Source organism: Oncorhynchus nerka, linkage group LG1, assembly GCF_034236695.1.
Source record: "Oncorhynchus nerka isolate Pitt River linkage group LG1, Oner_Uvic_2.0, whole genome shotgun sequence".
In the NCBI taxonomy this organism is placed as follows: domain Eukaryota; kingdom Metazoa; phylum Chordata; class Actinopteri; order Salmoniformes; family Salmonidae; genus Oncorhynchus; species Oncorhynchus nerka.
Genome location: NC_088396.1, coordinates 47,208,016 through 47,496,373, shown reverse-complemented (window position 1 = coordinate 47,496,373; position 288,358 = coordinate 47,208,016). Strand labels below are relative to the sequence as shown.

Genomic DNA, 288,358 nt, shown 5'->3' with positions numbered 1-288,358 from the left:
TGGAGCAACCGGAAGTGGTTAAATTGACCCAAAAGGTGTTTTTTGATGTACATAACCTTCAAAGGTGAAAATGACTACATTCAATCCTGTGTAGATCAGATCAGTCAATTCTTAACTTAAAGACTTAAAACTCAGGATTCTGTAAGTTTCTATGTCAATCAAGACATGTGTTTACTTTATAGCTTCCTGTGCCAACAGGAAGTGCCTTAAATTGGGTCCCACTGTCTGTTTTGAAGGGTTAAAAAAGTCACATATTTTAAAACTTCATATGTGTGACTCAGATAACCCACCTGAACTGTAAATCAGTCATTTCTCCCAACAGATGTCAAAGAAAAGCTCTCACACACACAAGCAAGGATGGAGTGAAAAACATGCAAATGGTGCTGAAAGACACAGAGAGCAGGCAATGGCATTACCATAATCCCTAGGCTGTGCCGAGTTCAACGAGATATCCCGTAAATGCATTTGACCAACCATATTTTTATTTTTTGGGTTACCAGGTGCCTATTTTCAATCACCAGTTGCACAACAATGCGTATCCATCAGAATATTTTAAACAGTCCATAAAACTTGCTGGGACCCCCATAGCTCGCTCGGTCTAAGCGCAGTGACCATGAGAAAAGTAGGCCCAAAATTAAGCCTAGCCCTAAATGTCATTTGTTTTGGGTGACAGTGAGAGAACTGTTAGAGTGAGAAGCACAATTCGACCTCAGGACCTTCCTAAGGTCCTTCCGATCCGTGCAAGCCTAACCTTGACCATGTGGCATTAACCCTTAACAGTTAAAAGAAGGTGTTTACTTCAAACAGTTTGCATTGACATTTCTCTCCCCATAGGAATACATAGCCTGCACCTCTAAATTCAACCTGAAGCCTATGTGGGTTATGAATGCCTTATGAAGCTGTCTTCTATGACAGTCCATCAGACCACTATGAGGTCTACCTGTGTCATTTCTATGCTTCCTGGAGCAACCGGAAGTGGTTAACCTCTGCAAATGCACATGACCCTGCAATATGATTTTTGAACATTTTGTTAAAAATCGCGCAACATTTCAGCGCCCTGCTACTCATGCCAGGAATATAGTACGTTCATATGGTTAGAATGTGTGGATAGGAAACCTCTGACGTTTTTAAAACTGGTTAAATCACGACTGTGGCCATAACATCAACGGCCAGTCAATTTTGCATTTTTGAAAACCTGATCACAGAAAATGAAATAAATATCCATGCGCCACTTCCAGCAATTGTTAACAGTGATTCTATAGTGAAAGACATCATTCAACTGGACAGCATCCCCATGTTGTCACAAGAGTCTTGGAAAGAATCATCTTTGATTCTTGGTTGAACCGAAACAGGGGCATCCTGTACCATCAGGCTCCAGTCAGATCATTTTGAAGCAGCTTTTTGAAATTTTTTTCCAAGACGACATTTGCTAATGATTTTTACATATTGTAAGGATGATTTTTATAAAAAAATTAAAAAAATGATATTAATACCTAAAGTAGCATTACAAAGTATTTAAGTGTTTTGTGAAAGTTTATCGTCACTTTTTTTTGAATTTTACAAAAAATGACTTTTAATTTTGTGAAATCGCTATTTTCGTTTATCACACAGTCTACATTATAACGATATCTTGGCTTTATATGGCCCGATTTAATCGAAATAAAGACCCAATAGTGTTTATGTGACATCTAGGAGTGCCAACAAAGAAGATGGTGAAAGGTAATGACTGTTTTCTATTTTATTGTGCGGTTTGTGTAACGCCGAAATGCTAATTATTTTGTTTACCTCCCCTGCTGTGCTTTTGTGTTGTAGTGTATTGGTGCATGCTATCAGATAATAGCTTCTCATGCAGTCGCCGAAAAGCATTTTAAAAATCTGACTTGTTGCCTGGATTCACAACGAGTGTAGCTTTAATTTGATACCCTGCATGTGTATTTTAATGAACTTTTGAGTTTTAACTAATACTATTAGCATTTAGCGTAGCGCATTTGCATTTCCAGAGCTCTAGTTGGGACGCAAGCGTCCCACGTAGAAGCAAGAGGTTAAATTGACCCAAAAGGTGTTTTTGATGTACATAACCTTCAAAGGTGAAAATGACTACATTCAACCCTGTGTAGATCGCAGATCAGTCAATTCTTAACTTAAAGACTTAAAACTCAGGATTCTGTAAGTTTCTATGTCAATCAAGACATGTGTTTACTTATAGCTTCCTGTGCCAACCGGAAGTGCCTTAAATTGGGTCCCACTGTCTGTTTTGAAGGGTTAAAAAAGTCACATTTTTAAAACTTCATATGTGTGACTAGATAACCCTCCTGAACTGTAAATCAGTCATTTCTCCCAACAGATGTCAAAGAAAAGCTCTCACACACACACACAGCAAGGATGGAGTTAAAAAGTGCGGTGCTGAAAGACACAGAGAGCAGGCAATGGCATTACCATAATCTCTAGGCCGTGCCGAGTTCAACGAGATATCCCGCTTGACCGTAGCTCGCTCGGTCTAAGCGCAGCGACCATTAGAAAAGTAGGCCCAAAATTAAGCCTGCCCAACAACGTCATTTGCTTTTGGGTGACAGAGAGAGAACCGTTAGGGTGAGAAGCACAATTCGACCTCAGGTACGTTCCTAAGGTCCTCCCGATCCGTGCAAGCCTAACCTTGACCGTGTGGCATTAACCCTTAATAGTTAAAAGAAGGTGTTTACTTCAAACAGTTTGCATTGACTTCTCTCCCCATAGGAATACATTGCCTGCACCCCTAAATTCAACCTGAAGCCTATATGGGTTATGAATGCCGTATGAACCTGTCTTTGGTAACAGTCCATCAGGCCAGTATGAGGTCTACCTGTGTTGAATCTGAGATTCCTGGATCAACCGGAACTGGTTCAAATCACCCTAAAAGTGTTTTTCCATACCCTGCCTGCAGTTTGATAGACATAGTGCATTCAACCCTGTGTAAATCAGTCAGTTCTTAACGTAACTTATAGCTTCCTGTGCCAACCGGAAGTGCCATAATTGGTGTCTCTTGGGCTGTTTCGAGGGGTTAAAAAAGTCAGATCTTTCCAAAACTTCATATATGTGATTAGGCAACCCCCATGAACTGTAAATCAGTCATTTTTCCCATAAAATTTCAAAGGAAAACTAAATCACACACACACACAGCTTGGAAGGAGGGACCCATTGGGGTGCGTAGAGACATACACTGCCTGCATTAGTTAACCTTGTTGGAACTTTTAAAGAACCGTCAGACCTAGAGTTCCGAAACTTTAGAATCCTGTTCTAGACCTCAGGTCGATAGTGCGTGGTGAGTTACGTGGCTCTAGATGGTTCTCGGACCGAGAAACAGCTTCGTACATTTGCAATGACTTCAATTCATTTTGACCATTACGAAAATGGCGACATTTAGAAATGTCTCAGAGACACAAGACTAGGTGCATTGCGACCGTCTCGGTCCATATAGACAGACCCCAACGTTTCGGTCCGATAGCTCATTCAAGGACCCCGTAGCAAGTCATAGAAAAAAGTTGATTTTCAGCACCAATTAGGGTTTTGCTCGGACACCAAATGACCGATCGAGCCGAAACTTGGGATTCGGGGTCGCCTCAGCTAGGCCTACACGTAACATAAGAAATGGACCCGCAGCTAGAACGTAACTATGTGTTTTATGTTTTTTTTATGGTTTGAACCGAAGGCGTTGTGAATTTTGGGCCAGCTCTGAAGTATGTGATAGTTGGCTACTAAACAAGTTGGAAAAAGTGGGTTTAGTGTCAGTTTGTATCAGTTTGGTGTCAGAATGATATCTAATTGACTGATGGACGGTGACTTGCTGGTGACTCTTGTCCATTTGCAATATGTTTAAACAGTGAGGTACCATCACCAAAAGTGACATTCTGGAATCAACCCTAACGAGCAATTGAGATGAACCAGAATCACTGCCCAGCCATCCCGAGTTCATCGGGCCAGTCAATTTCACATTCCTGCAGGATTTTCACAGCATGACAAATTCGTGATGGTACCTGCCCATTGAACCATATTGCAAATGCACAGTGACTTTGCAAAAGTAAGAAAACATAAACAAATGGACATATAGAAATCACCTTATTTTTATTTTTGGGTTACCAGTTGCACAACAATGCACGTGCATTTGCAATATGATTCTATAGTGAAAAAACATCACCTAATGGACATTCTGAAATCAACCCTAACGAGCGATTGAGATGAACCAGAATCACTGCCCAGCCATCCCGAGTTCATCGGGCCAGTCAATTTCACATTCCTGCAGGATTTTTATAGCATGACAAATTCGTGATGGTACCTGCCCATTGAACCATATTGCAAATGCACAGTGACTTTGCAAAAGTGAGAAAACATAAACAAATGGACATGATGAAATCAACACAACGAGTGATGGAAAGGTACAACTATCACTGCTCGGCCATCCTGTGTTCATCAGGCCAGTCAATTTTGCATTTTTGAGCATGTCAAATTTCATATGGTAAATGCCAATTGAACCATATTGCAAATGCACGCGCACTTGCAATATGATTCAACAGTGAAAAACATCACAAAATGGACATGATGAAGTCAACACAACGAGCGATGGAAAGGAGCAACTATCACTGCCAGGCCATCCCGAGTTCATCTGGCCAGTCAATTTTGCATTTCTGCAGGATTTTTGAGCATGTCAAATTTCATATGGTAAATGCCCATTGAACCATATTGCAAATGCACGCGCACTTGCAATATGATTGTACAGTGAAAAAACATCACCAAATGGACATGATGAAATCAACACAACGAGTGATGGAAAGGAACAACTATCACTGCCCGGCCATCCTGTGTTCCCATAGCGAGCATTAATATCAGAATGACCGGTAAATGCATTTACAACCATATTTTTATTTTTGGGTTACCAGGTGCCTATTTTCAATCACCAGTTGCACAACAATGCGTATCCATCAGAATATTTTAAACAGTCCATAAAGCACTCAGGACGGCCCCCATAGATAGAGGTCCGTAGTAGGGTACTCCCATAGTGGGCATGGACAATAGGAGTCCCGGTAAATGCATTTACAACCATATTTTTATTTTTGGGTTACCAGTTGCACAACAATGCACGTGCATTTGCAATATGATTCTATAGTGAAAAACATCACCAACTGGACATGATGAAATCAACACAACGAGTGATGGAAAGGTACAACTATCACTGCTCGGCCATCCTGTGTTCATCAGGCCAGTCAATTTAGCATTTTTGAGCATTTCAAATTTCATATGGTAATGCCAATTGAACCATATTGCAAATGCACATGCACTTGCAATATGATTCTATAGTGAAAAACATCACCAACTGGACATGATGAAATCAACACAACGAGTGATGGAAAGGTACAACTATCACTGCTCGGCCATCCTGTGTTCATCAGGCCAGTCAATTTTGCATTTTTGAGCATTTCAAATTTCATATGGTAAATGCCATTTGAACCATATTGCAAATGCACGTGCACAGTGAAAAACATCACCAACTGGACATGATGAAATCAACACAACGAGTGATGGAAAGGTACAACTATCACTGCTCGGCCATCCTGTGTTCATCAGGCCAGTCAATTTGCATTTTTGAGCATTTCAAATTTCATATGGTAAATGCCAATTGAACCATATTGCAAATGCACGTGCACTTGCAATATGATTCTATAGTGAAAAACATCACCAACTGGACATGATGAAATCAACACAACGAGTGATGGAAAGGTACAACTATCACTGCTCGGCCATCCTGTGTTCATCAGGCCAGTCAATTTTGCATTTTTGAGCATTTCAAATTTCATATGGTAAATGCCAATTGAACCATATTGCAAAATGCACGTGCACTTGCAATATGATTCTATAGTGAAAAACATCACCAACTGGACATGATGAAATCAACACAACGAGTGATGGAAAGGTACAACTATCACTGCTCGGCCATGTGTTCATCAGGCCAGTCAATTTTGCATTTTGAGCATTTCAAATTTCATATGGTAATGCCAATTGAACCATATTGCAAATGCACGTGCATTTGCAATATGATTCTATAGTGAAACATCACCAAATGGACATGATGAAATCAACACAACGAGTGATGGAAAGGTACAACTATCACTGCTCGGCCATCCTGTGTTCATCAGGCCAGTCAATTTAGCATTTTTGAGCATGTCAAATTTCATATGGCATTTGGCCCCCAAAAAAAGTGACTTTTGACTTTGACTTTTGACTTCCTATGAAATCATATTGTAAATGGACAAATCATATTCCTTATGCACAAGTAAAAAAATAAATAAAAAAATGATATTAAAATACAACTAAAGTATGTTGATACAGTTCTTATACGTGTGTAATTGACACAAAATTTGAAAGAATTTCGAAAAACGGTCCAGAAAGCACTTTTTAAGGGTGTGTGAAGTTTTTTACAAAATTTTGACATTTTTGACTTTTGAATTTTGACTTCCTATGAAATCATATTGAAATTGGACAAAACATATTACTTATGCGCATGTAAAAAAAAAAAAAAAGATAATATAATTGGACAAAAGTGTATTCATACAGTTCTTACACATGTGTAATTGACAAAAAAAACGAAAGAATTTCGAAAAACGGTCCAGGAAGCACTTTTTTAAGGGTGTGTGAAGTTTTTTACAAAATTTTGACATTTTTGACTTTTGACTTCCTATGAAATCATATTGAAAATGGACAAAACATATTACTTATGCGCATTTCTTTTTTAGGGATTTTGATTTTCTTAACCTCATTGTCGGTAAAGGGATTCTAAATCAAATCAAATCAAATACATTTTTATTGGTCACATACAGATGTTAATTAATGCAAGTGTAGGGAAATGCTTGTGCTTCTAGTTCCGACAGCGCAGTAATATCTAACAAGTATTCAAACAAATTCAAAACGACTAACTCATACACACAATGTAAGTGGATAGAATAAGAATATGTACATGTAAATATATGGATGCGCGATGGCCGTCCGGCATAGGCAAGATGCAATAGATGGTATAAAATACAGAATATAGTACATATGAGATGAGTAATGTAGGATATGTAAACATGATTAAAGTGGCATTATTTAAAGTGACTAGTGATACCTATATTAAATCCATTTATTAAAGTGGCCAGTGATTTGAGTCTGTATGTTAGCAGCAGCCTCTCTATGTAAGTAAGCATTTCACTGTAAGGTCTACTACACCTGTTGTATTCTGCGCATGCGATAAATAAAATTGGATTTGATTAGACCGTTGCGCCACTCGGGAGCAAATAATAATGTCTAACCTTTAACCTTTTAAAAATAGTTCTCAGGGGGGAGCATCATATGATGTCCGAGGATGAAATGTCCAGGGAATGTCTCAGTCAATCCCAAAACCTCCAGAGGCCTCACTCTCTCTCTCTCTCTCTCTCTCTCTCTCTCTCTCAATTCAATTCAATTCAAGGGCTTTATTGGCATGGGAAACATGTGTTAACATTGCCAAAGCAAGTGAGGTAGATAATATATAAAGTGAAATAAGCAATAAAAATTAACAGTAGACATCACACATACAGAAGTTTCAAAACAATAAAGACATTACAAATGTCATATTATATATATATATATACAGTGTTTTAACAATGTACAAATGGTAAAGGACACAAGATAAAATAAATAAGCATAGATATGGGTTGTATTTACAATGGTGCGTGTTCTTCATTGGTTGCCCTTTTCTCGTGGCAACAGGTCACAAATCTTGCTGCTTTGATGGCACACTGTGGAATTTCACCCAGTAGATATGGGAGTTTTTCAAAATTGGATTTGTTTTCGAATTCTTTGTGGATCTGTGTAATCTGAGGGAAATATGTCTCTCTAATATGGTCATACATTGGGCAGGAGGTTAGGAAGTGCAGCTCAGTTTCCACCTCATTTTGTGGGCAGTGAGCACATAGCCTGTCTTCTCTTGAGAGCCATGTCTGCCTACGGCGGCCTTTCTCAATAGCAAGGCTATGCTCGCTGAGTCTGTACATAGTCAAAGCTTTCCTTAATTTTGGGTCAGTCACAGTGGTCAGATATTCTGCCGCTGTGTACTCTCTGTGTAGGGCCAAATAGCATTCTAGTTTGCTCTGTTTTTTTGTTAATTCTTTCCAATGTGTCAAGTAATTATCTTTTTGTTTTCTCATGATTTGGTTGGGTTTAATTGTGCTGCTGTCCTGGGACTCTGTAGGGTGTGTTCTCTCTCTCTCTCTCTCTCTCTCTCTCTCTCTCTCTCTCCCTCTCTGTGTGATTGTGTGGTTGGAGACAGGTGTGCTGGAGTCAGAGCAGATCCCTACCAGCTGCAACCCGTTCCATAATCAGCACCTCTACATATACTCATTCCTGCCACCTCCACTCTGCCAGATCGTAATCTCTGCTCTGTCAGTTGTTATCCTAGCCTTTTGTCAATTCTCTAGATCCTGTTGCCCTGCTGTGCTTGTTTCCCTGCCTTACACCGTTTTGTCCTCTCATTGCAGTACCGCTCTGTCTCTGGCTCCTGTCTCCTGTACCACATCTCACCACCAACCACCTTGCTCTTGACACCCCGCCAACCCAGATGTCCTAGCCGTGTCTGAATCCTGGCTCAAGAAGATCAACAAAAATCCTGAAATTTCTATCCCTAACTATAATATTTTCCGACAATATTGAACTGCCAAAGGGGGCAGAGTTACAATCTACTGCAGAGATGCAGAGCCTGCAGAGTTCTGTCAAACTATCCAGGTCTGTGCCAAAACAATTCAACCTTCTACTTTTAAAAATCCAACTTTCCAGGAACAAGTCTCCCACCGCTGCCGCTTGTTATAGACCCCCTTCAGCCCCCAGCTGGGCCTTGGACACCTTATGTAAATTGATTGCCCCCCATCTATCTTCAGAGTTCGTACTGTTAGGTGACCTAAACTGGGACATGCTTAAAACCCCGGCCGTCTTACAATTTAAGAGAGATGCCCTCAATCTCAAACAAATTATCAACAAATTATCAAGGAACCTACCAGGTGTTCAACCAGGATCTCAGTGATCACTGTGTTCATCCAGGATCTCAGTGATCACTGCCTAATTGCCTGCATGAGTAATGGGTCCGTGGTCAAACGACCACACCTCATCACTGTTAAATGCTCCCTAAAACACTTCTGCGAGCAGGCCTTTCTAATCAACCTGGCCCGGGTATCCTGGAAGGATATTGACCTCATCCCGTCAGTAAAGGATGCCTGGATGCTGTTTAAAAGTGCTTCCCTCACCATCTTAAATAAGCATGCCCATTCAAAAATTGTAGAACTAAGAACATATAGCCCTTGGTTCACCCCAGACTTGACTGCCCTTGACCAGCACAAAAACATCATGTGGAGTTCCGCATTAGCATCGAATAGCCCCAGAGAAAATAAACTTTTCAGGGAAGTCAGGAACCAATATACCTAGTCAGTTAGGAAAGCTAAGGCTAGCTTTTTCAAACAGAAATTTGCATCCTGTAGCACTAATTCCAAAAAGTTTTGGGACACTGTAAAGTCCATGGAGAATAAGAGCTCTTCCTCCCAGTTGCCCACTGCACTGATGCTAGCAAACACTGTCACCGCCAATAAATCTACGATAATAGATCATTTCAATAAGCATTTTTCTAAGGCTGGCCATGCTTTCCACCTGGCTTTCCCGGCCCCCGCCCCCACTTCTTCTTCACCCAAATACAAACAGCAGATGTTTTGAAAGAGCTGCAAAATCTGGATCCCTACAAATCAGCTGGGCTAGACAATCTGGACGAGACAATCTGGACTCTCTCTTTCTAAAATGATCGGCTGAAATTGTTGCAACCCCTATTACTAGCCTGTTCAACCTCTCTTTCTTATCGTCTGAGTTCAACCTCTCTTTCGTATCGTCTGAGATCCCCAAAGATTGGAAAGCTGCCACAGTCATCCCCCTCTTCAAAGGGGGAGACACTCTAGACCCAAACTGTTATAGACCAAAATGCATCCTGCCCTGCCTTTATAAAACCTTCGAAAGCAAAGTTAACAAACAGATCACTGACAATTTCGAATCCCCCCGTACCTTCTCCATTATGCAATCTGGCTTCCGAGCTGGTCACGAGTGCACCTCAGCCACGCTCAAGGTCCTAAACAATACCAATACTGTGCAGCCGTCTTCATCGACCTGGCCAAGGCTTTCGACTCTGTCAATCACAGCATTCTTATCTGCAGACTCAATAGCCTTGGCTTCTCAAATGACTGCCTCGCCTGGTTCACCAACTACTTCTCAGGTAGAGTTCAGTGTGTCAAATCGGAGACCTCTGGCAGTCTCTATGGGAGTGCCACAGGGTTCAATTCTCAGGCTGACTTTTTTTTATGTATACATCAATGATATCACTCTTGCTGGTGATTCTCTGATCCACCTCTACGCAGACGTCACCATTCTGTATACAATCTGGCCCTTTTTTGGACACTGTGCTAACAAACCTGCAAATGAGGTTCCATACAACACTTCTTCCGTGGCCAGCAACTGCTTTTAAATGCTAGTAAAACTAAGTGCATGCTCTTCAACTGATTGCTTCCTGCACCCTCCCACCCGACTAGCATCACTACTTTGGAAGGTTCTGACTTACAACATGTGGACAACTACAAGTACCTAGGTGTCTGGTTAGACTGTAAACTCTCCTTCCAGACTCACATTAAGCTTCCAATTTCGCAACAAAGCCTCCTTCACTGATGCTGCCAAACATACACTTGTAAAACTGACTATCCTACCAATCCTTGACTTTGGCGATCTCATTTACAAAATAGCCTCCAACACTCTACTCAGCAAACTGTATGTATTCTATCACAGTGCCATCTGTTTTGTCACCCCCCACTGCGACCTGTATGCTTTCGTTGGCTGGCCATCACTACATATTCATTGCCAAACCAACTGGCTTCAGGTCATCTATAAGTCTTTGCTAGGTAAAGCCCCTCGTTATCTCCCTGGTCACCATAGCAACACCCACCCATAGCACGCGCTCTAGCAGGGATATTTCACTGGTCATCCCCAAAGCCAACACTTGCTTTGGCCGCCTCTCCTTCCAGTTATCTGTTGCCAATGACTGGAATTAATGGCAAAAATCACTGAAGCTGGAGTCTTATATCTCCCTCAGCACCCAACTACCTCATCCCCATATTGTTATTTATCCTCTTGCTCTTTTGCACCCCCAGTATCTCTCCTTGCACATCATCATCTGCACATCTATCACTCCAGTGTTAATGCTACATTGTACTCTATGGCCTATTCATTGCCTTACTTCCCTACTCTTCTACGCTTGCACACACTGTACAGAGATTTTTATATTGTGTTTTTGTCTGTTTATGTGTAACTCTGTGTTGTTGATTTTGTCGCACTGCTTTGCTTTATCTTGACCAGGTCGCAGTTGTAGATGAGAACTTGTTCTCAACTGGCCTACCTGGTTAAATAAAGGTGAAATAAAATTTTTTAAAATAAATGTACGGCAGGACCAAACCGGAGAGATGTAGGTAGGAGCAAGCCCATGTAATGCTTTGTAGGTTAGCAGTAAAACCTTGAAATCAGCCGTAGTTTTAACAGGAAGCCATTGTAGAGAGGTTAGTTCTGGAGTAATATGATCAAAGTAAAGCATTGCTGTAGTCTAATCTAGAAGTGACAAAAGCATGGATGAACTTTTCTGCATCATTTTTGGACAGAAAGTGTTGCACGGTTGATCACTGAGGTCCTTCACAGTTTTATTTGAGATGACTGTACAACCATCAAGATTAATTGTCAGATCCAACAGAATATCTCTTTGTTTCTTGGGACCTAGACCTAGCATTTCTGTTTCGTCCGAGTTTAAGAGTAAAACATTTGCCGCCATCCACTTCCTTATGTCTGAAACACAGGCTTCCAGGGAGGGCTTTTTTGGGGCTTCATTTTCATCTAAATGTACAGCTGTGTATCGTCCACATAGCAGTGAAAGTTAACATTATGTTTCAGAATGACATCACCAAGAGGTAAAATATATAGTGAAAACAATAGTGGTCCTTAAACAGAACACGGAAACTTACAGGTGATTTGTCAGAGGACACACCATCCACAGAGACAAACATATCTTTCCGACAGATAAGATCTAAACTAGGCCAGAACTTGTCTGTGTAGACCAATTTGGGTTTCCAATCTCTCCAAAAGAATGTGGTGAGCTAGGGTGTCAAAAGCAGCACTAAGGTCTAGGAGCACGAGGACAAATGCTATGATGTGGTCTAAAACCAGACTGAAGCTTTTGTATACATTTGTTTGTCTTCAGGAAGGCAGTGAGTTGGTGCACAAAAGCTTTTTCTTAAAGTTTTGAGAGGAATGGGAGATTCGATACAGGCTGATAGTTTTTTGTATTTTTTGGGTCAAGGTTAGGCCTTTCAAGATAGGCTTTATTACTGCCACTTTTAGTGAGTTTGGTACACATCTGGTGGACAGGGAGCCGTTTATTATGTTCAACATAAGAGGGCCAAGCACAGGAAGCAGCTCTTTTAGTAGTTTAGTGAGAATAGGGTCCAGTATGCAGCTTGAAGGTTTAGAGGCCATGAATATTTTCATCAATGTGTCAAGAGATATAGTATTAAAAAACTTGAGTGTCTCCCATGATCCTAGGTCCTGGCAGTGTTGTGCAGACTCTACATCTCTCAATGTATACCAAAGTAACAAATATTTAACAACGTTTCAATGCTTTGTGTTGCAACAGTTCTGAAAGACACGGACATACAATTTTTAGGGATTTATTAATATAATGTGTAACATAATGTGCATCTTTATGTAACAGATCCCCCTCTCTCTCTCTGTCTCAGGCATTGAAAAATATAAATTACATGAAATTGACTCCTGAGTGTTGAACTACTTTTGATCAATCTATAGCCACCCTTGTCATTATCTGACCCTGCTGGTCATCTACGAACGTTGGAACATCTTGAATAACAATAAGGGGCACATGTTCTCTTGAATGTGCACTCAGCACAGCCCTCTGAGCATGGTTCCTCTCTAGTCTTAATCCTAGGTTTATGACTTCCAGGGAGTATTTCCTAGATGCTGTGCTTCGGCATATGGATTGATTGGTCTTAGGTTTTTAGACTGGGTATCTGTAAAACTCTTTGTAACAACTGCTGATGCAGGAATATCTACAGGGGCTCAAAATTGTTGTTCAAATGTTGCATATAAAAAAAATTGTACCTAGGCATTGCTAATAAACAACTATATTGTATACATTAGCAATATTGTTTTGTCAAAAAAAAGATTAAAGTGTGTGTAGCTAGTATGGTGTATAAACATTCAGTTGTCTTTAAAAAAAACAGCATGTTGATGAGTTAAGGATCAGATCCCTTTTTTCAATTTTCGAGAAAAATGACATACCCAAATCTAACTGCCTGTAGCTCAGGACCTGAAGCAAGGATATGCATATTCTTGATACCATTTGGAATGAAACACTTTGAAATTTGTGGAAATGTGAAAATAATGTAGGAGAATATCACACATTAGATCTGTGATTTTTTTGTTACTTACGACCTCATGCTAATCATATCATTCCCGTGGGGGGGGGGGGGGGGGCGATTCCGTAGGAGAGACAGAAGGATGAACACTACCAGCAGCAAGAGAGTCCTCAATGTACTCCTCCACAGCCTTGGTCTCCCGACACGACAGGGACTAAAGCTGCCCCTGAGGTGGTGTAGTAAGTTGGTGGTTGAAGATATCCCTCTTGTGGTGTGGGGGCTGTGCTTTGGCAAAGTGGGTGGGGTTATATCCTTCCTGTTTGGCCCTGTCCGGGGGTGTCCTCGGATGGGGCCACGGTGTCTCCTGACCCCTCCTGTCTCAGCCTCCAGTATTTATGCTGCAGTAGTTTAAGTGTCGGGGGGCTGGGGTCAGTTTGTTATATCTGGAGTACTTCTCCTGTCCTATTCTGTGTCCTGTGTGAATCTAAGTGTGCGTTCTCTAATTCTCTCCTTCTCTCTTTCTTTCTCTCTCTCGGAGGACCTGAGCCCTAGGACCATGCCCCAGGACTACCTGACATGATGACTCCTTGCTGTCCCCAGTCCACCTGGCCATGCTGCTGTTCCAGTTTCAACTGACCTGAGCCCTAGGACCATGCCCCAGGACTACCTGACATGATGACTCCTTGCTGTCCCCAGTCCACCTGGCCATGCTGCTGCTCCAGTTTCAACTTCCACCTGACTGTGCTGCTGCTCCAGTTTCAACTGTTCTGCCTTATTATTATTCGACCATGCTGGTCATTTATGAACATTTGAACATCTTGGCCATGTTCTGTTATAATCTCCACCCGGCACAGCCAGAAGAGGACTGGCCACCCCACATAGCCTGGTTCCTCTCTAGGTTTCTTCCTAGGTTTTGGCCTTTCTAGGGAGTTTTTCCTAGCCACCATGCTTCTACACCTGCATTGCTTGCTGTTTGGGGTTTTAGGCTGGGTTTCTGTACAGCACTTTGAGATATCAGCTGATGTACGAAGGGCTATATAAATACATTTGATTTGATTTGATTTGATTAGTGCTGGGGAGAAGGTCAATGGCGCAGTCATATGGGCGATTCAGAGGGAGAGACGTAGCGCGGGCCTTGTTCAAGACCTCCCGGAGGTCCAGGTACTCAGTGGAAATGGAGGAGAGATCCGAGGCTTCTCCCTAGCCTGCAGGAAGACGTCCCGGGGAAGGCTGTGCCGACTTAGGACAACGCGCATGGCAGAACGGGCTCCAACCCATGTTAGAACCAGTAGCCCAGTCGATCAGGGGATTGTGCTGGACAGGTGGAAATATAATGTCCTGTAATTCCACAAAAATTACAGCTCTTCCCAGTAGCTTGGGCTCTGGAGGGGGCGAGTCAACCTCCCTCGGTGATTCCCGTGGGCACTCAAGTGACATTGGATTTCCCCGGTAAGGTGGACGTTGGGAACTTCCGGGATTCGTCCGAGGCGAGGTGGGATTATTGGGCAAATGAGTGTGACCGAGAACAGACCTCTTCTCCCTTCTACGTTCCCGTAGCCACCCATCAATCCGTAAGGTCAAGGCGATGAGCGAGTCAAGGTCCAAGGGAACCTCCCGGGCTGCAAGCTCATCTTTAACCTCCTCCAAAAATCTGTGAAGGAGCATGTCGAAGAGAGATTTTGGGTGCCTGGTACTCTCAGTGGCCAAGGTGCGAAAATCTACTGCGTAGTCTGCCACACTACGGGAGTTTTCACGCCGTTGGAGTAGCTTCCGAGGAGCTTCTCCCCTAGACAACTGAACACCTTCCTAACCTCCACCACAAACAGTGAATTGTTGCTCCCACACCACTGTCGCCCAGCCGAGAGCCCTCCCAGACATCAGCGTTATAAGATATGTTGTCTTCGAGCGATCCAAGGCCAACGAAGATAAGGGAGCACTGGGAGAGAAACGCTCGGCAGGTTCCAGGATCTCCAGCGTAGCACTCCGGAGAAGACCCAGATGCAGACACAGGAGGCGGATAGTACCAGTCTCAGAGTTTATTATAGTACAAGGGGCAGGCAAAAGGTAAGTCGAGGCAGGCAAATAGTCGTAATCCAAATCAGAGTCAGGCAGGTACAGGACGGCAGGCAAGATCAGGGTCAGGACAGGCAGACAGGATCAGGGTCAGGACAGGCAGACAGGTCAGAACTGGGAAAAATAGGAAAAACAAAAACTAGAACACAAGAAACACGGACCACGCTGGTAGGACTTGACGGGACAAGACTAACAGACAAACAGAAAGCTATTTACACATGGGGATAATGGGATAATACACAGGGGATAATGGGGGAAGATGGGTGAAACCTGGTGGGGGTGGAGACAAGCACAAAGACAGGTGAAACATATCAGGGTGTGACACTCGCCTCATTTACTTAGAAGTGCATGTGGTCTCACCCCTCCCATGTGGTCCCAGGTGCCCATATAGAGTTAGGATGTCAGGCTAACTAGCTATGGCAAATGTCAGGAAGACCTGGTTGTTGTCACATAGAAAAAAAAATAAAAAACAGCTAAGCTTTACTTTGACCACATCTTTTCACATACGTTTTATTTGGGTATTGTATCATTTACGACGTTGATTGGCCAATGGAAGCTCAGTGCATGTACATAGAAAAATGATGCAATTCAACCATTGATTGATTTCGACAAAAATAATGACAATGCCAGTTGTTTCAATGTTTTATTGTTGGAGTTTATGGATTTGCATGTGGCTGTGAATTATATGATACCTGAAAAGGAAAGATGATCTGATCATGCCTATTAGTATTCTGGATAAATTCTTGATCCAAAAAGACACAGCTGTTTGGGGTTTAATTCCACATCTGCTTGCATTGCTTGGTAGTGTAATAGCATGGTATAAGACAACCTAAATAATACATTTGAAGTAATATACAATAAACAGTACTATCCTATATTGAGACTTGAACAGAAATTGTGTTATCACATCAACAACAACACAATCTTTCAGAATGTACCTGTTTTCAGTATAGAATGACATTACAACTTTTTGTGTTTTGCCATCATGATTGTTCTCTAGTAAATAGGAAATTCAACAGTGTTAGTCTTGATTATGATAATAATACAATGATTATACTATTTTTATAATAATACAAATCTGTCAATCAACCAAATTAATTTCTTAAAAATATTTTTTTCCATCAGCAGTACTCACAAAGAGTTTTACACATACCCAGTCTAAAAACCTAAGACCAATCGATGCACATGCCGAAGCACAGCATCTAGGAAACACTCCCTAGAAGTCATTAACCATTAAAACTAGAGAGGAACCATGCTCTGAGGGTTGTGTATTGTTATTCAAAATGTTCCAATGTTCACAGATGGCCAGCAGGGTCAGATAATGACCAGGGTGGCTTTAGAGTGGGCAAAAGTTCAACACTCAGGATTCAATGTCATGTAATTTGTCTTTTTAATAGCCTGAGAGAGAGAGAGAGAGATAGAGAGAGAGAGAGAGAGAGAGAGAGAGAGAGAGAGAGAGAGAGAGAGACTGAGAGAGTGAGAGTGAGAGAGTGAGAGTGAGAGAGCAGAGACAGAGAGAGAGAGAGAGAGAGAGAGAGAGAGAGAGAGAGAGAGAGAGAGAGAAAAGAGGTAAATACAATTTTCTTTCAAACCTTTTATTTTCTTCTAAATCTTTAGTAGAGAAATACATACGTATTACAATTATTAAAAGATTGCAATGCAATATTGAACTATACCAAGTTTTCTTTTTCATTAATTAACCTTTATATAAATCATACATATTATTATTAAACAAATATTACACTTTAATACACAATAAATGTTTATACTTATAATAATGTTTTTAGAAAAGAGGAAGAACCAGCATTTCCCTCCTTTTCAGGGGCCTATTGTAACCAGACACCCCCATCAGTCTCCAAATCCCTGTCTTCAAGCTATCACACCCTGACCTGTTTCGCCTGTCCTTGTTTTTGTCTCCACCCCCTCCAGGTGTCGCTCATCATCCCTGGTGTATTTCTCCCTGTGTTTTCTGTCTCTCTGTGCCAGTTCAACCAGCGTTTATCTCCTAGCTCCTATTTCTCCAAGTCTCTGTTTTTCCTAGTCCTCCTAGTTTTGACCCTTGCCTGTCCCGACACCAACCCGCCTGCCTGACCATTCTTTCTGCCCTGACGTCGAGCCTGCCTACGCTCTGTACTGTTTGGACTCTGACCTCGTTTATGAACTCTCGCCTCTACCCAACCTGCCCTTTGCCAACCCCTTGTGTTATAATAAATATTGGAACTCAACCATCTGCCGCCTGTGTCTGCATATGGGTCTCGCCTTGTTCCCTTATACAAGCTGTGAGGGCCTCAGCCATTGCCTCTTCCATGCTGGCTCTCCATGGCCTTCCAGGTTTTGAATGTTTTCCTTTTCGATGATAGATCAAGCTTCTATCAAGTTGTCTTGAGGACCGAAGGAACCATCTTCGTAAAGATTCACAATGGTGGAAAAACTGTTACACGTGTTTCATCATGTCAAGCACCTTATTAATCCAATCTCGACACTTGAAGCTAACAGGCACAAAATAGTTCACCTCTGTTTAAGCGTTAGAAATGACATACGAACCAACAGACTTGGAGGCATTTACACTATTGAATTCAGAACAACCTAAAATTGTCATTCAAATAGCTTTCAAATCATCTTGCCCGCAGACTTCCTCCTCCAGTGCGTACTCAGGCTGGGATGTTCCACTCAGGGCCTGTTTGATCTGACATTGAGCAAGTCATATCTTAAGCCATTCTCTGGTGCGAAACGAAGGAAAAAAACACACAGTTTTGTGTGTGAAAATCTTCATGGTTGAATCACCCGGTTGGAAAATGTAACCCATACGGCCTTCACTCATATCAATCCAACCATTTAAACAATCAGGTGCATCACAAAACATTTCATCAATGGTTTTGTCATTGTGGCCCAGACAGGAAGGACACAATACACCTAGAATTGGTCTAGGAGACATGTTTTCTGGAGTATTCTGTGGTTTATCTCTCTTGAGGTTTCTTGTCACTCAGAGTGCTTCCAAGACAAGTCTAACACTTACTTATACTCAGGCAGACCTAAACAAAATCAATTTTTAATTCTACAAGTGGTCACAAGCTCACTACACAGCAGCTACATAAGTTCACTACAAAAACCTGGAAGGTCACTACACGACACATCAATCACCAGGCCATTACTTTTATTTTTTTATATTTTTATCTCAGGCATGTTCTTTACTTCAAAAAACAGCTGTACTATCAAGTTACGTAAGCACACCTTAAATGTGACTCACCACCTGGATTCGGTCTTATGTAGCAACATTTGAATTTCTGTTTGTTTTACATTGGATAAAAGTAGAGACTTAGAGCTACAAAATGGTATATCATGCATTGCATTTGAGGAAACAATGAGAAAGTAATTCTGCTTTGAAATTTGATGAACTTGTAAACTCACTTTTGAGAAAACTGTCTTTGAATGTTTTGGTACTACTATTGGAGAGCCCTTTGTCTACACCCATTCATACTTTCTTAACAAGAATTTAAGCGTTCTCCCCATATAAGAATTTAACCGTTCTCCCTGATATGTACCAAAACAAAATCCCCACTAAAAACCACGTTGTTAGCACATTAGGCTAATTTGTCGCTCCAGCCCCCCCCCTGCTGGAGTCTACATCGTGTCTGCCAGAATATCGGGAGCACCACCTCCCCCGAGGTGATCTAGGCGCTCTCCCGACCGACGTCCCTCTAGGCCCCCCCTAGCATCAGGTCCACTTCTGATCCCCAGAGCAGCCTAGCTCCCAAGCATATGAACTCCAGAGTGCACAGTCCACGACACCAAGGTCTGCACTCTCCTCAGCCAGCTCCTTGACTAGCCAGAGTTAAGGAGACTCCTGCTCCAGTCGTGGAGCCAGAGCCAGCTGCTGCCATGGGGCATGTTCTGCTTACCGTTGCGGAGTCGTCCTCTTCTCCCAGTGGGGCAGAAGCTCGGGTGCCCGAGGTTTAACTGTCTGCTACCCTGGAACCTTCAGCCACAGACACTCCAACTCAGGGAACCCAGGACAACTCTTGGCCCAGAGCCCTCACTGAATTGGTTGCCCGCTCCTTGGATGGAGCCACAGCCAGCAGCTACTGCAGAGGTCAAGTACAGACCCCACCTGCTAGCTCCGAGATAGTTCCGGCACAAGGGTCCTGCTACCTCCAGACCTAGCCTCAGGGGACCTGCCAGACATCACCCCGGGAGACCCACCAGAAGTCACCCCTGATGTCTCCCCTGATGTAGTTGTCCAATTATTTTCCTTCCCGGGAGGGCTAGAGTTCCCCTCCTTCCAGGTAAGGTCAGAGTTCCCTTCCTTCCTTGTAGTGTGAGAGTTCCCTTCCTTCCCAGTTCCCTGCCTTCCCAGTAGGCCAAGTATGTTTTGACCCTTAAGTAGGTCTAGTGTATCCTGCCTTGCTGTACAGTCTGCAGGTCTGCAGTCTCCTGCCCTTAGTTATAGGCAATTGCCTATCCCACCAGGTTTAGAGCCTTCTGTCTTACTAGGAGCCAAGTTTGTTGTACTCGCAATCTGCAGACATAGTCATCCCACAGCTACTTATCCCACCATGCTTAGACCTGCTAAGCCACAAATGACCTGTGCTAGGTTCTCAGTCCTCAGCCTTCGTCAGCCCTCAGTCCCTAGCACTAGGTCATTGGTCTCTTACTGCACTAGGTCATTGGTCTCTTACTGCACTAGGTCATTCGTCTCCAGCTGCACTAGGTCATTGGTCTCCAGCTGCACTAGGTCATTGGCCTCCAGCTGCACTAGGTCATTGGTCTCTTACTGCAATAGGTCATTGTTCTCTTACTGCACTAGGTCATTGGTCTCCAGCTGCACTAGGTCGTTGGTCTCCAGCTGCACTAGGTCATTGGTCTCCAGCTGCACTAGGTCATTGGTCTCCAGCTGCACTAGGTCATTGGTCTCCAGCTGCACTAGGTCATTGGTCCCCAGCTACACTAGGTCATTGGTCTCCTGCTGCACTAGGTCATTGGTCTCCAGCTGCACTAGGTCATTGGCCTCCAGCTGCACTAGGTCATTGGTCTCCAGCTGCACTAGGTCATTGGCCTCCAGCTGCACTAGGTCAATGGTCTCTTACTGCACTAGGTCATTGGTCTCCAGCTGCATAAGGTCATTGTTCTCCAGCTGCACTAGGTCATTGGTCTCCAGCTGCACTAGGTCATTGGTCTCCAGCTGCACTAGGTCATTGGTCTCCAGCTGCACTAGGTCATTGGTCTCCAGCTGCACTAGGTCATTGGCCTCCAGCTGCACTAGGTCAATGGTCCCTTACTGCACTAGGTCATTGGTCTCCAGCTGCACTAGGTCGTTGGTCTCCAGCTGCACTAGGTCATTGGTCTCCTGCTGCACTAGGTCATTGGTCTCCAGCTGCACTAGGTCATTGGTCTCCAGCTGCACTAGGTCATTGGTCTCCAGCTGCACTAGGTCATTGGTCTCCAGCTGCACTAGGTCGTTGGTCTCCAGCTGCATTAGGTCATTGTTCTCCAGCTGGACTAGGTCATTGGCCTCCAGCTGCACTAGGTCATTGGCCTCCAGCTGCACTAGGTCATTTGTCTCTTACTGCACTAGGTTGTTGGTCTCCAGCTGCACTAGGTCATTGGTCTCCAGCTGCACTAGGTCATTGGTCTCCAGCTGCACTAGGTCATTGGTCTCCAGCTGCACTAGGTCGTTGGTCTCCAGCTGCATTAGGTCATTGTTGTCCTCTGCCAGGACCTAGGATCAAGAGAGACGCTCAAGTCTTTTAGTACTATATCTCTTGACACAATGATGAAAATAATCATGGCCTCTAAACCTTCAAGCTGCATACTGGACCCTATTCCAACGAAACTACTGAAAGAGCTGCTTCCTGTGCTTGGCCCTCCTATGTTGAACATAATAAACGGCTCTCTATCCACTGGATGTGTACCAAACTCACTAAAAGTGGCAGTAATAAAGCCTCTCTTGAAAAAGCCAAACCTTGACCCAGAAAATATAAAAAACTACCGGTCCTATATCGCACTAGGTCTTCCATTCCTCTCAAAAATTTTCCAGAGAAGGCTGTCTGCGCAGCAACTCACTGCCTTCCTGAAGACAAACAATGTATACGAAATGCTTCAGTCTGGTTTTAGACCCCATCATAGCACTGAGACGGCACTTGTGAAGGTGGTAAATGACATTTTAATGGCAACGGACCGAGGCTCTGCATCTGTCCTGGGTGCTCCTAGACCTTAGTGCTGCTTTTGATACCATTGATCACCACATTCTTTGGAGAGATTGGAAACCCAAATTGGTCTACACGGACATGTTCTGGCCTGGTTTAGATCTTATCTGTCGGAAAGATATCAGTTTGTCTCTGTGAATGGTTTGTCCTCTGACAAATCAACTGTAAATTTGGTGTTCCTCAAGGTTCTGTTTTAGGACCACTCATTGTTTTCACTATATATTTTACCTCTTGGGGATGTTATTCGAAAACATAATGTGGTCTTTCAGCTGCTATGCGGATGACACACAGCTGTACATTTCAATGAAACATGGTGAAGCCCCAAAATTGCCCTCGCTAGAAGCATGTGTTTCAGACATAAGGAATTGGATGGCTGCAAACTTTCTACTATTAAACTCTGACAAAACAGAGATGCTTGTTCTAGGTCCCAAGAAACAAAGAGATCTTCTGTTGAATCTGACAATTAATCTTAATGGTCTGTACAGTCATTGGTCTCAGCTAAAACTGTGAAGGACCTCCAGCTGCACTCTGGACCCTGATCTCTCTTTTGAAGAACATATCAAGGTCATTTCGACTAGGTTGGACAGCTTTTTCCATCTACTAACATTGCAAAAATCTGAAACTTTCATTGGTCCAAAAATGATGCAGAAAAATTAATCCATGCTAGGTTTGTCACTTCTAGGTCATTGGACTACTGCAATGCTCTATTTTCCGGCTACCCGGATAAAGCACTAAATAAACTTCAGTTAGTGCTGAATACGGCTGCATAGAATCCTGACTAGAACCAAAAAAATTGATCATATTACTGCCAGTGCTAGTCCCTCTACACTGGCTTCCTGTCAAAGCAAGGGCTGATTTCACTAGGTTTTACTGCTAACCTACAAAGCATTACATGGGCTTGCTCTACCCATCTCTCTGATTTGGTCCTGCACTAGGTCATTGGTCTACCTACACGTCATTGGCTCCAGGTCACAAGGTCAGGCCTCCTAATTGTCCCTAGAATTTCTAAGCAAACAGCTGGAGGCAGGGCATTTCTCCTATAGAGCTCCATTTTTATGGAACGGTCTGCCTACCCATGTCAGAGACGTCAAACTCGGTCTCAACCTTTAAGTCTTTACTGAAGACTCATCTCTTCAGTGGGTCATATGATTGAGGTGTAGTCTGGCCCAGGAGTGGGAAGGTGAACGGAAAGGCTCTGGAGCTGCACGAACCGCCCTTGCTGTCTCTGCCTGGCCGATTCCCCTCTTTCCACTGGGATTCTCTGCCTCTACCCTGTTACGGGGCTGAGTCACTGGCTTACTGGGGCTCTCTCAGTGCCGTCCCTGGGGGTGCGTCACCTGGGTGGGTTGATTCACTGTTGTCATTCGGCCTGTCTGGGTTGGCGCCCCTTGGGTTGTGCCGTGGCGGAGATCTTTGTGGGCTATACTCGGCCTTGTCTCAGGATGGTAAGTTGGTGGTTGAAGATATCCCTCTAGTGGTGTGGGGGCTGTGCTTTGGCAAAGTGGGTGGGGTTATATCCTTCCTGTTTGGCCCTGTCCGGGGTGTCCTCGGATGGGGCCACAGTGTCTCCTGACCCCTCCTGTCTCAGCCTCCAGTATTTATGCTGCATTAGTTTATGTGTCTCCGGGGGGCTAGGGTCAGTTTGTTATATCTGGAGTACTTCTCCTGTCCTATTCGGTGTCCTGTGTGAATCTAAGTGTCCAGCTGTTCTCTAATTCCTCCTTCTCTCTTTCTTTCTCTCTCTCGGAGGACCTGAGCCCTAGGACCATGCCCCAGGACTACCTGACATGATGACTCCTTGCTGTCCCCAGTCCACCTGGCCATGCTGCTGCTCCAGTTTCAACTGGCCTGGGCCCTAGGACCATGTCCCAGGACTACCTGACATGATGACTCCTTGCTGTCCCCAGTCCACCTGGCCATGCTGCTGCTCCAGTTTCAACTGTTCTGCCTTACTATTATTCAACCATGCTGGTCATTTATGAACATTTGAACATCTTGGCCACGTTCTGTTATAATCTCCACCCGGCACAGCCAGAAGAGGACTGGCCACCCCACATATGCTCTCTCTAATTCTCTCTTTCTTTCTCTCTCTCGGAGGACCTGAGCCCTAGGACCGTGCCCCAGGACTACCTGACATGATGACTCCTTGCTGTCCCCAGTCCACCTGACTGTGCTGCTGCTCCAGTTTCAACTGTTCTGCCTTATTATTATTCGACCATGCTGGTCATTTATGAACATTTGAACATCTTGGTCATGTTCTGTTATAATCTCTACCCGGCACAGCCAGAAGAGGACTGGCCACCCCACATAGCCTGGTTCCTCTCTAGGTTTCTTCCTAGGTTTTGGCCTTTCTAGGGAGTTTTTCCTAGCCACCGTGCTTTTACACCTGCATTGTTTGCTGTTTGGGGTTTTAGGCTGGGTTTCTGTACAGCACTTTGAGATATCAGCTGATGTACGAAGGGCTATATAAATACATTTGATTTGAATTTGATTTGATTGTTCTCCACCTGGACTAGGTCATTGGCCTCCAGCTGCACTAGGTCATTGGTCTCTTGCTGCACTAGGTCATTGGTCTCCAGCTGCACTAGGTCATTGGTATCTTACTGCACTAGGTCATTGGTCTCCAGCTGCACTAGGTCGTTGGTCTCCAGCTGCACTAGGTCATTGGTCTCCAGCTGCACTAGGTCATTGGTCTCCAGCTGGACTAGCTCATTGGCTTCCAGCTGCAGTAGGTCATTGGCCTCCAGCTCTACTAGGTTGTTGGTCTCCAGCTGCACTGGGTCATTGGTCTCCAGCTGCACTAGGTCATTGGCCTAGAGCTGCACTAGGTCATGGGTCTCTTACTGCACTAGGTCATTGGTCTCTTACTGCACTAGGTCATTGGTCTCCAGCTGCACTAGGTCGTTGGTCTCCAGCAGCACTAGGTCATTGGTCTCCTGCTGCACTAGGTCATTGGTCTCCAGCTGCACTAGGTCATTGGTCTCCAGCTGCACTAGGTCATTGGTCTCCAGCTGCACTAGGTCATTGGACTCCAGCTACACTAGGTCATTGGTCTACAGCTGCACTAGGTCATTGGTCTCCAGCTGCACTAGGTCATTGGTCTCCAGCTGCACTAGGTCATTGGTCTCCAGCTGCACTAGGTCATTGGTCTCCAGCTGTACTAGGTCATTGGCCTCCAGCTGCGCTAGTTCATTGGTCTCCAGCTGCACTAGGTCATTGGTCTCCAGCTGCACTAGGTCATTGGTCTCCTGCTGCACTAGGTCATTGGTCTCCAGCTGCACTAGGTCATTGGTCTCCAGCTGCACTAGGTCATTGGCCTCCAGCTGCACTAGGTCATTGGTCTCTTACTGCACTAGGTTAAGGAGACTCCTGCTCCAGTCGTGGAGCCAGAGCCAGCTGCTGCCATGGGGCATGTTCTGCTTACCGTTGCGGAGTCGTCCTCTTCTCCCAGTGGGGCAGAAGCTCGGGTGCCCGAGGTTCAACTGTCTGCTACCCTGGAACCTTCAGCCACAGACACTCCAACTCAGGGAACCCAGGACAACTCTTGGCCCAGAGCCCTCACTGAATTGGTTGCTCGCTCCTTGGATGGAGCCACAGCCAGCAGCTACTGCAGAGGTCCAGCTGCACAGACCCCACCTGCTAGCTCCGAGATAGTTCCAGCTGCACAAGGGTCCTGCTACCTCCAGACCTAGCCTCAGGGGACCTGCCAGACATCACCCCGGGAGACCCACCAGAAGTCACCCCTGATGTCTCCCCTGATGTAGTTGTCCAATTATTTTCCTTCTGCCGGGAGGGCTAGAGTTCCCCTCCTTCCAGGTAAGGTCATTGAGTTCCCTTCCTTCCTTGTAGTGTGAGAGTTCCCTTCCTTCCCAGTTCCCTGCCTTCCCAGTAGGCCAAGTATGTTTTGACCCTTAAGTCAGGTCTAGTGTATCCTGCCTTGCTGTACAGTCTGCAGGTCTGCAGTCTCCTGCCCTTAGTTGGTCTAGGCAATTGCCTATCCCACCAGGTTTAGAGCCTCCTGTCTTACTAGGAGCCAAGTTTGTTGTACTCGCAATCTGCAGACATAGTCATCCCACAGCTACTTATCCCACCATGCTTAGACCTGCTAAGCCACAAATGACCTGTGCTAGGTTCTCAGTCCTCAGCCTTCGTCAGCCCTCAGTCCCTAGCACTAGGTCATTGGTCTCTTACTGCACTAGGTCATTGGTCTCCAGCTGCACTAGGTCATTGGTCTCCAGCTGCACTAGGTCATTGGCCTCCAGCTGCACTAGGTCATTGGTCTCTTACTGCAATAGGTCATTGTTCTCTTACTGCACTAGGTCATTGGGCTCCAGCTGCACTAGGTCGTTGGTCTCCAGCTGCACTAGGTCATTGGTCTCCAGCTGCACTAGGTCATTGGTCTCCTGCTGCACTAGGTCATTGGTCTCCAGCTGCACTAGGTCATTGGTCTCCAGCTGCACTAGGTCATTGGTCTCCAGCTGCACTAGGTCATTGGTCTCTTACTGCACTAGGTCATTGGTCTCCTGCTGCACTAGGTCATTGGTCTCCAGCTGCACTAGGTCATTGGTATCTTACTGCACTAGGTCATTGGTCTCCAGCTGCACTAGGTCGTTGGTCTCCAGCTGCACTAGGTCATTGGTCTCCTGCTGCACTAGGTCATTGGTCTCCAGCTGCACTAGGTCATTGGTCTCCAGCTGCACTAGGTCATTGGTCTCCAGCTGCACTAGGTCATTGGTCTCCAGCTGGACTAGCTCATTGGCTTCCAGCTGCAGTAGGTCATTGGCCTCCAGCTGTACTAGGTTGTTGGTCTCCAGCTGCACTGGGTCATTGGTCTCCAGCTGCACTAGGTCATTGGCCTCCAGCTGCACTAGGTCATTGGCCTCCAGCTGCACTAGGTCATTGGCCTCCAGCTGCACTAGGTCATTGGTCTCTTACTGCACTAGGTCATTGGTCTCTTACTGCACTAGGTCATTGGTCTCCTGCTGCACTAGGTCATTGGTCTCCAGCTGCACTAGGTCATTGGTCTCCAGCTGCACTAGGTCATTGGTCTCCAGCTGCACTAGGTCATTGTTCTCCAGCTGCACTAGGTCATTGGTCTCCAGCTGCACTAGGTCATTAGTCTCCAGCTGCACTAGGTCATTGGTCTCCAGCTGCACTAGGTCATTGGTCTCTTACTGCACTAGGTCATTGGTCTCTTACTGCACTAGGTCATTGGTCTCCAGCTGCACTAGGTCGTTGGTCTCCAGCTGCACTAGGTCGTTGGTCTCCAGCTGCACTAGGTCATTGGTCTCCAGCTGCACTAGGTCATTGGCCTCCAGCTGCACTAGGTCATTGGCCTCCAGCTGCACTAGGTCATTGGCCTCCAGCTGCACTAGGTCATTGGTCTCTTACTGCACTAGGTCATTGGTCTCTTACTGCACTAGGTCATTGGTCTCCAGCTGCACTAGGTCGTTGGTCTCCAGCAGCACTAGGTCATTGGTCTCCTGCTGCACTAGGTCATTGGTCTCCAGCTGCACTAGGTCATTGGTCTCCAGCTGCACTAGGTCATTGGTCTCCAGCTGCACTAGGTCATTGTTCTCCAGCTGCACTAGGTCATTGGTCTCCAGCTGCACTAGGTCATTAGTCTCCAGCTGCACTAGGTCATTGGTCTCCAGCTGCACTAGGTCATTGGTCTCTTACTGCACTAGGTCATTGGTCTCTTACTGCACTAGGTCATTGGTCTCCAGCTGCACTAGGTCGTTGGTCTCCTGCTGCACTAGGTCATTGGTCTCCAGCTGCACTAGGTCATTGGTCTCCAGCTGCACTAGGTCATTGGTCTCCAGCTGCACTAGGTCATTGGTCTCCTGCTGCACTAGGTCATTGGTCTCCAGCTGCACTAGGTCATTGGTCTCCAGCTGCACTAGGTCATTGGTCTCCAGCTGCACTAGGTCATTGGTCTCCAGCTGCACTAGGTCATTGGTCTCCAGCTGCACTAGGTCATTGGTCTCCAGCTGCACTAGGTCATTGGTCTCCAGCTGCACTAGGTCGTTGGTCTCCAGCTGCATTAGGTCATTGTTCTCCAGCTGGACTAGGTCATTGGCCTCCAGCTGCACTAGGTCATTGGTCTCCTGCTGCACTAGGTCATTGGTCTCCAGCTGCACTAGGTCATTGGTCTCCAGCTGCACTAGGTCATTGGTCTCCAGCTGCACTAGGTCATTGGTCTCCAGCTGCACTAGGTCGTTGGTCTCCAGCTGCATTAGGTCATTGTTCTCCAGCTGGACTAGGTCATTGGTCTCCAGCTGCACTAGGTCATTGGTCTCCAGCTGGTCTAGGTCATTGGTCTCCAGCTGGTCTAAGTCATTGGTCTCCTGCTGGTCTAGGTCATTGGTCTCCAGCTGGTCTAGGTCATTGGTCTCCAACTGGTCTAGGTCATTGGTCTCCAGCTGGTCTAGGTCATTGGTCTCCAGCTGGTCTAAGTCATTGGTCTCCAGCTGGTCTAGGTCATTGGTCTCCAGCTGGTCTAGGTCATTGGTCTCCAGCTGCACTGTGTTCTCTGTTTGTCTGTTGCCAGTTTGTCTTGTTTGTCAAATCAACCAGCATTTTTGTGTCTCAGCTCCTGCTTTTACAAGTCTCTTTTTGTCGTCCTACTGGTTTTGAACCTTGCCTGTCCTGACTCTGAGCCCGCATGCCTGACCACTCTGCATTACCCTGACCCTGAGCCTGCCTGCCGTCCAGTACCTTTGCCCCACCTCTGCGTACCCTGACCCTGACTGTCATCAGGTACCGTTGCCCCACCTCTGGTTTACTGACCCCTGCCAGCCTTGACCTGTATATTGTCTGCCCCTGTTGGATTATTAATCCATTGTTAATTCGACATCGTCTGCATCTGGGTCTTACCTTCATACCTGATACACTTGACCCCTTCCGACATACAAACTACCTCGAGTAACATGTATATCGACTCAGTACCGGTACCCCTGCACACAGCCTCGTTATTGTTATTTTATAGTGTTACTTTTTATTGTGTTTTTTACTTTAGTTTATTTAGTAAATATTTTTCTTAACTCTATTTCTTGAACTGCATTGTTGGTTAAGGGCTTGAAAGTAAGCATTTCACGGTATGGTGCATGTGACAAATACAATTTGATTTGATTTGAGTTATCCTCTTTCCCTGTAAACTATCATTTGAGTGACCAAAACATGACATACTATATTTTCTCCATTAAAATACTCAGTTGAGAAAATGTAAATTTTTATCTCATCTCTAACTATCAGTAAGGTTGAAGGACAGGCTAGGTGGCAACATCCAATCCTGTCATACATTACATCATGCTTTCATTAATTATTTGTTTTATCCAACCGTTTTTTTTTCATTTCTGTGCATAGTGGTTGTGTGTGTGCGTGCGTGTGTGTGCAGAGAGACTAGTGTCTGTTAGTCATTCAGGGATAAATAGAGAGGCAGTGCTCAGAGTTTGTCAGAAGGCGGACCTGACAGGGTCACACACAGGGCCAAGCAGGAGCAGCAGGACCTCAGCAATTTGATCATTTTCTACAAATGGAGGAACATGAAGATGTTCAATACTGTTTTCAAGACAGAAACTCTTCTTGCAGAAAGGCTTTGCTATCGACATCTATCTACATAACACTGTACATCTTCTTCTCATTGATTTCAGCAGTTACAGTATTTTTGAACGTACTGGTGATCATCTCCATCTCTCACTTCAAGCAGCTCCACACTCCAACCAACCTGCTCATCCTCTCTCTGGCTGTGTCAGATGTCCTGGTGGGAGCTGATTGTGATACCAGTAACGACAGTAGCAACAATGGAATCATGCTGGGGTTTTGGGAAATATTTCTGTGTGTTTCAATTCTACATTGCTTTTTTATGTGCTTCTTTATCTTTGGGCAATTTGGTCTTGATATCTATTGACCGCTATGTTGCTGTGTGTGATCCCTTATTGTACCACTCTAAAATAACAACAACAAGAATGATGTGTTGTATATCCATCACCTGGTGGAGTTGTATCATATACGATGCTGTTATTATAAAAAACGTTGCAAATGTACAGGTACCCAGTAGGTGTTTGAAAGAATGTTTTATTGTTGAAGGGTCAGTCTGGGGTAATATAATTGACCTTGTAATTACAATGGTTGTCCCGTGCTCTGTTATTATAACACTTTACATGAAAATCTTTGTGGTGGCCAGATCACAGGCCAGAAAGGTATTTTCTAAAGAGGCTGCCAGTGTGTCTGGTGTTAAAACTGTACAGGCAAATAAGTCTGAGAGAAAAGCAGCAAAAACTCTGTCTATTGTTGTTTTCAACTATTTCATTTGTTGGATTCCATCTCTATTTCTTTTCTTCTTTTTTAATTTTTTAATTGACAACTTGACAACATTCATCATCAGCTTTCTGCCACTTGTTAACTCCTTAATTAATCCAATCATTTATGCTTTATTTTATCCTTGGTTCAAAGTGACAGCTAAACATATTTTAACTCTGAAGTTAAGGCGTTCATAGTTCCTATGTTTTTATTCCATAGTTTGAGAAACAGCGTTGATAAAGTTATGTTATACAATTTGTTGTAATTGCTTCTTTCATGTAACAATACCCTAAATTTTGTTCTACAATTGTTATAATTATTTATTTCATGTAACAATAAACTGACATTACTTATCTCAGTGTTGTCACAGATACATGTGGTGTTGATACAGAAGAATTTGCCTGGATTGGAGTGGAATGACTTGGAGAAGGCATAAAAAGGCTTAAGCTTGTTTATAAAATACATTGTAGTCATTTTGGGCAGTATATTTCAAATACCAAAGCCTGTGGTTGTATTCTAATAGTACATTTTGAGGACGTCATGAGTCATTCTATATCTTGTTTAACATCACCCTCTAGTGGCTCAATAGGGACACAACGCCTTCAACAAGTGTAGTGAAGTTGAAATGAACAATACTGCATGATATCAGATAACGTCCGAGACTCTCAATGGTGTATTGTGTAAGTAGTTGAGGGTAAAATGCAAGAATATGCAATTATGTGTAACACTTTATAATTTTCAGTAATAACAAATTTGTAAGGCATTTACATTTTGGTCACTATTTATTATTAAGCCCACATTTGTGAAATGTTAATCACCTAGGTATTCTGACATTTATAAATAACTGCTATATACATTAATGATTCAACACAACAGCGCAGGAAACCGCAGTAGACACTTCAACCTCAACATACTGGTTATGAACACTACCACTACAATCACTACCACTACTCTCAATACATCACTGCTGCCAGGTCACATAAGAGAAGCTCTCTCAGATGCTGTTTACTCTGAATTAATATAGAGATTGGGTTTCACGTTAAATAATTTATAATGGATTAGTAAATAGTTTATATATTTATCATTACTTTAGCAAGCCAGTTATTCACACATTTATAAACAACTTTTATAGTATGTAATAGTGATTTATAAGATTACTCTTAAGATGTTTAATATATGTCCTTATAAACCATCTACTAATCATTAGTAAAGTAGTATTCCAGTCCCTAATCTAAAGGGAGGACTATTCACACTTTCTTATTACTTTATAAATGTTTTGAACAGGGACCAGTGTAATTTTTCACATAAAGATGGACATGCCATTGGTTGACATTCCAGCAGTACCTGATGCTCCTTAAAGTTTCAAAATGACCTAGAACATATCAATGGACACAACACAGAGGATGTTAAAGGAAATATATTGAACATTTTATTCCAAAACAGTCACTCTGTTGTAGTAGTGTGCTGAAGGAAGTAACGTGTTTGTCTGAAAATGCTAACATCTGTGTTTGTTGGCAGTGACTAAAAAAAACAAAGTGTGGATTGCAGTCACTCATTAGGGCAGTTCATAGACTGCTTACAGGGTAATGGAACCAATACCTAAATACATCATTTAACTGAACATTATGTTTAAATGGTTACCACCTCTAATACACTACAAGTGAAGGTGTCCAAATACTTATGACGTCTTCAAATGGGAGACTAGATACATCAGTTGTTTTCATATCTAAACGGTGAAACAGATATGCATGAAAAAAAAATGAAATGTGACATTGTATAATGTCGCCTTATATGAAACATTTGATCTCAAATCCCTTTTTTTGTTTTACTGCAGAGTGAAACAAAGACATTGATTTCTTTCAGTTTGTGCAATGGCCAGAAGATGGCAGTATAAATCTGTGACAGGAATAACTTGATTTCCACTAAGTGTACAACACATTTCTATGACAGACGGACAAGGCGAATCCAGGTAAAAGCTATGATTCCTTATTGATATCACTTGTTATGTGGCTGTGGCTGTGTGTTTACGTGTGATCAGGGGTGTATTCATTCCGCCGATTCTGTTGAAAAACGTTTCTTAAATGGAAGCAAACGGAACAAAACCGGGATAAACATAGTTGAATTTGTCCGATAGAAACTCTTGTTTGCAACTGTTAGACTAATGAATACATCCTATATCAGCTTGATGCAGGGAGTAGTGTGCAAGGCGGTATTGAATTTCACTGTCTGTCCATGTGTCAAATTGGTCTCAATGTCATGTGTGCACCTGCGTTGTAAACTTTCATTGATGGTAGGGAACATAGGGAACATTTGAGTATCATGTAGTAGCCTAAACCTGTCCATGTTACATTGAACTGGGTGAATGGAGTATGAATGACAGTCATTCAATATGCTGTAATAGAAATAAGGCCATGCCCATGACATTTTTTTGTCATCCCTCATCTTAAACTGCACTGACCGCCACTGGTCCAGTTTGTATCATAGTGGTTGTACGTTCGCCAATAAAATGGAGGGTTTACTTACTCGTCGACGTAGTCACGTCAGGGGTCCAGCTCGTTTTCCTCTTTTGCGCGGTTTCTTCCTCTTTCAAGTCACAGGGGTTAAGGCCTGGTCCAGAGTGAGCAGTATGTCCACTCTGCCGACTCGTTGAAGTAGAAATCGTCCAAATCGAGGTTAGTGATCCTGTTCTGATGCCCAGAAGCTATTTTCGTGTCATAGGAAAGGAAAATATTATGTGAAAGAAAAGTTAACATCAGTGTAAAAAAACACAATATAGCTGAATTGGTGGATGTGTAGATTGCATCTCACATTCCAGTGTTGTAATTTGTAAACAAGGCTACATGCGATTTCTCTTAATGTGACTCCATGCAGCCAATGGCAATGTCCGCTTTATGTATGATACTCGGAACCACTTGTGGATTTGACAGCTCTAATGCAGTTCCACCTCCAAAACCGTCAAAACAGCAGCAATGTTTTGTGGATATGGGCCCAATTTTCTAACATAGGTCTACAGTATTGCAACATGATTGTCTCACCTGGGCTTTAAAACCAAAAGGTTACGTGTCTTGATTGTCGACCAATGACCAGTCATCAGCATCAGCGCACAAAGGCAGCATGTCTGATCCAGATTAGTATCCACAAAGCATCTCAAAAAAGGTCCTAGGAATCCTGTTAGGCATATTTGTTAACAACTTGACGCATGAAGTCAAATTCCCAATCTGGCCCTCAAACCATCATGGTCACCTAATAATCCCCAGTTTACAATTGGCTCATTCATCCCCCTCCTTTCCCCTGTAACTATTCCCCAGGTCGTTGCTGTAAATGAGAACGTGTTCTCAGTCAATTTACCTGGTAAAATAACGGATAAATATATATAAATTTTTTAAAATCACGTTGGGCATGCCTATAAATTGGGCAATTGAAGGCATCTAGGGTTTATGTTCACTTTGATTGTGTTCTAAGAAAATTATAGATCTTTCAAACGTTGATTGCAACGTTGTATGCAACATTATCTCCAGGCGACTTGATACCTACTGTGCTCTAAGCGATTTAGAGTTCAATGGGGGTAACGAGTGTATTGACATAACGGTAATATTGTGAAAATTCCGCTTTTAAAAACCATCAAAATATGTTAAAAAAATGTTATGCATGCATATTAGGCAATAATTACGAGTAGGCAAAGCGATTGTGTTAAGCGAAAATTATATCAAACGTTTAACCATTGTAACATTTAATGTACAGTCGTATGCACCTGTCTGAAGCCTGCTATGGAGTTCAAAGCTAGTGATGCCTCATCGCGACAATGTCAATGAGTTTCATCATTTATCTTTCCTTTGCGGTACCTCAAAGTGTCATGATTACCATCTGAGATCAACTTTTATGAGTTGATTTGAATCATTGTCTGAGCAGTGTCTTAACATCCTAAAACCTACTCTGAGCTGGGAGTTTTGGTTGTTGTCTTAAAACAGTTTTTTAATCCGAGGAGATTTTCTGAGATGATTTGTGGATAAAGCCGTTGTACTCCAGAGAAGTGACATGATACCCATAGTTGATTTTGGCTGCTAACATGATTGATTTTCATCAAAAAATGAATGTTGTAAAACTGAGTTTATTTTTGTATCCTGCATTTTGAAAATGCATAGCTGTTTATGGCTGTAGGCTTAATGACATTTTCTCAGCAATTGTCTGCGCGTGTGCTCGCATGCATGTGCGTGCACGGGGGTCTCGAGGTTTGAACCACTCAATTTTGGGACCCACTGCTCTTAACTATCCACCATATTCTAACTACACATCCTGGGGCAGGTAGCCTAGTGGTTAGAGCATAGGACTAGTAACCGGAAGGTTGCAAATTCATAATCCCCGAGCTGACAAGGTACAAATCTGTCGTTCTGCCCCTGAACAGGCAGTTGACCCACAGTTCCTAGGCCGTCATTGAAAATAAGAATTTGTTCTTAACTGACCTACCTAGTTAGATAAAATTCTAAAATATCCATGCAAGACAGACAAATATTATGAGTAAAAACAAAATGAATATTAGGCTATTATGAAGTGATTATGTAAGAGCATAGAAGATAAATCACAATCAGTAAAAAAACATTTTTTTTAGCTAGCTAACTAGCATATTTACATTAGTCGTCTCCTCAATGATCAACTGATAGCCGATCCTCATTTCCCATGTCAAGCATGTCTTTAGGGGGCACTGTAACTAGCTTGCTTACAATTTGTGAAGAGAAATAGAGGTAAAAAAAAAAAGGTTTGCTCCAGATGCAGGTACTATGTTCTAGTATTCATTTTATTTTGATCACCTGCCCCCTGAAAGGTTTGTGGAACGCCCGTTAGCCGCATAGAAAGAACTGCCTCCTTCCTCTATACAAGACATACAGTGCAGTGCTCTAGTTTCCCTGCCTGCCTGCATTCCTAGTTTCTTATTCAGGAGATCTCTGCTCTGCTCTGGGCTTTGACTGAGTCCGGTGCCTCCGCGCTGCCTACTCCTGCGTGTAGATGGGGCTGGGGACAGGGATAAAAGATACAAACGTCTGGTGGTATCTAGGGGTGGAGGGATGGAGCTGGGCTTGTTTCATGCCTTTGCTGTTTGGCATCCGCCCACCTTCTCCCTGGATCCACTGGCAAGAAGAGAAGTCTCCTATGCCTTGTGTTCTGTGGGACTGAGATGTGGAAATCACACTCCGCCTTGGCAGCATCAGAACAGAACCACTCTGGAGGCTTAGAGACAGCATGAAAAATAGTGGTGTGAGAGAGCGAGAAAGAGAGAGAGACCGAGAGAGAGACAGTGCAGGAGAGAGAGTTGGTGCTGCTGTGGACCAGGCATGTAATAATTGATACCTTTAGCAGTTTGATGAAGTATCTTACCTTGTCTCCTGCTATCCCTGGCATCAGACAGGCAGTCCAGTGAGAGGCTCTGTAGTCCAGTCTATTGAAAGATTGTAATGAGTTTTTCCCCTCTGTTAATCCAACCCTTCACTAAACCTACGGGGCAGAGGTCCCTTAGTGTTGACATATTCACAAGAGTGTTGGAACAGTCGAAGAGTGACTCAGATGTAGCGATCTGACATGCATTTGAATATCAAATCAATATCAAATCAAATTTTATAAGTCACATGCGCCGAATACAACCTTACAGTGAAATGCTTACTTACAAGCCCTTACTTACCAACAATGGAGTTCAATTGACTATGCATAGATAATAACAGAGGGTAGCAGAGGCCTAAATGTGTGTGTGTGTGGGGGGCAATGCTAATAGTCTGGGTAGCCATTTGATTAGATGTTCAGGAGTCTTATGGCTTGGGGGTAGAAGCTGTTTAGAAGCCTCTTGGACCTAGACGTGGTGCTCCGGTAGACACACCTACTAATTCAAGTTTTTAAAAAATTTGTACTATTTTTTACATTGTAGAATAATAGTGAAGACGTCAAAACCATGAAATAACACATATGGAATCATGTGGTAACCAAAATAGTGTTAAACAAATCAAAATATGTTTCATATTTGAGATTCTTCAAAGTAGCCACCCTTTACCTTGATGACAGTTTTGCACACTCGCACACAGTTTTGCAGACATTCTCTCAAGCAGCTTCACATGGAATGCTTTTCTGACTGTCTTGAAGGAGTCTTCACATATGCTGAGCACTTGTTGGCTGCTCATCTCAAACCAACTCAATTGGTTTGAGGTTGGGTGATTGTGGAGGCCAGGTCATCTAATGCAGCACTCCATTACTCTCCTTCTTGGTCTAATAGCCCTGACACAGCCTGGAGGTGTGTTGGGTCATTGTCCTGTTGAAAAACAAATGATAGTCCCACTAATAGGATGTGACGTAACAAAATGTGAAAAAATTCAAAGTGGTCTGAATACTTTCTGAATGCACAGTATTTATGATTTCATGAATCAATCTTAACCTGTTGCGACGAGCCATCCCGGGTCCGGGATCGTGAATACAGCCTCAAGCTCATTACCATAACGCAACGTTTACTATTCATGAAAATCTCAAATGAAATGAAATCAATATGCTAGCTCTCAAGCTTAGAGTTTTGTTAACAACACTGTCCTCTCAGATTTTCAAAATATGCTTCTCAACCATAGCAAAACAAGCATTTGTGTAACAGTATTGATAGCTAGCGTAGCATTTAGCGTAGCATTTAGCGTTAGCATTCAGCAGGCTACATTTTCACAAAAACCAGAAAAACATTAAAATAAAATAATTTATCTTTGAAGAACTTCAGATGTTTTCAATGAGGAGACTCTCAGTTAGATAGCAAATGTTCCGTTTTTACAAAAATATTATTTGTTTAGGACAAATCGCTCCGTTTTCTGCGTCACGTTTAGCTACGAAAAAAAGCTGTATCCAGGATTGTGTAAATCTATCCGCAAGCTCATTAGCATAACGCACCGTTAACTATTCATGAAAATTGCAAATGACATGAAATAAATCTATTTGCTCTCAAGCTTAGCCTTTTGTTAACAACACTGTCATCTCAGATTTACAAAAATATGCTTCTCAAAACCATAGCTACACAAGCATTTGTTTAACAGTATTGATAGCCTAGCATAGGATTATGCTTGACATTCAGCAAGCAACATTTTCACAAAAACCAGAAAAACATTCAAATAAAATAATTGACCTTTGAAGAACTTCAGATGTTTTCAATGAGGAGACTCTCAGTTAGATAGCAAATGTTCAGTTTTTACAAAAAGATTATTTGTGTTGACAAATCGCTCCGTTTTCTCCATCACGTTTGGGTAAGAAAAAAAACTAAAATTAAGTCATTAAAACACGAACTTTTTTCCAAATTAACTCCATAATATTGACCGAAACATGGCAAACCGATGTTTAGAATCAATCCTCAAGGTGTTTTTCACATATCTATCGATGATAAATCCATCGTGGCAGTTGACTTTCTCTTCTGAAGAAATGGAACTGCGCATGGACCTAAAGATTACGCAATAATTTCGACACAGGACACCGGGCGGACCCCTGGTAAATGTAGTCTCTTATGGTCAATCTTCCAATGATATGCCTACAAATACGTCACAATGCTGCAGACACCTTGGAGAAACGACACAAAGGGCAGGCACATTCCTGGTGCATTCACAGCCATATAAGGAGACATTGGAACACAGCGCCTTCAGAATCTGGGGCATTTCCTGTATGAAACTTCATCTTGGTTTCGCCTGTAGCATTAGTTCTGGGGCACTCACAGATAATATCTTTGCAGTTTTGGAAACGTCAGAGTTTTTTCTTTCCAAAGCTGTCAATTACATGCATAGTCGAGCATCTTTTCGTGACAAAATATCTTGTTTAAAACGGGAACGTTTTTTATCCAAAAATTAAAAGAGCGCCCCCTATCTCAAATAAGATATGTTGGAATAGTATGTGTTACAGAAGCAATAGGCAAGTGTTCCCAGGGCATCAATAAAGTACAGATATTGTAGAAACGTAATAATATCCTCACCGGTCTGTTTCCCAGACCCACATCCACAAGGAGGCAAGTTTTTTTGTTGTCTTCCCATTTGTGGTGGAAGCAAGTAAGAGTCACAATCATCTTCAGTGTTGCCAACTTAGTGACTTAGTCACTATATATTTAGCCAGTTTTCAGACCTCTCCAGCGACTTTTATTGGTAAAAGAGTCGAGTGACAAATTTAGATACTTTTCAGGCTGCCTTTGGGGAGTTTTGTGAGTTTCTGCAACAAAATTCTGCCGCAAACGAGAGTTCGGGAGAAGCTGTCTGTGCAACAGAAGTCGCAGCAATGACACACAACAGTCAGACAAGCAGAAGGGGTGGTAGGTGTGTGGCTGGAGAGGGAAACTCTAAGACTGCAGCCGTGCCTCAGCTGTGTGCTGTGACGTTATCCTCACTGAAAATGTGTTGCAACACTGTTTCCTTGCTAGTAGTAGCAGTGTGGAAGAGGCAAAGAGAGAGGGTCCACTCCCGTCAAAATCTGTCCATATGAGAATACAGTGGTAAGCAGACCACCTGCCTTCTTGCTTTTGGGACACCCACTTGTTAAGGCGGAGACAAGACCATCTCTTCATTATATACAATATCTCTGGTAGTAGATAGCTGCCTTTAGCATGGCTAGAAACATAGAAAGTTAACTAGCCTTTTTAGCTTCCCACATCTCCATGTAAAATAATCAGATTTATAGTTAAATACAATATTCTCTGGCAACTATTCTTATAATTGCCAGTGTAACCTACAACATTATCCCATGTTGATATGCTGCTTAATATCAAGGAGAAAAAACACATGGCTAACAAGTTTCAAAATAGCCTCGTAGTTATTACCTCTCAACAAAATGCTGTTTGGTTTATTGTTTAAACAGTTGCTGAGATTATATTTGATCATCAATGCAAAATTGTTGGCAGGTAGCCTAGTAGTTAAGAGCGTTGGGCTATTAATCGAAGGGTCACTGGTTCAAATCATTGAGCTGAGTAGATGGGGGGGGGTATGTTGATGTGCCTTTGAGCAAGGCACTTAACCCTAATTGTTCCTGTAAATTGCTCTGCTAAATTACAAAAAAATGTAACAAAATCTAGATCAGATAAAAGAACCAAGCAACAGCTCCATTGCCTAATGGACTCTCCATGGAGTCACAGATTTAGAGCAAAACATCTATAGACAGGACCATGTTCTACAAGGACCTCCCCCATTTTGTGATGTAAGACGACATTGACGTACGGCGTTGCGCTCCAAATCTTTCGAGTCTCTCCACCCCTTTGTTTACGTTGTGATCTCTCCATCCACATTAGCATCTCCGAGCATGTCACGATGTTCCTCTACCTTTTAACACCAAGTTATTAGAGCTGGAAATACAACTTGTAAATCCCCCTAGCCTCCTGCTATTACAGTCTGAATCTTTGACTCTCTCATTTTTTATTTTGCTTGACAATCAAGTTCACTGCAAAATATTTGTCCAATTCCATTTGAAATATACTCGTTGTTTGTATTTTATTACCAGAGCTGTCCTTAATAAAATCAGGGAACAATTATGCTAGACAATGGAAGGTTTCTAATGGTATTTCATTCTCAAACAATAGGATATAAACATATTTGTTGTATAAATGTCTCATAATGTTGATGGGGCAACTAATGTATTACAGCTAGTCTCAAAATATTGCATCACTTTTTGGAGAATACAAACAGCCAATGATAGCGCTGAGGCAGTTTGACTCAACTGTCAGTCAAACAAGTAGCCAATTACTACAGTTCTACTTGACTTTGGTATGCTGCTAAAATATGCATTTGTTTTCCCATGTGATTTCTTAAACACAATTACTTACATGGATCAGAAGAGTTCTGTGCATTAATTTAAAACTCCCTTTCTCCCCGCGGACAGCCTTCGCTTCCGGGTTGGAGCGAGCCGGTCGCATCCGCTTCGGTCTCCTTCGGTCTGCAGGTTGTATAACTTTTTCATTACATTTCATTACATTTCATTACATTTCATTATAGTACAACGGTCTGATTTGTCTAATCTTAGCAATTTCTTCTTAGCTAGCTACATAGCCGTCGTTGTATCAAAGATAATAGCGTAATTATCGTATTTCGTCGTCCTCCTATCTGCCCAACACGTTCACCGTCTACCGTAGCACTGTAGTAACTATCACACTCAACTGAACGACTTGATTAGTGTAGTGTTAGCTAGCTACATAGTTGTCTTTGCTGTCTTCGTATCCAAGATAATTGTGTAGTTTAGAGTGTGGAGTCTTAGAGTGATAATTGCGTTATTATCGTATTTCGTCGTCCTCCTATCTGCCTAGCAGCTAGCCAGCTAGCATACGTTCACCGGCTACCGTAGCACTGTAGTAACTATCACACTCAACTGAACGACTTGATTAGTGTAGTATTAGCTAGCTACATAGTTGTCTTTGCTGTCTTCGTATCCAAGATAATTGTGTAGTTTAGAGTGTGTAGTCTTAGAGTGATTATCTTAATTTACCGAGGTTAGCTAGCCAGCTATTTTGTCGTCCTTAACGTAGGAGACACTCCTAGCTAGCCAACAGCCAGCCAACGTCTACTGAATAGAACTTTCGCATTCCGGTCGCATTCCGCGTCGCTCCACAGGTAGTATCACTTTTTCATTTCATTTCATTACAGTCCCAACGGTGTGATTTGTTTGATCGTAGCTAGCTACATAGCTAGCTACATAGCCGTCTTTGTTTCAAAGATAATTGTGTAGTCTAGAGCGATTTTCTAGGTTAGCTAGCCAGCTATTGTCGTTTTCCTAACGCAACGTAACGTAACCAACACTGCTAGCTAGCCAGCTAGCCCCCGAATAGCAGCATTGTAGAAACTTCACACTCAACGGAACGACTTGATTAGGGTAGTGTCAACAACGCAGCTAGCCTACCTCAGCAGTACTGTATCATTTTAATCATTTTAGTCAATTAGATTCTTGCTACGTAAGCTTAACTTTCTGAACATTCGAGACGTGTAGTCCACTTGTCATTCCAATCTCCTCTGCATTAGCGTAGCCTCTTCTCTAGCCTGTCAACTATGTGTCTGTCTATCCCTGTTCTCTCCTCTCTGCACAGACCATACAAACGCTCCACACCGCATGGCCGCGGCCACCCTAATCTGGTGGTCCCAGCGCGCACGACCCACGTGGAGTTCCAGGTCTCCGGTAGCCTCTGGAACTGCCGATCTGCGGTCAACAAGGCAGAGTTCATCTCAGCCTATGCCTCCTTCCAGTCCCTCGACTTCTTGGCACTGACGGAAACATGGATCACCACAGACAACACCGCTACTCCTACTGCTCTCTCTTCGTCCGCCCACGTGCTCTCGCACACCCCGAGAGCTTCTGGTCAGCGGGGTGGTGGCACCGGGATCCTCATCTCTCCCAAGTGGTCATTCTCTCTTTCTCCCCTTACCCATCTGTCTATCGCCTCCTTTGAATTCCATGCTGTCACAGTTACCAGCCCTTTCAAGCTTAACATCCTTATCATTTATCGCCCTCCAGGTTCCCTCGGAGAGTTCATCAATGAGCTTGATGCCTTGATAAGCTCCTTTCCTGAGGACGGCTCACCTCTCACAGTTCTGGGCGACTTTAACCTCCCCACGTCTACCTTTGACTCATTCCTCTCTGCCTCCTTCTTTCCACTCCTCTCCTCTTTTGACCTCACCCTCTCACCTTCCCCCTACTCACAAGGCAGGCAATACACTCGACCTCATCTTTACTAGATGCTGTTCTTCCACTAACCTCATTGCAACTCCCCTCCAAGTCTCCGACCACTACCTTGTATCCTTTTCCCTCTCGCTCTCATCCAACACTTCCCACACTGCCCCTACTCGGATGGTATCGCGCCGTCCCAACCTTCGCTCTCTCTCCCCGCTACTCTCTCCTCTTCCATCCTATCATCTCTTCCCTCTGCTCAAACCTTCTCCAACCTATCTCCTGATTCTGCCTCCTCAACCCTCCTCTCCTCCCTTTCTGCATCCTTTGACTCTCTATGTCCCCTATCCTCCAGGCCGGCTCGGTCCTCCCTCCCGCTCCGTGGCTCGACGACTCATTGCGAGCTCACAGAACAGGGCTCCGGGCAGCCGAGCGGAAATGGAGGAAAACTCGCCTCCCTGCGGACCTGGCATCCTTTCACTCCCTCCTCTCTACATTTTCCTCCTCTGTCTCTGCTGCTAAAGCCACTTTCTACCACTCTAAATTCCAAGCATCTGCCTCTAACCCTAGGAAGCTCTTTGCCACCTTCTCCTCCCTCTTGAATCCTCCTCCCCTCCCCCTCCTCCCTCTCTGCAGATGACTTCGTCAACCATTTTGAAAAAGAAGGTCGACGACATCCGATCCTCGTTTGCTAAGTCAAACGACACCGCTGGTTCTGCTCACACTGCCCTACCCTGTGCTCTGACCTCTTTCTCCCCCTCTCTCCAGATGACATCTCGCGTCTTGTGACGGCCGGCCGCCCAACAACCTGCCCGCTTGACCCTATCCCTCCTCTCTTCTCCAGACCATCTCCGGTGACCTTCTCCCTTACCTCACCTCGCTCATCAACTCATCCCTGACCGCTGGCTACGTCCCTCCCGTCTTCAAGAGAGCGAGAGTTGCACCCCTTCTGAAAAAACCTACACTCGATCCCTCCGATGTCAACAACTACAGACCAGTATCCCTTCTTTCTTTTCTCTCCAAAACTCTTGAACGTGCCGTCCTTGGCCAGCTCTCCCGCTATCTCTCTCAGAATGACCTTCTTGATCCAAATCAGTCAGGTTTCAAGACTAGTCATTCAACTGAGACTGCTCTTCTCTGTATCACGGAGGCACTCCGCACTGCTAAAGCTAACTCTCTCTCCTCTGCTCTCATCCTTCTAGACCTATCGGCTGCCTTCGATACTGTGAACCATCAGATCCTCCTCTCCACCCTCTCCGAGTTGGGCATCTCCGGCGCGGCCCACGCTTGATTGCGTCCTACCTGACAGGTCGCTCCTACCAGGTGGCGTGGCGAGAATCTGTCTCCTCACCACGCTCTCACCACTGGTGTCCCCCAGGGCTCTGTTCTAGGCCCTCTCCTATTCTCGCTATACACCAAGTCACTTGGCTCTGTCATAACCTCACATGGTCTCTCCTATCATTGCTATGCAGACGACACACAATTAATCTTCTCCTTTCCCCCCTCTGATGACCAGGTGGCGAATCGCATCTCTGCATGTCTGGCAGACATATCAGTGTGGATGACGGATCACCACCTCAAGCTGAACCTCGGCAAGACGGAGCTGCTCTTCCTCCCGGGGAAGGACTGCCCGTTCCATGATCTCGCCATCACGGTTGACAACTCCATCGTGTCCTCCTCCCAGAGCGCTAAGAACCTTGGAGTGATCCTGGACAACACCCTGTTGTTCTCAACTAACATCAAGGCGGTGGCCCGTTCCTGTAGGTTCATGCTCTACAACATCCGCAGAGTACGACCCTGCCTCACACAGGAAGCGGCGCAGGTCCTAATCCAGGCACTTGTCATCTCCCGTCTGGATTACTGCAACTCGCTGTTGGCTGGGCTCCCTGCCTGTGCCATTAAACCCCTACAACTCATCCAGAACGCCGCAGCCCGTCTGGTGTTCAACCTTCCCAAGTTCTCTCACGTCACCCCGCTCCTCCGCTCTCTCCACTGGCTTCCAGTTGAAGCTCGCATCCGCTATAAGACCATGGTGCTTGCCTACGGAGCTGTGAGGGGAACGGCACCTCAGTACCTCCAGGCTCTGATCAGGCCCTACACCCAAACAAGGGCACTGCGTTCATCCACCTCTGGCCTGCTCGCCTCCCTACCACTGAGGAAGTACAGTTCCCGCTCAGCCCAGTCAAAACTGTTCGCTGCTCTGGCCCCCCAATGGTGGAACAAACTCCCTCACGACGCCAGGACAGCGGAGTCAATCACCACCTTCCGGAGACACTTGAAACCCCACCTCTTTAAGGAATACCTAGGATAGGATAAAGTAATCCTTCTCACCCCCCCTTAAAAGACCTAGATGCACTATTGTAAAGTGGCTGTTCCACTGGATGTCATAAGGTGAAAGCACCAATTTGTAAGTCGCTCTGGATAAGAGCGTCTGCTAAATGACTTAAATGTAAATGTAAATGTACTGTATTCATCCGGCAGCATCTGGCCACATCTGGTAGCATCTGGCAATGCACTTAAGGAGAGGAGAAGGAAAGATGGGAGGAGATGTGTTACATCTGATCAAGCAGAGAGGGAGGGGAAGTACAGTATTTGTAGATAGAGGCCATTAAAAGGAGGCAGGAATGGGGAGTGTGTAGACTCGCTCCCCAGAGTGATTCATCACAGGCCACCTGCAGAGCCCTCTACCCCAGCACAGGACCAGGATGGCAGTGTGAGCAGCACCTAACATGCTCCGCTAAGAAAGCTCAAACACGAGAGGCGCTGCCAAAAAAAACTAACACTAACCCTGCAAAAAACGGACACTAATCCAAACAAACAAAAAGTAACACTAACGCTGCCAAAAACTAACCCTAACAGTCACGCCTGCTCCCGCTCTCCCCCAGGTGCCCGAGGGCACCAGGCTGCCCTGCATTACGCATTCCTGCCACCATCATTACGCACACCTGTTTCCCTCGTCACGCGCATCAGCGATTCATTGCACTCACCTGGACTCAATCACCTTTGTTATTTCCTTCCCTATATCTGTCTGTTCCCCAGCTCTGTTCCCCGCTTCAGCATTAATTGTCGTATGTCTTTGTATTACCCGGTTCTGGCACTCTTCCTGTCCTGTTCCATGTCTATGTAAATTAAATGTTCACTCTCTGTACCTGCTTTTCATCTCCAGCATTGGTTCTTACAGTAACCCTGACAGAAATGAACCCTAACGTGCCAAAAACAAACCCTAACCTTAACCCTGACAAAAACAAACCCTAACCTTAACCCTGCCAAAAACAAACCCGAACCTTAACCCTGCCAAAAACAAACCCTAACCTTAACCCTGCCAAAATCTAACCCTAACCTTATTAACCCTGACAAAAACTAACCCTAACCTTAACCCTGCCAAAATCTAACCCTAACCTTAACCCTGCCAAAATCTAACCCTAACCTTATTAACCCTGACAAAAACTAACCCTAACCTTAACCCTGCCCAAATCTAACCCTAACCTTAACCCTGGTAGAAACCGTGCTCCTCCCAGTGCTGCTGAGTCATTAACACCAGAGAGATGGATAACATTCACATATTATTATTTTACTCTGTCTGGGTGACAGAGTTTTGGAGAGTTATTTATGGGGTGCGGGAGAAAAGGAATGTTTGACAGTAGGCTACCAACTTGCCATTTACATGACTGGTCACATGGCTAGTTTACTAAAACCTGTTATTTAAACCCGTTACTCAAACCTGTTACTTACTCTGGGACTCCCGAGTGGCGCAGCAGCCTAAGGCACTGCATCTCAGTGCTTGAGGCGTCACTACAGACAACCCGGTTGGATTCCAGGCTGTATCTCAACTAGCCATAATTAGGAGGCCCATAGGGTGGTGCACAATTGGCCCAGCATCGTCCGGGTTTGGCTTGGTGTAGGCCGTCATTGTAAATAAGAATTTGTTCTTAACTGATTTGACTAGTTAAATTAAAAAAAAATACATATAATTAAAAACATGTTATTCAAACATATTACTAAAACCTGTTACTCAAATACAGTATGTCCTCCTAAACCTGTTTTAATACACTAGAGGAAAAAATATTCCTCCTAGTTAGGGGCATAATTTACCCTGCCCCTTTCTCGGGTCAACATAATACCTTCCTCATTCTTTCTCTCACAGGCCATCTCTTTTTCAGACAGAAATGGCCCATACAATGTTACACTGGTGTGAAAGTTGTGTTGTGCTCTAGAATGGCATGTCTATTCAATTGTATTCTATTCTGATGTTTGGTTGAATGGGCTGTTGCTCAGGGGACTGTAGGCTTGGCTCTTTACTAGCTCTTTATTTTCATACATTAATTATGCTTCATATTTAATGTTCTCTCAAGCATGATACATTTACAGTAACTCAGAGGAAACATACGTAGATGATGAGTAACCAGTCTGAGATCATTGGGCACTAGCAATCTCCCCAAATCAATCTTTATGAACGCTCTCAATTAATCTACAAATAGGCTTACCACACTCTTAGCAAATGCTCCCGAAGAGATGCTGTTATGGATGTTTTTAAGCTTGAAAGCTAGATGTCAGCCTGGAAAAAGGGAAAACATGGATTTAAATCTGTAAATAAGAACTGGTCAACCACATGCCAAGATCATCCCCCTACACACTGCAAATTACACTGTGAGATTCACAACTCATGTGTTGCCATCTGGTTGCCATGACACACAATCATTAGGGCCTCATGCCAGTCCTACCCAGGCCAGTGCTTTCTATCTCTCCCTCGTCTTCTTTCTATCTCTCCCTCGTCTTCTGTCTCTCCCTCGTCTTCTTTCTATCTCTCCCTCGTCTTCTGTCTCTCCCTCGTCTTTTTTCTATCTCTCCCTCGTCTTCTTTCTATGTCTCCCTCGTCTTCTGTCTCTCCCTCTTCTTCTTTCTATCTCTCCCTCGTCTTCTTTCTATCTCTCCCTCGTCTTCTGTCTCTCCCTCGTCTTCTTTCTATCTCTCCCTCGTCTTCTTTTTATCTCTCCCTCATCTTCTTTCTATCTCTCCTTCGTCTTCTTTCTATCTCTCCCTCGTCTTCTTTCTATCTCTCCCTCGTCTTCTGTCTATCTCTCCCTCGTCTTCTTTTTATCTCTCCCTCGTCTTCTTTCTATCTCTCCCTCGTCTTCTTTCTATCTCTCCCTCGTCTTCTTTCTATCTCTCCCTCGTCTTCTGTCTCTCCCTCGTCTTCTTTCTATCTCTCCCTCGTCTTCTTTCTATCTCTCCCTCGTCTTCTTTCTATCTCTCCCTCGTCTTCTTTCTATCTCTCCCTCGTCTTCCTTCTCTCCCTCGTCTTCTGTCTCTCCCTCGTCTTCTTTCTTTCTATCTCTCCCTCGTCTTCCTTCTCTCTCATCTTCTTTCTATCTCTCCCTCGTCTTCTTTCATTCTATCTCTCCCTCGTCTTCTTTCTATCTCTCCCTTGTCTTCTTTCTTTCTATCTCTCCCTCGTCTTCCTTCTCTCTCATCTTCTTTCTATCTCTCCCTCGTCTTCTTTCTATCTCTCCCTCGTCTTCTTTCTTTCTATCTCTCCCTCGTCTTCCTTCTCTCCCTCGTCTTCTGTCTCTCCCTCGTCTTCTTTCTTTCTATCTCTCCCTCGTCTTCCTTCTCTCTCATCTTCTTTCTATCTCTCCCTCGTCTTCTGTCTCTCCCTCGTCTTCTTTCTTTCTATCTCTCCCTCATCTTCTTTTTATCTCTCCCTTGTCTTCTTCCACATCGTTCCCATTCTATAAGGTGTGAAACGTTGTGGGGGGGGGGGGGGGGGGGGTAGGCACTGGACAGGAGGTGGCGGTGCTCTGACTGCAGTTGAGCTGAATGAATTCCACCTGATGTACTGTCTTAGAAAAAAAGGTGCTATCTAAAACCAAAACGGTTATTCAGCTGTCCCCATAGGAAAACCCAAATGTGTTGATGTGTTTACTCCTTCTCATACACATTTAGAAAAAGGGATTATAAAAAGGGTTCTTCGGTTGTCCCCATAGGAGAACCCTTTTTGGTTACAGTTTATTTTTTTAAACTAGGCAAGTCAGTTAAGAGCAAATTCTTATTTACAATGACAGCCTAGGAAAAGTGGGTTAACTGCCTTGTTCAACAACAGATTTTTACCTTGTCAGCTCGCGGATTCAGTCTAGCAACCTTTCGGTTACTGGCCCAATGCTCTAACCACTAGGCTACCTGCCACCCCATGGAAAAACCCTTTCCACAGAGGGTTCTACATGGAACCTAAAATAGTTCTGCTTGGAACCAAAAAGGGTTATCCTATGGGGACAACCAAAGAACCCGTTTGAAAGCCTTTTTTCTTTATGAGGAGTAAACATATCAACACATTGGAGCTGTGAACGCTGTCACATTGTCCAAGCATGTGTTTGGCCCTGCACTCTACAGACTCACCTAGTCCAGTGAAAGCCCCTACAACTATTAGCTGTTCATTCCATATTCGATTTCTGGATTACTTTATGATGCCATTTCCTGATCTGTGGTTTATCTCTCTACATCTAACCCCATTACCGCCCATGATCCTGAATGTGAACCAGTTCACCCACTGAGACTTTTATTCTCCACAAAATAAATGTTAGCCTTTATTTATGGGTTATGTGAAAGACAGGACCACATTGAGACTTTGTAATGCTCCACTGATCAATGTAAGGCTTAATGTAATGAAACCCTTTTTTTGTGGTCCATCCATTGGAATCTCTTTGATCTCCAGAGAGTCTTCCCTGATCTCCTGATCCGGGCTCCGTGAACTCCTTTACTTTCCAGTTCACAGTGTGGGGAACGTGTGTGTTTTTAAAAGGGGAGGAGAAAGAGAGACTTCTCCATATTGTCACTAAAGTACCCCCCAGTGACCGAGTTCAAGGCAGGGAGGCAGAGGATGGTGTGACTCATGCAGCGCTCCTATTCATCTTGACATTTGACACACTGACGGGGATCTCAGCTGGAACAAACATGCCACAGAGTGTCACAGCTGCTGGGAGCAGTGAGAGCAGAGTACGACTCCGGTCTGGAGCTGAATAGGTAACCATGAGTCAGCTCCTATTTAATTCATACACCTACACTCCACAGATCATGGCCGCTCTTTTCAAGCATTTTTGCTGCCGCCTGTTCTTCACAGATGATACCGAACACTGATTGTGCTCGGATTTCTTTGAAAGTCTGTCTTCCAGTGACTCTGTGCTGAACACTGTGGGTGGGTTGGAGTAGTCAGCCTGCAGTGTAGTGACCTGCTGGGGTTAGCTTTGAGAGGACTACAGTGTAGTGTAGTGACCTGCTGGGGTTAGCTTTGAGAGGACTGCAGTGTAGTGACCTGCTGGGGTTAGCTTTGAGAGGACTGCAGTGTAGTGTAGTGACCTGCTGGGGTTTTATTTATTTTATTTATTTCACCTTTATTTAACCAGGTAGGCAAGTTGAGAACAAGTTCTCATTTACAATTGCGACCTGGCCAAGATAAAGCAAAGCAGTTCGACACATACAACGACACAGAGTTACACATGGAGTAAAACAAACATACAGTCAATAATACAGTAAAAAAAACAAGTCTATATACAATGTGAGCAAATTAGGTGAGAAGGGAGGTAAAGGCAAAAAAGGCCATGGTGGCAAAGTAAATACAATATAGCAAGTAAAACACTGGAATGGTAGTTTTGCAATGGAAGAATGTGCAAAGTAGAAATAAAAATAATGGGGTGCAAAGGAGCAAAATAAATAAATGAATTAAATACAGTTGGGAAAGAGGTAGTTGTTTGGGCTAAATTATAGGTGGGCTATGTACAGGTGCAGTAATCTGTAAGATGCTCTGACAGTTGGTGCTTAAAGCTAGTGAGGGAGATAAGTGTTTCCAATTTAAGAGATTTTTGTAGTTCGTTCCAGTCATTGGCAGCAGAGAACTGGAAGGAGAGGCGGCCAAAGAAAGAATTGGTTTTGGGGGTGACTAGAGAGATATACCTGCTGGAGCGTGTGCTACAGGTTAGCTTTGAGAGGACTGCAGTGTAGTGACCTGCTGGGGTTAGCTTTGAGAGGACTGCAGTGTAGTGACCTGCTGGGGTTAGCTTTGAGAGGACTGCAGTGTAGTGACCTGCTGGGGTTAGCTTTGAGAGGACTGCAGTGATACACCCAACCCACAGCCATATTCCTCATAGAAAAAAACCCACTGGAACATACAGTACTGTACAACTACAAGCAGGCTACTGCTAAAGTTGAAAACAAATGCCTACACATTCTTTCGCAACTTGATCAGATAGATCAATACCCCCCCCCCCCCCCCACCAAATAAATATTCTCCATCGCTGTATGAGACATACTTTAGATATAAGATACATTATATGTATATATTATAACTGTCTGACTGGGACATTTAAGGACAGAGGAGTGAGTGTCTCAGGACCCCTAACTGACCTCATCTGGAGGTATCCCTGCATCCTGCCTCATTTGTATCAGTCTGGAGTCTCCCAACCAAACCACAGCATGGCCACGGGCAGTGAAGTCTTAGGGAAGTCTTCATATACAGCGGAGCAGCGACTGGAGGTGGGCACTGACTGTTGACAGGTGTCTCAGAGGGATGAAGATAGCAGGAACATCTCTGGATCTATTACCAGGTGATTCCCTGCATGTCTGACTGGACCAGTGATGCAAGGCAATCTCAATCTCTAAAATTAGACACAAGGCAAACCCAAAGGAGGGAAACTGATACATAGGGGAGTACACCTTTTATCATTTCCTTCATGTGTTTCATTTTCCAAGACACCATTATTCCATGACATTATTGGCTTACTGGAGACAAGCAGCATTGGGCCCAGCTAATCAATACAATCATTGGAAAATTGTGTTGAGTAAAGTCTTTAGGGTGAAATCTATGTTATTAGACGGATCAAGAGAGATTTAGTGAGGCTCAACATGTAATTGTTTAGTGTTCAGCCTGAAAATAAAACCAAGGCGACCAGTGTTCAGCATCATTGGTGCAGTCGTTCTTTTCAGAGTACTATTTAGTTTAATCTAATCAGGGCTATATTAAGTAGAATAGAGAAGATATGTCACATGGGGCTTGCTAGGGAGAGCTTAACGCAGGTTGATGTTTATTGGGATGAATCTTGTCTTGGAGGCAGAGCGGTTTCCACTAGATGGGACAGCAGCAAAGTCAACATTGATATTATAAACTGGGAGGTTCGAGCCCTGAACACTGATTATCTGACAACCGTGGTATTCTACAGGTATGACACAACATTTATTTTTACTGCTCTAATTACATTGGTAACCAGTTTATAATAGCAATAAGGCACCTCAGGGGGTGTGGTATATGACCTATATACCATATACCACACCCCCTCGTGCCTTATTGTTAAATATATCGTAAATATTAATTAAAACAACAATTTGCTTTTTGGTCTTCAATGAAGGTTAGGCATAAAATCAGATTGTATGACTTTGTGGCTGTGCCAGCTACTGACTACCATGCAGAGCTGCCTCCAGTACGTCATCCCAGTAAATACCAACCTGCAAGCACTGTGTGTGTATTGGGCCCATAGATAAAGTACTCTTCATATAATTATTATTATCATAATTCTTATCATCATCATCATCATCATCATCAAGGAACACAAAAACACAACCCCCATATAAACAAAGAAGAAAGTAAAGTTTAATTCATCAAGCATTGTGCACTTGCTGGAGCAATCAACGTTGGGTTCTTGTCATTCACAAAGTGACTGTGCTATTTAGAACTGGCGGTGGCATTGGAACGGAAACCATTTCCTTCCAGATAAATGTCTCTCTCCCAGAACACTTTAGAGAGAACCCGGCGATGGAGTAGAGGGCCTGTCACTCCAATAAGTAAACATAGAAATAGTGTCATTCACACTGCAATGCATTGTGTTATTAAACACACTTTTATTGTGTAGGTGCTAAATGGAAGTGTCATTCATCCATTCATTTAGGGAGAAAGAGTAAATGGTGACATAAAAATGAGATCAAATGAACAATGAAAATGGTAACCCAAGGGAGGTCTGGCTCCCCGTGGCCTACAACCATGTGTCGTTGAGACAGTGTCCGGACCCAGATGTGCATGTGTCTGGTTTCTAAGTTTACACAGCCAATAATAATCTCAAACGATAAAGTCATCTTTTTTTTTGTTTACTTGCCATGCATACAGTTCACAGGAGGTTGGTGGCACGTTAATTGGGGAGGATGTGCTCGTGGTAATGGCTGGATCGGAATCTGTGGCGAGATATCAAACACACAGTTTCCAGGTGTTTGATGGCATTCCATTTGCTCCGTTACAGCCATTATTAAAACGCTGTTCTCCCCCCAGCAGCCTCCACTGATACGGTTGACAACAGTTCAGTCAGTGTCTTCATAGGAGCTGGAACTTTCCAGACAAAATATTTACACTACTGTTAAATAACAATTATAATCATCATCATCATTACTGTTACTACTATACATTTGAATACTTAAAGAGGAGTGGGATGTTGAGAAAATGTTGCACCCCATTTCAATTTGTGATACCCAATCAAAATCAAATTCAATGGAGAGGATGTGGGATGGCACCCATTACTGAAAAGTAAACCGTTTCTAGAGTCTGTAGAGATATTCAAATACTGAAAGATGGAGTCCTCCTAGTACCATCTGAATGAAACGGTTACAATATTCAGCAATCTGTCGTCAGAACTTTCTGACACCAACATGAAAGACAGGATTATGTGACAGACACCTCTGCTACAACACCTCCAGAAGGGGAAAACAGGAAGCAAGACTGTCTTTTCCACCAGTTTTTACCCCTTCCGCAAAACAAATCAAAGAGAAAATTAAAAAGAGGCTCATTCAAGTCACCTCTTTGATTCTGGCCTAGTGATGAGTACAACACATCTCATTGGATAAAGGTAGGTAGGCTTTCTCTTTTCCTGCACAGAGAAACCTAGTACACAAATCAATTACTAATCCATGTTTCAAACAAGTAGATTTGAGGGATTACCTCCTCTTGAGTCGGTGCAGTTGCTATCTTCTGCTCTGTCAGTTAAAACGGAGAAAGAAGCTCGATGTGCTGAGAGAAAAACTGGGTCATATCAACAAAACTAAAACTATGTTAAAGAAACATATTAATGATCGCAGAACAGCATAAAGAGTACACATCCTGTTCAGTAATTCCGACAGACGACTCAAGACGGAGAAAACAGGATAACATAAAGCGAGTGCACTTTTCTTTAGTCCTGTTTGTTTGTCAATTTCTCTTGAGACAAATCCTTTGAATTCCTAATTTAATTATATTAATTATGAACATAAATCATTAATTACATCATGACTGATTTTATGCACCGAAGAGTTCAATTCCACCACATTTCTACCATGAGTTTGTTAATCGTCGCTGTTGTTGGTGTAAGTATTGTCCTCCTCTCTGTGAATTATCCTGTATGCAGACTCCCTCTCTCCCCTGGCATCCCGCTAGGCCCTGGGGCTATGTTCTCTCTCCACTGGACACTAGCGTCGCCCTAGGCCCTGGGGGTACGTCCTCTCTCCCCTGGCGTCCCGCTAGGCCCTGGGGCTATGTTCTCTCTCCACTGGCCACTAGCGTCGCCCTAGGCCCTGGGGGTACGTCCTCTCTCCCCTGGTGTCGCACTAGGGCTATGTCCTCTCTCCCCTGGCGTCCCGCTAGGCCCTGGGGCTATGTTCTCTCTCCACTGGCCACTAGCGTCGCCCTAGGCCCTGGGGGTACGTCCTCTCTCCCCTGGTGTCGCCCTAGGGCTATGTCCTCTCTCCCCTGGCGTCACCCTAGGCCTTGGGGGTACGTCCTCTCTCCCCTGGCGCCGCCCTATGCCCTGGGGGTACGTCCTGTCTCCCCTGGTGTCGCCCTAGGGCTATGTCCTCTCTCCCCTGGCGTCGCCCTAGGCCCTGGGCTACGTCCTCTCCCCTGGCGTCGCCCTAATCCCTGGGGCTATTGTATATTGCAGGAGGAGCAGCATGGGTCATTCTTGTCTGGCTGGGCGGCGTAGTCCATCTGCCGAACAATCTCGGCAAACAGTTCGTCCACCATGGTTTTGCTCTTGGCCGAGGTCTCCATGAAGGGACAGCCCCACTCCTCGGCCAGAGCCTGGCCCTCGCTGGCCGACACCTCCCTCTCACCCTCCAGGTCCACTTTGTTCCCCACCAGGATCACTGGGACCTTCTCGTACCTGCAGACGACACACACACAAACAGATGCAGAAAATGACCATAAACCATCATGTGACATGAATACATGGTCAATCACTGTCAAGGCAGATCAGAATGAGATGTGATTTGCTGAGATGTTGAACTAAGATATAGGGGTGCTGACTAGTTTCTCAGCCTTTGTGTTTTCCTGTACCTGACGTCGTCCTCTCTGCACTCTCCTAAATAATAATTTAATAGGAATAATGAAAGTTTCTCTGCTGCCACATCATGTTGACAATAAATCAATGAAAACATAAATAATTACATTAAATCCGTATGGCACATTATCCTAAAATATATCATCTAAAAGGCCTGACAAATTCAGTTATGAGACGTGTCTTGCTGAGAAAGAAATCTATACCGCCAACATACTATATTCCAATTACTATCAATGACAACTCAAGTACTTAACCAGCCCAGCAGTCAACAGGAAGTGGGTGAAATAACCCACAATCCCCTGGAGGCCGGAAGAGGCCATGTTGGGAAAGTGCTGCCACTGAGGAAATGGGCTAGTGTTACATCATATTCCTAATGAAGGACCTTAGGTCTTAATACTAACACTCTCAATAAAGAAACATTTACTGAACATGATTCAACATGTCTGCATCTTATTGATCAATACAAATACATTGGTTATTATTGACAACATTTCAGTTCATTGAAGACATGTCGGGAGGAGCTGATGATGTGAATTAAGCAGCTCTATTTTGGACACATCACAGAGAATAAAGGCTATGCTTTTATTCTTCATCTGCAAGTAGCTCTCTCACTGGTTATAATATGAACCAGAACACACCACTCTTCTCATGTTATTGAGCACAAACATCCCAGGAGAATCATGCTCCCAGACACCTTCATTCAACTTTTCAAAGGTTAGCCTCTATGTATGAAATATTAATTCCTCTCAGTGATTTAACACTATTTGACAGAAAAACAATTGTCCTTGATTGCTATGGTAACGGGTACACAAGGAAATGCATAGTATTGGAGAGATGGAGAGAATCAGAGACTTTCTTAAGTAGAGGGACGTGAGCTTCTTCTCACGAGGTCCATGGTCTGCAGGTTCCAGTGCTAAATAAGCTTCAACTGGCAAAGAATAAGAAGCTCACTTTGATCTACTCCTGAATATATTATCCAGAATGAACGCTAATTTCTACTTTTCTCATTCTGTGGGCAAGCCAAGAACTACAGGGGTTAAAACAGCAGAGTTCATGGCTCTGTGAGCTACTGTGTGTGGCTGTGACACACAATACAGTCCGCCACCACACAGCGTTGCAGAACGGCTGGAATACATTAGCCGTTTGAACCCAAAATGTTCAAACAGCTGGAGACAGCATTCCTAACTCCAACAAGTTATTGGAGGCCCCTGATTGGGCAACACTGTTATTCAGGAACACATTTTTGTGGCGACTGTAAAAACATGAAGTCCAACTATACACTCCCTCCCCATGATCACTGAGAGGGCCTAACCATAGTGCTGCTGAGAGGGCCTAACCATAGTGCTGCTGAGAAGGTCTAACCATAGTGCTGCTGAGAAGGCCTAACCATAGTGCTGCTGAGAAGGTCTAACCATAGTGCTGCTGAGAAGGCCTAACCATAGTGCTGCTGAGAAGGCCTAACCATAGTGCTGCTGAGAAGGTCTAACCATAGTGCTGCTGAGAAGGTCTAACCATAGTGCTGCTGAGAAGGTCTAACCATAGTGCTGCTGAGAAGGTCTAACCATAGTGCTGCTGAGAAAGCCTAACCATAGTGCTGAGGGTGTGTAGATTGGAGGGCCTGACCAGGCCCTGCCTCTGTGGAGGTTGTGCCCGTTTAGAGAACCCACAGGGGGCACAGCGTTTAGGGGGGTAATGGCAGTCCCCTCCACGGGTGGGCGTCTCTAATCTGAACTGGGCTGTGGTGGCAGCGCCATCTCTACCAGACCCAGCTCATATGGAGGCCTGTGGCCGTCGTCACTCATTCATATATCTTTATGTACATATTCTTTATCCCTTTACACTTGTGTGTATAAGTTAGTAGTTTTGGAATTGTTAGTTAGATTACTCGTTGGTTATTACTGCATTGTCGGAACTAGAAGCACAAGCATTTCGCTACACTCGCATTAACATCGTCTAACCATGTGTATGTGACAAATAAAATTAGATTTGATTTGACATGACTTCACATACTGCCTCACCACCTCGGATTACAGCCTACTGTCCAAACCCACTCATTCATGGGAAGACATGCACTGGAGAGCCCAGGGAACATGGAGAACAGTGGTATGGAAGCGTGTGTTTATTCTAGAGCGTGTGTGTGTGTGTGTTTCTGTGTTTACGCAGAGGTAAGAGCAAAAGTAACACTATTTGGTAAAGGACTTGAGCCTGGCTCTGAGACTCACTGAGCTCTGATGGAAAATGATTTCAGATGAGCTTACAAACACAGCATCTCTCCCTGCTGCTATTGTCACAGCTGTCTGCTTCTCAGCACTCTATACTTCACGGGGAACAACCCCAGATCATTATGGATGATGAGCTAGAGAGGAGCAGCCGGGATGGGAGAAAAGTCAAATGAAAACATATGCATCCATTAAAATAATGACAGATTTCATAGGCTACCTAACGGCAGAACAGCCACTCCACCATGCAGGAGAGCAGAACAGGCAGCACCCCAAAAAATATTTATCATCTGGAGAAGGGCTATAAAATATCTGTAATGACAGAGGGGAATCCTGCAATCCCAGGAGGAGTGTGAGGACGGCTGCCACGGATACCAAAGCCTCACAGAGACTTCGCACAATGGGCTCTCTGGGCCAGGCGCTGGGTGAAGGAAGGGAGGATGCGGGTGGACAGAGAAGGTCCAGGGTCGCTTATACTTATGCCCATATTTTGAGGTTGAGCCTGTTGGCTATACATTCTCCACTCTGAAGTCTTGAGCGGTAGTCTTCAACGTAGATACACGGGCGAGCATGCAAACACTCCACTCCAACTGTCTGACAGTCTGACTGCATGTGGCTAAAGCAAAACACCCAGCGCAGCTCTCCCAAACAACCCTTATTTATAATGCAAGATGCATCAACAGATATAGTCCTTGGCCTAGCTGAGGGAGGCAGGGTGGGAGCTGTGTGGTGGTCTCTGGGCCCAGCCGCTGGGTTTATCAGGCCCTAGCTGAGACAAAGCCAGCCAGCCTGGCCTACATGGTGAAAGAGGGCCAGCCAGGTCCCTGCACAGTGAGATGGAATTTGTCCTGAGTCTTCTGTACCTCAGGCTGGCTGTGTGTCTGTCTCAGTGAGTTCACATTATGGCGCCCAGCTGAGGAGAAGTGGGTCTGACTGGAGCTGACTCAGGTGGTTTTATTGAGATGAATCAGGGCAGGGGCACAAATGAGAAAATTATTTCACTTATAACTCACTGTATCACAATTCCAGTTGGTCAGAAGTTCACATACACTAAGTTGACTGTGCATTTGAACAGCTTGGAAAATTCCAGAAAATGTCATGGCTTTAGAAGCTTCTGATAGGCTAATTGACATAATTTTAGTCAATTGGAGCTGTACCTGTGGATGTATTTCAAGGCCTACCTTCAAACTCAGTTCCTCTTTCCTTGACATCATGGGAAAATCAAAAGAAATCAGCCAAGACCTCCACAAGTCTGGTTCGTCCTTGGGATCAATTTCCAAACGCCTGAAGGTACCACGTTCATCTGTTCAAACAATAGTACGCAAGTATTAACACCATGGGACCACACAGCTGTCATACCGCTCAGGAAGAAAACGTGTTCTGTCTCCTAGAGATGAACGTACTTTGGTGCGAAAAGTGCAAATCAATCCCAGAACAGCAGCAAAGAACCTTGTGAAGATGCTGGAGGAAACAGGTACAAAAATATCTATATCCACAGTAAAACGAGTCCTATATTGACACAACCTGAAAGGCCGCTCAGCAAGGAAGAAGCCACTGGTCCAAAACCACCATAAAAAAGCCAGACTATGGTTTGCAACTGCACATGGGGTCAAAGATTGTACTTTTTGGAGAAATGTCCTCTGGTCTGATGAAGCAAAAATATAATTGTTTGGCCATCGTTATGTTTGGAGGAAAAGGGGGAGGCTTGCAAGCTGAAGAACACCATCCCAACTGTGAAGCACGGGAGTGTCAGTATCATGTTGTGGGGGTGCTTTGCTGCAGGAGGGACTGGTGCACTTCACAAAATAGATGGCATCATGAGGTAGGAAAATAATGTGGATATATTGAAGCAACATCAGTCAGAAAGTTAAAGCTTGGGCGCAAATGGGTCTTCCAAATGGACAATGACTCCAAGCATACTTCCAAAGTTGTGGCAAAATGGCTTAAGGACAACAAAGTCAAGGTATTGGAGTAGAGGTCGACCGATTATGATTTTTCAACGGCGATACCGATTAATCAGCCCATTTTTTTATATTTTATTTGTAATAATGACAATTACAACAATACTGAATGAACACTTACTTTAACTTAATATAATACATCAATAAAATCAATTTAGCCTCAAGTAAATAATGAAACATGTTCAATTTGGTTTAAATAATGCAAAAACAAAGTGTTGGAGAAGAAAGTAAAAGTGCAATATGTGCTATGTAAGAAAGCTAACGTTTCAGTTCCTTGCTCATAACATGAGAACATATGAAAGTTTTACCATGAGTCTTCAATATTCCCAGGTAAGAAGTTTTAGGTTCTAGTTATTATAGGAATTATAGGACTATTTACCTCTATACCATTTGTATTTCATTAACCTTTGACTATTAGATGTTCTTATAGGCACTTTAGTATTGCCAGTGTAACAGTATAGCTTCCGTCCTTCTCCTCGCTCCTCCCTGGGCTCGAACCAGCAACACAACGACAACAGCCACCATCGAAGCAGCGTTACCCATGCAGAGCAAGGGGAACAACTACTAGAAGGCTCAGAGCGAGTGACGTTTGAAACGCTATTAGCGCGCGCTAACTTGCTAGACATTTCACTTCGGTTACACCAGCCTCATCTCGGCTTGAAGTCATAAACAGCGCAATGCTTGACGCACAACGAAGAGCTGCTGGCAAAACACACGAAAGTGCTGTTTGAATTCATGTTCACGCGCCTGCTTCTGCCTGCCACCGCTCATTCAGATACTTAGATACGTGTATGCTTTTATGCTCAGTCATATTATATGCAACGCAGGACACGCTAGATAATATCTAGTAATATCATCAACCATGTGTAGTTAACTAGTGATTATGATTGATTGTTTTTTTATAAGATAAGTTTAATGCTAGCTAGCAACTTACCTTGGCTTACTGAATTTGCATAACAGGCAGTCTCCTTGTGGAGTGCAACGAGAGGCAGGTGGTTAGAGCGTTGGACGAGTTAACTGTAAGGTTGCAAGATTGGATCCCCGAGCTGACAAGGTGAAAATCTGTCGTTCTGCCCCTGAACGAGGCAGTTAACCCACCGTTCCTAGGCCATCATTGAAAATAAGAATGTGTTCTTAACTGACTTGCCTAGTTAAATAAAGGTATACATTTTTTTTTTTAATTGGCAAATCGGCGCCCAAAAATACAGATTTCCGATTGTTATGAAAACTTGAAATCGGCCCTAATTAATCGGCCATTCCGATTAATCGGTCGACCTCTATATTGGAATGGTCATCACAAAGTCCTGACCCTAATCCTATAGAAAATTTGAGGGCTTCTGTGTGTGCGAGCAAGGAGACCAACAAACCTGACTCAGTTACAGCACTGTCAAGAGGAATGGGCCAAAATTCACCCAACTTATTGTGGGAAGCTAACGCTAAGGTGTATGTAAACTTCCGACTTCAACTGTATATACTGACTGCAGCTCTAAGGCTGATGTGTTGCTTTTCTCAGAAGACAAAAACACCTCACAGTCATGGTCTCTTATTGGAGGTTCAGTGACATTTTTGAATAATTTGCTAAATCAAAGGGGCAGGAAAGAAACCGAACACTTACAAATTACATAACATATCTGAATGAATCAACTTCACCAAATCTGAAATGAATACTGGCTGTGTTTAATTTGAAATGTGTTCTACTTTCCCCACATGCTTGATGAAAATATGGGAGAAGAGGAGTACAGTAGCTAAGATTAGATTGGTCTAATTTCTGGGTTTTATAAATAGAACCTGTGGCTTGGAGTGACACAGTCAGTAGGTTTCACCCTCTCTCCCCTGATCTCTGGTTCCACATAAACATTACAGTGGCACACACAAAGGAGCCTGAACCTATACACATTATCATCACCTTCAGTAAATGTAAATTGTCACCAATAAAACGTAGAAATGCAGCAAACACATGACGTTTTATCTGGTAACACATCGTAGGCATACCACTTAATATAAGGATACATAGAAATGTGATTCATTTGTGACATTAAACAACAAAATACAACAACAACAAAAGTGTGCTTGAGGCTGTTTGTCATTGTCAAGTTCTCTCCCGCTCAGTCATCTTCGACTATACCAGTTAAAAGTTCTCTCCCGCTCAGTCATCTTCAACAATACCAGTTAAAAGTTCTCTCCCACTCAGTCATCTTCAACAATACCAGTTAAAAGTTCTCTCCCACTCAGTCATCTTCAACAATACCAGTTAAAAGTTCTCTCCCGCTCAGTCATCTTCAACAATACCAGTTAAAAGTTCTCTCCCGCTCAGTCATCTTCAACAATACCAGTTAAAAGTTCTCTCCCGCTCAGTCATCTTCAACAATACCAGTTAAAAGTTCTCTCCCGCTCAGTCACCTTCAACAATACCAGTTAAAAGTTCTCTCCCGCTCAGTCATCTTCAACAATACCAGTTAAAAGTTCTCTCCCGCTCAGTCACCTTCAACAATACCAGTTAAAAGTTCTCTCCGCTCAGTCATATTCAACAATACCAGTTAAAAGCGTCAAACATTACTGTCTCTCTCCACAACAGTACAATCACTTATATCGCCACTCCTACTAAACTGCTTGGCTGACAATGCAAACTATGTCATTATTTTCTATTGCCTTGCCCTTTTCGCTTGTGACTGAACTTCAATCATCTCTGAGTAGCTCTGTTTGTGTGACGCTGAAGCCAGGCTTAGAAAAATAGACAAGTAGTTCCCTGCATCAGTTCGTATAAAATGGTTCAACTTGATCTGGGTGAAACAAATGTGTGTGTGGTCTTGACAGGGTTAACATTGACAGGGTTATTGAAATTCACATGAAACCGATGAATCTGTGTTTACATTTTTGTTTTTTTACAAGTTGACATGCTATCAAATAGGATATTCCTCCATCTAATCACACCACCTCTCAGAGCCTGGTTTCTTCCTAGGTTCCTGCCTTTCTAGAAAGTGTTTCCTGACCACTGTGCTTCTACATCTGCAGTGCTTGCTGTTTGGGGCTGGGTTTCTGTATAAGCACTTTGAGACAACTGCTGATGTAAAAAAAAGGGCTTTATAAATACCTTTGATTGATTGCTATAGAAATATCCAGCTGGCAGGAGATAATTCATGGCATGTTAGTAATGTGAATAAATAATGGTTAATAAGTGATCAGCAGTAACAGGTAGCCACTACCCTCATGGGACTTTTACTAATAGTGTTATTCTCTGTTACAGCATTCAACACACTGAGAAAGGCTTGACAAGAACAAAGATACAGGCCACAGTAATACACCTGAATGCTGTGCTAAGAGAAATGAAGGACACTATTGGAAAAACCATATAGCCGTGATCATTTTAACCAATCGACACATGGCAAACTCTCTTGACTTGATTGGTATATTCTTCAGTTGTAGATCACTGCGACATAGGGTGAGTCCTGCCTTCAACTAGAAGTGTACTCTGAGAACAACAAAACCTTCTGTGGTCTCATTCTGACCCTGTCACCATAACAACCTAAGTCCTCTGGCTGACAATGGCAAGAAGTACAACATTACCCAGAAGGTAAATCATCCCTGTCCCTCCTCCATTTCCATGCGCTCCATCTGTGTCACCCGTCAGCTGGTATAACCTGTGCATGGCTTACTGTTGCTGGGGAGTGATGTTCCCCCAGCAGGCATGTGGAAGGAGCTAATCATCTGGCCCCATGACCTCTGTTAATGGCGCTCTGTGCCACTGACGAGCGCCAAACACTGATACGCGCTGACAGGGCTCGGGACTGGCGCAGCACAAACCAGCACCTCCGACCTGGCAGGCGGCGGTGACGGCTCCTGTGTGAGACAGTGACAAGGACAGGAGAGGCTAAGTGAACAGCAGTGACAGCTGCATAACACCCAGTGCAGCGTGGAGCCTTGGAGGAGAGACACGGGGCCTCCTTAGCCCCGTGGTCATGAGGAGATGTCAGGACTGCCGGCTGGGCTGTGCACTAAAGCCCCACTCTACTTTCACCCCTCTGTACGGAGGGAGGGTGTGGTGACATCCAGCAGTGCCCAGAACGTCTTTTAATATCTTTTAATATATATACAGACTGATTACTCCAGCGCTTCCCAAAGTTGGTCCTCAGGAACCCCAAAGGGGTGCACTGTTGATTTTTGCCCTGATACTACGCAGCCGATTCAAATGATCAGAGCTTGATGATTAGTTGATTACTTGAATCAGCTGTGTAGTGCTGGGGCAAAAACCAACAGTGCACCCCTTGGAGTCCTGGAGGACAGAGTTTGAGAAAAAGCTAGATGACTAGGAATCATTCGACTACACTATTTGACAGCCTACTCTTCCAATACAATATGATGGTAAATGAATTGGCTAATGATTCAGACAAGAGGTTGAGTCATTTCCTGATCTTCTACGAGGATCAGAATGTAATCAGTGTTTCCATGTCATTTAGCTGTTTGCTCGGCGCCAAGGTAAAATCCTTGCCGCCACAGGCCCCAAAAAATATGGAACATGAAAATATTTCTGCTGAGTTTCACTCTCCCCACATGAGAATACGAGAAGTTGCCAAGCTCGCACGAAAATGGCTAAGTAGGCCTAACCGGATAAATAAAAAGGTTAGGAATAGAGAATAGGCTACAACGACACCGTGAAATCCCCAGTTTGGAAGGAAAACACGATAGATGGTTACACAGCCTGCACAAAGTGCTAGTACAGTCCACGTGTACTTTTCCTCTGCAAATGAATAGAATATGACAACCCCATAGTAGAGTAGTTTATATATTTACCTAGTCGGCTTGTTGTGTGTTCTATGCAAGATAAATTGCAAGTGCTATCGGAAGGAAATTCACAGAATATAATACAGGCTGCATTTATTCAGGAGGCTGCTCAAGCTGTTACCATCCGCACTGGTTTACACTTTATACAGCCTAAGGTCTAATTAACTAAATGAATGCAATCATTTACTGCTAATTAACTGAAGTATCGAAAACAAATAGGCCTAACTGCTTGCACTTCGTGCAGGCTGTGTAACCATCTACCATGTTGTCCTTCCAAACTGGGGATTTCACTGTCGTTCCTCGGTGCCTATTCTCTATTCCTAACCTTTTTATTTATCCGGTTAGGCCTAAAATAGCCATTTTCATGTGAGCTTTCTCACGTGGGGAGAGTGAACCTCAACTCTTCGCGTTGACAAGTTAGCACGTTTTCACCACACAAATAAGGGAAAGTTCCCTGCTCCAGACTCAATGCGTGGTTGGCAGGTAGCCTTGTCTGCCCAGCGGATAGAGCCTTGGGCCAGGAACTGAAAGGTTGATTAGAATCCCCGAGCTGACTAGGTGAAACATCGGTCGATGTTCCCTTGAGCAAGGCACCTATATCCTAATTGCACCTCGTAAATCGCTCTGGATAAGAGCGTCTGCTTAAAAAAACTAAAAATGCTAATGTAACACAACAAGCACCTAGGTTTTATAAAATGTGTATTATCTTGATTTACAATGTTCCCAACCGGTGTAAGTAATTGTTCTGAACAGCGAGCAGACCCACGGCTTGAAAGAATGTTTTCATTCTACCCGCCAGATGATTTTGTTGGGACTCACCTGCAGGGAATTGTGGGTATTTGACACGATGCAGGACTTTACTAATGATTAGCGCAATAGGATACATGTAGATTCAGCCTATTTATTTATAGCCACTATGCTGCATCCGTTAGGCTACAGGTGATAACGAATACTGCTAATAGCATAGCCTACCTGATAATGTGGAACAAAATGTACAAATCTTTTAAACAAATAATTTTTGCAATATGTAATTTTGCTCATTTCTGGAGGTGGAAATGATATTTTAGATGGTGTCAGTATGATTGTACTTTCATCCATTCTGTCGTAGAATGTAATTGTATGTCCCTAAACAAAGTGGACAGTCAACACCATCTGTGGATATGATGCTCATCTTTGAGGTGGTGCCGTCATCCGAGGCAACCATGGAAACAGCTTAGGGGTCATGGTCTGGACGCCCCAGCACAGAGAATCCCCAATGTAACCTCTACTGTGTAAACATTCACTGTAAACACACTGTTCAACTCCAGAGGACATGGTTCCCATGCTCTTCTCTTCAAACAAACACTGTTTCACTGCTTAAGACGGGAGAGAGCTGCATGTTAGACAAGGGGCACCACAATCTCAGCGATACACTATCCCACCAACCCTAAAGATTCAGATCTACTTTATTATCCCACCAGGGGGAAATTAATTTGGTCATGTGCTTAAAAAGACAGTACATAAAACATGAAAACACAGAAACTACACAAAAAAATGAATTTAAAGTGCTATAGCTACACATGTACAGTGAAAGTGCAATATGCTGTATACTCGAGGGACCAACAGACTAAAAAAGGCCCCATATCTATCTGTTTTAATTATATTTTGTCTGGCTGCTGCTGTGACTGAATTTTGAGTGAAGGGGATGATTACTGTCCTGTAAAATGCTTTCAAGTTTTAGGAGGATGAGTTATGTGTACAGGTAGCTGGCTGATTCTTGATCTATACCAATGATCCTTCCTGCAGGCTTAATCAAGCGCTGAAGCTTGACTTGGTCTTGCACTCACATGTTCCCGAACACGCATATCAGACCAATGGACAGCACTCAGCAGGACAGATTTATAGAACATTTGTAAAATATGGCGATCAACATGTAAATGGTTCAGTTTGCATGACAAAACTAACATTCTATGTTGCAATTTCTTTATCTTTGCAAAGTCACAGTCATTGAATTTCAGTTTGTCTATTTCGATTCCCAGGTACTTTTATGTGGTCACTCTATCGACTGATTCCCCATTGATCTTCGCAGGGATAGTGGAGTTTTGTTCCTTCTCAAATCCATATCCATCTATTTTGTTTTCTTAATGTTTATTTCAAGAAAGTTATCTGAACACCACTGGAGGAATTTTGCCGTTTCTCTGTCAAAACCTTGAAGAGAGGCTTGGTCTGGGTGGAGGAGACGTTTCTCCGTCAAAACCTTGAAGAGAGGCTTGGTCTGGGTGGAGGGGACGTTTCTCCGTCAAAACCTTGAAGAGAGGCTTGGTCTGGGTGGAGGAAACGTTTCTCTGTCAAAACCTTGAAGAGAGGCTTGGTCTGGGTGGAGGAAACGTTTCTCTGTCAAAACCTTAAAGAGAGGCTTGGTCTGGGTGGAGGAAAAGTTTCTCTGTCAAAACCTTAAAGAGAGGCTTGGTCTGGGTGGAGGAAACATTTCTCTGTCAAAACCTTAAAGAGAGGCTTGGTCTGGGTGGAGGAAACGTTTCTCTGTCAAAACCTTAAAGAGAGGCTTGGTCTGGGTGGAGATAACGTTTCTCCGTCAAAACCTTGAAGAGAGGCTTGGTCTGGGTGGAGGAGACGTTTCTCTGTCAAAACCTTGAAGAGAGGCTTGGTCTGGGTGGAGGAGACGTTTCTCTGTCAAAACCTTGAAGAGAGGCTTGGTCTGGGTGGAGGAGACGTTTCTCTGTCAAAACCTTGAAGAGAGGCTTGGTCTGGGTGGAGGAGACGTTTCTCTGTCAAAACCTTGAAGAGAGGCTTGGTCTGGGTGGAGGAGACGTTTCTCTGTCAAAACCTTGAAGAGAGGCTTGGTCTGGGTGGAGGAGACGTTTCTCTGTCAAAACCTTGAAGAGAGGCTTGGTCTGGGTGGAGGAGACGTTTCTCTGTCAAAACCTTGAAGAGAGGCTTGGTCTGGGTGGAGGAGACGTTTCTCCTTCAAAACCTTGAAGAGAGGCTTGGTCTGGGTGGAGGAGACGTTTCTCTGTCAAAACCTTGAAGAGAGGCTTGGTCTGGGTGGAGGTAACCCACAACAGCGGTGTCATCTGCATATTTACAAAATGTGTGGGCTGAGTCGGTGAAAGTACGGCAACCTTGAGGGGCTCCTGTATTCACCTTTCTAGATGTAGAGATGGCGGAGTTAAACTTCACTTGTTGAGTACAGTTGACAAGGAAACTATTAATCCACTTGATCGGTAGAGAGTTGACACCCAAATTCACAAGCTTATCCACCAGTAAGTGGGGTTGGATGGTGTTGAACGCGCTACTGAAGTCAATGAATAACATTTTCACTAGGCTATTTACCTTTTCTAAATGTTGGAAAATATTGACCAGCATGACCACTAACGCATCATCAACACACCTGGAGGCACAGTAGGCCAATTTTTATGAGTCTAATTGGAATGAAATGGTCCAATTGAAATTGAAAGTCCAGACAGAATTAGTTTTAGAATGATTTTTTTCACTACATTTCATGAGTACAGATGTCACGGCTGCAGGGCGTAAACACATAGGACATAGGATGATCTGCAAAACAGAAATACTGTATGTCCTCGCTACACTTTACTGTTGTTATCCCTGTGTAATAACACTACAATTACCCCAGTAACAACATTGTGTTACCATTTTGTAGTTGCTTAACAGAGTAGAACAGAGGTGTTACATAATTATAAGGTAATTACAAAGTCATAACATGTTGTCGATACATGTATGATTACAGTGTGACCACACACTGTATATGGGCAACTGTCATGCAAAGGGTTGATTTATTGTCCATAAATGGGCATTGCCTTTGTTCCTGTGGGGCTGTGATGGTGTATTGGTGTGTCTTACAGTGGGATAATAAGTAGCCTGGATGCCTTAGGAAAGTGCAACCAGACTTGAGGAGAGACTCTGAGAGTCCTTGGGTGTGTGTCTGACTCCACAAACTGCTGGCCCACACCTGATGCATGCACACACGCACACTAGGGGATGATTCCCCGCCAGCCAGGCAGCCTCCGTCCCTTCACATATCTCTCCCTGTACTCACCTCTTTATGAGGGAAACATGCTGACCGCATTCTTTCATCTAGTCAGGACAGGAATTGATGTGAATGGTTTTAAATGCAATTCAAACTCGATCGTGAGCTTACTGAAAACAAACAAACGCCAAGATATCCAGGATATCTAACTCATAAATTGGTCATGGCAATTCTGACAGTAAATATTGGAGAAGGCAATTTCAGCTCCAGATAATGATGTTTTGGAGAAATCAGATTACTTGAGACCACGTTGTTCATATGCAAAGACTGAGGGGACTGTAAATATGCCATTGGAAGAGTGCAAATGAAAAGTTGAGGAGTACTTTAGTAGTTGTGTGTTGTTAATCTAGTTCTCCATTGAGAGGCTTCTCGTGGGCAGAGAACCCCGTCTCTTTGTAGCTCATCAGACTCCTCCAATGAGAGGCTTCTCGGTGGGCAGAGAGCCTCATGTCTTTGTAGCTCATCAGACTCCTCCATTGAGAGGCTTCTCGGTGGGCAGAGCCCCATCTCTTTGTAGCTCATCAGACTACTCCATTGAGAGGCTTCTCAGTGGGCAGAGAGCCCCATCTCTTTGTAGCTCATCAGACTCCTCCAATGAGAGGCTTCTCGGTGGGCAGAGCCCCATCTCTTTGTAGCTCATCAGACTCCTCCATTGAGAGGCTTCTCGGTGGGCAGAGAGCCCCGTCTCTTTGTAGCTCATCAGACTCCTCCATTGAGAGGCTTCTCGGTGGACAGAGTGTCTCGTCTCTTTGTAGCTCATCAGACTCCTCCATTGAGAGGCTTCTCGGTGGGCAGAGAGTCTCGTCTCTTTGTAGCTCATCAGACTCCTCCATTGAGAGGCTTCTCGGTGGGCAGAGAGCCCCGTCTCTTTGTAGCTCATCAGACTCCTCCATTGAGAGGCTTCTCGGTGGGCATTTACATTTACATTTACATTTAAGTCATTTAGCAGACGCTCTTATCCAGAGCGACTGGCAGAGAGTCTCGTCTCTTTGTAGCTCATCAGACTCCTCCATTGAGAGGCTTCTCGTGGGCAGAGAGCCCCGTCTCTTTGTAGCTCATCAGACTCCTCCATTGAGAGGCTTCTCGGTGGGCAGAGAGCCCCGTCTCTTTGTAGCTCATCAGACTCCTCCATTGAGAGGCTTCTCGGTGGGCAGAGAGCCCCGTCTCTTTGTAGCTCATCAGACTCCTCCATTGAGAGGCTTCTCGGTGGGCAGAGAGCCCCGTCTCTTTGTAGCTCATCAGACTCCTCCATTGAGAGGCTTCTCGGTGGGCAGAGAGCCCCGTCTCTTTGTAGCTCATCAGACTCCTCCATTGAGAGGCTTCTCGGTGGGCAGAGAGACCCGTCTCTTTGTAGCTCATCAGACTCCTCCAATGAGAGGCTTCTCGGTGGGCAGAGAGTCTCGTCTCTTTGTAGCTCATCAGACTCCTCCATTGAGAGGCTTCTCGTGGGCAGAGAGCCCCGTCTCTTTGTAGCTCATCAGACTCCTCCATTGAGAGGCTTCTCGGTGGGCAGAGAGCCCCGTCTCTTTGTAGCTCATCAGACTCCTCCATTGAGAGGCTTCTCGGTGGGCAGAGAGCCCCGTCTCTTTGTAGCTCATCAGACTCCTCCATTGAGAGGCTTCTCGGTGGGCAGAGAGACCCGTCTCTTTGTAGCTCATCAGACTCCTCCATTGAGAGGCTTCTCGGTGGGCAGAGAGTCCCATCTCTTTGTAGCTCATCAGACTCCTCCATTGAGAGGCTTCTCGGTGGGAAGAAGACCCATCTCTTTGTAGCTCATCAGACTCCTCCATTGAGAGGCTTCTCGGTGGGCAGAGAGACTTGTCTCTTTGTAGCTTATCAGACTCCTCCATTGAGAGGCTTCTCGGTGGGCAGAGAGTCTCGTCTCTTTGTAGCTCATCAGACTCCTCCATTGAGAGGCTTCTCGGTGGACAGAGAGTCTCGTCTCTTTGTAGCTCATCAGACTCCCTCCGTTCACCCTGTCAGATACACTGACACCAACAATGAGTGATGCACCCAGCGCCACAGTTCAGTGCAGGCTGAATCCCCACTTCACACCAACTCTAGAAGAGGGAAACACCAACATGTGAATGTAGCCCAGGTTTGACGATACTATGGCATTCATATGGTGAGTGCATTTGTATAAGGTTTTAACCAGGTCTTGAGAGTGGATGACTCATTTCTTGTGTGACTGTAAGTCTGCCACAAATTAGGCCACTGCACACTCTGCCTTTGTGAATTACTTTGCTAAGCTAAGGGATAACCGAGTCGTCTTTATAGCATGTGTCATTATTATAGCATGATTATAAACATGTAAGGACAATGCATGCGGACACTAAAGATGGCCTGGCGCACCCATATAATGACAGTGCTGATCTGTGCTTTTCACACGCATGAGTCCTGCCTGTTCTGTTTCGTTCCTTCCAAACAGATTGCGACACTAATTAAAAACATTTACATTTACATTTAAGTCATTTAGCAGACGCTCTTATCCAGAGCGACTTACAAATTGGTGCTTTCACCTTATGACATCCAGTGGACTTCCTCTCTTCAGAAACAGGCCCAGTGTGATCCTCCAAACGTTGTGACTCTTGCCATTTTGAGGGTCTGCTAGAATCAGGCCTCTGTCTCTCTCTCTGCAGAGCCACTGGAGCTGTGACTCCTGGGTATTCCAACTGTCTATTTCACTGGGGTTGCAGCATCCAAGCTCATCCAGCATACAGAGCAGAGCTGCATTTGAGGTAGCCAGTCAGACAGACAGACAGACACTATCTCCACTGTAATAAGTGCAGGGGAAACTGGTCTCAGATCTACTGATGGCCCGGGCCTGGTGTGGTTCAGTAGTACAGTAAAGTCTAACAGAGGAGAAATAACAGCATGGCCTTACTAAAATGGCTATAGAGCTATAGGGGAGAAATAGAAGATGCACAAACATATGCCTCCTACCATACAAAATAAGACACAGACATGTCGTAAAAACTATGCTAAATAGGCTATATCATGTATATGGTTGAAGAACCCAGTTGAACTGCCTTCAGAGAGATAGATAGGCTAGTGTTGGATGATACAGCACCACTTGAAGAGATTACCCACTGGGCACATACTGGTTGAAATAACGCTGTTTCCGCATCATTTCAATGAAATTACATTGAACCAACGTAGAATAGACGTTCAATTGACGTCTGTGATCAATGGGTTTGCAGTAGTAGGCTGTAACATGCTTCAATAGGACAGAGTAGGCAGTGGTTCTGCGTGTTGTATCATAACAGGCCACATCCTCAAAAGTAGTGTCATTTTTGTGTCTACTCTGCACAAAGGTGTGCCTTCATAGATTGTGTAGTACCATTTGAGATATTAATGATGTTTTCTGTCAATGTGACAGATGAGTTGTCGGCTATCAGTGGGAAAATGCAACCAGGCATTATCATTCATTTACATCTATGCATGTTTACAATGAGAAATAGGCCTCCTGTAGGCCTTCCATAATACATGAATATGATCCAAAACCACCCACCTTTTCACTCTGATGATCTGGTCCCTCATGGGTTTGATGTCTTGGAAGCTCTGCTGGTTGACAAGACTGTAGACAAGTATGAAGCCTTGGCCATTTTTGATGTAAAGGTCCCGCATGGATGCGAACTGTTCAGTACCAGCAGTGTCAAGAATCTCCAGAACAGAGGGTGAGGAATCCACCTCGATTTCTTTGCGGTAAAAATCCTCTATGGTCGGGTCGTATTTCTCAATAAAAGTCCCGGTGACAAACTGAACAGTGAGGGCGGATTTCCCGACCCCACCGCTGCCAAGGACCACCACTTTGTACTCGCGCATTGCTCCCTTGTTAGTTGATGATTTCAAGAGATTGTCGAAAGCTATCCCCGCGCAAATAACATTTATTCGTGTTCCATTTTGAACAGATATAAAAAAAATATTGCCTTCCTTACTACCGTTCAGCAATGGCAAATACAAAAGCAGAACACAAAGCCTTGCTGACCGAAGATGGATTTCATTGTAGAAATTCCCCCAGGCAACTTCAAAATGTGCATTACAAGCTATCAAAACGCGGGACAATGTGAAACGTGTGGTTTTTCATCTGCTTCGCTTACCATTCTATGCATCATAAAAACAAAACTTGCTCCAGCGAAGACATTGGTGAAAAAACAGGACGGTTCCTGATGATGGATTCTCAAAGAAGACTGGCGCGTATTAACTCAACAACTGTTGAGAAATAAATCCTATTTTAAAAGTTAATAATACAAGCGTTCTTCTTTGATTATTTTCACCACCTCTTCCCGTTCCTTATGCTCTCACCAATATAATCCTGGCCGCCATACTCTCGGGTGGAGACCCACCGCCGCCGCGTAACCAACCCGTCCTCTCTCGGCTTCCGTACCAACGAAAAGGAGACGGGTCTTCGCCACTAGAAAGATGTACCAAGAACCCAATGGCTACCCTTATTTGCTGTAAACCTCACTCATGACTATCTGAATGCCATACGGAAACGGCCAGTAAAATTCAAGGGCTGGATTTCCGTTAATGTGTTCAATTTCTCATCATTCGGTAGCCAAGTGACATCCTCGGGGCGCTCATCCAATCACAGAAGCAGCTTGAGGATGTGTATCCAAGACAAGGAATGTGCGCCTGGATGCTGTTGCGATGGTAACGCTACCAGCCGTGTACATGCATCAAAAAAGTAACCGTCTTTCAGACAAACATCAGTACAATGTGAAGGTGGAAGCTAGCAAAATACCATCTTGGACTAGACTGTATAGAGGACTATAAATAACTAGACAGCAGGATGTGGATGCATTTGGATAAGTCAATGTCTTTGCAATATCTGCAAAGTTGTGTTATCAGATGCAGATGTGCATAGACAGACTATTCGATAGAAATAGCAACAATTTAGCATATTCATCCAAAAATACCTAATAATTCATGTTTTTTTTGTCATAGGAAATGGGATAAGACTAAACCTAACCTAACAATTCCTGAGATGGAGCATTTCATTATTTGGGACTTGTGAAATAATGTCCTCTGCCTATTTAAAATACCCCATATAAATAGGCTTATTATTTCCTATGTGAATCACCAAAACAAAGGAATCAGAAACTTGGCTTTTACTTAAACTTTTATTTATTTTTTAACATTAGATTTTACACAATTTTGCATTTACCAAAACTACCGTATATAACATAAATGAGCACAAATAAAACATTTAAAATTGCCACATGAACAGATTCAAAATTAGTAAGGGTTTGTCCCCTCTGTTCTAGAGTACGGCACTACAGATGGAACCATATGTGAACCAGCACAGCAGTTTAAACATAACCCTGCAGTAACTGTAGCAGCACCATTTAGAATGGCACCTGTCAGTTTTCTCATCATCAAGCTTTTCTCAGTGAAATATTTAACTGCACTCTTTACAATCTACCATTTTGACCTCAAAATGAAAATGTACTGTAGTGAGAATTAAAACAGCATATTTCACAAATTGCAATAGACTAATTACAATCCTTATATTTCATGAGTCCTAACACATAACAACTTAAAGAACAATACATCAAAAGGCAAGGCAAAGATCACTAATAAGCTAGTCTGCTCAGATCTGTTTACCAACTGTTCACAAAGTGCTAAGGAATCCTGTTACTATTGGGTCAGTAAAAGTGAACACAATCTGACTGTCCAACTCTTTTGATTGGGTGATCTAAAAATCTCGACTGACTTTCAGGTGCAGATTTAACTAGCTATAACAACATTCAAAACATTTAGCAAAAATCAAGTTGAAATTAAAACACTGAAATAAACATTTCCATAGAAACATTGTTTCTTGTGAAAGACGCCTTAAGTCAACATTTGACATAATTTAGGAGAATCACTGCCACATTAGCCATACCCAAGACTATATGTTTAACTCAAAGCACTTTTGTTTTCCCCTTGTCTGTATGAGTCCAGGGACACTTTTTATCTGGTGGAATAGAAAGATTAGAGCATGTATTAATGGGTATGTATGTAAATGCCATGGGTTGGCTGTCAAATGCAAAATGAATATTTTGTTATACCAAGGCAACATGATACTGAAAATATTGTTTTTGCCATAACATAGGAAATGTTCAGATTCCGGCAATACAATCTAGTGTGTTGCAGTGCTCTAGAAAAGCGTAACAATTACATAATTTCCAAAAATACAGAGCTTCCGTAATTGCAACTAGGAGAAAAATTAATATAGTTATGAAATTATACTGTACTACAATGAAAAGTACATTAACTTAAATGTTTATTTTTTTGGTAGACTGTGACCTATACAATAAACAGTTTTTCTACATAATAAAAGCAATTCTACAACCTTGCTCGTACTGCAGTGTGTTGTCCTGTATAAGTGACAAGGCAGTGACAAGGACGAGATGTGGAAGCTTACCATTGGTAGCTCCAACATTACATTCCTGATCACAGATGGTTTTTCATAGGCTAACGTGACAGGACAGGTCCTTTGAGGAACCACCAGCAGAGCAAAGCTCAGCTTAATAAATTACATTCATTTTAAAATAGAATACAACATTGTTCAATAACTAATGTTAAACAAATAAAAACTAAGTATATTCCATTTATTTCCATCAAACGTTACATAAAAATGAACTTTTCTGAAAATGTTAAATAAAAAAAGTGATGGAAAAAGACAAAGATGGTGAGGACATGAGTGAAGGAGTCTCACTGTTGATTGTCTGAATTGATCAAACATTATGGAAAAAATCTCCTTGATACTGTTGAGATTTTTTTTTTTTTTTACATTTTTACTGACAGATTTCACTCACACACAAAATGAAAAGGGGAGAATGAAAGACTGGGTAACATTTCGAGTTTGCACCTGTGTGAATTTTTTAACTGTTATTTCATACAAGTTTGAGCAAAAAACATACAAGTTTGAGCAAAAAACATACAAGTTTGAGCAAAAAGGTAAAATAATGGTACGTGTAGATAAATTGTAAATAGTTCAATATTTTTTACTTTATTTTCATCTTTTATATCCTTCTGTAAATAACTGGCTTCATTAGTCTTTTATACCCTACTGCAAATAACATGTATAGACTTTGCACTGGTGGATAAATCTGTCTTCTGTTTGTAAGTGCTAGTTTTATAGACCAGTTTGTAAATACAATGAAGCTTTGACAATAACATATGTAGAGTTATACGAGTTTCATTACATTTGTAATGTGACCACGTCCTACCACTAAAACATGTATTGTGATACATTCTACTTGAAAGATGTTAGACTATGATATCAATGCAGTAAACGTGAGGATATGATAAAGACAGCTGTATAAAGAGAAGAATGAGTTAGCAACATAGAATTACGATACATATCCGGGTTTTCTAACCTCCAATCACTTTTTTTTAGTCGCAAAAAAAACGTTCAACTCATTAAGAATGAAGCTAAACCATGTTACATAATGAACCGTCACTGAACATCATGCCAAAGCAGTCATGTTCAGATCTGTCAGATATTGACATTTAAAAAATTTAAAAAAAATAAAAAGTCAATGATCAATGAAAAGTTAAAGCAGTAAAAACTAACCCGCTGTACAAAGAGTACCAATGCACTAAATTCACATCACACAAAACAGGTGTTCATTTTCTTCCAGAAGTGATTATTGTGAGAGTGTGGAGTGTTTTGAGAAATTTCTATTTAATTTTGAATTTTTTTTTTTCACACAGCCTTTTTGAAGATGCATGTTATATACACATCACTTTAGGCACTTCTACAGTTAAAATAAGAGCGGATTAACAAGTGACCTCCCGTCATGTGTAAGTCAGCCTTTTTAACAAAGATCACCACATGTACTTTACCTTTCTTTTGAAGTCTTATCATTCTGTTCCCTCTTTAATGTCTGTGGCCTCGGAGTATAACCACCTAACCCTTTAAAATGTTTAATAGCTCACCAAACTCTTACTCAGACTTTCAAATCCTCTAAGGTGGCTTATTTTCAGCCCACCAATCACTCTGCTAGGTCATTGGCACATCTGGTATTTCTTGGATGAATGCTAAAATACTCAAGGCCCAATAGACATAACGCAAACAGTGCAACGCAAACAGACACTTGGCACAAGTGATCGCTAGATTCATTATCAATTCTGGAATTAGTGGCTGATTATATCACTGCCATTTGGCCACCATAAGGTAGAAGAATGAAATGTTCTGCTATTATCATGTCTTATTCCTTCATCATAAAGTGACCAAGGCACACCGGGAGGGGGAGCAGTGATCCTATACTCAGAGAACAACCATCGGATAAACAACAACAGACTATCCATCCATCCTCCGTCACATTCATCCTTTACAAGAACAAGAAGAGCACTCCTTCCAGCCTGATGCACAGGCCAAGTGTACATTTGTATATGGGGTAAAAACAAGAGAGCTTTTCAATGGTCTGTTTTAAATAAAAGGAATCAAACACTTAAGATGCACAATCAATTCTGCAAAAAAAAAAAAAAGTTTGATTTGGGTGAGTTGTGTAGTTTTAGCAAAACATTAAAAAGGTCATAAAAGTAATTGTTGAATACCTTTACAATTACATTTTCAGAATCCCCAATCATGTGTGTATACATATAATAAAATCATACATTTACATATCAGTAATGGTAGTAGTCCTAGCAACACTGGTATATCATCTGTATATATATATATATATATATATATTTTACCATAGCTCAATGTTATACATTGCCTCTAATCTTCTTCTCAGCATGCAGGTTGCTGTAGTTCTCTTGTGGAGCAAATGTAGTATTTACAGACGGGCTGTTTGGGACCTCTAAGGGCAGCGTCTTGACACTCTGTTCCTTTCCTGTTAGTTACTTGAGGATGATCTGTTTTAGGAGCAGAGATTGAGACATCATGTTACTCAATTGGTGGCATTCACAATCAACATGACTGATTGCCCTTAGGTCCAAGTAACAGTGCCAGTGAGTTTTTTGGAAGACAAAAACAGTACTGATGCAGCTCTGTACAAGATTCATGGTAGGAAATGATGAAAGAAAAAAAAGGGTTCTTATCTGCAGAAGTAGAACAGTAGCGAAAAACTGTGACCAGTATAATCAAACAATGCTGACGAAAAACAAAGAAAACCATGGGTAAGATATACATTTAAATCCTGTATGTAAAACAAACATAATTCAGTTGAGTTGAGACATCTTTCAGATCAGATTCAGAGCTGAGGCAGTAGTCTACATACCCAGGTTATTGTAATAACATTGAAAAAATTAAAAAATAACAAAATCGACAACAGAGCAAACTAAAATGTTGCAAATCTCAACAAAAACGAATTGAAATCAGAGAAAGTTTATTTTTTAAATAGCCTAGCTAGAGATTTGTTTGAATATTTATTTTAGTTAACCAGGCAAGTCAGTTAAAGAACAAAACTCTTATTTACAATGACGGCCTACCCCGGGCAAACCCGGATGACTCTGGCCCAATTGTGCGCCGCCCTATGGGACTCCCAATCACAGCCGGATGTGATGCAGCCTGGATTCAAACCAGGGACTGCAGTGACGCCTCTTGCATTGAGATGCAGTGCCTTAGACCGCTGAGCCACTTGGGAGACACACACATACACTGAGTGAGTACACCAAACATTAGGAACACCTTGCTAATATTGGAATAGCACACATACACAATCCATGTCTCAAGGCTTTATAATCTTTCTTTAACACGTCTCCTCCCCCTTCATCTACACTGATTGAAGTGGATTGAACAAGTGACATCAATAAGGGATCGTAGCTTTCACCTGGATTCACGTGGTCAGGCTACGTCACGGAAAGAGCAGGTGTTCCTAATGTTTTATACACTCAGTGTATATTCCATGTTAACAACCTGGGTGAAATAAAATACCAAAACATCCAGCAGAATAAGCTTCAGGACAAGGCTGGTGGTTTGCAAGTATGTGTATGTTTTAATGTTCTCCCAGAATCTGACCTGACCCCCCAAGAGGAAGTGTCTAAAAGAGACAACACAGGAAAGTCACAGGCACGTGACAGTCCTGTCACAAACACGTACGCACACACACTAGGGCTGAGCGGTATACCGTATTGTACTATATATATATATATATAAAAAACATATATTTTTTTACTCTCTGTAACGGTATTTGAATGTTTGGTTTGTTAAATGTGATACGCTGTGTGTAACGTCCATTTTTATAGTTTACTTCGCTACTCGAGTCATCTCTCTCCATACCACTTTCCACACAGACCTAGCCCCCGGCACCTGGTACTCAAAGAGCGCATTTGTTGTTCCTCGACCACGAGACACTTGCGTTCAGTCTGCATGGTCAAAGCAACACATGCAACAATGTTGAAGACAACCAGTGGTGTAGCGGTGCATTGAGAAGTGGGTATTACTCTAATTTTGCCACAATTTTTGTCCGTTCGGACAAAGGAAAGGCACACTGTGTGAAACATTCTATGAGAAGCAGTGACATACACTCTGAATGATCTAAAATGATGAAGCCCATATTGGTCTTTCACAGTCGGGCCAACCCAAGCTGTACTGTTCAGTCGGATAATAGTAGGCCTACTATTGAAACAGATAAACTTAGTCAGAAATTCACAGGTTCAGATTTTTACCCAATTTTTTCAGATTTTGGTTCTCAAAGTCAGACCTTTTTATTTTTTTCTATTTATTTTTTAAACAACAAAATGGTATATTCTAAGTCCATACAATGCTTAAACCACATCAGGAGACCACTTTTGAGGTCTGGGAGAAAAGAAAAAAAAAAAATCGAAGAAATGTTGATTGCTGAGAGTAGTTCCCCTTTAATTGAAGTGTGCAGGCACCTAGCACTACTGTTTGATTAGCAGTGTTTCTCTAGCACATGAGATGGAGTTTGCAAAATGTATTTATACATCATATACCTCCACTACACTACTTTGATAGGTATCAGTGGGGATTAAGAAGTGAGTATTTTTTATTTATCCTTTATTTTACTAGGCAAGTCAGTTAAGAACAAACTCCTATTTTCAATGACAGCCCAGGAACAGTGGGTTTAACTGCCTCTTCAGGAGCAGAATGACAGATTTGTACCTTGTCAGCTCGGGATATGAACTTGCAACCTTTCGGTGACTAATCCAACGCTCTAACCACTAGGCTACCCTGCCGTATACGCAATGCCCACTGCAAAATAAGTGGGTATAGCATCCACTAAACCACATCAAGGCTGTTTTCACTTTGCTTCTTAATATAAATCCCCTAACATTCTATAACTACACTATTAGTTTGTGTTTCTTACATCTTCAAACAACTAGTTTGTCTTTTCTTAGCAAGATGGGCCTAAATCTTGTTAGCCCGATAATACCGGTGATGGTGTACACCTAAATCAGCATGTTGTTTGTGCAACAGTATCTTCTAAATCAAAGAGGAAGCATGAATATGTTCGCAACATGAAGTAGCTAAGATAATGCATTCAATATGTAACCAAATATTATAGGGTCCCCTAGGAAACACTGACCAACACGTTGGTTCCTACCCTGTAACAATAACTCCTCCCTGGCATTTTAATTAATTGTCATGTCAAAGAACACTGTATTCAAAGTGCCCACTATTATATTCTAACTACAGAATTAGAATAATCATTCTATTTCCATGATTTCAACAGTTCACCCAAATGTTTTGCTCTAAATCACAAGTAAAATCGCAATTGCAACATTTGGTTAAAATTGCCCATATCGTCCAGCCCATTGTGTGGAAATGTGTTCTCAAATGAACACAAGAAATGCAGAAATTCATGAAAATGTCAACAATTGTTTTTGATTGAAGTTGAATTGAACTGTATCAAACAAACAGAATGGCGGAAAACCCATTCAAATCACTTAAGAATGTATGTGTTGCCATTCATGAAGCAATTTAACAACTTTTATTATTCAAAAACATAAAATTACCATCAAATACAGTCCAACTTTTTTTTTTTAAATACAGTGATCTGATATTTTGTCCATAACGCCCAGCCCTCAAACACACACACACTTAAGTCCTTCTTGTGATAATAACAGCAAATTCTAAGCTTTAATTGATTCAATTGGTCTCTTTAGTCTGAGGGGCTAATTTAGGCTGGTTCAACCCATAGGCTTATCTATAGCTTATTTTTTCTCTCTCTCTCACTTGACAGAATTATAGTAACACCTGAATTAAATAAAAATAAATTGTCACTAAATTAAAAAAAACTATTAAGGAAATTCTGCAAAGCACAACAAACTACTATTTGCAGATGAGAGCTCTCTAAGTGCTTTCTGTCATTACTATATTAATACAGCATGTAGAATAATTCTAGTCAAGCTTGCTAATTAAGCAAGGCAACAGGCAGGAGAGCCTTGATGATGTCATGACCAGCACTTATTCAGAGCTCAGGGATTCATGAAAGAAAGCTTTAAAAAAAGGAGCAAACCTGATTGGCTGGTGCTGTTGCTGCGTAGGGAACACTTGTGGCAGGAGTAGTTGCTGCAGAGACAGTAGCAGGCGTAGCACCGTACATCATGGGTACTTTTTCAGGAAGGGAACCATGGAAGCAATGAACAGGTAGCTGGAGCATTATGGTAACCATAGCAACATTTAGTCTATTTCTTCTTCGCACAGTGAATACAGTAAAACAACATCAGCAGCAAGCCATCATTAGGTTTTTATTTTAATGGAACCTTTATTTAACAATTTTTTTGTATATTTATTCTATTTAACTAGGCAAGTCAGTTAAGAACAAATTCTTATTTACAATGACGGCCTACCCCGGCCAAACCCTCCCCTAACCCGGACGACGCTGGGCCAATTGTGCGCCGCCCTTTGGGACTCCCGATCACGGCCGGTTGTGATACAGCCCGGGATCAAACCCGGGTCTGTAGTGACGCCTCTAGCACTGCGATGCAGTGCCTTAGACCGCTGCGCCACTCAGGATCCCTAGGTTAGACCAGCAGATGGCATGCAGTCACAGTGCAAAGGGTTATGCAGTCACAGTGCAAAGGGTTATGCAGTCACAGTGCAAAGGGTCATGCAGTCACAGTGCAAAGGGTTATGCAGTCACAGTGCAAAGGGTTATGCAGTCACAGCGCAAAGGGTCATGCAGTCACAGCGCAAAGGGTCATGCAGTCACAGCGCAAAGGGTCATGCAGTCACAGTGCAAAGGGTCATGCAGTCACAGTGCAAAGGGTCATGCAGTCACAGTGCAAAGGGTCATGCAGTCACAGTGCAAAGGGTCATGCAGTCACAGTGCAAAGGGTCATGCAGTCACAGTGCAAAGGGTCATGCAGTCACAGTGCAAAGCGTTATGCAGTCACAGTGCAAAGCATGAAAGCATGGGAGAAATAATGGAGGAAAGCTGCTTCAAGTAACATTTCAGGAAATATGTCAGATAGTTGTCCGATTCCCAGAGAAGACAATATGAAACTAAACGCTTCCAATTAGGACATGGAAAAATTATGTTTTGCTTATCAAATATCATCATTAGGATGGTATCTTCACTGCTATGTTAGTAATAAGTTCCCTTTTAAAACAAATAGAGGAAAGCAATTTGATATGGAAAGACCAAGACATGTCCAATAAAATCTCTGGGAAACTGATCAAACTGATCCTAATCCACAGAGCAGTAAAGAACTAGAAATATCAACAAGCAGCGCTTGTAACCGATGTCACATATTTTCAATACTTGTATTATCTACAACGGAATGCTTATCACTGCAGAGAACAACAGACGACACAAAACAAAATAAACTAAATAATCATAAGAAAAAAAAAGTAGGCCAATCAGTGATGGCGAAGAGTATAAAATAAAAGCCAGAGCTTTGACAAAGACATGACTAACAGAGAAAAAAAATGTATGCTGAAATGTGTTGTAAAAATACACTTTCCCACAGGTGATTTAAAAATGTACTGGTTCCTAACGTATATAAAAACACCCTTACCCCCTGACCCAGAGAATATTTATCCAAGAGAATATTGAAATAACAGGAAAGTATTTTAAACCAACAGAGAGAACCATTCCACCCATATTCTCCATTCATTAGTGGTGATATCAGAAAAAAGAAACAAGGGACCTACCAACGCCGGTAGCAGGAGACATGCAAAACACTGACCCTGTGTGATTGTGCAGTGGGAAGGAAGTGAGTAGAGGAAAATGAGGGAGAAAAACAGGTTAGCTAGTTTTCAGCATGCTTTAACACATTCAAAAAACAAATACAAGCCCTCAATGGGAAACCAATGGTTCTTTAGCTTTGGTGAGCAGACACAGATACAAGCCCTCAATGGGAAACCAATGGTTCTTTAGCTTTGGTGAGCAGACACAGATACAAGCCCTCAATGGGAAACCAATGGTTCTTTAGCTTTGGTGAGCAGACACAGATACAAGCCCTCAATGGGAAACCAATGGTTCTTTAGCTTTGGTGAGCAGACACAGATACAAGCCCTCAATGGGAAACCAATGGTTCTTTAGCTTTGGTGAGCAGACACAGATACAAGCCCTCAATGGGAAACCAATGGTTCTTTAGCTTTGGTGAGCAGACACAGATACAAGCCCTCAATGGGAAACCAATGGTTCTTTAGCTTTGGTGAGCAGACACAGATACAAGCCCTCAATGGGAAACCAATGGTTCTTTAGCTTTGGTGAGCAGACACAGATACAAGCCCTCAATGGGAAACCAATGGTTCTTTAGCTTTGGTGAGCAGACACAGATACAAGCCCTCAATGGGAAACCAATGGTTCTTTAGCTTTGGTGAGCAGACACAGATACAAGCCCTCAATGGGAAACCAATGGTTCTTTAGCTTTGGTGAGCAGACACAGATACAAGCCCATGACAACTAATGCGTGTTAGAAGTATAGTGTGTGGGTTTAAGTGTAGGGTGTAGATGAGACTTGCAGAATAAAATAGCCCCTGTCGACTGACATGGGAATCAGTGCTAGGGCAGCCAGGCAGTACAGTAGTTAATTTAGTAGCGCAATGAAGCATCTAACAAGAGTGCATAGTGGTTGTTACTGTTGATTATGGCTGTCGGAGGAAGGCCATGTTGAGAGAAAGAGCTAAGCTCATGATATAATTAAGCAATAAGGCCCAAGGGGGTGTGGTATATATGGCCAATATACCACGGCTAAGGGCTGTTATTATGCACGACGCAAAGTGGAGTGGCCATATACCACAAACCCCCGAGGTGCCTTATTGCTATTATAAACTGGTTACCAATGCAATTACAGAAGTAAAAATAAATGTTGTGTCATACCCGTGATATACCACGGCTGTCAGCCAAATCAGTATTCAGGACTCGAACCACCCAGTTTATAAAGGCATATTAATACAGGGTTCTACTTAGCCATGTACTTACTGTATCACAACAATGTAGGCCAATGGCCTGAATTTGATACATTTGATTAAAGCAGGTCTCCTTCAACCAACCTGGATGATGTCATCAGGACGCACTGATATATCTAACTGCCAGGACATTGAACTATTACGTATGTGACAGTGACATTGAATGTGCATCATTTGCAAAAAAAGTGAACAGCTGAAATTACAAGGTGTTGCATTACTTCATCACAGCTAGGAATGCAGAAAAACAAGGACACCTGACTCACAGATATAACCACCAAACATTAGCAGGGGGGGAATGAGGAGGGAATTATAAAGTCCTCATTAGTCATAAAGGGACAGTAGAGCTGTGGAGCCATGGATTATATTTAGACAGCAGGGCTGTGGAACCATGGATTATACTCAGACAGCAGGGCTGTGGAACCATGGATTATACTGAGACAGCTGGGCTGTGGAACCATGGATTACACTCAGACAGCATGGCTGTGGAACCATGGATTATACTCAGACAGCTGGGCTGTGGAACCATGGATTATACTCAGACAGCAGGGCTGTGGAACCATGGATTAGACTCAGACAGCTGGGCTGTGGAGCCTTGGATTATACTCACACAGCTGGGCTGTGGAACCATGGATTACACTCAGACAGCGGGGCTGTGGAACCATGGATTACACTCAGACAGCAGGGCTGTGGAATCATGGATTACACTCAGACAGCTGGGCTGTGGAGCCATTAATTATATTTAGAGAGCTGGGCTGTGGAGCCATGAATTATATTTAGAGAGCAGGGCTGTGGAACCATGAATTATATTTAGAGAGCTGGGCTGTGGAACCATGAATTATATTTAGATAGCTGGATTAAATAAAATAGCTATGGATTATGGATTATACTCAGACAATTGGGCTGTGGAGCCATGGATCATACCTGTGGGATAGAACGCAGCTGTCTGCTGGAGCTGTGCATTGGCCAGAGCCTGCTGGTAGTGCAACATACTGGGGTTGAAGAAGGAGCTGGCCCCGTGGTTCTTCTCCAGTGCTGGTCTCTTTGGTAGGGGCTGCAGGCAGCCATAAGGGAATGCCTGCTGAGGACAAAACAACATGTTAACACAACACAGATAAAACACTTAACAGTAGCTCTCATGTATGTAAATAATATCACTGGCTATGAGCTTTATACTGTATGTAAATAATATCACTGGCTATGAGCTTTATACTGTATGTAAATAATATTACAATCATTGCCAAATGATTGAGCAAAACTGTATACAACTATTACATCACAAAATAAAAAGGTATTTATGATCAAATTAGTGAATGGCAAAAACTTCATACTGTTAATTTAACACCTATTAAATTACTGAACGATAACTGACGGTGAATGATTCTGTACACATACTAGAGGAGTCTTAAGAAGTTATAAAAACAAAAATGACAAATTAAATTACGTGAGTTGCTACAGTACAATTAATAGCTACATGCAAAGCAAAAGGTGAAAGGTCAAAGTACCAGGTCTACAGTTGCCTCGAAGGTTCGCTTCATTGCTTTGGCAGTCGACTGAGTCTTTTAATAGCAGACAGCGAGCACATGATGGCAGTGTGCCAATGGGATTGAAGCGTATTAACATACAGGTAACAGCAAGCAGAGGTGCGTCATGGGGACAGCATTGCATTGTGGATAGGTGAGAAGGAGAAAAAAAAAAATTCTGAATGCAGTTTACCACCACATACAAAACAATAGGCATGCACAATAAACAAATGTAACTGATTCAAGGAAATATACAACTGACTCCTGAATTAGTATGTAAGCATTTACCATACTCATTAAATAGCTTAATCTAATAGAATTTAGAATTACAACAACACTTTGCAACGACATTAGGACTGAGGTTATTTGCTAATGTAGAAAACAGAAACAGTAGTAGATCACAATATGTTCATAATTATCAAATTGAATATACAGTTTAGGCTACTAAATACATGTTTTAGTAATGCATTAATTGACAGACAATTGCTATACCAGGATTGTACATGATACACATAAATTTGAAATAGAGACAAGAGGTAAAAGGCTAAGTGGCATTAGCTAGGCTACTGTGAATTTTCTAACCTGTGATTTTTTTCTCGACTGAGAGCTAGGTCTGATTCATGTAATCTTGAGTGTTTTACATGTCATACTAAATAGGGAACAGAGAGAACGATATACCCACTGAATTGATGATAACTTATGTACAGAATGTGGAGCTCTGTTTATTGTGAGATTAGGTATCAAATTTGCACTTTTTGTTACATTTATTAAACACATTGGTCATTCATCGTTTCAGCCAAAAACTGTACCTTCACTACACTACAAAATTCCTCAGCATTACAGACGTATCACTACATGACCAAAAGTATGTGGACACCTGCTCGTCGAACATCTCATTTCAAAATCATGGATATTAATATGGAGTTGGTCCCCCCTTTGCTGCTATAACAACCTCCACTCTCTGGGAAGGCTGTCCACTACATGTTGGAACACTGCTGTGGATACTTGCTTCCATTCAGCACAAGAGCATTAGTGAGATCTGGCACTGATGTTGCGCGATTAGGCCTAGCTCGCAGTCAGCGTTCCAATTCATCCCAAAGGTGTTTGATATGGTTAAGGTCAGGGCTATGCTGGCCAGTCAAGTTCTTAAACACCGATCTCGACAAACCATTTCTGTATGGACCTCGCTTTGTGTACAGGGCCATTGTCATGCTGAACAAGGAAAGGGCCTTCCCGAAACTGTTGACACAGAGTTGGAAGGACAGAATTGTTGAGAATGCCATGGCATGCTGTAGCGTTAAGATTTCCCTTCACTGGAACTAAGGGGCCTAGCCCAAACCATGAAAAACAGCCCCAGACCATTATTCCTCATCCACCAAACTTTACAGGTGGCACTATGCATTGGGGAAGGAAGCGTTCTCCTAGCATCCGCCAAACCCTGATTCGTCCCTCGGACTACCAGATGGTGAAGAGTGATTCATCACTCCAGAAAACACATTTCCACTGTTTCAGAGTCCAATGGCGGCAAGCTTTACACCACTCCAGCCGACGCTTGGCATTGTGCATGGTAATCTTAAGCTTGTGTGTTGCTGCTCAGCCATGGAAACCCAGTCATGGAAGCTTCCGGTGAACAGTTATTGTGCTGACGTTGCTTCCAGAGGCAGCTTGGACCTCGGTAGTGAGTGTGTGGCCTACCACTTTACAGCTGAGCCATTGTTGCTCCTCGAAGCTTCCACTTCACAATAACAGCACTTAGTTGACCAGGGCAACGGTCTGACTTGTTGGAAAGGTGGCATCCTATGAAGGTGCCCTGTTGAAATTCACTGAGCTCTTTAGTAAGGCCAATCTACTGCCTATGTTTGTCTATTGAGATTGCATGGCTCTGTGCTCGATTTTATACACCTGTCAGCAAAAGGGTGTAGTTTAAATAGCCAAATCCACTAATTTGAAGGTGTCCACATACTTTTGTATATATAGTGTATCAAGGTACTAAAGCATTTACCAACTCTAGTAATCCTAGTGCTGTAATACAACAGTATTTAAGTAATTCTGAGACCATGCAAAAAATGAAAACAGATGATAACTGATGATAAAATATATGGAGGAACAGAAAATAGCAGAGCTAGGATGGAGGATACAGAACAGTCTATGTAAGGCCATGCATGTTGTTGTTGTTTTTAACAGCCAAAATAGAAGTCTGAATGTGCCATTATGTGAAATGTGTACATTGTGTACATGAGAGTAATGTTGAATCAGCTATTCAAATGCTGCTGCTGGAGAATTTGACTATGGATGTTTAGCAGATAGGGCTTTATTCTTAGGAACTTCTTGGAAGTTTAAGATGAAGGCAAAACCAACAGCAGACAATAGATCACAATGAAACAAGACAGTAACTGTAGAAACAGGGTTCACTTTGCAGCAGCTGGCAAATCGAACACAGATTTTCAAAAAAGCATGAAAGCAAAGGGAGACGGCCAAAGCTAATCTTTAGATAAACAGCTAGGTAAAGGTTAGTTAATCAGCTAGGTTAGTAAAACAACTAGGTAAAGGTTAGCTAACCTGCTAGGTAAAGGTTAGCTAACCTGCTAGGTAAAGGTTAGCTAACCTGCTAGGTAAAGGTTAGCTAACCTGCTAGGTAAATTATAACTTTAGTTAAACAGACAGGTACAGGCTAAGATTACTTAACCAGCTAGGTAAAGGTTAGCTAACTAGCTAGGTAAATGTCATCTTTAGTTAAATAGCTAATTAAAGGTTAGCTAACCAGCTAGGTAAAGGTTAGTTAACCAGCTAGGTAAAGATTAGTTAAACAGCTAGGTAAAGGCCAGCTTCAGTTAAACGGATAGGTAAAGGTTAGTGAACCAGCTAGGTAAAGGTTATATTAAGTTAAACAGCAAGGTAAAGCCTAGATTTAGTTAAACAGCTAGGTAAGGGTTAGTTAAACAACTAGGTAAAAGGTTAACGTAAGGAGATACACAAATGTATGTTTATGCTATGTGACAGTTTAAAAGCAATTGAGGACTACTACTTACTTGGCAAATTACATTTTGAGTCTTAAGAGCATATATTAGATGTAACAATCTTTAATCTATAATGTAGCTACATTGTATATTAAAATAGGGTGGCTGGTAGCCTAGCGGTTAGGGCATTGGTCTAGAAACAGAAAGGTCGCTAGTTCAAATGCCCGAGCTGACAAGGTGAAGAATCTGCAGATGTGCCCTTGAGCAAGGCACTTATCCCTAACTGCTCCAGGGTTGCCGTTGATAATGGCGGACCTTGGCTGTGACCCACTCTCAGGTGGAGTTGCGCTAAGCAAAAAAACACATTTCTAATTCAAACATGCACACTTGTACATGTGTGAAATAGGACAAATATAAGCACCCACTAAATTAGTATTATTATTATTATTATAAATAAAGCAGTGCTCCACATTCAATAAGTTTAGCTAATCAACCAACAAAGGGTAATTGAATAAGATTAAGATAGTAGGCCTACTGACGTGAATGTAGAATGTGTTGCATTTTAAAATGAATTGGACAAGTTGCCCTTAATCAGAAGGGATGCTACAGTATTATAGTAGCTATATAGGCCAATGGTGTGTGTTCTATGCTGCTGCACATGGGTCTGGAGGGAAGCATCTTACCATGGCTGCAGCTGCTGCCTGGGCTGCCACAGCCGTATGGTTGACCTGGTGTTGAGAGGATTTGATTTTGGCCTGTAAGTGTGCAGGGGGGTGGAAGTACTTGCACTTCTCCCTGGAGCAGCGCGACTTGATGTAGTCCATGCAGACGGTGACCGTGTTGTCACTGGTGTCGATCATGGGGCTGTCGCTGGGGTGGGCGAAGCGGCAGTCCGTCTCGCCTCGCGCACAGGTCCCCCGCTGGAACTCACGACACACCTACAATAGGACAACCACACAGGACGAGATGGATGAGGTCATAGCACCCTGGAAATGTGCCCTGTTTGACAGTCAACAGGCATTCCGTAATGAACGTGCACTGAGTGTACAAAACATTAGGAACACCTGCTCTTTCCATGACATAGACTGACAAGGTGAATCCATATGAAAGCTATGATCCATTATTGATGTCACTTGTTAAATCGACTTCGTATCAGTGTAGATGGAGTGGAGGAAACAGGTTAAAGAAGGATTTTTGACACATGGATTGTGTTTGTGTGCCATTTAGAGAGTGAATGGGCAAGACAAAAGATTTAAATGCCATTGAACAGGGTATGGAAGTAGGTGCCAGGCGCACCGGTTTGTGTCAAGAACTGCACCCCTGCTGGGTTTTCCACACTCAACAGTTTCCTGTGTATCAAGAATGGTTCACCACCCAAAGGACATAAAGCCATGGGATGTGAAGACATGTGAAGGGATGTGAAGCGCATTAATGCAGTTGTGGTAAGAACTCAGGCTCCATGTTCACCCCTCACAAAACAGACATATATCTAGTCTCTGAAGAATAATGCTGCTAGGTTTTTCATGCTCAACAGTTGCCCGTGTGTATAAAGAATGGACCACCACCCAACGAACATCCAGCCAACTTGACACAACTGTGGGAAGCATTGGAGGCAACATGGGCCAGCATCCATGTGGAACACTTTTGACACCTTGTAGAGTCCATGCCCTGACAAATTGAGTCTGTTCTGAAGGGAAAAAGGGGGGGCTGCAACTCAATATTAGGAAGGTGTTCTCAGTGTGTTGTATATTCAGTGTATTAATACAGCATATCTCAGACAATGATAAGGCCTTGTTCTTGTTTGTGTGAAGGTGATTTGATACCTCCAGTTTGTCGATGCGCAATAGCTTCTGTGAGGGGGAAGAGGAGGATGAGTTTGAGCTCTGGAGTGTGACTGGGGGGCTTCCAGGGACCATGACTGGGGTGTTGGGGAGCAGCTCCGTGGGTATCAGGCTCATCCCATGGCTCATGGAGGTCATGGGTGTAAGGTAAGGAGAGTAGCTGAGACCTGGGCTCGTACCAAGCCCCTGGGTGACATTGAACGCAGGCTGTAAAAGAGAAGGGACAGCAGTCAGTACAGACACTACTACACATCTGAAATGAAGGATCTGAGTTTTGGGATGGTGTATAATTAAGCAATAAGGCACGAGGAGGTGTGGTATATGGCCAATATACCACGACTAAAGGCTGTTTTTACGCACAACGCAACGCGGCCTTTAGCCGTGGTATATTGGCCATATATCACCAACCCCCGAGGTGCCTTATTGCTATTATAAACTGGTTACCAATGTAATTAGAGCGGTACAAATAAATGTTTTGTCATACCCGTGGGTTACGGCCTGATATACCACAGCTGTCAGCCAATCAGCATTCAGGGTTCGAACCACCCAGTTTATAATGTCTGATATACTACGATTTTCAACCAATCAGCTTTCAGGGCTCAAACCACCCAGTTTATAATAAACTGTACTTACTACAGGCTGCATGCTCGTGCCTGGGATCATGAAGTGCATCTGCTGGGCCAGCATGGCTGCTGCCGTCTTCTGCTGGATGAGGTTGTTGCGTCCGTTAATCTCTAGCTGGGTTTTTAAATGAGAAGGTGGATGAAGGTACTTACAGTTTTCTCTTGAACAACGACCCTGGAATAAGAGTAAGAACACAAAAGAAAGATAACTATTAGACAAGATAAAAACCCTTAAACGTAGGCCTAAGCCTATGAGCCTAGAGCTTTATAAATATAATATACATATTTATTTGACATAAAGTGAAGCATCATTACTGGACAGGGTCACTAGAATTCATTGACAACCAAGGAAAGCAACAAAGACATCCATTAAAACAAGACACAAAAGACCATTCATGAAAGATTCATGTTGAGCCTCAATCAATGTCCTGAAGATGCAGTAGCCCACGCCCCTAACAAACCAAGACCATTCAGCTCAGAGGACAGGACACTAATGCAATATCAGGAAACTCAATCACAGTGACACAGAATCACACCTTCACACTTGAAATGCTTTTCTGTGGGGACAGATAGTATGGTAGTTTGGTTGATGCTATTGTTGTTGGAGAGGCAGTATGATTGACAGAGAGGAGCACACTGCGCCCCAAGACAAATGCACACAAGAGATGGATGCCTGTAGAGCAGGTATTCTCAAACTGGGGTACGCGCAAATGCCGTCAGTGGTACGCCAAATAACAATGTGATTCAAATGTTTTATTTAAAAAAAAAAATTTAAATCACATTTTCAAACAGTCCATTTATATTTTCCAACGGGGCTATACATTTGGGTGAGTTTTTTTTCCTCGCCTGAGAAGCCTTGTTTCACTGCCCAAAATAAAAATGTAACCATCTAGTGTTCAGTAAAAAGAAAAAACACAATGTCAAATACAGGTAGCCTCGTCAAATAATTAACATCCAATCACATTAACCGTTACTCTCTCTCGGGAATTCCAATAAAGGTCTGTATGTTGCCAAACGTAGCTGCTGCACATTGTTTGCTCGAAAAATGATAAATGGTTAAAAAAAGTAAGGCCCGCGTCCATAGACACATACCAGCTCTACTGGTAGTACTGCTACTACCAGACGTACTACACCTGCACCTGTCGACCACACAAGTTGTTCTGCTTCCACGAGCACATCCAATGCTAACATCAGTAATTCTACATTTGTTGTTAGCCCAGCTAGCTTGGACACTGACAGTTGTGAATCTGATGCAGCCCAAGAGCTACTGTCCTCTTATCCAGGAAAGCACCGAACAACATACAGGGACGTTGGACCATCAAAAAGGTGCAAATATGACGAGAACTACATTGACTTGGGGCTCACTTATATTGGGAGTAGTGTCTTTCCTCAGCCACAGTGTGTTATACACTACCGGTCAAAAGTTTTAGAACACCTACTCATTCAAGGATTTTTCTTTATTTTTACTGTTTTCTACGTCGTAAAATAATAGTGAAGCCATCAAAACTATGAAATAACACATATGGAATCATGTAGAAACCAAAAAAAGTGTTAAGCTTTATTTTGATGTATTACACTTGTATTTATATGAATGTTAAATATTTATATTTCTGTAGTTTGAATTTGTCGCTCTGCAATTTCACCGGATGTTGTCAAGGTGGGTCGCTAGCAGAACTGCGCTAGAAAGGTTAAACAATTCTAAATATATTTTATATTTGAGATTCTTCAAATAGCCACCCTTTGCTTTAATGACAGCTTTGCACACTCTTGGCATTCTCTCAACCAACTTCACCTGGAATGCTTTTCCAACAGACTTGAAGGAGTTCCCAAATATACTGAGCACGTGTTGGCAACTTTTTCTTCACTCTGCGGGTGACTCATCCCAAACCCTCTCAATTTGTTTGAGGTCGGGGGACTGTGGAGGCCAGGTCATCTGATGCAGCACTCCTTTACTCTCCTTCTTGGTAAAATATATCTTACACAGCCTGGAGGTGTGTTTTGTCATTGTCCTGTTGAAAAACAAATAATTGTCCCACTAAGCCCAAACCAGATGAGATGGCGTATCGCTGCAGAATGCTGTGGTAGCCATACTGGTTGAGTGTGCCGTGAATTGTAAATAAATCACAGACGGTGTCACCAGCAAAGCACCCCCACACCATAACACCTCCTCCTCCATGCGTCACAGTGGGAAATACACATGCAGAGATCATCCGTTCACCCACACCGCGTCTCACAAAGACACAGAGGTTGGAACCAAAAATCTCAATTTTGAACTCCAGACCAAAGGACAAATTCCCACCGGTCTAATGACCATTGCTCGTGTTTCTTGGCCAAAACAAGTCTCTCATTTTTATTGGTGTTCTTTAGTAGTGGTTTCTTAGCAGCAATTCGAACATGAAGGCCTGATTCTCTTCGCTTATTTGAGCTGTAATTACCATAATATGGACTGGGTCTTTCACCAAATAGGGCTATCTAAATGAACTTTTAAGAAGGCATACCTGTTAATACAAATGCATTCCAGGTGACTACCTCATGAAGCTGGTTAAGATAATGCCAAGAGTGTACAAATCTGTCAAGGCAAAGGGTGGCTATTTGAAGAATCTCAAATATAAAATGTATTTTGATTTGTTTAACTATTTTTTGGTTACTACATGATTCCATGTGTGTTATTTCATGGTGTTAATGCCTTCACTATTATTCTAGAATGTAGAAAATAGTCAAAATAAAGAAAATCCCTTGAATGACTAGGTGTTCTAGTACATTTGCACATACGCTACCGGCCAAAAGTTCTCTCAGAACTCGATGAAACCTTAACTCTTGCGCAGACATTTAGAAACAAAACATGCCAATTTGAAAAAATAAGCCACAGGAGCATTTTGAGCGAGAATTAAGACAACTTTTGAGTAGTAAGACATGTATAAAAGCAACAGATACCAATAATAAGAAGGGGCTAGAAGCGTCTTATATTGTGAGCTACCGAGTGGCTAGGACAGGCAAGCCCCATACTATTGTGGATGACTTAATTATTCCTGCCGTCACGGATATGGCTGGGACAATGCTGGGGGAAAAGGCCCCAAAACTATACAGACAATGCCTTCATCAAGCAACACTTTTTCACGACGCATCAGTGACATGGCAGGAGACATTTTGAAAGAATTACTGCTTGGCATACAAGCCAGTGAATTCTATGCTTTATAGAGCTGAATTAGTCAACAGACCTGGCAGGCCTGGCACAGCTCCAGGTATACAGTTGAAGTCAGAAGTTTACATACACTTAGGTTGGAGTCATTAAAACTCGTTTTTCAACCACTACACACATTTCTTGTTAACAAACTATAGTTTTGGCAAGTCGGTTAGGACATCTACTTTGTGCATGACACAATAACTTTTTCCAACAATTGTTTACAGACAGATTATTTCACTTATAATTTACTGGATCACAATTCCAGTCGGTCAGAAGTTTACATACACATCATGGGAAAATCAAAATAAATCAGTCAGGACCTCAGATAAAAATGGTACATCTCCACAAGTCTGGTTCAACCTTGGGAGCAATTTCCAAACGCCTGAAGGTACCACGTTCATCTGTACAAACAAAAGTATGCAAGTATAAACACCATGGAACCACGCAGTCGTCATACAGCTCAGGAAGGAGACGCGTTCTGTCTCCTAGAGATGAACGTACTTTGGTGCGAAAAATGCAAATCAATCCCAAAACAACAGCAAAGGACCTTGTGAAGATGCTGGAGGAAACAGGTACAAAAGTATCTATATCCACAGTAAAACAAGTCCTATATCGACATAACCTGAAAGGCCGCTCAGCAAGGAAGAAGCCACTGCTCTAGAGTTGCAAAGAAAAAGCCATATCTCAGACTGGTCAATAAAAATAAAAGATTAAGCATCCCGGAGTCGCCTCTTCACTGTTGACGTTGAGACTGGTGTTTTGCGGGTACTATTTAATGAAGCTGCCAATTGAGAACTTGTCTGTTTCTCAAACTAGACATTCTAATGTACTTGTCCTCTTGCTCAGTTGTGCACCGGGGCCTCCCACTCCTCTTTCTATTCTGGTTAGAGCCAGTTTGCACTGTTCTGTGAACAGAGTAGTACACAGTGTTGTTCGAGATCTTTCGTTTCTTGGCAATTTCTCACATGGAATAGCCTTAATTTCTCAGGACAAGAATAGACTGACTAGTTTCAGAAGAAAGTGCTTTGCTTCTGGCCATTTTGAGTCTGTAATCAAACCCACAAATGCTGATGCTCCAGATACTCAACTAGTCTAAAGGCCTGTTTGATTGCTTCTTTAATCAGAACGACATCTTTTTAGCTGTGCTAACAAAATTGCAAATGGGTATTCTAATGATCAAATAGCCTTTTTATGATAAACTTTGATTAACCTACACAACGTACCATTGGAACACAGGAGTGATGGTTGCTGATAAATGGGTCTCTGTATGCCTATTTAGATATTCCAGCTACAATAGTAATTTACATTAACAATGTCTAAACTGTTTTTCTGATCAATTTGATGTTATTTTAAATGGACAAAAAAAAAGAGATTTTCTTTCAATAACAAGGACAATTCTAAATGTCCCCAAACTTTTGAACAGTAGTGTACATCTAGTTTGACCAGCGTTGTGTCAGGTCACTCCGGTGCACATTGACCGTGGCGTGTCCAGAAAGTAGCCCATCTCAACTTTTTCCAACTGATCTGTCTAAAATTCAGGGCATCAATGTTGTTGAAAAAATAAGCAAAACTTTTGTGGTTCTCGATGGCTAAAGTTATATATTTCAAAAACAGCTGCAGTAAGAAGGACTATCAACATATATTGAGCAGCTGACATTATAGACAGAAACATGCTACATGTCAGACCAATCTAAACTCATCCCCTGGCATGTCCAGCCCATCCATTATATCAGCCAATCATGGCTAGTGGGAAGGATCCTGCCTTTTCCATGGCTAAACCAACTAGGCTCTTAATTTAACCATTTTATTTGTATTTACAGATGGAATACAAGTTTGTTACTAAGGTACATGAAAGTTCACATGAAACGCATTTTTGCACAAAAAAATTAAGCCGTTCAAATGCCTCTCCTGTGAAGTAGTGACATGCGACATATGCCTAGCTTCCTGAAACAGGTCACATATTGACGTGAATATACACTGGGTGTACAAAACATTAAGAACACCTTCCTAATAGTGAGTTGCACCCCCCCATTTTACCCTCATAACAGCCTCAATTTGTTGGAGAATGGACTCTACAAGGTGACGAAAGTGTCCAACAGGGATGCATGTTGACTCCAATGCTTCCCACAGATGTGGTAAGATGGCTGGATGTCCTTTGGGTGGAGGACCATTCTTGACACACACACACACACAGGAAACTGTTGAGCTTGAAAAACCTAGCGTGAAAAAGTCACACCAATAAGGGATCATAGCATTCACTTGGTCAGTTTGTGTCATGGAAAGAGCAGGTGTTCTTTATGTTTTATACACTCAGTGTACATTATTCAAGTTAAGATGAAATGTCAAATCAATATGCAGTGCTTAGGCCAGGAGTGGATAAATAACCAATGATAACGACATTAGCAGCACGAAAGGTCTCTGGGAGACCCAAGCAAAACGTGAGGATACAGTACTAGCCTATAGATTTATGTAAATTGAGTGAGCATAAAACAGGTATAGATGAGGTACTGTAAATGTCTGGGGTCATTCTGGGTTTAATGCCATTATTTTAATACAATAATATTTTCATCTGTACAATCCATTACCTTTCAGCTCTTCTGCTTACATATTTACTGGTCCTCAACACATTAAAAGGGAGCGTACAGTCTTATGGGGGCACAGCATGGTCTTATGGGGGCACGGGGCAGTCTTATGGGGGCACGGCATGGTCTTATGGGGGCACAGCATGGTCTTATGGGGGCACGGGGCAGTCTTATGGGGGCATGGGGCAGTCTTATGGGGGCACAGCATGGTCTTATGGGGGCACAGCATGGTCTTATGGGGGCACGGGGCAGTCTTATGGGGGCATGGGGCAGTCTTATGGGGGCACGGCATGGTCTTATGGGGGCACAGCATGGTCTTATGGGGGCACGGGGCAGTCTTATGGGGGCATGGGGCAGTCTTATGGGGGCACGGCATGGTCTTATGGGGGCACAGCATGGTCTTATGGGGGCACGGGGCAGTCTTATGGGGGCACGGGGCAGTCTTATGGGGGCACGGGGCAGTCTTATGGGGGCACGGGGCAGTCTTATGGGGGCACGGGGCAGTCTTATGGGGGCACGGGGCAGTCTTATGGGGGCACGGGGCAGTCTTATGGGGGCACAGCATGGTCTTATGGGGGCACGGGGCAGTCTTATGGGGGCACAGGGCAGTCTTGTGGGGGCACAGGGCAGTCTTATGGGGGCACAGCATGGTCTTATAGGGGCACAGCATGGTCTTATGGGGGCACGGGGCAGTCTTATGGGGGACCGGCGCGGGATTATGGGGGCACAGCATGGTCTTATGGGGGCACGGGGCAGTCTTATGGGGGCACAGCATGGTCTTATGGGGGCACAGCATGGTCTTATGGGGGCACAGCATGGTCTTATGGGGGCACGGGGCAGTCTTATGGGGGCACAGCATGGTCTTATGGGGGCACAGCATGGTCTTATGGGGGCACGGGGCAGTCTTATGGGGGCACAGCATGGTCTTATGGGGGCACAGCATGGTCTTATGGGGGCACAGCATGGTCTTATGGGGGACCGGCGCGGGATTATGGGGGACCGGCGCGGGATTATGGGGGACCGGTGTGGTTTTATGAGAACTCGGCACGGTCTTATGGGGCCTTGGCAGTCTCAGCTGCTGTCAAAACACTGGGTGTTTTGGGTGATGCACAGGCGCCTCAGTTTGCTTTAGCCTACTTCTGAAAAGAAGGTGAAGCAGGTGCTGACTGCTGAGAGGAAAGGGGTGAAAAAACGAATGTACTGTATCTCTGTAAAGCAGTCCTTCACTCAGTCTGTCTCTAAAGTAGTCCTTCACTCAGTCCGTCTCTGTAAAGTAGTCCTTCACTCAGTCCGTCTCTGTAAAGCAGTCCTTCACTCAGTCCGTCTCTGTAAAGCAGTCCTTCACTCAGTCCGTCTCTGTAAAGTAGTCCTTCACTCAGTCCGTCTCTGTAAAGCAGTCCTTCACTCAGTCCGTCTCTGTAAAGCAGTCCTTCACTCAGTCAGTCTCTGTAAAGCAGTCCTTCACTCAGTCAGTCTCTGTAAAGTAGTCCTTCACTCAGTCCGTCTCTGTAAAGTAGGCCTTCACTCAGTCCATCTCTGTAAAGTAGTCCTTCACTCAGTCCGTCTCTGTAAAGTAGTCCTTCTCTCAGTCAGTCTCTGTAAAGTAGTCCTTCACTCAGTCAGTCTCTGTAAAGTAGTCCTTCTCTCAGTCAGTCTCTGTAAAGTAGTCCTTCACTCAGTCCGTCTCTGTAAAGTAGTCCTTCTCTCAGTCAGTCTCTGTAAAGTAGTCCTTCACTCAGTCCGTCTCTGTAAAGCAGTCCTTCACTCAGTCAGTCTCTGTAAAGTAGTCCTTCTCTCAGTCTGTCTCTGTAAAGTAGTCCTTCACTCAGTCCGTCTCTGTAAAGCAGTCCTTCTCTCAGTCAGTCTCTGTAAAGTAGTCCTTCACTCAGTCAGTCTCTGTAAAGCAATCCTTCACTCAGTCTGTCCTCGGCTCCATTACATCTTTCGCCTGCTTGTTTTCTGTGACAGCTTTGTTCCTAGTGTGAAATGTTAAGGATTGGTGGAGTTCCCTTCCCTTTCACAAGTGGACTCTGTCAACCCCTGGTCCACCCCTCTGGTGTCCTTGGCTAGCCCTCAGTGCACTGCTGTTCTAGAACAAACATTAAAAATCTTGTATTGACAGAACAGGATTTAGGCTACACTGGTTTTTAATAATGTATAATTCTGAGATTAGAATTAAATTATGTTTCATCCATCCTAATGTCAAAGAAAGTCACTTTCAATATGGGGCAGATGTTCAGTGATCAATTTACAGATTGATTATCAATTTGTCATATCACACTTTGTCTCAGATTACAGAGTATGAGGCGAATAGCTGACTTCCACAATTGAAAGGCTATTTGGAGGAGATATAACTCAGAGTAACAGAGAAGGTTTTATTTTTCCCTTGGCGTAAACCCACCACATCTAAAAACAGGCTTCACAATATATGATCTACCAGGCGCTAAAAGTACAAGCCCATGAAACACAAGAGCCATTTTTGTGATGTACTGTATCTGGTGGCAGCTCTGTACATACATTTTCGCGAGCAAGGCAGCAGACGTGGAGCAGACAAATCAGACTAATCTCAGTATAACAGTGTGCTGTACTGCGCTGGCCACCCCACCCACACACTGAATGTTAAACACCATGCAAAAAAACAAGACAGCCCGAAAAGCTGAAGGAGCAGCCTGAGCACAAAATACACAATTAATATTTGCTCCTCAGTCCTGGTTTGGATGCAGGTTAATGGGGATTAAAAGTGATTCTGAGCAGAGACATGTAATAAGGCTTTCAGCTTTAGTCCCATGCCCAGCGCAGAATAAAAATTGGCGTTTCTCATCACATTCCAGCAAAAGAATAGTCAGTCATTCTGGTGTCAGCCTAGTTTAAACCACCTAAAGTCTTCTAATCTCACCCCCCCAAATGTGTCAGGAGAAAATTAGGCCTAGATTCAGTTCACACTTCACAGCTGTCAGCACAATGATACAGCAACAGTAAAGGACTCCATTCTGTTGGTCAGATGGCAGGGTTTAGCTTAGGCTAAATCCTGTTGTGTTGGAAGGTAACTGTAGTGACCTACACAGTAGTTGAGGAAAGCATGTCCTACATTTTACATTTTCAGAGTGCTATAGTTAAGCAATAAGGCCCGAGGGGGTGTGGTATATGGCTAATGTACCACAGCTAAGGGCTGTCATCATGCCCAACGCAACGTGGAGTGCCTGGACACAGCCCTTGGCCATGGTATATTGGCCATATACAACAAACCCCCGAGGTGCCTTATTGCTATTATAAACTTGTTACCAACGTAATTACAGCAGTAAAAATAAAATGTTTATACCCCGGCTGTCAGCCAATCAGTATTCAGGGCTGAAACCACCCAGTTTATAGCTGGTAATAACACGTGTACAACCTAATAGGCTTGCGTAGGCTGAAAAATCTAAAGGCTAAGCTAACCTGTAGGCTAAGCTAACTTGTAGGTTAAGCTAACCTGTATGCTAAGCTAACCTGTAGGCTAAGCTAACCTGTATGCTAAGCTAACCTGTAGGCTAAGCTAACCTGTATCCTAAGCTAACCCGTAGGCTAAGCTAACCTAGGCAAGGCACAACGACTTAAGCAGCCATCCAACTGAATTAAATGTTTACTACTCACTGCTTTTGCATCAACTGGAGCAACTAGTTTCACAATAAGCTCATCATCATACACTATATATACACACAAAAGTACGTGAACAAGTTGTAGAAACATCTCAAGGATGATCAATGGAAACAGGATGTACCCAAGCTCAATTTCGAGTCTCATAGCAAAGGGTCTGAATTACTTACAGTACCGGTCAAAAGTTTGAAAACACCTACTCATTCAAGGGTTCTTCTTTAGTTGTACCATTTTCTAAATTGTAGAATAATAGTGAAGACATCAAAACTATGAAATAACACATATGGAATCATGTAATAACCAAAAAAGTGTTAAACAAATCAAAATATATTTCAGATTTTAGACTCTTCAAAACAGCCACCATTTGCCTTGATGACAGCTTTGCACACTCTTGGCATTCTCTCAAGCAGCTTCACCTGGAATGCTTTTCCAACCGTCTTTAAGGAGTTCCCATATAAGCGGAGCACTTGATGACTGTTTTTCCTTCACTCTGCGGTCCAACTCATCCCAAACCATCTCAATTGGGTTGAGGTCGGGGATTGTGGAGGCCAGGTCATCTGATGCAGCACTCCATCACTCTCCTTCTTGGTCAAATAGCCTTTGCACAGCCTGGAGGTGTGTTGGGTCATTGTCCTGTTGAAAAACAAATGATAGTCCCACTAAGTGCAAACCAGATGGGATGGTGTATCGCTGCAGAATACTGTGCTAGCCATGCTAGTTAAGTGTGCCCTGAATTCTAAATAAATCAGACAGTGTCACCAGCAAAGCATCCCCACACCATCACACCTCCTCCTCCATGCTTCAAGGTGGGAACTACACATGCGATCATCCGTTCACCTACTCTGCATCTCAAAGACACGGCGGTTGGAACAAAACATTACAAATGTGGACTCATCAGACCGATTTCCACCGGTCTAATATACATTGCTCATGTTTCTTGGCCCAAGCAAAATTCTTCTTCTTATTGGTGTCCTTTAGTAGTAGTTTTTTTGCAGCAATTTGACCATGAAGGCCTGATTCACACAGTCTCCTCTGAACAGGTGATGTTGACATGTGTATGTTACTTGAACTCTATGAAGCATTTATTTGGGCTGCTATTTCTGAGGCTGGTAACTCTAATGAACATATCCTCTACAGCAGAGGTAACTCTGGGTCTTCCTTTCCTGTGGCTGTCTTCATGACAGCCAGTTTCAGCATAGCGCTTGATGGTGTTTACGACTGCACTTGAACAAAATTTCAAAGTCCTTGAAATGTTCCTGGTTGACTGACCTTCATGTTTAAAGTAATGATGACTGTCGTTTCACTGCTTATTTGAGCTGTTCTTACCATAATACGGACTTGGCCAAATCTTCTGAATACCCCCTGCCTTGTCACAACACAATTGACTAACTCAAACGCATTAAGAAGGAAGGAAATTACACAAATGAACATTTTACAAGGCACACCTGTTAATTGGAATGCATTCCATGTGACTATCTCATGAAGCTGGTTGAGAGAATGCCAAGAGTGTGCAAAGCTACCATCAAGGCAAAGGGTGGCTGCTTTGAAGAATCTCATATATAAAATATATTATGATTTGTTTAACACCTTTTTGGTTACTGCATGATTCAATATGTGTTATTTCCTAGTTTTGACATCTTCACGACTATTCTACAAGAAAAACCCTTGAATGAGTAGGTGTGTCCAAACTCTTGACTGGTGCTGTACATTTTTAAATAAATAAATTTGCAAACATTTCTAAAAACCTGTTTTTGCATTGTCATTTTAGGGTATTGTAGGTAGACTGATGAGGAAAAATAATAATTAAATACATTTTAGAATAAGGCTGTAACCGAACAAAATGTGAAAAGGGCAATGGTACGAATACTTTCCGAAAATATTCAGACCCCTTCTCTTTTTCCACATTTAGTTACAGCCTTATTTTAAAATTGAATGACTTATAATGACTTAACATTTACATAAGTATTCAGACCCTTTACTCAGTACTTTGTTGAAGCACTTTTGCAGTGATTACGGACTCGAGTGTTCTTGGGTATGACACTACAAGCTTGCCACACCTGTTTTTAATTTTAATTTTTAGTTTATTTTATTTTTACAGGGACAGTGCACATTAATCAACGTTTCAGTAAAAGTGCCGGTTTTAGCCAGCCGGCTAATTTTCAACCGCAGTCCCTGGGCAGGTTATTAAAAACAATTACAATATAGACAATAGCACCATAGAACAAGCAAGACATAGCAACATAGGACAAGCAAGACATAGCATACAGACAGAGCAACATAGAACAAAAAGCAGCAAGACAAAATTCATAAAAGCAACAAAGTGTTTCCACACCTCACAAGCTACAGACAACAGACAACATGGAAAGCGGCAACACACAACTAGGGACCATGTTCACAAATCTGATTGACCTTTAGCCAGGTCTTCAAGCATTTTGTGAAAGTGTGATATGTGGTGCAGTTATGTGTGTCTGATGGCAGTGTATTCCAGACATGGGAAGCTCTCACAGAGAATGCAGATTTACTAAAGGTGCTTTTCCTTAGGGGAACTATACAGTCACCTCTCATGGCAGACCTTGTGGATCTGCTGCCATATGTCTGGGTTTTCTGTTTAACAAAAATATTGAGTGGAGGGGGAGCCAGGCCATTAAGGATCTTGAATACAAGACATGACATCCCAATCTTTTTGGCAGATCCTCTCAAGCTCTGTCTGGTTGGATGAGGAGTGTTGCAGCACAGCTATTTTCAGGTCTCTCCAGAGAAGTTCGATGGGGTTCAAGTCCGGGCTCTGGCTGGGCCACTCAAGGACTCAAGGACATTCAGAGACTTGTCCCGAAGCCAGTCCAAAGAGTACAATCTTGGTTTCATCAGATCAGAGAATCTTGTTTCTCATGGTCAGAGCCTTTAGGTGCCTTTTGGCAAACTCCAAGTGGGCTGTCATGTGCCTTTTACTGAGGAGTGGCTTCCATCTGGCCACTCTACCATAAAGACCTAATTGGTGGAGTGCTGCAGAGATGGTGTTCTGCATGGAAGATTATCCCATCTCTACAGAGGAACTCTGGAGCTCTGTCAGAGTGACCATCTGGTTCTTGGTCACCTCCCAGACCAAGGCCCTTCTCCCCCGATTGCTCAGTTTGGCAGGGCAGACAGCTCTAGGAAAAGTCTTGGTGGTTCCAAACTCCTTCCATTTAAGAATGATGGAGGCCACTGTGTTGTTGGGGACGTTCAATGCTGCATAATTTTTTTGGTACCCTTCCCAAGATCTGTGCCTCGACACAATCCTGTTTCGAAGCTCTACGGACAAGTCCTTCGACCTCATGTCTTGGTATTTGCTCTGACATGCCAACTGTGGGACCTTATGTATTCCTTTCCAAATCACGTCCAATCAATTGAATTTACAAAAGGTGGACTCCAATCAAGTTGCAGAAACATCTCAAGGATGATCAATGGAAACAGAAAGCACCAGAGATATATTTTGTGTCTGATAGCAAAGGGTCTGAGGTATCTCTGTTTTTTTATATATATAAATGAGCAAACATCTAAATAAAAAACTGGTTTTCCCCCTACTACAATTCCAGGGGGTTGCCTGCCTCTTATCTGAGGCATGAGAAGCCATGCCTTTCTCACTTGCTGATTTCCCCCCCAGAAACAGGGTTGGGCATCAGGCCTTGTTCCTCCCACTGCTCACAGCCTAACCCAACACTGCTGTGCATTGGCTGGCTGTGGGTTGGCTGGCTGGGGGCTGGCTGCTAGCTCCAGGCATGAGCAGCACTTTTCCCCTTCTCTGCTCAGTCTTCAGAGGCTTCCTCCGACCCAGCTTCAGCACAGTCTCCTGGGACCAGCCCACAGTAAACAGCTCCTCTCAGTCAGATCATGACTGATAGCCAGCCCCCAGCAACCAGCCAGCCCCCAGCCAGCACAGCAGTGTTGGGTTAGGCTATGAGCAGTGGGAGAAACAAGGCCTGATTCCCAACCCGGTTTCTGGGGAGGAAATCATCAGTTCAGAAAGGCATCCTGCTTCTCATCCTGTCGATTCAGATAAGAGGCAGGCAACCCCCTGGAATTGCTACGAGACTTGAAATTGAGCTCAGGTGCATCCTGTTTCCATTGATCATCCTTCAAATGTTTCTACAACTGGACTGGAGTCCACCTGTGGTAAATTCTATTGATTGGACATGATGATTTGGAAAGGCACACATCTGTTTATATAAGGTTCCACAGTTGGCAATGCATGTCAGAGCAAAAACCAAGCCATGAGGTCGAAGGAATGTGTTATACCCCCAATACATGCTAACTAACCTCTGACCATTACATTAACATGGGAGTTTCGCATTTTTGGGGTGTATGATATTTGTGCATCTGTAACTTTCTCACTCTTAATAATTCACTATTTATTCAGGACTATCCATAATCGTGGTGGCATCCTCATCAATGTAGAAGAGTTTAGAAACATATTATATTCTTTTTTACAATAAGTTACTCCAAAATAATACAATACATTATTTACCATTAATTTCTATTGGGCACAAAATATTCTGAAACAAACAGCAAATCCAATACGTATTTTTAATGGAAAAAAGCTTTCAATGTAAACTTAAACCAGATATAAACTATGTAGAAAAGGACCTATATATATTTATTTTTTTATCTTTGAGAACTAACTATCACCTAAATAAAAGCCAGACATTCGGGGACAATTGGAAATGCCAAAAACAATGAAATTAGTAGGGCTGTGACGATACCATTGTCTAAATATATTTTTACATGTCAAAAATAAAAACATGAAGCTGACCATACTCTTTTTGACCTTTAAAAACCTGCTGTATGTAAAATATTGTTTGCTATAAGCTTGGGAAATAAATAAATGTTGACTCAGGATGACAATATAATGATGTTTGTTTCCAACATCAGGGCTGTTTTCCTAAACTTAAATCCACTTTGTGTTTTGTTTTCATTCCACGATACGAGCGAGCATCGCGATACTGGTATCCTCCAGGCCTAGAATTTAGAAGTATTGATTTTGATATTATGTTTGAGCAAAATAACACAGCATTGCCATGGTAAAATGCATAGAATTGCAGGAAATTTGCTTTAAAACTGCAACAAAAATTCTCAGCTCCATTAAATCATATGTAGAATTACAGGAAATGTCTTTTAAAACAGCAACATTTTCTCCCAATGCCACGCCCCCTTGCCACGCCCACCACCTTTTTAAACTAGAAAAAACCCTGGTAGTTACTGTCATGCATGGATTTCTGCTGGGATAGTGGAATCTCATGCAGTTAAGCATGTTAGGGGAAGAGTCAGGACGGGAACAGCCTTGTAACAACCATAAGAGGAGATGCTTACTCACCAGTGGTTCAGAGTTCGTCCTAAGCTCCAGTCAGTGTTTATTAAAATGGTTCACCTCCAAAAGAATTTATCAGATTACTTTTGCTATGGGAGGATAAAGGAGTAAGCCTATCATCAAATTTACAAACTGAACACACACTGGTTTATGATATTACATCCAAACTGTCAACGTGGGCCATTATGGCTTGCCTATCATTCACTTTACTGAAGCACACATAACTCGAGCGACAGGTAGCGAGCGGATAGACCATTGGGAAAGTAACAGAAAGGTCACTGGATCGAATCCCGAGCTGACAAGGTGTAAAATCTGTTAATGTGCCCTTGAGCAAAGCACTTAACCCTAATTGCTCCAGAGTTGCCATTAATAATGGAAGAGCCTCTGGCCATGACACCGCTCTACGAGGACCTCTCAGGGGAAGCTGGGCCATGCAAAAAACACATTTCCAATTTACACGTGAAATAGGTCAAATATAAAACACAAATATAAAACACAGACAAAATGATTTATTATTATCATCAATATGAATTGTGGGCTAGGCTAAATCAGTGGAAACCACAGTCAAAGCTGAGCCAATGGAAGTGTCGGGAACAGACAACACTCAAGTTACTCTCTTTAACAACAGGCTATTCAACAGAATAGTGACATCATCACATGACTGAGGCGTTTGTATATTTTCTAGCCAATCTCTTCCCATCCCCCTTCCATCGGCTAACAACAGATCCTCTCTCTCTCTCTCTCAACACTGCAGATAGTCCTACACGTTTTAGGCTAAGATCTAACCCCTATTATCGTCAGGGATTGTCGTTCAAGCAAATCAAAATCCTGATTATGATTAGGAATCATTAGCCTATTTCAATTGAACCTCAGCAGGAAATCAATCAATTATAGGACCCAGAAGTGATGACATTTAGCCTAGTGTCATTCAAATCAGTTCAAGTGTCGTCAAAAAACAACAACTGAATACTCTCTCATTAGAAGAGCAACGGTGACATAACAATTCAGACAATACTGGCTGAATTGAAGAGTGTGGGTGGGTTGAGAAAGAGAGGATGTTGGCTAAAGGCATTAATGTAGCCTTGCTAGCACACCTCAATATTTCAGAATAAACAACAACAAAAAAAGTTAAAGATGCAATACGCAAAAATAGCTGTGTCATTTCCTGGTTGCTAAAATTCAAAATAATTTTCCTAAATTCTGTTTGTGCCAAAACAAGTTGCGTATAAGTGTAGAGAATCATTGTACCATCTAAACAACTGTGAAATAGATTTTAATTAAACCAAAACTCTTGTATTTTCAGCTGGTGTACAAAACCAAAAGTAAAAGACATAGAACATATCTACCACTTCTTAGACTTGCCTTCAATGAGAATGACATATCTACAACACACATTTCTATGTGAATTTGTTCAGATCATCCAAAAAGTTACATATTGCAGCTTTAAGAAAAAATAAATAAACTGGAGAACGAGAGTAGTACACTCAATATACTGTCCCCAGTCGTAAAACCTTGTCCACCTACACTTCAAACTTAATTCAGATGCACACAAGTCTCTGTTATGAAAAATCTGTAAGTTCTGAGTAGACTTCCCCCAAGGTTCTATCACCAGTCTTGTGATGACTCCAGTCTCAGAGGGCCCAGTAAGTAGGCTGTCACATGAGTTGGATGGTAGGTATACAAGAATTGGAGGACAAGCAGCTCAATGCCTACACTGTTCTGGAATGAGCTTGGGCAACAGTGTGACTCTTTATAAGATTAATGGCTGGGCAACTAGTCAGCCCCTAAATTCCCTGCCACCAGTGGAGGCTGCTGAGGGGAGGACGGCTCATAATAAATATCTGGAATGGAGTCAATGGAATGGTATCAAACACATCAAAGACATGGTTGATGCCACTCCATTGACTCCGCTCAGGACATAATTATGAGCCGTCCTCCCCTCAGCAGCCACCACTGCCCTGCCACCCATAGCAATAAGAAAAAGTGACTTGCAACAGTATCTCAGTCTTTTCAACCCTTCAAAAAAGGACCAAAACCTAGAGGCATTTTGGAAAATAGGTCCTTTGTAGCAATTCCTACTGATGGTTGGCTGAGCACCAGTCTTGACCAATAGGGACCAGGCCCTTTGCCCTGGCACAGCATGTTTAAAATGGCAAGTGGAGGTAAGGAGATGATTGAACATCAGAATAATCCAGTGGGCAGCATTGTGTTGCGGTGGCAGTGTTAGCTTCTCTGTGGATTAACCCCAGCCGCAGACAGCCAGGCCCAGCAGACAGCCAGGCCCAGCCAGGCCCGCAGACAGCCAGGCCCAGCATCTGCAGACGGCCTGTGGCTGGGCTTGACTCGCAGACAATCAGCCCCATCCGCAGACAGTCAAACCCAGCTGCAGGCCCAGCCGTAGACAGCCAGGCCCGGCAGCAGACAGCGAAGCCCAGTCACAGGCTCAGACGCAGAAAGCCAGGCCCAGCCACAGACAGTCAAGCCCGGCGGCAGACAGCCAGCACTATCTGCAGACAGCCAGCCCCACCCGCAGACAGCCAGCCCCACCCGCAGACAGCCAGCCCCACCCGCAGACAGCCAGGCCCAGGAGCAGACAGCCAGGCCCAGGAGCAGACAGCTATGCCCAGCAGCAGACAGCCAGGCCTAGCAGCAGACAGCCAGCAGCAGACAGCCAAGCACAGCAGGTGAGAGGGAGAATGCAGTAATCCCACTGAAAGTCAGCACAAGGCTATAGCCTGCACCCCACGGGGCGTAGTAGTGTGGGATGTCCACATTTGCTTAGAATAAACAGTACAGTACAGGTTCTGTCCCCATTTCCTTACAGTAAACACTTTAGAATGTAATTATCTGTTTAGGCTCCTACATATCAGTCTCCTGGCACATAAAGCAGAGTCATGAATCTAACAGAAGAATGGTGCATGACATTCCTTACCTTTAACGAGTCGAAGCAGGCAATAACTCTTCCATTTTCAACCTGGCAGCTCGTTGGTGGGTGTGCAAATTTGCATTCCTCATCACTCCGTGAGCAAGTTCCTCTCTGAAACTGCCGACACACTTCCAACGTCAGCCATTTTGTGTCCCTTACTGAAGATATATTGAGAGCCATGTCAAGAGGTTCCAATCGAACGCTGCCAGTCCAATGTATCAGTTGAGTTGACTCTTAACTAAAAAAACGGCAACACATTAAAAAAAAGTTCACAACTTTTGTCTCTGTCTGATTAGTGCTTGAAAAGTTTACAAATCATATGAAGCAACCAGACTGGCCTCACTGCATCAGCTGGGAGGAAGGCTAATCGATCAACGAGCAATCACTCATCAATCAGTTTGCACTAATGGGATACCTCTGGAAGGGTTGAGGGCTTGCTCTGTGACACAACGATGTGTCTATCCTCCTCCACTGACAAGGACTCTCTCATTAATGGTATGTCGAGGCAATGGCGCTCCTTGAAAGAATATTCATGAAGACTTGCCTGGTATTGACTTTGCCAACTTCTCACAATTTGTGCTTTGGTAGTTCTCCCCTCCAGTAAATCTTTCCCCTTGGGATACCTTAGCCACTGGAGTTGTTCAGAAATAAATTGGAGGCGGCTGAAGTATCCCGGCACTGCTCAGGCCTGGCCTAGAAGGGAGGGTTGGCTTCCCATGCACATTTAGACCAGAGAGCAGGTTGAAGTTGGAGATGTTTTTTGAAAAGCACTTTCTGTTGGTGATCTGGAAGATAGAAAATAGTTATTTGTTTAAAATACTATTAGTGCTCTTATTATACTATAGTTATTGCTATACTATAGGCTTACTTCATGTTATGCTGCTCGAGTTGCTATGGCCTCTTTTCAATTGATGAAACTGAGAAAATCTCAACGCTACAGTTGTGAGAGCAGGGTGGGGTACAGCATAACAGTGTTTACTCTGTAGCAGTTGGGGGGGGGGGGGGTATGGGAAAGGACTCAAAAGCTCTGTCCGCTGACTTTTTAAAGGGACATTATACTACAAAATGAATGAAAATAAAAGGAAGCTGATACCATCTAAAATAGAATGTCCACATCCAGAAATTAGCCCAATAACATATTGTTAAAATTATTTGTTAAAATTATTATAACATATTGGACCACTGTATTTAGCCTATGCATGGTCCATATTATCAGGTTTGCTATTATCAATACACTTTATCAGCTTTAGCCCAACTGATGCAGCAAAGTACAAATAAATAGGCTGAAGCATGGGGTTGCCTTTCTGCATTTACCCTATCGGGCTAATCATTAGCCAGTAGAGGTCGACCGATTAATCGTAATGGCCGATTAATTAGGGCCGATTTCGAGTTTTTATAACAATCGGAAATTTGTATTTTTGGATGCCGATTTTGCCGTTATTACCAGCTTTCATATGTTCTCATGTTCTAAGGAACTTAAACGTTAGCTTTCTTACATGGCACATATTGCACTTCTTTCTTCTCCAACACTTTGTTTTTGCATTATTTCAACCAAATTGAACATGTTTCATTATTTATTTAAGGCTAAATAGATTTTATTTATGTATTATATTAAGTTAAAATAAGTGTTCATTCAGTATTGTTGTAATTGTCATTATAAACAAATAAAATAAAATAAAAATGGACCGATTACTCGGTATCGGCCTTTTTTGGTCCTCCAATAATCGGTATCGGCGTTGAAAAATCATAATCGGTCGACCTCTATTAACCAGATCCCAAATGTGATATTTTAACTAGTTATTATCCTATTAATTAATTTTATGTGCCAAAAAACTTGCATAAACAGGGTGAATATAATGTAGGCCTATCTGTTAGGGTAACTCGCCACCCAGGGTAACACACCCCCCCGGCCTGCCACAATTACTCTTGCTCAACAAAAAATTTCAATTTTTTAAGTCACTCCCCCAAAATTGTTTCGAGAGAATGCAGTGGGATTGTATCCCCTGCATTGTATCTCCAAGTTACCCTACAATTGACCGGTGTCACATTTAGCCCCTCTCCCCTATGCTCTCACTGCTAATCGCAGAACAGTAACATGCTTTAACCATGCTGCTGCTAAAAACTCTGGGTTTAAAATGGTGCAGTTTACGCTTATCTAGGAGTTGAGAAATAAATAAAGTAGGAATGGTGAGCTGGAAACCCCCTCTTTTTAACAACGGCAATTAAAACGGCTGTTTTTGCAAGTGCAAGAAGTTATGCTATTCATAACTACGAGAAGAATATCTCTCTCCCATAGAACCCAACAACAACAAGCTGACTAGGTGAATAGATAAACTATTCTAATATGGGGTTGTCAGATTTTTCTATTAAATTACGCAAATGTGGACTGTTCTACCATCTTCAACGTGCGCCTCGGCAGAAATATTTTTTCATGTTCAGTATTTTCTTTGCGTGGCGGCAATTATTTTGCCAATTTCCTGCAATTCTCAGATTTTCGTCATAGCCGAGATACATTTTTGCAGTTTTAAAGCTCATTTCCAAGGATTCTTCTACATATTCTGCCATTGAACTGAGAGAAAATGTTGCAATTTCCTGCAATCAATGCATTTTGTGTTATTTTGCTCAAACTTAATACCAAAACCAATACTGTATAACTTCCCCTGACTGTCTAGCTTTTATTTTGGTGATTGTTAGTTCTCAAAGATTAATTAATTTAAAATTATAATTATATAGGTCCATTATCTTTTCTACATGCAGTGCATTCGGAAAGTATTCAGACCCCTTGACTTTTTCCACATTTTGCTACATTACAGCCTTATTCTAAAATTGATTAAATGAAAAGAAAATCCTCATCAATCTACACACAATACCCCATGACAAAGCAAAAACTGTTTTTTAGACATGTTTGCAAAGGTATAAAAAAACAGAAATACCTTACTTACTCAGACCCTTTTCTATGAGACTCGAAACTGAGCTCAGCTGCATCCTGTTTCCATTGATCATCCTTGAGATGTTTCTACAACTTGATTGGAGTCCACCTGTGGTAAATTCAATTGATTGGACATGACTTGGAAGGGCACACATCTGTCTATATAAGGTCCCACAATTGACAGCGCATGTCAGAGCAAAAACCAAGCCATGAAGTAGAGCCCCGAGACAGGATTGTGTCGAGGCACAGATCTGGGGAAGGGTACCAAAACATTTCTGCATCATTGAAGTTCCCCAAGAACACATCGGCCTCCATCATTCTTAAATTGAAGAAGTTTGGAACCACCAAGACTTTTCTTGGAGTTGGCCTCTCCGACCAAACTGAGCAATCGGGGGTTAGGGAGGTGACCAAGGACTCCGACATAGCTCCAGAGTTCCTACGTGGAGATGGGATAACGTTCAAGAAGGAAAACCATCTCTGCAGCACTCCACCAATCAGGCCTTTATGGTAGAGTGGCCCGACAGAAGCCACTCCTCATTAAAAGGAAAAGCCCGCTTGGAGTTTGCCTAAAGGCCTCTCAGACCATGAGAAACAAGATTCTCTGGTATGATGAAACCAAGATTGAACTATTTTGCATGAATGCCAGGAGTTACATCTGGAGGAAAACTGGCACCATCAATATGGTGAAGCATGGTGGTGGCAGCATCATGCTGTGGGGATGTTTTTCAGTGGCAGAGACTGGTAGACTAGTCAGGATCGAGGGAAAGATTAACAGAGCAAAGTACAGAGAAATCCTTGATGAAAACCTGCTCCAGAGTGCTCAGGGCCTCATACTGGGGCGGAGGTTCACCTTCCAACAGGACAACAACCCTAAGCACACAGCCAAGACAACGCAGGAGTGGCTTCGGGACAAGTCTCTGAATATCCTTGAGTGGCCCAGGAAGTGCATGGACTTGAACCCGATTGGACATCTACGGAGAGACCTGAAAATAGCTGGGCTGCGACACTCCCAATCCAACCTGACAGAACTTGAGAGGATCTGCAGAGAAGAATGGGAGAAACTCCACAAATACAGGTGTGCCAAGCTTGTTACGTCATACCCGAAGAAGACTCGAGGCTGTAATCGCTGCCAAGGGTGCTTCAACAAAGTACTGAGTTAAGTGTCTGAATACTTATGTAAATGTGATATTGCAGTTTTGTTTTTGTTTTTTATAAATTTGCAAACAAATCTAAAAAACAGTTTTTGCCTTGTCATTATGGGGTGTTGTGTGTAGATTTATGAGGGGGATAAAATGATTTAATCAATTTTAGAATAAGGCTGTAACAAAATGTGGGGGTCTGAATCCTTTCCGAACGCACTGTACATCTGGTTTTAGTCGTTTAGGTTTACACTGAAAGTTTTTTCCTTCCCGAAAATGTATTTTTTTAAAACAACAGTTCTACAATTTGGATCCGCCTAAGGGTTTCTATGGCAGAAAAATCCCTGTCTCTGATATGTTGTTTTGACATTACAAGAGATGTGCATGCGTTTTCTGTGATAAATCCACAGCCCAGCCACCAGCCTCACACACAGCGGCCATCATCTAATCAGAGTGACATATTTGACTGATTAATGCTTCTGACCTTGAATCTGTGTTCAGCCTTTGAATTATGACATTTTAATTCTGTGCACTCCATCTCCAGGCAGATTTTCATTTCAAACAGACAAGTCCAATAAGACAAATGTATCAATATGCTTGGGGGGAGCCAGAGCAGCTGGGGGTACCCCAGGAGGAGCCCAAAAAGAGTAAAGATCCCTGGGCCTGAGTCTAATAGTCACAGGCAACGATGTACATTTTGTTTACATACTGGAAATGTTAGCCTCAATGTCAGCATGATATTTCTGATAAAACCATTTTTGGGGGGGCATGGCCAGAGCGTAGGCTACTGAATGCATTTTATTATGCTACATCATGAACGAAAGTTTGAAGGTAAATAAATTGACACCTAAGCTACTTACAATTGAAGTAAATGATTAAACTGCCAACAACAATATCCTTCACATTCTAACTGCTGTCGCTGGTGGGGAAAAAAAAAGTAGGACACCAAGTCACGGAGAAAAGAAAAAAAAAGACAATTTAATTCATAGACAGAAATGTATGTAATTGGGGTAATTGTGATATGTTTCTTTCTCAAGAAACTTTAAATAGCTTGTAAGGAATAACTGAAGGTAGGCATGCGCATCTCTCGTGAGAGGTATTATTCTATTGTAAACGGTAAGTCTTCTGTATTTTCTGTACTGTCGAGAAAGTGAGTGTGGTTTTGCGGTTATTAGCAAAACGGAAATACAGAAATGCAACAGTATCACTGAATAGTTTGACCTTTATTTTCAGTGTGGGAGGCTCTGCACTGCAACACTTGTGAATTCAGTTGGAAGGTTGTCAGTGAGAGAGAGAGACTCTTATTTAGCTCCTGGCTCATCCTGCTTTACAGTAGTTCTGGTTCTGTTCAGCTCCTGGTTCTGTTCAGCTCCTGGTTTTGAGCGTTTATACTTATCCCCTAAAGGCAGCGGGCGGGATGCCCTAAAAGGCAGCTGGATGCCCTAAAGACAGCGGGGGGGATGCCCTAAAGGCAGCTGGATGCCCTAAAGATAGCTGGATTCCCTAAAGGCAGCTGGATTCCCTAAAGGCAGCTGGATTCCCTAAAGGCAGCTGTAAAATGCAAGTTAAGGGACAGCCTTAAATAATCCTATGGACCAGAGAATGACACTTCATCACTTAAAAATAGGCTACTGTCCTACAGACTGATCTCATGAAAATATTGACTCTAGTTTGATAACATGTGACAGGTCTTTGCAAATTTCTCATTAAATTTGTTAATGGAGTCCGATTATCCGCTGTGTATACAAATGAAACTAGGTCTAGGCCTATCTATGGATTGATGGGCTAGTTTGGTCAGTGTGAACTCTGGCATCCTGTTATGTCTGTTTGGGATGAGTAACTGGCTCTAGGGCCTAACAATTACAGAGGTTACTATTGTAAACCATCCAGCTTTCAGCTAGGCACAATGCAAGTAGCTATTTACTGAGTCTGCAGGAGCATGAACTTCATATTATAATAGTCTTAACTACCAATTGAACTGGCGTGACTAGAATTTTCTTACTGTTACTAAGGTTCCAATCACACTGCTGTATGAGAGAATCAGCAGTACTTACTTTATCTACAGTAACCATGGAGACCAAACTAATGCAACATTAAATAAACCCTTCCTATAGTGTATGCTGTAATTTTCTTAGCTTGAAAAAAACAAAAACAGTTTAGCTTCCAAAACAGGTTGAAATAGCACAACCTAGAAGCACTGGTTTTGAGTGAAAATAAAAAAAGTTGTCATTCCAACACTGCTGTCAAATAATGGAATTGAAAGTTTTTTTATTTTTTTATTTTTTTATTTCACCTTTATTTAACCAGGTAGGCTAGTTGAGAACAAGTTCTCATTTGCAACTGCGACCTGGCCAAGATAAAGCATAGCAGTGTGAACAGACAACACAGAGTTACACATGGAGTAAGCAATTAACAAGTCAATAACACAGTAGAAATCAAATGGGCAGTCTATATACAATGTGTGCAAAAGGCATGAGGAGGTAGGCGAATAATACAATTTTGCAGATTAACACTGGGGTGATAAAAGATCAGATGGTCATGTACAGGTAGAGATATTGGTGTGCAAAAGAGCAGAAAAGTAAATAAATAAATAAATAAAATTTAAAAAAACAGTATAAAAACAGTATGGGGATGAGGTAGGTGAAAATGGGTGGGCTATTTACCAATAGACTATGTACAGCTGCAGCGATCGGTTAGCTGCTCGGATAGCTGATGTTTGAAGTTGGTGAGGGAGATAAAAGTCTCCAACTTCAGCGATTTTTGCAGTTCATTCCAGTCACAGGCAGCAGAGTACTGGAACGAAAGGCGGCCAAATGAGGTGTTGGCTTTAGGGATGATCAGTGAGATACACCTGCTGGAGCGTGTGCTACGGATGGGTGTTGCCATCGTGACCAGTGAACTGAGATAAGGCGGAGCTTTACCTAGCATGGACTTGTAGATGACCTGGAGCCAGTGGGTCTGGCGACGAATATGTAGCGAGGGCCAGCCGACTAGAGCATACAAGTCGCAGTGGTGGGTGGTATAAGGTGCTTTGGTGACAAAACGGATGGCACTATGATAGACTGCATCCAGTTTGCTGAGTAGAGTGTTGGAAGCCATTTTGTAGATGACATCGCCGAAATCGAGGATCGGTAGGATAGTCAGTTTTACTAGGGTAAGCTTGGCGGCGTGAGTGAAGGAGGCTTTGTTGCGGAATAGAAAGCCGACTCTTGATTTGATTTTCGATTGGAGATGTTTGATGTGAGTCTGGAAGGAGAGTTTGCAGTCTAGCCAGACACCTAGGTACTTATAGATGTCCACATATTCAAGGTCGGAACCATCCAGGGTGGTGATGCTAGTCGGGCATGCGGGTGCAGGCAGCGATCGGTTGAAAAGCATGCATTTGGTTTTACTCGCGTTTAAGAGCAGTTGGAGGCCACGGAAGGAGTGCTGTATGGCATTGAAGCTCGTTTGAGGTTAGATAGCACAGTGTCCAATGACGGGCCGAAAGTATATAGAATGGTGTCGTCTGCGAGAGGTGGATCAGGGAATCGCCCGCAGCAAGAGCAACATCATTGATATATACAGAGAAAAGAGTCGGCCCGAGAATTGAACCCTGTGGCACCCCATAGAGACTGCCAGAGGACCGGACAGCATGCCCTCCGATTTGACACACTGAACTCTGTCTGCAAAGTAATTGGTGAACCAGGCAAGGCAGTCATCCGAGAAACCGAGGCTACTGAGTCTGCCGATAAGAATATGGTGATTGACAGAGTCGAAAGCCTTGGCGAGGTCGATGAAGACGGCTGCACAGTACTGTCTTTTATCGATAGCGGTTATGATATCGTTTAGTACCTTGAGCGTGGCTGAGGTGCACCCATGACCGGCTCGGAAACCAGATTGCACAGCGGAGAAGGTACGGTGGGATTCGAGATGGTCAGTGACCTGTTTGTTGACTTGGCTTTCGAAGACCTTAGATAGGCAGGGCAGGATGGATATAGGTCTATAGCAGTTTGGGTCCAGGGTGTCTCCCCTTTGAAGAGGGGGATGACTGCGGCAGCTTTCCAATCCTTGGGGATCTCAGACGATATGAAAGAGAGGTTGAACAGGCTGGTAATAGGGGTTGCGACAATGGCGGCAGATAGTTTCAGAAATAGAGGGTCCAGATTGTCAAGCCCAGCTGATTTGTACGGGTCTAGGTTTTGCAGCTCTTTCAGAACATCTGCTATCTGGATTTGGGTAAAGGAGAACCTGGAGAGGCTTGGGCGAGGAGCTGCGGGGGGGCGGAGCTGTTGGCCGAGGTTGGAGTAGCCAGGCGGAAGGCATGGCCAGCCGTTGAGAAGTGCTTATTGAAGCTTTCGATAATCGTGGATTTATCGGTGGAGACCGTGTTACCTAGCCTCAGTGCAGTGGGCAGCTGGGAGGAGGTACTCTTGTTCTCCATGGACTTCAGTGTCCCAGAACTTTTTGGAGTTGGAGCTACAGGATGCAAACTTCTGCCTGAAGAAGCTGGCCTTAGCTTTCCTGACTGACTGCGTGTATTGGTTCCTGACTTCCTGAACAGTTGCATATCACGGGGCTATTCGATGCTATTGCAGTCCGCCACAGGATGTTTTTGTGCTGGTCGAGGGCAGTCAGGTCTGGAGTGAACCAAGGGCTGTATCTGTTCTTGGTTCTGCATTTTTTGAACGGAGCATGCTTATCTAAAATGGTGAGGAAGTTACTTTTAAAGAATGACCAGGCATCCTCAACTGACGGGATGAGGTCAATGTCCTTCCAGGATACCCGGGCCAGGTCGATTAGAAAGGCCTGCTCACAGAAGTGTTTTAGGAGCGTTTGACAGTGATGAGGGGTGGTCGTTTGACTGCGGCTCCGTGGCGGATACAGGCAATGAGGCAGTGATCGCTGAGATCCTGGTTGAAGACAGCGGAGGTGTATTTGGAGGGCCAGTTGGTCAGGATGACGTCTATGAGAGTGCCCTTGTTTACAGAGTTAAGGTTGTACCTGGTGGGTTCCTTGATGATTTGAGTGAGATTGAGGGCATCTAGCTTACATTGTAGGACTGCCGGGGTGTTAAGCATATCCCAGTTTAGGTCACCTAACAGAACAAACTCTGAAGCTAGATGGGGGGCGATCAATTCACAAATGGTGTCCAGGGCACAGCTGGGAGCTGAGGGTGGCCGGTAGCAGGCGGCAACAGTGAGAGACTTATTTCTGGAGAGGGTAATTTTCAAAATTAGTAGTTCGAACTGTTTGGGTATGGACCTGGAAAGTATGACATTACTTTGCAGGCTATCTCTGCAGTAGACTGCAACTCCGCCCCCTTTGGTAGTTCTATCTTGACGGAAGATGTTATAGTTGGGTATGGAAATCTCTGAATTTTTGGTGGCCTTCCTGAGCCAGGATTCAGACACGGCAAGGACATCAGGGTTAGCAGAGTGTGCTAAAGCAGTGAGTAAAACAAACTTAGGGAGGAGGCTTCTGATGTTGACATGCATAAAACCAAGGCTTTTTCGATCACAGAAGTCAACAAATGAGGGTACCTGGGGACATGCAGGGCCTGGGTTTACCTCCACATCACCCGCGGAACAGAGAAGGAGTAGTATGAGGGTGCGGCTAAAGGCTATCAAAACTGGTCGCCTAGAGCGTTGGGGGCAGAGGATAAGAGGAGCAGGTTTCTGGGCATGGTAGAATATATTCAGGGCATAATGCACAGACAGGGGTATGGTGGGGTGCGGGTACAGCGGAGGTAAGCCCAGGCACTGGGTGATGATGAGACAGGTTGAATCTCTGGACATGCTGGTTGTAATGGGTGAGGTCACCGCATGTGTGGGAGGTGGGACAAAGGAGGTAACAGGGGTATGCAGAGTGGGTCTAGGGGCTCCATTGTGAACTAAAACAATTATAACTAACCTGAACAACAGTATACAAGGCATATTGACATCTGAGAGAGACATACAGCGAGGCATACAGTAATCACAGGTGTTGAATTTGGAAAGCTAGCTAAAAACAGTAGGCGAGGCTAATCCGCTAGCACAACAAACAGCAGGTAAAATGGCGTTGACTAGGCAACGGGGCCGACAGGTAAGACAAACAAGCAGAAAGGAGTACCGTGATTAATGGACAGTCCAGCGTGCGTCAGCTATGTAGCCAAGAGATCAGTGTCCAGTGTCCAAGTTGCAACAATAATAACTTCCAATAAAAAGATCATAGCCTAGCTTCAATAATTACCCTATAGTACAGGAGAAAACTAGTGATGGGGAAAGAATCGATTCAAGCTACATATCGCAAAATAATTCTGGACGATATTATATCGATACTTGGTTTTGATAGGCAGTGTTAGCTAGCGCTAGTCATCTGTAACTGCGCCAAAATTCAGGTATTTTTAAACCTATAGTTTGTTCTCCATCTAATTTTTAAAGTGAGCCAACATGTTTTCAGCACTTTAATTTCCATGACTCATCAAAACTAATTTTCTCATACTCTCACTTGTCTCTCTGCAGCAGACATATACAGAGCACTGCGTTTGGAACAGTAAATTGCAATAAAATGGCAATATCGAATCGCAATGCATACTGTATAGAATCGCAAGAATCGTGATAATATCGTATCGTGAGGTCCCAGCCCTAGAAAAAACTGTACACCAGCCCAACCTACAACCAACTTTGTATTGGGAATGTAGAGTAGGCAAACCTTACATGTCCCTATTTGTGACAGTCCTTCTCCAGTTACTTTCCTTGGTGTATTCTGTCTGTGTTTGCTTTGATGGCAGGTTAACACCTGTTGCCTGAGAGAATAAATCATGCTTATGAGATGTGTTGGCCCTCAGTCCTCCACAACCCTGTATTTAACACTCCTACAAACCTTGTACAAACACACGCACACACACACTTGAAGTCAGTCAGACACAGGACAGACAGCCTGGGTAAGTAGTGAAACGCCACAGGAAGTTGCAGAGCAGGCAGGCATCAAGGGAGCACCTTGTTCTTTCCTGGCAGGATGGGAGAGGTAAATTCCCCACACTGACCAGCTAAATTTGAACATTTGAGATAAACAGCCATTATAAGCAGCAGCCATTTCAAGAGAAGCAGATTCTAACCATCTCTACGAGTGAAGTCCTCTATCTCTCCCTCTCACCGCATGGTAGGCAGCATAATGCAGCAAATTCCTTTATGAACTAGTCAGGAAAACAGGAGCAGCCAGGGAAACAATCCTCTCACCTCATGCAGTGTTGGAGCTCTCCAGTCTTTCTAGCATCCACCACAGTCTGGGTTAGAAGTCCGACTTCTCCTAATTACTTTCAGCCTAAATATAATCACCATGTGAATAGCAGTCATTCCCCTCTCAGTGCTGTGTGCTCAGGCCCATGCCTAGACAGGGATTTTCTTTCCACGACAGTGCAGTAAAAGACTGTCTGCTTAACTCTCTGGCTGAAACAATTCCAGCCACCCCTTTTCCTGCCTGCCCACCAACCTCCAGGAAGACCCTCCCAGCAGACTCTGGCCAATAGCATATCAGGAACAGATTTGCTGTGCAAAAATAATGTCTGCAAGGCTCAGACTGACAGCCAGGCTAGCTGCAGACCCTGATCTGATGCCAAACCTGTATGCTCTGTTGATAAGCATTATTACCAATGGACGCTGCTGACGGGAGGACGGCTCATTATAATGTCTGGAACGGCACAAATGGAATGGCATCAAGCTCATGGAAACCATGTGTTTGATGTATTTGATACCATTCCACTGACACCGATCCAGCCATTACCACGAGCCAGTCCTCCCCAATTAAGGTGCCACCAACCTCCTGTGATTATCTCAGATGATCTCTAGACCCAAGTCTTATAATTCCTCCTTTGATTTGAAGCATTATTGTTCACTGTTACATATAAATACATATAATAATGTACGAAACTAAATACTGGATGTGTAATCAAGAACAACTAACATAACAGCACTTTCTCCACTAGCTTATCCTGTGCTTTCTCATAAGGTGAACAACCAAAAATGTTTACACTGGAAAAAGGATTGTAACGTAAGCTTCTCTCTATTTAAAGTCCCCACCACACACACACTTTGAAGACCAAAACCAAGAGACGTCATCAAAGTAACTTGTAATGCGAGTTTATAGCTGGCAATAAACAACAATAAACAATACGTATCGGTATCTGAAGTATTGGTGGCTAACGTTACTGTATTCATCATGAGCTAGCAAGGAAAATAGGCTACAAGCTATCTACCAAAGTCAGTGAACGAGCTCACCACCACACGTCACAGAATGCTAGCTACTGTACAGTAGCTGGAACTTTGATAGCTAGCCAGCGCTAACACGACAAGCAGAATATGCTAGCTTCTGTACTAGAATTTAGCTAGTCTCTTAGGGATAACACTTTATTATTAGGAACTCACTTTTACTAACCTGCAATACATGACACAACACGTCTGGGGGGGGCATAGCGAGCTAGCAAGACAACATGTCTGACAAGGTGAAGCTAGCATTTCTACCTGCTTACCTCGTTATCACGTGAAGTAAAGAGGACACGGTGCTGTTCAATGGTCCACTTAATTATTGTCGTATTACCTAGCTATAGACACTTTAACAGGAAAACAACCAGGTGCTTGATTTCTCTTCGTTACTTTGTAGCACAGATTTGACACAAGCAACAAGCATTTGACAGCTCGCTCTACGACTGCCAGTTTGATTTATTTGAAGGGTAACATTCTGGCAGAGTATGCCAATATGCATACTAAAATCGGAAGATTCGTTAGAAATATGAATCTTATTGAAGTTTTAACAGATAATTCACGTTATTGTTTGTCTTTCAAATAACCTATTTTTGGTCAAACAAAAGTATTAGTGAAATGGGAATCTACTATCTCCCCACAGCAGCCATAATGGTACATTCCAAGCGAATGTCAGGAGGCTCCAGAAGGGCAAGGGCTTGCTTGTTACCAAGGGAACAGCAATGGAATCGAGAGGAAAATTACAGGGATTTTTTGTTTTTAGTTTATTACAGGTTTTTAATTCAAGGATTTATGTAAAAAAAAAAATCAAGCCAGTATCCATCTCCTTTTTTTCTGGGAAGAAAACACTTCATTTTTTGTTATTCTTCTGTTAGTGATATAATTCAACGCTAGATATTGAACATAAAACAATTGGCCTATGAGATGTTTTTAAAGCTGTCCCAGGCATTATGAAATTAATGGAGAAAAAAAACAATTCACTCTGATTAAATCTGAATCTGTGTTGAAATCGTATCCTATGCTTACTGATGCTCTTTTTCACCAACAGCCTGAGGGAATGAACAGCAAGCATCCTCCTGACCCTGCATTGCACTCAAGGTCACCACAAGGCCACCGTGCAGAATGACCAGGGCAGAATGCTGTGGACAAGATAAAGGCTGCACCTTGTTGATTGATGGGATGTTGTCTATAGTATAGTAAGAAGATTGGCAATGATACAACTTCCATCTATACCTTGTTGAAATCAGGACAGTTTAGAAGCAAACAAATAACTAGGCCTAAACCTAAACGTGTTCAGAGAGGATGTGTTAAAGAGTTTCGATCAGGCAAATTTGACTAATGAAATCATCTGCTACAATGGCTATAGGAAGTGTTCAGTATGTATTGTGAACTTGTTAACCTAGGAGAAGTGGTCAATGAAATCTATCAGCCCGGAACTTTACCACAGACATCATGTTTAGGCCCTGTGTGGCCACTCTGATACACATGCATGCCTGCAGGACATACACCAGCAGTTGTACCTAATGTATCAACCATAACATCGGTCTTGGGGACATCACACACTAATGATGCACACGGTTAGCAAACCTTTTGCATTTATAGAAATCTCTACAAGGTAGAACACTGCATAATCCTGTGACATTTTTCTCCAAGAACAGTATATCTTGTGACGATTTAGTGTGACTCTTGATTTAGTGTGACTCTTTGCTTGTTACATTTACACATTTACACACAGATGGTCCATTTCTAAGTCAGGAAGTCACAGGACGTTCTTGATATTCATTTAATCTCCTTTGACAGACCGCCTGCCACGTATTCTGTCACATAACATGTCTTTTCCCTGTCGTTTGTTCAGTGCCAAATATGGGATTATGGAGGTATTTATGGAGACAAACACATTCCTTCCACTAAATTGAAAGTGGTATGTGTGGAATGATGAGCCGGTATTGTTCTAGGCATAGGAAAAAAAAGATAACCAGACTGGAATGTTAGACTGGTGGTGGGGGAAGCCTGCTGACTGAGCTTCGCTATCCTGGCCACACCACAAACCACCAATCGTGTCACTGTCAAGCAGAGGTGGGACGAAACGGCAGCAGAACACACTGTCAAATGATACAAATTGTCATATAAAGTCATCTACTACCATGAAATTCCATTCATGCCATCCTTCTACCGGTCAATAATGCCTAAATCAAACTGAGTCAGTCTCTGAGAAGGATAGCTAAATTTAACTGGGTCAGTCTCTGAGCACGATAGCTAAATTAAATCAAATAAAATGTATTTGTCACATACACATGGTTAGCAGATGTTAATGCGAGTGTAGCGAAATGCTTGTGCTTCTAGTTCCGACAATGCAGTAGTAACCAACGAGTAATCTAACCTAACAATTCCACAACTACTACCTTATACACACAAGTGTAAAGGGATAAAGAATATGTACTTAAAGATAAATTAATGAGAGATGGTACAGAACGGCATAGGCAAGATGCAGTAGATGGTATCGAGTACAGTATATACATATACATATGAGATGAGTAATGTAGGGTATGTAAACATTATATTAAGTAGCATTGATTAAAGTGGCTAGTGAAATATTTTACACTAATTTCCATCAATTCCCATAATTAAAGTGGCTGGAGTTGAGTCAGTGTGAATGTTAGTGGTGGCTGTTTAACAGTCTGATGGCCTTGAGATAGAAGCTGTTTTTCAGTCTCTCGGTCCCTGCTTTGATGCACCTGTACTGACCTCGCCTTCTGGATGATAGCGGGGTGAACAGGCAGTGGCTCGGGTGGTTGTTTTCCTTGATGATCTTTATGGCCTTCCTGTGACATCGGGTGGTGTAGGTGTCCTGGAGGGCAGGTAGTTTGCCCCCGGTGATGCGTTGTGCAGACCTCACTACCCTCTGGAGAGCCTTACGGTTGTGGGTGGAGCAGTTGCCGTACCAGGCGGTGATACAGCCCGACAGGATGCTCTCGATTGTGCATCTGTAGAAGTTTGTGAGTGCTTTTGGTGACAAGCTGAATTTCTTCAGCCTCCTGAGGTTGAAGAGGCGCTTCTGCGCCTTCTTCACGACACTGTCTGTGTGGTGGACCAATTCAGTTTGTCCGTGATGTGTACGCCGAGGAACTTAAAACTTACTACCCTCTCCACTACTGTCCCATCGATGTGGATAGGGGGGTGCTCCCTCTAATGTTTCCTGAAGTCCACAATCATCTCCTTTCTTTTGTTGATGTTGAGTGTGAGGTTATTTCTCCTTGTGTTTATTTGTGTGAGAGAATGAGAGTGAGATACACAGAATGCTAGAGATGAGGGAAGACGTGCTGCACACAGAAATAGAATGCTATAGATGAGGGAAGAAGTACTGCACACAGAAATAGAATGCTATAGATGAGGGAAGAAGTGCTGCACACAGAAATAGAATGCTATAGATGAGGGAAGAAGTACTGCACACAGAAATAGAATGCTATAGATGAGGGAAGAAGTACTGCACACAGAAATAGAATGCTATAGATGAGGGAAGAAGTGCTGCACACAGAAATAGAATGCTATAGATGAGGGAAGAAGTGCTGCACACAGAAATAGAATGCTATAGATGAGGGAAGAAGTACTGCACACATAAATATAATGTTATAGATGAGGGAAGAAGTGCTGCACACAGAAATAGAATGCTATAGATAAGGGGAAAGTACTGAACATAGAAATAGAATGCTATAGATGAGGGAAGAAGTGCTGCACACAGAAATAGAATGCTATAGATGAGGGAAGAAGTGCTGCACACAGAAATAGAATGCTATAGATAAGGGGAAAAGTACTGAACATAGACGTAGAAACAGGAAATGAGAGAGACAGTACCTCTTCAGTTTGTGTATCAGAACTTCTCATTTATCCGGGGCCAACGGGAAGGTGGGAAGAAGGTCAATGTGAAAGTGATGGCTGGTCAGTGCCCACGTCCCTCCTACACTTGTCGGTGCCAGTCTGCACAGCCATGAATATCACTTCATCCATCTACCTACTAGTCATTGTCTGTTATACACACTTCCTCATCTTCACTGTCTATCTTGTACTGTTTGATACTTATCAGATGAGAGGAAAAAATATTATATGATTTTATTATACTGTCAAATTTTAACCTAATATTAATTTCATAAACTACAATACAATTATAGTGCTATTCTCTTCAGAATCAGTTTCTGATATTATGCCCCATTTAGTGGTAAAAAAGGATCACTTTCTTATTGACAAGTTGACAACAATATATTTGTTATATTTGTACAGTATAGTGAATATTGTTAAAAACTGTCAAAAATGTAGTCAACGATATCTTCAGAATTTGTCCCATACATCACATGTAGATGTAATTTTGCGTTATACTTTATTATTGCAAGAATGTAAGGTACTAATATTTGTACAAAAATGGGTTGGGATGGACTTAATAGCTTGACTAAAAATGTATTTAAAAAAACAAATGAATAAAACATATTTTGGCTTAGTGTATTGAAAATATCTAATTGTAATCATAATGTATTAATTATATTGCAAACAGATGCAATTTCACCTTATGGCCTCCAGATGTCATTCTCCTCCTGTCTGTTTTTTAGGACTACACAAGAAACTGGACCACCACTGGAGAATCATTCATAATCACCGTGGAATGCTTTCTATCAAGTTATTTGAAAGTTGACTTTCTATTATAAAAATGTTATTGAAATGTCCCAGAGGTATGTCCCATCACTATTCCTTTTGTGTCGAGGGACGATTCAGCGGACCGTTGATGGCTTGTTTCCGTGGTATTCTAATAAGGAAATGAAAGGACATTCTACGTGACCATTAGTGTGTGGTCAATAGTTAAACAATAACCTGGAGATGGAGTGTGACTGCCACTTGTGTCCTTGGTCAAGCAGAGGGATACATGACACATCTTTCAAGTATGTAGGATCGGAGAAGTCTGAAATGTTATCCAATCCCAATACTGCAGGCATTGCTTAAACAACAACTACAGTTTAGCACTTGTGTATCGGCAATAAAACATGTAAAAGTAAGTTGGACTATTTGGTTTCATTAGTACAGTGTAAAACTTTATTATTGTTTTGACAGTATTACACAATAAAATTAACAGTAAAGTACCATATTAATTATTTACGGTAAATTGCCGTTAAAAGGCAATACACTCTGGGTGATTTTAGCCGTAAACAGTAAATGACACCATACATTTCAAATAAACTTTTGTTTAACAGTACATTACTGTAACCGCACAGCATTGTGGGATTGTCAACTTGGAACTTTTTCAAACTATACTTGAGTAATAGGATTGAGAGACATCAAGATCTGAAGTGAACCAAACAAGGTGTGTACAACATTCCTATGATTTACTAAATTACATGGTATTGTTGTTTCTGGCTAATTTAAATATTTTGGAGAGTGCCTTGTAATAGGCTACATTTGTACCAGACATTAATGAGAGTGCTGTACCAATTGAACTGATATGTGGTAGTAGTGACCCCAAAAAATGTAATGTGTACAGGGAACAGTGGCAGCCTTTTACCTTCAATGGTTGAGTATTTTTCATGACCTTTGACCTTTGATAAGGCCTCTAGAAGTGATATAAAATACCAAAATCTAACTACGTGCCTGATTAGTTTGAGTACACATTTGAGAACTTTAAACCTGTTACAATTTGCTGTTTGACTCCAATGGGTGTACTACTTCCTCTGTTGGTAGGCAGTGGCACTAATTCTGTGTGGGAGGGCTCTGGGATGCTCTTAAAACTGACTGCTGCCTGAAGATTCAGGAAATTCAGGAGTGACAGACGGGAACTGGAGAAACTCCGCAGTTTATGGTGGGAATAAACACATTCTTAAACCACATGGACAAATTCAACTAGTCATTTTTTAATGGGATAACATTATACACGAATTGTCTCTCTACTTGTGTCTTAGGTCAATTTGTTGAATATTACAACACAACCATGTCTAGAGAAAAAAGTGAACAGTGAGGCCACTGACTGTTTCCCAGTTGATGAGTACAGTAGGAGGTACTATCTCCCGGTCACGTATGGGATCATCTTTTGTATTGGGGCTTGTGGGAAACATCACCTCAATCATTATCTATGTGGTCAGGTTGCGGACATGGAAAAGCAGCAGCATGGTGAACCTTGCCGTGGCAGACCTCCTGTACGTCCTTCCTGGTCCACCACTACATCCAGGACGACTGGATCATGGGCGACGTCATGTGTCCCATTGTCTGCTTTAGCTCTCACTTCAACCTGTGCTTTAACCTGTATGGCAGCATCCTCGGCGACAAAACAGGTAAAAGTAAGTTGGACTATTTGGTTTCATTAGTACAGTGTAAAACGTTATTGTTGTTTTGACAGTATTATACAATAAAACAAACCGTGAAGTACTGTATTAATTATTTACGGTAAATTGCCATAAAAGGCAATGCACTCTGGGTGATTTTAGGAGTAAACAGTAAAGGATTCCATACATTTCAAATACATTTTGGTTTAACAGTACATTACTGTAAACCGCACAGCATTGTGGAATTGTCAACTTGGAACATTTTTGAAGGCTTAAGCTCCTACTTCAACCTGTACAGCAGCATTCTCTTCCTCACCTGCCTGAGTGAGTTCCACTATGTGGTCATGGTCCACCCGCTGAGGGCAGCCCAGGTACAGAGGGAGAGCTGGGCTGTCATAGACTGCTCGGCTGTATGGTTCATATCTATACTGGAGATTACAACCATGGTCTACATGACCACTGTGGAGAAGACTGAGAACGTCATTTATGTATGTATTATTTTTATTTAACCTTTATTAAGAACAAATTCTTATTTACAATGACGGTCATGTTTGGATTTTGCTAGTAATGATCCAGAAGAGATGTGGGTCTTTGCCTGGCTACTCACAGTCCTGGGATACCTACTCCCCCTAGTGGGTCTTTGCCTGGCTACTCACAGTCCTGGGATACCTACTCCCCCTAGTGGGTCTTTGCCTGGCTACTCACAGTCCTGGGCTACCTACTCCCCTTAGTGGGTCTATGCCTGGCTACTCACTGTCCTGGGCTACCTAATCCCCTTAGTGGGTCTATGCCTGGCTACTCACAGTCCTGGGCTACCTACTCCCCCTAGTGGGTCTATGCCTGGCTACTCACAGTCCTGGGCTACCTACTCCCCCTAGTGGGTCTATGCCTGGCTACTCACAGTCCTGGGCTACCTACTCCCCTAGTGGGTCTATGCCTGGCTACTCACAGTCCCCTGGGTCTACCTACTCCCCTAATCCCCTTAGTGGGTCTATGCCTGGCTACTCACAGTCCTGGGCTACCTACTCCCCCTAGTGGGTCTATGCCTGGCTACTCACAGTCCTGGGCTACCTAATCCCCCCGGTGTTGGTGTGCCTGAGTTATGCCGGTGACCGACGGGCCCCACGAAGGCTGTCCAATTCCATAATTTGTACTTAGATTTGTGTGTATTGTTGTGAAATGGTTAGATATTACTGAACCGGTGTAGATAGAAACACAAGCATTTTGCTACACCCGCATAACATCTGCTAAGCACGTGTATGTGACCAGTCAAATTTGATTTGATTTGAGCTGGGTGCATGCCCGCAGGCTGGCTGTGCTGATCCTGGTTGTGTTTGTAATGTGCTTCATCCTCTTCTACATCCTCCGTGCCATACGGATGTATACTCGGATGGAAGCCAAAACACTGGTGCCCTATATAGGGGGGTCAATTAAGCAATACGGCCAGAGGGGTGTGGTATATGGCCAGTATACCACGGCTTAGGGTCGTTCTTACGCACAACACAACGTGGAGTGCCTGGATACAGCCTTTATCCGTGGTATATTGGCCATTTATCACAAACATCTGAGGTGCCTTATTGCTGTTATAAACTGTTTACCAACGTAATTAGAGCAGTAAAATATATATATGCTTTTTCATACCCATAGTATACGGCTTTCAGCCAATCAACATTCAGGGCTCGAATTACCCAGTTTATAAGGCAGCCTATACCATCTCCAGCGCTCAATACCTTCTTCAACCTGGCTCTGTACACACTGTCTGGAGAAAGGTTTCACCAGGTGGTCCTTCACCTCCTTCGCTGGAGATTCCAGTTTCTCAAGACCAAGAGGCCCATTGTGGCTGCAGTGATCGGCCAACCAGGCAGCAACAGCATTTCACAGGCTAACATGCTAAAGAGTTAAGTCAACAAAAAAAATCCACATTTTATACGGTTGTCTTATTTCATTCCAAAACACATAGAAGTCTGCTTTTGGATGTTGACAACATAGCAATTTTCTCTTCACTAACTTATGGTTTGAAATGCCTTTGAGTAACTGTATCAGATGCAGCCTTTCTAGTGCAGAGTGTTGGAGATGCAGGGATAGTGATGGCTCTCTGGTTCCCTTTATATTGTCTTGTCCTGCAATCATGTTTCCCATTCATGAAAACATCAAATGTATTATTAGTAATCCCTTAGCTTTCTACTGTCTCCCTGCTTCCCATAAAGACTGGGTACATACAGCCCTTATGCTTGGAAGAAAATGTCTGGTTAGAGAATGGAAAGTCTCTGATTTACCCTAAGTAAATGTATGGTTCTTCCAACTGGGTACATTAGCACCATATAATAAATATTCTTTACGACTTATCAACCATGTGGCGAAATATTATTTTGACAATATCTTGATCATAACAGTGGTTCAGGATACCTCAGTGAAAATGGAGTGTTACATTTCAGCCACAAGCCAAACTCTTTCAATGTGTTCTAGAATCTTGGTTGATGTATTTCTCCTGTTCTCTCTGCCAGCGTGACGTGATTAGCCAGTGATTTTATTTTAATGCATTCCAGTTTTCCGTTGGTTTTTGTTTGCTTGTCATCCTTTTCTTTTCTATTTAATTCGTCTCATGGGTAGTGAGTTCATTAGTATTCATTGGCTCCTGTCATTTTGTATTAGTTGTATGCTGTTGTTTCTCTATAACAAAGTGAAAATGTCAATAAAATATTGGTCATGCTGCCTTTCTAGGCTGACTGTGATTCTAAACATTACTCATATTGTCCACATGTTATTGCCATGAAACTGGTTCTTTTGACTGCAGTGATAGATAAATCACAGACGGCTGATCATATATTGAGTAGACTGGATTCAGTTAGGAAATTCTGGGTTTCGCATAGCTTTTCTGGGGCAGTCCTGGCAATAGTGTTTCAAATGGCATTATAACCATACAAGCTGCAAAACCATGCAACACAATGAGGTTAACATGGTGTTATACTGTTGGTAAGCTAAAATTAAATCAATAAAATGTAATCACTGTGTCAGTAAATATTGGACAAAAATATTGCCTCAAAATATCAGACTCAGAATTAAACACTGTCACCTATGAACATGCTATAGAGCCATAGATTCAATAAGTATATCAGACTTTGATGCAGGGTGATTGCCCTTGTGATTCCCTTATAAAAGCTGTCAACCCATTCCTCTCATATGGCTTATGTACACCTGGGGGGAAGATCAGTAGAAAAGTCCAGAAAGCAGAAAGTAGTCTAGTCGTGTCTCTTTCAAGTCATTACACACTTCTTGCTGTTAAACTTGAGAGTATAATACAATTGGGCCTTCTGGGTGTAAATGACGTGCTGAAGACATAATCTATTGGGCTGAGCCTACGATCCATGGAGCTTGAGGAGGACAGATGTCAGTAGAAATGGTATGGAGGGAGAATTTTCAAAGTAATACAGTGACCCCACTGTGTGTACATCATGGAGCCAGTAGACACGTGACTACCCGAGTAGTGTAAATCATCAGGGGAACATCCTCTCGAGGAAGTAAACTCAGGGTTGGAGAAGGAAGTCAACAGCACGGCACAAAGTCTGTCAATATTGTTACACAAGTGAATAATTAATCAGTGCATTAGGGAAGAAATATACAGTTGAAGTGAGAAGTTTTACATGAAGTACATCAATGACATGAAGAATGACATGAAGTACATCAATGACATGAAGTATGAATGAAGTACATCAATGATATGAAGTATGACATGAAGTACATCAACTAAAAGGATACTTCATTATTTACATTTACATTTAAGTCATTTAGCCGACGCTCTTATCCAGAGCGACTTACAAATTGGTGCTTTCACCTTATGACATCCAGTGGAACAGCCACTTTACAATAGTGCATCTAAGTCTTTTAAGGGGGGTGAGAAGGATTACTTTATCCTATCCTAGGTATTCCTTAAAGAGGTGGGGTTTCAGGTGTCTCCGGAAGGTGGTGATTGACTCCGCTGTCCTGGCGTCGTGAGGGAGTTTGTTCCACCATTGGGGGGCCAGAGCAGCGAACAGTTTTGACTGGGCTGAGCGGGAACTGTACTTCCTCAGTGGTAGGGAGGCGAGCAGGCCAGAGGTGGATGAACGCAGTGCCCTTGTTTGGGTGTAGGGCCTGATCAGAGCCTGGAGGTACTGAGGTGCCGTTCCCCTCACAGCTCCGTAGGCAAGCACCATGGTCTTGTAGCGGATGCGAGCTTCAACTGGAAGCCAGTGGAGAGAGCGGAGGAGCGGGGTGACGTGAGAGAACTTGGGAAGGTTGAACACCAGACGGGCTGCGGCGTTCTGGATGAGTTGTAGGGGTTTAATGGCACAGGCAGGGAGCCCAGCCAACAGCGAGTTGCAGTGATCCAGACGGGAGATGACAAGTGCCTGGATTAGGACCTGCACCGCTTCCTGTGTGAGGCAGGGTCGTACTCTGCGGATGTTGTAGAGCATGAACCTACAGGAACGGGCCACCGCCTTGATGTTAGTTGAGAACGACAGGGTGTTGTCCAGGATCACGCCAAGGTTCTTAGCGCTCTGGGAGGAGGACACAGTGGAGTTGTCAACCGTGATGGCGAGATCATGGAACGGGCAGTCCTTCCCCGGGAGGAAGAGCAGCTCCGTCTTGCCGAGGTTCAGCTTGAGGTGGTGATCCGTCATCCACACTGATATGTCTGCCAGACATGCAGAGATGCGATTCGCCACCTGGTCATCAGAAGGGGGAAAGGAGAAGATTAATTGTGTGTCGTCTGCATAGCAATGATAGGAGAGACCATGTGAGGTTATGACAGAGCCAAGTGACTTGGTGTATAGCGAGAATAGGAGAGGGCCTAGAACAGAGCCCTGGGGGACACCAGTGGTGAGAGCACGTGGTGTGGAGACGGATTCTCGCCACGCCACCTGTTAGGAGCGACCTGTCAGGTAGGACGCAATCCAAGCGTGGGCGCGCCGGAGATGCCCAACTCGGAGAGGGTGGAGAGGAGGATCTGATGGTTCACAGTATCGAAGGCAGCCGATAGGTCTAGAAGGATGAGAGCAGAGGAGAGAGAGTTAGCTTTAGCAGTGCGGAGCGCCTCCGTGATACAGAGAAGAGCAGTCTCAGTTGAATGACTAGTCTTGAAACCTGACTGATATGGATCAAGAAGGTCATTCTGAGCGAGATAGCGGGAGAGCTGGCCAAGGACGGCACGTTCAAGAGTTTTGGAGAGAAAAGAAAGAAGGGATACTGGTCTGTAGTTGTTGACATCGGAGGGATCGAGTGTAGGTTTTTTCAGAAGGGGTGCAACTCTCGCTCTCTTGAAGACGGAAGGGCTCTCTTGAAGACGGAAGGGGAAGGTCTCCGGAAATGGTCTGGAGAAGAGAGGAGGGGATAGGGTCAAGCGGGCCAGCGGTCACAAGACGCGAGATTTCATCTGGAGAGAGAGGGGAGAAAGAGGTCAGAGCACAGGGTAGGGCAGTGTGAGCAGAACCAGCGGTGTCGTTTGACTTAGCAAACGAGGATCGGATGTCGTCGACCTTCTTTTCAAAATGGTTGACGAAGTCATCTGCAGAGAGGGAGGGGGGGGAGGAGGATTCAGGAGGGAGGAGAAGGTGGCAAAGAGCTTCCTAGGGTTAGAGGCAGATGCTTGGAATTTAGAGTGGTAGAAAGTGGCTTTAACAGCAGAGAGAGAAGAGGAAAATGTAGAGAGGAGGGAGTGAAAGGATGCCAGGTCCGCAGGGAGGCGAGTTTTCCTCCATTTCCGCTCGGCTGCCCGGAGCCCTGTTCTGTGAGCTCGCAATGAGTCGTCGAGCCACGGAGCGGGAGGGGAGGACCGAGCCGGCCTGGAGGATAGGGGACATAGAGAGTCAAAGGATGCAGAAAGGGAGGAGAGGAGGGTTGAGGAGGCAGAATCAGGAGATAGGTTGGAGAAGGTTTGAGCAGAGGGAAGAGATGATAGGATGGAAGAGGAGAGAGTAGCGGGGGAGAGAGAGCGAAGGTTGGGACGGCGCGATACCATCCGAGTAGGGGCGTGTTGGATGAGTGTTGGATGAGAGCGAGAGGGAAAAGGATACAAGGTAGTGGTCGGAGACTTGGAGGGGAGTTGCAATGAGGTTAGTGGAAGAACAGCATCTAGTAAAGATGAGGTTGAGCGTATTTCCTGCCTTGTGAGTAGGGGGGGAAGGTGAGAGGGTGAGGTCAAAAGAGGAGAGGAGTGGAAAGAAGGAGGCAGAGAGGAATGAGTCAAAGGTAGACGTGGGGAGGTTAAAGTCGCCCAGAACTGTGAGAGGTGAGCCGTCCTCAGGAAAGGAGCTTATCAAGGCATCAAGCTCATTGATGAACTCTCCGAGGGAACCTGGAGGGCGATAAATGATAAGGATGTTAAGCTTGAAAGGGCTGGTAACTGTGACAGGGCTGGTAACTTATGATCCATGAATATCAAAATATTGATGGAAATAATAAAGGCCAACATTTTGCTAACACAACCAATGCTAATAATTCATGTAAACACGGTTATATATGTATATTGACAGTGCATACTGATGAAGAAGAGGTACAGTATGTTGGATGCCTGGTCACATTACTGGGACAGTGTTTATTTGGGCTGTTTACTAACATGGCCGAACCTAGTGCTTGTAACTGGAATTACATTTAAATATTGAGATCTCATGTATGCATGCGGTTAAATGTCCTTCAATAACATTTCTAATGAATCTGGTTTTATACAAGTGATTCCAGTCAGAAGTTGGCCATGGTTGATCAAGGCATTTATGTCTAATATCTGAAGTAGTATTCACCCAGCTTTGTAGACCTGACAAGAAAAATGCAGATGAAGTATGACACGTCAAATGGAATCAAGACCGCCCTTTTCATACTCAATCATTTGACCAGGAACATACAGATTCATACATTTAGAAAGTTAACCTTAAACACCACTTCCCAGAGTGATGATATATAACCCCTTTCCTTTAAGACAAATTTTGCAATACATAAATGTAAGATTATCTGTTATTCAAAGATCAAAGATGTGCACTTAAGTTGAATGACAGTTGAAGTTTATTCAAATCACTCTATCACAACATGGCCTATCACAGGGATTAGGGAATGGCAGTACAATATCTAGTGTGACATGACCTTTTTAGGTCCACTTTCATCACTTCATTTACACAGAGATCATAGGTTTTGACATATTCATTTCAGACTTTCCAGACTTTGCATCAATATATACATCACACTACTGTAAGTTTGAGCAGATAACAACTACATGAAAATAAGATATTGTTTTCGTCAGGGCGATTTTTTCACAGCACATTCCATCCTTTTGAAAGAAAAGTGAAAAAACACTCATGGTATTGTATCCATAATGTTGATTTGAAAATTACAAGGTAATGTATTACCATAGTGGGTGTGTTGGCTCAATGGCATTGTCACCAATATACAATGATGACAAAAACACACACATACATGAGCGTACACACACACACACACACACACACACACACACACACACACACACAGGAGGAGGTATATACACACACACCATTATAATAATTTATTAGCTCAAACAATTACTTAAAACACAAAGGACTAGTTTTCCCGGAACCAGATGCTGTGTATTCTTGGTCAAAAAAGCACTTTCAATAGAGATTATTAATTTAACAGGCTTTTTAGTCCAAGCGCAGGCCTAATTTGGATCATGGATTAGTATTACATTACAGTAAATCAACAAACTGGATACAAACTAACGTAAACAACATAAACAATTCCACTCACAGGTTAAGGTTAATGGACCAAAACTGTGCTCAGTGACGAGACAGAACTATCAAATCAGAAGTAAATTCATATTTTAATGAAAATATTGTCATTGGATAGTTGGTATGCTCATAACAGAACAACACATCAGATTAGCTGATCCAACAGTGGTGTTGGCGTGGGCTCCACCACCATGGAAAACCATAGAGTGTGACGTCGTGAGCACGAGGGCCGAAAATGATCACAGAGTAAGGTGTTTAGATGACTATTGCAGAGTCTGCTTACTGCCATAATCTGTTTAAGGTCGTATTATTAGTGTGCATGTAAACTCTCACTAAATTGCAATTAAAAAAGTAATTATAAGCAGCGCCTTTTTATTGTGTTCTCTTTAAGAGTTATCACAACCTGCATGATTATAGCTAACTATGACTGATAGGCAGGAAAGTGCAAGAGCACCAAAACAAACCAAGAAACTTTAGCAGAGCTGAAACTGAGAAAGAGAGATATATAGAGATAGTAGACAGAAACAGAGAGAGGGGGGAGAGAGAGAGAAAGAGATGAGATAGAGAGTGAGGAGAGATGGGGAGAGAGAGAGTTAGTAGAGAGAAATAGAGAGGGGAGAGAGAGAGAGAGAGAGAGAGAGAGAGAGAGAGAGAGAGAGAGAGAGAGAGAGAGAGAGAGAGAGACAGATAGAGAGAGAGAGTACCATGTGAGACTGACTGTTCTGTGCATATCTCTGGGTGGTCAGGTGTGGGACCTCACCAGCGAGCCACCTGGCTGGTGTAGTCTTCCGTGGTGGTGGCCAGCTCGTCTCCGCCCCCTCCCCCGCCCACCTGTCGTTTGGGGAGAGAGTCCCTGCTCTGCTCCCTCTGCTCCCGCAGCCAACGGCGCTCCTCCCGCCTCTTCAAGCGCTCCTCCTGGTGCTGCCGCTGGCGGGTGTATTGGAAGCGCTGGAGGAACAGGTCCTTGGCATACTCGTACAGCTGCACGTCCAGGTAGTTTAGCTCCTCGATGCGGCGGCGCACAACCTCGCTCAGGTCCACGTTGGCGGCGCGCGTGCTGTTGATCTGCGTGAAGGCGGCGATGAAGCGCAGGCTGAACGTCCGCTCAAACAGGTACTGCGTCTTGCGCTGGAACTCGGTCAGGCCGTAGAAGGCCATGTTCTTCAGGTTGTTCATGGCGCTGCCCAGCAGGATGTGGTTGCGCTCGCTCTCGTTCATGGATAACAGGTTGTAGCAGCCCACCAGGCTGAGGTCGGCCAGCATGCGCACCTGCCGGTTGTTGGCCAGGTTAGACGGGCAGTCCATGAACTCGGTCAGGGTGACGCCCAACCAGTCGTCCCCGCTGTAGCAGGTGGGCAGTTCGTCCTGCGTGGGCGAGCGCCCGTCACACATGTGCAGGGAGGTCTTCCAGGTGGCGCCACGCTGCACGTGCTTCCATTCGCTCAGGTAGCGGGAGACGGGGTCACGCAGCATGGTTATGTAGTAGAAGTTCCTGCAGACAAAAAGAAACAGTCAGAGAGCTGTGAACACATAAACATCACACAGGCCCATGTACTGACAGGTGGTGACTTATGTGTCTGTGTAGTAAACTTAAAGGTTGGATGCTAATTACCAAACTGAAACTTGAGAGATTCTCAGAGAGGTCTGATTCCCTACTGTCCTTGAACACGTATGTTCTTTATGGTGTCAATATTGTGAATATCAACAAAGCCATGTTTTAGAAGTCATCTGAGGAATGTGTTCATACTTTGATAATATTACAGTACTCATGAGCATGTCAAGTCATCAGAAATAGCCTGAAGCACAAACCTAGATGGTCAAGTATGTATATAAAACATATCAGATCCATCCTGGTTTATTTGAATGAGGAGGAGGTGTCTGTGACAGATGTATTTATTTTGCAGTCCTAATCAAGTGCTTTTACCCATCAGTTAACTACCAAACTGAGCTACATGTTTTAGAGGAGAAATTCCAGCACTTTGGTGGAGAGGAGAGCTGTTAAATGAAAGATACTTTCTCTTAGACACATCACTGCCTCTCCTGCAGAGAAGGACTATCTCCTCAGTCCATGTAAGCCTACGTACAGCCACGGAACATGGAAGATGTCACGTGTGCTCCCTCTCTGGCCGCTAGATCACCAGGCTGCTCGTTATGGCGCACACCTGTCACCATCGTTACACGCACCTGCGCATCATCAGACTCACCTGGACTCCATTACTTCCCTGATTACCTTCTCTATATATGTCACTCCCTTTGGTTCCTTCCCAAGGCGTCATTGTTTTCGGTTCCAGTGTTAAGTCTGTGCGTTAGTCATGGTTTTTGTTGTGGTTATTTATTTTTATTTTTTAAACACTCACTGCTTGTTTTTAATTTTATCTTTCTTTAACCAGGCAAGTCAGTTAAGAACACATTCTTATTTTCAATGACGGCCTGGGAACAGTGGGTTAACTGCCTGTTCAGGGGCAGAACGACAGATTTGTACCTTGTCAGCTCGGGGGTTTGAACTCGCAACCTTCCGGTTACTAGTCCAACGCTCTAACCACTAGGCTACGCTGCCGCCCCAAGGGCTGTTTTATCTGTCGGCCCAGTTGCCTAGTCAACGCCATTTTACCTGCTGTTTGTTGTGCTAGCTGATTAGCCTCACCTACTGTTTTTAGCTAGCTTTCCCAGTTCAACACCTGTGATTACTGTATGCCTCGCTGTATGTCTCTCTCAAATGTCAATATGCCTTGTATACTGTTGTTCAGGTTAGTTATCATTGTTTTAGTTCACAATGGAGCCCCTAGATCCACTCTGCATACCCATGTTACCTCCTTTGTCCCACCTCCCACACATGCGGTGACCTCACCCATTACAACCAGCATGTCCAGAGATACAACCTCTCTCATCATCACCCAGTGCCTGGGCTTACCTCCGCTGTACCCGCACCCCACCATACCCCTGTCTGCGCATTATGCCCTGAATATATTATACCATGCCCAGAAACCTGCTCCTCTTATCCTCTGCCCCCAACGCTCTAGGCGACCAGTTTTGATAGCCTTTAGCCGCACCCTCATACTACTCCTTCTCTGTTCCGCGGGTGATGTGGAGGTAAACCCAGGCCCTGCATGTCCCCAGGTACCCTCATTTGTTGACTTCTGTGATCGAAAAAAGCCTTGGTTTTATGCATGTCAACATCAGAAGCCTCCTCCCTAAGTTTGTTTTACTCACTGCTTTAGCACACTCTGCTAACCCTGATGTCCTTGCCGTGTCTGAATCCTGGCTCAGGAAGGCCACCAAAAATTCAGAGATTTCCATACCCAACTATAACATCTTCCGTCAAGATAGAACTGCCAAAGGGGGCGGAGTCGCAGTCTACTGCAGAGATAGCCTGCAAAGTAATGTCATACTTTCCAGGTCCATACCCAAACAGTTCGAACTACTAATTTTGAAAATTACTCTCTCCAGAAATAAGTCTCTCACTGTTGCCGCCTGCTACTGACCACCCTCAGCTCCCAGCTGTGCCCTGGACACCATTTGTGAATTGATCGCCCCCCATCTAGCTTCAGAGTTTGTTCCGTTAGGTGACCTAAACTGGGATATGCTTAACACCCCGGCAGTCCTACAATCTAAGCTAGATGCCCTCAATCTCACTCAAATCATCAAGGAACCCACCAGGTACAACCCTAACTCTGTAAACAAGGGCACCCTCATTGACGTCATCCTGACCAACTGGCCCTCCAAATACACCTCCGCTGTCTTCAACCAGGATCTCAGCGATCACTGCCTCATTGCCTGTATCCGCCACGGAGCCGCAGTCAAACGACCACCCCTCATCACTGTCAAACGCTCCCTAAAACACTTCTGTGAGCAGGCCTTTCTAATCGACCTGGCCCGGGTATCCTGGAAGGACATTGACCTCATCCCGTCAGTTGAGGATGCCTGGTCATTCTTTAAAAGTAACTTCCTCACCATTTTAGATAAGCATGCTCCGTTCAAAAAATGCAGAACCAAGAACAGATACAGCCCTTGGTTCACTCCAGACCTGACTGCCCTCGACCAGCACAAAAACATCCTGTGGCGGACTGCAATAGCATCGAATAGCCCCCGTGATATGCAACTGTTCAGGGAAGTCAGGAACCAATACACGCAGTCAGTCAGGAATGCTAAGGCCAGCTTCTTCAGGCAGAAGTTTGCATCCTGTAGCTCCAACTCCAAAAAGTTCTGGGACACTGTGAAGTCCATGGAGAACAAGAGCACCTCCTCCCAGCTGCCCACTGCACTGAGGCTAGGTAACACGGTCTCCACCGATAAATCCATGATTATCGAAAACTTCAATAAGCACTTCTCAACGGCTGGCCATGCCTTCCGCCTGGCTACTCCAACCTCGGCCAACAGCTCCGCCCCCCCGCAGCTCCTCGCCCAAGCCTCTCCAGGTTCTCCTTTACCCAAATCCAGATAGCAGATGTTCTGAAAGAGCTGCAAAACCTGGACCCGTACAAATCAGCTGGGCTTGACAATCTGGACCCTCTATTTCTGAAACTATCTGCCGCCATTGTCGCAACCCCTATTACCAGCCTGTTCAACCTCTCTTTCATATCGTCTGAGATCCCCAAGGATTGGAAAGCTGCCGCAGTCATCCCCCTCTTCAAAGGGGGAGACACCCTGGACCCAAACTGTTATAGACCTATATCCATCCTGCCCTGCCTATCTAAGGTCTTCGAAAGCCAAGTCAACAAACAGGTCACTGACCATCTCCAATCCCACCGTACCTTCTCCGCTGTGCAATCTGGTTTCCGAGCCGGTCACGGGTTCACCTCAGCCACACTCAAGATACTAAACGATATCATAACCGCCATCGATAAAAGACAGTACTGTGCAGCCGTCTTCATCGACCTCGCCAAGGCTTTCGACTCTGTCAATCACCATATTCTTATCGGCAGACTCAATAGCCTCGGTTTTTCGGATGACTGCCTTGCCTGGTTCACCAATTACTTTGCAGACAGAGTTCAGCGTGTCAAATCGGAGGGCATGCTGTCCGGTCCTCTGGCAGTCTCTATGGCGGTGCCACAGGGTTCAATTCTCGGGCCGACTCTTTTCTCTGTATATATCAATGATGTTGCTCTTGCTGCGGGCGATTCCCTGATCCACCTCTACGCAGACGACACCATTCTATATACTTTCGGCCCGTCATTGGACACTGTGCTATCTAACCTCCAAACGAGCTTCAATGCCATACAGCACTCCTTCCGTGGCCTCCAACTGCTCTTAAACGCGAGTAAAACCAAATGCATGCTTTTCAACCGATCGCTGCCTGCACCTGCATGCCCGACTAGCATCACCACCCTGGATGGTTCCGACCTTGAATATGTGGACATCTATAAGTACCTAGGTGTCTGGCTAGACTGCAAACTCTCCTTCCAGACTCACATCAAACATCTCCAATCGAAAATCAAATCAAGAGTCGGCTTTCTATTCCGCAACAAAGCCTCCTTCACTCACGCCGCCAAGCTTACCCTAGTAAAACTGACTATCCTACCGATCCTCGACTTCGGCGATGTCATCTACAAAATGGCTTCCAACACTCTACTCAGCAAACTGGATGCAGTCTATCACAGTGCCATCCGTTTTGTCACTAAAGCACCTTATACCACCCACCACTGCGACTTGTATGCTCTAGTCGGCTGGCCCTCGCTACATATTCGTCGCCAGACCCACTGGCTCCAGGTCATCTACAAGTCCATGCTAGGTAAAGCTCCGCCTTATCTCAGTTCACTGGTCACGATGGCAACACCCATCCGTAGCACGCGCTCCAGCAGGTGTATCTCACTGATCATCCCTAAAGCCAACACCTCATTTGGCCGCCTTTCGTTCCAGTACTCTGCTGCCTGTGACTGGAACGAACTGCAAAAATCGCTGAAGTTGGAGACTTTTATCTCCCTCACCAACTTCAAACATCAGCTATCCGAGCAGCTAACCGATCGCTGCAGCTGTACATAGTCTATTGGTAAATAGCCCACCCATTTTCACCTACCTCATTCCCATACTGTTTTTATACTGTTTTTTATTTATTTACTTTTCTGCTCTTTTGCACACCAATATCTCTACCTGTACATGACCATCTGATCATTTATCACTCCAGTGTTAATCTGCAAAATTGTATTATTCGCCTACCTCCTCATGCCTTTTGCACACATTGTATATAGACTGCCCATTTTTTCTACTGTGTTATTGACTTGTTAATTGTTTACTCCATGTGTAACTCTGTGTTGTCTGTTCACACTGCTATGCTTTATCTTGGCCAGGTCGCAGTTGCAAATGAGAACTTGTTCTCAACTAGCCTACCTGGTTAAATAAAGGTGAAATAAAAAATAAATAAAATAAAAAACTCCCTGAACTTGAGTCCTGACTCTCAGCGCACATCGCTACAGAAGAAAAATTTAGAATCTTTATTTAAATTCAACAGATTCCTGTAGTGCCAAATTAAAGGACATTCATAGGATAAGAACACTGTAAAGGCTACAGTAAAATCAGAGAATGTGCTGGATAATCGAGACCAGTAAGCAACGTAGTACAACGTGAAAACACTGTCTAAAAGCTATGGAGAACAAACCCTGAATCTTACTCAAAAAACATGTAGGTAGTAGGAATGATAGACAGTACAGTTCCACAATACTGGCCAGCTCCAAATGGCCGAACACATAAAAGAGGATTCAAAATGTTTTCGGCACTATACTTTGCAAAGAGAGCTGTCCATTTATACAAATTACCACAAGGCTTTTTGACAACTTCAAAGGAAAAACATCAGACTCCCAAACAGGGCTGCCATGCAGCCCAAAACTCTGAAATGGCACGAAGTACATGAGGAAGGGTTAGGGGTGGAGAATGTAGCATTTTTTTAAACACCGGAAACAGCATTTTCTAGCAATCTAGAGCCATAACCATTATGCTTAATTATATGTAAAAAAGGTTTATTTTTCTGCATATCTAAGCGTACCTCAGCTGTCTGTATCCTCCTGAACAGAGGTGTATATATATATTTTTTTAAGAAACTAAATATGCTCCTCTGCTTTTGCAAAACTGTGGGTCAAAGATTGAAAGGAATATGAGTCTTATACAGTACATTTAGTAATTGCTTGCTTTTCTAAAGTCTAACAAGATAGCTAGACAAGCTAGCTACTTGAAATTGATTGATAGCCTGAAATGGCTTCTTGGTAGGTGTTAAGAGTTTGGGAGTTTGGGAACCTATCTGGGCTAGCTAAAGCCAATTCCATAACATTTCTAGGTAGCTATTAGTATTACAGAGAGATAAAACAAAACTATTATTATTATTTTATAAATATATTTACTTTTATAAACAGGACAAATCTGATGGGGCATGTGCCCCTGTATGGGCATGACAACACTGCTCCCAAACTCCAGGAATGTTAGTCAACGCAGAGGTGACCTCTAAGTGCCAGTGAATATTACATTGCCGCATTCGGATGTGACCCAGGAGAACAGACTGGCTGGATAAAGTGGGATGTGACCCAGAAGAACAGACTGGCTGGATAAAGTGGGATGTGACCCAGGGGACCACACTGACTCCAAAGCTGCTCAGCTTTTCAGGTACACCATAAACACACACATAGGTAAACAGATACATTCACACGGAGGCACGCACGCACTGACACACACACTCATCCCGCAAGATTTTAACCAATGCGGACTTTAAAACACTCTCTAGTCTTCTGTATTCTGAGATGCCCTGTTCCTTGTATTCTGCTCTAACAACTACACATTGTATTTCAGTACTGTTCAATTAGCCCTATTTCAGGTCTCGGTCAATACTGTTAAATTAGCCCTATTTCTGGCCCCCTGTCAATACTGTTAAATTAGCCCTATTTCTGACCCCCTATCAATACTGTTAAATTAGCCCTATTTCAGGTCTCGGTCAATACTGTTCAATTAGCCCTATTTCAGGCCTCCTGTCAGTACTGTTAAATTAGCCCTATTTCTGACCCCCTATCAATACTGTTAAATTAGCCCTATTTCAGGTCTCGGTCAATACTGTTCAATTAGCCCTATTTCAGGCCTCCTGTCAGTACTGTTAAATTAGCCCTATTTCAGGCCCCCTGTCAGTACTGTTAAATTAGCCCTATTTCAGGCCCCCTGTCAGTACTGTTAAATTAGCCATATTTCAGGCCCCCTGTCAGTACTGTTAAATTAGCCATATTTCTGGCCCCCTGTCAGTACTGTTAAATTAGCCCTATTTCTGCCCCCCTGTCAGTACTGTTAAATTAGCCCTATTTCTGGCCCCCTGTCAGTACTGTTAAATTAGCCCTATTTCAGGCCCCCTGTCAGTACTGTTAAATTAGCCCTATTTCAGGCCCCCTGTCAGTACTGTTAAACTAGCCCTATTTCAGGCCCCCTGTCAGTACTGTTAAACTAGCCCTATTTCAGGCCCCCTGTCAGTACTGTTAAATTAGCCCTACATCTGGCCCCCTTGCCAATACTGTTAAACTAGCCCTATTTCTGGCCCCTGTCAGTACTGTTAAATCAGCCCTATTTCAGGTCCCCTGTCAGTACTGTTAAATTAGCCCTATTTCAGGCCCCCTGTCAGTACTGTTAAATTAGCCCTATCTCTGGCCCCCTGCCAATACTGTTAAATTAGCCCTATTTCTGGCCCCCTGTCAATACTGTTAAATCAGCCCTATTTCTGGCCCCCTGTCAATACTGTTAAATCAGCCCTATTTCTGGCCCCCTGTCAATACTGTTAAATTAGCCCTATTTCTGGCCCCCTGTCAATACTGTTAAATTAGCCCTATTTCTGGCCCCCTGTCAATACTGTTAAATCAGCCCTATTTCTGGCCCCCTGTCAATACTGTTAAATTAGCCCTATTTCTGGCCCCCTGTCAATACTGTTAAATCAGCCCCTGCTCTGGAAAAATAAAAGTGCTGAGATTACAATACTGTCATGACCATAGTCATAGTCTGCAAGGATACACCACACAGTAACACTCTATTTCTACAATCTAGATAACTTCACTTGAAGACTACACACTGTCCTGCCAAATGGACTCGTTATTCACTAGCAACAGTCATGGCAACAATATCCACTGAATATAAGCCAAATATAATTTTTTTTTTTTTATAACTGTCTCATTCTCGGCAACACATAGCATGTTCACATTTGTAAAATATTATTATTATTAAATTACACTAAACATGTAGTCTTGAAAAGGTGTGTTTGTTCGTTACGCATTATCGATTACTCTGATTTTCACTAAATCAATTAGAAAGTACTGTAGACCCTTACATTCCAATAACTCCCCTGTGATGTGCCATGGCATCAGTATGCATGGGAGCAGAGAGCACCCTCTCTCTCTCCCACCACGTGGTGAGATGGCACTGTGTGTCAGGCAGTAGAGCCCCGCTGGCAGCAGCTGTACCCTGGCTCTTCTCTTCCTACTGGAGTTGGCCGTTCAGCCGCAGCAGAGTGCAGACAGACACACGGACACGCAAATCCTCATTAGCCTGTCTCAGGGACATAAACACATGAAGCAAGTGTTGCCTGAGCACGCCGACACGCTCAAAGGTCATCCGTGTGCACCATCAGTGTCACAGAACATCAGCATCAACGCGTCTACATCACCGCCTCAGAGAGAGGAGACTGCCCCTGCATGCCACAGATGATCTTCAGACAGGGAAGGTGAGTCGGCCCAGCGAGCTACCTGCCTTCCGCCCTTCTCCCTTCCTCCGTCCTAATCACTTCCTATAGCCATCGTCTGCAATCACACATTGAATTGGCACTTGCTAACTCGAATCTTCAGATGGAATCATTTGGAGTTTGTTAATATGTTGACGTAATGTCACCAGGAGGCAGAGAGACATCTCTCTGACGTTCCAACCAAGTGTTTAAGTTTGGAGGCCTGCTGAACCCCAGTTAATCATGGATCAATAATGGATGTGAAGCATATTGCATCTCAGTCAGCTCCAGAATGTTCATCTGAAAGACAGCAGCACGAGTCACTGGAGCGAAGACTTAACGGGTCATTAACATGGAAGAAGTGTAGAAGAACACATGGATCCAAGGAAGGCTGAGAGGAAGCGATGCTGCTCAGATTAAATGAATGTTTCAACTTTTGTTGGAACTATACACTATTTTTTTTTAAATGTAACCTTTATTTAACTAGGCAAGTCAGTTAAGAACAAATTCGTATTCACAATGATGGCCTACCAAAAGGCAAAAGGCCTCCTGCAGGGAGTAAAAAATATAAATATAGGACAACACACACATCACGACAAGCGACAGCACAACACTACATAAAGAAAGACCTAAGACAGCAACATAGCAAAGCAGCAACGCATGACAACAACATGGTAGCAACACAACACATGGTACAAGCATTATTGGGCACAGATTATAAATGATTTTTCCGTAATCTAGCATGGGTTGGATGGTCATCTGAATCAGGGTTAGTTTGGCACCTGGGGTGTAAGAACAGCAACTACAATAGAGTAAACCAAGTCTAGATTTAACTTTAGCCTGCAGCTTTGATATGTGCTGAGAGAAGGACAGTGTATCATCTAGCCATACTCCCAAGTACTGGTATGAGCTACCTCAAGCTCTAAACCCGCAGAGGTAGTAATCACACCTGTGGGGAGAGGGGCATTCTACTTACCAAACCACATGACCTGTGTTCAGAACAAGAGTATTTAATTTATTACCTTTATTTAACTAGGCAAGTCAGTTAAGAGCACATTCTTATTTACAATGACAGCCTAGGAACAGTGCCTTGTTCAGGGGCAGAACAACAGATTTTTTACCTTGTCAGCTCAGTGATTCGATCTTGCAACCTTTCATTTACTGGCCCAATGCTCTGACCACTAGGCTACTTAACAGTGGAGAAAGCTTGTTGGACAATACGAAAGCTTTGTTATAGAGCGTTTCACACAGAATTCAGGCAGGGGCCACTGTGCACCCAAAGAAGACGTCATATTTACTGAATCTAAGAACATCAGATGCATAATATGCTTTTGAAATATCTGATGAATATCTGATTTAAATTGTCAATTTATCTGTCTAGTATAACTTGAACTCTAATATTTATCAACAGAATATGCTAAATTTAAAAAAAAATGCAGTTGCAATAGACAACTTGTGAAGTTAGAATGTTATTCACTGCTTGGCATACAGTAGCTGCTTTAGAGTACCTGTTTTATAGTAGCTGCTTTACAGTAGCTGTTTTATAGTAGCTGCTTTAGAGTACCTGTTTTATAGTAGCTGCTTTAGAGTACCTGTTTTATAGTAGCTGCTTTACAGTACCTGTTTTATAGTAGCTGCTTTACAGTAGCTGTTTTATAGTAGCTGCTTTACAATAGCTGTTATATAGTAGCTGCTTTACAGTAGCTATTTTATAGTAGCAGCTTTACAGTACCTGTTTTATAGTAGCTGTTTTATAGTAGCTGCTTTACAGTACCTGTTTTATAGTAGCTGCTTTACAGTAGCTGTTTTATAGTAGCTGCTTTACAGTACCTGTTTTATAGTAGCTGTTTTATAGTAGCTGTTTTATAGTAGCTGTTTTATAGTAGCTGCTTTACAGTACCTGTTTTATAGTAGCTGCTTTACAGTAGCTCTTTTATAGTAGCAGCTTTACAGTACCTGTTGTATAGTAGCTGCTTTAGAGTAACTGTTTTATAGTAGCTGCTTTACAGTAGCTCTTTTATAGTAGCTGCTTTACAGTACCTGTTGTATAGTAGCTGCTTTAGAGTAACTGTTTTATAGTAGCTGCTTTACAATAGCTGTTTTATAGTAGCTGCTTTACAGTAGCTCTTTTATAGTAGCAGCTTTACAGTAGCTCTTTTATAGTAGCAGCTTTACAGTAGCTCTTTTATAGTAGCAGCTTTACAGTACCTGTTTTATAGTAGCTGCTTTACAGTAGCTGTTTTATAGTTGCTGCTTTACAGTACCTGTTTTATAGTAGCTGCTTTGCAGTAGCTGAGGACTTACAAACACAGTATTTCTCTCTTGTAGGATTCCTTCCCCAAAATCAGGCTGTATAAACTCTCCACTTCTCCACACAGGGACCCATCTGAGCAGATGGTAAACTACTATGCATCCAAGGCAGTGTCAGCTCAATAGCCAACTGGCTTTTAATTGCCAGTAATTAACCTTAATGACATGATTCTAGGCCACTGCCCCTCCATGATCGCATGCTACTAAAAAATGACAGTATACAGTACATTTAGCCCCATCACATGGTCTTTACTGTGGTGGGGGTCACTGGGGAAACTGGCTTCACACATCAACCAACTGAAATAAGTGAAGTGTGTGCATAACATTGTTGCAGATGCCTGAAGGTAGACTGCCTGAAAACAGCGGAAAATCTATTAAATTACACATCTGTCTGCTAACATCACCTGTGCAGAATGTTGCTACTCTGTTACTACAGTATGTGTCCCATTGTGATTCTGTAAGTAAGCAAGGAAGGCCTTGTTCAGAAACTGCAGCACTGACTTCGACTAATCTGGTGTGAAAGAGATCTCCTGAGTGTTATTTTATAAGAAATTACCTCATATCTTTCCCTCAAGGGAAATATCCCAAGGGAAAGATCCCTTGAGGTTCTCACCCAATCTGTTCACTTGTTTTACTGCACCATGTATGGTTTACAACCACTTAAGAAAAGCTTTGATCACTTTGTTTGCTAGCCCACTACAGTCTGCTGGAAATAGACAGGGAACGTGAAGTGTGTGCTGACTCTAACTCCATGTTGTGTGGCTGATTAAACTTGCTCGACACCCTTTTCTGTGCCGCATCATGTAATAGAAATGAATATGCAACGAACTCCAGTGGCCTGCGCTCGAGGCCATTTCAGACAAGCGCGCTGCGTTTCATCTTGGACCTGGCGAAGCCTCAAACCTACTGCTCCCTCTCTCTGTATGAAGCTTGTTGCTCAGACTCTGCTTTTCAGAAGCCTCAGAAGTTCAGTCTGCCCAGCAGAATTACAAGGGTCAAACAGCTCTCTGTGCTGATACCATTCGTTCAAAGGCAGTCTCCGCTTATGAAAGAGATGTATCAGAGAGAAATATATACAACAAAATAAAGCTTAAACTCAACTGAGCTTTAAAACCTGTTAGGGAAGTTGCGAATTTTCGCAGCTTTTTGTTAAAAATCGCGCAACATTTCAGCGCCCTGCTATTCATGCCAGGAATATAGTATATGCATATGATTAGTATGTGTGGATAGAAAACACTCAGACGTTTCTAAAACTGGTTAAATCACGGCTGTGACTATAACAGAACGTGCGTTTCATCGAAAAGTGCAGGAAAATCTGATCACTGAAAATGGGAAAATATATCCATGCGCTACTTCCAGGAATTGTTCAAAGTGAACCGGATTAAATGAGGCCGAGGTTGCAGTACCTACAGCTTCCACACGATGTCTAGAGTCTTGTCATTTGCTTCGGCTTTGATTCTTGGTCAAACTGACACAAGGGAACCGATTCCCTACGGTCTCCGACCGGATGTTTTGGTTGAGATTTCTCCGGACATTTTTTTGAGACGGACACCTATAGAATTTACATCGCCTCCTGATGAATTTTATCGCTTATTAACGTGTACTAATACCTAAAGTTGCATTACAAAAGTATTTCGAAATGTTTTGTGAAAGTTTATCGTCGACTTTTTCAATTTAAAAAAATGATGTTACGTTCTAAAACGCTATTTTTTTCCGTTGTTCACACATTATTCATAGATCGATATTTAGGCTATATATGGACCGATTTAATCGAAAAAAGACCCAAAATGATGTTTATGGGACATCTAGGAGTGCCAAGAAAGAAGCTCGTCAAAGGTAATGAATGTTTTATATTTTATTTCTGCGTTTTGACTAGCCCCCGGCTATCGCAAAATCTGTCGTTAGGTGACGTTGCTGTATTCTGGGGGATACATGCTATCAGATAATAGCTTCTCATGCTTTTGCCGAAAAGCATTTTACAAATCTGACTTGGTGGATAGATTCACAACGAGTGTAGCTTTAATTCAGTACATTGTATGTCCATTTTAATGAAAGTTTGAGTTTTATCAACCACTATAGGTGGCGCTCTTGAACATTTCTGCTGATTGATGTTCCTACCACGGGACCACGGCCCTAACAAGTTAAGGTCAAATGCAGCCAATTTTTTTTCGCAAAATATAAAATAATTTCTGGGTCACAATTAAGTACATTTACTGTGATTGTTTTCAACTAAAATTGTCAAAAAGACAACAAAAAAATCTTCTTTGCAAAGAGTAATTTCTCAAGAGTGAATTTTGCTAGGACTGTCTGGGAATGGTCTGTGGGGAGGGGAAACTGAAAACTAGCTGTTATTGGCAGAGAGGTTTGGAACGGTCTTGCTTATTGGTCTATTAACTGATGATTAACTGGTGATGTCACCAGGCAGGCCAAAACCATCCCACCAAAACAGGTTCAAATTTCAGGTGGTCTTTTCAAACAGCTCTTATCCTAAAAGGGCATTATCATTTTCACTATTTCACAATATTATTCCAACCTCAGTGTTTAAATATATATAAAACACAGAAAAAAACAGGTTTTAATATGCATTTCAAGTCATGCTTTTGGGACAGACAATTATTGTGAGTGCCTGTGTAAACATGACTTATTATGCAAGTCAATCAATCAATCAAATGTATTTATAAAGCCCTTTTTACATCAGCCGATGTCACAAAGTGCTGTTCAGAAACTCAGCCTAAAACCCCAAACAGCAAGCAATGCAGATGTAGAAAAACTACATAGAAAGGCCAGAACCTAGGAAGAAACCTAAAGAGGAACCAGGTGCCATTGTTCTTCCGTCCTGTCAAGAATAATCTTAATGATTTTACTCAAACCGATCAGTGACATTATCTACAGAGCAAACACTGTGTTACAGGTAGCGGTGACGATGAACATTCCAAGTCCTTTGATGTCAAATATCCATGAAGACTGTCCAACAACAAGTGTTTTACCTGAGGAGAGGTTCTTCCTGTAGATGTATACCTCACTTGACTCCTGGCCTTTCCTCCGCTCTCCACTCTGCTTCTCCTCCTTGTCCATGTCCTACAGACATCAGCACTTTCCACTCTGCTTCTCCTCCATGTCCTCCCTCAGGATTCCCAACCTTTCCTCTAAAGGTTGTCGGATTAATCACGCTTCTGATTCCAGTCGTCTATCTCTCCCACCACCTCTTTCGCTCTACTACCGCTCTCTCATATATATATATATATATATATATATATACACACACACACACACACACACACACACACACACACACACACACACACACACACACACACACTTGAAGTCCGAAGTTTACATACAACATAGCCAAATAAACTTTAACTCAGGTTTTACAATTCCTGACATTTAATCTTAGTTAAAATTCCCTGTCTTAGGTCAGTTAGGATCACCACTTTATTTTAAGACAATGAAATGTCAGAATTATAGTAGAGAGAATGACTTATTTCAGCTTTTGTTTATTTCATCACGTTCCCATATATATATATATATATATATATATATATATATATATATATATATATATATATATGAACAACTGTGAAGCTTTCTTGTTGAATCTGGTTGTTTAAAAAGATAACATTTTTCTGGAATAAATTATCTCTATGCACTGTTGACTACAGTGGAGGCTGCTGAGGGTAGGACGGCTCACAATAAGGGCTGGAACAGAGCAAAAGGATTTGTATTTTTATCCCATTCCACTTATTCCACTCCAGCCAACACCACCAGCCCGTCCTCTCCAATTAAGGTGCCACCAACCTCATGGGATTTACTAAAAATAATAACCAAAATTCCAGCAGACAGTTTGATTTCATCGGGACAAACACATTTAGTCTGCTATATGCCTGCCTTGCCCGAGATCGGAGTATCCAAAGCAAGGAGAAATCAATTCCTAATAAAGAACTGTGCTGACGGTTTAGGACGGTGTATTAGTTCTCTCATACTGCCAGTAGAGGGACCATTAATTACTCTATGCTTCATTATTCATATTACCAAGTTGTATTGAAACTCCACAGAAATACACTACTTTGTGTGTCATATACAGTGGGGTCCGGAATGATCCTCTGATAAAGATGACAGTGGGATCCGGAATGATCCTCTGATAAAGATGACAGTGGGGTCCGGAATGATTGCATCCTCGGATAAAGATGACAGTGGGGTCCGGAATGATCCTCTGTTAAAGATGACAGTGGGGTCCGGAATGATCCTCTGTTAAAGATGACAGTGGGGTCCGGAATGATCCTCTGATAAAGATGACAGTGGGGTCCGGAATGATCCTCTGATAAAGATGACAGTGGGGTCCGGAATGATCCTCTGTTAAAGATGACAGTGGGGTCCGGAATGATCCTCTGATAAAGATGACAGTGGGGTCCGGAATGATTGCATCCTCTGATAAAGATGACAGTGGGGTCCGGAATGATCCTCTGATAAAGATGACAGTAGGGTCCGGAATGATCCTCTGTTAAAGATGACAGTGGGGTCCGGAATGATCCTCTGATAAAGATGACAGTGGGGTCCGGAATGATCCTCTGATAAAGATGACAGTGGGGTCCGGAATGATCCTCTGTTAAAGATGACAGTGGGGTCCGGAATGATCCTCTGATAAAGATGACAGTGGGGTCCGGAATGATCCTCTGATAAAGATGACAGTGGGGTCCGGAATGATCCTCTGATAAAGATGACAGTGGGGTCCGGAATGATCCTCTGATAAAGATGACAGTGGGGTCCGGAATGATCCTCTGATAAAGATGACAGTGGGGTCCGGAATGATCCTCTGTTAAAGATGACAGTGGGGTCCGGAATGATCCTCTGATAAAGATGACAGTGGGGTCCGGAATGATCCTCTGTTAAAGATGACAGTGGGGTCCGAATGATCCTCTGATAAAGATGACAGTGGGGTCCGGAATGATCCTCTGATAAAGATGACAGTGGGGTCCGGAATGATCCTCTGATAAAGATGACAGTGGGGTCCGGAATGATCCTCTGATAAAGATGACAGTGGGGTCCAGAATGATCCTCTGATAAAGATGACAGTGGGGTCCGGAATGATCCTCTGATAAAGATGACAGTGGGGTCCGGAATGATCCTCTGATAAAGATGACAGTGGGGTCCGGAATGATCCTCTGATAAAGATGACAGTGGGGTCCGGAATGATCCTCTGATAAAGATGACAGTGGGGTCCGGAATGATCCTCTGTTAAAGATGAGCAAACAATACGGTTTACAAATACTGATCTATATTCTATGCTAAAACGTATTATTTTATACCAATACAATTTCTCAGAGAAAGATATTTTGCTTAACAAGTAATATAACATATTTTAAAACAATAAGAGGTAAAATATCATTGTATCCCCTGTTTTCAATGCTCCATCACCCTCACCCTGTGAGGATAACAACACTGAAACGTTTTCTAAAATGTTTTATAAGATTGGAGAACACATTGGGAGGAATCTTAGACCATTCCTCCATACAGAATCCTTCCAGATCCTTGATATCCCTCTAATTCAAGCCACAGGTTTTCAATGGGTTTTAAGTCTGGAAAATTTAGATTTTGTGGTCAATTAACCATATCTTTGTGGATTTTGATGTGTGCTTGGAGTTGTTGTCTTGCTGGAAGATCCACTTGCGGCCAAGTTTCAGCCTCCTTGCAGAGGCAACCAGGTTTTGGGCTAAAATGTCCAGGTACTTGGCCATATAACACATACCCTCGTGCCTTATTGCTTAAATATCCTAGTTGTAGTTTGAAAAGAGCAGAGTTGGCGAGACTTGCGCTGTCACAAGCTATTTTTTTAGGCTACTTTTTAGGAGTGGGATGATTTTCAGATGAGAAATATGGGTGATCATTATTAACTTCTAGGCAATGTAGTAAACTATAGCCTAATCATATTCAGGAAATACATTTCCTTGGAAAGAAATGCCCATACATAGGCTATAGCTTACTCTGTTTAATTAAGGCCACATGAGTACCTGGTCTCGCAGGTATGATTACTGAACTGGAAGCAGCAAGAATGATGACATTGACACTTGCTACGTTTTGCATAGTCCTATAGGATATAGCCTACCTTTTAGCAGGACGATTTGCAGGCAGAGAAAAATAAATGGGAAATCCATACTTATTGAGAATGAAGTAGCCTAAGTAGTAGGCTAACCCATATATTCACCATAGTAGCCTAACCTATGTGTTCACCATAGTAACCTAACCCATATGTTCACCATAGTAACCTAACCCATATGTTCACCATAGTAACCTAACCCATATGTTCACCATAGTAGCCTAACCTATGTGTTCACCATAGTAACCTAACCCATATGTTCACCATAGTAGCCCAATCTATGTGTTCACCATAGTAGCCTAACCTATGTGTTCACCATAGTAACCTAACCCATATGTTCACCATAGTAGCCTAACCTATGTGTTCACCATAGTAACCTAACCCATATGTTCACCATAGTAGCCCAATCTATGTGTTCACCATAGTAGCCTAACCTATGTGTTCACCATAGTAACCTAACCCATATGTTCACCATAGTAGCCCAATCTATGTGTTCACCATAGTAGCCTAACCTATGTGTTCACCATAGTAACCTAACCCATATGTTCACCATAGTAGCCCAATCTATGTGTTCACCATAGTAGCCTAACCTATGTGTTCACCATAGTAACCTAACCCATATGTTCACCATAGTAGCCCAATCTATGTGTTCACCATAGTAGCCTAACCTATGTGTTCACCATAGTAACCTAACCCATATGTTCACCATAGTAGCCCAATCTATGTGTTCACCATAGTAGCCCAATCTATGTGTTCACCATAGTAGCCTAACCTATGTGTTCACCATAGTAACCTAACCCATATGTTCACCATAGTAGCCCAATCTATGTGTTCACCATAGTAGCCTAACCCATGTGTTCACCATAGTAACCTAACCCATATGTTCACCATAGTAGCCCAATCTATGTGTTCACCATAGTAGCCTAACCTATGTGTTCACCATAGTAACCTAACCCATATGTTCACCATAGTAGCCTAACCTATGTGTTCACCATATTAACCTAACCCATATGTTCACCATAGTAGCCCAATCTATGTGTTCACCATAGTAGCCTAACCTATGTGTTCACCATAGTAACCTAACCCATATGTTCACCATAGTAGCCCAATCTATGTGTTCACCATAGTAGCCTAACCTATGTGTTCACCATAGTAACCTAACCTATGTGTTCACCATAGTAACCTAACCCATATGTTCACCATAGTAGCCTAACCTATGTGTTCACCATAGTAACCTAACCCATATGTTCACCATAGTAGCCTAAGCCATGTTGGTTGAACGTCCTCTACTTCTTTTCATTATCAATATTTATTGACAGACACTGTAAACTACAGTCTAATCATATTTCAGTTAACTGTGATTCTCTGCCCGTGTAGGCAGCCTACTCCATTTCAATGAGACCACGCATATTAGGCGCACATGATCTCGCACACCAAACTAGGAGAGGTAAGCTACTGAAGTTGAAGCAGTGAATTCTGAGTGTGTGAATAATGCAAAAATAATGTGTTTTTAATACAATAGGTATACAAACCAGAAAGACAACAGTTCCCCAAAAATTGGCGGGTCAACAAAACTATTTTCATCCCGAAGTCGTCTGACTGACCGCCCGCTCCCGCCCGCTCCCGCCTGCAGCATGAAAAATGTTGAGCACACCACACCGCAATGATCTCTGTAGGGACAAGGCAGGTTTGATGGAAATCCCACGGGAATGCAGCCCTCAAGGCTTAAAAATCCTCCTTTAACCTGTCTCTTCCCCTTCATCTGCACTGATTGAAGTGGATACAACGAGTGACATCAATAAGGGATGATAGCTTTTATCTGGATTCACATGATCAGTTTATGACATGGAAAGAGCAGGTCTTCTTAATGTTTTGTACCCTTCGTGTATATTTCCACATTATAAGGTTGGAATAATATTGTGAAAATTATGATAATGCCCTTATAGTGAAAGAATGAAAATACCGTCTGAAGTTACAGACTGTTTTGGTGGGATGGAGTTTGGCCTGTCTAGTGACATCACCAGGCGATAAATTAGTCAATAGACCAATAACAAAAAGAGTTCCAAACCCCTCTGCCAATAACAGCTAGTTTTCAGTTTCCCCCCTCTCCCCAGTCCTAGCAAAATTCTTACTATAGCAATTGCTCTTTGCTAATAAGCTATTTTGGTTCCTTTAAGACCATTTTAATTGAAACCTATCACAGTTAGGTACTTAATCGTTATCCAGCCACGATAAAAACAGCAGTATTGGACCTTTAACAAATGGCCCAGGACCAGTGAAAGAAAAATAGCCCCATAACATCAAAGATCAACCACCATATTTTACAGTAGAGATGAGGTATGTTCTGCATATGCATTTTTTTCTTTTGAAAGGCCAAACCCACCTTAGCCAGTCAACAGCAGGACATTATAGGGATAGATAGGGGTGTGCCGCTGGTGCAGCCCTGGGCTAAACTACTGCTTTGCCCAGCCTCGAGAACTCATCCTCAGCCTGCAAACAAAACTGCATTCCAATCACACTGTGCTCATTTTACATTTGAATCATTTAGCAGACACTTTTATCCAGAGGAACTGAGTGCATACTTTTGTTTGTCCTTGGTCCCCCGTGGGAATCAAACCCACAACTCTGGCATTGCAAGTGCCACACTCTACCAACTGAGCCACATCAACATAGACTACTGTACACACTCAACTGCTTGTTATATACTATACATAGAACAAGCAGGGCAATGAATATAGTAGGAGCATCAGATGGCAGATTCTATTGAGGGCAAATAATGTCCTCTTGTTTCCACCATCGCCTTTGTCTCATTAACGCGGAAGAGGACTCCTGTGGGAGAAATCTGCTTCTCAGCAGGAGTGAGAAAAGCTTCCTCGCCAGTGTAGCTGCATGGAGTAGGACACACTGGCTTGTGGTCTCAGCTAGAGTGAGAAAAGCTTTCTCGCCAGTGTAGCTGCATGGAGTAGGACACACTGGCTTGTGGTCTCAGCTAGAGTGAAAGAAAGATAAAAGTGGTGCCCTGCTTGAAGCACCTCCTTGAGGATTTGCCAGGCCTGATGCCAATTAATAATTTCACTACTACTGTAACCAGTAGCCCTGTAGCCCAGTAACCAGTAACCAGTAGCCCAGTAGCCCTGTAGCCCAGTAACCAGTAGCCCTGTAACCCAGTAACCAGTAGTCCTGTAGCCCAGTAACCAGTAGCCCTGTAGCCCAGTAGCCCTGTAAGCCAGTAACCAGTGGCCCAGTAGCCCAGTAACCCTGTAGCCCAGTAGCCCAGTAGCCATGTAGCCCTGTAGCCCTGTAGCCCAGTAACCTGTAGCCCAGTAACCCTGTAGCCCAGTAACCAGTAGCCCTGTAGCCCAGTAACCCTGTAGCCCAGTAACCAGTGGCCCTGTAGCCCAGTAACCAGTAGCCCTGTAGCCCAGTAACCCTGTAGCCCAGTTACCCAGTAACCCTGTAGCCCAGTAACCAGTAGACCAGTAACCCTGTGTCCCAGTAACCAGTAGCCCTGTAACCAGTAGCCAAGTAACCAGTAGCCCTGTAACCAGTAGCCCAGTAGCCAAGTAACCAGTAGCCCTGTAACCAGTAGCCCAGTAACCAGTAGCCCAGTAACCCAGTAGCCCAGTAACCCAGTAGCCCAGTCGCCCAGTAACCCAGTAGCCCAGTAACCTGCAGTAGGTCACTATTTTGATTTACTTCACCTTTATTTATCCAGGTAGGCCAGTTGGGAACAAGTTCTCATTTACAACTGCAACCTGGCATAAAAACTATAAAAACTCTCTCCTGCTGCGTTTCAGGCTATAGTTCCCACCTCAAATAAATCCTCTGCTGTTCAACTAACAAGGGATATGATTATAATTTTCTGACTCTAAAATTGGACTTAGCCTCCGATTATTGGTGACCTTCAATAGCACTGTCATATTTTGCATTTCTGTTGACCGTGATCTTACTACCAGTGTACATAATATAGTTCCTACACTATTTGATCATTACATTTCATCCTACACAGCACAAAAGGCAGACCTGAATTTGCTTAGGTAACATTTTCATCTGAATCAATGAAAACACATCATTATATTTTCAATGGCTATAGTATGTACAGCAGTCAGGATGACAGACATGTTCCTTCTGATCTTTCACTGTCACATAGTAGAATAATAAGTACCGGTGGCATTATCGCACGCACACACACACACACAAACACAACCACACACACACACACAAACACAAACACAAACACAAACACAACCACACACACACACAAACACAACCACACACACAAACACAAACACACACACACACAAACACAAACACAAACACAAACACAAACACAAACAAACACAAACACAACCACACACACACACACACACAAACACAAACACAAACACAACCACACACACACACACACACACACAAACACAAACACAACCACAAACACACACAAACACAAACAATAGCACTGAACTGCAGCCAGAGCAAACAATGCAATTGCATCACTGGGTTTGGAGAACATTTACATTTCCACTCCCCTGAAAAAGTAATATATAACCTTGACAGAGATGAGTTCTACACCATTAGCAGCAATCTTTATCATTTTATCAGTTTCAGCCTGCGGTATTGCCAACGGTGAATGTTGCCAGAGTTTGCTATTTCTCTTGTTTAAGTAGGTAAAGCATGCTGGCAAATAGCACAACAACAGTATCACTATAGTATCACTATACAGACCTCTGCATTCCAAACCTTTTACTGTGTGTGGGCGGACTACAATGTCGTTTTTCTATCCCTGTTTTTTTTACAAATGTATATCAATGTATTTGCATTTACTTAGGCTATTCCATTGACGAAAAGACATGACAACATTAACACAACTATTTTTTATTTTAACCTCTTGCCTCTACTTGGGACGCTTGCGTCCCAACTAGAGCTCTGGAAATGCAAATGTGCTACGCTAAATGCTAATAGTATTAGTTAAAACTCAAAAGTTCATTAAAATACACATGCAGGGTATCAAATTAAAGCTACACTCGTTGTGAATCCAGGCAACAAGTCAGATTTTTAAAATGATTTTCGGCGACAGCATGAGAAGCTATTATCTGATAGCATGCACCAATACACTACAACAGAAAAGCACAGCAGGGGACGTAAACAAAATAATTAGCATTTCGGCGTTACACAAACCGCACAATAAAATAGAAAACAGTCATTACCTTTCACCATCTTCTTTGTTGGCACTCCTAGATGTCCCATAAACACTATTGGGTCTTTATTTCGATTAAATCGGGCCATATAAAGCCAAGATATCGTTATATGTAGACTGTGTGATAAACGGAAAAAATAGCGATTTCACAACGTAACGTCATTTTTTAAAATTCAAAAAGTAGACGATAAACTTTCACAAAACACTTCGAAATACGTTTGTAATGCTACTTTAGGTATTAGTAAACGTTAATAAGCGATAAAAATCATCCGTAGGCGATGTAAATATCATGAGCTGTCGTCTTGGAAAAAATTTCAGGAGAGAGCTCTTCCGGAATGATCTGGGCGGAGACCGGAGGTAAGCGGTGCCCCTCTTTCGGTTCAACCAAGAATCAAAGATGATTAAATTCACAAGATACTCGACAACATGGGGATGCTGTGGGAGTTGAATGCTCGGTCTTATCTAATTCGGCTCACTGTTAACAATTGCTTGAAGTGGCGCAAGGATATTTATTTCCATTTTCTGTGATCAGGTTTTCCTGCGCTTTCCGATGTAACGCACGTTATGTAATAGCCACAGTCGTGATTTAACCAGTTTTAAAAACGTCCGAGAGTTTCCTATCCACACATTCTAACCATATGAACGTACTATATTCCTGGCATGAGTAGCAGGGCGCTGAAATGTTGCGGGATTTTTAACAAAATGTTCAAAAAAGTAGAGGGTAGGAGCAACAGGTTAACCTTTATTTAACTAGGCAAGTCAGTTAAGAACAAGTTCTTATTTACAATGACAGCCTACCGGGGAACAGTGGGTTAACTGCCTTGTTCAGGGACGGAAGGACAGATTTTTACCTTGTCAGCTTGGGGTTTCGATCCAGAAACCTTTCGGTTACTGGCCAAATGCTCTATCCACTAGGCTACCTGGCGCCCTAAAGCTTCCCTAAGCTACAATCAAGAAGCAGAAACTATCCCATGTACTTTTAATCTGGCATTATTGCAGTATAAGTACCACATGCTCCTCTCCTGGTTATTGAAGACATTAGACAGAACTGGAACAGTAGAATATGTCGGGAAGGAACGGGATGTGTGGGATAACGAGTGGTTTTTTTGTCACTGGTAATTTGGACAAATCACAATTTCGCAGGTGTTAGCATCTGTAGAATTTTGGAAGGGGAGAGAGGGTGGAGCTCCTAGTTCTGGATCCACTCCTCATTGTAGCATCTTTTCATCTCTTCTCTTAACACGTATGGACCCAGAACTTAGTCGAGCAGCTGACCCAGCTGACGTGAGATTCTAGTTCTGGGTTAACTGAGATAGGAGACATGGTCTACTAATTAGAGTTTACAGCAGCCAGGCAGCATCTCATTCATTTCAAACTTGTCTTTTCATCACTTGAAACATTCATTTCCTGACAATTTCCTGACAATCATCATTTCAAAACACGTCTGAATCGGTCGCAAATAAAAAATATTTAAACAACTAAAACCAGGTGGAAAGTGTTTAGAAAATATAATTAACCTATATTTTTAAATAATGTAAAACATTTTCTTCAATCACAGTATATTCAATAGCGTTATAAGCAGCTAATTTGGTTGATTTTGTGGTCTCAAACTAGTGAGCTTAACGTTCTTCATCAAGAATATGGGCAAAATGTAATTATTGACAATGAAAAATGTGGGACTGTTGTTCCCTTGGCATAAAATTGGTACTTTTACTATCAATATTGCATTAAACCTAGTTCTCCAGATTGCATTTTGGCAACAAAAATTGCAATTCGAATTTGGATAGCGACTGAGACAACCTCATTCCATTTGGATCCCCTAGGCAAAACCAGTAGAGAACCACTGGTCTAGATGAGTTTGTCATAAGAACCCTTTTCGACCAATACAAGAGGTCTAACCTGTATACACAAGCTTTGCCTCTTAGAATGTAGTTAGTGCATGGAAATAGACTTAGAACATATTGTATGTATATGGTCTAGAGGATGTAGGGCGTATCACAGCCATACGTATGGCTCTGGGGGTATAGTGAAGAATCATGTCTCATTCCTCAGAACTAACAGAACCATACAAACTGATCCATGTTGCTACTGTATGATGCAAGCAAAGTGAGACCCAGCTGTCTCTAGTTCTTATGTCCTTAACAAATGACGTGAATCCTTGTTTTCTACTACTCTGGGGAAATAAAAACAAACACAGATATTCTTTCTCCCGTACGGACTTTGCAGCAGATTCAAACCTTGATCAAATCAACACAGACAACTATCCTGTGTAACAGATGCTTCACCGAAGAGGTTTAAAAGGAGCTGCACAGTAGTTATACACTAACATGTCTGACTTGCTCTCACAGAGGACACAGTTTGTATTTCATTTCACATTTTGATTAACAGTAGGCCTATAACTGTGAGAGGCCTCCTATTTGTCAATAGTCATGTGACTCTTTCTGCATAAAATGTCCATTCTTTTGCAGATGTCTTTCACATGGTCATCAGTAAGTATCCTAATGCTATAGCCTATGGCCCATAAAGCGGCAGGGGAGATTTAGCAGTCTGCTTGACCTTCATAAACCAGTAGTCAGCAGGGTTTTCATTTGGGGAAGAAAACCACATGCGTATGAAGGCAATTTAGGTCCTCCATTAAATATACATAAATACCCCTTGAACCTAATGTTATCTTACAACTAAAATGCAAAGCCTTCAGAGCTTTTCAGATTCAATCTTAAAATCATTACATTTATAAAACTGGAAGTTCTATTATCAACTCAGCAGTGTTGCCTTTTCATTTCAATTGAGAAGGAAATGACCAAATATAGGAGTGTGCAATCATCCAATTATTTGACTATCAAATTCTGAGACAGCCAGATGGATGCTGAATTAAATCTCATATACTGTTATTTCTACAGTTCCTCCATTGTATTTACACTGCTTACAAGAGCATGGTCTTTATTGACTCATTGTGGTAAATTGATTTCTGTCATTCTCACTGGCACTTTCTACCAAGATGTTTTTTAATACAGCAGTGTGGCATACTGTAGTTCTCTAGCTAATCCACCACAACCCCCCCCCCCCGGTTTCACCCTACATCTTAAACATCACAAACATGGCCAATAAAACTATTGCTACAGGGATGCCATCTTAACATTACAGAGACATGAGATGCTAGGATCCCATCTTAACATTATGGAGACATGAGATGCTAGGATCCCATCTTAACATTACGGAGACATGAGATGCTAGGATCCCATCTTAACATTACGGAGACATGAGATGCTAGGATCCCATCTTAACATTACGGAGACATGAGATGCTAGGATCCCATCTTAACATTAAGGAGACATGAGATGCTAGGATCCCATCTTAACATTATGGAGACATGAGATGCTAGGATCCCATCTTAACATTACGGAGACATGAGATGCTAGGATCCCATCTTAACATTATGGAGACATGAGATGCTAGGATCCCATCTTAACATTACGGAGACATGAGATGCTAGGATCCCATCTTATCATTACGGAGACATGAGATGCTAGGATCCCATCTTATCATTACGGAGACATGAGATGCTAGGATCCCATCTTAACATTACGGAGACATGAGATGCTAGGACATGAGACAGATGCTAGGATCCCATCTTAACATTACGGAGACATGAGATGCTAGGATCCCATCTTAACATTACGGAGACATGAGATGCTAGGATCCCATCTTAACATTACGGAGACATGAGATGCTAGGATCCCATCTTATCATTACGGAGACATGAGATGCTAGGATCCCATCTTAACATTACGGAGACATGAGATGCTAGGATCCCATCTTAACATTACGGAGACATGAGATGCTAGGATCCCATCTTATCATTACGGAGACATGAGATGCTAGGATCCCATCTTAACATTACGGAGACATTGCTGATTGAGCTACACGTAGTGTGTTCCTTCAGTGGATGCTGGGCTTCTACAGTCATACATGTAATGACGAAACAAAGAATGAATACAGGTTTGGCCACACCACATCTGTGGCCAGATATAAGACCTGAATACTGCCTGCCGATTCAGTGGTGAGGACACAGAGGGCTTCTTGTATTACAGTTCCAGTGTGACCTAACCGGCGGCAAGTATCAATAACCGTACCGCTGGTGTTATCAATGTCACTTTGTATGACTGCTGACATTAAGTCATTACTAAGATAACCATCTCTGTACTGATCTAGACGGTCTACGAAACAGCACAGAACAGTCGGTACCCATCAGCCTCTGCATTCACAAACACATGATGTAGATACTCTACTGTAGATACGCAGACAGCACAGTTAGTTGTATTGTGTTCTACAGTATCTGCTTAAAGAAACTTAACAATGTTTGTTATTATATTAAGGCATTAACCAACATTTTTCAAAAGACTGATCAGTAAAATATAGATCTAAAGATTCAGATGAATGGAAGAAAAAAACGACTTCACATTTTCCTGAAATGTCCTTGGTGCTCTGTGCATCTCAGATGCCGTTTGGTGTGTGGGAGTGAGGAGGCGACTCATTGGTGCATGTCTCTCTGCACTACCCTTCCTCCTCTCTCCTTCAGACTAGATGAACACGGGACTGGAGACATACATTATTAGTAACCGATATCACTCCCTAATGGTGTTTGTGCTCCCCCTGGCAGCCCATAATGGAGCGTCTTCTGAGTTTATCTGCGTCTTGTTCAGCTTTCTGATGGTGACGGAATGGGGACAGTGTGTCACCTGGGAAGAGAGGAGGAGAAGAACGACAGGGCCTTTCATTTACGAGACTTGACATGGTTCGCAAACTGAAAGTGCTTGTACTGCCAGATATCAACAAGGAGAAAAACTGCCCTTAAGCTGAGAAAGACAGACTCCATCCCCTTCCATCCTGGTGGGAATTTCAGTGTACAGCAGATGTTATCTCTATAGAACTCAACTACTGTAAATACATTAGAAAGAACTAGACACATTGAAAGTAAAAGGGTTCAATGGCAGGTATTAGGGCATTGATTATGGTATGGAATCAAAAGGGAAAGAGAGAAAATATGACATCCCTCAATTATCACCTGTCATAAAATCATGGCAATTACAATTATGGCAATTACAATAGTCTATTGGACTTTTTCGGGCTGTAAGAATATTATGTCCATTGAAAGACTAAGGATTTTCCAAAGCAGTTCCACAGGCAGACAGGCAGGCAGGCAGACAGACAGACAGACAGACAGACAGACAGACAGGCAGGCAGGCAGGCAGACATGCAGACATGCAGACATGCAGACAGATAGGCAGGCAGGCAGGCAGGTTGTACATAAGGGTGATGCAGTTACAGTGAGCATCAAGGAACAGTCTGCCTGCTCTGAGACATGAGAATCCACTTATTGGATGGTGACAACAGTAAGCAAAGACATTTACTGTCTGAACACAGTGAGTGTCTAGTGACAGAGACAAGATTTCAAAGGGCAGTCTTAGGCGGTTGTTCTCTACAAGAGAATAAGATTTTTTGTCATTGTTGAAAATACATGCATTTTCAATTTTGTAATGGAAGAGAATTTGACCTAAAAGCACAATACTACAGATGACATAAAATCATGTTCGATCAATAGGTTCCTACATGTTAAACATTTTTCTAACTAACATAGGCTGTTGAGTAGAGGAGAAAACATGCTTTTAGAGTTCAGTTCCAACGTTGTTAATAGGAGAATCAACTGAGGCGGCAGCTTAGGGAATAGCCTTTTTTATTCATTTCCAGTCTAATCTGAATGACTGTCTATCTGTAACGAGATCTAACGTCTCATTTAAGCACACGGACAACGGCGTCTCCTCTACCCCCCCATTTGTTTACCAGCACAGACCAAGGCTATACTGTAAGTGGGAGCTCGGAGATACTAGGTACAACAGGGAATTTCCTTATCTTTAAAACTACTTTCTAGTGCTATAGAAATAAATGCAAGGGTCTCATTATTCATTTAGCTCACAGGTAGAGAATTGCTATTCTCTGAAACATGTAAATACAAGTATGTGTATTGTAAGTTATACAGAGTAAAAACAAGTTTTGCGGTGAAACACGCTGTGAGTAGTCAGTCGACTGCGAGAGAAACTCGTAGTTCTACTCCCAGTCATTCTGATTCATCTCCTGTAATTTGAGGCCAATTAAATATTCTAATTTGACAGTCAATTACCATGAAAAACCTCCTGTCTAATTATGTCCTGAGCCTCATTCGTAACTAACACTCTTTCTTCTCTCTCTTTCACACTATTTCTCATCTCTCTCTCTCTCTCTTTATCCAAGAGGCTAGGGAAGGAGGAGGAGACTTGATAGACTTTTCTTCACACACGTCATACAATCTCTGAATAAATAATAACGCCAGAAGAGATGTATGTACACTAGGCGGACGGAGGTTTAACATGGCACCCATCACTTTACATCACAGTGATAGTCATGTGACTCTGGGAGACGTATAATCCTCCTAACCGCCCTGTGAACAAACCTCCACACCCACAGATCATCTACCTTCCCATCATCATCATCATCATCAACATCATATTCCTTCCACCATCATTCACCATCACCATCACACCTAATTCAAGTACCATGAATGGAGGTGTATGATGTATTCATGAGGAAGTGGCAGTAGCTGGATTCGGTATTACTCAGTAAATCCTTATTTAATGTGATGGTAAAGAATGATTAATAACGGATATAATAATAAGCAGATCCTAGTCAAAATGTATTACTGGGGCGGCAGGGTAGCCTAGTGGTTAGAGCGTTGGACTAGTAACCGGAAGGTTGCGAGTTCAAACCCCCGAGCTGACAAGGTACAAATCTGTCGTTCTGCCCCTGAACAGGCAGTTAACCCACTGTTCCCAGGCTGTCATTGAAAATAAGAATTTGTTCTTAACTGACTTGCCTGGTTAAATAAAGGTTAAATAAAAATTATATTTGAAACTTTTACCCCTTTTTCCTCACTAATTTCGTGGTATCCAATTGGTAGTTACAGTCTTGTGAGTGAGTGATGGATTTCCGGCCAAATGGACCACCGTCCATTTAAAAATCATTCCTTCATCCCTCACCCTGCAAGTGTATACTCGTCAGACATCATAACACATCATCAGAAGTGTCCACTTACCTTGACGGCTGAGGGGATAGGGTGTGTCTTTTAAGTGTTTGGACCACAGCCAATGCCCGCTTAACCCAGAAGCCAGCCACACCAACGTGTCAGAGGAAACACCATACACCTGGCCGCCGTGTCAGCATGCATGCCCCCGGCACGCCACAGGAGTCTCTAGAGTGCAATGGGACAAGGACATTCCTGCCGGCCAAACCCTCCCCTACGACACTTGGCCAATAGTGCACCGCCCCATGGGTCTCCCGGTCGCGGCCGGGTGCAACAGACCCACTGCATCACTCAGCAAGCCCTTGTCTATTATTTAAATTTACTATTTATAAAGGAATGATTTTTTATGAGACATTCCTCCACTAAAGGTGGTTAAATAAAGAACCTCTGTCACAAAATATCCATTCCCAGATACACTTTAGGATTGGTATGTCAAGGTGGTAACTCACTCACTTTTCAGAGAGAATCTGACATCCATCAAGTAAGAATCTCAAGGAAAATATCCCTCTGACACAAATAATTAGTCACACAACGTTATTCTACTAGTCTTGCAAGGCCAACACTCAACACAGCATTCTGAAAATAACACTGGCCTGGAGCTCAAGGCTACTGTTGTGCTATCTAATACTTGAGGGGACACTCTTCCTTTATTTTTATTTCACCTTTATTTAACCAGGTAGGCTACTGCGACATGGCCAAGATAAAGCAAAGCAGTGCAACACAAACAACAACACCGAGATACACCGATAATACAATAGAGAAAATCTATATACAGTGTGTGCAAATATAAGGGGATAAGGGATAAGGGGGGTGAGGCAATAAATAGGCCATAGTGGCGTACATTATTACAGTATGGCAAATTAAACACTGGGGTGATAGATGTGCAGAAAATGAGTGTGCAAGTAGCGATACTGGGGTGCAAAGGAGCAAAATAAAACAAAAAAATAACAATATGGTGATGAGGTAGTTGGATGGGCTATTTACAGATTGGCTATGTACAGGTGCAGTGATCTCTGAGCTGCTCTGACAGCTGGTGCTTAAAGCTAGTGAGGGAGATATGAGTCTCCAGCTTCAGGGATTTTTGCAGTTAGTTCCAGTGTCATCAAATGCAATCTGCATATGCCGACACTGCTATGCCTGTCAACACACCCATACCTGTCCAGCACAATCTCTGCAGACTCCTGCCCAAAAAAGGTTCAATGGCTAGTGTATATAACTGGCCCGAAAGAGGGCATCCTTGTCTAATGCCCCGCCTCACCCAGACTGGCCTACTGAGCCCCCCCCCACCTTGACCATACATGATGCCCCAGCATACAACATCTTCACACAAGCCAAAAACCTTTCCCCAAACTCAAACACAGACATCATATTAAACAGATACTCATGGTCCTCTCTATCAAAATCATTCTCTTGGTCTAGAGATACCAGTCCAAAGTTCACATTAGAAACTCTCGACAAGTCCAACAAGTTTCTGTGATTGAGCGTCCCGGAACACAATATGTCTGGTTCTTATGTACTATTGGGTCCACATGCGACTTTAGTCTGTTAGCGAGGACCTAAGCAAATATCTGTAGTTCGCAGAGAACAATGCCATAGGCCTCCAGTTGTTAAGTTCGCACAAGTCCCTTTTAGGTAGGAGAGTCAGAGCCGCAAGCTCATCGGCAACTCTCTTACCCCGACATACTCACGCATTACACAAAAGAAGTCCAGTCCAATAATTCCCCAGAATGTTTTATAAAACTCCACTGTGAGTCCATCGACCCCCGGTGCACAGCCAGGGGACGACCCCGGTGCACATCCAGGGGACATCACCTCCTGTACTCCTTGTTCACCCACGACTACATGGCCAGGCATGACTCCAACACCATCATTACGTTTGCAGACGACACAACAGTGGTAGGCCACCGACAACAATGAGACTATAGGGAGGAGATCATAGACCTGGCCGGGTGGTGCCAGAATAACAACCTATCCCTCAACATATCCAAGACTATGGATTATGGGAATAGGAGCACCGAGCACACCCCCATTCTCATCGACGGGGCTGTAGTGGAGCTGGTTGAGAGCTTCAAGTTCCTTGGTGTCCACATCATCAACAAACTGGAATGGTCCAAACACACCAAGTGATGCAACCTCTCAGGAAACTAAAAAGATTTGGCATGGGTCCTCACATCCTCAAAAGGTTCTAGAGCTGCAACATCGAGAGCATCCTGACTGGTTGCATCACTGCCTGGTTCGGCAACAGCTCGGCCTCCGACCACAAGGCACTACAGAGGGTAGTGCGTATGGCCCAGTACATCACTGGGGCTAAGCTGCCTGCCATCCAGGACCTCTACACCAGGCGGTGTCAGAGGAAGGCCCTAACAATTGTCAAAGACCCCAGCCATCCCAGTCATAGACTGTTCTCTTTACTACCGCATGGCAAGCGTGACCGGAGTGTCAAGTCTAGGACAAAAAGGGCATCTCAACAGTTTTTACCCCCAAGCCATAAGAGTTCTGAACAGATAATCAAATTGCTACCCGGACTATTTGCATTGTATGCCCCCCCAACCGCTTTTTTACGCTGCTGCTACTCTCTGTTTATCATATATGCATATATGCATAGTCACTTTAACTATACATTCATGTACATACTACCGCAATTGGCCCGACCAACCAGTGCACATTGGCTAACCGTGCTATCTGCATTGTGTCCCGCCACCCACCACCCGCCAACCCCTCTTTTACACGACTGCTAAACTCTGTTCATCATATATGCATATTCACTTTAACCATTTCTACATGTACATACTACCTCAATCTGCCCGACTAACCGGTGGCTGTATGTAGCCTCGCTACTGTTATTTTTCACTGTCTTTTTACTGTTGTTTTTATTTCTTTACTTACCTATTGTTCATCTAATACCTTTTTTACACTTTTGGTTAGAGCCTGTAAGTAAGGTCTACCTACACCAGTTGTATTTGGGGCACGTGACAAATAAACTTTGATTTGATATGGGTTAGTTCATGGGACAACAGAGGAATATCCATGTCATCCCTCTGTACCAGAGAGAGCTTAGTTCTGCAAACAAAACCTGAGCACACATAGGATCACACAGTTCTGCCCTATACAACTCAGTATAAAACTCCACAGTCCGCTCCCACATCTCCCCCACCACAGAGGCCACCCCCCTTTCTGACAGTCATAGACAATGTATATCCTAGGCTTCACTGCTTTGTCTTTCCAAACCACAGTTACAAGTGCTCCCTTTGCTTTAACATAGAAAAAAATGGCCAGGTCCCTCTGTAATTCAGCTAAATTAGCCTGGACGCCTACATTGCCTTGCCCCACCAGCTCTACCTCCACTTCACTGATACTACGCTCATGTTCCCCAATACTCTCCTAGCCTCTGACGATAAGAGATCTGTATAATGTTGACAGAAAAGCCGAATTTTGACTTTTCGCACATCCCACCATTGACTCAGAGACTCATACTCCTCTCTTCGCTGCACATATCTAAGGACAGAACCTCTGTTGTTAATTTCTGATTACTGCAAGCAGGCTACATCTCCTTTGAGGAGCAAATTTTAACGGCCAGACCCGGTGCAAAAATAACTGCCACCCCTGAAATACACATTTGTTCCATGGCTCAGCACACTTGCCCCTTTCCACCAAAGCCCCCCAAAAGCCACTTCATTCACCAGTTCACCATGCGTCTCCTGCAGAAACAACACCTGTATTTTTTTTGTTTCACATATTCACCCAACAGACTCCTCTTTCCTGCATCTCTGGCACTATTTATATGAAGCGAGGTTACCCGAAGAGTCTCCATAAGAAGTGGGAGAAAAGCCAACAAATAAAGAGACCAATAGCAAAGCTCAAAAAGCACCAGTGCCAGAAAACATCTAGACAGCATCTGAAGGTAGACCCTTACGCACGGTTGTGACCCACTTCCTAAACCTAGAACGTTTCCTGGATGAGAGGACACCATGCCCCTTTTCATAGCGTGCTGTACTGATCTTACAGACTTTCCCGAATCACAAAAATAAGCTTGAAGATGAACCTTTTTTTCCCATTAGTCTCATTCAGGATCCTTGACAGTTCCCTCACCGTGTCCTTTGACCCCTCTGCCTGACTGGCTATCAGCTCTGGACCCATTGATGAGGAGTCTGAAAAGAAAGCCTCCTCATCATCCTCTTCCTCAGACTCTCCTTCTCCCTCCTCATCTCCATCTCTCATCCTGACCACCTGCCCTTTCTCGCTAGTCAGCCCCCCCCCCAGCACCAGGCAAAGGTTCCTTAGTGCCTTTGACCACACCAGCCCCTCCCACCTCTTTTCTTCTCCCCCTTTTTCCACACCATCCTCCACCCCCCCTAGTCGCTTCCTCTTCTCCACCATACTCTCCTCATCCACTAGCATAACCTGACTAGACCCAGCCTCATCTACGTCACCATCCATAACCTGACTAGACCCAGCCTCATCTACGTCACCATCCATAACCTGACTAGACCCAGCCTCATCTACGTCAGCATCCATAACCTGACTAGACCCAGCCTCATCTACACCACCATATATAGCATGACTAGACCCAGCCTCATCTACGTCACCATCCATAACCTGACTAGACCCAGCCTCATCTACGTCACCATCCATAACCTGACTAGACCCAGCCTCATCTACGTCACCATCCATGGCATGACTAAACCCAGCCTCAGCTACACCACCATATATAGCATGACTAGACCCAGCCTCAGCTACACCACCATATATAGCATGACTAGACCCAGCCTAATCTACACCACCATATATAGCATGACTAGACCCAGCCTCATCTACACCACCATCTCTAGCAGGCCTGGGCAATTCCAGTCCTCGGGGGCCTGATTGGTATCACCCTTTTTCCCCATCCCTAGCAAATACACCTGATTTAAACAAATTGCATTTTTAACTGAAGATCATGATTAGTTGATTATTGGAGTCAGGTGTGTTAGCTGGGGCTGGGGAAAAAGTGTGACACCAGTCAGGCCCCCGAGGACTGGAGTTGCCCAGGCCTGATCTAAAGCCTGACTAGACCCAGCCTCTGCTGCCTGCGTCTCATGCCCCCCTGCACGTTGACCTCGATTTTCCCCACTGGCTCTTGTACCCTAACTTTGTCTACGGCCTTTATTTTTTAAATTTTATTGAACCTTTTGTTAACTAGGCAAGATCTTATGCCCCAAATCCCCGCACTCAAAGCATCACAGACTATCTGTGCTGTCAAAACCTGCGTAGAGCCCCACCCCAGGCCTCACTTTAAAATGCACATTTAACTGTTGCTCATTGTTATTCAGAAACATGAACACTTGCCTCCGGAACGAAACAACATGCTTAACGGCATCTGCCTGAAAACCTGCCGCCAGTACACGCAAAACCGCTAGCAAACGTACCAAACCAATTCAGCTCTTTATGGATTTGATCATCCGTAATAAATGGAGGCAAATTGGCAACTACCACCCTAGTGGTAGTCGAAAGAGGAGAAATCGGCCCCAACGCATCCCTTACAAGTATTCCACAAATGATCAGCCTACCCTCCAAATTCATTCTTTTCATGAACACAACCACAGCTTTGTTCATTCTGGATGCAGAATGTATAAATTCAACTCCTACCTGATCACTGACCGCGAGCAGAACCTCCTCCACCTTAACTCCATTCTCAGGAACACACCTGAATCCATTCCGTAACGACAGCGTCTCCTCCGCGCTAGGCTGTGAAGCCATCACGCACACCCTACCGTTCAAAACTAAAACTAAAACTAAAACTAAAACTCTGTCCTCTTTGCAGGCCTCTGTCCTCTGTTTCTGATGCTAAATAGATTTTCAGCTCTTTGAAGTTTGGAAATGGTTTTCCTTCTGCATGTCATAATGACAAGTAACAGCCAGTATGAGATTGCTTTGGTATCAGATCAGTTATGTTTGATTAGCATCAGTGATGTATGGCTGTAAACTGGGATGTCTTGCAGGACCAGGCTCTCCTGGAAGGTTGATGTGGCAATTATGCATTATTTAATAATCTGCAGTAATCATACTAGTGGTGAAATCATCCCTGACGCCACTCTGCATCAGCAACCATGGGCTCTGGCAAATCCCTACTGGAATGGTAATAAATACTGCAGTGATCTGTTGACCTTCTTCCTGAATATAGTAAAATAGGATATTCTTACTATTATTTCATCACATTCACATGGACCTAAATGCTACATATCATTGAGTCTTAGCTCTAAAGAAATATGTGGACATTTCTTATGCTGTGTAAAATTAATGTTTTTGCTGAAGCTGAGGGCATTGCTACTGTACAGTAGGTAAAACTGTCTCTCAGCTTTGTAGCGTCATTATCTGTGAGCTTGTGTAAGAGCTTGTTGACTGACATTAAGCTGCTCTCCATGGCTGACTACTCAGAGGCCAGTGCCCTACCACAGTGATTACTGTGAGGGAGCAAGAGATACAGAGAGAGAAAGAGATACAGGGGAGAGAGGCTTGCTGTCTGCACTGTCAGATGTCTGATTGGCTTCTCTGAGGAAAGGATCTCTCTCTCTCTCTCTGGGTGGATTTTTAAAGATTTTTTTTCTCTATTTCTTCTGAAGTCCATCTTGTCCAGATGCCCTTTCATTTCCTGTCTGAGCCAAGGCCGGGTCTGTTAGCGGTGCCTGGGGGTAGCAGTTTTAGGGGGCTGGGGGGTAGATGTTGGAGGCGTCTCACTATTAAAAGCCAGGGAGCAGGAATTCCTCCTCACTCCACAGATCAGGAGGTTAATCAAACAACAGACATCTGGACCTGGAATAGAACTGGATGAATTATTCACATCTGTAACAGACTTCCTGAGGAGATAGCGATGTGTGTGGTGGGGGGATACCTGTGAGTGTGGTGGGTGTGTGTGTGTGTGTGACTGGTGGGAAGGGATGCGTGCGTTGGCCTGTTACTTAATTAAATATTCAGTAGGTTCATTTCTCAGATTGAGCAGAGTAGGGTTTTGGGGGCTCCAATATACTTGGCCTCAAATACATTATTACCAGAGCATAGCTCTGTCCACAATATCTAAATAATATTAAATTGACTAAATAGAAACACATCATTATCACCATGGATACATCATTATCACCATGGATACATCTTTATTATTATTATTATTATTATGTGGTGCTAGAAAGCTGCTTGGGACACAGCAATTATTCTGTACATTAATGAAAAGCAAAAGGAGGCAAGGGCTGATATTGTCTGAAAGACACTAGCTAGCTAGCTAGGTAGTGTCAGACAGGGGGCCGGGCAGGCTCACTGCCTGCACTCTCTTTGCTGAAGACATCAGCCTGAAGCCAACTGTAGCAGACTGCCTCACCGCTCTACCTCTCACTGTCACTCCTCCACAGCTGCCAGGCTGCAGATTGCTATGACACACACACACACGCACGCACGCACGCACGCACGCACGCACACACACACACACACACACACACACACACACACACACTTTACTATACTTGTGAGGTCCAAACAATTGACTCCCACCCAAAACCCATTTTTCCTTAACCATAAACCCAAACCTTCAGTTTATTAGGCTATAGATTAAATAACTTAGGTTGAACTTCACAAGGTGATGCAAGTGTACTGTGATATTGATGCTCCTTTCCAATAAATATTGAGGGTTTGATCCTGCGAGCTGTTGGCTAGAGCACACATGCCAAGACAAGAGTAGACACATTTGGTATTTAACGCAACAGTTTTTGTGACAAAACTATAGGTAGAGTTGAAAATCCGATGGAAACACATTGAACTTTAGATTTTTAATCGATACATGAAAAGTTTTTGCGTGCATTTTGTGTGCCTTACGTCATCATGCACTGATTGTTATCCACAACAAGTATGTTTGGTGAAAACACCACTGGTGGGAACATTTTTGACCGAAAATAACTTTTGGACATCAGAACAGCGATTACTCACCACAAACTGGCTTTCCTTTAACGAGTCCAACGAGCCCAACGTGAACGATATACTGCTTTCCCCGGAAGAAACAGGCACAAATCATCGTCATTTGCATGAAGAGATGGCGGAGAACGAAGGACGGCGACTGGGCTGCCTTATGAGAATTCGGAGGCGATCGGAACAAAAAACCTTTGCCTTCCATTCTACAAGCTAACATCATTAGAAAATAAAATTGACGACTTACGAGGAAGATAAAACTACCAACGGGACATTATAAAAAAAATGGAATAATAAAATAAAAACAAACTGTAATATCTTATGCTTCACGGAGTCGTGGCTGAACGACGACATACAGCTATCTGGTTATCCGCTGTATCGGCAGGACAAGGGGCGGCGGACTATGTATTTTTGTAAATAACAGCTGGTGCACGATATCTAAGGAAGTCTCGAGGTTTTGCTCGCCTGAGGTAGAGTATCTCATGATAAGCTGTAGACCACACCGTCTACATACCACCACCGACCGATGCTGGCGCTAAGATCGCACTCAATGAGCAGTATTCCGCCATAAGTAAACAGGAAAACGCTCATCCAGAGGGGGCTCTCCTAGTGGCCGGGGACGTTAATGCAGGGAAACTTAAATCTGTTTTACCAAATTTCTATCAGCATGTTAAATGTACAACCAGAGGGGAAACATCTCGAGACCACCTTTACTCCACACACAGAGACGCGTACAAAGCTCTCCCTTGCCCTCCATTTGGCAAATCTGACTATAATTCTATCCTCCTGATTCCTGCTTACAAGCAAATATTAAAGCAGGAAGCACCACTGACTTGGTCGATAAAAAAGTTGTCAGATGAAGCAGAAGCTAAGCTACAGGACTGTTTTGCTTGCACAGACTGGAATATGTTCCGGGATTCTTCCTATGTCATTGAGGAGTACACCACATCAGTCAATGGCTTCATCAATAAGTGCATCGATGAAGTCATCCCCACAGTGACCATAAGTACATATCCCAACCAGAAACCATGGATTACAGGCAACATCCACACTGAGCTAAGGGCTAGATTTTCCACTTTCAAGGAGCAGGACTCTAACCCGGAGGCTTATAAGAAATCCTGCTATGCCTCCGATGAACCATCAAACTGGCAAAGTGTCAATACAGGACTAACATCGACTCGTACTACACCGGCTCCGACACTTGTCGGATGTGGCAGGGCTTGCAAACGATTACAGACTACAAAGGGAAGCACAGCCGAGAGCTGCCCAGTGACACGAGCCTACCAGACGAGCTAAACTGCCTCTATGCTTGCTTCGAGGCAAATAACACTGAAACATGCATGAGAAAACCAGCTGTTCTGGACGACTGTGTGATCACGCTCTCTGCAGCTGATGTGAGTAAGACCTTTAAACTGGTCGACATTCACAAGGCCACAGGGCTAGACAGATTACCAGGACGTGTACTGCGAGCATGTGCAGACCAACTGGCAAGTGTCTTCACTGACATTTTCAACCTCTCCCTGTCTGAGTCTGTAATGCTTGTTATGTTTTAAGCAAACCACTATAGTCCCTGTGCCCAAGAACACTAAGGTAACCTGCCAAAATGACGAACCACTCAAATTTGCATACTGCCCTGCCAGATCCACAGATGATGAAATCTCTATTGCACTCCACACTGCCCTTTCCCACCTGGACAAAATGAACACCTATGTGAGAATGCTATTCATTGACTACAGCTCAGCGTTCAACACCATAGTGCCCTCAAAGTTCATCAATAAGCTAATGACCCTGAGACTAAACACCTCCCTCTGCAACTGGATCCTGGACTTCCTGATGGGCCACTCACAGGCGGTAAGGGTAGGTAACAGCACATGTGCCACGCTGATCCTCAACACAGGGGCCCCTCAGGGGTGCGTGCACAATCCCTTCCTGCACTCCCTGTTCACTCATGACTGCATGGCCAGGCACGACTCCAACGCCATCATTAACTTTGCCGATGACACAACAGCGGTAGGCCTGATCACCAACAATGATGAGATAGTCTATAGGGAGGAGGTCAGAGACCTGGCCATGTGGTGCCAGGACAACAACCTCTCCCTCAACGTGATCAAGACAAAGGAGATGCTTTTGGACTACAGGAAAAGGAGTACCGAGCACGCCCCCATTCTCATGGACGGGGCTGTAGTGGAGCAGGTTGAGAGCTTCAAGTTCCTTGGTGTCCACATCACCAACAAACTAACATGGTCCAAGCACAACAAGACCGTCGTGAAGAGGGCACGACAAAACCTATCCCCCCTCAGAAGACTGAAAAGATTTGGCATGGATCCTCAGATCCTCAAAAGGTTCTTCAGCTGCACCATTGAGAGCATTCTGACTGGTTGCATCACTGCCTGGTATGGAACCTGGTCGGCCTCCGACCGCAAGGCACTACAGAGGATAGTGCGTACGGCCCAGTATATCACTGGGGCCAAGCTTCCTGCAATCCAGCACCTCTATACCAGGCAGTGTCAGAGGAAGTCATCCCTCCCGTCTTTTACGCCACTGCTGCTCTTTGTTTATTATCTATGCATAGTCACTTTAATAACTCTACTTACATGTACATATTACCTCAATTACCTCGACTAACAGGTGCCCCCGCACATTGACACTGTACCGGTACCCCGCTGTATATAGTCTCGCTATTGTTATTTTACTGCTGCTCTTTAACTACTTGTTACTTTTATTTCTTATTCATATTTTTTTAAACTGCATTGTTGGTTAGGGGCTTGTAAGTAAGCATTTCACTGTAAGGTCTACACCTGTTGGTTAGGGGCTTGTAAGTCAGCATTTCACTGTAAGGTCTACACCTGTTGGTTAGGGGCTTGTAAGTCAGCATTTCACTGTAAGGTCTACACCTGTTGTATTCAGCATTTCACTGTAAGGTCTACATCTGTTGTATTCAGCATTTCACTGTAAGGTCTACACCTGTTGTATTCAGCATTTCACCGTAAGGTCTACATCTGTTGTATTCAGCATTTCACCGTAAGGTCTATTCATATTTTTTAAACTGCATTGTTGGTTTGTAAACATTTCACTGTAAGGTCTACACCTGTTGGTTCTTGTAAGTCACATTTCACTTAAGGTCTACACCTGTTGGTTATTAAGTCAGCATTTCACTGTAAAGGTCATCTGTTGTATTCGACGCATGTGACTAATAACATTTTATTTTATTTGACACTGCTTCATTTTACTACACTGGTGCCAGACCCACAGAGTTAAATCGACAACTTCTAGACCGACCGGTTTAGTTAAACTGAAGACACATCACTGATTCTGACTTAAATAATATACCGTAAAGAGTAAACACAGTGAATATGGATACAGCTTTCAATTGACCATGTTGTTGTTTTGATCAGCTTGAGCAGAGTAAGACTATCTGAATCTATAAATCATGACAATGAAATATTCCCCCTAGATGTTATGTTGATGGTTTAAATTATTGAGCCGATGGTTTTATTAATGAATATGTCACTGGTGCATTTCTAAAAGCAGAGCTGATTGAAGGTTTTCAAGGCTTCTGGGTTAAGCAGTGCGTTAAGAAGAAGCGCCGGTCATCTTTAGGAGGATGCATGTCTCGACCTTCACCTCGCCCACCCCGTTGGGGAGTTGCAGAGATGAGACAAGATCATAACTAGCAAATGGATATCACAAAATGAGGGAGAAAAAACAGTTAAAAGTACAACAAAAAAAATCTAATATCTTGTTCAGGCATATGTTGGGGCAGGACACTGATGGAAAGGTCTTGAACGTGAAAAGCACCGTTGCTGTCCTTAAACTAGGAGATTTACACTAATAAATTATGTTATGGTAGCTATGGTGACACTCAAAATTGCCATTTAACCATTTTCAGGTGGAGGCTGAGCATTGGGCATTCAGCGAAGGGCCGCATTGATTATTATTTTTTACCCCATTTATTTGTGAAAATCAACGTTGAGTTAACTCTTGTCCCAGGTTGCCACAAACGGTTATGTCAGTCTCATAAACAGCATTAATGGAGAAAAACATTGAGCGGTAGAGTTACCTAATAAGACTTTAATTAATTAATTCATGTATTAGCTGATGTGATTGATATAGACTAACATCATAGCCTTACATTTAGCTTGTACACTGTTAAAATGAAGTGCTTTGTAACACCAAAACTAGTGGCAACTGAGCTGCCACCAACTTGAAGGAGAGGAAACCTTAACTTTGCTCCAGTATTTTAAACACATCATCCTAAATGTTTTGAAACATTACATGTTGTGTTGTAACATCACAGGGTCTGAGAGCACTAACAGAATAGGTTGAAAACACTATAATGGTGTTTCGACTCCATTTTGTTGATCCCTGCCTACAGGCAGAAACTTAAACAACAGGCTCCCACGCTGAGGTCTGTCCAACGCTGGTCAGACCAAGCTGACTCCACACTCCAAGACTGCTTCCATCACGTGGACTGGGACATGTTTCGTATTGCGTCAGATAAAAATATTGACGAATACGCTGATTCGGTGTGCGAGTTCATTAGAACGTGCGTTGAAGATGTCGTTCCCATAGCAACGATAAAAACATTCCCTAACCAGAAACCGTGGATTGATGGCAGCATTCGCGTGAAACTGAAAGCGCGAACCACTGCTTTTAATCAGGGCAAGGTGTCTGGCAACATGACCGAATACAAACAGTGCAGCTATTCCCTCCGCAAGGCTATTAAACAAGCTAAGCGTCAGTACAGAGACAAAGTAGAATCTCAATTCAACGGCTCTGACACAAGAGGCATGTGGCAGGGTCTACAGTCAATCACGGACTACAAGAAGAAACCCAGCCCAGTCACGGACCAGGATGTCTTGCTCCCAGGCAGACTAAATAACTTTTTTTAATAAACATGATGGACGCCTTCCACGCTGCACCTTACTCCAATCCTTCCAACAACGATCTTTACAGACCAGCTGGCTGGTGTGTTTACGGACATATTCAATCAATCCCTATCCCAGTCTGTTGTTCCCACATGCTTCAAGAGGGCCACCATTGTTCCTGTTCCCAAGAAAGCTAAGGTAACTGAGCTAAACGACTACCGCCCCGTAGCACTCACTTCCGTCATCATGAAGTGCTTTGAGAGACTAGTCAAGGACCATATCACCTCCACCCTACCTGACACCCTAGACCCACTCCAATTTGCTTACCGCCCAAATAGGTCCACAGACGATGCAATCTCAACCACACTGCACACTGCCCTAACCCACCTGGACAAGAGGAATACCTATGTGAGAATGCTGTTCATCGACTACAGCTCGGCATTCAACACCATAGTACCCTCCAAGCTCGTCATCAAGCTCGAGACCCTGGGTCTCGACCCCGCCCTGTGCAACTGGGTACTGGACTTCCTGACGGGCCGCCCCAGGTGGTGAGGGTAGGCAACAACATCTCCTCCCCGCTGATCCTCAACACGGGGGCCCAACAAGGGTGCGTTCTGAGGCCTCTCCTGTACTCCCTGTTCACCCACGACTGCGTGGCCACGCACGCCTCCAACTCAATCATCAAGTTTGCGGACGACACAACAGTGGTAGGCTTGATTACCAACAACGACGAGACGGCCTACAGGGTGAGGGCCCTCGGAGTGTGGTGTCAGGAAAATAACCTCACACTCAACGTCAACAAAACTAAGGAGATGATTGTGGACTTCAGGAAACAGCAGAGGGAACACCCCCCTATCCACATCGATGGAACAGTAGTGGAGAGGGTAGCAAGTTTTAAGTTCCTCGGCATACACATCACAGACAAACTGAATTGGTCCACTCACACTGACAGCGTCGTGAAGAAGGCGCAGCAGCGCCTCTTCAACCTCAGGAGGCTGAAGAAATTCGGCTTGTCACCAAAAGCACTCACAAACTTCTACAGATGCACAATCGAGAGCATCCTGGCGGGCTGTATCACCGCCTGGTACGGCAACTGCTCCGCCCTCAACCGTAAGGCTCTCCAGAGGGTAGTGAGGTCTGCACAACGCATCACCGGGGGCAAACTACCTGCCCTCCAGGACACCTACACCACCCGATGTTACAGGAAGGCCATAAAGATCATCAAGGACATCAACCACCCGAACCACTGCCTGTTCACCCCGCTATCATCCAGAAGGCGAGGTCAGTACAGGTGCATCAAAGCTGGGACCGAGAGACTGAAAAACAGCTTCTATCTCAAGGCCATCAGACTGTTAAACAGCCACCACTAACATTGAGTGGCTGCTGCCAACACACTGTCATTGACACTGACCCAACTCCAGCCACTTTAATAATGGGAATTGATGGGAAATGATGTAAATATATCACTAGCCACTTTAAACAATGCTACCTTATATAATGTTACTTACCCTACATTATTCATCTCATATGCATACGTATATACTGTACTCTACATCATCGACTGCATCCTTATGTAATACATGTATCACTAGCCACTTTAACTATGCCACTTTGTTTACTTTGTTTACATACTCATCTCATATGTATATACTGTACTCGATACCATCTACTGTATGCTGCTCTGTACCATCACTCATTCATATATCCTTATGTACATATTCTTTATCCCCTTACACTGTGTATAAGACAGTAGTTTTGGAATTGTTAGTTAGATTACTTGTTGGTTATCACTGCATTGTCGGAACTAGAAGCACAAGCATTTCGCTACACTCGCATTAACATCTGCTAACCATGTGTATGTGACAAATACAAATTTGATTTGATTTGAGTCCTGTTTAGTGCAAAATTAGACACTTTCTCTTTTGGTGTCGTTTCTCTAACGCTTCTGAACACCATTCTAAGGTTTTGAATCCTATCTAGTGCAGAATTAGATCCCTTTGTCTGGTGTCTGAATGTTTGACATTTTACGTACTTAATCATTTGCCATTTTTGTCATTAACTGGATGTTGAACTGCTAGAATTTAGGATTCTGCACCTGTCACTTCCATTGACAATCATGAATGTGGAAATGGGTGCTGTCCTCATTGAACGTCATTTGCATGACGGTTTTGATATCCATTCATCATCATCCATTACATCCATTACAGCTCATGACATATGCTGACCAGGTGAAAGCTATGATCCCTTACTGATGTCACTTGTTAAATTAGATGTAGATGAAGGGGAGGAGACAGGTTAAAGACATGTTGGGGGTATTTATTGAGACAGTACTTTAATTCTTATTTTTTTATTTCACCTTTATTTAACCAGGTAGGCTAGTTGAGAACAAGTTCTCATTTACAACTGCAACCTGGCCAAGATAAAAGCAGTGTGACACAGACAACAACACAGAGTTACACATGGAATAAACAATAAACAAGCCAATAACACAATAAACAAGTCAATGACACAGTAGAAAAAAAAGAATGTCTATATACAGTGTGTGCAAAAGGCATGAGGAGGTAAGGCAATAAATAGGCCATAGTAGCGAAGAATGACAATTAAGCAGATTAACACTGGAGTGATAAATGAGCAGATGATGATGTGCAAGTAGAGATACCGGTGTGCAAAAGAGCAGAAAAGTAAATAAAAACAGTATGGGGATGAGGTAGGTAGATTGGGTGGGTTATTTACAGATGGACTATGTACAGCTGCAGCGATCAGTTAGCTGCTCAGATAGCTGATGTTTAAAGTTGGTGAGGGAAATAAAAGTCTCCAGCTTCAGCGATTTTTGCAATTCTTTCCAGTCACTGGCAGCAGAGAACTGGAAGGAAAGGCGACTAAATGAGGTGTTGGCTTTGGGGATGATCAGTGAGATATACCTGCTGGAACGTATGCTACGGGTGATTTTTGTTATCGTGACCAGTGAACTGAGATAAGGCGGAGCTTTACTTAGCATAGAATTATAGATGACCTGGAGCCAGTGGGTCTGGCGACGAATGTGTAGCGAGGGCCAGCTGACAAGAGCATAGAGGTCGCAGTGGTGGGTGGTATAAGGTGATTTGGTAACAAAACGGATGGCACTGTGATAGACTGCATCCAGTTTGCTGAGTAGAGTATTGGGGGTGGCAGGGTAGCCTAGTGGTTAGAGCGTTGGACTAGTAACTAGAAGGTTGCAAGTTCAAATCCCCGAGCTGACAAGATACACATCTGTTGTTCTGCCCCTGAACAGGCAGTTAACCCACTGTTCCTAGGCCGTCATTGAAAATAAGAATTTGTTCTTAACTGACTTGCCTAGTTAAATAAAGGTAAAAAATAAATAAATGGAAGTTATTTTGTAGATGACATCGCCGAAGTCGGGGATCGGCAGGATAGTCAGTTTTACTAGGGTAAGTTTGGCGGCGTGAGTGAAGGAGGCTTTGTTGCGAAATAGAAAGCCGATTCTAAATTTGATTTTGGATTGGAGATGTTTAATATGAGTCTGGAAGGAGAGTTTACAGTCTAGCCAGACACCTAGGTATTTATAGTTGTCCACATATTCTAGGTCAGAACCGTCCAGGGTGGTGATGCTAGTCGGGCGGGCGGGTGCGGGCAGCGAACGGTTGAAAAGCATGGATTTGGTTTTACTAGCGTTTAAGAGCAGTTGGAGGCCAAGGAAGGAGTGTTGTATGGCATTGAAGCTCGTTTGGAGGTTAGTTAGCAGAGTGTCCAAGGAAGGGCCAGAAGTGTACAGAATGGTGTCATCTGCGTAGAGGTGGATCAGGGAATCGCCCGCAGCAAGAGTGACATCATTGATATATACAGAGAAAAGATTCGGCCCGAGAATTGAACCCTGTGGTACCCCCACAGAGACTGCCAGAGGTCTGGACAACATGCCCTCTGATTTGACACACTGAACTGGTGAACCAGGCGAGGTAGTCATTAGAGAAACCAAGGCTATTGAGTCTGTCGATAAGAATACGGTGATTGACAGAGTTGAAAGCCTTGGCCAGGTCGATGAAGACTGCTGCACAGTACTGTCTTTTATCAATGGCGGTTATGATATCGTTTAGTACCTTGAGCGTGGCTGAGGTGCACCCGTGACCGGCTAGGGAACCGGATTGCACAGCGGAGAAGGTACGGTGGGATTCAAAATGGTCAGTGATCTGTTTATTTAGTTGCCTTTCGAAGACTTTAGAGAGGCAGGGCAGGATAGATATAGGTCTATAGCTGTTTGGCTCTAGAGTATCACCCTGTTTGAAGAGGGCGATGACCGCGGCAGCTTTCCGATCTTTAGGGATTTCGGAGGATACAAACGAGGTTGAACAGGCTGGTAACAGGGTTTGCAAGAATGGCGGTGGAAAATTTTAGAAAGAGAGGGTACAGATTATCTAGCCTAGGTGATTTGTATGGGTCCTGGTTTTGTAGCACTTTCAGAACATCTGCTCTCTGGATTTGGGTTAAGGAGAAGCTGGCGATGCTCGGGCGAGTAGCGGCGGGGTGGGGTGGAGCTGTTGGCCGGGGTTGGAGTATCCAGGAGGAAGGCATGGCCAGCTGTAAAGAAATGCCAATTGAAATTTTCGATTATCATGGATTTATCAGTGGTGACCGTGTTACCTAGCCTCAGTGCAGTGGACAGCTGGGAGGGGGTGCTGTTGTTCTCCATGGACTTCACAGTGTCCCAAAACCTTTTGGAGTTAGAGCTACAGGATGCAAATTTCTGCTTGAAAAAGCTAGCCTTTGCTTTCCTGACTGACTGCGTGTATTGGTTCCTGACTTCCCTGAACAGTTGCATATCGCGGGGACTATTCAATGTATTGCAGTCCGCCACAGGATGTTTTTGTGCTGGTCAAGGGCAGTCAGGTCTGGAGTGAACCAAGGGCTATATCTGTTCTTAGTTCTGCATTTTTTGAAAGGGGCATGCTTATCTAAGAGGAAATTACTTTTAAAGAATGACCAGGTCAATATCTTTCCAGCATACCTGGGCTAAGGTCGATTAGAAAGGCCTGCTCGCAGAAGTGTTTTAGGGAGCGTTTGACAGTGATGAGGGGTGGTCGTTTGATCGTGGATACAGGCAATGAGGCAGTGATCGCTGAGATCCTGATTGAGATCCTGATTGAAAACAGCAGAGGTGTATTTGGAGGGCAAGTTGGTCAGGATAATATCTATGAGGGTGCCCATGTTTACAGATTTAGGGTTGTACATGGTGGGTTCCTTCATGATTTGTGTGAGATTGAGGGCATCTAGCTTAGATTGTAGGACTGCCGGGGTGTTAAGCATATCCCAGTTTAGGTCACCTAACAGAACTAACTCTGAAGCTAGATGGGGGGTGATCAATTCACATATGGTGTCCAGGGCACAGCTGGGAGCGGAGGGGGGTCGGTAACAGGCGGCAACAGTGAGAGACATTTCTGGAGAGATTTTTTAAATTAGAAGTTCGAACTGTTTGGGTATAGACCTGGAAAGTATCACAGAACTTTGCAGGCTATCTCTACAGTATATTGCAACTCCTCCCTCTTATTAAATGACAGAGGGGATACAGATAGGTGGGAGAAACAGATTGAAGGGGGGAATTTAACACCGTCTAGACCACTAGACCAAGGGATCCCTCATTTTCGAACGCTTTAAAAACATGGAAGCCAAGGGCTATGGATACAACTTCCTCCATGCTCACACATTAGCATAATTCATATGCGCACCACTAGAAACCTCTGCATTAGCATGTTTCTGTTAGGCAATACATTCTGACACAATACACCATATTACAGCTAATGTACCTGGACCTTGTACGCAAAACTGCTGAGAAAAATCCACATAACTGACTCAAATGGTTGCCTAATCAGGCAGGCTAGATGCAGTTATTTAAAAAATGATTATGCATTCAAAATGCCAGGCTTTTGAGCGGTTATTCAAATTACATGTCACTGTAGTTTACAGCCTAGACTAGAGCTGTGTACTAACTTGCAAACGATAATAGCCAAAAAACAGCTCTGTGCTTTATGTGGTGGTGGGGCAAGCCAGCAGAAAATAGGAGCATTGCTTCTATTGGCTCAGTGTTCTGTCACTCACAGGGACACAACCTCACAGGTCAAGTCTAAGTCCTTAGTAAGGGTAGTCATCTAACATTTAAACCCTTTGGGTCCTGCCATAGAATTACATTAGAAGAGCCCTTCCAAGAAGGCTCAAGGTCATCGGCCACAGATAAAATCAGTCATATATACAGTAGCTTTGATTGGACTGATCTTAGCTAGCAGTCATCATCATGAATCAAGTCGACAATCTACTGGAATATCCTTTTTAATCTTTGTAATATGAAGAGAAATAATGAAGAGGAATTACTAGTCTGCTATTCAGTGGAGTGGCTGTGTGTTTCCCCCCCCCCCCCCGAGTTCCCAACACAAATCCAGAGAATGCCAGACTTGAATTATTATTATTATTTTTTTATTTTTTATTTTATCCCTTTCTCTCCACAATTTCGTGGTATCCAAATGTTTTTTTAGTAGCTACTATCTTGTCTCATCGCTACAACTCCCGTACGGGCTCGGGAGAGACGAAGGTTGAAAGCCATGCACAACCCAACCAAGCCGCACCAATGTGTCGGAGGAAACACAGTGCACCTGGCAACCTTGGTTAACGCGCACTGCGCCCGGCCCGCCACAGGAGTCGCTGGTGCGTGATGAGATAAGGATTTCCCTACCGGCCAAACCCTCCCTAACCCGGACGACGCTAGGCCAATTGTGTGTTGCCCCACGGACCTCCCGGTCGTGGCCTGTTACGACAGAGCCTGGGCGCGAACCCAGAGTGTGGTTGCACTGGTGGCACAGCTGGCGCTGCAGTACAGTGCCCTTAACCACTGCACCACCCAGGAGCCGAGAATGCCAGACTTTGCTGACAAAGTTTGATGACAAAATTTGCCCACAAAAGATGGCCGCGCCACCTTTCCTGTTTAAGTGAGCTCAGCCCATGTGAGTCCAAAAATGTCTTGTAACATTTATGCTGCTGCATAAATGATGTAATATGTAAGGGATATATGTATACTGTAGCTTAGAAAGTAATACTAAGTGTATGTTGTGAATTTGTAAGTCGCTCTGGATAAGAGCGTCTGCTAAATGACTTAAATGTAAATGTAAATGTAGTAAGCTGTTAGTAGCCCATGTGCCTGACCCTAATTATTTGGTCTATTTTCACCAACGCTCTATTGTAAACACATCGTTTGTGGCCGGTGTGTGCTTGTTTCCAGGTTTTTTTGTCCAGCTTTGACAGTGTTCCTGATAGTAGTGGTGGCGCTTGCCTTGCACATGCAAATTCAGCACTCACAACATTCTATAATATAATTGTGTTCTTTGATGTGTCAAATTAAAATATTATTTAACGCGTCAAATAGTGTTATATATATCTTTTTTGACATGCAAAGACCCAAACGGCATTCAATGTACCTCACCCTAATAATTTGATCTATTTTCACCTCCTAATTTCACCTACTGCTTTTCTGACTTGGTGGTGCACATGCAGCATATAACCTGTTTTAGAGAAATGTAATCATCAAATATTATAAGAGTTTTCATTGTCTGCTTATATGCCCCCTTTATTTATCTTACGGTTTTGACTTGGTGTACAGGGAGTACACTGTAAGAACGGCCCATGTTATGAATTCTGTAGCTGTACATTTCAAAAGTGCAGAACAAATAATTAGCAAACATCAATTATTCCGGAGCTAGCCAGCTCCGTCAATCACTCCTGAGTTCCATCAATCACTCCTGGGCTGCAGTCACCTATCCGGACCCGTTTTACTGCCTACGCGGAGCCCCACCGGGCCTTCACAACTGGACTGCCGACGTTATCTACCCGAAGGAGTTATCCGGCTGGCTCCTCCGTCGCGACGTTACCTGAACGCCCATCTGCGGCCTGCTAACCGTTAGCTGTCTTACCGGCTGCTATCTGAATAGACAATCTGACAATTTATTTATTTGTATTATTATTATGTTTTCTTCTTGGGCATCTATAACTATATCTATTGTTTTTATTTTTGTTGTTGTTGTGTGATTTGGATTAATCCCCTCTACCACACGGAACCCCACTAATCTACTGACGGAATGCAAGAGGTGGCTAATAACAGACCTCCATCCTATGCTAGCTTGCTACCGATGGCCTGGCTAGCTGTCTAAATCGCCGTGACCCCCAACCAACCTCTCCACTCACTGGACCCTTTTGATCACTCGACTAAGCATGCCTCTCCTTAATGTTAATATGTCTTGTCCATTGCTGTTCTGGTTAGTGTTTATTGGCTTATTTCACTGTAGAGCCTCAGGTCCTGCTCACTATACCTTATCCAACCTATTAGTTCCACCACCCACACATGCAATGACATCTCCTGGTTTCAATGATGTTTCTAGAGACAATATCTCTCTCTTCATCACTCAATACCTAGGTTTACCTCCACTGTATTCACATCCTACCATAACTTTGTCTGTACATTATACCTTGATGCTATTTTATCGCCCCCAGAAACCTCCTTTTACTCTCTGTTCCAGACGTTCTAGACGACCAATTCTTATTGCTTTTAGCCGCACCCTTATTCTACTCCTCCTATGTTCCTCTGGCGATGTAGAGGTGAATCCAGGCCCTGCAGTGCCTAGCTCCACTCCTATTCCCCAGGCGCTCTCTTTTGACGACTTCTGTAAACGTAATAGCCTTGGTTTCATGCATGTTAACATTAGAAGCCTCCTCCCTAAGTTTGTTCTATTCACTGCTTTAGCACACTCTGCCAACCCGGATGTTCTTGCTGTGTCTGAATCCTGGCTTAGGAAGACCACCAAAAATTCTGAAATTTTAATTCCAAACTACAACATTTTCAGACAAGATAGAACTGCCAAAGGGGGCGGTGTTGCAATCTACTGCAAAGATAGCCTGCAGAGTTCTGTCCTACTATTCAGGTCTGTACCCAAACAATTTGAACTTCTACTTTTAAAAATCCACCTCTCTAAAAACAAGTCTCTCACCGTTGCCGCCTGCTATAGACCACCCTCTGCCCCCAGCTGTCCTCTGGACACCATATGTGAACTGATTGCCCCCCCATCTATCTTCAGAGCTCGTGCTGCTAGGCGACCTAAACTGGAACATGCTTAACACCCCAGCCATCCTACAATTTAAACTTGATGCCCTCAATCTCACACAAATTATCAATGAACCTACCAGGTACCTCCCCAAAGCCTTAAACACGGGCACCTTCATAGATATCATCCTAACCAACCTCCCCTCTAAATACACCTCTGCTGTCTTCAACCAAGATCTCAGCGACCACTGCCTCATTGCCTGCATCCGTAATGGGTCAGCGGTCAAACGACCTCCACTCATCACTGTAAAACGCTCCCTGAAACACTTCAGCGAGCAGGCCTTTCTAATCGACCTGGCCGGGGTATCCTGGAAGGATATTGATCTCATCCCGTCAGTAGAGGATGCCTGGATATTTTTTAAATGCCTTCCTAACCATCTTAAATAAACATGCCCCATTCAAGAAATTTAGAACCAGGAACAGATATAGCCCTTGGTTCTCCCCAGACCTGACTGCCCTTAACCAACACAAAAACATCCTATGGCGTTCTGCATTAGCATCGAACAGCCCCCGTGATATGCAGCTGTTCAGGGAAGCTTGAAACCATTATACACAGGCAGTTAGAAAAGCCAAGGCTAGCTTTTTCAAGCAGAAATTTGCTTCCTGCAACACTAACTCAAAAAAGTTCTGGGACACTGTAAAGTCCATGGAGAATAAGAACACCTCCTCCCAGCTGCCCACTTGCACTGAAGATAGGAAACACTGTCACCACTGATAAATCCACCATAATTGAGAATTTCAATAAGCAAGACTTCCCCATTTCTCCTTCTCCCAAATCCGTTCAGCTGATGTTCTGAAAGAGCTGCAAAATCTGGACCCCTACAAATCAGCCGGGCTAGACAATCTGGACCCTTTCTTTCTAAAATGATCTGCCGAAATTGTTGCCACCCCTATTACTAGCCTGTTCAACCTCTCTTTTGTGTCATCTGAGATTCCCAAAGATTGGAAAGCAGCTGCGGTCATCCCCCTCTTCAAAGGGGGGGGACACTCTTGACCCAAACTGCTACAGACCTATATCTATCCTACCATGCCTTTCTAAGGTCTTCGAAAGCCAAGTCAACAAACAGATTACCGACCATTTCGAATCTCACCATACCTCCTCTGCTATGCAATCTGGTTTCAGAGCTGGTCATGGGTGCACCTCAGCCACGCTCAAGGTCCTAAACAATATCTTAACCGCCATCGATAAGAAGCATTACTGTGCAGCCGTATTCATTGATCTGGCCAAGGCTTTCGACTCTGTCAATCACCACATCCTCATCGGCAGACTCGACAGCCTTGGTTTCTCAAATGATTGCCTCGCCTGGTTCACCAACTACTTCTCTGATAGAGTTCAGTGTGTCAAATCGGAGGGTCTGCTGTCCGGACCTCTGGCAGTCTCTATGGGGGTGCCACAGGGTTCAATTCTTGGACCGACTCTTCTCTGTATACATCAATGAGGTCGCTCTTGCTGCTGGTGAGTCCCTGATCCACCTCTACGCAGACGACACCATTCTGTATACTTCTGGCCCTTCTTTGGACACTGTGTTAACAACCCTCCAGGCAAGCTTCAATGCCATACAACTCTCCTTCCGTGGCCTCCAATTGCTCTTAAATACAAGTAAACCTAAATGCATGCTCTTCAACCGATCGCTACCTGCACCTACCCGCCTGTCCAACATCACTACTCTGGACGGCTCTGACTTAGAATACGTGGACAACTACAAATACTTAGGTGTCTGGTTAGACTGTAAACTCTCCTTCCAGACCCATATCAAAACTCTCCAATCCAAAGTTAAATCTAGAATTGGCTTCCTTCACTCATTTAACATTTACATTTAAGTCATTTAGCAGACGCTCTTATCCAGAGCGACTTACAAATTGGTGCATTCACCTTATGACATCGTGCTGCCAAACACTCATGCTGCCAAACATACCCTTGTAAAACTGACCATCCTACCAATCCTCGACTTTGGCGAGGTCATTTACAAAATAGCCTCCAATACCCTACTCAACAAATTGGATGCAGTCTATCACAGTGCAATCCGTTTTGTCACCAAAGCCCCATATACTACCCACCATTGCGACCTGTACGTTCTCGTCGGCTGGCCCTCGCTTCATACTCGTCGCCAAACCCACTTTACCCTGCTAGGTAAAGTCCCCCCTTATCTCAGCTCGCAGGTCACCATAGCATCTCCCACCTGTAGCACACGCTCCAGCAGGTATATCTCTCTAGTCACCCCAAAACCAATTCTTTCTTTGGCCGCCTCTCCTTCCAGTTCTCTGCTGCCAATGACTGGAACGAACTACAAAAATCTCTGAAACAGGAAACACTTATCTCCCTCACTAGCTTTAAGCACCAACTGTCAGAGCATCTTACAGATTACCGCACCTGTACATAGCCCACCTATAATTTAGCCCAAACAACTACCTCTTTCCCAACTGTATTTTATTTATTTATTTATTTTGATCCTTTGCACCCCATTATTTTTATTTCTACTTTGCACATTCTTCCATTGCAAAACTACCATTCCAGTGTTTTACTTGCTATATTGTATTTACTTTGCCACCATGGCCTTTTTTGCCTTTACCTCCCTTCTCACCTCATTTGCTCACATTGTATATAGACTTGTTTATACTGTATTATTGACTGTATGTTTGTTTTACTCCATGTGTAACTCTGTGTCGTTGTATCTGTCAAACTGCTTTGCTTTATCTTGGCCAGGTCGCAATTGTAAATGAGAACTTGTTCTCAACTTGCCTACCTGGTTAAATAAAGGTGAAATACATTTTTTTTTAAATCTGTCGTCGCTCGCTCATTAATGTCTTAATCGAAATTACGGATTGCCTCTTATCCGCTTGTCGTTCTCTTATGCCACAGTTTGTCCATCTCAATTGTCATTAGAAACCACATTTGTTTAAGCAAGTCAGCCATATCAGCTATTTTTTTTTAAAAGGCAGCGAATGAGGCTGCATGAAATGTTTCGCTGCCAGACAAGGCTCTGCTGATAGCCAGGTGTAGCAGTGGTAAGGTGTTGGGACAGTGTTGGGACAGCTTTATGTAGGCACTAACAGTTTGTGGGCACCGTTTGTCACCGTTATAGTGAAATTAATGTATTGTTTAGTGTCGTGTTGTGTTGTGTTGTGTAGTGGCTTTGCTGGCATGCATCCCCCCTAAAATTGCCACTGGGCTTAAGGTCTCATGAGTCTTCTCAAGTACCTCCAGTGGTCCTAGTACCCCTGGTTGGGAACTTTTGGCCGGTTTTGATAAATTGTTGCACAGGACAGAGAGGGATGAGCAGTGAAAAATAACAATTGAAAACCGTTAGAAAAATGGAAAACACTCGCAATCACAAACATGGTTTATTGATGGTTACACATCCTCAAAAGCAGTCTTCATGTCTTTCCAGGAGACTTGCAGCACAGACACATCTTCTGCAATAGGTGGAAGGAGTGAATGCTGAAGAAAGTGTACGAGTGGTTTGTCAACCTGGCTGTGGATTGCAGAAAGGACCAGATGGTTGTCTACAAGGAGCCAGAGTCACAGCCCCTCAAACCCAACATCCCTGCCAACATCGCCACAGCTTGCTAAATCAGCTGCCATTACCCAACACAAGAAGAGGTTCACTAGCTGAAGAACATTCTGGAACTTGCCTGGAACATTCAACCAACACAACATCCATATTCAGTTAGACTGATGTGGTAGTATAATACAGAATGCATAGTATTCTAGAAAGTCTTAGCTGCTGTACATATGTATATAATGGTGATTTATATACAGTGCACTCAAAAAATATTTAGACTTTTTCCACATTTTGTTATATATCAGTCTTATTCTAATATGGATTAAATATTTGTTTCCCTCATCAATCTACACACAATACCCCATAATGATTAAATTAAAACAGTTTATTTTTTAGTTTTGCACATTTATTAGAAATACCTTTACATAAGTATTCAGATCCTTTGCTATGAGACTCGAAATTGAGCTCAGGTGTATCCTGTTTCCACTGAAAATCTTTGAGATGTTTCTACAACTTGGAGTCACTTGTGGTCATTTAAATAGATTGAACATGTTTTGGAAAGGCACACACCTGTCTATATAAGGTCCCACAGTTGATAGTGCATGTCAGAGAAAAAACCAAGCCATGAGGTCGAAGGAATTGTCTGTTGAGCACTGAGACAGGATTGTGTCGAGGCACAGATCTGGGGAAGGGTACCAAAAAATGTCTGCAGCATTGAAGGTCCCCAAGAACACAGTAGCTTCCATCATTCTTAAATGGAAGAAGTTTGGAACCACCAAGACTCTTCCCGAGAGCTGGCCGCCCGACCAAATTGAGCAATCGGGAAGGGCCAAAGTCAGGGCGGTAACCAAGAACCCGATGGTCACACTGACAGAGCTCCAGAATTCCTCTGTGGAGATGGGAGAACCTTCCGGAAGGACAACCATCTCCACAGCACTCCACCAATCAGACATTTATGGTAGAGTGGCCAGACGGGAGCAACTCCTCATTAAAAAGCACATGACATCCCGCTTGGAGTTTGCCAAAAGGCACCTAAAGGACTCTTACAATGAGAAACAAGATTCTCTTTTCTGACGAAACCAAGATTGAACTTTTTGGAGGAAACCTGTCACCATCCCTACGGTGAAGCGTGGTGGCAGCATCATGCCGTGGGGATGTTTATCATGGGCAGGGACTAGAAGACTAGTCAGGATCGAGGGAAAGATGAACGGAGCAAAGTACAAAATAGCTGTGCAGCGATGCTCTCTATCCAACCTGACAGAGCTTGAAGGGATCTGCAGAGAAGAATGGGAGAAACTCCCCAAATACAGGTGTGCCAAGCTTGTAGTATCATACCCTAGAAGACTTGAGGCTGTAATCACTGCCAAAGGCATGTAAAACAAAGTCCTGAGTAAAGGGTCTGAATACTTATGTAAATTTAATTTTTCACATTTTAAAAACCCGTTTTTGCTATGTCATTATGGGGTATTGTGTGTAGATTGATAAGGGGGGAAAACAATTTTGGAATAAGGCTGTAACGTAACAAAATGTGGAAGAATTTAGGGGTCTGAATACTTTTCCGAATGCCATTCGCACCAATGAGTCGGAGGAAACACCGTTCAACTGACCAACGAGGTCAGCCTACAGGCGCCCGGCCTGCCACAAGGAGTTGCTAGAATGCAATGAGCCCCCCCGGCCAAACCCTCTTCTAATCCGGACGACGCTGGGCCAATTATGCGCTGCCCTATGGTCTCCCGATCATGGACGGTTGTGACACAGACCGGGATCAGACCCAGGTCTGTAGTGTTGCCTCTGGCACTGCAATGAAGTGCCTTAGACCGTTGCTCCACTCGGGAGGCTCCATTCTAAGTTTATTTGCTCTGGAGACCAAGGTGAGTATGCAGGAACAGCTACTGTAATTTACTATATGACATGTATACATTAGAAATATACTACTAACACCTATAATAAATACTACAGTTCTACAAAGAGAATACTTGCATATGGTGTGTTTCGAACCATATCTCATCTTGAGATTCATTAACTTCTTTGTATCCAAGCGGTAATGTTTGTGAGAAAATGAAAACGCCATTACACATTATTGGGTAATCGTTGTGTAAAGTTACTGTCTGTATTCCTTCAGTAGAAGCACGGTGTGGAATATGAGACATCTCACAGACACACGTTAGCTAGTTAGCTATAACGTTAGACTACAGTACATTTTATGCATAGCAAACAGCACAGCTAGCTAGCTAGCTAAACTTGGCTAGCTTGGCTTGTAGTCATTCTAGCAATCCCTGTTATGGCCGAATTGATCACCAAATTGTACTATACTGAACAACACTGCCTCGGTTAAAATATATATTATATTGGTAGCTAGCTACTGACAGCAAAATTATTTACTCGTTTGTAATTTACCCTCCCGAGTCCAGGCCCAGCTGGTCTAGGCTGCCGCTGCTTGCTGGTCTCAATTATTTTTCTTGCAATCTCAACTCCTCTTCAGTGTATTCCAACTCAAATAAATAGGGCTCTATGTTCCTTTGTAGAAGAACATCTAAAAATGTTTTGTCGTCCAGCACTTCTTGAAAAGCGGTATCGTCAGAAGCAGCCATTGTAGCTAATCATTTATCAGTCTCGGATAGACAGTGAACCTGTAAACTAGTACCGCCACCGTTTTGAGCAGCCTGCCTTCGAGGGTGGGAAAAAGGAAGTATGACTCCCGTCAGGCTGTGGTCTTTACAAAGCCTGGGGAAATTTGTCAACCTAGATATCCTGCAATGTCCTGGCAGATACAAACATTGTTGAGACAAGTCCAATAGCTCTGTTGAACAAGGACAACCATATCTACTTACATTTACATTTAAGTCATTTAGCAGACGCTCTTATCCAGAGCGACTTACAAATTGGTGCGTTCACCTTATGACATCCACTTACGTGATAGTAGGTCCCAGCTAATGTTTACGAACTTGAATGAAATAAATATCCAATTAAACTTATACATTTACACTTGTTTACTTGACTTTTATACCCTATAAATTGGTTGTTGATTTTTTTTTGTGAATTTCAGTACACCCCAGAATAATTTCTTACAGTGTGGCTGTGTGGTTGAACGTGGTACCTTCAGGCGTTGGGAAATTGCTCCCAAGGATGAAACAGACTTGTGGAGGTCTACATTTGACTATTTTCTACATTGGTGAATAATAGTGAAGACATCAAAACTATGAAAAAACACATATGGAATCATGTACTAACCAAAAAAAGTGTTAAACAAATCTAAATATATACAGTATTAGATTCTTCAAAGTAGCCACCCTTTGCCTTGATGACAGCTTGGCATTCTCTCAACCGGCTTCACCTAGAATGCATTTCCAACAGTCTTGTAGGAGTTCCCACATATGCTGAGCATTTGTTGGCTGCTTTTCCTTCACTCTGCCGTCCAACTCATCACAAACCATCTCAATTGGGTTGAGGTCGGGTGATTGTGGAGACCAGGTCATCTTATACAGCACTCCATTACTCTCCTTCTTGGTCAAATAGCCCTTACACAGCCTGGAGGTGTGTTGTGTAATTGTCCTGTTGAAAAACAAATGAATGGCCCACTAAGCCCAAACCAGATGGGATGGCGTATCACTGCAGAATGCTGTGGTAGCCATGCTGGTTAAGTGTATCTTGAATTCTAAATAAATCAGACAGTGTGACCAGCAAACCACCCCCACCCCACCTCCTCCATGCTTCCCGGTGGGAACCACACATGCGGAGGTCATCCGTCCACCTATTCTTTGTCTCACAAAGACACACCGGTTGGAACCGAAAATTTCACATTTGGACTCCAAAGGACAGATCTAATGTCCATTGCTCATGTTTCTTTGCCCAAGCAAGTCTCTTCTTATTATTGGTGTCCTTAAGTAGTGGTTTCTTTGCAGCAATTCGACAATGAAGGCCTGATTCACGCAGTGTCCTCTGAACAGTTGATGTTGATGTCTGTTACTTCTACTCTATGAAGCAGTTATTTGGGTTGCAATTTGAATAATGAACTTATCCTCTGCAGCAGAGGTAACTCTGGGTCTTCCTTTCCTGTGATGTTTCTCATGAGAGTACGTTTCATCAAAGCTCTTTTGCGACAATACTTGAAGAAACATTAAAAGTTCTTGAACTTTTCTGGATTGACTGACCTTCAGGTCTTAAAGTAATGACGGACTGTCTTTTTTCTTTGCTTAATTGAGCTGTACTTGCCATAATATGGACTTGGTCTTTTGCCAAATAGAGCTATCTTCTGTATACCACCCCTACCTTGTCACAACACAATTGATTGGCGCAAATGCATTAAGAAGAAAATAAATTCCACAAATTAACTTTTAACAAGGCACACCTGTTAATTGAAATGCATTCTACGTGCCTACGTCATGAAGCTGGTTGAGAGAATTCCAAGAGTGTGCAAATCTGTCATCTAGGCAAAGGGTGGCTACTTTGAAGGATCTCAAATATAAAATATATTTATTTGTTTAACACCTTTTTGGTTACTACATGATTCCATATGTGTTACTTTACAGTTGATGTCTTCACTATTATTCTACAATGTAGAACACAGTAAAAATAAAGAAACATTCTGGAATGAGTAGGTGTGTCCAAACATCTGACTGGTACTGTAAATTCCCCTACCATAAGCCACCTCCAATGTCTTTTTAGAGAATTTGGCAGTACGTCCAACCGGCTTCACAAACGCAGACCACGTATAACCACGCCAGGACCTCCACATCCGGCTGAGTGGGTATATTCCCATAGAAATGTATAATTTTACTGCCCGTCCTGTTTCTAATCTGACTAAATAAAGCATTGAAAGGTGGAACTCCACAAAAAAATATTCTCCATTTGCTCTAATCCTCAATCAATATTTAGGCTATAAACCATTTGCATTTCTAAACCATTGATTGTATGAGGAACAACACTCTTAAAATCACCAATAATCACAACTACTTCATGTATGTTTTAAAACATATGCTGTGTATTAAAACACTAACATTGGGATTACATTCAAACACCAGTTTAGGTGAACTACTTTTCATGGTTTCATTACACAATCATGGGGTTTTGAGACTTTCTATATTTACAGTGAAGGAACGGACTTTTATTTCAAAATTCCTAAACTGGTATTCGCTCAAATAATCGTTTGAGTACAGCATTGCAGTGCAGTAGAAACACAATGACCTTTAAATGTGAGCTTGGATTATTCATGTAACGGTTTTCTTTAGGTGAAGTAGAGGAGGACCAAAACGCAGCGTGGTGGTTATTCATGTTCTTTAATAAAAACACTAGACATGAATAAACTAACAAAAACAATAAACGTGGAAAACCAAAAACAGCCCTATCTGGTGCAAAATACAGAGACAGGAACAATCACCCACAAACACACAGTGAAACCCAGGCTACCTAAATATGGTTCCCAATCTGAGACAATGACTAACACCTGCCTCTGATTGATAACCATATCAGGCCAGACATAGAAATAGACAAACAAGACATCCAACATAGAATGCCCCCTCAGATCACACCCTGACCAACCAAAACATAGAAACATACAAAGCAAACTACGGTCAGGGTGTGACAGTACCCCCAAGGTGCGGACTCCGGCCGCAAAACCTGAACCTATTGGGGAGGGTCTGGGTGGGCATCTGTCCGCGGTGGCGGCTCTGGTGCTGGACGTGGCCGCCACTTCACCGTAGTCTTAGTCCCCCACCTTGTCCGCTTCCGTGGCCTCCTAGCCACGGCGACCCTACTTAATGACACTGGACTGAGGGGCAGCTGGACTGAGGGGCAGCTGCTCGGGACAGAGGGGCAGCTGCTCGGGACAGAGGGGCTCCGGCGCCTCTGGGATGAGGGGCTCTGGCGCAAACTACGGTCAGGGTGTGACAATTCAATTATTTATCAGTTCTCATAACCAGTGCTCTGTTGCCTTTGGACATTTACTTTAGACTGACAACTAAAGATGGTCTTTCATGGTCAAATTAACCGAGTCACCTTTGTCTGCATTGTAAATGGAACGCAATGGATTTTCAGCAGTTGCAACAGAAACCTAAATACTTTATCCGTCTGTTCCCTCAAAGCCTAGCTTGGACAAGCTGCTACGATGGAGAAATGAAGACCCTGAAATCATTCCTTCCCAAGACTTATAATCAAGGTCGCGGACGTTATTAATAGTCAACTCCAGGAAAATGCCTTTACAATGCCTAATACATCAGAGACTCTACTAGATATACAAGCCATGTGGAATACCCATGCCTTATTTACCCTTCCCATACCCACAGTAAACACATTGCTCTGTCCAGTTACTGAGCACCAGCCTGTGATTGTTTCTGTAGGTACAAGTGAGGTTGGTTGTTTGAATTTCTCTCACTCTGTGCCAATCTAGGTTCATATGAAATGCCTATACTGAATAGGCCTATTCATTTCAATAAAATTATTTGCATGATGAATATGTAAGTGTGGTGATTTAAAATTGAGCATTTGCACGAATAAATGCAGATGAGATCAAAAGGTTGTGGGAGGAGGGGTTAGTAAAAAGGAATCTTTATTCCAAAAGTTTGACTGATGCTTAAATGCCCTTTTATGGCATGCTTAACTGACATTAATTGTCATCAGTTACCCTGAGGCTATAGCCCATAATTTTTCAAATGAGCAGAAAACTCCTTCGGCAATTACGTTGCAATGTCTGGTATTGTGTGTGTGTGTGTGTCTCAGTGTTCTCTGTTTGACTGGCATTCTATAATTGAATTATTATTGAGTGGAGGGGGAGGACTGTAAGGGAATACAATATCAGCCCCTGGAGCTGGTTACTTATTCAAGCTAATGATAAATACAGTGAGCACTGCTTTCTGTAGAGAATGGATGTGGATCGATGAGGTTTCTCTCCCCTGCTTTCTGATGACTGTAGGTCCACTGTAACCAAGGCAAAGGCAAGGTTTGCTAAATCACCCCTTGGCCAGGTAGTACTGTAACAGGAGTAGTGATCAACGGAGGGCACAGAGGGCAAGGGGGTGGCAGAGGGCACCATGCCACAAGGGAGAACAGATATCGATCTCTGTCCTTGACAATCCCAGAATCAACACTGTGGGTTGAGAGGCCTGAGAGGGGGATTGGGCACACTTAATTTTGAAGTGACTGCTAATTGTACATAAAAAATAACTCTGCAGGGAAAATCTCACTTTTAAAAGCTAATATTCCGTTAACTCTTATCCAAATAATGTCGTTGAATTGTCTTATACTCATATTTGTGGCCAAAGCATAAATTGGATAAAAAAATCTTCAAACACAATGTTGGCTCATTGGCTGAGCTGGCCAATCAGTGGTTTACTCACGTGGATATCTATAATGAACAAACATTCTGTTGTTGGGGAATGTTCCACCCCATTTCAACACAGAAAAGCTGCTTTTTCTTAAAAATGTTCTCATCGCTGCAACTCCCAAATGGGCTCGGGAGAGGCGAAGGTCGAGTCATGCATCCTCCGAAACAAAATGCCAAACTGCACTTTTTAACACCTGCTCGCTCGCTTAAATACTTATTTTGCACCATGATTTGCATTAAAAATCCCACAATGTGATTTTCTGGATTTTCTTTCCTAATTTTGTCTGTCATAGTTGAAGTGTACCTATGATGAAAATTACAGGCCTCTCTCATCTTTTTAAGTGGGAGAACTTGCACAATTGGTGGCTGACTAAATACTTTTTTGCCCCACTGTATGTGTGTGTATATATATATATATATATATATATATATATATATATATATATATAACCAAGTATTATTTTTTATTTATTTAACCTTTATTTAACTAGGCAAGTCAGTTAAGAACACATTCTTATTTTCAATGACTACCTCGGAACGGTGGGTAAACTGCCTTGTTCAGGGGCAGAACGACAGATTTTTACCTTGTCAGCTCGGGGATTCAATCTTGCAACCTTACGGTTAACTAGTCCAACGCTCTAATCACCTGCTTTACATTGCACTCCATGAGGAGCCTGCCTTTTACGCGAATGCAGTAAGGAGCCAAGGTAAGTTGCTAGCTAGCATTAAACTTATCTTATAAAAAACAATCAATCAATCATAATCACTAGTTAACTAAACATGGTTGATGATATTACTAGTTTATCTAGCGTGTCCTGCGTTGCATATAATCGATGCGGTGCACATTCGCGAAAAAGGACTGTCGTTGCTCCAACGTGTACCTAACCATAAACATCAATACCTTTCTTAAAATCAATACACAGAAGTATATATTTTTAAACCTGCATATTTAGCTAAAAGAAATCCAGGTTAGCAGGCAAACATAAACCTGGTGAAATTGTGTCACTTCTCTTGCTATCATTTCAAGCAGAGTCAGGGTATATGCAACAGTTTGGGCCGCCTGGCTCGTTGCGAACTAATTTGCCAGAATTTTACATAATTATGACATAACATTGAAGGTTGTGCAATGTAACAGGAATATTTAGACTTATGGATACCATCCGTTAGATAAAATACGGAACTGTTCCGTATTTCACTGAAAGAATAAACGTTTTGATTTCGAGATGATAGTTTCCGGATTTGACCATATTAATGACCTCGTATGTCTGTGTGTTATTATGTTATAATTAAGTCTATGATTTGATAGAGCAGTCTGACTGAGCGATGGTAGGCACCAGCAGGCTCGTAAGCATTCATTCAAACAGCACTTTCGTGAGTTTTGCCAGCAGCTCTTCGCAATGCTTCAAGCAAAACGGAAGCTATACTGTTACACTGGCAATACTAAAGTTCCTATAAGAACATCCAATAGTCAAAGGTATATGAAATACAAATCGTATAGGGAGAAATAGTCCTATAATTCCTATAATAACTACAACCTAAAACTTCTTACCTGGGAATATTGAAGACTCATGTTAAAAGGAACCACCAGCTTTCATATGTTCTCATGTTCCGAGCAAGGAACGTAAACGTTAGCTTTCTTAAATTTTTATTTAATTAAAAAATGTTCACCTTTATTACATGGCACATATTGCACTTTTACTTTCTTCTCCAACACCAAATTGAACATGTTTCATTATTTGAGGCTAAATAGATTTTATTTATGTATTATATTAAGTTAAAATAAGTGTTCATTCAGTATTGTTGTAATGCTCATTATTAAAAAAATGTTTTTTTAAATAGTCCGATTAATCAGTATTGGCCTTTTTTGGTCCTCCAATAATCGATATCGGTATAGGCGTTGAAAAATCATAATCGGTCGACCTCTAGTACACGCCAGTATTTCACCTCAGATAATCAGTCTCAGAGTCAGGATAAAGAAACCTGTGGTGATACTGATGATTTGTTGCCACAGATGGTTTGTTTACATGGCAGGTTAGGTTAACTAACGTGGCAGGTTAGGATAAATAACGTGGCAGGTTAGCATCATTCACGTGGCAGGTTAGGATTACTAAAGTGGCAGGTTAAGGATCAATAACATGGCAGGTTAGGATCAATAACGTGGCAGGTTAGGATACATAACGTGGCAGGTTAGGATTATTAAAGTGGCAGGTTAGGATCAATAACATGGCAGGTTAGGATACATAACGTGGAAGGTTATTTCACCTTTATTTATTTCACCTTTATTTATGTCACGTCTGCCTGAAGGACTGGACCAAGGTGCAGCATGGTAAGCGTACATTTGAACTTTATTTAAAAATGACGCTGACAAAACAAAGAACAAAAAAAACAACCGTGAAGCTTTGGGCTATGTGCCCTGAACAACTACAAAGTTAACTTCCCACAAAACAGGTGGGGGAAAGGGTACCTAAGTATGGTTCTCAATCAGAGACAACGATAGACAGCTGTCCCTGATTGAGAACCATACCAGGCCAAGACATAGACATACAAAACATAGAAAAAAGGACATAGAATGCTCACCCTGGTCACACCCTGGCCTATCCAAAATAGAGAATAAAAAGCCTCTCTATGGCCAGGACGTGACAATTTAACCAGGTAGGAAAGTCGAGAACAAGTTCTCATTTACAATTGCGACCTGGCCACGATAAAGCAAAGCAGTTCGACACATACAACAACACAGAGTTACACATGGAGTAAAACAAACATACAGTCAATAATACAATAGAAAAATAAGTCTATATACGATGTGAGCAAATGAGGTGAGATAATGGAGGTAAAGGCAAAAAAAAGGCCACGGTGGCGAAGTAAATACAATATAGCAAGTAAAACACTGGAATGGTAGATTTGCAGTGGAAGAATGTGCAAAGTAGAGAGAGAAATAATTGGGTGCAAAGTAGAGAGAGAAATAATGGGGTGCAAAGGAGCAAAATAAATAAATAAATAAAGTAGGGGAGAGGTAGTTGTTTGGGCTAAATTATAGATGGGCTATAGGTGCAGTATTATGTGAGCTGCTCTGACAGCTGGTGCTTAAAGCTAGTGAGGGAGATAAGTGTTTCCAGTTTCAGAGATTTTTGTAGTTCATTCCAGTTATTAGCAGCAGAGAACTGGAAGGAGTGGTGGCCAAAGGAAGAATTGGTTTTGGGGGTGCTCCTGCTGGAGCGCGTGCTGCAGGTGGGTGCTGCTATGGTGACCAGCGAGCTGAGATTTTAATTTTTTAAATTTTATTTTACCTTTATTTTACTAGGCAAGTCAGTTAAGAACAAATTCTTATTTTCAATGACGGCCTAGGAACAGTGGGTTAACTGCCTGTTCAGGGGCAGAACGACAGATTTGTACCTTGTCAGCTCGGGGATTCGAACTTGCAACCTTTCGGTTACTAGTCCAACACTCTAACCACTAGGCTACCCTGCAGCCCCAGATAAGGGGGGACTTTACCTAGCAGGGTCTTGTAGATGATCTGGAGCCAGTGTGTTTGGTGACAAGTATGAAGCGAGGGCCAGCCAACGAGAGCATACAGGTCGCAGTGGTGGGTAGTATATGGGGCTTTGGTGACAAAACAGATGGACAACAGGCCCTCTGATTTGACACAATGAACTCTATCAGAGCAGTAGTTGGTGAACCAGGCGAGGCAATCATTTGAGAAACCAAGGCTATCGAGTCTGCCGATGAGGATGTGGTGATTGACAGAGTCGAAAGCCTTGGCCAGGTCAATGAATACGGCTGCACAGTATTGTTTCTTATCAATGGCGGTTAAGTTATTGTTTAGGACCTTGAGCGTGGCTGAGGTGTTCCCATGACCAGCTCTGAAACCAGATTGCATGGCGGAGAAGGTATGGTGGGATTCGTTATGGTCGGTAATCTGTTTGTTGACTTGGATTTCGAAGACCTTAGAAAGTCAGGGTATGATAGATATAGGTCTGTAGCAGTTAGGGTCAAGAGTGTCCCCCTTTGAAGAGGGGGATGACCGCAGCTGCTTTCCAATCTATGGGAATCTCAGACGACTCGAAAGAGAGGTTGAACAAGCTAGTAATAGGGGGTTGCAACAATTTTGGCAGATCATTTTTAGAAAGAAAGGGTCCAGATTGTCTAGCCCGGGTGATTTGTAAGGATCCAGATTTTGCAGCTCTTTCAGAACATCAGCTGACTCGATTTGGGAGAAGGAGAAATGGGGAAGGCTTGGGCGAGTTGCTGTGGAGGGTGCAGTGCTGTTGACCGGGGTAGGGGTAGCTAGGTGGAAAGCATGGCCAGCTGTAGAAAAATGCTTCTTGAAATTCTTAATTACAGGGGATTTATCGGTGGTGACAGTGTTTCCTATCCTCAGTGCAGTGGCCAGCTGGGAGGAGGTGTTCTTATTCACCATGGACTTTACAGTGTCCCAGAACTTCTTTGAGTTTGTGTTGCAGGAAGCAAATTTCTGCTTGAAAAAGCTAGCCTTGGCTTTACTAACTTTCTGTGTATATTGGTTTCTAGCTTCCCTGAAAAGTTGCATATCACAGGGGCTGTTCAATGCTAATGCAGAACGCCATAGGATGTTTTGTGTTGGTTAAGGGCAGTCAGGTCTGGAGAGAACCAAGGGCTATATCTGTTCCTGATTCTAAATGACTTGAATGGGGCATGCTTATTTAAGATGGTGAGGAAGGCTTTAAAAAAAAGAACCAGGCATCCTCTACTGACGGGATGAGATCAATATCCTTCCAGGATACTGAGTGATCATGAGGGTCCAGTGAGTAGTGAGGTGTGTTGGGGTAACGGCGATTCAGACAGCTAGCCAGGCCATCGGTAGCAAGCTAGCATAGGATGTAGGTCTGTTTATAGCCACCTTGTGCGTTTCCGTCGGTAGATTAGTGGGGTTCCGTGTGGTAGAGGGGATCAATCCAAATGGCAAATTAGATACAGTTATAGTGACCCAAGAAAAAATTGTCCGATAGACCTATTCAGATAGCAGCCGATAAGACAGCTAACGATTAGCGGGCCGCAGATAGTATAAATAATGTGGCAGGTGAGGATCAATAACAAGGACATATTTGAATAAATAAAGTGGCAGGTTAGGATAATTAACATCGCAGTTTAGGATAATTAAAGTAGCAGATTAGGATAATTAACGTGGCAGGTTAGTATCATTAACGTGGCAGGTTAGGATCAGTAACGTGGCAGGTTCAAATCAAATCAAATCAAATCAAATTTTATTTGTCACATACACATGGTTAGCAGATGTTAATGCGAGTGTAGCGAAATGCTTGTGCTTCTAGTTCCGACAATGCAGTAATAACCAACAAGTAATCTAACTAACAATTCCAAAACTACTGTCTTATACACAGTGTAAGGGGATAAGGAATATGTACATAAGGATATATGAATGAGTGATGGTACAGAGCAGCATACAGTAGATGGTATCGAGTACAGTATATACATATGAGATGAGTATGTAGACAAAGTAAACAAAGTGGCATAGTTAAAGTGGCTAGTGACATAAGAATGCAGTCGATGATCTAGAGTACAGTATATACATATGCATATGAGATGAATAGTGTAGGGTAAGTAACATTATATAAGGTAGCATTGTTTAAAGTGGCTAGTGATATATTTACATCATTTCCCATCAATTCCCATTATTAAAGTGGCTGGAGTTGGGTCAGTGTCAATGACAGTGTGTTGGCAGCAGCCACTCAATGTTAGTGATTGCTGTTTAACAGTCTGATGGCCTTGAGATAGAAGCTGTTTTTCAGTCTCTCGGTCCCAGCTTTGATGCACCTGTACTGACCTCGCCTTCTGGATGATAGCGGGGTGAACAGGCAGTGGTTCGGGTGGTTGATGTCCTTGATGATCTTTATGGCCTTCCTGTAACATCGGGTGGTGTAGGTGTCCTGGAGGGCAGGTAGTTTGCCCCGGTGATGCGTTGTGCAGACCTCACTACCCTCTGGAGAGCCTTACGGTTGAGGGCGGAGCAGTTGCCGTACCAGGCGGTGATACAGCCCGCCAGGATGCTCTCGATTGTGCATCTGTAGAAGTTTGTGAGTGCTTTTGGTGACAAGCCGAATTTCTTCAGCCTCCTGAGGTTGAAGAGGCGCTGCTGCGCCTTCTTCACGACGCTGTCAGTGTGAGTGGACCAATTCAGTTTGTCTGTGATGTGTATGCCGAGGAACTTAAAACTTGCTACCCTCTCCACTACTGATCCATCGATGTGGATAGGGGGGTGTTCCCTCTGCTGTTTCTTGAAGTCCACAATCATCTCCTTAGTTTTGTTGACGTTGAGTGTGAGGTTATTTTCCTGACACCACACTCCGAGGGCCCTCACCTCCTTAGGATCAGTAACGTGGCAGGTTAGGATCAGTAACGTGGCAGGTTAGGATCATTAACGTGGCAGGTTAGGATCATTAACGTGGCAGGTTAGAATCATTAACGTGGCAGGTTAGTATCATTAACGTGGCAGGTTAGTATCATTAACGTGGCAGGTTAGAATCACTAACGTGGTAGGTTAGTATCATTAACGTGGCAGGTTAGAATCATTAACGTGGCAGGTTAGAATCATTAAAGTGGCAGGTTAGTATCATTAACGTGGCAGGTTAGGATCAGTAACGTAGCAGGTTAGGATAATTAACGTCGCAGTTTAGGATAATTAAAGTAGCAGATTAGGATAATTAACGTGGCAGGTTAGTATCATTAACGTGGCAGATTAGGATAATTAACGTGGCAGGTTAGTATCATTAACGTGGCAGGTTAGTATCATTAACGTGGCAGGTTAGGATCAGTAACGTGGCAGGTTAGTATCATTAACGTGGCAGGATAGGATCAGTAACGTGGCAGGTTAGTATCAGTAACGTGGCAGGTTAGTATCAGTAACGTGGCAGGTTAGGATAATTAATGTGGCAGGTTAGAATCATTAACGTGGCAGGTTAGTATCAGTAACGTGGCAGGTTAGGATAATTAATAAAGCAGGTTAGGAGAACTAACACGGCAGGTTAGGTGAATTAAAGTAGCGAGTTAGGATAATGAGGTTAAGGTTAGGAAAAGGGCTATGGTTAGGCTACAGTTGTCAATAGCTGTTGTCCCCCGACTCTCTATTTACAAGCACAAATTGATGCTGGCACTAAGACCACAATTGACGAGCTCAACAGGGCCACAAGCAAACAAGAACATGCACATCCCCAGGCAGCTCTTCTCGTGGCCGGGGATTTTTCATGCAGGGAAATTGGAATCTGTTTAACTTCATTTTTACCAGCATGTCACCTGTGCAACTAGAGGCGACAAAACTCTAGATCATCTTTACTCTACACACAGAAATGCATACAAGGCTCTCCTTCACCTTTTCTTTGGCAAATCTGACCATAACTTTATCCTCCTGTTTACAAACAAAAACTCAAACAGGAAGTACCAGTGACACACTCAATGTGGAAGGGGTCCGGTGAAGCGGATGCTAAGCTACAGGACTGCGTATACCTCCAATACATTGCACATTGATCTGGTACTGGTACTCCCTGTATATAGCTCTACATTGATCTGGTACTGGTACTCCCTGTAGTTATAGCTCTACATTGATCTGGTACTGGTACTCCCTGTATATAGCTCCACATTGATCTGGTACTGGTACTCCCTGTATATAGCTCCACATTGATCTGGTACTGGTACTCCATGTATATAGCTCCACGTTGATCTGGTACTGGTACTCCCTGTATATAGCTCCACATTGATCTGGTACTGGTACTCCCTGTATATAGCTCCACATTGATCTGGTACTGGTACTCCTTGTATATAGCTCCATATTGATCTGGTACTGGTAGTCCCTTTATATAGCTCCACATTGATCTGGTACTGGTATTCCCTGTATATGGCTCCACATTGATCTGGTACTGGTACTCCCTGTATATAGCTCCACATTGATCTGGTACTGGTACTCCCTGTATATAGCTCCACATTGATCTGGTACTGGTATTCCCTGTATATAGCTCCACATTGATCTGGTACTGGTATTCCCTGTATATAGCTCCACATTGATCTGGTACTGGTACTCCCTGTATATAGCTCCAGATTGATCTGGTACTGGTACTCCCTGTATATAGCCCCATATTGATCTGGTACTGGTACTCCCTGTATATAGCTCCATATTGATATGGTACTTACTGTTCTGTATGTATCTTCAATCTTGTGCATTTTATTCCTCTTGTGTTACAATTTTTTTTAATGCATTTGTTATTTTTTTCTCTGCATCGTTGGGAAAGGCTCTTAAGCAAGCATTTCACGGTAAAGACTACACCCGTTGTATTCGCGCATATGACACATTTAGATTTACCAGTACCAGATAAATGTCATTTGAAGTAGATATGTACTTGTATAAGGTATTTGAGGTAGATATGTACATGAAGGCAGGGTAAAGTGACTAGGCATCAGGATAGATACTAATAAGGTATTTGAGGTAGATATGTACATGAAGGCAGGGTAAAGTGACTAGGCATCAGGATAGATAATAATAAGGTATTTGAGGTAGATATGTACATGAAGGCAGGGTAAAGTGACTAGGCATCAGGATAGATAATAATAAGGTATTTGAGGTAGATATGTACATGAAGGCAGGGTAAAGTGACTAGGCATCAGTATAGATAATAATAAGAACAGAGTAGTAGCAGCAAATGATGGTGTGTGTGTGTGTTTTTTGTGAGCGTGTCAGTGTAATGTGTGTGAATGAGTCTATATAATGTGAATACTGTATATACTCTTGTGAGTGCAAGATAGGGTCAATCCATTGGATAATTTATTATTTTTCACTAATTGTTTTAGCAAGTCTGTGTACACACAACTGTTCAAAAGTTTGGGGTCACTTAGAAATGTCATTTTTAAAAAGAAAAGCACATTTTTTCCCATTTAAATTAACATCAAATTGATCAGAAATACAGTGTAGACATTGTTAATGTTGTAAATGACCATTGTAGCTGGAAACGGCTGATTTTTAATGGAATATCTACATATGTACAGAGGCCCATTATCAGCAACCATCACTCCTGTGTTCCAATGGCACGTTGTGTAGCTAATCCAAGCTTATCATTTTAAAAGGCTAGTTGATCATTAGAAAACCATTTTGCAATTATGTTCGCACAGCTGAAAAGTGTTAATTAAAGAAGCAATAAAACGGTCCTTCTTTAAACTAGTTGAGTATCTGGAGCATCAGCATTTGTGGGTTCGATTACAGGCTCAAAATGGCCAGAAACAAAGGACTTTCTTCTGAAATCGTCAGTCTATTCTTGTTCTGAGAAAGGAAGGTTAGAGCCATGTGAGAAATTGAAGATCTTTTTTTCTCTCCAATATTTAGCTAGGCAAGTCAGTTAAGAACAAATTCTTATTTTCAATGACAGTCTAGGAACAGAGGGTTAACTGCCTGTTCAGGGGCAGAAGGACAGATTTGTACCTTGTCAGCTCGGGGATTTAAACTTGCAACCTTTCGGATACTAGTCCAACACTCTAACCACTAGGCTACCCTGCCGCTCCGATCTTGTACAACACTGTGTACTACTCCCTTCACAGAACAGCGCAAACTGGCTCTAACCAGAATAGAAAGAGGAGTAGAGTTGCAAAGAAAAAGCCATGTCTCAGACTGGCCAATAAAAAGTAAAAGATTATGATGCGCAAAAGAACACAGACACTGGACAGAGGAACCCTGCCTAGAAAGCCAGCATCCCGGAGTTGCCTCTTCACTGTTGACGTTGAGACTGGTGTTTTGCGGGTACTATTTAATGAAGCTGCCAGTTGAGTACTTCTGAGGCGTCTGTTTCTCAAACTAGACACTCTAATGTGCTTATCTTCTTGCTCAGTTGTGCACTGGGGCCTCCCAATCTTCTTTCTATTCTGGTTAGGGCCAGTTTGCTTTGACTTGGCTTTGCTGTACCGCAGCCGAGTAGCCTACCAGCAGTCTACCAAAGGCTGTACCTTGTCCATTACAATATAGAAAACCGCATGTTTAGCACAAACTGCATAATAGTTATCTGTATTTCCAGAGCTTCAATTTATGAAAGCATTATGCCAACATTTTGGAGAAAACAATAGACGGCAAAGTCTAAGATACTGGTTTCCCCTATCCATATGTGGCAAAGTTTTCCCTAAATGCTTATGACAAATCCAGCTCCAGAACCAGCCATTGCCAGCTGGCTAATCTTTTGAAAACTGTGTAGTTAAAAAAACAGCAACAACAGATAACATTAGCTAGCTAGTTAATGTTATCAAGATAGCATGCTAGCTAGATAAAGTTAGCATGCTAGCTAGATAAGGTTAGCATGCTAGCTAGCTAGATAAGGTTAGCATGCTAGATATCAACACTGACTGCCCTCTCTATTTGTTGATGTTTCTCTCCACTCCATGTGGACGTTCACACCCCCAATTCGTGAATATGTAATAGCAGCCTGCGTCATTCTTCGGACTTGGAACTAAACAAGCATTTCCGCTCTAGGACAGGAATTACGTCAAAAATCGGGGCGGAATTGCCCTCTGGGGTCATCTTTAAATCAATAACTATTGATTGAGGCTATTATAAACTAATTTCAATACAATCGACACATTGTGTTCCTTTCTATAAAGGCTATATTATTCAGTGATGGATATGATAAGTTGATATATTCCATTTCTATTCTTGTACAAGTTGAGCCCACAGGGATGGTGCTTATAGGATGACGCCCCAGTAATAGCTTTGACCTATTACCGAGCTCATCTCTTCTCTCCCCACAGCCCAGCCTACCATCAGGAATCGGTGTTCCTCAGCCATGTATTACTTCTGCTGTGCACCGTCCTAATCTAGTGGAGCACTTGAGGTCCCTGCCAGGCCCAGTTCAGGGATGACTAGGCTCGGTCGTGTAGACGCGTTACCCTAATCAATCTCCACTCGACTCGTCTTCGCGCGTCTCTGCCTGTGCAGAGCTCTGAGCCCTCACCGCTCAGCCTTATTAAACCAGTGGTCTACAGGCTGATGCAAAGTGAGACAAATAATTCACAACAGCACTTCCTGTGTGTGTCCCACTCCCTCTATTCCCCTGTCTTTCCTGGAAAGAGAGAGACCAGTGTTCACACATAGCTGATACAAGGGACTGATTAAAATTCTTTGGATATCATATTCTGCACTCTTTTAAAAATCGCCAAAGCCCTTTGAAAGACCTGCTATGCATTCCGTACATACTCTGTGGCACCTAGGGAGGGTGATAGCAGAAGATTAAATGTACTGCTACTGTAATGCATCACTGATTTCCTCAGAGCTGCTTCCCTCTGCAATTCCTACATTGAGACAGTCCCTCATATGAAATTACGTAGCGTTCAGATAAAAACACAGAGCGAACCAAGCGGCCCCATTCCCCCATGTTCCTAAGGCAACAGAGAATATTCAGAGGAGGAATAAGAAGATGGCTTCGTTTGGAAAGGGAAAATAGTGACAGGAGATTAGGAGAGGAGAGCAGAGGAAAGGAAAGCTATGTCCTTGGGACAGGCAGGGTTGCATCCCTCACAGGCTGATTACCTCAGAGGCTATGCTGCTTGGCCTTGCAGAAACAGATCTCTGAATGGGAACTCTGGCAAAGTGCCCCTGTCACCAAAACGGACAGTGACATTTCAAACAGCATGTGTTGCATTTATTTTCGCAAAAAATATGCCATGTTCACCCTTGCCTTGTGGTTTGACTGTTGAGTGCAGTCTGCCAATCAATTCATATTGTATTTATTTAATCTTTATTGAACTAGGCAAGTCGGTTTTGAGTAAATTCTTATTTACAATGACTGCCTACACCGGCCAAACCCGTATGAAGCTGGGCCAATTGTGCGCCGCTCTATAGGACTCCCAATCACAGCCTTTTGTGATACCCTGGATTCAAACCAGGGTGTCTGTAGTGAAGCCTCTTGCACTGAGATTCAGTGCCTTAGACCGCTGCTCCACTCAGGAGCCCAATGTATGGAATGGTTTGGTTGCAAGAGAATCCATTATGTCACCTTTGATTGCTTAAAATAATTCAAATGTAAGATGTAGAATGTAAGATAACCCTGTATTCATCCATTTTACTAACAACAAACAGTACAGCGATAAAATGCATTGCAGAAGATGTAGAAATACAGAAATCCTCATCTGATAATTCACAAAACATATGTAGTAAGTATACTAATTCCCTTCGAGCCCTAAGGGGGTTTCCCCAATCTAAACCTTCACAGCATGACAACTAATGAACCAAAGAAACACAGTACATTTTGCCTCAAAGAATAATTCCCATCAGGAATAAAACATAATTGTGGTGCAAAATCCACCCAGCAGCTGTAATCCACAGAGCAGAGCACAAAGGGAGTAGCGCCTTAGCAGGTCGGATATCTCCCATCCAGACACTATCTCCAGGCTCTACTCAAGCTCCAAACCCCAGCTCTCCCCCTGCTCCACTTTGCCACGTACTAAGCATGAATGCTGCTCTTCTGTCTATTGATTTGTTAGCCGCGAATCAGCAATCCTGCTTTGATGTAAATATAATCCCACTGTACGGAAGATAAAATTATAGAGGGTTTAGCCCCATAAGCTTGTTATTTCAGGGGATTATTGGGTCTGCAGCTGAATTATGACTCTCATTCTTTTCTGTCACAAACTGAATTGCGTATCTCGGTATTTCAGTAGCCATATCAAATATTAATCTCTGATTTGCTATATGGCCATGAACTCCCTCCACAGCTGAAACGGGGCTGTTGTGATTGGGTCTGGAGAGCCCTCTGTTTGGAGGATTTCACAGGATTCACCTCTAAAGCTCTGCTGCACAACAATACACACGGTTGCCAGAGGTAACCAACTGCTTTGTTACCAGAGGAAACCAGCTGCCTTGTTTCCTGTGGTAAACCAACAGACTTGTAGCCAGAGATAAAGCAACTGCCTTGTTGCCAGAGTAGGACACCTTAATGTACAAAAAACATATAGAAAATATTAAATTTGGCCTTTAAACTATAGCCCAGAGAAAAGCATTCATAAAATAGCTAAAAAAGACAGTAAAAAAAATGTATCATAAGAAACAAGGTATTGAAGCATCTGTTCAATATATAGGAGATATAAGAAATGTCACGACCTGACCATAGAGATCTTTTTATTCTCTATGTTTGGTTGGTCAGGGTGTGACTCGGGTGGGAAACTGTTCTTTATTTCTATGTTTTGGCCGGGTATGGTTCTCAATCAGGTACAGCTGTCTATTGTTGTCTCTGATTGGGAATCATACTTAGGCAGCCTGTTTTGCCACCTTAGTTTTGTGGGATGTTGTTTTTGTACAATTCTGTGTAGCCTACCGAACGTTATGTTAGTTTTCCTTTTGTTGTTTTTAGGAGTTTGTTTTTTAATAAAGATCAAATGTACACCTACCACGCTACAACTTGGTCTGATCATTTAGACGAGCGTAACAAGAAAGCTCAGGAAATGTGTAAAGTTTTTATTACACACATTTAAGCTCTTTTTTGGGGTAGGCACAAAACTACCTTATATACTGCCATTTATTTTCTAAAACTGGTACCGGTTACCTTCAGATAAATTCCGTGTAGAGATTGCAGAGCAAAATGGAAAACAACATCAAAAAGTTGGACAGCTGCACCATTGAAAGCCTCTTGACTGGCTGCATCACCACTTGGTACGGCAACTGCAAGGCACCCGACCGCAAGAGCTTCCTAACATCCAGGGCGTCTATAAAAGGCGTGTAGTAAGAGGAGGGCCCAAAAACTTGTCAAAGACACCAGCCAACCAAGCCATAGTCTGTTCTCACTGCTACCGCATGACAAGTGGTACCAGTGCACAAAGTCTGGAAGCAACAGGAACCGGAAAGCTTCTACCCCCGAGCCAAAAGACTACTAAACAAGACTAAAAATTGCTCATCAATTTTTCCCTTCATCAATCTATACACTATACCCCATAATGACTAAGCAAAAAAACTTTTTTTTAAATGAAATATAAATAAAATAAATAAAAGTATTCAGACACTTTACTAACTACTATGTTGAAGTACCTTTGGCAGTGATTACAGCCTCAAGTCTTCTTGGGTATGACGCTACAAGCTTGGCATACGTGTATTTGTATCACATCCAGCTGTATCGCATCCGACCGTGATTGGGAGTCCCATAAGGTGGCGCACAATTGGCCCAACATCTTCCGTGTTTGGCCGGAGTAGGCCATCATTTTAAATAAGAATGTGTTCTTAACTGACTTGCCAGTTAAATAAAGGTTAAATATTTTTTAGTTTCTCCCATTCTTCTCTGCATATCCTCTCAAGCTCTGTCAGGTTGGATGGGGAGCATCGCTGTACAGCTATTTTCAGGTCTCTCAAGTGACATTCAATCGGGTTCAAGTCCGGGCTCTGGCTGGGCCACTGAAGGACATTCAGAGACTTGTCTCGAAGCCACTCTTGCGTTGTCTTGGCTGTGTGCTTAGGGTTGGTGTCCTGTTGGAAAGTGAACCTTCGCTTCAGTCTGAGGTCTCTGGAGCAGGTTCATCAAGGATCTCTCTGTTCATCTTTCCCTCGATCCTGGCTAGTCTCCCAGTTCCTGCCGCTGAAAAATATCCCCACAGCATGATGCTGCCACAACTATGCTTCACCTTAGGGATGGTGCCAACATTCCTCGAGATGTGACGCTTGCATTCAGGTCAAATTAAATCAAATTTTATTGGTCACTTACACATGGTTAGCGGATGTTAATGTGAGTGTAGCGAAATGCTTGTGCTTCTAGTTCCGACAGTGCAGTAATATCTAACAAGTAATCTAACAAATGCACAACAAGTACCTTATGCACACCATGTAAGGGGCTGGAATAATAATATTTACATATAAATATATGGATGCGCGATGGCCTTGTGGAATAGGCAAGATGCAATAGATGGTATAAAATACAGAATAAACATATGAGATGAGTAATGAAGGATATGTAAACATTATTAAATTGCCATTATTTAAAGTCACTAGTGATACCTTTATTAAATCCATTTATTAAAGTGGCCAGTGATTTGAGTCTGTATGTTGGCAGCAGCCTCTCGATGTTAGTGATGGCTGTTTAGCAGTCTGATGGCCTTGAGATAGAAGCTGTTTTTCAGTCTCTCGGTCTCAGCTTTGATGCACCTGTACTGACCTCGCCTTCTGGATTATAGCGGGGTGAACAGGCATTGGCTCGGGTGGTTGTTGTGCTTGATTATATTTTTGGCCTTCCTGTGACATCGGGTGGTGTCGGTGTCCTGGAGGGCAGGTAGTTTTCCCCCGATGATGCGTGGTGCAGACCACACTACCCATTGGAGAGACTTGTGGTTGAGGGTGGTGTAGTTGCTGTACCAGGCGGTGATACAGCCCGACAGGATGCTCTTGATTGTGCATCTAAAGGTTTGTGAGGGTTTTAGGTGGCAAGCCAAATTTCTTCAGCCTCCTGAGGTTGAAGAGGCGGTGTTGCACCTTCACCGCGCTGTCTGTGTGGGTGGACCATTTCAGTTTGTCCGTGATGTGTACGCCGAGGAATTTAAAACTTTCCCCCATCTCCACTATTGTCCTGTCGATGTGGATAGAGGGGTGCTCCCTCTGTTGTTTCCTGAAGTCCACGATCATCTCCTTTGTTTTGTTGACATTGAGCGAGAGGTTATTTTCCTGACACCACACTTCGAGGGCTCTCATCTCCTTCTTGTAGGCTGTCTGGTCGTTATTGATAATCAAGCCTACCACTGTAGTGTCGTCTGCAAAATTAATGATTGAGTTGGAGGCGTGCATGCTCACTCACTCATCGGTGAACAGGGAGTACAGGAGAGGGCTGAGAACATACCCTTGTGGGGCCCCAGTGATGAGGCTCAGCAGGGTGGAGATGTTGTTTCCTACATTCACCACATGGTGGCGGCCCATCAGAAAGTCCTGATCCCAGTTGCACAGGGCGGACCCAGGGTCTCAAGCTTAATGATGAGTTTGGAGGGTACTATGGTGTTGAATCCTGAGCTGTAGACAATAAACAGCATTCTTATATAGGTATTCCTCTTGTCCAGATGGGATTGGGCAGTGTACAACTGGCTTCCAGTTGAAGCTCGCATCCGCTACAAGACCATGGTGCTTGCCTACGGAGCTGTGAGGGGAACGGCACCTCAGTACCTCCAGGCTCTGATCAGGCCCTACACCCAAACAAGGGCACTGCGTTCATCCACCTCTGGCCTGCTCGCCTCCCTACCACTGAGGAAGTACAGTTCCCGCTCAGCCCAGTCAAAACTGTTCGCTGCTCTGGCCCCCCAATGGTGGAACAAACTCCCTCACGACGCCAGGACAGCGGAGTCAATCACCACCTTCCGGAGACACCTGAAACCCCACCTCTTTAAGGAATACACCTAGGATAGGATAAAGTAATCCTTCCCCCCCCCCTTAAAAGATTTAGATGCACTATTGTAAAGTGGCAGTTCCACCGGATGTCATAAGGTGAACGCACCAATTTGTAAGTCGCTCTGGATAAGAGCGTCTGCTAAATGACTTAAATGTAAATGTAATGTATATAGCCATGTTACTACCTGGTACTCCCTGTATATAGCCATGTTACAACCTAATACTGGTAGACATGTTATTTTTACTCGTCACTGTTATTTGATATTCACTGTATATTTATTACTTGGGTCAATATTACTTCTGTCAATATTTCTATTACATTTCTTTGCTCTAACTCTGAATTGTTGAAAAAGGACCGGCAAGCAAGCATTTCACTGTTAGTCTACACATGTTGTTTACAAAGCGTGTGACAAATATATATAGTTTTGTGTAAAAGTTTTTTTTTTTTTTTACGCTCTTTGATCATCACTCTCCCAATCCTCTCCCCAACCTGTAAACATCATGTGGGCAATAGCCCATCCATTCTTTCTATTATCTGATGGAGAATATCTGATTTACTTTGACATTAAAACTCCTCCAAAGCTCTCTCTCTCTCTCTCCAAAATATTACTCAGTGCAGCACCATGCAAATACACAAAGGATTTCAACAGCTAGACGATAATTTATTGAAGAGACTATTTTTAAGAGGTGTTGGGGACAGGCCTATTTCTCTCATAGATTTAAATTAACTTCGCGCAGCTGGCCCTTAGTGTATCCATTATCCTATGTTAGAAAAGCTACTCTGAAAATATTGTTTACCAAGCTAACAATTACTTAAGCTACACTTAAGAAAAATATAGTTTACTTAACTAAAGTTACTTTGAAAAAGTAGTTCACTATATCCAAACTACCTTGTAATAAATTATTATAAAAACGATGCTTAAAACAAATGTAGCCTACAGATGAATGATATGTCTTGTCCATATATAAACTTTCACAGTGCCGACTTCTCTTTTGAAAGAAGATAATTGTGCCAATCAATTGATAAATTGGATGATATTGCGCAACTGAATTGATAAACTGCCAAACACGTCAGTTAATTAATTGACTGTTATTGTTGATATTATTTGGATGTCCTTCGAACTGAAAGACAATATTAGGCTATCCCTAGAGAAATTAAAATGTTCTTCACGTCTAGAACTACCTCCAGGCTTCCATCATAATGGTCCATTTTGAATGAGAAAAAATGTATACAGTACCAATCAAAAGTTTGGACACACCTACTCATTCCAGGGTTTTTGTGTATTTTATTTCTAACTATTATTCTACATTGTAGAAAAATAGTGAAGACATCAAAACTATGAAACAACTCATATGGAATCATGTAGTAAACAAAAAAAGTGATAAACAAATCAAAATATATTTTATAATTGAGATTCTTTAAAGTAGCAAAAAAAAGTTGTTTGTAATTCCAGTAGTTAGCATCTGTCACGCCCTGACCTTAGAGATCACAAAGCTGCACAGTCGTTCTGTTACTCTTTATTGTTTTGTTGCTGGTTCACATTAATAAACATGATGGACGCCTTCCACGCTGCACCTTACTCCAATCCTTCCAACAACGATCTTTACAGACCAGCTGGCTGGTGTGTTTACGGACATATTCAATCAATCCCTATCCCAGTCTGTTGTTCCCACATGCTTCAAGAGGGCCACCATTGTTCCTGTTCCCAAGAAAGCTAAGGTAACTGAGCTAAACGACTACCGCCCCGTAGCACTCACTTCCGTCATCATGAAGTGCTTTGAGAGACTAGTCAAGGACCATATCACCTCCACCCTACCTGACACCCTAGACCCACTCCAATTTGCTTACCGCCCAAATAGGTCCACAGACGATGCAATCTCAACCACACTGCACACTGCCCTAACCCATCTGGACAAGAGGAATACCTATGTGAGAATGCTGTTCATCGACTACAGCTCGGCATTTAACACCATAGTGCCCTCCAAGCTCGTCATCAAGCTCGAGACCCTGGGTCTCGACCCCGCCCTGTGCAACTGGGTACTGGACTTCCTGACGGGCCGCCCGCAGGTGGTGAGGGTAGGCAACAACATCTCCACCCCGCTGATTCTCAACAATGGGGCCCCACAAGGGTGCGTTCTGAGCCCTCTCCTGTACTCCCTGTTCACCCACGACTGCGTGGCCACGCACGCCTCCAACTCAATCATCAAGTTTGCGGAAGACACAACAGTGGTAGGCTTGATTACCAACAACGATGAGACGGCCTACAGGGAGGAGGTGAGGGCCCTCGGAGTGTGGTGTCAGGAAAATAACCTCACACTCAACGTCAACAAAACTTAAGGAGATGATTGTGGACTTCAGGAAACAGCAGAGGGAACACCCCCCTATCCACATCGATGGAACAGTAGTGGAGAGGGTAGTAAGTTTTAAGTTCCTCGGCGTACACATCACAGACAAACTAAATTGGTCCACCCACACAGACAGCATCGTGAAGAAGGCGCAGCAGCGCCTCTTCAACCTCAGGAGGCTGAAGAAATTCGGCTTGTCACCAAGAGCACTCACAAACTTCTACAGAACTGCTCGGCCCACAACCGTAAGGCTCTCCAGAGGGTAGTGAGGTCTGCACAACGCATCACCAGGGGCAAACTACCTGCCCTCCAGGACACCTACACCACCCGATGTCACAGGAAGGCCATAAAGATCATCAAGGACGGGACAGCCACCCGAGCCACTGCCTGTTCACCCCGCTATCATCCAGAAGGCGAGGTCAGTACAGGTGCATCAAAGCTGGGACCGAGAGACTGAAAAACAGCTTCTATCTCAAGGCCATCAGACTGTTAAACAGCCACCACTAATATTGAGTGGCTGCTGCCAACACACTGACTCAACTCCAGCCACTTTAATAATGGGAATTGATGGGAAATTATGTAAAATATATCACTAGCCACTTTAAACAATGCTACCTAATATAATGTTCCCTACATTATTAATCTCATATGTATACGTATATACTGTACTCTACTATACTGCATCCTTATGTAATACATGTATCACTAGCCACTTTAACTATGCCACTTTGTTTACATACTCATCTCATATGTATATACTGCACTCAATACCATCTACTGTATCTTGCCTATGCCGCTCTGTACCATCACTCATTCATATATCTTTATGTACATATTCTTTATCCCCTTACATTTGTGTCTATAAGGTAGTAGTTTTGGAATTGTTAGCTAGATTACTTGTTGGTTATTACTGCATTGTCGGAACTAGAAGCACAAGCATTTCGCTACACTCGCACTAACATCTGCTAACCATGTGTATGTGACAAATAAAATTTGATTTGATTTTTAGTAGTTAGCTACACCGCTACATGGTAAAACAGTAGTGTGTAATTCTAGTAGTTAGCTACATGGTAAAACGGTAGTGTGTAGTTCCAGTAGTTAGCTACACCACTACATGGTAACACAGTAGTGTGTAATTCTAGTAGTTAGCTACACTGCTACATGATAAAACAGTGGTGTCTAATTCTAGTAGTTAGCTACACTGCTACATTGTAAAACAGTAGTGCGTAATTCTAGTAGTTAGCTACACCGCTACAAGGTAAAACAGTAGTGTGTAATTCTAGTAGTTAGCTACACCGCTACATGGTAACACAGTAGTGTGTAATTCTAGTAGTTAGCTACACTGCTACATGGTAAAACAGTAGTGTGTAATTCTAGTAGTTAGCTACACCGCTACATGGTAACACAGTAGTGTGTAATTCTAGTAGTTAGCTACACCGCTACATGGTAAAACAGTAGCGTGTAATTCTAGTAGTTAGCTACATGGTAAAACAGTAGTGTGTAATTCTAGTAGTTAGCTACACTGCTACATGATAAAACAGTAGTGTGTAATTCCAGTAGTTAGCTACATTGCTATATGGTAAAACAGTGTGTAGTTCCAGTAGTTAGCTACACTGCTACATGGTAAAACAGTAGTGTGTAGTTCCAGTAGTTAGCTACACTGCTACATGATAAAACAGTAGTGTGTAATTCCAGTAGTTAGCTACATTGCTATATGGTAAAACAGTGTGTAGTTCCAGTAGTTAGCTACATTGCTACATGGTAAAACGGTAGTGTGTAGTTCCAGTAGTTAGCTACACTGCTACATGGCTAACAAGTTATTAACTACCGAAAACACTACCAAGATTAGAATGTAGTTCAACTACCACCAAGCTACTGCAAAATGTATTTAAATTACTAGTTGAACTACATGTAGTTCACTACTCCCCAACACTACCATTACCAGAAACAACCACTTTGTCTTCAAGATTCCCCAAAAGGCTTGGCACATCACTATGCATCAATCAGAATCACTAGATGGGTGCCAGGCTTAAAAAGTGATAACAAATGTATACTTAAAGAGTGATCTCTGAGATGGGAGTGACGAAGCTAAGCAGAGCGTGGATGTTACAGTAGTGTGGATGGCAGGGCAGTGGAGCAGAAGCCGCTGTCTGATTCCATGCCTGCCTGCTCACTGTTGTCCTGTGAGGCAGAGATAATGTTGCACCATTCTGGAGACTTGGTTGATCTTCACCTCCTGCAGAGCCATGAGCACAGACCACAGCACTGCTCACACATGAATCCTTCCAGCAAAACACATCCATGCCATGTTCTGTATAACACACACACACACACACACACACACACACACACACACACACACACACACACACACACACACACACACACAGTGGACATGCATTTAAATGTAACTACTGTGAAGAGACATCCATGGATTACAAGCATTTAATCTGCTAACCATGTGTATGTAACCTATAAAATTTGATTTGATATGCTCAAATCACACACACACACACACACACACACACACACACACACACACACACACACACACACACACACACACACACACACACACACACACACACACACAATGCATAACCAACACAACTGCTTGTGCATCTGCTGTCCGGTTTAATTCCATCTCCACCGTTTCACAGTGTCTCTGCCATCCTAGTGGTATTGGCTGTTTGAGGTGAAAGGACACTTTCACTCTGCTCCTGCTCTCTGTTACCTCATTACACCAATATATCCCACTGCTAACAGCCCACACTTCCTGACAGGCATGACATCATCACAGAGGAACTCTTCCCTCCCACGGATTAAGCTCAAATTTCACTGTTCTTTCCCCTTACTGTGACAAAAATTGGGTTTCAATTTGTGCTCCGGACCATGTGAGGGACATTCCAGGGAAAATAAGAAACTGCCATTGTGACTTTTCCCCAGGCCTCCCAGGAACAACCCTAATTGACAGCTCTTATTGTTAACGACGATGGCAGAGAGATATCCTGCTTTACAATATGCATGTTGTCCATCTCAGGACGGGAAAAACATATATTATTACACACAATATGCTGTTTTTTTTTAAACCATACATGATCAATACCAGAGGGGTAAGATAACCCCTGTTCTTCATAGATATAATGTGTGAGCTTATCTTAAACCACCATAGGAAACATCATACCTCACAAACTGCTAAGCCTTTCCCCCCAGCATTCAGTCAATTGTGGAATTTCTGCCTTGGAGATATGGTATAGAGATTGAGGTTACAGTGCTGGAGCTAATCATCCAAGCATATCGCCTGCATATAGAGATACCTTACTAAAAACACACCCAAATAAAACACAAGGTTTCTCCTTAGAGCTAGTGGATGTCAGGAAGAAGTTATTTGGTGCTAGTGTAAAGTGACATGCAGGCCCTTTCAGGGTTATCGGACTAATATGGTATAATGCTACTCTACGTCAAGTTGTGCCATGTCATGTCAGGTCATGTTATGTCTATCATCTTGGTTATCCATAGTGAGGCCTCCTGGATAACCGGGCGTTGTTAGCTTTGTCATGCCCGCCCATCATACCAGATGGACACACAGATGGACGCAGCTCATACTGCCTCCCCGCCAACACGTCATGCTGTAGGCTATCATAGATCTGGGTCCAACTCCCGCAATTAGACATTTACTTGTCAATAAATCACACATTCAACTTCATCAAGCTGATGACGGATCATGAAAGTAAAGAGGTCTGAATCTACAGCTGACTTCAGACAGTACAGTATACAGTAAAACATTATTGCGTGTTGTTTCGTTCAGAGCAGACTTCAGATGCTTGTTAGTGAAGCTGTATGTCAGCAACACTGACAGGGTCAGGGGTGAACCTCTTGTCAGCTCTAAGTGTGTTTCCTATAACCTGCATCATATCCTCTCCCTCTCTCCCCCTGTGATGCGTACGATGTGTGTCCGCTGAGATTGTGGAGAAATACAACCCAGCTTATCTGACCATCATTATCAGACAAATGTAGCTAGCAGTACTGGTAAAGCATTTCATTGTTTCATTGCTACAGCAGCGTGTCTGTCTCTCTGGCCGTCTGTCTGTCCCTCCATCTGTCTGTCTGTTTCGCTGTCCATCTTCTCTATTTATCTATCTCTGTCTGTCTGTCTGTTTCGCTGTCTGTTTCGCTGTCTGTCTGTCTGTCTGTCTGTCTGTCTGTCTGTCTGTCTGTCTGTCTGTCTGTCTGTCTGTCTGTCTGTCTGTCTGTCTGTCTGTCTGTCTGTCTTTGTCCATCTGTCTGTCTGTCTTTGTCCGTCTGCTGCTCTGGAGCATTTAGACCAGGGCATCTCTAAGGGAACCAGGCTGGACAGCTCCTCTGATCCGCTAAGAGTTTGAGTGAAGGAGCACCCGTGGTCCCACTCTTCACCTGATAAAGTCAGTGATTGATCTCCTCGATGTTTTCCTGCTGGATTTCAGGCCTTCTCCTGTAGCAGGCTGGCCGCAAAGAGCCTGGCCCTCGTGCTGACAGCACCACAGCACCCCGCACAGGTTCAGTCCCAACCAAATCAGCTGATTCAGCTCCCCTTCCAGGATGGGCAGCACAGACATTCTCAGCAATGTAACTCAAACTACTGGAAACAGGCGTGCAAGCAGTTCAATGTCTTTAAACACGGTGGATTGTGGTAGAATAACTGTGTAAGTGCAGTCATTTGAGATCTGTGTTTGTGTGCAGCTTTGATTTGTAGAGATCCTTCACTCTGTGCGAAAAGAGAAAATGCTAATTGAGTGTTAGCCCCACCCATGCTAATTGAGAGTCATGACCTTACCATGCTAATTGGGTGTCATGTCCCAGCCATACTAATTGAGTTTCATGTCCTATCCATAATAATTGAGAGTCATGACCTTCCCATGCTAATTGGGTGTCAAGTCCTACCCATTCTAATTGAGTGTCAAGACCTACCCATGCTGAGAGTCATGACCTTCCCATGCTAATTGGTTGTCAAGTCCTACCCATACTAATTGAGTGTCAAGACCTACCCATACTAATTGGGGTGTCATGACTACCCATACTAATTGAGTGTCAAGTCCTACCCATACGAATTGAGTGTCAAAACCTACCCATACGAATTGAGTGTCATGTCCTACCCATTCTAATTGAGTGTCAAATCCTACCTATACTAATTGAGTGTCAAATCCTACCCATACGAATTGAGTGTCAAAACCTACCCATACGAATTGAGTGTCATGTCCTACCCATTCTAATTGAGTGTCATGTCCTACCTATACTAATTGAGTGTCAAATCCCACCTATACTAATTGAGTGTCATGTCCTACCCATTCTAATTGAGTGTCATGCCCTACCCATACGAATTGAGTGTCATGTCCTACCTATACTGAGTGTCAAGTCCTACCCATACGAATTGAGTGTCATGCCCTACCCATACTAATTGAGTGTCATGTCCTACCCATACTAATTGAGTGTCATGTCCTACCCATATAAATTGAGTGTCATGTCTTGAGGTCGACCGATTATCAAATCAAATGTATTTGTCACATACACATGGTTAGCAGATGTTAATGCGAGTGTAGCGAAATGCTTGGCTTCTAGTTCCGACAATGCAATAATAACCAACGAATAATCTAACTAACAATTCCAAAACTACTGTCTTATACACACAAGTGTAAAGGGATAAAGAATATGTACATAAAGATAAGTGAGTGATGGTACAGAGAGGCATAGGCAAGATGCAGTAGATAGTATCGAGTACAGTATATACATATGAGATGAGTAATGTAGGGTATGTAAACAAAGTGGCAAAGTTTAAAGTGGCTAGTGATACATGTATTACATAAATATGAGGTAGATTATATAGAGTACAGTATATATGTATAAATATGAGATGAATAATGTAGGGTATGTAAACATTATTTTAAGTAGCATTGTTTAAAGTGGCTAGTGATATATTTTTTACATCAATTCTTATTATTAAAGTGGCTGGAGTTGAGTCAGTGTGTTGGCAGCAGCCACTCAATGTTAGTGGTGGCTGTTTAACAGTCTGATGGCCTTGAGATAGAAGCTGTTTTTCTGTCTCTCGGTCCCAGCTTTGATGCACCTGTACTGACCTCGCCTTCTGGATGATAGCGGGGTGAACAGGCAGTGGCTCGGGTGGTTGTTGTCCTTGATGATCTTTATGGCCTTCCTGTGGCATCGGGCGGTGTAGGGTGTCCTGGAGGGCAGGTAGTTTGCCCCCGGTGATACGTTGTGCAGACCTCACTACCCTCTGGAGAGCCTTACGGTTGTGGGCGGAGCAGTTGCTGTACCAGGCGGTGATACAGCCTGACAGGATACTCTCGATTGTGCATCTGAAGAAGTTTGAGAGTGCTTTTGGTGACAAGCCAAATTTCTTTAGCCTCCTGAGGTTGAAGAGGCGCTGCTGTGCCTTCTTCACGATGCTGTCTGTGTGGGTGGACCAATTCAGTTTGTCTGTGATGTGTACGCCGAGGAACTTAAAACTTACTACCCTCTCCACTACTGTCCCATCGATGTGAATAGGGGGGTGTTCCCTCTGCTGTTTCCTGAAGTCCACAATCATCTCCTTAGTTTTGTTGACGTTGAGTGTGAGGTTATTTTCCTGACAGCACACTCCGAGGGCCCTCACCTCCTCCCTGTAGGCCGTCTCGTCGTTGTTGGTAATCAAGCCTACCACTGTAGTGTCCTCAGCAAACTTGATGATTGAGTTGGAGGCGTGCGTGGCCACGCAGTCGTGGGTGAACAGGGAGTACAGGAGAGGGCTCAGAACGCACCCTTGTGGGGCCCCAGTGTTGAGGATCAGCGGGGTGGAGATGTTGTTACCTACCCTCACCACCTGGGGGCGGCCCGTCAGGAAGTCCAGTACCCAGTTGCACAGGGCGGGGTCGAGACCCAGGGTCTCGAGCTTGATGACGAGTTTGGAGAGTACTATGGTGTTAAATGCTGAGCTGTAGTCGATGAACAGCATTCTCACATAGGTATTCCTCGTGTCCAGATGGGTTAGGGCAGTGTGCAGTGTGGTTGAGATTGCATCGACGTCGATACCGATTATTGGAGGACCAAAAAAAGTTGATTGTTAAGGCTTCTAGGAGTAGTGGGCGGAGGAGTCAGGCGCAGAGAGCAGGTTTAGTTCCGAACGTGGATCTTTATTCCAAAGACAGTGAAAACGGACAATCACAAGGGCGCATGAAATAACCAGTCCAAACAAACAGGACTAAACTGTCCGGAAAAATAGAATCCACACCATGAACAGAAAACAAGCCCTTAAATAGCCCACAAACAAAACTAAATTCAAAACAGGTGTAACCAATCAGACCAAACTAACAGAAACAAAAAGCTGCCATCGATTCCCTTTTTTGTTTCTGTTAGTTTGGTCTGATTGGTTACACCTGTTTTGAGATTAATCAGCCGATTTTTTATATTTTTTATTATTTGTAATAATGACAATTACAACAATACTGAATGAACACTTATTTTAACTTAATATAATACATCAATAACATCAATTTAGCCTCAAATAAATAATGAAACTAGTTGTTGTTGAAGAAGAAAGTAAAAGTGCAATATGTGCCATGTAAAAATGCTAACATTTAAGTTCCTTGCTCAGAACATGAGAACATATGAAAGCTAGTGGATCCTTTTAACATGAGACTTAAATATTCCAAGGTAAGAGGTATTAGGTTGCAGTTAATATAGTATTTATAGTAGTATTTATAGGACTATTTCTCTCTATACCGTTTGTATGTCGTATACCTTTGACTATCGGATGTTCTTATAGGCACTTTAGTATTGCCAGTGTAACAGTATAGCTTCCGTCCCTCTCCTCGCCCCTACCTGGGCTCGAACCAGGAACACATCGACAACAGCCACCCTTGAAGCATCGTTACCCATCGCTCCACAAAATCCGCAGGAAGAACTACTCTAAGTCTCAGAGCGAGTGACGTTTGAAATGCTATTAGCGCGCACCCTGTTAACTAGCTAGTAATTTCCCATTGGTTACACCAGCCTAATCTCTGGAGTTGATAGGCTTGAAGTAACAGCTCAATGCTTGAAGCACAGCGAAGAGCTGCTGGCAAGCGCACGGAAGTGCTGTTTGAATGAATGCTTACGAGCCTGCTGCTGCCTACCACCGCTCAGTCAGACTGCTCTATCAAATATCAAATCATAGACTTAATTATAACATAACACACAGAAATACAAGCCTTTGGTCATTAATATGGTCGAATCCGGAAACTATAATTTCGAAAACAAAACGTTTATTATTTCAGTGAAATACGGAACCGTTCCGTATTTTATCTAAAGGGTGCCACCCCTAAGTCTAAATATTGCTGTTACATTGCACAACCTTCAATGTTAAGTCATAATTACGTAAACTTCTGGCAAATTAGTTCGCAACGAGCCAGGCGGCCCACCTGGTTAATATTGCCTGCTAACCTGGATTTATTTTAGCTAAATATGTAGGTTTAAAATATATACTTATGTGTATTGATTTTAAGAAAGGCATTGGTGTTTATGGTTAGGTACACACACAGACGTGCAACGATTGTGCTTTTTACGCAAATGCGCTTTTGTGAAATCATCCCCCGTTTGGCGGAGTTGACTGTCTTTGTTACGAAGTGAGAGTCTTCACACAGTTCGCAACGAAACAGGCGGCCCAAACTGCTTTTTTACCTAGTTAAAAGAAATTCATGTTAGCAGGCAATATTAACTAAATATGCAGGTTTAAAAATATATACTTATGTGTATTGATTTTAAGAAAGGCATTGATGTTTATGGTTAGGTACCAGTTGGAGCAAAGACAGTCCTTTTTCGCGAATACGCACTGCATCGATTATATGCAACGCAGGACACGCTAGATAAACTAGTAATATCATCAACCATGTTTGTAGTTAACTAGTGATTATGATTGATTGATTGTTTTTTATAAGATAAGTTTAATGCTAGCTAGCAGCTTACATTGGCTTCTTATTGAATTCACGTAACAGGCAGGCTCCTCATGGAGTGCAATGAGAGGCAGGTGGTTAGAGCGTTGGACTAGTTAACTGTAAGGTTGCAAGATTGAATCCCCGAGCTGACAAGGTAAAAATCTGTCGTTCTGCCCCTAAACAAGGCAGTTAACCCACCGTTCCGAGGCCGTCATTGAAAATAAGAATGTGTTCTTAATAACTGACTTGCCTAGTTAAATAAAGGTGTAAATAAAAAAATCTGTCAAATCGGTGTCCAAAAATACAGATTTCTGATTGTTATGAAAACTTGAAATCGGCCCTAATTAATCGGCCATTCCGATTAATCGGTCGACCTCTAGTCATGCCCCACCCATACTAATTGAGTGTCATGTCCTACCCATACTAATTAACTGTCATGTCCTACCCATACTAATTGAGTGTCATGTCCTACCCTGGCATGCATTAGCCTCAGTTCATGGCATGGAATGGTTGTAAATGATTTCCTACAGAACAGCACAATTGAACAGACACCTCAGTGCTACAACAAATCCCCTACAACCTCAGTCTCAGTCTGACAGATGAGAAAGGCTTTGGCTGCTGCATCACTGCACAGACACTAAAAAGTTTCATTGACAATCTGAGTAGAAAGACGTGTTTAATGAATGAAGGGATTGGCAGAGCTGACACCCTGATCAGAAGACTAGAGGGAGAAAAAGTGAATCTGAGCAGTTGGCTTGCTACTGCTGCTGCTACTGCTGCTGTTTCTATCGTTGTTATTCAAACTTCATCAAAGTCCTTATCAGTTTAAAAAAAAAGACACTTTGGGATTGACAGAGGAACACAAACAAACACATGCACGCACCTACAATGAACGCACGCAAGCACACACGCACCCACTGCTTTCCTTACTCTCCTCCTCCTCTCTCTGTCAGGTATTGTTCTTTCAGTTAAAGTACTTGAAGTATTTGAATAAGAAATTGTGTTCCAACAGATGCAAAAACATCCCAGGAAGTTGATAGAGTGAATGTGTGAAGAATACTGAGGCAAATACTGTAAGTGGTCTGAGTCGAGTGTTGGATAAACAACCTTGTTGTTTGTATTGGTAATATGATTGATATGCCAGTAGGGGAGTCCCACATACATCATGTAATGTAATTAACATGAATCAATTATGTGGCTGGGCAAATGGCACAGCACAGCTGAAGTTGCTTAAAGGGGAAGTTCTAGAACATAAAACCTCAGAAGAGAGACAGTCTAATGGAACTATCACACTCCTCCTCTATCTTCCTCCATTCTTTTAACATTTTCCTCTGAGTGATGAAGACAGGTTTTTGCGAATTCATTCAGCTCTTCCAAAAGTCTTCTTTTTGCAGTTCAGCAGATATGTTCCCCTTTCACTGCTCCTTCTGGATATAATCTCTGCAGGTACAGTGTCTTCAGAAAGTATTCAAACCCCTTAACTTCCAGATTTTGTTGTGTTACCGTCTGAATTTAATGAGGTGCAGTGATTCTTAGGGTTTGCCAACTACTACCGGAGGTTTATCCGGGGATTTAGTCAGGTAGCGGCTCCCATTACTTCACTGCTGAAGGGGGGCCCGGTGCGCTTGCAGTGGAGAGCTGAGGGCTTTGTTTAACTCTGCTCCCGTGCTGGCCCATCCAGATTCCTCTTTGGCGTTCATAGTGGAGGTGGACGCGTCCGAGGCTGGGATAGGAGCTGTGCTCTCTCAGCGCTCGGGTACGCCACCGAAGCTCCGCCCTTGTGCCTTCTTCTCGAATAAGCTCAGCCCGGCGGAGCGAAACTATGACGTGGGGGACCGGGAGTTCTTGGCTGTTGTCAAGGCCCTGAAGGCGTGGAGACATTGTCTTGAGGGGGCTAGACACCCTTTTCTCATCTAGACTGACCACCGCCAGGCAAGGTGGGCCATGTTTTTCACCCGTTTTGTGTTTGCACTTTCTTATAGACCAGGCTCCCAGAACGTTAAGGCAGACGCATTGTCCTGGCTGTATGACACAGAGGAGCAGCCCATGGATCCCACTCCCATACTCCCCGCCTCTTGTTTGGTGGCGCCGGTAGTGTGGGAGCTTGAGGCGGACATTGAGCTGGCAATGTCACGTACAGAGCCCTCCTTCCCTCAGTGTCCAGATGGGCATCTGTGCGTTCCGTCTGCTGTCCGCGACCGGCTGATCTATTGGGCCCACATGTCACCCTCCTCTGGTCATCCTGGGATCGGTCGGACTGTGCGCTGTCTTAGTCGGAAGTACTGGTGGCCCACTTTAGCTAAGGACGTGAGGGTTTATGTTTCCTCCTGCTCGGTGTACGCCCAGTGCAAGGCTCCTAGACACTTGCCCAGAGGTAAGTTACAACACTTATACGTTCCACAACGGCCATGGTCGCACCTGTCGGTGGATTTCCTAACAGATCTTCCACCCTCACAGGGTAACACCACGATCCTGGTCGTCCTGTCGTCTCCTCCCTTTGCCTGGTCTCCCTACGTCCCTACAAACTGCGGAGGCCCTGTTTACACACGTCTTCCGGCACTACGGGGTGCCTGATTTATAGTGTCTAATCAGGGTCCCCAGTTCACATCAAGGATCTGGAAGGCGTTCATGGAACATCTGGGGATCTCAGTCAGGCTTACCTCGGTTTTCACCCCGAGAGTAACGGGCAGGTGGAGAGAGTTAACCAGGATGTGGGTAGGGTTCTGAAGTCTTATTGCCAGGACCGGCCGGGGGAGTGGGAGGCGTTCGTGCCCTGGGCAGAGATGACCCAGAACTCGCTCCGCCAATCCTCCACCAACCTATCTCCCTTTCAGTCTGTATTGGGGTATCAGCCGGTTCTGGCTCTGTGGCATCAGAGTCAGACCGAGGCTCCTGCGGTGGACGACTGGTTCCGGCGTGCGGAAGACACATGAGACGCCGCCCATGTCCACCGCCAGAAAGTTGGCGCATACTGTCACCGCAGTGAGGCTGCGGGGGACCGAGTCTGGCTCTCAACCCGAAATCTGCCCCTCCGCCTGCCCTGTTGGTAGCTGGGTCCGCGGTTTGAGGGGAGGAGAGAGAACGAGATATGTTACAGGTTACAGCTTCCCCCCGATTACCGCATTAACCCCTTGTTTCATGTGTCTCTCCTCAGGCCTGTGATGGCTGGCCCACTCCAGGAGTCTGAGGTGCGGGAGGTTCCTCCACCCCCTCTGGACATCAAGGGGGCCCCAGGGTGTTCCGTTCGTTCCATATTGGATTCGAGACGTCGGGCGAGGGGTCTTCAGTACCTCGTGGACTGGGAGGGGTATGGTCCGGAGGAGAGATGCTGGGTTCTGGTGGAGGACGTGTTGGATCCTTCCATGCTGCGAGATTTCCACTGTCTCTATCCGGATCGCCATGCAACTCGCCCTCCAGGTCGTCCCCGAGGGCGGTGCCAACAAGCTACTGTGAAACGTTGCCGGAAGCTCTGGACTGGGGATCGTCGCAGGAAGCCTGGTGTGTGGGGCCGGCACTAGTGGTACCGGGCTGGTGACACGCACCTCAGGGTGAGCGCGAGGAGCAGGCACAGGACGTACTCGACTGGGGAGGCGCACTGGAGGCCTGATGCTTGGGGCCGGTACAGGTGGCACCGGACTAGTGACACGCACTTCAGGGCGAGTGCAGGGGGAAGGCACAGGACGTACTGGACTGGGGACACGCACTTCAGGGAAAGTGCGAGGAGCAGGTACAGGACATACCGGGCTATGGAGACGTACTGGAGACCTGGTGCTTATAGCTGGCATCAATGGTACCTGTTCGATGACACACCTCGCCCGGCAAGTGCCGGGAGCTGGCACAGGACGTACCGGGCTGTGGAGGCGCACTGGAGACACGGTGCGTAGAACCGGCACACATTTTACCGGAACGATGACACTCTCCTCAAAGCGAGTGCGGAGAGCTGGCACAGGTGGCATCGGACGGCTAACACGCTCCTCAGGACGACTGTCTTGCCTCTCCAGCCAAACCAACATCTCTCTCTCATCACCCTCCTCAACTTTCGCCAACCACTCCTCGCTCAATCTGTCCCAATATTCCTCGGTCTCTGACTCACCCCTCAGTGTCGCCGACCACTCCGTGTTTCCCTCCCCCCTAAAGGAAATTTGGGCTGTCTTTTGGGCTGTGGCCGCGAACCCTGGCGTCGTCACTGTCCTTCCCTCACTGCTTGCGTCTGCTTCCACGGAAGGCTTTCGTCTCCAGCCATAATTTCCTCCCAAGTCCAGAATGTCTTCTCCTCCTGGGTACGCTGCTTGGTCCTGTTTTGATGGGATATTCTGTCACGATGTTCGTAATAATGGTCAGACCAAGGCGCAGCGTACGTACAGTTCCACATATTTATTAGACAGTGAAACTTAGAAAAAAACAAAACAATAAAGAATCATAAAGGCAACTAAACAAATCCCAACCCACAGGTGGAAAAATGCAACTTAAGTGACAATTAGAGACAAATGCCAGCTGCTGGGAAACAAAACCCCAACATAGAAAAAACAACCTAGAACCCCACATAGAAAATATAAACTAGACTAACCCCCTTAGTCACGCCCTGACCTACTCTACCATAGAAAATAAAGGTTGTGCTGAAAGTCCAACATCAAAACATAAATGGAAAAACCAAAGCCTATAACATAGCATCAACATTACCTCAGTAATAGCGTCAACATTACCTCAGTAATATCTTCAACATTCCCTCAGTCATAGCTTCAACATTTCCTCAGTCATAGCTTCAACATTCCCTCAGTAATTCCCTCAGTAAGAGTACCACAGTATGAATCATATAACCATAAAACCTAGCGGTCAAACAAGGAAATGGTTCCAATAATTATTATATTTTTTTCCCTAAAAAGCCCAACCTCAAAACATTAAAAAAAAATATATATTTAACTAACAATGGCTAAAGAAAAGCAGACATCGAATATCCCTTTGTGCATGGTAAAGTTATTAATTACACTTTGGATGGTGTATCAATACACCCAGTCACTACAAAGGCATAGGTGTTCTTCCTAACTCAGAGACTTACCCAGAAAGACTTGCAGCTCTTAGAGAATTACCCAGAAAGACTCACTGCTCTTAGGGACTTACCCAGAAAGACTCACAGCTGTAATACCTGCCAACGGTGAGTCTAACATGTATTGACTCAGGGGGTTGAATACTTATCCAATCAAGATACTGTATATTAGTGTTTTATCATCTTCAAAAAGTATTCACATCTTTTTCTAAATGTTGTTGTTTTACAAAGTGGGACTAAAATGGATTCAATGGAATGTCTTTTTTTCTCAACGATCTATACAAAATACCCTATAATGTCAAAGTGAAGACACTGTACTGTATATATCAGAGATTGTCAATATACGGTGTCCTAGATTCAACCATCCCAGCAAACACTTTCTGAATGATACTCCAGCACACAAGGGTGACCTCGAGGCGGTGTGGGAGGGATGATGATACTCCAGCACACAAGGGTGACCTCGAGGCGGTGTGGGAGGGATGATGATACTCCAGCACACAAGGGTGACCTCCAGGCGGTGTGGGAGGGATGATGATACTCCAGCACACAAGGGTGACCTCCAGGCGGTGTGGGAGGGATGATGATACTCCAGCACACAAGGGTGACCTCGAGGCGGTGTGGGAGGGATGATGATACTCCAGCACACAGGCGGTGTGGGAGGATGTGATCTCACAAGTGCGGTGTGGGAGGGATGATGATACTCCAGCACACAAGGGTGACCTCCAGGCGGTGTGGGAGGGATGGATGACAAGGGTGACCTCAATATCCAGCTAAGATGGATACTCCAGCACACAAGGGTGACCTCGAGGCGGTGTGGGAGGGATGACATCAATATGCTAAGATGGCCACAGCAACCGCTATTGAAAATCAAACCTGATGTTGCGTAACCATGAAAGCCCAAGTCACAGTATATTTCTGCATAGGGAAAAATGGTCAGTTGGGCGTATAAAGCACAGAACCATAGAACAAAACACATGCATCCAAAATGAGCAGATCAAATACCCCCAGCTGTGTTTCTGTGTCTCCAGAACATAATGAAGTAAGTTGGAGTAAACTGATACAGATGGTCAGACCAATGGTCCAAACACCTTTCTCATAGGTGTTAACAATTCCTATCAAATAATCTCTCCTCTAGTCATGCCCCAGGCAAAGTGTCTCTACTCTAGTCATGCACCAGGCAGTGTCTCTACTCTAGTCATGCCCCAGGCAGTGTCTCTACTCTAGTCATGTCCCAGGCAAAGTGTCTCTACTCTAGTCATGCCCCAGGCAAAGTGTCTTTACTCTAGTCATGCCCCAGGCAAAGTGTCTCTACTCTAGTCATGCCCCAGACAAAGTGTCTCTAGTCATGCCCAAGGCAAAGTATCTCTACTCTAGTCATGCCCAAGGCAAAGTGTCTCTACTCTAGTCATGCCCCAGGCAAAGTGTCTCTACTCTAGTCATGCCCCAGGCAAAGTTTTTCTACTCTAGTCATGCCCCAGGCAAAGTTTTTCTACTCTAGTCATGCCCCAGGCAAAGTGTCTCTACTCTAGTCATGCCCCAGGCAAAGTTTTTCTACTCTAGTCATGCCCCAGGCAAAGTATCTCTACTCTAGTCATGCCCCAGGCAAAGTGTCTCTACTCTAGTCATGCCCCAGGCAAAGTGTCTCTACTCTAGTCATGCCCCAGACAAAGTGTCTCTAGTCATGCCGCAGGCAAAGTGTCTCTACTCTATTCATGCCCCAGGCAAAGTGTCTCTACTCTAGTCATGCCGCCGGCAAAGTGTCTCTACTCTAGTCATGCCCCAGGCAAAGTGTTTCTACTCTAGTCATGCCCCAGGCAAAGTGTTTATACTCTAGTCATGCCGCAGGCAAAGTGTCTCTACTCTAGTCATGCCCCAGGCAAAGTATCTCTACTCTAGTCATGCCCCAGGCAAAGTGTCTCTACTCTAGTCATGCCCCAGGCAAAGTATCTCTACTCTAGTCATGCCCCAGGCAAAGTGTCTCTACTCTAGTCATGCCCCAGGCAAAGTATGTCTACTCTAGTCGTGCCCCAGGCAAAGTGTTTCTACTCTAGTCATGCCCCAGGCAAAGTATCTCTACCCTAGTCATGCCCCAGGCAAAGTGTCTCTACTCTAGTCATGCCCCAGGCAAAGTGTCTCTACTCTAGTCAGGCAAAGTGTCTCTACTCTAGTCATGCCCCAGGCAAAGTGTCTCTACTCTAGTCATGCCCCAGGCAAAGTGTCTCTACTCTAGTCATGCCCCAGGCAAAGTGTCTCTACTCTAGTCATGCCCCAGACAGTGTCTCTACTCTAGTCATGCCCCAGGCAAAGTGTCTCTACTCTAGTCATGCCCCAGGCAAAGTGTCTCTACTCTAGTCATGCCCCAGGCAAAGTGTCTCTACTCTAGTCATGCCCCAGGCAAAGTGTCTCTACTCTAGTCATGCCCCAGGCAAAGTGAGAAAATGAAGTTAACAAAAAAGTTTGTGCGATTTGGAGTTCAATATAAAACCATGGTGACCCTGCTGGTTGTGGATTTAATGGCAATATTATTGCCTGACATTTTAAACTCACCTGATGTTTCAAAGCCTGTTGATCTAGTCTTCCTGGGACCTGCTCTCCAATTACTGACATAGGCTTATTTTTTTTTAACCTTTATTTAACTATGCAAGTCAGTTAAGAACAAAATCTTATTTTCAATGACAGCCTAGTGGGTTAACTGCCTGTTCAGGGGAAGAACAACATATTTTTTACCTTGTCAACTCGGGGATTTGAACTTGCAACCTTTCAGGTACTAGTCCAAACCACTAGGCTACCCCGGACACAGTCTAACAGGAACACACACTGGATTGGCTGCAAGTCTTCCCAAATAACTTAGTGAGGTAAACTAGCAGGTAGGACATGAGATGAGGGATGCCAGGTTTTCCCAAAGGTACAACGAGAAGTGCATTCCCTACCCTGGAAGGAGGCAAACTCAGCAGACTAGTCTGTCTGTCTGCTCTTCCCTCTGGAGGCTGACTGAGGACCTTGCTCACCCAACAAAAAACACTGTCAGGGATAGTTCCCGACAGCCATGAGATTGATTATATATGAACAAACAAGCGGATCTGTTTCTTCTCTACTGTTAATTAAACATTTTAGAGGAATAAGGGGAAGACGAGAGTGATATCATTAAGTTCCAACGGTAAATTACATTCACTGCCAACCTGTTGTCCCATTAACCCTGAAACCTGTTCAGTAGCTAATTAAGGCAATTACTTTTGTGCATGACACGCCACTTAATCATGAATGACTAGCCTATTTAAAGTGGTGGCTTCATTACCATTGGCAGCCCTCACTGAGGGAGCTCCCCCTCCATCTTCACACTGTGGAAATATACTGTGGGAAGAACTTGATTCTGACTGTCTGTACCTCTTCCTTTATCTCAATGGTTACACAGCTTTTACAGAGGGAATGTTGAAGCTATAACCGAGGGAATGTTGAAGATGTCAGAGAAGCAGTAGAAGTAGAACGTTTATAGTTAAACCATGTCTGCATTGAATGAGCTACTGTATGCCCTTCAAAAAAACACAATTATTAACCTCTTACAGCTATTAACAGTTATATACATTTACAACCTAAAGAATGGAAGGCCTCAAAGACCAGTATAACACATATACACACACTGTTATTTCAATGCATTATATTCTGACTGTAGCGCTGACCATTGTGACAGACATCCCTCTCTGTCTCAACTCTCCTTTCTGTCTCTACTCTCCTCTCTGTCTCTACTCTCCTCTCTGTCTCTACTCTCCTCTCTATCTCTACTCTCCTCTCTGTCTCAACTCCCCTCTCTGTCTCTACTCTCCTCTCTATCTCTACTCTCCTCTCTGTCTCTACTCTCCTCTCTGTCTCAACTCCCCTCTCTGTCTCTACTCTCCTCTCTGTCTCTACTCTCCTCTCTGTCTCAACTCCCCTCTCTGTCTCTACTCTCCTCTCTACTCCCCTCTCTGTCTCTACTCCCCTCTCTGTCTCTACTCTCCTCTCTGTCTCAACTCACCTCTCTGTCTCTACTCTCCTCTCTGTCTCTATTCTCCTCTCTGTCTCTACTCTCCTCTCTGTCTCTACTCTCCTCTCTATCTCTACCCCCGTCTCCATCTCTACTCTCCTCTCTATCTCTACTCTCCTCTCTATCTCTACTCTCCTCTCTACTCCTCTCTCTATCTCTACTCTCCTCTCTATCTCTACTCTCCTCTCTATCTCTACTCCCGTCTCTGTCTCTACTCTCCTCTCTCTCTACTCTCCTCTCTGTCTCTACTCCCCTCTCTGTCTCTACTCCCCTCTCTATCTCTACTCCCCTCTCTGTCTCTACTCTCCTCTCTATCTCTACACCCCTCTCTATCTCTACTCCTCTCTATCTCTACTCCCCTCTCTGTCTCAACTCCCCTTTCTATCTCTACTCCCCTCTCTATCTCTACTCCCCTCTCTATCTCTACTCCCCTCTCTATATCTACACCCCTCTCTATCTCTACTCCTCTCTATCTCTACTCCACTCTCTGTCTCAACTCCCCTTTCTATCTCTACTCCCCTCTCTATCTCTACTCCCCTCTCTATCTCTACTCCCCTCTCTATATCTACTCCCCTCTCTATCTCTACTCTCTGTCTCTACTCCCCTCTCTATCTCTACTCCCCTCTCTATCTCTACTCCCCTCTCTATATCTACTCCCCTCTATATCTCTACTCTCCTGTCTACTCCCCTCTCTGTCTCTACTCTCCTCTCTATCTCTACTCCCCTCTCTATCTCTACTCCCCTCTCTGTCTCTGCTCTACTCTCTATCTCTGCTCTCCTCTCTATCTCTACTCCCCTCTCTCTCTACTCCCCTCTCTATATCTACTCTTCTCTCTATCTCTACTCTCCTCTATCTCTACTCCCCTCTCTATCTCTCCTCTCCATCCATACTCCCCTCTCTATATCTACTCTTCTCTGTATCTCTACTCTCCATTCTATATCTACTCTCCTCTCTATATCTACTCTCCTCTCTATCTCTCCTCTATCTTTACTCCCCTCTCTGTCTCTACTCCCCTCTATATCTCCACTCTCCTCTCTAGCTCTACTCTCCTCTCCATCTCTACTCCCCTCTGTCTCTATTCTCCTCTCTACTCCCCTCTCCTCTCTACTCCCCTCTCTGTCTCTACTCTCCTCTCTATCTCTACTCTCCTCTCTGTCTCAACTCCCCTCTCTGTCTCTACTCTCCTCTCTGTCTCTATTCTCCTCTCTGTCTCTACTCTCCTCTCTGTCTCTACTCTCCTCTCTATCTCTACCCCCTCTCCATCTCTACTCTCCTCTCTATCTCTACTCTCCTCTCTATCTCTACTCTCCTCTTTACTCCCTCTCTATCTCTACTCTCCTCTCTATCTCTACTCTCCTCTCTATCTCTACTCCGTCTCTGTCTCTACTCTCTCTCTCTCTACTCTCCTCTCTGTCTCTACTCCCCTCTCTGTCTCTACTCCCCTCTCTATCTCTACTCCCTCTCTGTCTCTACTCTCCTCTCTATCTCTACACCCCTCTCTATCTCTACTCCTCTCTATCTCTACTCCCTCTCTGTCTCAACTCCCCTTTCTATCTCTACTCCCCTCTCTATCTCTACTCCCCTCTCTATCTCTACTCCTCTCTATCTCTACTCCACTCTCTGTCTCAACTCCCCTTTCTATCTCTCTCCCCTCTCTACTCCCCTCTCTATCTCTACTCCCCTCTCTATATCTACTCCCCTCTCTATCTCTACTCTCTGTCTCTACTCCCCTCTCTATCTCTACTCCCTCTCTATCTCTACTCCCCTCTCTATATCTACTCCCCTCTATATCTCTACTCTCCTGTCTACTCCCTCTCTGTCTCTACTCTCCTCTCTATCTCTACTCCCCTCTCTATCTCTACTCCCTCTCTGTCTCTGCTCTACTCTCTATCTCTGCTCTCCTCTCTATCTCTACTCCCCTCTCTCTCTACTCCCCTCTCTATATCTACTCTTCTCTCTATCTCTACTCTCCTCTATCTCTACTCCCTCTCTATCTCTCCTCTCCATCCATACTCCCCTCTCTATATCTACTCTTCTCTGTATCTCTACTCTCCATTCTATATCTACTCTCCTCTCTATCTCTACTCCCCTCTCTATATCTACTCTCCTCTCTATCTCTCCTCTCCTCTATCTTTACTCCCCTCTCTGTCTCTACTCCCCTCTATATATCCACTCTCCTCTCTAGCTCTACTCTCCTCTCCATCTCTACTCCCCTCTGTCTCTATTCTCCTCTCTACTCCCCTCTCCTCTCTACTCCCCTCGCCATCTCTACTCTCCTCTCCGTCTCTACTCCCCTCTCTATCTCTGCTCTACTCTCTATCTCTGCTCTACTCTCTATCTCTGCTCTACTCTCTATCTCTACTCTCCTCTCTATCTCTACTCCCCTCTCTGTCTTTACTCCCCTCTCTATCTCTACTCCCCTCTCTATCTCTACTCTCCTCTCTACTCCCCTCTCTGTCTTTACTCTCCTCTCTATCTCTCCTCTCCTCTCTATCTCTACTCCACTCTCTATCTCTACTCTCCCCTCTACTCCCCTCTCTGTCTCTACTCCCCTCTCTATCTCTACTCTTCTCTCTAGCTCTACACCCCTCTCTATCTCTACTCTCCTCACAGGGTAGCCTAGTGGTTAGAGCGTTGGACTAGTAACCGAAAGGTTGCAAGTTCAAATCCCCGAGCTGACAAGGTACAAATCTGTCGTTCTGCCCCTGAACAGGCAGTTAACCCGCTGTTCCTAGGCCGTCATTGAAAATAAGAATTTGTTCTTAACTGACTTGCCTAGTAAAATAAAGGTAAAATAAAAAAAATAAAAAAATTAAAATCTCTACTCCCCTCTCTGTCTCAACTCCCCTTTCTATCTCTACTCCCCTCTCTGTCTTTACTCCCCTCTCTATCTCTACTCTCCTCTCTACTCTCCTCTCTATCTGTCCTCTCCTCTCTGTCTCTACTCCCCTCTCTATCTCTACTCCCCTCTCTGTCTTTACTCCCCTCTCTATCTCTCCTCTCTAGCTCTACACCCCTCTTTATCTCTACACCCCTCTCTATCTGTCCTCTCCTCTCTGTCTCTACTCCCCTCTCTATCTCTACTCCCTCTCTGTCTTTACTCCCCTCTCTATCTCTCCTCTCTAGCTCTACACCCCTCTTTATCTCTACACCCCTCTCTATCTCTACTCTCCTCTCTGTCTCTACTCCCCTCTCTGTCTCTACTCTCTTCTCTATCTCTACTCCCCTCTCTACTCTCTACTCCACTCTTTGTCTCTACTCTCCGCTCTATCTCTACTCCCCTCTCTGTCTCTACTCCCTCTCTATCTCTACTCTCCTCTCTATCTCTACTCCCCTCTCTATCTCTACTCTCCCTCTCTACTCCCCTCTCTGTCTCTACTCTCTCTCTATCTCTACTCCCTCTCTGTCTCAACTCCCCTTTCTATCTCTACTCCCCTCTCTATCTCTACTCCCCTCTCTGTCTTTACTCCCCGCTCTATCTCTCCTCTCTATCTCTACTCCCCTCTCTATCTCTACTCTCCTCTCTACTCCCCTCTCTCTTTACTCTCCTCTCTATCTGTCCTCTCCTCTCTATCTCTACTCCCCTCTCTGTCTCAACTCCCCTTTCTATCTCTACTCCCCTCTCTGTCTTTACTCCCCTCTCTAGCTCTACTCTCCTCTCTATCTCTACTCTCCTCTCCTCTCTACTACCATCTCTGTCTCTACTCTCATCTCTATCTCTACTCTCCTCTCTAGCTCTACTCCCCTCTCTGTCTCTACTCCCCTCTCTATCTCTGCTCTACTCTCTATCTCTGCTCTACGCTCTAGCTCTGCTCTCCTCTCTCTCTACTCTCCTCTCTATCTCTACTGCCCTCTCTCTCTCTACTCTCCTCTCTATCTCTACTCCCCTCTCTGTCTCTCCTCTCCTCTCTATGTCTACTCTCCTCTCTACTCCCATATCTATGTCTACTCCCCTCTCTGTCTCTACTCTCCTCTCTATCTCTACTCTCCTCTCTATCTCTGCTCTCCTCTCTACTACCATCTCTGTCTCTACTCTCATCTCTATCTCTACTCTCCTCTCTACTCTCCTCTCTAGCTCTACTCCCCTCTCTGTCACTACTCCCCTCTATGTCTCTACTCCCCTCTCTATCTCTACTCCCCGATCTGTCTCTACTCCCTCTCTGTCTCTACTCTCCTCTCTACTTCCCTCTCTATCTCTACTCTCCTCTCTATTTCTACTCCCTATCTATGTCTACTCTCTCTCTCTACTCCCCTATCTATGTCTACTCCCTCTCTATCTCTAATCTCCTCTCTACTCCCGCTCTGTCTCTACTCCCCTCTCTGTCTCTACTCTCCATCTCTACTCTCCTCTCTATCTCTACTCCCCTCTCTATGTCTACTCTCCTCTCTACTCCCCTATCTATGTCTACTATTCTCTCTACTCGCCTATCTATGTCTACTCTACTCCCCTCTCTATCTCTACTCTACTCTCTACTCCCCCTCTCTATCTCTACTCTCCTCTCTATCTCTACTCTCCTCTCTATCTCTACTCTCCTCTCTGTCTCTACTCCCCTCTCTATCTCTACTCTCCTCTCTGTCTCTACTCTACTCTCCTCTCCTCTCTACTCCCCTCTCTATCTCTACTCTCCTCTCTATCTCTACTCTCCTCTCTATCTCTACTCTCCTGTCCTCTCTAGCTCTACTCCCCTCTCTGTCACTACTCCCCTCTCTGTCTCTACTCTCCTCTCTATCTCTACTCCCCTCTCTATGTCTACTCTCCTCTCTACTCCCCTATCTATGTCTACAATTCTCTCTACTCACCTATCTATGTCTCTCTACTCCCTCTCTACTCTACCCCTCTCTATCTCTACTCTCCTCTCTATCTCTACTCTCTGTCTCTACTCCCCTCTCTGTCTCTACTCTCCTCTCTACTCCCCTCTCTATCTCTACTCTCCTCTCTGTCTCTACTCTCCTCTCCGTCTCTACTCTCCTCTCTACTCCCCTCTCTATCTCTACTCCCCTCTCTGTCTCTACTCTCCTCTCTATCTCTACTCTCCTCTCTATCTCTACTCCCCTCTCTATGTCTACTCTCCTCTCTACTCTCCTATCTATGTCTACTATTCTCTCTACTCGCCTATCTATGTCTACTCTACTCTCTACTCCCCTCTCTATCTCTACTCTACTCTCTACTCCCCTCTCTATCTCTACTCTCCTCTCTATCTCTACTCTCCTCTCTATCTCTACTCTCCTCTCTGTCTCTACTCCCCTCTCTGTCTCTACTCTCCTCTCTACTCCCCTCTCTATCTCTACTCTCCTCTCTGTCTCTACTCTACTCTCCTCTCTGTCTCTACTCTCCTCTCTACTCCCCTCTCTATCTCTACTCCTCTCCTCTCTATCTCTACTCTCCTCTCTACTCTCCTGTCCTCTCTAGCTCTACTCCCTCTCTGTCACTACTCCCTCTCTGTCTCTACTCTCCTCTCTATCTCTACTCTCCTCTCTATCTCTACTCCCCTATCTATGTCTACTATTCTCTCTACTCGCCTATCTATGTCTATTCTACTCTCTACTCCCCTCTCTATCTCTACTCTCCTCTCTATCTCTACTCTCCTCTCTATCTCTACTCTCCTCTCTATCTCTACTCCCCTCTCTGTCTCTACTCCCCTCTCTATCTCTCCTCTCTACTCTCCTCTCTAGCTCTACTCCCCTCTCTGTCACTACTCCCCTCTCTGTCTCTACTCCCCTCTCTATCTCTACTCCCCTCTCTATCTCTACTCCCCGCTCTGTCTCTACTCCCCTCTCTGTCTCTACTCCCCTCTCTATCTCTACTCCCCTCTCTATCTCTACTCCCCTCTCTGTCTCTACACCCCTCTCTATCTCTACTCCTCTCTATCTCTACTCCCCACTCTGTCTCAACTCCCCTTTCTATCTCTACTCCCCTCTCTATATCTACTCCCCTCTCTATCTCTACTCCCCTCTCGGTCTCTGCTCTACTCTCTATCTCTGCTCTCCTCTCTATCTCTACTCCCCCCTCTCTCTACTCTCCTCTCTATCTCTACTCCCCTCTCTATATCTACTCTCCTCTCTATCTCTACTCTCCTCTATCTCTACTCCCCTCTCTATCTCTCCTCTCCATCCATACTCCCCTCTCTATATCTACTCTTCTCTCTATCTCTACTCTCCTCTATCTCTACTCCCCTCTCTATCTCTCCTCTCTACTCCCCTCTCTATCTCTACTCTCCTCTCTAGCTCTACTCCCCTCTCTATCTCTCCTCTCTACTCCCCTCTCTATCTCTACTCTCCTCTCTAGCTCTACTCCCCTCTCTGTCACTACTCCCCTCTCTGTCTCTACTCCCCTCTCTATCTCTACTCCCGCTCTGTCTCTACTCCCCTCTCTGTCTCTACTCCCCTCTCTATCTCTACTCCCCTCTCTATCTCTACTCCCCTCTCTACTCCCCTCTCTGTCTCAACTCCCCTTTCTATCTCTACTCCCCTCTCTATATCTACTCCCCTCTCTATCTCTACTCTCCTCTCTACTCCCCTCTCGGTCTCTGCTCTACTCTCTATATCTACTCTTCTCTCTATCTCTACTCTCCTCTATCTCTACTCCCCTCTCTATCTCTCCTCTCCATCCATACTCCCCTCTTCTCTGTATCTCTACTCTCCATTCTATATCTACACTCCTCTCTATCTCTACTCCCCTCCCTATATCTACTCTCTTCTCTATCTCTACTCTCCTCTATCTCTACTCTCCTCTCCATTCTATATCTACTCTCCTCTCTATATCTACTCTTCTCTCTATCTCTACTCTCCTCTATCTCTACTCTACCTCTCCTCTCCATCCATTCTCCCCTCTCTATCTACTCTTCTCTCTATCTCTACTCCCCTCTCTATCTCTACTCCCCTCTCTATCTCTACTCTTCTCTCTATCTCTACTCTTCACTCTATCTCTACTCTCCTCTCTATCTCTACTCTCCTGTCTATCTCTACCCCCTCTATATCTCTATCCCCTCTCTATCTGTACTTCCTCTATATCTCTACCCCACCTCTATATCCCTACCCCTCTATATCTCTATCCCCTCTCTATCTCTACTTCCTCTATCTCTACCCCACCTCTTTCACTACCCCCTCTATATCTATACTCCCTCTATATCTCTACCCCACCTCTATCTCTACCCCACCTCTTTCACTACCCCCTCTATATCTATACTCCCTCTATATCTCTACCCCACCTCTATCTCTACCCCACCTCTTTCACTATCCCGCCACTATATCTCAACCCCCTCTATCTATCTCTTACTGTGTCTCTCTGTAGACATCTCTCTTCCTAGTAAAATCTCTAGCTCTTTAATTCCGAACATCACTTTCTCACTCTCTTTCTCGCGCTCTGAACTCCCGCTGTTTTCGTCTTCCTCGCTCTATCTCTCTGTGAGGGTGTTCTCAGTGGTCTGACACCTCTCGTCAGCAGTTCTCGTCCTGCTTGAGGGACTATCTGTGACAGACAGTGGTGCCGAGGGAGGTCGTTGTAGTGAGCTGTCCTGAGTGGGACTATTGATTTTCCTGTTTGTCTCCTCCGACTTCGGCAGGACAAGGATGGGGTAGCTCCTTTACCCTCTCCTCGGTCCTCTCTCTCCCCGTGGACCTCTCTGTCTCCTCGCTCCTCTCGCTCTCCTTGGTCCTCCCTCTCTCTCTCCTTGGTCCTCTTTCTCTCCTCGGTCCTCCCTCTCTCTCCTTGGTCCTCCCTCCCTCTCTCTCCTTGGGTCCTCTCTCTCTCCTCGGTACTCTCTCTCTCTCTCCTTGGGTCCTCTCTCTCATCGGTCCTCTCTCTCTCTCCTTGGGTCCTCTCTCTCTCCTCGGTACTCTCTCTCTCTCTCCTTGGGTCCTCTCCCTCTCCTCGGCCCTCTCTCTCTCTCTCCTTGGGTCCTCTCTCTCTCCTCGGTCCTCTCTCTCCTCGGTCCTCTCTCCCCTTGGTCCTCCCTCTCTCTCCTCGGTCCTCTCTCTCTCTCCTCGGTCCTCTCTCTCCTTGGGCCTCTCTCTCCTCGGTTCTGTCTCTCTTCGGTCCTCTCTCTCCTCTATAAAGACCAGACAGAGACTTGCAGAATGTACGTGCAGGAGGCCTCTGTTGCTGTTGAGCTGTGCACTCTGGATGGGCGGAGGAGTTCTCGTCTTCTCCTCACACAGTTAAATGTCACCGTCCTCCCCTCCCCCGCACATCAATGCAGGACACCTCTCACACTCATTTCATTTCCATTTGTTCCCATGCATACACATTTCAGGAGGACCCTGCCACTCTCTGAGTCAGAGGGGAATGTCACAGCACCTCAATCCCGACTGAACAGGAAGCCTCCGAATGTGGAGTGACGTTAAACTCCAGAAATATATATTTGCCTCCCCCATTTCCAGGCAAACACCCATTCAGAGACGTCGGGGAACTACATCATACAGTTAGGATGGGTTTGACTTTGATCTGCTCTCATCAGACAGCGACGGCGAACAGGTTTTTTGCCGTGATTGCAAGTGTGTCAGTTCAATTAAAACATGCGGTAGTTACCCTTCCCTCGATGTTGTGTGTCTTCCTAACATGAAAAACATAGCACATTCATCAATGCCTCGTATAAATAAGCACCTGTTTGTTACCTTATCAAGCATCAGTGCTTAGGACCTGAGGGAGCGTGTAGAGCAACACCTGTGCTTTTAAACAATTATAAAACACACTGTCTAAAACTCTGACATTGTGTGTTTCAATGTAAATGCTTTATACTGGGCCAAGAATCCCAATGGACTCAACCTGTTATGCGCAGACAGCCCAGGGCAGATGGGCTTCATACACGTCCATATGTTGTCGATAGGCTTGACGTCTCTTTAAATATTCTTCACATTCTTAGGATCTTGGCATGGAGCTACGATACAGTAAGTCTCAACCATGCAGTAAGTCTCAACCATGCAGTAAGTCTCAACCATACAGTTACTCAACCATACAGTAAGTCTCAACCATGCAGTAAGTCTCAACCATGCAGTAAGTCTCAACCATACAGTTACTCAACCATACAGTAAGTCTGAACCATGCAGTAAGTCTCAACCATGCAGTTACTCTCAACCATACAGTAAGTCTCAGCCATACAGTTACTCTCAACCATACAGTAAGTCTCAGCCATGCAGTTACTCTCAACCATACAGTAAGTATCAACCATGCAGTAAGTCTCAACCATGCAGTAAGTCTCAACCATGCAGTTACTCAACCATACAGTTACTCAACCATGCAGTTACTCAACCATACAGTAAGTCTCAACCCCATGCAGTTACTCTCAACCATACAGTAAGTCTCAGCCATGCAGTTACTCAACCATACAGTAAGTCTCAACCATGCAGTAAGTCTCAACCATGCAGTAAATCTCAACCATACAGTAAGTCTCAACCATGCAGTTACTCAACCATGCAGTTACTCAACCATACAGTAAGTCTCAACCATGCAGTAAGTCTCAACCATGCAGTAAATCTCAACCATACAGTAAGTCTCAACCATGCAGTTACTCAACCATGCAGTAAGTCTCAACCATGCAGTAAGTCTCAACCATACAGTAAGTCTCAACCATGCAGTAAGTCTCAACCATGCAGTAAGTCTCAACCATACAGTAAGTCTCAACCATGCAGTAAGTCTCAACCATGCAGTAAGTCTCAACCATACAGTAAGTCTCAACCATGCAGTAAGTCTCAACCATACAGTTACTCTCAACCATACAGTTATTTCAAATATACATTATATTTTTAAAGCTATTACCGTCATAGCATTTGTGAAAAAGTATGGAAAACATTACAATGCTGACAATTAACAACATACATACAACCACATATGTTGTATGCTTATGAAAATAATAACCTTGATAATGAGACTTACTACATTACCCTCCCCTAATGCATCAACCAATTAGACACAATGAACCACTCTGTGATTCTGGGTAATTTAGGGGCAGCAGGTAGGCTAGCTGTCACGACTTCCGCCGAAGTTGGTTCCTCTCCTTGTTCGGGCGGCGCTTCGGCGGTCAGCGTCGCCGGTCTTCTGGCCATCATTGATCCACTTTTCATTTTCCATTTGTTTTGTCTTGTCTTCCCACACATCTTGTTTCAATTCCATCATTACATGTTGTGTATTTAACCCTCTGTTTCCCCCATGTCCTTGTCTGGAATTGTTTATTGTAAGTGCTTGTGCACGTTATGTCTGGTGTGCGACGGGTTTTGTACCCACTGTATTGATTGTTTTGTTTACGGTGATATTTATTATTAAACTGCGCCGTTGTAACACAGCTTTTGCTCTCCTGCGCCTGACCTCTCTGCCGCCAGTACACACCCCTTACACTAGCAGTGTTGGGGCCAGTAACCGAAAGGTTGCTGGTTCGAATCCCTGCGTGAAAACTCTGTTGATGTGCCCTTGAGCAAGGCACGTAACCCTGATTGCTCTGGGTAAGAGCGTCCAGTAAAAAAAAATGTGAAGCCAACCATTTTGGACCTTATTTCCACCACACGTTTACTCTTCTTAATGTACAGTAAATAAATGTATGACGCAGAAGAGAACATAAGGCCCCTTCTACTCATCCAAGAGGAAACTGTATGGCCCACCTCCCAATCCAATGTGACATTTGATCAATACCACCAAAGATGAAGTGCTGGCATTTTTCAAAACCCACACAAGCCCACACTAAAGTAAACAAGAGCATTAAGATGTGTGTATCTCCCAATTAAAAGCTTAACACCTCTCACATGACTGGCTGAGCTGTATTAAGTGGCTTTTAGCTCAGCTTCCTCGGCAGGACAATGGGAAGGCCCCACTGAGCTCCAGGCCCATTATTTCAGGGAGTGAAAGCATCCCCCCACTGACAGAACCATTACCACAGCCCATGTTTGGGACTGAGGGGCGTGGAGCACTGAGGGGGCTCCCTTGCTCCACTAAAACAATGGCATGTAGCACTACGAGGCCATTTTACCCCCTGGCAATCTAAAATGACACTTTGGTAATTAGCTCATACCTGTCACAACACAACTCTTTAAAAGTTGGTGTAGAGTGAAACTTTAGAGGAGACAGAGGAAAAACGTTTAAAAATTCAACATAGTTTTAAAGGAAATGCACAGATAAAGTTGCATATCAATGGTATATGATTCTTTGAAAGAACACCAAAAATACAGAAAAAAAACCACTTTCAAGTTCCAGAAAGCATGTTGCAAACACAAAACCACCTAAATATATAGTACAGGTCAACACTTTGGACACACCTACTCATTCCAGGGATTTGGAATCATGCAGTAATAAAAAAAAGTGTTAAACAAAAATAAATATATTTGAGATTTGAGATTTTTCATAGTAGCCACCTTTTGCCTTGATGACAGCATTGCACACTCTTGGCATTCTCTCAACCAGCTTCATGAGGTAGTCACCTGGAATGCATTTCAATTTACAGTTGTGCTTTTTTAAAAGTTAATTTGTGGAATTCCTTTCTTCCTTAATGCATTTGAGCCAATCGGTTGTGTTGTGACAAGGTGGGGGGAGGGGGGGGGGGGCACACCCCTATTCCCATTGATTGTATTTGTATATATGTGCCCTTTGTTCACCATTGTGGGGTCGATTATTGTTACTATGTCCGCTGGTGCGTGTGAGTACCTGTGCTGTGTGGTTTGGGCTTTCGTGCCCTTGTGGATTGCACAGGTGATTACGTGTCTCGTCCCGTGTGTTAATCATTGTGCGTTATTTATTCCTCACTCTTTTGTTTGGGTTTCAACCGCTATGTCTTTGTGAGAAGCAGAGTAGGTGAACGGATGATGGTTCCCACCGTGAAGCATGGAGGAGGTGGTGTTGGGGTGCTTTGCTGGTGACACTGTCGGGATTTATTTAGAATTCAAGGCACACTTAACCAGCATGGCTACCCCAGCATTCTGCAGTGATATGCCATCCCATCTGGTTTGAGCTTAGTGGGACTATCAAAAAAGTTAAACTCAAAATATGATATACAAGACTGAAGAACTGAATGAACTGATTTCCAGGGGCTCTCTTCTACTCTGGGGAGCACTCCCCATCATATCCAATAAATGGATCTCCAGCATTCCTTTTTGTGGCAATGAAGGATCGTGTGTGAGCTGTGAGATTGGGTCCAACATTTCCTTTAGACTGAAACCTATGGTCTGGTGTGATAAATGTTTTCTGTGTGGTAATGTAGCATGATTAACGAACACAGCCCAAAACCTCTCCCTCCTTTCCTTCCCTGTCCACTGCACCTAAATCAATCATCTACATTGTAGCGTTGGAGAAGACTTAGAGCGTTCAGCTCCATCTCCGACTTTCAGCTTTAGGATATTGGTGTTGCTTAAAGATTGTCCCTCGAGTATAACAAATATCCCATTTACTGCTGTGGCTTTTTCAACACAATCCTAACTACACTTATAGCTGAGCACACACATGCACATAAACACAGACCTACTAACTGAAGCGAGGACAGACCGAACACAGTATATTATCTTCACAGAGGGACAAAGTCAATTAATCATAATAGCTGGTGTAGTACACTGCCATTACTATGCCATTACACAGCACTTAGTGTTATAATAGCACATTCATGTATTGTGTTTGTTAGACCAACAGTGGCACTGAAAGTGAAATCCTCTGTGGCCATTAGAATGATCCTGTGGTGTCCAGAAACAGATGTGAATCTGGCACAGCCTGTCTGGGACAGTCATATCCTGTTTACATATCAAACTGGCACAGCCTGCCTGGGACAGTCATATCCTGTTTACATATCAAACTGGCACAGCCTGCCTGGGACAGTCATGTCCTGTTTACATATCAAACTGGCACAGCCTGCCTGGGACAGTCATATCCTGTTTACATATCAAACTGGCACAGCCTGGTTGGCACAGCCATATCCTGTTTACATATCAAACTGGCACAGCCTGCCTGGGACAGTCATATCCTGTTTACATATCAAACTGGCACAGCCTGCCTGGGACAGTCATATCCTGTTTACATATAAAACTGGCACAGCCTGGTTGTCACAGCCATATCCGGTTTCCACTGGACAGCGCTTGCTAATTTAACTTGAGGCCATGTTTGTGCTTGCAGGAGAAAACAAACGAGAATTGCCACAGAAATGTTAACAGTGAGGCTCAAAGAGGAAGCGCATAGCACACAATGCAATCATGTTTTGACCCTGACAGCATGGTGAAGTGTGTACGTATCGTGTCCTTTGTTATAGTCTGGCTGTGTACACATGGATTTTCCTATTATAAGGATTTTCTGATTAGGAATGTCATTGGCAGACTTCAGTCAAGATCTTCCCTACAGAATATTGCTGGACTGGAACCCAAGAAATTACAGTTATGGAGGTGTGTTCTGCTCAGTCTTTGTTCTCACAGACTGGATGATTTCTTAAAGCTAAGAGGGGCGGGTGAGTTAACTGGGAAGCTGAGATACACTCGGAAATAGCTAACAAAAAAAAGAAAAAAATCAATCAGTTCAAACTGTAGTCTATTCCAAAATAACATCCTGAGAATTGACCTTAGACTGAAGAGAGAAGGGCTACAGTGGGCAGGGTCAGAATACACCTCGCTGGTCATTTTACATGTTTGACATTCTGGATGATACTTAACAGCACCTTCTACCTTGCTGCACCAGAATTGTATTTTTTTACATCACATTTCCATGAAACCAATTTTTGGAGGGCAGACTATGGCTTTGGCATCATTTCTATGCAGTCGATAGCGGGTCCAGGTGAGGCCCATTAGTCATGTTGGCACCCTGCATTGTGCTCCTGGGGCTGGAGCCCAGCCCTCCCTACACCTCCTCCACACAGGTCCAGACCCATGGATGAGAAATTAAACAATGCCCTCAATGGGTGCACAATTACTGTAGAATGTGTCGCCAGAGGTAGCAGGGGGTCTCAGGACTCTTGGCCGCGGTGGCAAAGTGACAAGGACGACGTGTCACTGCTCCGATGCCATGCACTCACTGGCTGTTTGGAACTCAATCTTCATAATGTGCCATGGGATATTTAACTTGTTGGCATGACAACAGAGTGAGCCGTTCTGTCTTGACAGAAGGGATGAGATCGCCTGTTGGAGATCATTCAGACTGAGAAGAAGTGGGACCACTCAAACCCGGATATGTAATGACGTTCGTCTGTTCCTGATTACGATTCAAAAGCACGCTTGGCATTACAAGCACTTTCAATGCATGAAGTAATAGGGCCAGTTCCTTTTCCCGCCCTCGAAGAGAAAGCAAACAAAATCCTCCCTGAATTTACAGACACTGCACAGGGAACTGGGCTTGAAAATGTAATAACACACAAGTCACTCGGCGGAAAAGTATTCGATTCACTGCAGAACCCAGATTGATGACAGCAGACCCACTGGACACAGATTACCATTCAACTTCTATTCCACCTTGGTTCAATGTAATTACTTTGATATGACATGGAAACAACTTTGATTCAACCAGTGTGTTGCCAGTGAAGAATGATCCCTGGATTTGGTGCTGTAGCTAGTGGTCCTCGCGCTGGCGCATCAGGAGGACTGGCTTACATTGAGGGACATTGGATTAATTTCCTATGACAAAGTTTATGTTCTGTGTCCCAGCTAACATTGGAGTACAATGCTATTTGTTCCACACCACCACTCTGTGATATACTCTATTCTCTATTGTCATTCCTGTTGTTTGGATGGATTTCCAGTCCATAATTATTATACAGTGGACTGGGAGACGATTTATACTGCAATATAGGGCCATTATACTGCAATATCGGGCCATTATTGTCACGTGTAGTCCCTAACGGACCTCTAGGTCACCAGGCTGCTCGTTATGGCGCACACCTGTCACCATCGTTACGCGTAACTGCGCATTTTTTTATTTTTTTTATTTCAGCTTTATTTAACCAGGTAGGCAAGTTCAGACTCACCTGGACTCCATCACTTACTTGATTACCTGCTTGATTATATATGTCACTCCCTTTGGTTCCTTCCCTATATATGTCACTCCCTTTGGTTCCTTCTCTAAATATGTCACTCCCTTTGGTTCCTTCTCTAAATATGTCACTCCCTTTGGTTCCTTCTCTAAATATGTCACTCCCTTTGTTTCCTTCTCTAAATATGTCACTCCCTTTGGTTCCTTCTCTAAATATGTCACTCCCTTTGGTTCCTTCTCTAAATATGTCACTCCCTTTGGTTCCTTCTCTAAATATGTCACTCCCTTTGGTTCCTTCTCTATATATGTCTCTCCCTTTGGTTCCTTCTCTAAATATGTCACTCCCTTTGGTTCCTTCTCTATATATGTCACTCCCTTTGGTTCCTTCCCTATATATGTCACTCCCTTTGGTTCCTTCCCTATATATGTCACTCCCTTTGGTTCCTTCTCTATATATGTCACTCCCTTTGGTTCCTTCTCTAAATATGTCACTCCCTTTGGTTCCTTCTCTATATATGTCACTCCCTTTGGTTCCATCTCTAAATATGTCACTTCCTTTGGTTCCTTCTCTAAATATGTCACTCCCTTTGGTTCCTTCTCTAAATATGTCTCTCCCTTTGGTTCCTTCTCTAAATATGTCACTCCCTTTGGTTCCTTCTCTAAATATGTCACTCCCTTTGGTTCCTTCTCTATATATGTCACTCCCTTTGGTTCCTTCTCTAAATATGTCACTCCCTTTGGTTCCTTCTCTATATATGTCACTCCCTTTGGTTCCTTCCCTATATTTGTCACTCCCTTTGGTTCCTTCCCTATATATGTCACTCCCTTTGGTTCCTTCCCTATATATGTCACTCCCTTTGGTTCCTTCCTTATATATGTCACTCCCTTTGTTTCCTGCCCTATATATGTCACTCCCTTTGGTTCCTTCCCCAGGCGTCATTGTTTCTGTTTCATGTCTGTGCGTTGTTCAAGGTTCTTGTTTTGTATTATGTTCTGTTTATTTATTAAAACACTCACTCCCTGAACTTGCTTCCCAACTCTCAGCGCATATCGTTACAATTATACTGCAATATAGGACAATTATACTGCAATATAGGGCCATTATAATGCAATGTAGGGGAATACTGCAGTACTGGGCAATTATACTGCAATATAGGGCCATTATAATGCAATGTAGGGGAATACTGCAGTACTGGGCAATTATACTGCAATATAGGACAATTACACTTTAATCAGAAGAGCATAGGACATGCAAAATTATATGTATACAGTACCAACTTCTGCTCTCTTATACTGTCAGTTGTAAACACTATGATGAACAGAAGAGACATTCTGAAGATAGGAGAGAAATGTCTGGAGAGAAAACATTTCAATTGAAAGCATCAGAGTTATATCCTCAAACGCATACGTATCAAAATAGGTGTTTCACTTTTTCCGAAAAGTAGAGTGTTTAAAAAACAATGGAGTCTTCACTAAAACTAAAAGGATGTAAAAAAATATGTGCATATCATTAGATACAGTGCACTACTGTTAATCAAATGTTAGAAATGATCTTGAAAATGAAACCAGGAACACAGACAAGCATCTATTTATAAACATGGGAGTCTAAGAAGCAATCTGGGCTGCAATCTGTTCAGTGAGATCATTCTAGCCTCTCTCGCAGCCAGTCTTGTTCATGACGAAGAGACAGAAAGGGATGTTTCCAAAATGCCATGGAGATTTTGAGGAGAGAACATTGTGAATTACATCTGGTCGTAGAGGGGTGGTCTGTGCATAATAAATTAGAAATTGAGATTCTAGTCAGAGCCACTAAAAGCACTGTCAAAAGCCTCTGCAAGGGGCCCTGACAGCGTCGCCACATATTTGTCAATCACTGTCAACATCCTTGAGCATCACTCCCCAGAGATCGACCCCGCAGTGGAATAGAGGTTCCTGAAATCCGTACCCAGCACAGCGATTGGTGCTCTGTAGGCTGGCACAGTGACATCACAGGGATGAACCAGTCCCCTGGCAGCAGAGCTGAGCCCTGCCCTGGGTCTGGGCCTGCAGTAAAGATGAGCACCTGCCCCACAAGCCTCCCCTCTCCTCTCCTCCCCGGCCCTCACCCTCCCCTCCCTGGCCCTCACCTCCCCTCTACTCCCCTCTCCTCCCTGGCCCTCCCCTCATCTCCACTCTCCAACCCCGGCCCTCTCCTCTTCTCCCGGCCCTCCCCTCCCCCTCCTCCCTCTCCAACCCCGGCCCCCCCTCTCCAACCCTGGCGCTCCCCAGGCCCTCCCCTCCCGGCCCTCCCCTCTCCTCCTTGGCCCCCCTCTCTCCTCCCCTCCCTGCCCCCCCTCTCCTCCCTGGGCCCCCTCTCCCCTCACCTCCCGGCCCTCCCCTCTCCTCCCTGCCCCCCCTCTCCCTCCCCTCCGCCACCCTCCCCTCTGCTCCCCGGCCCTCCAACCCTGCCTCCCCCTCTCTCCTCACCGGCCCTCCCCTCTCCCTCCCCTCCCCAGCCCTCCCTCTCCTCCCTGCGCCCCCTCTCCCCTCACCTCCCGGCCCTCCCCTCTCCTCCCTGCCCCCTCTCCCCTCTCCTCCCCGGCCCTCCGCTCTCCTCCCTGCCCCCTCTCCCCTCCCATTCCGCCGCCCTCCCCTCTCCTCCCCGGCCCTCCCTCTCCAACCCTGCCCTCCCATCTCTCCTCCCCAGGCCCTCTCCTCCCCGGCCCTCCCCTCTCCTCCCTGGACCCCCTCTCCCCGGCCCTCCCCTCTCCCTCCCCTCCCCTCTCCTCCCTGCGCCCCCTCTCCCCTCCCCTCCCCTCCCCTCTCCTCCCTGGACCCCCTCTCCCCTCCCTCCCCGGCCTTCCCCTCTCCTCCCCGGCCCTCCCTGCAGCATAACATATCTGTCAGCAGCACGCCCCAAATAAGGACAGATGACCTTTCTCCAGGTTGTTCTGATAAATCAGACTTTCCCTGGCAGAAACCTTTCATCAGGCCTTACAGGTATCAATTGAAAAATAACACAGCAAAGTATCTGAGCTGGCATTTTCCCTGTCGCTGCTTGATCTGTCAATCTGTCACTTCAATAACGAAGCAGGAACAACACGCGGCTGCAGAGAGGAAAGTCGGTCCCTGGCTGAAGACATCAACAGCGAAATCAATCTAGTTTGCTTTGTCTTTAAGACTGTGCTTGGTGAGATAATAAGTATGCTAATAAGTATGCTATCATACAATAACACCTCTACATGACTCAAACTAAACACATACATTGCTACCTATGTACAGAATAATCCTACAGAAATTGAAAAATTGCACGGTAGACAGCAATGGAAGATTCCACCATAAAATCCTGAAGAGTCTATTGACGTGCGCCAATCTACAGAACACATTCAAAATAAAACTCCCGACAGAATTGTGTTGTTGTTGTTGTTGCTGCATTGGCTGGGTCTCAATCCATCATCTGCCTATGATGCCATTCTGCATCTGCGTTGGAAAGTGGAAGAGGCAGAGCTACAGCGCTGTTTGTCAGACCAGGAGACATTAAAAAAAATGTGGTCTTCTCACGAAAACGTTTGTAGCGTTTGGCCTACTCACTAAATATGACCATTCTATGGAATAGATGAGACTCTCCCACAAGCCACACAGGACTCATCTGAAGGTACCCGGTACCGGACTCATCTGAAGGTACCCGGTACCGGACTCATCTGAAGGTACCCGCTACCGGTTAAAACATCTATGGAAGTATGGAGTTCGTTTTGTGCTTACCCCCCCAAAAAAGGGGTTAAATATGTATAAAAAACAACACAAATATTTCCTGAGCTTTCTTGTATCTCCTAGATACAGTACAAACTGTTTTTTTGTTGCTATTTAAGAATGTTTTATTCATTTTGTTTCTATGGGCTATAGTAGTAACGGCCTATTTTAGTTTAGTTGAACCTCCCCCCAATGGCTTAGACTTTTAAAGGTTTTACCTATCCCAGTACCGTGGTTATCTGCATGCTTTTCAAATATCTTCTATTTCTGTTGAGGTTAACACAATCTAAACTAACTGAGTTTATTGAGCAAGCTTGTGACACTAAAACTTTTAATGGGAGATACAAACACATAAACAGTCTTAAACAAAGACTGAGGTGTGGAAGACAACAGAAAAAGAAAGCTAAGCAACAGCATTCCAGCTGTTTATGTCAGTTTTCCCTAAATCCTCCAAACGCTTTGTTGTGAGAAACTGCAGATCAAGATATTTTCATTAGTGTACAATGAAGAATTTATAATCACAATCTCCAGTTTTTCGCCATTACAGTTAGTAATGTTGAGCTCAGCCACCACACAGGCAGGAAGTCCTCTGGGGGACATTCAGGGCACCTTGTTTCTGAGTCACTCTGGGGGTCATGCAGGGCACCTTGTCTCTGAGTCACTCTGGGGGACATGCAGGGCACCTTGTCTCTGAGTCACTCTGGGGGTCATGCAGGGCACCTTGTCTCTGAGTCACTCTGGGGGACATGCAGGGCACCTTGTCTCTGAGTCACTCTGGGGGTCATGCAGGGCACCTTGTCTCTGAGTCACTCTGGGGGTCATGCAGGGCACCTTGTCTCTGAGTCACTCTGGGGGTCATGCAGGGCACCTTGTCTCTGAGTCACTCTGGGGGTCAGGCAGGGCACCTTGTCTCTGAGTCACTCTGGGGGACATGTAGGGCACCTTGTTTCTGACTCACTCTGGGGGTCATGCAGGGCACTTTGTCTCTGAGTCACTCCACTATGTGTGCAGTGACTCACTGACATCACATTGATGACTGTATTTAGCTGTTTGTCCAGTGTGCAGCCACATCTTCCGTCCTCTCCCCGTCTGGCAATGATCTCCTTTTGATCAAATACAAGAGAAACAGTGTGGATAGTGTCTATATTGTGTTCAGACACTATATGCCCTGTGAAGTAGAGAATCATCCCACTAGGTGTTCGGGCCTATTGTAATTATTACATCTCATCACACCTCAAAAGCACTGGAGGATTTACAAGAGGAGGTCTCAATGAGAGGAAATAACAGAGAGCGTTAGGAAAGTCTTAAAACTAGAGCACTGAAAATGTCAATCATCATCAAAATAAGGCTACAGAATATTAAAATGCAACAGTGTATTTGGTACATGGATAAATGCAGAAGGCATTATCTGACTCCAGTGAAACAGGGAGACATGAACACTCAACAAGCCATCTCCAGTAGTGTTGAGGCTTCAGTAAGCAGAGAGGTCCTGGCCAGCCTCTCGTCCAGTCCAGGAGTCCTAGTGGTTAGAGCATTGGGCCAGTAACTGAAAGGTTGTTAGAACGAATCCCCGAGCTGACAAGGTAAAAATCTGTTGTTCTGCCCCTGAACAAGGCAGTTAACACACTGTTCTTAGGCTGTCCTTGTAAATAAGAATTTGTTCTTAACTGAGTTGCCTAGTTATATAAAGGGTAAATAAGAAAAAGAATAATAATAATTATCAGAGAAGAAGAGCTGAATCATATGGTGGGAGATTCATATTTGCGGGACCAGCAAGTCTTTGACAGCAACGTCAGAGCAGACGAGCTGTTTGCCTGTCTGGCTGTTCTGGCAAGCTGCACTCCTTTCATTACTCAGAGTGGCTTTTAGAGATACACTATGAGCTCATATTAAACAGTTTCATAGGAAATAGCATCAAATATGCAGAATTGTCTCATAAACATGCAGAGCTTTTCATTTCCCAAAATGCTAATAGTACTGGGCCAGAGCCTGTAATCTCAAATCAGTGCTCTTCAATCAAAGCACACAAGACAACAACAACAAAAAGCGTGACGGCAACTTGGTGCACCATTTTAATGCGTCACAAACCAAGCTACACATTTCTGTCTTGTTTCTGCTTAAAAAAAAAATGTCACTGTGCTTATGCAAATCTTCATCAAAGTAATAATAGATTAAAAAGTTCTGAAGTACTGAAAATATGCTTTGTTTCAGCCTATACATCCTAACAGAGATTAACATCAGAATCATAACACAGCCATGTTAAAGGCCCACAGAGACATTACTCACAAACAAATAAGCATAAGTGCCCTGTTTCTATGATCACCACACATATGAGAAGAGTCAATAGGATTTCATGTGAACAATGAGCACACTGGAACTACTTGACAATATCATCTGTAAACGTTTTTTCAAGTTGCAACACTGATAGTACCGATAATGTATCTACTATGAAATCATATTTAATCACACGCTTTAGTTGCCTCCCTTTTATTTGCTTTGTCAAGACAGTGAACAACTGCTTTACCAACTGCTGTAACCAACCCCTGTCTAGGTAACACTTAACTATCAAATCAACCAGGGGCGGACTTCGTAAATTGGAGGCCCCAGGGAGAGGACAAGCTGACATGCCATATTATTCGTAGGCCAGACAGCATCAGATACATGGGCTACACTTACAATGCCTTCAGAAAGTATTCACACACCTTGACTTTTTCTACATTCTGTTATGTTACAACCTGAATTAAAATAGATTAAATAGATTTATTTTAGATCACTGCCCGACAAACAACACCCCATAATGTCTAAATTAATTATACTGAACAAAAATGTTGGTCCCATGTTTCTTGAGCTGAAATAAAAGACACAGAAATGTTCCATACGCACAAAAAGCTTATTTCGCTAACGTTTTTTCACAAATTTGTTTACATCCCTGTTAGTGAGTACTTCTCCTTTGCCAAGATAATCAATCCACCTGACAGGTGAGGCATATCAATAAGCTGATTAAACAGCTCTGGCTAAGCCACTCAATGGCATTCAAAGCCACTCCTGCATTGTCTTGCCTGTGTGCGTAGGGTCGTTGTCCTGTTGGAAGGTGAACGTTCGCTCCAGTCTGAGGTCCTGAGCACTCCGCAGCAAATTTTCATCAAGAATCTCTCTGTACTTTGCTCCGTTCATCTTTCCCCTCGATCCTGACTAGTCTCCCAGTCACTGCCACTGAAAAACATCCCCACAACATGATGCTGCCACCACCATGCTTCACTATAGGGATGATGCCAGGTTTACTCCAGACGTGACGCTTGGCATTCAGGCCAAAGAGGTCATCTTGGTTTCATCAGGTCAGAGAAGTTCAATGCCTCGGAGGAAATTTTGTAGTTTATCAGGCACAGGACATTTTTCTAGATAGAAAATGAACAGAGAGTAGCAGCAGTTTAAAAGAGTGGGGGGAGGGGGGACAATGCAAATAGTCTGGGTTGCGATTTGATTAGCTGTTCAGGAGTCTTATGGCTTCGGGGGGTAGAAGCTGTTAAGAAGCCACTTTGACCTAGACTTAGTGCTCCGGTACCGCTTGCTGTGAGGCAGAGGGAACAGTCTATGACTAGGGTGGCTGGAGACTTTAACCATTTTTAAGGCCTTCCTCTGACACCACCTGGTATAGAGGTACTGGATGGCAGGAAGCTTTGCCCCAGTGATGTACTGGGCAGTATGGACTACCCTCTGTAATGCCTTGCAGTCGGAGACCGAGCAGTTGCCATATCAGGCAGTGATGAAGCTCTCGACCTGCTCCACTACAGTCCCATCAACGAGAATTGGGGTGTGCTCCGTCCTCCTTTTCCTGTAGTCCACAATCATCTCCTTTGTCTTGATCACTTTGAGGGAGATGTTGTTGTCCTGGCACCACACGGCCAGGTCTCTGACCTCCCTATAGGCTGTCTCATCGTTGTCGGTGATCAGTCCTACCACTGTTGTGTCATCTGCAAACTTAATGATGGTGTTGGAGTCGTGCCTTGCCATGCAGTCATGAGTGAACAGGGAGTAAAGGAGGGGACTGAGTAAGCAGCCCTGAGGCGCCTCTGTGTTGAGGATCAGCGTGCGGATGTGTTTTTACCTACCCTTACCACCTGGAGGCGGCGGATAGTCAGGAAGTCCAGGATCCAGTTGCAGAGGGAGGTGTTTAGTTCCAGGGTCCTTAGCTCAGTGATGTGCTTCGCAGGGCACTAAGGTGTTGAACGCTGAGCTGTAGTCAATGAATAGCATTCTCACATAGGTGTTCATTTTGTCCAGATGGGAAAGGGCAGTGTGCAATAGAGATTGTATTTTCTGTGGATCTGTTGGGGGTGATATGCAAACTGGAGTGGGTCTAGGGTTTCTGGGATAATGGTGCTGATGTGAGTAATGACCACTCTTTCAAAGCACTTCATGAATACAGATGTGAGTGCTACAGGTCAGAAGTCATTTAGGCAGGTTACCTTAGTGTTCTTGGGCACAGGGGCAATGGTGGTCTACTTGAAACATGTTGGTATAACAGACTCAGACAGGGAGAGGTTGAAAATGTCAGTGAAGACACTTGCCAGTTGGTCAGCGCATGCTCGGAGTACATGCCTTGTGAATGTTGACCTGTTTAAATGTCTTACTCACATCGTCTGCGTAGAGCGTGATTACAGAGTCATTTGGAACAGCTGATGCTCTCATCCATGTTTCAGTGTTACCTACCTCGATGCGAGCATAAAAGTTATTTAGCTCGTCTGGTAGGCTTGTGTCACTGGGCAGCTCTCGGCTGTGCTTCTATTTGTAGTCCGTAATAATAAGGCAATGCATCTCAGTTCAAGAGGTGTCACTGCAGAAACCCTGGTTTGAATCCAGGCTGCATCACATCCGGCAGTGATTGGGAGTCCCATAGGGCGGAGTCAATTGTAAATAAGAGTTTGTTCTTAACTGACTTGCCACGTTAAATAAATGTAAAAATATAAATGCCAGGTTTATAACAGTTGATTCAAAGACACTAGGGGTTCCCCCTTGTGTACATACAGTTCCCTTGTGTGTAAGGGTCAGCGACAGGCTGAACATGTCAGTAAAGACACGTGCCATTTGGTCAGTGCATGCTCGGAGTACACATTTATTTATTTTATTTCACCTTTATTTAACCAGGTAGGCAAGTTGAGAACAAGTTCTCATTTACAACTGCGACCTGGCCAAGATAAAGCATAGCAGTGTGAACAGACAACACAGAGTTACACATGGAGTAGCTCTGGCCCCCCAATGGTGGAACAAACTCCCTCACGACGCCAGGACAGCGGAGTCAATCACCACCTTCCGGAGACACCTGAAACCCCACCTCTTTAAGGAATACCTAGGATAGGATAAAGTAATCCCTCTCACCCCCCCTCCCCCTGGGAAAAAAAAGATTTAGATGCACTACTGTTCCACTGGAGGTCATAAGGTGAATGCACCAATTTGTAAGTCGCTCTGGATAAGAGCGTCTGCTAAATGACTTAAATGTAAATGTAAATGTAATAACACAGTAGAAAAAAATAAAAATAATAATCTATATACATTGTGTGCAAAAGGCATGAGGAGGAAGGCGAAGAATTACAATTTTTCAGATTAACACTGGAGTGATAAATGATCAGATGGTCATGTGCAGGAAGATATCACCCCCAACAGATCCGACCTTGAATATGTGGACACCTATAAGTACCTAGGTGTCTGGCTAGACTGCAAACTCTCCTTCCAGACCCATATCAAACATCTCCAATCTAAAATCAAATCAAGAGTCGGCTTTCTATTCCGCAACAAAGACTCCTTCACTCACGCTGCCAAGCTTACCCTAGTAAAACGGACTATCCTACCGATCCTCGACTTCGGCGATGTCATCTACAAAATTGCTTCCAACACTCTTCTCAGCAAACTGGATGCAGTTTATCACAGTGCCATCCGTTTTGTTACTAAAGCATCTTATACCACCCACCACTGCGACCTGTATGCTCTAGTCGGCTGGCCCTCGCTACATATTCGTCGCCAGATCCACTGGCTCCAGGTCATCTACAAGGCCATGCTAGGCAAAGCTCCGCCTTATCTCAGCTCACTGGTCACGATGGCAACACCCATCCGTAGCACGCGCTCCAGCAGGTGTATCTCATTGATCATCCCTAAAGCCAACACCTCATTCGGCCGCCTTTCGTTCCAGTACTCTGCTGCCTGTGACTGGAACGAATTGCAAAAATCGCTGAAGTTGGAGACTTTGATCTCCCTCACCAACTTCAAACATCAGCTATCTGAGCAGCTAACCGATCGCTGCAGCTGTACATAATCTATTGGTAAATAGCCCACCCATTTTCACCTACCTCATCCCCACAGTTTTTATTTATTTACTTTTCTGCTCTTTTGCACACCAATATCTCTACCTGTACATGATCATCTGATCATTTATCACTCCAGTGTTAATCTGCAATATTGTAATTATTCGCCTACCTCCTCATGCCTTTTGCACACATTGTATATAGACTCCCCTTTTTTCTCTACTGTGTTATTGACTTGTTAATTGTTTACTCCATGTGTAACTCTGTGTTGTCTGTTCACTCTGCTATGCTTTATCTTGGCCAGGTCGCAGTTGCAAATGAGAACCTGTTCTCAACTAGCCTACCTGGTTAAATAAAGGTGAAATAAAAAATAAATAAAATAAAAATATACTGGTGTGCAAAAGAGCAGAAAAGTAAATAAATAAAAACAGTATGGGGATGAGGTAGGTAAATTGGGTGGGCTATGTACCGATAGACTATGTACAGCTGCAGCGATCGGTTAGCTGCTCAGATAGCATATGTTTAAAGTTGGTGAGGGAGATCCTGGCAATCCGTCTGGCCCTGCTGCCTTGTGAATGTTGACCTGTTAACCTTTCTAGCGGAACCCCTCGACAACATTCCACTGAAAAGGCAGTGCGCGAAATTCAAAAATATTTTTTAGAAATATGTAACTTTCACACATTAACAAGTCCAATACAGCAAATGAAAGTTAAACATCTTGTTAATCTACCCATCATGTCCGATTTAAAAAATGCTTTACAGCTAAAGCACAACATATGATTATGTTAGATCACCGCCAAGGCGAAAAAACACACAGCCGGTGATTTTGCATAAATAATCATAATAAACATTGATAAAAGATAGTGTTTTTCACAGATTTAAAGATAGACTTCTCCTTAATGCAACCGCTGTGTCAGATTTAAAAAAGAAGGCACTCCAAGGAATCCCAGTTCGACAATACATGACTGATTTCCATAAAGTTCCATCATTTATGTCCAAATAGCCACTTGTTGTTAGCGTGTTCAGCCCAGTAATCCATCTTCATGAGGTGCAGACACTTCATCCAGACAAAAACTCGAAAAGTTCCGTTACAGTCCTTTAGAAACATGTCAAACGATGTATGGAATCAATCGTTAGGATGTTTTTAACATGAAACATCAATAATGTTCCAACCTGAGAATTACTTTGTCATCAGAAAAAGCACTGGAACGCAAGGTAACTCTGTCGGGAGCGCGCGTCATGAGACCATGGCTCTTTGCCAGACCACTGACACAGAGGTCTCATGAGCCCCTCCTTTCTAGTAGAATCCTTATTCAAGTTTCAAAAGATGGTTGACATCTAGTGGAAGCCGTAGGACGTGCAACCTCATCCACATCTCAATCTGTATTCGGTAGGCCAAGCTTTGAAAAACTACAAACCTCAGATGTCCCACTTCCTGGTTGGATTTTTCTCAGGTTTTCGCCTGCCATATGAGTTCTGTTATACTTACAGCCATCATTCAAACAGTTTTAGAAACTTCTGAGTGTTTTCTATCCAATACTAATAATAATATGCATATATTAGCGTCTGGGACGGAGAAGGAGGCAGTTCACTCTGGGCATGCTATTCATCCAAAAGTGAAAATCCTGCCCCCTATCCCCAAAAAGGTTAAAAGCTCTTATTTGCATAGGCTACGGAGAGCGTTTTCCCGTTTGTTTATGGCCGTATACAGCTCATTGAGTGTGGTCTTAGTGCCAGCATCGGTTTGTGGTGGTAAATTGAGAGCTACGAAGAATTTAGATGAAAATTCTCTTGGTAAAAAGTGTGGTCTACAGCTTATCAGAAGATACTCTATCTCAGGTTAGCAAAACCTTAGATATCGTGCACCAGCTGTTGTTTACAAATATACATAGACCGCCACCCTTGTCTTAATGAGGCCAATATCCTGCCGGGAAAAAAAAACGTAAAATCTGCCTGCTGTATATAATTCATGTCGCCACAACTCGGTGAAACACAAGATATTACAGTTTTTTATGTCCCGTTGGTAGAATATATGTGACCACAGCCAGTCTATTTTATTATCCATTGATTGTACGTTGGCTAATGGTAAAAGGAGATTACCCACTCGCCGTCAGATCCAGACCTTCGTCCCCGTTACCTCCGTCTCTTTCTCCTGTGAATGACAGGGATGTGGGCCTTATCGGGTGTCGTAAGTAAATCCTTTGCGTCCGACTCGTTAAAGAAAAAGTATTTCTCCAGTACGGGATGTGTAATTGCTGTCCTGTAATCTAGAAGCTCTTTTCGGGTTATAAAACAAGGTAGCAGAAACATTATGTTCAAAATAATTTACAAATAATGCAAAAAAACACACACAATAGCACAACTGGTTAGAGGGTCATAAAACGGCAGCCAATATTACACTTATGTACTTGTGTAAATTAGATAGTTCTGTATTTAATTTTCAATACATTTGCAGAAATGTAAAAAAAAAAACATTTTCACTTTGTCATTATGGGGTATTGTGTGTAGATGGGTGCAACACAAAATGTGGAGAAGCCACCTCGACGACGAAGGCGTCTTGTCAGCAGCAGCTGTTTGTTACAAAATAAATGCCTTAACATTTTCTCTGAAAGCACCTTTTTTATATTTCTTTTATGATTATTTTACTATTATTATTTTGTTAAATTATGCCCAGCTCATGGGGCCCCTTGATGATGTGTGGCCTGAGACAATGGTCTCTTCTGCCTAATGGTAAACCCACCACTGGAACCTACTGGATTACAGCTCTGCCCTGCCAGCAATGACGGCTTGGATTAATGACACATGAAAAGCAATCTCCACACCCGAGAGGACCAGGCCCACAAGGGCACACTCAGCTCCACACATAATAAACATCCCATAATCGGGAACGCTCGCGTGGCAGGCATGCTGATGCGACCAGGGCCGTAAATCTGTAAAACTTTACTTCTGCAGGTTTATCTGTGGTCCCTGGGCTTCTGGCCCATAGCCTGCTACTCCTCCTGTAATGTGTTTGGTCAGACCATCGTTGGGGCCTTTTCAGTTGCTCTTGTTTCACTGAGCAGGAGATCCCTGCGAGAAAAAACACATTCACTGAGATGATTAGGTCATGCGTAGATGGTTGCATGTAGCCTAGTGGTTAAGTGCGTTGGGCCAGTAACTGCAAGGTATCCGTTCTGAGCCTACTAGTTGAACAAAATCTGAGAAGGTTTCCTTGTGCAAAGCACTTAACCCTAATGTCTCCTGTAAGACATATATTGGATAAGAGTGTTTGCTAAATGTGTAGAGTATTGTATTTCTTATGAAGGGAATGTATCCATTTTGAACTTCTACGACAGTAATTATTTATTTACATAAATCTTCCTATTGAATCCTCAACCATTACTAATCCACCAATATGTTAATGACAAACAATGTTTTCTTGCCTTTACTAATCCACCAATATGTTAATGGTCAACCATGTTTTCTTGTCTTTACTAATCTGCCAATATGTTAATGACAAACCATGTTTTCCTGGCTTTGATCATGTGCACGAGAGACGACAGTACATTTGGGTTAGCTCTACCTCAGTGACAGAGCATTAGTAACACACTGGCCAACGACCACCGTTTGGGCAGGAAGTTAGGTCACAGTACTGTGTAGTATTTTATGCAGACATGACTGGGTGATACCAGTGACAGGGGGAGGCAGGCAGACATGAGTGGGTGATACCAGGGACAGGGGGAGGCAGGCAGACATGACTGGGTGATACCGGGGACAGGGGGAGGCAGGCAGACATGACTGGGTGATACCAGGGAAAGGGGGAGGCAGGCAGACATGACTGGGTGATACCAGGGACAGGGGGAGGCAGGCAGACATGACTGGGTGATACCGGGGACAGGGGGAGGCAGGCAGACATGACTGGGTGATACCAGGGACAGGGGAGGCAGGCAGACATGACTGGGTGATACCGGGGACAGGGGGAGGCAGGCAGACATGACTGGGTGATACCGGGGACAGGGGGAGGCAGGCAGACATGACTGGGTGATACCGGGGACAGGGGGAGGCAGGCAGACATGACTGGGTGATACAGGGGAGGCAGGCAGACATGACTGGGTGATACAGGGGAGGCAGGCAGACATCACTGGGTGATACCAGGGACAGGGGGAGGCAGGCAGACTTGACTGGGTGATACCAGGGACAGGGGGAGGCAGGCAGACATGACTGGGTGATACAGGGGGAGGCAGGCAGACATGACTGGGTGATACCAGGGACAGGGGGAGGCAGGCAGACTTGACTGGGTGATACCGGGGACAGGGGGAGGCAGGCAGACATGACTGGGTGATACCGGGGGAGGCAGGCAGACTTGACTGGGTGATACCGGGGACAGGGGGAGGCAGGCAGACATGACTGGGTGATACCAGAGACAGGCTGCCAGACATGGCTTAGTGATACCTGGGACAGGTGGGGGCAGGCAGACATGGCTGGGTGATCTGATCTAAGTGGTAAGGTGTAATCAGTAATTGCAGGCCTCTCTGCATTGGCTACAATTAATAAAATATGATGTGGTGTATTATTCAGCCAGGAGTGGGGCAGAAGCGTGTCATCGCTGTGCCATGTGAATAATAACAGACCATTACTGATGCTGCAGGTTGCTCATTACTCTGATTGTCCTGGAAATGGTGAGGTTGTGAATCTATTATTTTCTAAATTGTTGTGGGGAAATGCAGGAGCATTTATCACCATGCTGTACGTACCATGGAGCTCAACTGTACTAACACACACTGTTCATACCCACACAGACGCACACATTTATTTCCCGTTATAAATGTTCTCATTGACTTGCATACAAAACTGAGCTAGCTAGCTACTTGGCTACTCTGGGACAATCTCACTCGTTTTTTCACTCATAAAAAAAAGGCCAGAAAACTCAACTCAGTTTTACTTAAACATGTTATCTTTTGAATATGTAACCACGCGTACAAACCGTAAAACAGGATTTAAAAAAAAGGAAACACTGAGAGCTAGCTTCTCTGTTCTTTTCACCAGACTACTTCCAACAGTCACGGACCAAAGTGCGGAGAAGAGAGGCATGCGCCTGCAGCAGTAACACTCCGAATGCCTCGCCTAGTGGTAGTGTTAAGTAATACATGTGGTCTGTGCAACACCATGGACGACTACAGTAATAGTGGAGTGGATGGCACAGAAAAAATACATTTTTATTTTTAACACACTTGAATTATTATACTCAGCTAGGCTAAGAAACCATTTAATTTTACAGAATGGCATTACAGCCATTGCAATTACACATGTGGAAACATTCCTACAGCAAATTATCTTCATGTGAGGAGAATAACACCATTTTAACCACTCGTTTTAATTTTACCTTTATTTTACTAGGCAAGTCAGTTAAGAACAAATTCTTATTTTCAATGACAGCCTAGGAACAGTGGGTTAACTGCCTGTTCAGGGGCAGAACAACAGCTTTGTACCTTGTCAGCTCGGGGATTTGAACTTGCAACCTTTCGGTTACTAGTCCAACGCTCTAACCACTAGGCTACCCTGCCGAACTTGCAATTCCACATGTGAAAGTGAGATTTACACATGCATTGTGAAAACTTTGAAAAGAGAACAGATGAGAAGAAACACTGTAGCTAATATCAAATGTACCAACACATTAATAATTGAATCTTAAGCAGATTTAAGATGGGGATATAGAAAGTCAATCTACTTATTTTTCCAAAGCTATGCCAGTGATTTGTTAAATGTCAAGACGACTGCTAAACAGAGTTTTTCATTTTAAAATGAATGGTTCTTGCTGACATTTATAGTTGTGTGTAACAACTGCATGCTGCAACAAGCCAATGAAGATGCTGACAAAGTCAAACATTGAATGTCATTCCATCAAATGAGATGAAAACAATCATTAAAGACCATAATTAACTTTGTATTCATTTGGTAAATCAATGAGACTGCATGAACCTTGTTACTTTGCATGACAAAGTCATCTGGCAGAGCGGGGCTTTGATTTGCCATTTCGCCAAAGTTTGCAGCAATGTTGTCAATAATCTAAGCAAGGACAGAGAGACTGCTGGGTAATCAGTAGCAGTGGAAGAAACAACAGTCACCCTTTTGTTTCTCTCTCTCTCTCTCTGTTTTTCAATCTCTCTTTCTCTGTTTCTCACTTTCTCTCTCTGTTTATCTCTCTCTCTCTCACTCTCTCTTTGTTTCTTTCTGTTTCTCTGTCTGTCTCTCTCTCACACTCTTTCACTCCATTTTTCTTTCTGTTTCTCTCTCTCACTCTATTTTTCTCTGTTCTCTCTCTCTGTTTCTCCCTCTCACTCTGTTGCTCTCTCTCACTCTTTCTCTCTCTGTTTCTCTCTCTCTGTTTCTCTCTCTCACTCTCTGTTTCGCTCTCACTCTCCCACTCTCACTCACTCGCTGGTTAGTAACTAAGGTGACTGGAGCACCTTGCGCTCACACACTCTCAGCTTTCAGGGGTGGTGTGTGAAAATCACACCATGCTCCATTCCAGCTGAATAGAACACCATCTGACACTGTTCGGAGAGCGATAATGTAATGATGTGAAGTCTCTTCAAGTTCCTTGAAAAATATGATTCTGAGTAGGGTTGCACATTTTGGGGAATATTCTGAGGTGGAAACTTTCCGTGGGAATTAAAGGGAATATATGGGAATTAACGGAAATATGTACAAATTAATATTAACACCATTTAAATGTAGATGTTTTTTGCATTGGATATATTTACCAAATCATATTGGAGACAGAAACATAAACATGATCTTATCATAAGTAGACAAATTGCAAATGATTAAAACCTTCCAATAGAATCGTTTTTAAAACTATTTACTTACAAATTGAACTTTAATTAAATGAGTTGACTCTTCACATAGGATGATTTCACTGAACAACAAAAGAAAGGGAAGATTGAATGATCCCCAATGATCCATCGCATCTCCCAAAAACGTTATCAACATACATCTGTAAAATGATAGTATAGAAACTAAAGCTATGGTTGTCTTCCTCTCAGGCTTCCATGTATTCTCCCCGGACCTCCTCAATGTCCACCTCTTGAACATCAGACTAAGGCCTCATCTTCACTGTCACTTTCCAACATTGTTGAGGATGGCTCGTTGTCAATCTCAAAAAGCCTAAAATTTGCCTGGATAGCCACCAATTTTTCAACCCTTGTATTGGTCAGCCTGTTGCGTGCTTTGGTGTGTGTGTTCCCAAACAAGGACCAGTTGCGCTCTGAGGCGGCTGATGTTGGTGGGATTTGGAGGATGATAGAGGCAACAGGGGAAAGAGCCTCTGATCCACAAAGTCCCTTCCATCAGGTGGCACGACTGCCATATTGCATCTCCATCCCAAAGCCCTTGCTTGGAAGTGTACTTCACCAGACTGCCAAGAACCTTGCCCTCATCCAGGCCAAGGTGTCGAGACACGGTAGTAATGACACCATAGGCCTTGTTGATCTTTGCACCAGACAGGATGCTCTTGCCAGCGTACTTGGGGTCCAGCATGTATGCTGTGGCGTGTATGGGCTTCAGGCAGAAGTCTTCACACTTTTTGATGTATTTCAGAACTGCAGTTTCCTCTGCTTGGTGGGCAGGGCAGTACGGATTTATTCTCTTACATCTGCAAGCAAAGTCTGAACATCAGACAGGATGGCATTATCTCCCTCAATCCGTGCAATGGCTATTGCTATAGGTTTCATGAGTTTCAGGCTGCTTACCACTCTCTCCCAAAATACATAATCAAGGAGGATCCTCAAATAGTCAAACTGTGATATGGCCATTTCTTGGAGTGACTCCTTCCCTCCAGGAGACTGTCAAATATGATGACAACACCACCACAAGCTGGGAAGCTTGTGGTGATCTTATTCTTCTCACTTTGCTTGGTGAGGTAGATTGCTGCTTTAACTTGATAACCCTTCACATACCTAACCATTTCCTTGGCTCTCTTGTAGAGTGTATCCATTGTTTTCAGTGCCATGATGTCCTTGTGGAGCAGATTCAATGGATGAGCAGCACAGCCAATGGGTGTGATGTGAGGGTAGGACTCCTCCACTTTAGACCAAGCAGCCTTCATGTTCGCAGCATTGTCTGTCACCAGTGCAAATACCTTCTGTGGTCCAAGGTCATTGATGACTGCCTTCAGCTCATCTGCAATGTAGAGACCGGTGTATCTGTTGTCCCTTGTGTCTGTACTCTTGTAGAATACTAGTTGAGGGGTGATGTAGTTATGTATTCCTTGCCCATGAACATTCAACCATCCATCAGAGATGATTGCAATACAATCTGCTTTCTCTATGATTTGCTTGAGCTTCACTTGAACTTTGTTGAACTCTGCATCCAGCAAATGAGTAGATAAAGCATGTCTGGTTGGAGGTGTGCATGCTGGGCAAAGAACATTTGGAAATCTCTTCCAATACACATTGCCTGTGAGCATCAGAGGTGAACCAGTTGTATACACAGCTCAAGCAAGACATTCATCAGCATTTCTCAAAAAATAGTCAAAAAAACTTCTGATTCCAGGAGGACCATGAGCTGTTGCTATTGGTAACCTGTTGCTTCTACTCGGGACGCTTGCGTCCCAACTAGAGCGCTGGAAATGCAAATGCGCTACGCTAAATGCTAATAGTATTAGTTAAAACTCAAAAGTTCATTAAAATACACATGCAGGGTATCGAATTAAAGCTACACTCGTTGTGAATCCAGGCAACAAGTCAGATTTTTAAAATGCTTTTCGGCGAAAGCATGAGAAGCTATTATCTGATAGCATGTAACACCCAAAAAGACCCACAGGGGACGTAAACAAAATAATTAGCATTTCGGCGTTACACAAACCGCACAATAAAATAGAAAACATTCATTACCTTTCACCATCTTCTTTGTTGGCACTCCTAGATGTCCCATAAACACTATTTGGGTCTTTATTTCGATTAAATCGGTCCATATAAAGCCTAGATATCGTTATATGTAGACTGTGTGATAAACGAAAAAAACATTGTTTCAAAATGTAACGTCATTTTTTTAAATTCAAAAAGTCGACGATAAACTTTCACAAAACACTTCGAAATACGTTTGTAATGCAACTTTAGGTATTAGTAAACGCTAATAAGCGATAAAATTCATCAGGAGGCGATGTAAAGATCATTAGCTGTCCGTCTGGAAAAATGTCCGGCTAGAAACTCAACGAAAATATCCGGTCCTAGACCATAGGAGATACGGTGCCCTGCATGTGTTTGACCAAGAAAAAACTCGAAGGGAAATGACAAGACTCTAGACACCGTGTGGAAGCTGTAGGTACTGCAACCTCAGTCAATTAATTGTGGTTCACCTTTATCAATGGGTTCAAGTAGCGCATGGATATATTTTCCCATTTTCAGTGATCAGTTTTTCCTGTGCTTTTCGATGTAAATGCCGTTCTGGTAAAGCCACAGCAGTGATTTAACCAGTTTTATAAACGTCTGAGTGTTTTCTATCCACACAGACTAAGCAAATGCATATACTATATTCCTGGCATGAGTAGCAGGGCGCTGAAATGTTGCGCGATTTTTAACAGAATGTTCAAAAAAGTAGAGGGTCGACTTAAGAGGTTAAGGTGTCTGATTCATCAATTTTACCTCAAATAGAAGTAGAGGGCTTTTGTCAGAGGTTGCTTGTTGTGAGCGCCGAGGGAACTTTATGCACTTGGCCAGATGATTCTGCAACTTTGTTGCCTTCTTCACATATGATTTTGCACAGTATTTGCAAATGTACACAGCTTTTCCTTCTACATTAGCTGCAGTGAAATGTCTCCATGCATCAGATAGTGCCTGTGGCATTTTCCTGTAAAGATTAGAAAAAAATGAGTAAAAAATAAATAAATACAATTTCTTGTAAAGATAAATAGTTAAGCAGTTAGATTAAACAAATCCATTGTAATATATATATATATTTTAATGGAAAACAGTTAGCAGGCTCAAACAAGCTAAAATACACATGGTAGCCAAAACTAACTAGCAGAAATTGTTAATAAATTAGAAATTATTTAAACACACTTCGCTGTAGGCTACTATTTACTAGTTAACAAAAAATTATGTATGTCGTATAAAATAAATTCACCCCGCCCAGTATTGATTCAAAACTTACCAGAAAGCATGTAGTCCTTGGCTCAGACAGTGTAGTAGTGTGGGCTCAATAGCATCTCATTAGTGTGCAAGATCTTGAAAATCAGCTGATGTGATGGAAGTGTGCACTGCACATGTGATGGAAGAATGCACTGTGCATGCAGAGGGTTGAAATTCCATTGAATTGGGGATAGTTTAACCAAAACACGCCACAATACCTACAGTATAATATCCTTTTGTGTATCCCACACAAAAAAGGTTTACTGTTATAAGCTAACATTTTTTTTATTAATTTAAGCTAAATGAACTTTCCCATGGAAATTTACCAGAATGTTTCTGACGCTTTGCAACCCTAATTCTGAGTATTTGTTTAGTGCATGAAAAGGCTTTAGTTGGGTTTCCTTCTTCCCATGTTATTGTTGAGGCTCCGGGGCCATATGTGTTGGTACTTTTAATCTTCACACCTCAGATCAGACGAGCAGCCCTGGTAATTAAGACGGAGTTTCATTCTGTGTCTAGCAGACAAAGACCTGCCTCCTGCAGAAGGTCATCAGATGACAGAGGACCGGAGAGGTCAATCCCAGGAAGACAGCAGAAGGTGTTTCAATGCTTTGGAGAATGATTCGGTACATATTGTTATGGTCTTCCTGTACAATTCAATAGTTATTCAAAACACTGTAGCCAATCCATAAGATTCTAAAGTAGAGAAATATGTATAATGGATGTCACGTTGCTTGCTTAACGAGTTCCACTTCCTACGTGTGTGGCTGAAAAATCTGAATCCACTAATTGAAAGGGGTGTCCAGGTACTTTTGTATGTGTATATATACAGTAGCAATCAAAAGCTTGGACACACCAACTCATTCAAGGGTTTTTCTTTATTTTTCTTTATTTTGCTATTTTCTACATTGCAGAATAATAGGGAAGATATCATAACTTTGAAATAACACATATGAAATCAAAAGTGTTAAACAATTCAAAATATACTTTATATTTGAGATTTTTCAAAGTAGCCACCCTTTGCCTTGATGACAGCTTTTCACACGCTTGGCATTCTCTCAACCAGGTTCATGAGGTAGTCACCTGGAATGCAATTCAATTAACAGGTGTGCCTTGTTAAAAGTACATTTTTGGGATTTGTTTCCTTCTTAACTTCTTGGTGACAGGGGGCAGTATATTCACGTCCGGATGAAATGCATGCCCAAATTCAACTGCCTGCTACTCATCCCCAGAATATAAGATATGCATATTATTAGTAGATTTGGATAGAAAACACTCTGAAGTTTCTAAAACTGTTTGAATCATGTCTGTGAGTATAACAGAACTTATTAGCAGGCAAAACCCCGAGGACAAACCATTCAGATTTTTTTTGTGAGTTTTGAGGTCACTCTCTTTTCAATGTGTTTTCATTGGGAATCCAGATTTCTAAGGGAACATCTTGCAGTTCCTATCGCTTCCAATGGATGTCAACAGTCTTTAGAAATTGGTTGAGGTTATTGCTTTGTGTAATGAAGAAGTACGGCCATCTTGAACGAGGGTCACTTGAAGTGTACTGTTAGATAGAGGTGCGTGACCAAAAAGCATGCTTCAGTTTGTTTTCTTCCTGTATTGAACACAGATCATCCCGCCTTCAATTTGATTGATTATTTACGTTAAAAAATACCTAAAGTTGTATTACAAAAGTAGTGTGAAATGTTTTGGCAAAGTTTACAGGTAACTTTTGAGATATTTTGTAGTCATGTTGAGCAAGTTGGAACCAGCTTTTTTTCTGGATCAAACGTGCCAAATAAATGGACATTTTGGATATATATCGACGGATGGAGTGCTGCATCAGATGACCTGTCCCCCACAATCACCCAACCGCAACCCCTTTGAGATGGTTTGGGATGAGTTGGACCGCAGAGTGAAGGAAAAGCAGCCAACAAGTGCCCAGCATATGTGGGAACTCCTTCAAGACTATTGGAAAAGCATTCCTCATGAAGCTGGTTGAGAGAATGCCAAGAGTGTGCAAAGCTGTCATCAAGACAAAGTGTGGCTACTTTGAAGAATCTCAAATATAAAATATATTTCTATTTGTTTAACCCTTTTTTGGTTACTACAGGGTTCCATATGTGTTATTTAATGTTTTATTTAAAGTTTTGATGTCTTCGCTATTAATCTACAATCGAGAAAATAGTAAAAAATTATGAAAAACCATAGAACGAGTAGGTGTTCTAAAACGTCTGAGGAAATAGCAAGTATTTTTTAAATGGTCTGTTTGAGATACAAGTTTTTGAGGTAGGGTTTTTTAAGTGTTTTCATTCTCCAAATTATGCTTAGGCCACAAATACTAGTTTAGGATTAGTCAACAACATTATTTGAGTATGAGTTAAAATAATATGAAATTATAAAGTGAGATTTTCACTGAACTGTTTAAGAAAATGAACATCAGGTCTGGAGGACACATTACCATTCATGCCACAGACAGTGAGCAGCGGAGGGACAATTCTTAAAAGGAAGCTATAATGGATTAGATTAGAGATTACATGGTTGATTTGAAGATTATAGAGAGCGTTTGCACAGAAACAGATACCAGACAAAAGGGTAAAACTCACACAACCCACACTATGAACTGGCATGCCTTTCAGACAGTCCTCTTGAATAACCCTCCTGTAATCCCCCCCCCCGAAAAAAATATATATATATAAAATCGAAGAGTTTGTCAATGGTGAATACACTGACCACATCATGTTTGAACACAAATAGCGAAATGAATAGGCTACACTGTAGATGTCGATTTGAAAGGCTTGGCTGAAGACAAGCCAGAAGTGTAAACGGCAGTTTGTGTGTGTTCACTACGGCTCAAGAGGTCGATAGTGGTGGAAATGTTTCTGAGGAAACAGAGCTGCGTTCAGAATCCTCCAGGGAGGCTCTGAACCTTGTGACTGGCCAACATCCCTTATGTTCTACATCAATGTCCATGCTATCTTTTCATAGTGGTGAAGGAGAGAGAATCTTCTTCACACTAAAGACGGATGAACTTCATGTGACTTTTCCCACTCTTCCTAACCTTGTACCCTGTGATGTTTCCAGGCGAGTTCAAGGGAAAGTGACAAGCAGATCAAACAGAAAGCACTCACTTAACACTTCTGGGCATTTAGCAAGCATCGCCAATTCCTAGCAGTGGCAACATTTTATGGTTCAGTTAATTGTTATTGCAGAGATGCCCATTTTATTGGTAACACCTTATAGACTTACACATTCCACTCCGCCTGACACAACTCATCACTGTAACCAAATTTTTACGATATTTCAGGTTTCTATCACATCCATCCACTGTCTTCTGCAGCACTATCTCTCTGTGCAGAGAGTGATTGATTGCCACCAGCTGCATTTGAAATCTCCCGGTTGACTGGTCCACCATCGCCATCACACTGCACACTGCCCTATCCCATCTGGACAAGAGGAATCAAATCAAATCAAATGGTATTGGTCAAATACACGGGGGTGGGGGGGGGAGTCCTTGTTAGCGGGCTGCGAAGGTGGCACTGTATTATCCTCAAATTGGGCAAAGAAGGTGTTTAGTTTGTCTAGAAGCGGGACGCAGGTGTCCATGAACTGGCTGGTTTTCTTTTTATAGTCTGTGATTTTCTGTAGACCCTGCCAAATACGTCTCGTGTCTGAGCTGTTGAATTGCAACTCTTTGTCCCTGTACTGGCATTTCGCTTGTTTGATTGCCTTGCGGAGGGAAAAACTGCACTAAATATATTCAGCCATATTCCCAGACCTCTTTCCATGGTTAAAAGCGATGGTTCGCACTTTCAGTTTTGAGCGAATGCTGCCAGACATCCATGGTTTCTGGTTAGGGTAGGTTTTAATAGTCACAGCGGGTACAACATCTCCAAAGCACTTCTTCATAAACTCACTCACCGAATCAGCGTATAGATCGATGCTGTTCTCTGAGGCTAACTGGAACATATCCCAGTCCGCATGATAGAAAAAATCTTGAAGCGTGGATTCCGATTGGTCAGACTAGTGTTGAATGGTTCTCGTCACTGGTATATCCTGTTTGAGTTTCTGCCTTTAAGATGATAGGAGCAAGATAGCGTTGTCGTCAGATTTGGAGGGCGGGGGAGAGCTTTGTATGCATTGCGGAAGTTAGAGTAGCAGTGATGTGTATTGCCACCGCACGTTGTGCAATCAATATGCTGATACAATTTAGGTAGCCTTGGTCTAAAATTTGCTTTGTTCAAATTCCCAGCTACAATAAATGCAGCCTCAGGATATATGGTTTCCAGTTAATATAGAGTCCAGTGAAGTTCCTTGTGTGCTGTCTTGGTGTCTGCTTAGGGAGAATGTACACAGCTGTGACGATAACTGACGAGAATTCTCTTGGGAGGTAATATGGCCAGCATTTGATTGTAAGGAATTCTAGGTCGGTGAGCAGAAGGACTTGAGTTCCTGTATGTTGTTATGATTACACCATGAGTCATTAATCATGTAGCATACACCCCTCCCTTCCTCTTCCCAGAGAGGTGTTTATCTCTTGTCGGCACGATGCATGGAGAAGAACGGTGGAAGAACCGATTCCGACAACATATCCTGAGGGAGCCATGATTCTGTGAAACAGAGAATGTTTCAATCTCTGATGTCTCTCTGGAAGGCAACCCTTGCTCGAATTTAATCTACCTTGTTGTCAAGACACTGGACATTGGCGAGTAGTATACTCGGGAGCGGTGGGCGATGTACATGTCTACGGAGTCTGACCAGGAGGCTGCTCCATCTGCCTCTTCTGCAGCTCTATTGTTTTGGGTCGGCTTCTGGGATTAGAGCCATTGTCCTGGGTGGTGGTTCAAACAGAGGATCCGCTTCGGGAAAGTCGTATTCCTGGTAATAATGTTAGTAAATTGAAGTCGCTCTTATATCCAATAGTTCTTCCTGGGTGAATGTAATAAGACATAAGATTTCCTGGGGTAACAATGTAAGCAATAATACATAAAAAATAAAATAAACACTGCATTGTTTCCAAAGGACTTGAAGCGAGGCGACTATCTCTGTCGGCGCCATCTAGAATACCTATATAAGAATGCTATTAATTGACTACAGCTCAGCATTCAACACCATAGTACCCTCCAAGCTCAACATTAAGCTTGAGGCCCTGGGTCTCAACCCCGCCCTGTGCAATTGGGTCCTGGACTTTCTGATGGGCCACCCCCAGGTGGTGAAGGTAGGAAACAACATCTCCACTTCGCTGATCCTCAACACTGGGGCCGACAAGGGTGCAGGCTCAGCCCACTCCTGTACTCCCTGTTCACCCATGACTGCGTGGCCATGCACGCCTCCAACTCAATCATCAAGTTTGCAGACGACACAATAGTAGTGGGCTTGATTCCCAAACAATGACAGCCTACAGGGAGGAGGTGAGGGCACTCAGAGTGTGTTGTCAGAAAAACAACTTTCTCACTCAATGTCAACTAAACAAAGGACATGATGGTGAACTTTAGGAAACAACAGAGCACCCCCCTATCCACATCGACGGGACATAGTGGAGAAGGTGGAAAATTTTCACTTCATCTGCGTACACAACATAGACAAACTGAAATCGTCCACCCACACAGACAGTGTGGCGAAGAAGGCGCCACAGCGGCTCTCCAGAGGGTGGTGCGTTCTGCACACCGCATCACCGGGGACAAACTACCTGCCCTCCAGGTCACATACAGCACCCGATGTCACAGGAAGGCCAAAAAGATCATCAAGGACAACAACCACCCGAGCCACTGCCTCTTCACCCCACTACTATCCAGGAGGTGAGGTCAGTACAGGTGCATCAAAGCTGAGACCGAGAGACTGAAAAACAGCTTCTATCTCAATGCCATCAGACTGTTAAACAGCAATCACTGACTCAGAGAGGCTGCTGCCTACATAGACTCACATCTTTGGCCACTTTAATAAATGGATCACTCGTCACTTTAAATAATGCCACTTTAATCATGTTTACATATCTTACATTACTCATCTCATATATATATACTGTATATACTGTATCTTATACCATCTATTGCAGTGGTCGCACCGACTTTTCGACCTGAAGATCACTGACATCATGATTTGACCTCGTTGACCATTAGATGCAGGTACCATCAGTCCAGTAAAATAAAAAAGCTCCACAGTGCCTCACAAGTGCTAAACCAACTGATCTATTTTGTTATCAAAGCTCGAGTTTTGAAATATAACATGGTCTGATTAACAATATTGTAAGGCCAATCATATAGCCAATATGCTGTGATAATGTATTAGACCTACCGCCCAAACCTTATTCCTACAAAACTGTTTGTGTGAGGTTAATGTAAAAAAATAAATATCTGAGCAGTAGATCTCAGCTTGCTTTTCGACTGCAAAAGTGATCTTGACTCAGAAAAGGTTGGTGACCACTGATCTATCGCATCTTGCCTATGCTGCTCGGCCATCGCTCATCCATATATTTATGTGTACATATTCTTATTCCATACCTTTAGATTTGTGTGTATTAGGTAGTTGGGAAATTGTTAGATTACTTGTTAGATATTGCTGCACTGTCGGACCTAGAATGACATCATTTCGCTACACTCGCATTAACATCTGCTAACCATGTGTATGTGACCAATGAAGTATCATTTGGATTTGATTTGGATGTCTCTATCCCTGAGACCTGTAAAGCATCACCAACAACTCAGTGTTGTTTCAGGTAACTTAAAATGTCTGTTTTGCATTACAGCTCATTGTCTCGAAGTTCAACGTTTAACTGTAAGTACGCTATGCTGCAATTGCAGAAGTAGCAGCACTTTTTCTTGAAGGCAATGCTACTGAAAGTGTGATTGTCAATGTAAAGGTATTTCTCGAGGATAGTCAAATGTGTATACACACACACACACACACACACACACACATACACACACACAGAGGATCACATAGAATGTTATACAGTACCTTTTGTTCTTTTGAGCTTTCTTCTTGTCCATTATGACAGGTACACAGTTGGTGAGCTCTGTCCAGTCGGCATGCAAACCACAGCTCCAGCCGTAGAGAACCGAGAGAACAGCCAGGACTCGTCTTTGCCTGGTCGGTGGCATGTACATTTCTTCTGCCCTGACTTACAGTCGCATGGCTGCTCCAAACGAATATTCCTAACTAAGTGCCTTCCAAACGTGGTTCCACCAGTCTTTTGAATGTGTAAAAACACTATCACATCGTCTCCTTTGATATTGAAATCCACGTGCCGCTGAAGGTCTCGTTCAGTAAAGTTGAATTTTGACGGCAATTTCGGTGGGCTGTCATCCTCCATTTCTGTGTAAAAGTCTTCGTTTGTCCGATATTGGGTAGAAAGTAGACTGGCCCCTCTCAATTTTTCCCCAGTATTAAAGTGGCAAGAATTGCTGCCAGCTGGACAGATATATTGATAGCCTATCATTACAAAAAGAACAGCTAAAATAGGAACTAAGATCAGCTTATTGGATTTCTCATCCATTATAACAATAAGGTGTTTTCATATTAGTGTGAATTATTACACATTATCCTTTCAGTAGTTGCTTCTTGATTCATCATAATGTCTACGGACCTTCAAAGTGCCACATGTTGATGGACAAGACCTATCAAAAAACGTATTCTGGTCTAAACATGTAGCCTACCTTAATGTTTTAAGGATATGGCATTCATATTCATCAACGCAGATCATTTAAAACAAGGCAGGTTTGCAACAAACAAAAAACATGTCATATTTCGGTTACATATCCCTTGTTTGTTGTCCGAACTTCACAGACGGTGCTGCATACTAACGTCTCTCGTACTTGAATTTTAAGTGGAAACGAGCCATTCAAAATGTTTCATTCTGATCCGAACAAATTACAATTTACGTCTCGCGAAACAATCCCGTCTGTTTAAATTCAGCACCACAAACATGCATGTAGGCTGGAGGTTACTGGAGAAACGTCAGACGTTATCCTTATGAGGCAAGTGACTGCAGCTCCGACTACAATGGGATGGGTCCTGAAACGTCCTCATACATCGCGCGGTTTAGTTTGTTTCAAATATTGTAGGCTACTACTTGAAGATGCTGTATCCAAGACTCCGTGATCATGTTACTCACTCTTCGTTGTCATATCCTATCTATTGATTTATGTGGACACATATTGTAGGTTACCTTGGCTATAGGCTAGCATAGGAGAAAGGGCTCATAATCTTATCTCGTAGTCGTAGAACCGATAGCCTGCATTCAGCTCTTACCGATCAGTCAGCACACACGAGTGACTGGACAACCGAAAGTCGATGTTCGTCAAATAATCTATGAGCAATTGAGAACGGAATGTGAGTTTGGTGCTGGGCAAATAGTAGATTTTATACTAAGAACATTTAACCAAAAGCACGTTGAAAATTTTCTACGAAAGTCAATGGTTAGAATAATAAAATAAAAACGACAGCCAATCGAAGGTGGGAAAATGTATCCAGTCCAATCCAAATACTGTAGCCTACAAACTTCATGCAGCCTGTCTCATGCATTGACATATGGTTGCATGAGAGCCAAAAGCTATTGAAACACAGTTTGCACGATATTAATACATTCATGAAAAATAAATATAGACATGAAATATATATATTATTTTAGGATCACCATTCGTGGGAATGAACCATCATCACTTTCGACGTCAAGCACCATGGACAGATCCCAAATATCGCGCAACAATACAATAGGCTTTTCTAAATTGTTGACGCAGGCAATCTACTGCAAATTGTTGATGCATGGAGTCTACTATTGTTGACTCATGGTTCTGACAATCGGTAGTGAGGATGATTCATTCCCACGAAGAACACTTTGTGGAAAAAATAGCCTATAGCCTACAGGACATTGTTGGTGAATCGTGTTATTTGCTGTGTTATAGCCTATGTTTTAGAATCTCTCTATCCAAGTAGACTATATGTATATTGCAGTCTACTTATTTTGTTTCAGGAATCACATTATGTGGGCAAACTTTAGGGGACTTAATATTAACCAAATTCAGCCTAGTTCCAAGTCAAAAAGATTTTTAAATAGGCCTACTTCACACACAGCAACTGCTTAACCTCATAATGGTTGGCTGTGCTGTTGTACATGTGAAAATCTGATTGGGATTTCAAACCAATATTAAACGGATGTTGTTGGTATTAAGGCTTAGAAGTGACAATGGACAGCAAGCTCGTGCTTTACGGTGCGTGGTCACTGGTCACTGGTCCCAACCTTGAGCTCCTGTGGGAAGATGGAACGGGAGGGGTGGCAAGAAGGCCGGCTTTAACACCCACAAAAGGACAAAGTCATCAGGACTGTGCTACACATGGATTGCATTAGCTGCCAGTGTTCAGCAGAAGAACACGGAAAAAGCAGAGGAAGTTAGCTGAGGCCTGACTAACGGATGGTCTGACACTGTGAGGAACACCACTAATGTGTTCTTTTCAGAGATGTACCACAGAGTTCACCAAACCACATTCAGAGAGTCTCTGAGATGTGGAGAAAATGTTAAGAATCAAAGGGTCATGGAAATGAAAAAGGGTCGGTCCACTCACAAAGAAAAAACATGATTTCCTATAGGCCTTGAAGTAAATGTTTTTCTTCCCACTTAATCAGTGTCGGTATTCCAGACACATCAGGGTCATTGGTTCTTATTTTTGGATTAAAACAAATGTTTTTTATGGTAAAGATTATATTTCCGGTGTTTTTTATTTCCACTACAGGAGCCGGAGTCTCAACATATCGTCTGGATATGGTGTTGAATAGGCCATAAAAAGCACTGAATACAAAGCTGTGAATGACACACAAGTAAACTGTGTTTGTGCATGTCTATTCTGTATTAAAATATATTCAACAGATGCTAATTGAAGAACGTTAATGGCAACTCTATTACTTTTCAATACAGCAAGGAACAGTGAACAGGATGACATTGATGAAGTCCACGGCTTTCTCGTCGGGAAATTGACGTAAGTCAACGTATATGTAAGTCAATGTATTTGTATAATGAGATTGGAACAATATAATCACCTTCTCCCTTCTTCCATCCCAGAAAATCACACCCAGATTTGGAGGAGCAGCTAGGGGCTCTCCGCAAGCATCTGTTGGAGAGCACCAACGACATGGCCCCTCTCAAAGTGTGGGATCTTCAAAGTGGTACTGGAACAACCATTATTTATGCTACAAGTTTTTCCTGACCACATGACCTGACTAGTTAGAACTAGACGGCAGGGTAGCCTAGTGGTTAGAGCGTTGGACTAATAACTGGAAGGTTGCAAGTTCAAACCCCTGAGCTGACAAGGCACAAACTGTCGTTCTGCCCCTGAACAGGCAGTTGACCCACTGTTCCTAGGCCGTCATTGAAAATAAGAATTTGTTCTAAACTGACTTGCCTGGTAAAATAAAGACAGTAAAAACTCATGGCCCTACCCATTAGCAAAGGGCTTACCACTGAATCCGTGACTGTGAGGATCGCTGTGGTAACAGTTTGATTAATGGGAATGAAATGGAAATCATAGCACTATACTTACTAAAGAGCTTACTAAAGCAATCAATCATGTTATTATGTACAATATTATTCTGTACAATAGAGAGATTGCCAAGCACATGATCAATGGACCGGGCTTGGCCACATGTTGCTCCAACCACCCATGTGTTATGGCTTTGATTGTATGAATGAAAATGAAAAGGGAAAGAAGCTCTCAATAACCCAATAACTCAATCAATTCGACACAGCATGATGTCCTGATAGAAAGGTGTTGATTCTATTTGAACATTTTTGACATTGAGCTAATGATATGTGTACAGACTTTGCAGTACACAGAGTTTCACAGAGTACTTCCGAATCAAACAAATAATATATTATTTATTGTATATAATTATATGACATAATATTTTATTTAATCTGTATGATTATTTGTGTTTATGCATGGAACATTTTCAACAAGGACTATAGGCATGCCAAGGTGATGTACATTCCCAAGAAAAATAATCAATTGGCTCAATTTAAAATAATTGTAACTTTTGATGAAAATGAAAAATGTTTCATTGTGTAGATCTAAGCTTCCAGGCAGCTGCTTCCACCATCGTCTGTACCAAAGATTGATTCTCTGTAACATACCTAAGTCAGAATTTCTCCAGCAGAGCCAAGGTACACCTTTACACCGCCTCACACTCTTTCTATTTCAAAGCCCTCGCACATTCTACAGGAATAAATATTCCTGTTGAAATTAAATAAGAAGTACTCCCAGTTTGTAGACTTGAATCCAATCCTAGGATGTAACTTGTTTTAGACAGCGGTTGTGAGCAACAACCCACTAGTGCTGAATCAGCGGTGTGGTTCATGTTCACAGAGTCAGCTGTAGATATACTACCGTCTGAGGGCCACACAGATTTTAGAGATTAAAAACGGGTTTTATCACCAAAAGTAGACTACGCCTAGACTGCTTCAAATCAAATCAAATCAAATGTATTTATATAGCCCTTCGTACATCAGCTGATATCTCAAAGTGCTGTACAGAAACACAGCCTAAAACCCCAAACAGCAAGCAATGCAGGTGTAGAAGCATGGTGGCTAGGAAAAACTCCCTAGAAAGGCCAAAACCTAGGAAGAAACCTAGAGAGGAACCAGGCTATGTGGGGTGGCCAGTCCTCTTCTGGCTGTGCCGGGTGGAGATTATAACAGAACATGGCCAAGATGTTCAAATGTTCATAAATGACCAGCATGGTTGAATAATAATAAGGCAGAACAGTTGAAACTGGAGCAGCAGCACGGTCAGGTGGACTGGGGACAGCAAGGAGTCATCATGTCGGGTAGTCCTGGGGCATGGTCCTAGGGCTCAGGTCCTCCGAGAGAGAGAAAGAAAGAGAGAATTAGAGAGAGCATATGTGCGGTGGCCAGTCCTCTTCTGGCTGTGCCGGGTGGAGATTATAACAGAACATGGCCAAGATGTTCAAATGTTAATAAATGACCAGCATGGTCGAATAATAATAAGGCAGAACAGTTGAAACTGGAGCAGCAGCACGGCCAGGTGGACTGGGGACAGCAAGGAGTCATCATGTCAGGTAGTCAAGTTGGCGCATACACAATCCATGTCTGCTTCTGTCTAAGCCACATCATTATAAAGTTACTCTGATGTTAAACTAGCAAAAATAAGACTGGAAAGTTACTCGGCATTGTGAAGAAATAAGTAACTAAGTTACTAGGTTGTTAACTTCATATTTGATACTAGCTTACTAATGTGGACATCCTAAGGAACTTGTCCATTTTGTCCTGGAAACTCCAGGTATGGGGGAGAAAAAGCTGATGGTGACTGTACATGTTTTACTCTTCCCATAGATCCCTGACAGTTTGTCCCTAAACATGTGCACTTATCATCCCCTTTTGCACTAAGAACAGCCTCAATTAAATCGGTGAATGGACTCTACAAGGTGTCGAAAGAGTTTCACAGGGATGCTGGTCCATGATAACTCCAATGCTTCCCACAGTTGTGTCAAGTTGGCTGAATGTCGTTTGGGTGGTGGACCATTCTTGATACACGTTGGGAAACTGAGTGAAAACCCAGCAGCGTTGCAGTTCTTGACGCAAACCTCTGCACCTGGCACCTACTACCATACCCTGTTCAAAAGCACTTAAATATTTTGTCTTGCCCATTCACTCTCTGGAAGGCACGCATACACAATCCATGTCTCAATTGTCTCAAGGCTTAAAAATCCTGTCTCCTCCCCTTCAACTACACTGATTGAGGTGTATTAAACAAATGACATCAATAAGGGATCATAGATTTCACCTGGATTAAACTTGTCTGTTTATTTAATAGAAAGAGCAGGTGTCCTTAATGTTTTGTATTCTCAGTGCATACTAGGTTTTGGATAGTATTCGACTTACAGCAGTGAGTTGTTCTCTGTTGCAGCGGCTGAAAAAGCTGACTTACACCAGTGAGTTGTTCTCTGTTGCAGCGGCTGACTAACAGCAGTGAGTTGTTCTCTGTTGCAGCGGCTGACTAACAGCAGTGAGTTGTTCTCTGTTGCAGCGGCTGACTAACAGCAGTGAGTTGCTCTCTGTTGCAGCGGCTGACTAACAGCAGTGAGTTGTTCTCTGTTCCAGCGGCTGACTAACACCAGTGAGTTGTTCTCTGTTCCAGCGGCTGACAAAGCTGACTAACAGCAGTGAGTTGTTCTCTGTTGCAGAGGCTGACTAACACCAGTGAGTTGTTCTCTGTTGCAGCGGCTGACTAACAGCAGTGAGTTGTTCTCTGTTCCAGCGGCTGACTAACACCAGTGAGTTGTTCTCTGTTGCAGCGGCTGACAAAGCTGACTAACAGCAGTGAGTTGTTCTCTGTTGCAGAGGCTGACTAACACCAGTGAGTTGTTCTCTGTTGCAGCGGCTGACTAACAGCAGTGAGTTGTTCTCTGTTCCAGCGGCTGACTAACACCAGTGAGTGAGACCATTGGGGATCCACCCAGGAGATGGATTCCTGTACATTAATGGCCTGCACAATGATCTGGACGTCAACAACCTCTTCAGATACAATAGGAGATCAGCTCTGCTCAGCTTAGCTCTGCAGTCCTCTCGCTGCGTCAACTCAGCCTTAGCCCGGGCTCCCACCGTTGAGGAAGCTACTCTGAAAATATAGTTTATGACGCTACCAATTACTTCACTCTGGATTAAGTGAAGCTACGCTTAAGATACCCTTAAGAAAAATATAGTTTACTGAACTAAAGTAACCAAAAAAGAAAGGAAATGATTTCCTACTGAAAAGTAGTCTACCCCACTATAGTTATTAACTACTAAAAACTACCAAGATTTGAATGTAGTTCAACCACCACCGAGCTACTGCAAAAGCACAGGAAGCTTCTGAAGGGAGAACGGCTCAAATGGCTGGAACAGGTCAAATGGAATGGCATCAAACACTAGGAAAGCATGTGATGCCCTTCCACCTATTTCTCTCCAGTCACTATCACGAGCCCATTCTCCCCAATTAAGATGCCACCAACCTCCGTTGTGCAAAAGGTAGTTTACACGTAGTTCACTACTCCCTAACACTGCTGGCTGCCCACAGCTCAGTGATCCAGGGCTGCAGGATCAGAGCTAGCTGGCTGCCCACAGCTCAGAGATGCATGCTTAACACCCCAGCCATCCTACAATCTAAACTTGATGCCCTCAATCTCTCACAAATGATCAATGAACCTACCAGATACCTCCCCAAAGCCTTAAACACGGGCACCCTCATAGATATTATCCTAACCAACTTCCCCTCTAAATACACCTCTGCTGTCTTCAACCAAGATCTCAGCGATCACTGCCTCATTGCCTGCATCCGTAATGGGTCAGCGGTCAAACGACCTCCACTCATCACTGTAAAACGCTCCCTGAAACACTTCAGCGAGCAGGCCATTCTAATCGACCTGGCCGGGGTATCCTGGAAGGATATTGATCTCATCCCATCAGTAGAGGATGCCTGGATATTTTTTTTAAATGCCTTCCTAACCATCTTAAATAAACAGGCCCCATTCAAGAAATTTAGAACCAGGAACAGATATAGCCCTTGGTTCTACCCAGACCTGACTGCCCTTAAAACCAACACAAAAGCATCCTATGGCGTTCTGCATTAGCATCGAACAGCCCCCGTGATATGCAGCTGTTCAGGGAAGCTAGAAACCATTATACACAGGCAGTTAGAAAAGCCAAGGCTAGCTTTTTCAAGCAGAAATTTGCTTCCTGCAACACTAACTCAAAAAAGTTCTGGGACACTGTAAAGTCCATGAAGAATAAGAACACCTCCTCCCAGCTGCCCACTGCACTGAAGATAGGAACCACTGTCACCACTGATAAATCCACCATAATTGAGAATTTCAATAAGCATTTTTCTATGGCTGGCCATGCTTTCCACCTGGCTACACCTACCCCGGTCAACAGCACTGCACCCCCAACAGCAACTCGCCCAAGCCTTCCCCATTTCTCCTTCTCCCAAATCCATTCAGCTGATGTTCTGAAAGAGCTGCAAAATCTGGACCCCTACAAATCAGCCGGGCTAGACAATCTGGACCCTTTCTTTCTGAAATTATCTGCCGAAATTGTTGCCACCCCTATTACAAGCCTGTTCAACCTCTCTTTCGTGTCGTCTGAGTTTCCCAAAGATTGGAAAGCAGCTGCGGTCATCCCCCTCTTCAAAGGGGGGGACACTCTTGACCCAAACTGCTACAGACCTATATCTATCCTACCATGCCTTTCTAAGGTTTTCGAAAGCCAAGTCAACAAACAGATTACCGACCATTTCGAATCTCACCATACCTTCCCTGCTATGCAATCTGGTTTCAGAGCTGGTCATGGGTGCACCTCAGCCACGCTCAAGGTCCTAAACGATATCTTAACCGCCATCGATAAGAAACATTACTGTACAGCCGTATTCATTGATCTGGCCAAGGCTTTCGACTCTGTCAATCACCACATCCTCATCGGCAGACTCGACAGCCTTGGTTTCTCAAATGATTGCCTCGCCTGGTTCACCGACTACTTCTCTGATAGAGTTCAGTGTGTCAAATCGGAGGGTCTGCTGTCCGGACCTCTGGCAGTCTCTATGGGGGTGCCACAGGGTTCAATTCTTGGACCGACTCTCTTCTCTGTATACATCAATGAGGTCGCTCTTGCTGCTGGTGAGTCTCTGATCCACCTCTACGCAGACGACACCATTCTGTATACTTCCGGCCCTTCTTTGGACACTGTGTTAACAACCCTCCAGGCAAGCTTCAATGCCATACAACTCTCCTTCTGTGGCCTCCAATTGCTCTTAAACACAAGTAAAACTAAATGCATGCTCTTCAACCGATCGCTACCTGCAGCTACCCGCCTGTCCAACATCACTACTCTGGACGGCTCTGACTTAGAATACGTGGACAACTACAAATACTTAGGTGTCTGGTTAGACTGTAAACTCTCCTTCCAGACCCATATCAAACATCTCCAATCCAAAGTTAAATCTAGAATTGGCTTCCTATTTCGCAACAAAGCATCCTTCACTCATGCTGCCAAACATACCCTTGTAAAACTGACCATCCTACTAATCCTCGACTTTGGCGATGTCATTTACAAAATAGCCTCCAATACCCTACTTAACAAATTGGATGCAGTCTATCACAGTGCAATCCGTTTTGTCACCAAAGCCCCATATACTACCCACCATTGCGACCTGTACGCTCTCGTTGGCTGGCCCTCGCTTCATACTCGTCGCCAAACCCACTGGCTCCATGTCATCTACAAGACCCTGCTAGGTAAAGTCCCCCCTTATCTCAGCTCGCTGGTCACCATAGCATCTCCCACCTGTAGCACACGCTCCAGCAGGTATATCTCTCTAGTCACCTCCAAAACCAATTCTTTCTTTGGCCGCCTCTCCTTCCAGTTCTCTGCTGCCAATGACTGGAACGAACTACAAAAATCTCTGAAACTGGAAACACTTATCTCCCTCACTAGCTTTAAGCACCAACTGTCAGAGCAGCTCACAGATTACTGCACCTGTACATAGCCCACCTATAATTTAGCCCAAATAACTACCTCTTTCCCAACTGTATTTAATTAATTTATTTATTTTGCTCCTTTGCACCCCATTATTTTTTATTTCTACTTTGCACATTCTTCCATTGCAAAACTACCATTCCAGTGTTTTACTTGCTATATTGTAATTACTTTGCCACCATGGCCTTTTTTGCCTTTACCTCCCTTCTCACCTCATTTGCTCACATTGTATATAGACTTGTTTATACTGTATTATTGACTGTATGTTTGTTTTACTCCATGTGTAACTCTGTATCGTTGTATCTGTCGAACTGCTTTGCTTTATCTTGGCCAGGTCGCAATTGTAAATGAGAACTTGTTCTCAACTTGCCTACCTGGTTAAATAAAGGTAAAATAAATAAATAAAAATAAAATAAATAAAGAGATCCAGGGCTGCAGGATCAGAGCTAGCTGGCTGCCCACAGGTCAGTGATCCAGGGCTGCAGGATCAGAGCTGGCTTAGCGCACCATCAACAGACAGCTCCCCTGTTCAGGGAAGATTCAAGCTGACCTGTGAATTCTTAGATTCTCTGTCTTTGGTAGAATCTTTGACACTATCAAATAAAATAACATTTAATTTGTCACATGCTTTGTACACAACAGGTGTAAACCAACAGTGAAATGATTACTTACCATGCAGAGAGAAAGAAAATAGAGAAATAATAGAAAATTGAAACACACTCCTCAGAGAAGGAAGGGGAGGACCATCCTGCTCAGTGAATTTCATAAAAAAATAAAAATGGTAAAACATTTAAAAAGTATAATAAATATAATCACATCACCAAACATTTGATTAAAACACACTATTTTGCAAAGAAGGCCTACAGTAGCCTTAACAGCACTCTGTGGAGTAGCACCAAGATGTAGCCGGAGGACAGCTAGCTTTCGTCCTCCTCTGGGTATATTGACTTAAATACAAAACCTAAGAGGCTCATAGTTCTCACCCCCTTCCATAGACTTACAGTAATTATGACAACTTCTGAAGGATGTCCTCCAACCTATCAGAGCTCTTGCAGCATGAACTGAAATGCTGTCCAAACAATCAAAGAATCAGAGAATGAATCTAGTACTGAAAGCATAAGCTACAGATAGCTAGGACTGCAGTGTATAAAATGTTGTGAATAGTTGACTCAAAAAGAGAGAGAGAAAGACAATAGTTGAACAAATGTATTTCTTCCAGAATTAAGGCGAAGCATTGTCATTTTTTTTCTTCAGTTTCACTTACTTAGCTAGCAAATGCAGCTAGCTAGTTTAGGCTACTGATTATCTGGGCCCACCAGATAATATGGTGACAACAATGTAGGCTGTGTGGCGTTTTGTCTTGGAAATGTTTTTTTTGCCTGGTCACATACAGCTGATACAGTGTTGTGCATTGGAGCGCATGGATGCCAGAAGGAATACAACGTGCCTGTGTGTTTACGCTTGATCAGGGGTGTCTTCATTCCGCCGATTCTGATGAAAAACAATTCTTAAATGGAAGCAAATGGAACAAAATGGGGATACTTGAATTTGTCCAATAAAAACTCTTGTTTGCAACTGTTGGACTACTAATTACATCCTATATCAGCTTGATGCAGGCAAGATTGTGCAAGGCGGTATTGAATGTCATTGTCTGTCCATGTGTCAAATTTGTCTCTCAACCTGTCTGCCCCTATGTTGTAAAGTTCATTCATAGACTAGGTTGGAGCGACCTCATGATGGGTGTAGGGAAGATTTGAGTATCACGCATAAACCTATCGCTGTTACTTTGAACTGGGTGAATGGAATATGAATTACAGTCATCCAATATCCTCATCTAAAACGGCACTGACGGCACTGGTCTTGGATGGCAGGGATCTCGGCCTAAGTGATGTACATATGTGTTGTTGCCTACCCTCTCCACCTGGAGGTGGCCAGTCAGGAAGTCAAGGATCCAGTTGCAGATGGAGATGTTCAGTCCAAGGGCACTACGGTGTTGAACGCAGAGCTTTAGTCAATCAAATGTATTTCAATCAATCAAATCTATTTATAAAACCTTTCTTACATCAGCTGATGTCACAAAGTTCTGTACAGAAACCCAGCCTTAAACCCCAAACAGCAAGAATTGCAGGCACGTCAATGAACAGCAATGAATGGAAGCACGTCAATGAACTGTAATCTCACATAAGTGTTCCTCTTGTCCAGGTGGGAAAGGGCAGTGTGGAGTGCAAGGGCAGTGTGGAGTGTCATCTGTGGATCTTTTAGGGCAGAATGCGAATTGGAGTGGGTCCAGGGTGTCAGCGAGGATGGTATTGATGTGAGCCATGACCAGCCTTTCAAAGCATTTCAGGGTTACAGATGGGAGTGCCACCATCAGAGGAGAGATTCTAGAGGGCCTCCATACCCTGGCAACTAAGGGAGTAAACCTGGGCAAGCTAGTGAGACTTCCCATGATCCCAGTGGAAGAAAACTATACCGTAGACATCCACAATCCAACTACAGTGCCATCCAGCTACAGTGCCCTCTGTAAGTATTGGGACAGTGAAGCATTTTATATTTTTTTGTGAGAAAGTTAGACACATAAATATCATACCCCCTCAAAAATGATGCGAGGTTAGCATGTCTTGGGGGTATGATATTTGTGCATCTGTAACTTTCTCACTCGTCATTATTTGTGATTCATTCAGGACTATCCAGTAATCATGGATAGCATCCATATCAATGTAGACGAGTTTAATAACATATTATATTCTCACTTGCAATAAAAGTGACTCCAAAATGACACGAGACATTAGAATGATCTGAAACAACCAAAACAAACAGCAAATGCATCCAACACGTTTGTCAGAAGGTTTGTGTAGTCATTACGTGCTATGAAAATATACAACTTTTAAAGACTTTAATACACATACAGTATAGGTGAATTTGTCCCAATACTTTTGGTCCCCTAAAATGGGGGGACTATGTGTGCTGTAATTTCAAAACAGTTGTGGATGAAAATACCTTCAAATTAAAGCTCAAAGTCTGCACTTTAAACTCATTTTAATTTCAAAGTGCTGGAGTACAGAGCCAAAACAACACAAAATGGGCCATTGTCCCAAAAGTTAAGGAACGCACTGTATGATGATGAGAGTCAGAGATGAATCCGTGCCAACAACACAGTCCTGTGGAAGTGAATTATTTTTTAAATCTCGTCTGGCCCAGACCACCATTGCAGGTGCTTTGTCTTGAGTGCTGGCATTGGGGTGTGGATGAAACTATTGCACATAGGGTTGCAAAGGAAGGGTATATTACTGGAAACTTTAGAAGTTTACCAGAAAACTAACATAATTTTGTTAACTTTCAAGGAATATATGGAATTTTATCAGATTGCGTCTAGTGTCCTTTTTGGGCACTTCAGATTATCACAGGTGCTTTGGCCCCCTGAGTGGCTTTATCACATGTAAAATGTACACAAAGTCTAATAATAAGTTTTTAAATAAAAAATAGAATGACAAAGCTGTGATACATTATACTGAATATAAATTTAGTGAACACATTTGGTGCTTAATATGAGGGTTTCAACAATGAATATTCTTTATATGTCAATATGTCTTGGGGCCAAACAGGTGGCAGTTATGAAGTACGACAATATTTGGAAGAGTTGCAGAGAAAATAAAGCCATTGTTGATTAGATGCTTTTTTTCATTAATTAGGC

General features: G+C 43.5%; 3 protein-coding genes and 2 pseudogenes across 16 annotated transcripts; 2 read left to right on the top strand and 3 right to left on the bottom strand.

The window, feature by feature from the left end:
* Positions 1 to 29,226: 29,226 nt before the first annotated feature.
* Positions 29,227 to 30,399, top strand: LOC115131344 (trace amine-associated receptor 13c-like; annotated as a pseudogene).
* A 20,890-nt stretch (positions 30,400 to 51,289) lies between these two features.
* LOC115130551 (ras-related protein Rap-2a-like) lies at positions 51,290 to 71,501 on the bottom strand. Its single transcript, XM_029661815.2, has 2 exons — positions 70,531 to 71,501; positions 51,290 to 53,838 (listed from the first exon to the last, which is right to left on the bottom strand). The coding sequence occupies exons 1-2, from the start codon at positions 70,842 to 70,844 to the stop codon at positions 53,601 to 53,603; spliced, it is 552 nt and encodes a 183-aa protein (XP_029517675.1). The 5' UTR covers positions 70,845 to 71,501; the 3' UTR covers positions 51,290 to 53,600.
* A 627-nt stretch (positions 71,502 to 72,128) lies between these two features.
* On the bottom strand, positions 72,129 to 119,680 carry LOC115130506 (muscleblind-like protein 2a). Of its 14 annotated transcripts, XM_029661723.2 has the most exons (11): positions 119,511 to 119,680; positions 107,370 to 107,739; positions 106,961 to 107,192; positions 89,296 to 89,460; positions 88,645 to 88,869; positions 87,505 to 87,759; positions 83,847 to 83,900; positions 83,266 to 83,422; positions 81,082 to 81,117; positions 79,442 to 79,536; positions 75,763 to 75,872 (listed from the first exon to the last, which is right to left on the bottom strand). In XM_029661723.2, the coding sequence occupies exons 3-11, from the start codon at positions 107,132 to 107,134 to the stop codon at positions 75,858 to 75,860; spliced, it is 1,176 nt and encodes a 391-aa protein (XP_029517583.1). In that variant the 5' UTR covers positions 107,135 to 107,192; positions 107,370 to 107,739; positions 119,511 to 119,680; the 3' UTR covers positions 75,763 to 75,857. The 14 variants fall into 14 exon arrangements, with proteins under 14 accessions (XP_029517602.1, XP_064875395.1, XP_029517645.1 ...); XM_065019294.1 differs by having other exon boundaries at positions 106,961 to 107,739; XM_029661732.2 differs by having other exon boundaries at positions 83,266 to 83,419; positions 106,961 to 107,739.
* LOC115130636 (2-oxoglutarate receptor 1-like) lies at positions 110,468 to 128,125 on the top strand (annotated as a pseudogene).
* Positions 128,126 to 133,910: 5,785 nt separating this feature from the next.
* Positions 133,911 to 276,168, bottom strand: LOC115131341 (heparan-sulfate 6-O-sulfotransferase 3-B-like). The gene is given in 3 exon segments (XM_029662981.2): positions 133,911 to 134,762; positions 275,108 to 275,201; positions 275,204 to 276,168. Coding segments are annotated over 3 exon segments (1,272 nt in total). The 5' UTR covers positions 275,646 to 276,168; the 3' UTR covers positions 133,911 to 134,026.
* Positions 276,169 to 288,358: the final 12,190 nt, after the last annotated feature.

What these genes read in the sequence shown, in the direction of transcription:
- LOC115130506 (XM_065019294.1), bottom strand. Translation starts at nt 107,134, where the DNA reads ATGGCTCTCAATATATCTTCAGTAAGGGACACAAAATGGCTGACGTTG. An exon ending in AGGCAGCAGCTGCAGCCATG is followed by an intron (nt 83,901 to 87,504) that starts GTAAGATGCTTC and finishes TGCTATTAAAAG; the next exon opens with ACTCAGTCGACTGCCAAAGC. An exon ending in GTCTCCTGCTACCGGCGTTG is followed by an intron (nt 79,537 to 81,081) that starts GTAGGTCCCTTG and finishes TTCCTGAAAAAG; the next exon opens with TACCCATGATGTACGGTGCT.
- LOC115130551 (XM_029661815.2), bottom strand. Translation starts at nt 70,844, where the DNA reads ATGCGCGAGTACAAAGTGGTGGTCCTTGGCAGCGGTGGGGTCGGGAAA. An exon ending in CAGATCATCAGAGTGAAAAG is followed by an intron (nt 53,839 to 70,530) that starts GTGGGTGGTTTT and finishes TGTCGTCTGCAG; the next exon opens with GTACGAGAAGGTCCCAGTGA.